General features: G+C 50.2%; 14 protein-coding genes, 1 long non-coding RNA gene, 4 other non-coding genes and 1 pseudogene across 50 annotated transcripts in view; 11 read left to right on the forward strand and 9 right to left on the reverse strand.

Moving 5' to 3' along the window:
• Window positions 1-4,525, reverse strand: part of Abo (ABO, alpha 1-3-N-acetylgalactosaminyltransferase and alpha 1-3-galactosyltransferase) — a 44,587-nt gene extending 40,062 nt beyond the window's left edge. The window contains exon 1 of one of the 3 annotated variants that reach the window (XM_063282943.1): window positions 4,445-4,525. In XM_063282943.1, the coding sequence (XP_063139013.1) occupies window positions 4,445-4,451 (7 nt within the window). In that variant the 5' untranslated portion in view covers window positions 4,452-4,525. The remainder of the gene's footprint in view (window positions 1-4,444) is intronic. The other 2 variants (XM_063282945.1, XM_063282946.1) reach the window with 2 other exon arrangements.
• Window positions 4,526-10,139: 5,614 nt separating this feature from the next.
• Window positions 10,140-10,796, forward strand: Ensa-ps1 (endosulfine alpha, pseudogene 1; annotated as a pseudogene).
• Window positions 10,797-19,291: 8,495 nt separating this feature from the next.
• Window positions 19,292-30,155, reverse strand: Surf6 (surfeit 6). Of its 2 annotated transcripts, none has more exons than XM_006233784.3 (5): window positions 29,841-30,155; window positions 26,991-27,191; window positions 26,618-26,706; window positions 21,687-21,887; window positions 19,292-20,695 (listed from the first exon to the last, which is right to left on the reverse strand). In XM_006233784.3, exons 1-5 carry the CDS (start codon window positions 29,848-29,850, stop codon window positions 20,216-20,218), a joined length of 981 nt encoding a protein of 326 aa, XP_006233846.1. In that variant the 5' UTR covers window positions 29,851-30,155; the 3' UTR covers window positions 19,292-20,215. The 2 variants fall into 2 exon arrangements, with proteins under 2 accessions (XP_006233846.1, NP_001015014.1); NM_001015014.1 differs by having other exon boundaries at window positions 19,295-20,695; window positions 29,942-30,074.
• Window positions 30,156-31,595: 1,440 nt separating this feature from the next.
• On the reverse strand, window positions 31,596-36,678 carry Med22 (mediator complex subunit 22). The gene is made up of 4 exons (NM_001077679.1): window positions 36,363-36,678; window positions 35,130-35,210; window positions 34,361-34,569; window positions 31,596-32,322 (listed from the first exon to the last, which is right to left on the reverse strand). Exons 1-4 carry the CDS (start codon window positions 36,483-36,485, stop codon window positions 32,133-32,135), a joined length of 603 nt encoding a protein of 200 aa, NP_001071147.1. The 5' UTR covers window positions 36,486-36,678; the 3' UTR covers window positions 31,596-32,132.
• Window positions 36,679-36,902: 224 nt separating this feature from the next.
• Window positions 36,903-39,545, forward strand: Rpl7a (ribosomal protein L7A). Its single transcript, NM_001114391.1, has 8 exons — window positions 36,903-36,910; window positions 37,078-37,198; window positions 37,552-37,701; window positions 38,187-38,327; window positions 38,522-38,601; window positions 38,828-38,958; window positions 39,172-39,241; window positions 39,397-39,545. Exons 1-8 carry the CDS (start codon window positions 36,908-36,910, stop codon window positions 39,499-39,501), a joined length of 801 nt encoding a protein of 266 aa, NP_001107863.1. The 5' UTR covers window positions 36,903-36,907; the 3' UTR covers window positions 39,502-39,545.
• On the forward strand, window positions 37,398-37,472 carry Snord24 (small nucleolar RNA, C/D box 24). Its single transcript, XR_005503043.1, has one exon. It is a non-coding gene; the product is annotated as a small nucleolar RNA SNORD24 (small nucleolar RNA).
• Window positions 38,370-38,451, forward strand: LOC120101983 (small nucleolar RNA SNORD36). The gene has a single exon (XR_005503028.1). It is a non-coding gene; the product is annotated as a small nucleolar RNA SNORD36 (small nucleolar RNA).
• Window positions 38,689-38,759, forward strand: LOC120101982 (small nucleolar RNA SNORD36). The gene has a single exon (XR_005503027.1). It is a non-coding gene; the product is annotated as a small nucleolar RNA SNORD36 (small nucleolar RNA).
• Window positions 39,029-39,099, forward strand: LOC120101984 (small nucleolar RNA SNORD36). Its single transcript, XR_005503029.1, has one exon. It is a non-coding gene; the product is annotated as a small nucleolar RNA SNORD36 (small nucleolar RNA).
• Window positions 39,546-39,634: 89 nt separating the features above from the next.
• Surf1 (SURF1, cytochrome c oxidase assembly factor) lies at window positions 39,635-42,526 on the reverse strand. 2 transcript variants are annotated; one of them, XM_017592099.3, is made up of 9 exons: window positions 42,387-42,526; window positions 42,138-42,189; window positions 41,771-41,924; window positions 41,609-41,691; window positions 40,688-40,876; window positions 40,313-40,385; window positions 40,061-40,223; window positions 39,832-39,913; window positions 39,635-39,754 (listed from the first exon to the last, which is right to left on the reverse strand). In XM_017592099.3, exons 1-9 carry the CDS (start codon window positions 42,412-42,414, stop codon window positions 39,685-39,687), a joined length of 894 nt encoding a protein of 297 aa, XP_017447588.1. In that variant the 5' UTR covers window positions 42,415-42,526; the 3' UTR covers window positions 39,635-39,684. The 2 variants fall into 2 exon arrangements, with proteins under 2 accessions (XP_017447588.1, NP_742065.1); NM_172068.2 differs by having other exon boundaries at window positions 39,640-39,754; window positions 41,771-41,904; window positions 42,387-42,477.
• Window positions 42,502-48,292, forward strand: Surf2 (surfeit 2). Of its 2 annotated transcripts, none has more exons than XM_006233723.3 (6): window positions 42,502-42,632; window positions 42,800-42,954; window positions 43,542-43,645; window positions 44,967-45,149; window positions 45,284-45,423; window positions 45,881-48,292. In XM_006233723.3, exons 1-6 carry the CDS (start codon window positions 42,540-42,542, stop codon window positions 45,962-45,964), a joined length of 759 nt encoding a protein of 252 aa, XP_006233785.1. In that variant the 5' UTR covers window positions 42,502-42,539; the 3' UTR covers window positions 45,965-48,292. The 2 variants fall into 2 exon arrangements, with proteins under 2 accessions (XP_006233785.1, NP_001029038.1); NM_001033866.1 differs by having other exon boundaries at window positions 42,522-42,632; window positions 45,878-46,340.
• On the reverse strand, window positions 46,202-59,408 carry Surf4 (surfeit 4). 2 transcript variants are annotated; one of them, XM_017592017.3, is made up of 6 exons: window positions 59,308-59,408; window positions 52,558-52,744; window positions 51,602-51,678; window positions 50,988-51,031; window positions 50,360-50,546; window positions 46,202-48,292 (listed from the first exon to the last, which is right to left on the reverse strand). In XM_017592017.3, exons 2-6 carry the CDS (start codon window positions 52,661-52,663, stop codon window positions 48,026-48,028), a joined length of 681 nt encoding a protein of 226 aa, XP_017447506.1. In that variant the 5' UTR covers window positions 52,664-52,744; window positions 59,308-59,408; the 3' UTR covers window positions 46,202-48,025. The 2 variants fall into 2 exon arrangements, with proteins under 2 accessions (XP_017447506.1, NP_001029040.1); NM_001033868.1 differs by lacking the exon at window positions 59,308-59,408 and adding an exon at window positions 58,896-59,062.
• A 17-nt stretch (window positions 59,409-59,425) lies between these two features.
• Stkld1 (serine/threonine kinase-like domain containing 1) lies at window positions 59,426-78,417 on the forward strand. 4 transcript variants are annotated; one of them, XM_039105208.2, is made up of 19 exons: window positions 59,426-59,730; window positions 60,910-60,996; window positions 63,214-63,258; window positions 65,515-65,589; window positions 66,519-66,623; window positions 68,710-68,780; window positions 69,466-69,581; window positions 71,105-71,223; window positions 71,408-71,571; window positions 72,269-72,399; window positions 72,903-72,986; window positions 74,066-74,182; window positions 74,804-74,944; window positions 75,319-75,411; window positions 76,162-76,290; window positions 76,362-76,490; window positions 77,435-77,575; window positions 77,753-77,832; window positions 78,158-78,417. In XM_039105208.2, the coding sequence occupies exons 1-19, from the start codon at window positions 59,716-59,718 to the stop codon at window positions 78,302-78,304; spliced, it is 1,989 nt and encodes a 662-aa protein (XP_038961136.1). In that variant the 5' UTR covers window positions 59,426-59,715; the 3' UTR covers window positions 78,305-78,417. The 4 variants fall into 4 exon arrangements, with proteins under 4 accessions (XP_038961136.1, XP_038961138.1, XP_038961137.1 ...); NM_001395744.1 differs by having other exon boundaries at window positions 59,670-59,730; window positions 75,319-75,447; window positions 78,158-78,409; XM_039105209.2 differs by lacking the exon at window positions 76,162-76,290 and having other exon boundaries at window positions 59,427-59,730; window positions 75,319-75,447.
• Window positions 78,418-78,495: 78 nt separating this feature from the next.
• Rexo4 (REX4 homolog, 3'-5' exonuclease) lies at window positions 78,496-92,143 on the reverse strand. Of its 2 annotated transcripts, NM_001033884.1 has the most exons (8): window positions 88,552-88,826; window positions 86,675-87,015; window positions 84,928-85,065; window positions 84,562-84,755; window positions 83,364-83,452; window positions 81,351-81,425; window positions 80,511-80,585; window positions 78,496-79,668 (listed from the first exon to the last, which is right to left on the reverse strand). In NM_001033884.1, the coding sequence occupies exons 1-8, from the start codon at window positions 88,747-88,749 to the stop codon at window positions 79,549-79,551; spliced, it is 1,230 nt and encodes a 409-aa protein (NP_001029056.1). In that variant the 5' UTR covers window positions 88,750-88,826; the 3' UTR covers window positions 78,496-79,548. The 2 variants fall into 2 exon arrangements, 1 of the variants encoding a protein (NP_001029056.1); XR_010064643.1 differs by lacking the exons at window positions 78,496-79,668; window positions 80,511-80,585; window positions 84,562-84,755 and having other exon boundaries at window positions 81,378-81,425; window positions 88,552-92,143.
• A 4,977-nt stretch (window positions 92,144-97,120) lies between these two features.
• Adamts13 (ADAM metallopeptidase with thrombospondin type 1 motif, 13) lies at window positions 97,121-136,306 on the forward strand. 9 transcript variants are annotated; one of them, XM_039106131.2, is made up of 30 exons: window positions 97,205-97,350; window positions 97,873-98,024; window positions 98,298-98,367; window positions 100,046-100,194; window positions 103,456-103,539; window positions 103,768-103,892; window positions 104,007-104,153; window positions 113,154-113,300; window positions 113,713-113,875; window positions 115,049-115,153; window positions 115,976-116,127; window positions 116,229-116,292; window positions 118,521-118,647; window positions 119,708-119,856; window positions 120,210-120,330; window positions 120,962-121,042; window positions 121,829-122,010; window positions 122,862-122,997; window positions 123,078-123,207; window positions 123,800-123,985; window positions 125,305-125,497; window positions 126,344-126,464; window positions 129,236-129,365; window positions 129,445-129,624; window positions 131,283-131,487; window positions 132,223-132,535; window positions 133,193-133,339; window positions 133,637-133,813; window positions 135,164-135,348; window positions 135,893-136,306. In XM_039106131.2, exons 1-30 carry the CDS (start codon window positions 97,230-97,232, stop codon window positions 136,082-136,084), a joined length of 4,434 nt encoding a protein of 1,477 aa, XP_038962059.1. In that variant the 5' UTR covers window positions 97,205-97,229; the 3' UTR covers window positions 136,085-136,306. The 9 variants fall into 9 exon arrangements, with proteins under 9 accessions (XP_038962066.1, XP_038962064.1, XP_038962068.1 ...); XM_006233879.4 differs by having other exon boundaries at window positions 97,207-97,350; window positions 97,858-98,024; XM_039106133.2 differs by having other exon boundaries at window positions 97,234-97,251.
• LOC102548484 (uncharacterized) lies at window positions 130,020-140,766 on the reverse strand. The gene is made up of 4 exons (XR_010064739.1): window positions 138,883-140,766; window positions 136,472-138,788; window positions 135,524-135,803; window positions 130,020-134,557 (listed from the first exon to the last, which is right to left on the reverse strand). It is a non-coding gene; the product is annotated as an uncharacterized LOC102548484 (long non-coding RNA).
• On the forward strand, window positions 133,725-150,004 carry Cacfd1 (calcium channel flower domain containing 1). 4 transcript variants are annotated; one of them, NM_001106561.1, is made up of 7 exons: window positions 133,725-133,813; window positions 135,164-135,348; window positions 135,893-136,739; window positions 139,678-139,750; window positions 140,760-140,885; window positions 143,612-143,719; window positions 144,131-144,531. In NM_001106561.1, exons 3-7 carry the CDS (start codon window positions 136,622-136,624, stop codon window positions 144,219-144,221), a joined length of 516 nt encoding a protein of 171 aa, NP_001100031.1. In that variant the 5' UTR covers window positions 133,725-133,813; window positions 135,164-135,348; window positions 135,893-136,621; the 3' UTR covers window positions 144,222-144,531. The 4 variants fall into 4 exon arrangements, with proteins under 4 accessions (NP_001100031.1, XP_006233818.1, XP_008759855.1 ...); XM_006233756.5 differs by lacking the exons at window positions 133,725-133,813; window positions 135,164-135,348 and adding an exon at window positions 149,036-150,004 and having other exon boundaries at window positions 136,605-136,739; window positions 144,131-144,222; XM_008761633.4 differs by lacking the exons at window positions 133,725-133,813; window positions 135,164-135,348; window positions 140,760-140,885 and having other exon boundaries at window positions 136,605-136,739; window positions 144,131-145,961.
• On the reverse strand, window positions 146,239-153,054 carry Slc2a6 (solute carrier family 2 member 6). 6 transcript variants are annotated; one of them, NM_001106562.1, is made up of 10 exons: window positions 152,880-153,054; window positions 152,201-152,363; window positions 150,980-151,186; window positions 150,336-150,439; window positions 149,492-149,700; window positions 149,076-149,228; window positions 148,420-148,528; window positions 147,904-148,083; window positions 147,524-147,669; window positions 146,239-146,918 (listed from the first exon to the last, which is right to left on the reverse strand). In NM_001106562.1, the coding sequence occupies exons 4-10, from the start codon at window positions 150,346-150,348 to the stop codon at window positions 146,763-146,765; spliced, it is 966 nt and encodes a 321-aa protein (NP_001100032.1). In that variant the 5' UTR covers window positions 150,349-150,439; window positions 150,980-151,186; window positions 152,201-152,363; window positions 152,880-153,054; the 3' UTR covers window positions 146,239-146,762. The 6 variants fall into 6 exon arrangements, with proteins under 6 accessions (NP_001100032.1, XP_063139543.1, XP_063139545.1 ...); XM_063283473.1 differs by having other exon boundaries at window positions 146,251-146,918; window positions 150,340-150,439; window positions 152,880-153,053; XM_063283475.1 differs by having other exon boundaries at window positions 146,251-146,918; window positions 149,076-149,144; window positions 150,340-150,439; window positions 152,880-153,049.
• Window positions 153,055-186,209: 33,155 nt separating this feature from the next.
• Window positions 186,210-195,141, reverse strand: Mymk (myomaker, myoblast fusion factor). The gene is made up of 5 exons (NM_001399315.1): window positions 194,863-195,141; window positions 190,603-190,717; window positions 189,591-189,739; window positions 187,284-187,400; window positions 186,210-186,916 (listed from the first exon to the last, which is right to left on the reverse strand). Exons 1-5 carry the CDS (start codon window positions 194,995-194,997, stop codon window positions 186,767-186,769), a joined length of 666 nt encoding a protein of 221 aa, NP_001386244.1. The 5' UTR covers window positions 194,998-195,141; the 3' UTR covers window positions 186,210-186,766.
• A 507-nt stretch (window positions 195,142-195,648) lies between these two features.
• Window positions 195,649-225,000, forward strand: part of Adamtsl2 (ADAMTS-like 2) — a 36,754-nt gene continuing 7,402 nt past the window's right edge. Inside the window, exons 1-12 of one of the 6 annotated variants that reach the window (XM_039106142.2) lie at window positions 195,649-195,802; window positions 204,367-204,457; window positions 205,064-205,206; window positions 205,868-205,943; window positions 206,726-206,828; window positions 207,501-207,646; window positions 207,778-207,901; window positions 210,497-210,577; window positions 212,793-212,968; window positions 216,707-217,064; window positions 218,636-219,005; window positions 222,184-222,281. In XM_039106142.2, the coding sequence (XP_038962070.1) occupies window positions 204,368-204,457; window positions 205,064-205,206; window positions 205,868-205,943; window positions 206,726-206,828; window positions 207,501-207,646; window positions 207,778-207,901; window positions 210,497-210,577; window positions 212,793-212,968; window positions 216,707-217,064; window positions 218,636-219,005; window positions 222,184-222,281 (1,765 nt within the window). In that variant the 5' untranslated portion in view covers window positions 195,649-195,802; window position 204,367. The other 5 variants (XM_039106144.2, XM_063283923.1, XM_039106143.2 and 2 more) reach the window with 5 other exon arrangements.

Genomic DNA, 225,000 nt, shown 5'->3' on the forward strand with positions numbered 1-225,000 from the left:
ATGTAGAGTTCTCTTTGCCTGGTTTGTTGGTTAGTTTTTGGGTTTGAGGGCCCAGTTAGTACTCTGTATAAAATAAATACCTCAAACAGCAAAGAGACCCCCACTTCCTTGTGAGAACTGGCATTACCTCCTTGTGATATTAGTGGTCAACAGGCTTTAGAATCACCTAGGAGGCGAGCCTCAGGCAAAACTATAGGCATTTCTTGATGAACTTAGCTTAACCCTGTTTGTAAGGGTTAATTCTGATTGGTATACTTCAGACAGGAAAAACAACTCCATTTTTGTTTGTTTTTTGAGACAGGCTCTCTTTATTTTGGCCTGGCTGTCCTGAGCTTGCTATGTAGACCAGGATGGCCTGAAACTCACAGAGATCCACCGGTCTCTGTGTCCCCAGTGCTGGGATTAAAGGCATGTGATACCACGCCCTGAATAGGAAGAACCACACTAAAGCAGAGCAATCGGATTGGGTCCTAGATTGCATAAAAAGGAGGAAGCTTTTATGGTCAGGAGCATCCATTTTCTGTGCTTCCGAATGCCATGTGACCACGTGACCTAAAGTTCCCACATCCAGGACTTCTCCATCTATAGACTGCACACATCAACCATGAGCCAAAATGAACCAGTTTTTTTTCTTTTAGTTGCTTTTACCAGGAATGTTATCATAGCAACAGCAAAATAAATTAAAACATCCCTCGATCCAGTACACAACATGCACCATGTCCATCACATGACAATAGAGTCTCAGGAACGAACACTATTTTAGCCACAGTCCTTTTGAGAAAAGGCACCAAAACTGAGTAGCAGTGGCACACACCTTTAATCTCAACGCTTAAGAGGCAGAGGCAAGTGGAGCTCTGAAGTGGAAATGTTTTGCTTCTTTGGAAAGTCAGTTATGTCAAAGGATGTTTTGCTGGGACACATAAGTGAAAGGTTGTCTTTCTAAAGTAGACATGTAAAAGAATGTTTTCCTGAAGCAGACACAAGTAAAAAAGACGTTTTGATATAGCAAACACATAAAAGGTCCCATGAAAGGACCCATGATGGAGTATAAACATGACCCCCACAAGACAGTGGGAGAGGAGCACTGAGCATAGGCTTGGTTTGCTCTGTCTCATTATTCTTCACTAACATCATGCATGTATTGGTTCACCTTACATAGTGTTGCTGATCTCAACTTCTGGTAATGCTGTAATTAAAAGAAACTCACCCAAGAACCGTGTGTGAGGTTCCTGGCCAGCAAGTTGCTTCCACAGACTCACCTTCAACCAGTTGGCTAGCCTGATGGCTTCTTCAGGATTGAACTACAGCTGCCGGTTCATGCCTGGTGTCTGCCTGCTGCAAGGACTCGACTGTAGCCCCTGGTCTGTGTGTGGTGTCTGCCTGCCTAGAGGACAGGTCTGCAGCTGCTGAGTCGTATTTGCTGTTTGCTGTAGGACTGAACTGCTGCCACAGATAATTAAGCTTGACCCCAAAGGGACCCCCAGGTCCACTCCCCCTTATCCTAGTAACCTTTCTCTTCTACTACCTCTGCTGGGTAGTAGGCTAGAGGAGAAGTTGAACCCATATTAAAAGTAAGTTGCAAAAAATGTATGCTTACAGAGCTCTGTGTGTTTAAGGTCAGTGTAATCTACAGAGAGAGTTCCACGATAGCATAACAGAGAAACTAGGTCATGAAAAGGCAAAAAAAAGGAAAAAAGATAAAAGAAAAGGGTTCGAGAGATAGGATCGTACAGATATAGCACATGAGCAAAGTCAAGTGGAGCTACAGCAAATGGTCGGAGGCACACAATTACCAGGGCAGAAAGGGGTGGGAGACTGTGCAACATGGTACAGATGTATACACTAGAGGGTATTTGTGCCGCCGAGGACCAGCCTCTCAGCTGAAGGCAGGGTCTGGAGAAGGGTGGATGCAAGAGGGGCAAAGGGAAGGAAGGATCAGATGGGAGACATCATTCACTTCATGAGAGACAGGGGTGACTTCTCCTACTTGACAACTCTTGTCTCAGAATTTATTTACAGATAAAAGCATTTCCTCAGAAATTTTATGCATTGATTACACAGCTTTTCAAAATACATTTTCTTCCAAAGTCTTCCTTGATTGCATAAGAATATTGAAAGAGGAATGAAGCGTTACAGAAATGCTAGACAGGCTGACTCTATTTGAATTTGATTTCGTTTCAGATTTACATAAGATTAATAGATCAGAAGTTATTTCCTATTACCTGTTATATCAAACTTGACTTTCTATAGAAATTCAACCTTTAACCTTACTTAATTCTTCCTTCCCTTCCTCTATATTTCTTTGATATTTGGCATAAAACCGCCGTTCTTTATCCTTGATTCTTAAAATATTGTTCATCCCCTTTTGTTAAGCAAGGGAGGTCTGGCAGTAAAGTTCTGGTCTGATCAGGAAGGCAGACAGTTCACTGAGCCAGGATGCCTTCCTCTGTGTCTCTCTCTTGAACCCTTGTTTCAGTATGACACCTATCTTTATTACAATTCTGTAAAGAACAGAAGAACACCAGGATTCCTAAAACTGCTTCCTTTTGCCTCAGGAACACACCAAGGCTTGTCATAAACCTGCATGATCAAAATCTCTTCCTAGTCATATAAGTTCCTTGTTTCTAAAGTTGAACATTGAAAACCTAGCAATTCAACTACAGCTTGTGAGTTTCTAAAATTTCCCTAAGTTTTACTTCTTTAATGACTCTTCTCATGTCCTCTTTTCCATGCCCACTAACCACACTCATCAGTGGTTTGAATATTTGTTTCAGAATAAGTTCTTAGGAAAGACTCGATTTCCTACATAACTGTTTTTCCCAGGGAACTTTCATTAATTCCATTCTTGTTTACACTAGCCTTTTGCTGTCCCAGTTCTAGCTTTGGGAGAGAGGCCTTTAACAGTGAAAAGCGTGAGTGTAGCAAGAGGTGTGCAGCGATTACCCATCAAGGGCGGGGAAGGGTCAGTCCAGATTGTGCAAGCACAGGAACTTAGTCCAACAGCGCCTTCAGGATGCTTGGCACAGTCAAATTCCTAACTGTTAAGGAACAGAGAGGTCTGTGGCCTCAACTCAAGTTTGGAAAAAGAATGAGTTTGTAGTTCATAAGCAAAGCAACTTCTTTTGTTAAAAGTGAGTGATAGAATCCAAACCCAGCAGCAAGCAAGATGGTCTCTGAGGTGGTTTGAATGAGAATGGCCCCATAGTCTCATATGGTGGAATACTTGGTTTCCCAGATGGAGGAACTATTTGGGGAAGATTACAAGGTGTGTCTTTTTGGAGGTGTGTCACTGGAGAAGGGCTGTGAGGTTTCAAATGCCCATGTCATTCTCAGTCGTCCTCTTTCTCTGCCACCTGCTTTTGGATCAAATGTGAGTTCTCAGTACTGCCCCAACACCATGCCTGTCCACCTGCCCACCTGCCCTCCTGCCTGCCTGCTGCTATGGTGAACATTTTAATGGTCATGGAGTTTCTGACATTCCTCTCTAAATTGCCTTGGACATACTGTTTTGCCGTGGCAATAGAAAAGTAACTAAGACAGCTTCTGTCTCTTATCCTGAGTGCAGGTGATGACTGTGTCTCGTCCCGCTGGTGAGAGAACGACTTGGTAATCTGACAAGTCTGGCTAAGAGGTGAGAGGGGCATGGGGCAGTTAAGTCAATGTGGCCCTCTGTTGAGTCAAATACCTTTGATAGAAAAAAACATTTCTCATACAAGGACAGGGAGTTTATGCCTTATCACAAATGAAGAAAAACCAGAAATAAGGCAGAAACACAAAAGATGTCATTGGAATCTCACTCCAGCCTCCTCTTGGTTCCCCATATTGCAATTTCCACTGAAATGACTCAAGGCACATAGCACATTGTGACAGACAGTCCGGTGCAGAGGAAAGAAAAGTTCACACACATTGGGCGAAATGGACAAAGGACAAAGGGACCATTGTGCTAGTCTACATTTTGGGCAGATTTACATTATCTAAAGTCTTTAGAACAAACAGCTTTCCGCATGGGACTCCATGCTACCCAGACAGCTGTCAATCCTGTTGGATTTCACTCTTGCAAGAGAGGTAATCTGTTCTTCACCACAACACTTCCTGCTATACAGGAATCTTATAATGTTTAGATTTCCAGAAATCAGGCTTTTAATAGTTATCTCTAATGGCTTTCCAGGAAGTCCTGGATGTTTTGTCTCTGCCCAAGACCAGTGATATGATTCAGGACTCATTCCTAAGAACAGTAATTACAGTCCTGCACTTCTGGGATAAACCTGCTTTCTCATACCACCCAGATCCCTAGTAAGCTGGATCTACCACGTCAATCATTCTTTTTTTAGATCCAACTGATAAGATATAACTGCCTACTTAAACATACAAAGCCCTGTACCATCCATCCCTTAGGAACATTGATAACAACCTGTAAATACACAGAACAGAATCTTAACGTCACCTGCCATATTGTCCTGCCACGGCTTCTCTGCCTCTCCTCCTCCTGTCTCTCCTCTCTCCTAATCTCCTCCTCTTCCTTCAAACTTCTCTCCCGCCCATCCTTCCTGTCTTGGCAGAGCTCATCAGTCAACTATTCTGCATAATTTGTCCTTTTCTGGACAGTATTAGTCTGCAGATGAAACGGGCAGTTTTGTCCAGTGGGTGCCTAGCCACAAAGTATTGCCTCATCTGGAGGTAGAGATGTTAAAATTCTTCGTTAAATCCACCAAAGGGGAACTGTTAGCAGATATGTCTCAACAAAAGATAAATAACTTTAAATCCCAAATTTTGTGGATTTCTGACATTTTTTGAAAACCATCTATCTATATAAGACTATCTGGATTGTTGTCTTTATATCTTAATAATATCTTGAAAGTTCTCTCACAAAGTCAGTAATATGTTTGCTATTTGGCCCTTAACTCACATGGGTAATCAACTCAGAAGTTTGTAATGACATCAATAGAGGGACTGGCTCTAAACCTTGTACTTTTAAACTTTTAACAAATAAATTCTACATCAAAGCAAAGATATGATTTTAGCTTAGTTACCAAATGAGATTATGACTGTACAATTCAATCTAACTAATTCCTCCCTGTTAAATTACAACCAATTTTAAATTCCTCATAAAAACAACTTTAGAATAACCACTTTCAGCCCCTCAAAGTCCAGGGAATTGGGACAATGACTCTTCCATAACTTCTCCAAGCTGTACATGGGCGTTGAGATATCCTTGGGGGTAGGGGTAGGAAGAATGAAGCAAATGCTGTAGCAGGATGTGTCCTGACTGGACCCAGCTGAAAGTCCTTGAGACCAGGAATCCAAGTAGGCACACTATGTAAAATACAACTCTCAAGACAAAAGTTTAGAATCCAGATATCTTTTTGCTTGATTCTCCTGAATCTAGTTTTTCAGGCGGTCTACCTCTATCAAATCTGATCAGTACGACTCTGTGAGCTTTCCAGAGCCTAATCACACTTTTTAAAAATACAAAGACAAAATCTTTCTCCCAAAATACTGTGTTCCTGGGGTTGGGGATTTAGCTCAGTGGTAGAGCGCTTGCCTAAGAAGCGCAAGGCCCTGGGTTCGGTCCCCAGCTCCGAAAAAAAGAACCAAAAAAAAATACTGTGTTCCTTAGTCTGTAACCAGAAAAGCTTGTATCTTGCACTCTCTCCCAGAGTAATAATATAACCATAAAACTCAAAGTCACACCCATTATGAAGATTAAACAAGTTTTTTAAAAAAGAAAGCAAGCTAAACAATGAGCCTGACAGGCTTTTGTACTCTATGATAGCAGGAAATGAACCCAAAATTCTCCCGTGGAGCCCATGTTAAGAGAATTCGAGCTTCCTGTTGTGGTAATTATCAAAAGTAACCACAAACCCTCGCTAGCCAGCATCAATGAGCCATATGGCCTTTAGCGGGGTAATTCATAAAACAAACCAAATACCTTCTATCAATTCCAATATCAATAAGCAACATATCAAACCAGGACTTTAGCCCAAAATATCTCAATCTGTTAAGCTCTCTATCTGGAGTCACAGATTTTTATTTAACCTCAATAACTTCTACAATATATGCCTGCATTCACTCTCCCTGGTGTTACCAACACTCAATCACAACTCTCTACTTGGAGGTAGTGACTAATTTTTCCCTATCTAAGTTCTGAACCGTGGATAAAAATCCCCACCTGATTCTTTACTCTCTTCTTTCGAAAAACAAACTCAATCACCTTTTAATAATACTTGTAATTAAGAAGTAGCTTGTCTAACTAGAATTTCAACCCCAAATTCCCGTAGAGCCTACGTTAAAAAGAATATGAGTATCCTGAAAGACTTTCTAAACAACTTTCTTTAAAAAGCAGCTTTTAATCTCTAACTCTCTGAGCTGCCGGTACTTCTCACACAGCAGGGGACCTACAGCCTGCCAGCCCAGGTGGCTTCCCCATTTCTTTGTTTGAATTTCCCGCGCTTAAGATATCACATGACTTAACATGGCGCCGGCCTCCTCTTACTTAGAAAATAAAAACTTTCTCTCAACTCTTAGGATTACTAGTGGATTCTTGCCCATCACCTTGGTTCGCCATCTGTTGTTGTAAAAATATAAAAATAAAAGAAGTATCATTGTTTTTTACCCCACTAGGTCCGCACTGCGGTGTCCCAAGATATCTGCTAGATATCTTGGCGGAAACACATCTCAGTCGCATACTTTCCTACACTCAAACCCTCACATAAAAGAACACACAACACAATAATCTTTGATTCAACTGATAAGATATAACTGCCCACTTAAACATACAAAGCCGGTACCATCCATCCCTTAGGAACATTGATAACAACCTGTAAACACACAGAACAGAATCTTAACGTCACAGATATACCCAATCCGATGGAAACATTTTCTCAATTAGGTTTCCCTCTTCCCAAATGACTTTCGTTTATGTCAAGTTGACAAAGGTAACCAACACAATTGTGCACGCTCACACCGTGTGAGTGCAGGCGCCTCAGAGGCCAGAAGAGTGCTTTGGATCGCCCTTGAGCTGGAGTTGTGAGTGACTGCGAGCCACTCACAGTTGGTGTGGAGATCTGAACTTGGGTTCTCTAAAAGAGCAGTACACACTCCTGTCCTAGGCGTGTCTTAATCCAACTGTTACTGTTACTGGGTGAACTTGGAAAGATGGGACCTAACAACGAAGGGGATTAAATTCTTACACAATAGCCAGCTTTATTCAGAGCATCAGACAATTTATATTCTGAGGGTATTCTGAAAGGACAAGGGAATATCTCATATTCCCATGAGATAGGCTGTATAAAGTTGTGAGGACAGCCATGCTTGGAAACATCAACCGAGTAGGAAGATAATATCCAGTAAACCCACTCCTGCTTGCTGCACATGGAAAGGGCACAAACGCATCTTCCAAGAACAATTTTGTGACTGGAAGGCTGAAGTCACAGGACTCTTCTCCTGTTTTCTAGGAGTCTTCTCACAAGAATCAGAATTCTGCTCACACAGCTTATAGACCGTGTTCCAACCTTTACCAAAGAATCTTGTGTTTCAGGGAAATGACCATGTAATCCAAAGACTTCAGCAAAGCAAATGCACTTCAAAAGAAGGGTGCTGAGCCTGCCCGTCTCAAGCCATAGTTAACCATGGATAGAGAAAGTTCCACTAGCTTAGTTTGCTTTTTTTGTTGTTGTTTTGTTTTGTTCTGTTGTTGTTTTGTTTTGTTTTGTTTTCATTTTGGTTTTTCGAAGCAGGGTTTCTTGGTTTATCCCAGGCTGTCCTAGAACTTGTTCTGTAGACCAAGCCAGCCTCAGACTCTGAGATTCACCTGCCTCTGCCTCTCTGCCTCCCCCACCCCTCTCCTCTGCCTCTCTGCCTCCCCCACCCCTCTCCTCTGCCTCTCTGCCTCCCCCACCCCTCTCCTCTGCACCCCTCTCTGCCTGTGCATTCCTACTGCTGAGATTAAAGATATGTCCCACCATTGCTTGGCATTTATTGGGTTCTTTCTGTTGCTAATACAAAACGGAGTCCTGCTCTTCACTGCGGGTGAGAGTTTGACCTCAAATTCTCACGTGATTTGCTAAAACACAAACAAAAACTTAAAAGTAGTACAATCAATAAGCAAAGTGTAATCCTTGAGAACGGGAAGCAATCTTGCACACATGCTTTGATCTTAGACCAATGTCAGGTTAGGAACCTGTCTGGAACTCACAACTTTTTGAGAGGGCAGGCCCCTCAGGGAAGAGTGAACCTGAGACAAAAGATACACATGGGGCAGGTTCTAGAAAGCCCTGCTTGACACTTTAAAGCCAAAGCTCTCTGACAGAAAAGCAGCACATTTCATTTCTATTTCCTACAATATCGAGTTGAAGATTGACTGTGTTTAACAATAGGCATATACAAGGAAAAATGACCTGTGAGGTGGTGTGGTGGTTTGTATATGGTAGGCCCAGGGAGTGGCACTATTAGAAGGTGTGGCCCTGTTGGAGTAGGTGTGGGTGTGGGCTATAAGACCCTTGTCCTAGCTGCCTGGAAGACAGTCTTCAGATAGCAGCCTTCAGATGAAGATGTAGAACTCTCAGCTCCGCCTGCACCATGCCTGCCTGGATGCTGCCCTGCTCCTGTCTTGATGATTATAGCCTGAACGTCTGAATCAGTAAGCCAGTCCCAATTAAATGCTGTCCTTATAAGAGTTGACTTGGTCATGGTGTCTGTTCACAGCAATAGAAATTCTAACTAAGACAGATAGACAGTGGCCATCACCTCAGAGCAGTGTTGCCCCATGCAACTGATTGGATAGTCCTGAACCAAGTATGTGATTTTTTTTAAGTGTGTTGGGCACACAAGGTACTGAGAACGAGATGAAATCCTGATGCGAGCCTTGTCTTCATAGCTGTCTCCCTCACCTGCACTGAAGGAGTAGACATTTTGTCTTTGTTAGTTATGGGTTTTGGTTTGGGGGGGGGTTGTTTTGGTTTGGTTTGGTTTTGGGAGTGGTGGTGTTTGTTTGTTAAGACAAGGTCTCTATATAGCCCTGGCTGTTCTAGAACTCACCATGTAGACCAGGCGTCCCCTGAATTCACAGAGACTTTTGCCTGCCTCTCTGTGCTAGAACCAGAAGTGTGCACCACCACAACTGGCATAAGTTGTCTTTAACCTTTCCCTTTGGAGTTTAGATTCCAGGAAGAGCAAACCCTCACTGGATAAACCCTCCCAAAGCCACCGAGGGGCACAATGACTCTGGAACAAAAGTAATCATCATATAGGAGCCATATTGGTTCACTCGGGGGAAGATGGCTACCAACAAAGTTGGTAGTTACAAAAATTCATCAGATTCTTCCATAACTGGAGCTGAGATAATGTTGGGTGGGACTACACTTCGGTCAATGTGTCATGGACTCAAACCAAACCTCATGACTGTTACCCTTAGTAAGGGCTTAGAGATCACTGATCCTTTTATCTGTGCTCTTCCCAATGTGGGGCCCCACTGACTAGATCTCCTCTCTGTTTTTCCTCAGGACTCATCTCTTTAATGGGTTAGGATGGAGAACTGAGCTTAGACTTTAGCCCTAAATCTCTATTAACAGTAAAGACACAAGACTAACTGACAATCAACCGGACCGACACGGCCAACCCAGAAGATTGCCACAACCACCCTTGCCTTTGCTTTGTCATGATGGCAGCTCCATCCAATTAGTATAGTGAGTCAGTGTGCACCTGACACAGTGACACATCTGAAAAATTCTATATGAAGACAGGGAAGATTCTTAAGAAAAAATTCCAGGAGCTGGAGAGATGGCTCCGTGATTAAGAGCGCGAACTGCTCTTCTAGTGTGAGAGCTAGTATTTTTCCACCAGCCTCAGACGGCCCCTCCCATGCAGGAGGGAGTACAGCAATCCTGTCTGGGGCAGTTCCTGAGGTCATGGGGAGCCCTGTGTTCACAGCAGCACTGTCTTAACATTATCTAAAGGGATGCATTTCAAGGACCCCTGCCCTGGTTTGTAGCAACCTAAGGCTCAGCAGTGCCCCCATAGACCCAATCTCTATCACCGTAACCCGTCCTTTGTGAAATGTATAAAACTGTACGGATTGTTCAGGGTCGCCTCTCCTCGAGAGGTAGGTGGACCCCAGCTTGCTGGAAATAAAAAATTTCCTCATGCCATTGCAGCGTTCTCTGGTCTCACGTCTCATTCACAGGAATCTTCTGGTAATTAAGACTCAGGCTGAGATAGCGACAGTACCCAGAGCAGCAGCTCAGGTTGTCCCCGTTTCCCCTCCCCCTTTCCCTTTTCCGGCTGACTTCCCGGGCCCTTCACTGCACAGTCCTGGTCCTGCCACGTCCCAGAAACAAGAAGAAGAAAACCCTGCGGAGGAAACCGGCGAGGAGAAGCAGGATACACAGGAGAAAGAAGGTATTCTTCCTGAGAAGGCTGAGGAGGCAAAGCTAAGGCCAAATATCCAAGCTTAGGACAAAAGCCTGGAAGCTCCGACTTCCTCATGAAGAGATGCCAGAAAGGGCAAACGTACTTTGACTCAGGAGAGTACAACGTGGCCAAAACCAAGATAAAGAACAAGCAGCTACCGAGTGCAGGAGCAGACAAGAACCTGGTGACCGGTGACCACATCCCCACCCTACAGGACCTGCCCCAGAGAAAGTCCTCGCTCGTCACCAGCAAGCTTGCGGGGTAACCTGGGCCCCTCTCTTCCCCTTCCTCACCCACTGGGCTTTTATATATTGTAGGCAGGGAATGGGCACCTAGTCAGAGCTCAGCTTGCCGACCAGGGAATACATTCTGCTGAGGGCGTAGGTTGACGAGGGGCTCTGAGTTATGTCTTTGGGTAAATTGAAACTTGTATACCCTCACGATAGCCCGGTAGACACCCAAGAGTAGGAAAGACTAGGAGTGCAGAGCACTCAGCTTTTCCTGTGGTGAGAAACGTAGAAGATGCAAATTCTCCTGCTGGAGGAGCAAGTCCTTGGACAAGCTGTCTTGGAGCCGCGTGACAGGTTCAGTGTCCCAAGGCTGAGTTGACGTGTTGGGAAAGGCGGAGTGAAGGAGACGCTCTCTGTGCTTCTAAGTGTGTTGTCCCATAGGCCTCTGTGCTTTGTGTTCCCATCATAGATGTTTAGGGAACCTTCAAAGGAGAGGGCATTTGCTTGCCTAAAACTACAGTTGCCCACCTAACCCCTCTGCTGTGTTCCTGCAACAGTTGCCCTGCTTCTCAAGGAATGTAAAGTTTAATGGACCTTAGCTACTCATGAAAAAAAAATGGTGTATTTTTTCTTCGGCATGTGTCCCGTCCAGCGAGTCCAGTTATTCAGGGTCCCGAAGAGGCTCTACCTGAGTGTCAAGAAGGGGAGGAAAGAAGGAGACCAAGCAAGGTTCTGTTGTCAAGGTCTCGTTTATTGAGAGGAATGTACAGCATTTAAAGCTCTGAGGCAGGAATTGAAGCTTAGGGTGGGGGAGTATTGGGAAGTGCCCAAGGATATCAGGTGAATCACTAAACTGCAAGATATCCTCCTTAAACAAAGAGGCTACAGTCTTCCGGGGACATGTTCTTTGAAAAGGTCGAACCCTGGGGCTGGGGATTTAGCTCAGTGGTAGAGCGCTTACCTAGGAAGCGCAAGGCCCTGGGTTCGGTCCCCAGCTCCGAAAAAAAGAACCAAAAAAAAAAAAAAAAGAAAAAAAAAAGAAAAGGTCGAACCCTTCTCAGGAATCTGCTCAGGGACATCCGGTGTTTGCTCAGGCTGAAACACCCTGTGATTGCTCCCGGAATTTTCCTGGAAGAGGCTTTTGTCCAACAATCTCATAATCTTACAGCAGCCACCTTAGGGGTGAGCATCTGTGGCCATACAGCCCAGAGTCACATAGCCACCTTGAGCTATGCAGTCACAAAGCAGCCAGGCCCAAATCCAATACGGCTCCCCACAAGCATGTTGCTTTTTGAAAGTATTATGGGATATGGAAAGAGTTTAGGAGTTGGAATACGTGGGCTGCAGTTCTTGTCCCGCTCAACAGCACTGATGTGTGAGCTTGACCAGGTCTGTAGCCTCTCTGGATTGATTCTGTTCCTCATCTGTAAACAGAAGGAAACACATACAGGCTAATTCTAACTCTAAAGTCCTCCATCTGCCATTGTCGTACTGGTGGTCATCATAAAACCAAAATTGCGGCAGGCCTGTGACTGAGCCTTAGCTCTGTAAAGCTAGAAGTGCTACATGGGACGAGAGAGAGAGTTCAGACTTAAGGGCCATAGCTTCAGACAACAATCTCATAGGTGTCAGCTTTTTTGAGAGAGAAAAAGAACAAATCCGAAAAGGCTGGCCCTGTACGTGTCTTGACTCTGCCCACTTTCCTGGGTCTGCCATTGACCCTAGCTGCTTCAAACCTGCTCTGGCAGCAGATGGATGGGCCTGAGGAGACAGCCTCACTCGCTGTGGCATCACACTTCAGATGTAATCAGACACTGGGTGTATGTTAGGCTTGGAGGAGGAAGGGGTGAAGGAAGCTGGTCCCCAGAGCTTAGTGCTGCTGCTAGCTGCAGCAGCTGGTCCTTAGCAGATGATTCGTGGTGGAGGCTGGAAGGAGGGTGCAGGGAGGGAGACAGCAGCCTGTCTTGCTGTGTCATCACGAGTTTGGCCTGGATCTTACTGAGTGCCACCTGCTCATCATCAGCAGAGAGGGCCAGAATGAGAACTGGTCAAAAGAGCAAGTTGGTGCAGTCTCTCTCCCCTTCACAGATCCCAGTGTGCCCTCTGGCGAGTCTGTGGATGTGTGTTAGGGAAGAGACATGTAAATACGCTCTTCTGGCTGCCCACTGCTCAGGTCTCTGGCCATCGTTCAGATAGGGCAGACATAGGTTGGTGAAGAAGGAGTGGAGAGCACAGGATCCCCGGTCTCCCTGGCCCCCAAACTCCTTGACTCTCATTTGTAATTGTGTATAATTTTTGTGTTTTTTGCTCCATTTTCTCATGCTGTCATGTAATCCTTATCAGAAGTCCATGTGGGAGGGGACAAAGCCGAACGTCACTGTATAGTTTCTTCAGTGTCCAGCCTGTTGTACATAGATATGTCATGTCATTATATATAAATATATAAATATAAATATATATATATATACATATAATTTTGTAAAAACAAAACAAAAAGACTCAAGTTGAGCCTTATACTAGGGATCCTGAGTTCAATTCCCAGGAACCACATGGTGGCTCACAACCATCTGTAATGGGACCCAATGCCCTCTTCTGGTGTGTCTGAGACAGTGACAGTGAACTCACACACATAAAATAAATAAATAAAATGCTTAAAAAAGAAAATAAAAAATTCCTCTTGCGTCTAATCTGGCAGAGACTTGATATGCTGGGGTCAGGGGACACTCAGGTGGACGCCCACTCTCTCAGAGAAGGGAGGGGAGATGGGAAGAAGTGTTTGAGATGTAAATTGATTAATTAACTAAACAGAATTCTCAATTCTCTGCCATTCCCTCATCTTAACTCACGACTAAACCTCTCTATTGAAGTCTGCCCATAGGACGAGCTATCCAAAATCCTAGCTGATGTGACTCAGGTGTTCTCTCTCCTCTCCCTGCTCTCCTTTCCCCTCCCCCTCTCCCCCCTCTTTATCTCTTCCCAACCCCCCAAGTGTACTTTTAATCTATAATAAACTCTCCCCAGCTCTTTACTGTGTGTGCCTCACCTCTGCAGTACTCTTATCATGGCACGACCCTTAGTGTAGTGTTCAGGTCTTTGTGCCTTCCCCGCCATTCACCACCACCACCAGCAGTGACAGCACTGGTGAGCCAACTAGAGGGTCACCAGGAACTGGTGAACTTTCTTACAATGGAAATGCCATTAGAGGATTTGGTACTTGACGAGTTCTCCACAGGCACCAGGTATGCACACAGTGTACTTCGATATAGACAAAACGCTCGTGGACAATAAAAATAAACCTTTGAGAAAAGCCATCAAGCAAAAATAACAATAAGAAGCAAAAATAACCCCTCGTCATAGAAACATCTCCTTGCAACAGACAGGAGACTGTAACAAAAAAAAAAAAAAAAAAAAGCCCCAGCTGATGGTAACTGCAGAGAACACAAGCCCGGCTACATCTACAACACAGTTCCTGACCTAAGGCTTGGGGGTCACAGCAGAAAAGGAAGAGGAAAAAGCTGTTAGAACAGGATGTTTGTGGTGGCGGTTCAGCTCCTAGTTCTAGCTCCACCCGGTAATTCACACCAACTTGGCTGTCTAAAGAAGATCTGGATAACAGCAATAGAAATGCTAGCAGAGAAGGGGGATTTCCTGGCAGGCCTTAAATGCAACTAAGGCATGCCGAGAGTGGGAGATAGTTTTCCTCAGAGAAGAGCTCCAAAATTGGGTTTTCAGTACCAAGTAGTCAATCATGCAATCACATATGTTTCAGTAACATTGTCCGGATTGAGCAGGTTGTACTTACACATTTAGAAATAAATACATCGATACATAAGAAACCAAGAAATAGGGGTTGGGGATTTAGCTCAGTGGTAGAGCGCTTGCCTAGCAAACGCAAGGCCCTGGGTTCGGTCCCCAGCTCCGAAAAAAAGAAAAAGGAAAAAAAAAAAGAAAAAAAAAAAGAAACCAAGAAATAGAAGCCATGTATTTAAGAAGGGAGGAAATGATGCAATTATACTTTAATTTCAAAAATATAAGTATATCAAAAATCTAGGAGAATTGTTTTAATGAGTTAATCATTAAGCCAGGTTGGTGCCACACCTTTAACTCTGGCACTTAGAAGACAGAGACAGATTGATTTGAGTTTGAAGTCAGGCTGGTGTACATTGTGAGTTCTCTGAGATTAAAGGCATGCACTACCTGTAAGGCTCAAAGTGAGTCCTAACTTCAGGGAGACCCCCCCCCCAAGAGAGACACGAGAATGGAGTTCAATGCAAACACAAGAGGTTTATTTTTCCGTCAGGGTTGATCCTCAATCAGCCCCTTGTGGCAAGTGACTAAAAGGTGACCCCGAATGGCTATAACAAGCAGTTTTCATGCTTTTTAGGGGTACAGGTTACATCAGCAAGGTTACAGTTTAAATTCATTGGCTAAGCATAGTGACCTTTGAGTCTATTGGCTAGCAAGCATATGACATACATTCGAACTCTTTCTGGGTCAGGTGGCTATCAGTCAGTAGTACATTCTGTGATTTTTCAAGAATGTCCCTGCTCCTCCTGGAGAACTGTGGGTGGAGAATGAAACTTGGCCTAGCCTTAACCCAATAAGGGAAGCTGGTACTTGGCCTATTCTTGACCTGAGGCAGTGGGTGTAAGGCTGGTGAAAGCCCCTAGGGTCCCTCACAAGAACCCCATAACCTATCTACTTTCTTTTTTTTTTTTTTTTTTTTTTTTTGGTTCTTTTTTTCGGAGCTGGGGACCGAACCCAGGGCCTTGCGCTTCCTAAGCAAGCGCTCTACCACTGAGCTAAATCCCCAACCCCACCTATCTACTTTCTACCAGGCCAAGACTTAGTTGCTTAATACTTCAGTAACAACTAGGGCCTTCATACCAAAACATACCTGTCAGATGCTCCATTCTACACACGCGCGCGCGCACACACACACACACACACACACACACACACACACGCACACACACACACATACACGCACACACACAAATACACACGTGCGCACACACACGCACATACACACACACACACACGTGCACACACACATATACACACACACGCACATGCACACACACACATACTCACACATACACACACATACACACACACGCACATGCGCACATGCACACATGCACACACACACACACACACACACACACACACACACACACACACACACACACACACAAAGCTTGTCTGGTTTTCCTGCCTGCATTTCCTCCTTTTGTGGAGTGGGTTATGAAGTCCTGCTCCTGCTATGCCCATGAGAACTCCTATTCTACCCTAGCCTAGTGGTATTTCTGTCTTTTACGCAATGCTGTAGTTTGAGTGTCCCTCCTCCACCCAGACTTGAGATCCAGTTGCCAGTGGTGTGTGTGTGTGTGTGTGTGTGTGTGTGTGTGTGTGTGTGTGTGTGTGCGCGCATGTGTGCTCCGGACAGTGTGTTAAGTAGGTCAAGCAGTAGTATTAAGCAGCCTTTAATGGTAGTACTGGGAAAAAAGCAGAGGCAGGCACATCTCTGTGAGTTCAAGGCCAGCCTGGTGTACAGAGTGAGTTCCAGGAAAGCTGGGTCTACATAAAAAGACACTGAGTCTAAAAAACAAGAGAAACAAAAATGACTCAGGCATTGTAGCACACACAGTCCAGTTCACAACCAAGTGACCAAGTGACAAAGCCCTGTTCAAACAAACACCCCCCCCCCACTCCTCAAAGAGGCCCAGGAGGACGTCCCCTTACCAGCAATGATAGCTGTGTTGTGTAACAGACACACACACGAGTGGGTTACTTATGAGCTACTTGCTTGTTGCCTGCTTACATGTCTGTGTAGCATGTGTGTGGGTGGTACCCTCGGAGCCCAGATGGGGGTGTCGGATCCCCCAGAACAAGTTAAAGACAGTTATGAGACACCATGTGGGTGCTCGTCACCACACCCCAGGTCCTCTGCAGTTAGGTGCTCTTGAGTGAAGAGCCATGTATAAAGGATTCTAGTAGAATCTCCGTGTCTAAGGGAAACATTCAAATGAAATAGCTTTCTCACTGGATCTAGAGTGAATATTAGCATGGATATGGTTTTCTGTAAGTCCTTACACCTTTGTGGGAAACTGACTGTTTCCTGTGATTTATGGTTGTTTTTCTGAGGGACCTTAACAACAGCCTTTGGGTTATTTTGGTCACAGGACAGTCCTGGCACACCCAGACCACCTCGCATTGTTGAGTACTGGGGACAGTGTATAAGGCCTAAGGTCAGGTCACAGGGATGTTTTTCTTCAGAAAACATAGATCAGGGGTGTTGATTTAAGAAACCTGTTTTACCCACACACACACGAAAAAAACAAAAACAAAAACAAAAAAAAACCTTTTGTGAGCAATCAACAAACAAGCTTTTGTTAAGTTGTTCAAGATTCATCCGGAGGCTGGACCCTGCCGCTGCCAGCAAAGCCTCGTCCTGCCGTATCTCTCTGATCAACCCGAGACTCAGAACACTGACACCATTTCTCCAGCCCTAGTTGTGAACTCTGAAGTTTCCATTGTTGTCTGCCAGACATGATAAAGGATACCTGTAACCCAGGAGACTGAGGCAGGGCAGCTGTTCGAGATACCTGGTGGTCACATCATGTCAATAGTTCAGGAAGCAGAGAACAGGATGGAAACAAGGGAGGCTGCAGCCCTCGGGGCCCATCTTCAGCATCCCTCCACTGGCACCCATAGCTATAGCTCCAGTGTGGCACAAGGGAACACACAGTGAAGTTAGTGGACAGATCGCTCTCGTTCTGTAGAAACAGGTGCCTCAAACCCGAACAGGGCTCAGTAGGCAGGGACGGGGGCAAGCTGGCCTGCTGTGTCCCGGGTTCAGGTGCTGACCCAGTCTGATCCCACTGGTGGGCTCAGCTTCTCAACCTGACTGATGACTGGCACAAAGGAGAAGAGGACGTCCAAGGAATAAGGTCCTTTTCAGAATAATCACCTTTGAGAAGAAAAGTTTCCCCAAAGCCACCTCCCACAGAGCGCCTGCACCACTTGGGGACAAGCTACTTAGATACAGCCTTTGATACATATGGATTCAAACCTTAACTCTGTTTTCTTGGAATATTTTAGAATGTGCGTATTTTCACCCCTTCATAACCTTAGAACTCCAGCCACCCGCCTAACTGTACCTGCCCAATACCCTAGCTAGGTCTTTTTTCTGTTAGTATTGAAATGTACTATTTTGAATAAATTTTGTGTAAATCAAAGGTATGAAATACCTAGAATACAGCAGCCTAATTATATATTTGTATAATTCGTTAATAAAAATTTCCCCACAATACCGCAAAATTCTTATATATATATATATATATATATATATATTTTTTTTTTTCCGGAGCTGGGGACCGAACCCAGGGCCTTGCGCTTGTTAGGCAAGTGCTCTGCTGCTGAGCTAAATCCCCAACCCCAAGATATATTTATTTACATTTCAAATGTTATTACCTTTCCCAGTTTCCTGTCCAAAAGTCCCCACCCCTCCCCCTCCAGGTGTTCCTCCCCCATCCATTCCCCTTACCCCCACACACACAACATTCTGCTGCACTGGGGGTCCAACCTTGGCAGGATCAAGAGCTTCCCCTTCCCCTGGTGCCCCAACAAGGCTATTCTCTGCTACATATGCAGTTGGAGCCCAGGGTCAGTCCATGTATAGTCTTTCGGTAGTGGTTTAGTCCCTGGAAGCTCTGGTTGGTTGGCATTGTTGTTCTTATGGGGTCTCAAGCCCCTTCAACTCTTTCAATCCTTTCTCTAAGTCCTCCAATGGGGTTCCTGTTCTCAGTTCAGTGGTTTGCTGTCTAGCTAGATCTTCACTTCAGTGTGTAAGAGATGTCCATTGCAGGCTCGAAGGACTGAGCTCAGGTTATCAGGCTCACACAGGTAGTGCTTTACCCATAAAGCCATCTCACCAGCTCTCTGGGGTTTGTGTATCTGTTGGGTGTATGTGTACCTGGATACTTTCACAGGAGCTGGTGCTCGACTTCCATCGTGCTGACGCAGGGGCTCTCCCCTGTCCGTTACTGTGTATTCCGGGTTAGCTGCCAGAGCTCCCAGGCCAATTCTCTCTCTATCTCCCACCTTTCAGTGAGTACCAGGATTGCACATGCATACCACATCTGGATTTTTTACCAGCAGAGGCATCTCTCCAAAATCAAGCCAGCTTGGGACTCTCTGTAACTCAGACTCACCGTCTTCTTGCCTCAGCCTCTCCAATGCTGGGATTACAGGAGTGTGCCAACACTTCTGTTTTCTGTTGTTACTGTTTTCTTTCTTTACACAGGTCTCTATGTAGCCCTGGCTGGCTTCAAACTCAAGAGATCACCTGCCTATGCCTCCCTGAGTAATGGGACCAAAGGTGAGTGCTACCACACACAACCATCACTTCTCAATTCTGTCCAGCCTGTAGCAATTACAAAGGCACTCCAGCCTACCAATCCACTCCTGCACCCCAGCTCTCACCTGCAGTCTGTCCACTGCTCACCTAGTTAACTCCCTATCTCCATTCATGACCTCATCCCGGCCAGCATCCCAAGAGCCATTCTGCCCTGCCTCCTTGCTCCAAACGCATGTTGACTTATCTTAGAGTTTCTATTGATGTGATAAAACAAAACACCATGACCAAAAGCAACTTGAGGAAAGGGTTTACTTCATGTTACATTTCCAGGTAACAGTACATCACCAAGGGAAGCCAGGGCAGGAACCTAGACGCAGGAACTGAAGCAAAAGCTACTTAATGGCTTGTCCCCGACAGCTGGCTTGGCCTACTTTCTTAAACAACCCAGGACCGTCAGTCCGGGGGTGGCACTAGCCACAATGAACCAGGCCCTACCATATCATTCACCAGGTTTTTTTGTTTTTTAAAAAAAAGCACCACAGGCCAATCTAGCGGGGTTCTCAGTTGAGGCACTCTCTTCTCAGACAACTCCAGTTTGTATTAAACTGACATAAAACTAGGCGACATGTAAGTCGCAGCCATTGACTGGCTCACAGGTGAGCAAGCACATCCTGGGACTCAGGAAGGACTCTAGATTTTTGAGCTGGATGCTGGCCTTCAACACAGCTCTCAAGCTCTGGCCCAGAGACATATCTGACTGGATCAGATTCTCCCAAAACTCTTGGGCCCTCTTCTCTGTTCCCAAGACTAGTGGATACAGAACAAGTAGTCAAAACCTTTTGTTCTCATGGCCCCTGGATATACCAGGTGGGCAGGAAGGAGTGAGTGGGGTACCTCACCCCAACCTCTATCCCAACTCTGGAGCATTCAGAACACAGACATACACAGACATACAGACACAGTGACACACCCCTCACAAGACACGGGCACAGATCCCCTTCATCCCTCTCAGGAACGGGAAACACGGTCTTCCTTAAGGATGCTGCTGAAACGTCCTGGCACGCAGTCAGATCTCACTTTGGTTGTGGGGTGCAAGAACTGTCAACCTCACAGGAGACCCAGTCTGTCACCACATACCACCTCAACCCTCAAGGATGGAGATGGATGGAAGCCAGGTAGGAAGGTGCCCAGCCAGGAACCTGGCAGGTGCAAGCTCTCAGGAGAGGCCTGCACGCTCCAGGTCCTGGGGCAGCACCCGGCCCTTCTTGCGGGCCTTCTGTAGCCGTCGCTCGGCCCGAGCTGCCTTCTTCTTGCGCAGGTTCTGGCGTCGCTTGTCCTGTCGCTGCTGCATCTTCTCCACCACATGCTCCGAACGCTTCTCCCACTTGCGCTGCCGCTGTGCCCGGCGCTTCTCTTTGCGCTTCAGGGCCTCCTGCAGCAGGCGCTCATCGTCCCTGATCTTCACACCCTCTGCCTTGTACAGCAAGTTGGTCCACTTCATCTTGGCCTCCAGCTCCTGGGCCTTGCCTGCATCCTGATCGCGAAGCTCCTCCACCCGGCCCTGCCGGGCATGCAGACGGTCCAGCAGCTGCCTATAGTTCCTGCCTGTCAGAGGGGTCAAGTTCCCCTTCACCTGCTGCCGCTTCTCCTTCTTGCGCTGGGCCTTGCTGGCTGGCTCCTCTCCAGCTACCTCCACCTGCAGGGAAGGACACATCAGTACCGCCATCCACACGGAGAGGCACATCAACAACCGCCATCCACACGGAGAGGCACATCAGTACCGCCAACCACACGGAGAGGCACATCAGTACCGCCATCCACACGGAGAGGCACATCAGTACCGCCATCCACACGGAGAGGCACATCAGTACCGCCATCCACACGGAGAGGCACATCAGTACCGCCATCCACACGGAGAGGCACATCAACACCGCCATCCACACGGAGAGGCACATCAACACTGCCATCCACACGGAGAGGCACATCAACACCGCCATCCACACGGAGAGGCACATCAGTACCGCCATCCACACGGAGAGGCACATCAACACCGCCATCCACACGGAGAGGCACATCAGTACCGCCATCCACACGGAGAGGCACATCAGTACCGCCATCCACACGGAGAGGCACATCAGTACCGCCATCCACACGGAGAGGCACATCAGTACCGCCATCCACATGGAGAGGCACATCAGTACCGCCATCCACACGGAGAGGCACATCAACACCGCCATCCACACGGAGAGGCACATCAGTACCGCCATCCACACGGAGAGGCACATCAACACCGCCATCCACACGGAGAGGCACATCAGTACCGCCATCCACATGGAGAGGCACATCAGTACCGCCATCCACACGGAGAGGCACATCAGTACCGCCATCCACATGGAGAGGCACATCAACACTGCCATCCACACGGAGAGGCACATCAACACCGCCATCCACACGGAGAGGCACATCAGTACCGCCATCCACACGGAGAGGCACATCAACACCGCCATCCACACGGAGAGGCACATCAACACCACCATCCACACGGAGAGGCACATCAACACCGCCAAATCTCACCAGTGTCACAGACCAATAGCTTTCGCCCCCTTAGCAGAAGTCACCAGCATGCACCTAGACCATCAGCACAGGGCAGAGATGGGCCAAAGACACTCAGTCCAGATAACTCTCACCTTATTAAAGATCAGCCCTGATTCCTGCAGATCCTTGCAGGCCATTTTGGGGGGCGCCTTGACTGGTTCCTCCTTTTTCTCAGCCTCTGCAACCTGCTGCTTTGCTCGGAGCTCCCTCCGCTTCCTTTTCTTCCGTTCCCTCTCCTGCTTTCTCCGCTGTCTTTTTTCTAGAGTGGCAGCAGACAGCTCCTTGGTGCCACCCTGTGGGTAAAAGATAAAAGGTGGAGGGTTCACTCCCTAGGGTTCTTAACCTCAAGAGTGCCTTACCTGACATGTATCTGAAATGAGAGGAAAGACTCATGCAGGCCACAAGTCCACGATGTCCGTGTTTCACCAACAGTGACCTGTTACCCAGATGCAAATAACACTAGTGTACTGAGGAACCCCTAGTTAAGAACCCTGGCTTCACAAGGACACTCTTCCATGGCTGGTGGGAGTACAAACTTGCACAAGCTCTCTGGAAATCAATTTGGGGATTTCTCAGAAAACTGAGAATAGTTCTACCTTAAGACCCAGCTATACTACTCCTGAGCATATACCCAAAAAATGCTCCACTATCTGACAAGGACACTTGGTCAACTATGCTCAGAGCAGCTTTATTTGAGTATTAGAAACTAGAAACAATCTACGCGTCCCTCAACTGAAGAATGGATAAAGAAAATGTTCATTTACACAATGGAATTATGACTCAGCTATTAAAAACAAGGACATCATGAATTTTGCAGGCAAACAGAACTAGAAAAGATCATCCTGAGTGAGGTAACCCGGACCCAGACCCAAAAGGACATGCATAGTATGTACTAACTTATAAGTGGTATTAGCCATAAAATACAGGATAACCATGTTACAATCCACAGATCCAAAGAAGCTAAAACTCAAGGGCCAAAGGGAGGATGCTTTAATCTTCCTCTGAAGGGGAAATAAAATAGACATTGGAGGTGGTTGGGGCCGGGGGTTCAGGGGTGGGGTTGGGGAAGAGCAGGGAAGAGAATGGAAAGCAGCAGCAGGCGTGCGGCTCTAGGACCTGCCGGAGACCTGGGGCCAGGGAGTCCACGGGAGTCACTCTGAGACTCTTAGCAATTGGAGACTTGGAGCCTGAAGTAGTCGTTCCTGAAGCCAATAGGACTCACAGTGGAGGGATAAGGACACCAACTGTGATGGTTTGAATATGCTTGGCCAAGGGAGTGGCACTATAAGAAGGCCTTGTTGAAGGAGTGTGTCATAGTCAGGGTGGGCAATGAGACCCTCCTCCTAACTACATAGCAGTCCTGTCTGCCTTCGGATGAAGATGCTTGAACTTTCGGCTCCTCTAGCCCCATGTCTGCCTGGACACTGCCGTGTTCTCCCCTTGATAATGGACTGAACCTCTAAACCAGTAAGCCAGTTCCCATTAAATGTTATCCTTTATAAGAGTTGTTTTGGTTACGGTCTCTCTTCACAGCGATGGAAACCCTAACTATGACAGAAGTTGATACCAGGGACTGGGGTGTTGCTGCGATAGGCCTGACCATGCTTTAGGTTGGAAGAATGTGGATTTGGGGACTTTGGATTTGGAAAGTCATGGAATGTTTTAAGTGGGGCTTAATGGGCCATCCTAGTAGGAATATGAAAGACGGTGGAGCTGACGGTGATTTGAACGGGATAGGCCTGCTGGCCCTAGAGGTTTCAATGGAGAAGTATGTGGCCTGTTTTTGTGATGTTTTGGTGAAGAACATGGCTACTTTTTGCCATTGTCCAAAGAGTCTGACTGAGGCTAAGATTTAGATTAATTGCTTAGACAAAGGAGGTCTCAAGACAGTCTGGTATAAACTCTGTTGTGTAATTACTGAAGTTCACTCTTATCAAGACCGTTTTAATGAAAAGGAGCCACCTAGAAAGGAAAAATATAGAATGTATTGAACTAAGGGGCACCAGGAAGGGAAATGGAGCTGAATCCTGTGTTCAAGGAGATAACAGATTAAGGGAGTGGTGACTTTAGGGACATGATCCCACCCAACTATGCTTAGATCCAAGCATGGTGGTATACACCTTTAATCCCAGGAGACAGGAGCAAGTAAATCTGTGAGTTCAAGGTCTATCTACAGAACAAGTTCCAGGATAGCCAAGCTTACACAGTGAAGGAGTTGGAAAACAGAAAGCTGGTAATAATGTAATAGAACAAAGGGGCCACGTTCCAGTTCCAGCAAGCAGAACTCAGCAGCTTTGGCCATGTGGCTCTAACTTTAATAGAAGGGACTACTGGGACAATTGATGCTGGTTAGCTAGAACTAAGAAATTAGTGGTGATTAAGAGACCAGCATCGGGATTGGGGATTTAGCTCAGTGGTAGAGCTCTTGCCTAGCAAGCTCAAGGCCCTGGGTTCAGTCCTCAGCTCTGAAAAAAAAGAGACCAGCATCACTGAGGTGAAATCTTCTGAGAACACAAAAACACTGTTCCAGAGATAACCAAGGTTGTAGCTGGTGCTACAGCTGGACTGGGTAATGTCACCCAGGTAAGAATCACCCAGGTGGTACTAGTTTTGAAGGCATGAAGCCATCACGGAGAGCAGTTGAGGCTTGGGACTATGAGAGGCCATGGAAGGTCATTGGTGAGGGTGCAGCCTCAGTTGCAGCAAAGTTGAGGGCTGGCACCATGAAAAAAGCCTATGAGAGGCTATTGGTGAAGCCTAGTTGCTGCAAAAGACCCCAGTATATTGGAGATGCCAGTCCTATGGGATGATCACCAAGAGCAACAGTGCCAGTGGAATGGATCAATCAGAGCCGAGAGTGCTACAGAGGGCAGAGCTGGAGAAGTGACACAAGCCCTTCAGAGGAGCCCAGAAGATCATGTGTGGATTCTGGACATTGGAACAAAGAAGCTGTGAAGCTAGAGTTGACTTGAAGACCCCAAGATGTTAGAGATGCCAGAGCCGTGGGCTATCTGCTGAGGAAAGCTGCTAACAGGGAGTGGGACCAGCCCAGGAGAAAGAAGTTTGTCGCAGTCAACAAAGATGCAAAAGGAGGTGGAGATCTGAAGAGGGCTTTGACACCAGACATGGAGATGCAGAGTTTGGAGTTTGCCCAGACGGTTTCCTGTCTTGCTTGGGGGATTACAGTTAAGTGATTGGATGAATCTCAGAAGAGACTCTGAACTCTGGACTTTTAACATTGTTGAGACTGCTATAGACTATGGGGACTTTGGAGGCTGGACTAAATATCATTTTTTATGCTGTCTAGGTGTGGCCCCCATAGACTCATGTGTTTGAACGAGCCTATGGGGGCCAGGGAGTGGAATGTGGTGGTTTGAATATGGATGGATCAAAGAGTGGCACTATTAGGAGGTGTGGCCTTATTGGAAAAAGTGTGTCACTGTGGAGGTGGGCAATGAGACCCTCCTCCTAACCACATGGGAGTCAGTTATCTGTCTTCCTTTGGATGATGCGTCAGTCTTCTCCTGTCTGCCTTTGGATAAAGATGTAGAACGTTCAGCTCCTCTAGTCCCGCGCCTGCCTGGACACTGCCATGCTCCCGCCTTGATGATAATGGACCAAACCTCCAAACCAAGAAGTCCCAGCCCCAATTAAATATCCTTTATAAGAGTTGCTTTGGCCATGGTGTCTCTTCACAGCAATGGAGACCCTAAGATACCAACCTACCCACAAAACCTTCAACAGAAAATGTGTCCTGCCTATAAGATACACAGGGACAAAGATGGGGCAGAGACTGAGAGAATGGACAACCAGTAACTGGTCCAAATTGAGACCCATCCCACAGGCAAGATCCAATCCCTGACACTATTAATGATACTCTGTTATGCTTGCAAACAGAAGTCTACCATAATTCTGAGAGGCGCCACACAGCAGCCTATGGGAACAGACGTGGAGACCCACAGCCAAACACTAGATGGAACTCAGGAAGTTCTATAGAAGAGATGGGGGAAGGATTGAGGGACCTGGAGGGGACAGGGACACACACAATAGAATCAAGTAACCTAGATCCATGGGGGCTCCCAGACACTGAACCACCATCAAAGAGCAAGCATGGGCTGGACCTAGGTTCCCGCATATGGAGCAGATGTGCAGCTTGATCTTCATGCAGGGTCCCCAACAGCTGGAGTGGGGTGGTCTCTGAGCCACAGTATTGTCTGCCTGTGGATCCCATTCCCCTAACTGTATGACTTGTCTGGCCTCAGTGGGAGAGAAGCACCTAGCCGTCAGTGACTTGATGGCTAGGATAGGGTAATACCCAATAGGGGTCTCCCACTTCTCAGAGGAGAAAGGAAGGGGGAACAGGAAGGAAATGAGGAAGCTGGAATTGGGATGTAAAGTGAATAATAATAAAAAAAGATTCCTGGCCCCAGTTCCCAGGCCCCTCCAGCATATCAGAACACTTCATCTTGCATATGGTCATCCACTCTCCTAGAGTTTAGAACTTCAGTTGGGTTTCTATGATAAGAGTGCCTGTCCTAACCACTGTATCTTCTACTGAGGAAACGCACAGGTCGAGTGCTCTCTGCATCCCTTCCTGTGCTACAGCCAGACAGCACACTGTGTATCTGACCAACCCAGGCCTATGCTGCAGGATAAGGGCCTTGAGCCTTGATCCCCACCTCTCAGGAACCTGGAGACAGAGACAGTGAGGGCAAGAAGCTAAAGGTCAAAAAGAGACTAAGAAAGGGGGACAGGAAAGCCAGCATCATGCGGCAAAGTCAAGGCTAGTCAGGTCACCTCACTTCTGGACACTGACCTTTGGAGGGACAATTCAGGCTGTGCTTCCCAAAGGAAGGAGGCCATGCTTCTGAAGGACACAGAGCTTCCAGGAGGCAGATGATAGTGGGGACTGAGGTACTCCCGAGAAAGGAACTACACCTGCTACCTCAACCAAGAGGTGGCCCACATCACATTAGCACCACAAGCCTACTGCTCCAGATGCTCCGGAAGGCTCCCCCCTCACCTGGCCCCGGGCCATCTGGATCTTCTCATGCAGCCGCTGTCTCAGGAAATCCAGTGCAAAGACAGAATCGGGCGCTGTGCCTCGGCTATCTGCAAGGAAGGAAGGTGGGCTGAAAGGAAGGTGCCCTCCCACTACGACCCTGAGGGCGGGTTGTAGATATACAGGCCACCAGTAAGTTCTACCCAAGCTCCTTTAAAACAGTCACTAAACAACTGCATTATGAGATTGGTCCCACTGCCACAGAAATACAAACAGTGCCTTGTTATCCGGTTATCATGCAGCACAGAACAAAACCGTGCTAGCACTGATAAGTGGGGACATTTGTACCTAGGCCCATCCCAGCCCGGACCGTGCACATCCTGGAACCACTCACCTTCAGGGGACCCCAGGGAGCCGGAGCTCCCTTGTTTGGATAGCCCTGGTTTCTTGGCACTAGAAGAGGTGGGAGACTTCTTGCCCAGGGGTTTAGTCTTGTGCTCCATAGTTTTCTCCTCCTGCTTCCGAGACTTATTTTGTGTTTTCTTCCTTTTCTTTTTTGGGGGTCCAGCAGCTTCTGAGCCTTTTGTTCTGACAGCTGAAACACAAAACAAGCTAAATCCCTCCTGACCAATCCCGTAAGGAAAAGTGACGACAAGAGCCAGGTGCTGTGCGGCAGTCCCTCAGGATCTGGAGGCTAAGCCACTAGAACTGCTGAGAGATGCCAGGCTGGGATACACAATGAGATCCCGTCTCAAAAGAGCAAGTAAATTATTTTTAAATCCAAAATATACTCCTCACTTAATCTAGCACTTATGCACATGAGAAACAGAACGTTAAGTCCAGCTTCAGGGTGGCCATCACCCTACTATCTACACATAACCACCCTCTTCCAGGAAGAATAAATGACGGTGCTGCCAAATACTTCTTCCTCACTGCCCAAAATTCAACACTAGGCTCACGAATAGCAATTTCTACCTAAATAAAACCTGCCAGCAGTGTGCTGGTGCACGCCTTTAATTCCAGCACTCATGGGACAGAGGCAGGTGGATCGGAGTTTGAAGCCAATGTGGTCTACAAGGCGAGTTCCAGGACAGCCAGGGCTACACAGAGAAACCCTGTCTTGAAAATAAATAAATAAAGCCTTCCATCTTAGAGGGACACTCCTTACACTCAGGAACTAAACACCAACGCTTCAGGAAGTCCCTGAAACTAACCAGATTCACTAAGTTCCCTCTTCCCCAAGCACATACAAGAAGGCTGAGCATCGTTTAGTCAAACAGACATACATGAAATACTCAACTTTGGAGCTGCCTGCAAGTTGTACAGTACACAGGTTTGGATTTAAAAATAATTAGTTTACTTGCTCTTTTGAGACGGGACCTCATTATGTATCCTAGCCTGGCATCAAACAGCAGGTTTCCAGCTTTTGACCCATCACCCATACTGGGGTATGCTTTGGTGATAAATCTGCCTTTGAGTCATTTCTGGCTCCTGTAAGTCACCCCACAGAGCTCAATTCATTTACCACTTTGGTTCTGTCAGTGAGATTTCTTGGAAAGAAGCGGTCTACAGACTGATTGACTCCTCTGAGCTGCAGAGGAGTGGAATGTTGCAGGTCTGGAGCCTTTATCTCAGGTTCACTTTAGTCCCATGAAAACCTTGCTCCTTGCCCACCTCCGTGTGACTAATAGATAATGGAATCTATTAACTTAGCAGACTAACCTAAAAACTAAGAATGTTATCAGCACCAGGCATAGTGAAACATGCCTTTAATCCCGACACTCCACTCCAAGTGGATCTCGGTAAATTCAAGGCCAGCCTGGTCTACAGGGCTTCCAGGATAGGCAAAGCTACACAGGGAAACCCCGTCTGGGGGATGGGAGGGAATGCCAGCATCATCTAGTCCTAAAAAGAGCTTTCCTCATCTTGCTATACCTACCTGATACACGCTAACGTATTTTAAACTTGCCTTGCCTTTCTTTGTTCTGTAAAATTTCAAGAAACTGCCTCAAGAAGTATTTTCCCTTGGAAAATGGAATTTGAGGGTAACCTAAATCCATGTTTCCAGGCCATGATCATTCCAAACGGGCTCCAAAACAAGCTCTTCACTGTTTCTGTGTGGCTGTGGCTTTCTGTGTCCTGGCTGAGCAGACGCTTGTTTTTGTCTTCCCAGATGATATCACGCACCAGGCCTCACACACTAGGCAAGAGCTCTAAGAGATCATAAGTCTGGCCCTCCTTTTCCTTTTTGTAAGTATGTGTGGAGTACGTGCACCATAAATGAGGGTGTCTGTGGGGTCTAAAAAGGGTGGATGCTGGGACAGTCTGGTCCTCTCCTAAGAGCTGGAGATACACAGAACTATGGAGCCATCGCTCGAGCTCTTTTTTACTTATTTCTTTCAACACAGAATCTTAAACCAGGAAGTGGTGGCACGCACTTATCCCAGCACCTGAGAGGCAGAAACAGGTGAATCTGAGTTCAAAGCCAGCCTGGTCTATAGAGCAAGTTCCCGGACAGCCAGGGCTACATAGAGAAACCCTGTCTCAAAAAGCAAACAAAAGGGGTCTTAGTATGCAGTCCTGGCCATCTGGAATTCACAGTGTTCTGCTTCTGTTTGCCAAGTGCTGGTGTTAAAGGCATGTGGACCACAATCCCCCTCCCACCGCCCCCCAAGACTAGTTTACTTTTGTGAGTGTTGTAAATATCTATGTCTACGCATTAAGATCATCCCTGGTGCCACTGGGGGGCCAGAAAAGAGTGTTAAGAGCCCCTAGAACTGGACTTAGGGACTGCTGTAAGCTGCCTTAGGAACCAAATGTGGGTCCTGTGCAAGAAAAACAAGTGCTCTTAACCAGAGTCAGACCTCCACCCGCTTCTTTTACTTTTTGAGAGTTTCTTGAAGTTGTTCATGCAGAGGTGAACACATCATGTAGCTCAGACAGGCCAGCAGGCCCCACCAACCAGGCCAAGCCACAATTAACCTTTTATGATTAAGACTTGCTTCCACTTTCAATGATGAGGAAATGTTAGTGTTTTAAACTAAACGGCCAAGAATGTAGCGTGCGTTCTTTGAACATCTAAAACACATTCACAGACAAGAACTGAAAAACACACGCCAGTGAAGAAACTTACACTTCCAGTAGCAAGCACGTTTTACTTCCCGTCCGAGTCTGGTAATTTCCTAATTCCCTCCCACTCCATCAGAGCTCAAGCCTTTGCTGTGCCCGCCAGTTACCCACTCACTCGAACTCATATCCCTTGTGGAGGGTCCGGCCCCGACCTAGGACAGCGGGCCCCAGACGACGGCGTCCATTCCCAAAGGCTGCTCGGGCCGGATGCCTTACCCCACTGGCTCCTCTGCCGCTCAGGGCCAGGCTGCGCGCAGATTTTCTTGGCCAAGTCCTGCAGATAGGCATCCTTAGCCAGGAGAGAAGCCATGTTAGCAACCAGGGCTGGAGCTACAATCAGAGGGTCCCGCGGCCGAGCCCCGCCGGAAGCACGGCGTACGCAGGTACCACGGGCGGAGCGGCGTGACCCCGCCGGAAGTACCTCGTGCGCAGGCGCCGCCTAGCAAACGCTATTAGTCCGAGAGAGCCGGAAGCCACGCCCCAGTATTTGTCGCAATATAAACTCCAGATTCGCAAATCCGCCAGCCAGCCCCGGAAGCAACAGTATCTGCAGCTGCTTCCCATTCGAAACTCCACTAGCCATGCCTGAGGGGCCGGCTAGTCCTTAACCTTGGAGGCGTTTCTCTGAAAAATGGAACCTGGAACCTGAGAGGACTGGGCTTCCGCAGAGCTTCCTCAGCGCCTGGCATACCCAGACTACTATAGCTCTTTCCCTACTATTGGACTGAAGGTCAGAACCCGGCCTGCAGGGGATGCCCAGCACTCCTCAGCCTGTCCCACCACATAGAGCAAAAATAGGTATAAAAAGACAACTGGAGGCATGAGTATGTCTTAGATCCTAGATTACATGCAGTAGCCGTGCATTTCAGTGGCGATGGTATTGGACCCTTAGGAATGAGAAACTCCTTGCAGATGGAATTGAACTTACTTATGAGGAAATGAAGGGAAAGTAGAGCCTGTGTGGTAGTTTTTGTTTTTTGTTTTTTTTTTGGGTGCATCCCAGCAACTCACGAGTTAATGCTCGTGAAAAAACGGTGATAAGTTACACCACTCTTGAGTTCCTAGAAAACTGAATCCCCTGCCAGCTCTGCCCCTGGCCACACAAGCAGGGCAAAGACAATGGTGCCCTTTAAATGAGAAGCTTCACTTTTAAATGTGGCTGACAGAATTGACAAACAATAAAACACAAGACTGTCTTTCATTAGGGGTTTGGGAATCCCTTCTGAACTGTTGCTTTTAGTGTTTTCCCCAACTCTTCCTCCCTGTGGCACGTGCAAGCTCTTCCAACAATTAACACTGCAGTGACACCATTCCAGCGAAAACCTCCCTCACTGGGGCAGTGACTTGCCTCTAGTTACACTTGACTGCTGTTCTGTCTGGCTATTGTAGGTGCTGAGCCACCTCCTGTCAGCCTGTGTTCCTCACAGAGCCAGGACTACTTCCAGGAAGCATGCTGAGGGTAGTGAGGAGTGACAGGCTGAAAGCACACACCTCCCCCAGAACCATAATTTCTGCATGTCAGCCATGAGCCTGGTATTGAGAGGCAATGAGGTTCTGGGTTCCCAGTTGTTTCTGTTGTTTCTGGGAATTCCACTTCCCAGCAAGACAGCTCACCCCTTCCAAGCCCATGGCCAGTCCCTTTAAGATGCAGGCCCGATAGCTCTAAGCGGGGATGGCAGAAATAGGTGGATCCTAGGTTCAGGTGCTACAGTCATACAGCTTGCGGTAACAGCAGATGTTTTTATTCATTTATTGTACAACATGGACTTACTAGATGCTAGGAGCCCAAAGCTATACAAGGAAGAGGAGCCGTTACTCAAGGAACCCAAGGGCAATCTTGGACTGACCAGGAAAGAAAGACAACAGCACAGAAAGCTGATCTTTTATTCAATGGTCTCATCACAAAAGTAGCAGAAGAAAATGGTGGAGAATCCAGGAAGATGCCCCGGCGCGCTAGCTGCCATTCACACAACCTTCTTGGACTGTCAGCTGTGGCAGACTTCTATGCTCCAGGCCCCAGGCAGTGGACAGGGCTCTGTATAGAACCTGAGCCTAAGGATGGGTGACTGGACTAAGGTCCACTGAATACCTCACAATTCTAAACAAGCTGAGGCTGTCTTCCTATCAGCAGTCACCCTCCCTATGCAAGGTCTTCAATGGGACAAACCTCCACCCGCAGTCAGGAAGGTAGCCACCTGCCTGTAAATAACTGAACAGCATTCCCCAACTATCACAGGGAACTGGCCCTGGCCTGGCCAGGTTCCTAAGGCTACAGTGGCTCCTGATCCAAAGTCCCCAAGGGAGCTAAGACTGAAAAAAGCTAGGCTGTGGTGGGTATCCACAGGACTTCCTTTCTGATAAACTAGGGCCCTCGGGAAGGCTACCCTGAGACAGCACCCCAAGAAGCTCAGGTGTGTTCTGTAGGGCCAGGGCCACCACCATGGGAGTGGACAGGGGCTGCAGACTGCAAGGGACCAGCACCAGTCTCCGGGGACGCCAGAAGAGGGGCTGAGAGGCCATCAGCAGAATCTGTGTCGAGGTCCAGCCTCCAGTAAGCTTCACATAGAGGCAGGTCATTAGCTTCGCAGAGACTTGAGCTTTGCCACCACAAGAAACCCCCAGGAGTGACAGGAGCAGGCAGAGGAAAGCCAGGGAGGGGAAAGCAAGACAGATGCAGAGTTAAGAAATGAACATCACCTGACTGCCTCCCCTTCTCCTCTGTGCTGGCCCCTCCGCTAAGCAATTCTCTTACATCCAAAGAAAGATGGTGTCAACAGGCCATGTGACTTAGGCAAGCTCTCCCCATGGGCCCCTTATTCTTCATGGGACACACAGAACTCTCCCTGTTCTTATCAGTCTCCTCCTCCTACCCACCCTTTACCAATAGGGTGGTAATAAGACTTTACAAAGAGCTCCTGGTGGCAGAGACCTGTTTCCATCCGTTTCCTGGCCTAAGTGGGTCACAGTCAGCAATATAGGCCTGGCATTTCTCTATATACCAGTATTCTAGCTCTATAGCTTCCAGTCCCAAGCTTCATGCATTCCATCTCCCTACATTATAGAGGGAAAGCCAGAGATAGGAGGAGGCACGCATTATGCCTCAGTGGTCATGGCAGTGGTTACCTGGAGCACATGTTTCCACAGCTGTCTAATATGCACAAGGCCCTGACGTTCTCCCATGCCTGCCCCCAGTCTGTCAGAACTACCCAAGACAAAAGGAGTAGCATCCCCAGGAGAGTGGAGGGAAGGCAAAGTCAGGAGCAAGCAGTTAGTATACAGGCAAGAAGAGCCGTGCATGCAGAGGGGAAGGTGGGCAGCTGGGGGTGCTGTGGGCATGAGGCCGGTAGGGCAGACAAAACCTACTGCCTCACCTACAGAAGAGCTCCACCATTTAAGGAAATTTGTAGGCAGAGGGGCAGCTGCTTTACCATGAGGAATATGAGAGAGGTGACTGCCCAAAGAGGACCCAAGTCGTCCCAGATACTTATGAAGTGATAAAGAGGGCCTGAGCACTGTCCCAGTACTGATCTCCCAAGTGTCCTTGAAGCAGCAGCTGTCTAAAATGTAGTGTCAGGAAGATGTGAAGGAACTCACCTTGGGTGGGGATAAGTCTCTGCCATTTGGGGGTAGAGTACTCCCACTTTTCTGCTAAGCTGATGAATATTGGGACCAAACCCCAGAATTCTGGAGAACTTCAGAACTACCAAAGCTGGACACTGAGTCTAAGATGGGAACAAGCCCTAGAGTACACACCACTCAGCCCTGGACATCAGTAGCTCCTACTGCAGCTTCCGTGCAGCAACAAACCGACAGCCAAGGGAAGACAGGCTTTCCTGGGGTGGGGCCCTGCTGAGCGGGACCTTAACTTCAAGCTAAGGGGGTGGGGCAAGGCCTCCATTCTCCAGCTTCAGTTTCCTACACATTTTACACTGGACTCTTGATTTCTCAAGGCCTCTCTGGATCAGAAAGTTTCAGGTTTTAAGATTCTAAATAGACCTGTAGAGAGCTGGGTGACAGACCCTACCTGCTGCTGTCCTCTGGGACGAGCATAGGTCTGACACCAAAGGCTCCAGCTCCATGAATAAGGCTGAGCTGACCAGAAATAGGACATGCAAGTACCCCGGGCCCAGTACTCAGTGCCACTCTGCTTGAGTTCCTTACTCCTCCTTCCCAGGGTTCCCCACCTCTACACTGGGGGTTCAATGACATTCACATGAAACTGAATCTCTGAGCAAGCAGTAGGCAGGGGTGTCCCAGAAAGTGGACATCATTATAGACCTGGAAGGCCACAAGGGGCCAATCCAGCCTTGACTGAAATGTCTAGACAGACTGAGATTTAAAGCAGTAAGGCAGAGACTGTGTTGCCCAGGAGGGCTTCCTTGCCCCCTGGAGGGGAATACCCTTTTCTGGCCACAGCAGCTGACACACAACCAAGTCCTGTGTTTTCATCCCTCTTCATTGAGGGGGAAGGCCTGGGCCCCGCCGGTGGCTGTCTGTGACTGTCCGTCCGTCAAACGATCTAGTCAGGGGCTCTGCTGCCAAGGAGAACTTGGAAAACACAAGGCCACCGCAGGCCCTAGCTGATCTGAGCAGGCAGCAGGCGCCACCTGCATGAGAGTCCAGCCCTATTTGTACCTGGACGAGTAGTACTCCTCCTCCAGCTCATACAGGTCAATGGAGACCTCATCCCGCAGGGTGATGAGCTTGCGGTCACACTCCTCCTGCAGGGCTCGAAGCTGCTGGTTACGCTGGTCAATGGCTTCATTCACAGATGGGAAGTCATTGAGGATCAGAAACTGCTTGAGATCAGATACCAGCTTCATCAGCGACTCACCAGCCCGGACCTGCACCATCATAATCAGGGTAAAACATGAAAGGAGGCAGAGACAGCGGCCCAGTGCTCTGTGTAAGTGGTGCTGGGCCGACAGTGGGTTCTGGAAGTCTGTCTTATGTTCTCCAAAGAAAAATACTGCCCTATTCAGAGCCGTCTATGAGGACAGAGGCACAGTCAGGAAGGCGAGATCAGCACCTTCCATGACCACGGGTGGGCTAAGTTTGTTCACTTCAAGTTTTCCTTCAGCAACCACGTACCTGTCCTGTCCATTCAAAGACAACAGAAAACTATGCCCTGAGTTTCCTCCTGACTTGCTCTTCCCCAGAAGTGACGCAACTGCAAGTTGGACAGTCACCGGCATCTGTGTCCCACCAGAACAGCTGCCTTCCTCCTACTACCAATACAGACCGGACAAGGCCACCTGTCTGTGTAGCCCTCCTCCCAGCGCCCATGAGGGGTAATGTCCTAAAGCATGCTCTGCCCACCCAATTGTCCCCTTCTTTTCCTCCGCTACCCTGGACTCCACCCACAACCCCCTCATGGGTGCCAACTTCCACCCCATGCACTCACAATGTTGGCAGCTCGAACGTGCATCTCGTAGTTGTCCTGTTCGCCCTGAGTAGCCCTCGACACCTGCGTCTCATCCTCAATCTGAGGGCAAATAAGAAAGCCAAGAATCAATACAGGTAGCAGCCACCTGGCTTAGCCTGGCTCATAGGAAGCCAACAGCTAACAGCCAATGCTGCACCACCACCACCACCACCACCACCACCACCACCACCACCACCACCACCACCACCACCTTTGTGCCATTACCACAGCCTGTCTATCGGGCCTTCCTGCAGATCCAGAGCCCTACTTCCTATCCAGACAGCTGGCAATGTCCACTCCAACCCCTTCTTGTTCTCTGGGTGAGAATAGATGACTGCATGTCAAAAGGACACAGCCCAGTCTTTGAGAAAGTTTACAAGAAGTAAGACGTTCAATAAAGGGCTAGAGAGACGGTTCGTGCAGTTCGATTCCCAGCAACCCCTGTCTTGCAGGTATCCATGCAAATAGAGTTCATGTACACAATAAATAAGTCTTCAAAGAAAGAAACGATGGTCAATAAAGGACTAAGAAGACAAACTTTTCAATCTGTTTTTAAGGCAGGATCTCACTGTAACCCAGGCAGGCCTGAACTATGTAGAGCTATGTAGTTGAGGATGAACGGACTCTCCTGCCTCCACTTCCTAAGTCCTGGCATTAAACCAGATGTGCAAACATCTGGTTTGTTCAGTGCTAGGGAACACAGGGTTTTGTGACTACTAAGCAAGCAAACATTTTACCATCTCAGCAACATCCTCAGTCAGAAAGTGGCTTTTCAGGTGACCCCTCCTTAGGCAGGCACCACGTTGAGCAGTTGACTAAGCAAGGCTTCCTCACAAAGCCTGAACTGCTGTTCTTAGCTTACAGGTGGGCCAGCTAGAGACTGACACAGACCTCAGTGTGAGCTTGAGGCTTCTAGAAAATTATTTAAGTAGAGCAGCGGGTTCTGAACCTGCGGGTTGCCTTCCACAGAGGCTGCCTAAGACTATCGGAAAACACTGATATTTATGTTGGGAGTCATAAAAGTAACAAAATTACAGTTAACCTCCTGTCCCCTTACTTTTAACGCCTCATAGCTCCCACCCGCACCGGTCAGGTGAGTCACATCCCATCTGCAATCCCCACCCCTGTACTAGAGTCTGGACCCTTGTACCCAGACCCCTAGGAAAACCAGTTCCTGCATTCTCCCATGGCTTCGGAAAAGCCACCACGCACCTTGGCCGTTTTGATGATCTCGGTGAAGTTGTCCATGATGGACTTGATGTCGTCTTTGAGCCGCTTGTTATATGACTGCAGTAGCGTCTCTTTGCTCTGGGGCAGGGCTCTCTGCTGGGCCATGGCGGGCCCGGGGTGAGAGACACAGTCCGGTCCGACGTGAACCGAGTACGCAGGGCTGGGGACTAAGGTTTCCGCTACAACAGGTCCGTCCACGAACACACGCCCGGCAGCAGGCCCTTCCCGCGAAGAAACAAAGGGCCCACTCCTTCACGAGGCTCTCGTTCCCCTCTCGCGCCTCCGTCGCGTCTCGGAGTCTGCGGCTACACGCCCGGCCCCGCTGACCAGGACAAACGCGCGGCGGCGGCGGCGGCGGCGGCTCGGCACGCCCACTCTCAGGCTCCGCCCCCTCCGGCAGAGTCTTTAGCCGGTCCTTGTCACTTTAAATCCGAAATCCCGCGCAGGCGCCTGCTCTCGCGATCTCCGCGGCCGCTTACTTATCACCCACAATTCCCTCTTCTTTCTCTCTCCTCCAGCCGAGCAAGATGGTGAGTGATTATGGGTCTGCGCTCTATCCGCCTCCATCCGCCACTCGCCGCCGCTTCGGGGCCCCTCGCGGGAAGGGAGCGGCATCGAGCGGCGCACAGGCGGTGACACCGCTGCCCGATGGGGTGGCAGAGGACACAGCCTCACCGGCTTTCTCTCTTCTGCCCAGCCCAAAGGAAAGAAGGCCAAGGGGAAGAAGGTGGCCCCGGCCCCCGCCGTGGTCAAGAAACAAGAGGCCAAAAAGGTGGTCAATCCTTTGTTTGAGAAAAGGCCTAAGAACTTCGGCATTGGTAAGAAGTGGCGCCGGTTTCAGGGGTCGTTGAGTCAAGCCTTTAGGGGAGCTGGTCGTGAAAACCCGGCTCCTAACCAGACACAGGCGGTGTGCCTTCGAGGGCCACCCTGGCCTTCAGACAGCCACTGCGGACGCTTCGGCTGTTGTGTCTGCTGGCAGCCGGCGACTCTTTGCCACAAGGGGAGATGGTGCTCGTGTGCAGATGATGTGAAAGAATATTTGCTATCAGAAAGATGGTGATGACATCTTGAACCACCAAGATCGCTGATGCACCGACACCTCCTGGGGGCCTCAGTGGCAGGCCGGCACGGTGGAGATGCCTCGGTTGCAGTGTCCCTCTTTCCTTCTCAGGGCAGGACATCCAGCCCAAAAGAGATCTCACGCGCTTCGTCAAATGGCCCCGCTACATCAGGCTGCAGCGGCAAAGAGCCATCCTCTATAAGCGGCTCAAAGTACCTCCTGCCATCAACCAGTTCACCCAGGCCCTGGACAGGCAAACAGGTGAGGTTCTGTGACACAGCCAGTTGGAAGTTTCCGGAGCTTGGAACTGGTCCTGAGTTTGCCCTTAATGCAGTATATGACCACATTAAAACAGCTATGTGTAAAGATAAGTGGCGGGTGGGGGGGGTGGAAGGGGGTCCCCATCCCTCCACCGGAAACAGGTGAGGTGGGGAAGCAAATGAGAGTGCTGACCCCCGCGTTCTCGTCGGTGTACATACCACAATAGGGTAGTTTTGTGAGGGCTTTGTTGTGGAATCGGTATCTAGATGTAGAGCTCAATATGTAGACCAGGTAGGCTTTGAGATCGCTGCCTCTGTCGTCCACGTGCTAGGATTAAAGCTGTGCCACAGCTGTACCAGGGATCGGGACCATTCATATAACAAGGGAGAATTGAGACTTTGCCAGGTAGCCAGCCCCACACTCAGGAAGCAGCTAACCTGTGCTAAAAGAGGTAAAGCTTGGGGTCTAATTAAATGTTTTCCCAGCGACTCAGCTGCTTAAGCTTGCCCACAAGTACAGGCCAGAGACAAAGCAGGAGAAGAAGCAGAGGCTGCTGGCCCGCGCTGAGAAGAAAGCTGCTGGCAAAGGGGACGTCCCAACTAAGAGACCACCTGTCCTCCGAGCAGGTCAGTGCAACCACACACCCAGGGAGGGTGGTAGGGCAGGCTGTGCAATGATGTGTGAATTTCTTCACCTGAAATCACCGTGAAGAGTAATTTAAGTAATCGAGCTTTTTAACCCTGAGTCACAGCTTGGTGGGGCTGTAGCTTTTGTGACTGTAGCAGCCCAAATACTCAGAAAAAGTGGTTGTGTGTTCTAGGGGTCAATACAGTCACCACTTTGGTGGAGAACAAGAAGGCTCAGCTGGTGGTGATTGCCCATGATGTAGACCCCATTGAGGTAGGTGTGGGGGACTTTAAGCATCTGTTGCAGAACCAGGGTCCTGTGTTGCTTCTGGAAGGGTGGGAGGTCAGATTTGTGTGGCTTTTGCAATGATGTGAATCTTTTGCTGAAGTGACCTTGAAGTGTAATTCCTGAGCTTTTTAACCCTGAGCAATTGCCACAAAGTAGTGTAGCTAGGGTATTGCTTCTGCCAAAACAGCCTACAGCTCATGCTTGCTTCTAGCTGGTGGTTTTCCTGCCTGCCCTGTGTCGAAAGATGGGGGTGCCCTACTGCATCATCAAGGGAAAGGCCAGGCTGGGGCGCCTGGTCCACAGGAAGACATGCACCACTGTTGCCTTCACACAGGTGAACTCGTGAGTATTTGGGCTTGTCTCTCCATTTCCCTTGTGCACCCATACCTTACCCTCCCAGCTCTGGGACCGTTTGCCAATGATGGTTAAGAATTTCTTCACCTGAATCAACTATGTGGTCATACTCTTCTTGTCTGAGGCAAAAAAAAAAAAAAAGTGGGGAGGGGGCATTCCTGCTTTCCAAACAGTAACAAGTTTTTCTCATTACCTTCCCAGGGAAGACAAGGGTGCTCTGGCTAAGCTGGTGGAAGCTATTAGGACCAATTATAATGACAGATATGACGAGGTGAGCAGCTCTATACTCTGTACGGGCTGTGGGTTTGATTGGTGCCTTAACTATGTAATTTGGGCACCCACTTGGAACCACTGTATATACAATACTGGTTGATCTGTGTATTAGAGGGTAAGGGATCAGACTAGTAACTATTGCTTCTGTTTCAGATCCGCCGCCACTGGGGAGGCAACGTCCTGGGTCCTAAGTCTGTGGCTCGCATTGCCAAGCTGGAAAAGGCAAAGGCTAAAGAACTCGCCACTAAGCTGGGTTAAATGTACACTTAAGTTTTCTGTACATAAATATAATTACAAAGTTATCTTCCTTCTTTGGTTCTTTGGGTTGCTGCAAGTGTGTGTGTGCTCAGATTGGCGCCGTTCCCTAGAAAATGTTGAGACCAAGCCAGGGTTTTTATAAATCAAAATATTTTATAGTGGTTAGGAACAGGTTCATTATTTTCACACACCTGGTGTCCGACGCACAAATTTTCGGAACCACAAGTATGATGTAGCTGCACAAAGTCCATACCTGTGGTTGAGAGAGATTAATTTAGTCAGCCTATTCAGTATGTTTGTGGAGGGGGTAACCAAGGCTGCAGGACTGACCAGGTAATGATGTACTGCATGTGCTCATTCCGAAGGGTTACTCTGGTTTGACCTCCAATGGGCCCTCCGGGTGTTGTGCTATCTGTAGAGACAATACAGTCAGTCCTGTCAAGCCCGCCCACCCAAATGAGGTCCTCTTCAGGGCCTGTCAGGCTATCCCCTGCTTCCCACCCCCCCAATCTATACCAGATGTCAGAATGAAAGGAGAGGTAGAAAGTTCACAACATACTGAAGTCTGCATCAATGAAGATGGGGTCCGTTCCTGTTCTCTTGGCCATAGCGTCCAGGTCCCGGTAATACCAGAGACTCCTCTCTGGGTTGTTCTCAGGAACAAAGGGCTTCCTGTTTTCTGTCAGCCTCACTATGCCTACTAGGTCTACTTCTCCCAGAACCTACAAAAGGCAGAATTGCTTTTTACAGAGTCCTGTGAAGACAAGGTGACCTATATACATCTCCACAGCTGAAGCGCCATAGGCCTTACCTGGCCTTGCTGCCTGGTCTCCGGATTCACTTTCTTCCTGGGAACAAACCCTCTATTGACCAGGATGGTGACTCTGGAGCAATGATAAAAGTGTCCCTTTGGGTGAGGAAGAGTTCCAATACAGATGGTCACTAATGTTCACTGAGTATCTATCTACTGGGCAAACAAATGGTTTTCTTATTCTATGGAGTCAGTCTTCACTGCTAAGCCTCAGAGTCTAAACCCTAGCAATGAACTGCCTGAGAAAGTTGCTTAGTGTTGGGAGACCTTAGAAATTATCAGGCAATGTTAGTTGGGTCTCGTGGGTTCCCTAAGGTCTTAGGGTTGATTAAGCATAGTAAGGGGAGCTGACAGGCTTAGCCATGGACTACTCACCCCAAGTCAGAGCAATGGAAAGGAGTAACAACATAGGCCCCACTTTCAGTTGAGGATAATCTGCCAGCATCACGTGCCTCTCGGACAGGGTCCACCATGGTCCGAGGCATTATGTACAACTCCTTGGAGTGGTCAAAGTGCCCCCTGACCTTCACTGGCCTGTACTCCAAATTTTTCAGTTCCATTGGGCTACAAGGAGAAAGGGGGAAGGGCTGTGGGCAAAGCCAGGCTTGTCAGAGTAGATCCCTAAGCAGAAAGAAAGGCTCGTTAAGGGCTGGAGAGATGGCTCAGTGGTTAAGAGCACCCGACTACTCTTCCAGAGGTCCTGAGTTCAATTCCCAGCAACCACATGGTGGCTCACAACCATCTGTAAAAAGATCCGATGCCCTCTTCTGGTGTATCTGATGACAGCTACTTATATATAATAAATGAATAAATCTTTAAAAAAAAAAAAAAAAGGCTCGTTAAGGATCAGACAGGTTTCGCCCTCCATAGAGATGGTCAGCAACCTTTGATGCCAAATGGAAATAGATAACCAGAGAAGGGAAGTGTGGCTACTTTACATACACTAACAAAAATGTGAGTTATACTCGACTTAAGAGCCAGCCTGAAGGGCAAAACTTTCAAATTTGATTTGAGGGGGGCAGTACAATCTTAGAGGACGTGTTTTAAAGACCATCACCTTCATACTATCATCCACCAGTGCTACAACGAACTCGCCGCTATGGATACCTTGTGACCTGAAAAGGGAAATATGGCACCGAAAATAAACCTCTATTTCCTGTGCCTTTGGCAACTTCATAAAGGCAGTCTAGCGGGAAACGGGGTTCCTGTCATAGGACAGAGATATACACCAAACAGAAGCAAGGGCCCCATTGCTGCTCCTTAAGTGGGATGGATAACGTGGGCAGCCACACTCACTCTGCAGGTAGAGGGATGGGCTCAGCCATGACTCGCGACTCTAATTCTGCAATCAGTTTCAGCTTCCATTTCCGGCGCTGGACCTAGAGAAACAACGTGAGCTAAGCAGGTATCAGTGGGGTCCAAGGCTCAGAGCCACCCAAATTCGACCCCAGTCTTCACCTGCCAAGTCCCCAGACCAAAAGCAGTAGCAGGGATGAAAAGCAGGAACCACTGGAGAAAAGAGTCGTCCTCTGCTTTAGCGGCGGCTGTTTCAGCAGTAGAACTGCAACACCTGTGTGGCCTACAGACCATCCCTGGAGGGAGTTTTACAACACTGGCATGGGGTCAGAAGTCCTAAAATAAACAGAACTGGGTGGCCAATTCCTCGAGAGGACCGGTTATACCCCAGAGAATGTATGGCAAAGGGGGCAATTAACAGTACCGGTGCCCAACCCTCTCCCGGTGCAATACACTCAGTATTGTATACACCACAACGGGCTGAAAAGACGGGTACTCCCAACCGCGCCCAGGTCTGAGCCCTTCTCACCTGAGCGAACAGAAAACCCAAAGACGCTCCTTCTGACCGCGCAGAACGGGGCCTGCGGGGACCAGACAGGCCGAGGTAAACCCAGAGACCCCGCCTGTCAAGCGCGAGCACCTGACATCGTCCAACCCAGCCCCGCTCAACTTCGAGCTATGTCTTCTTGGGCAGGGTCCTCCTCGGCTCCACTCCACTCCAGGCCCGGCCCTCCCGGTCCCTCTTCTTGGACAGGATCCTCTCTGAACCCCCGCTTACCGGCCCCGCGCAGGCCCACTGCGGCCATCGCGTTATCCGACTTCGCAGGACAGTCAAAGCCATTACAGCAGCCATCTTTGAACACTTCCGGGGCGGAGAAACCTGCTTCCTTCCGGGACCGCGCTCCGCCTCACGTGGTGGCTGTGGCGTCAGATGGCGTCTCCGATCATGGACGAACCACCTTCTGATGTGCTTGCATTTCTGCGTCAGCACCCCAGCTTGAGACTGCTGCCCAACACCCACAAGGTCGAAAGAGAACCGTGACGGGGAAAAGTAGGGCCAGGAAGGAACGGGACCTGGAAGGATTGGGACCTCGGAGGACCGTGGCCGGAAAGGAAGGGGGAAGGAGAGGGCAGTGCAGGGAAGGGGCGGAGCTGGCAAGATCCACCTTCTGACCAGCGGTTCATCCACAGGTACGCTGCTCGCTAACCGGTCATGAGCTTCCCTGCCGTCTGCCGGACCTCCAAGTCTACACTAGCGGCAAGAAGTACCAGCGGCTCTCAAGTGCCTTCTCTGCCTTCGATTACACAGCGTTCGAGCCACACATTGTGCCCAGCACAAAGAATCGGTACGTAGATGGCCGGCCAATGCCTAGGTGCAGGGCCTGTGCCCCCTGCTGCACACAGAGGCCTCCCACTGTGACACTTTGAAGACTAGGGCTTGTGGCCCTTGCATATAGTTCCCTGAAGCCAGGCTGGGCAGTGCCAGTTTCACTGTTTGGGAATCCTATTGGGTTGTGTGGTTGATATATCCTCACATAGAACTCCCTGAGCTGTTGGATCCTCAAGCATGCACCATGGAGCAGTGTGGAAACTGCAGGGTTTTTTTGGTTTTTTTCCCCTTGAGTGATAATCTGGGTCCTTAATCCCACATACTGAGTGGAACTGTTTGAGAAGTTGTTTTTGAAGGTAAGCCTGTGTTGCTTGGTTGGCCTGGAACTCACTATGTAGACCAGGCTGATCTCAAAGTCTGCCTCTGCCTCCTGATTCGTGAGATTAGGTAGCCATGCCCTTTTCAAAGTCCAGACACTGAGACTAAAAGCAGAGCAGCCCCAACAGACCTTTATCTGTTTTCGGCATGGAGCCATGATGGACCCCACAAGTCTGGGTCTTTGGTGTGCACTGCCCTTCCATACCCAACCTGTTTACCCTGTAGGCACCAACTGTTCTGCAAACTCACCCTGAGGCACATCAACAAGTCCCCAGAACATGTGCTGAGGCACACTCGGGGCCGGAGGTATCAGAGAGCACTTCAAAAATGTAAGTCACCCTCCAGAAGCTCAGGCCTTAGGATGCATGCCCCCTGCCCCCAAAAAGCTAGAAGGGTGCCTTGCACATGATTGATCCTTTGATACACTTGCTTAGTCTTGCACAGTGAGGCCAGTGGCTCCTGACCTCCCCACTGCAAGGCCTGATATTCCATAGCAGGGACAATCCCAGGGTGGCTCCCAGGCTGAGGCACAGTACTCTAGTTATAGGACAGGTCTATAGTCATCTGATCCTGCAGGAGAGCCTTGAGGACTATTATCAGGACCAGGATTGGTGCAAACAGTCCAGAGGACGAGGAGACTTGCAGACAGGCCTCCGGTATTTGTTGAGTATAGCCAGGGGTAGGAAGGCATCCCAAGGGATTGAGAGTAAAGACTCCTGTGGTTATTTTAACCTCCAGGTGGGTTAGGGAAGGAGGATGGTACCAGCCTTTGCATGGGGGGCGGGGGGGGGGTGTCGTCTCTAATCCATGCCTCTGCGGGAAGATGAAGGTAAGAAAGTGACTGAGATTTGGTAACTTGGAGGCTCCTGGGATGAAGTAATTAGGCAGGGAGAATGAAGGGTGGAGGTTTGCAGAGACTGGGGATGGGCTTCAGGGACTGCATTACCTGCCCCTCCCTAACAGGCAGATTTCAGTCAGAGGATGGGAAGGTGAGCAATGTGTAGACTGATTGCTGGTGCCGCACGGCCAGATCCTTCCTCCCACATGTAGGAGTTCCTAGGTTGGCACCTGGGCTGCGCTGACAGGTGGCAAGCTAAGGCTGACGTGCCTTTCTTAGCTTTGTCATCTGCTGAGTTGACAGGGAGGTGCTGGTACGTGGTGAATTCCCGCCAGAGAATTTTAAAGGTGTACCGAAGAGCTGAGACGGGGGCTGCAGTTCCTGGGGCTACCTAGCCTGCTGAGAGCACTGGGAGGAGACCACAGTGGTCCCAGGAGCAGATGTCGGAGATGAAGTAGGAGAAAGACTGGCGGTAGCAGAGCAGTTAGTTCTGTCGATGCCAGGTCCCAGTCAGACTGTCAGCCCAGGAGCATCGATGGTTAGAGCTGGTACCCCCCCTACCCACGGAGATGGTGCTGACCCAAGGAGTTCAAACTCCTACAGTACCTGAGGAGAGCAGTGGTGACCCTAGTAAGTGCCTTCCCTGAAGCCTCCCGCTCCAAGTTCAGGAGAGGTGAAGCCAGACAGTTTCCCCTGAGGTGCCCAGCCCTATCTGGTAGGATGATAAAGGAATAGAACCCTCACACAGTACAGCTCATAGCTTAGCTGTGTGCCAAGAGGGTGCCAGTGTAATGAGCTTGCTAGTCTCCTAGATGAAGAGTGTCAGAAACAAGGGGTGGAGTATGTGCCTGCCTGCCTTCTACACAAGAGGAAGAAGAGGGAGGACCAGATGGATGTCGATGACCTCCCAGGCCAGAGAACAGAATTCTGGGAACCAACTTCCAGTGACGAGGGAGGCGCCTTGAGTGATGACAGCATGACAGACCTATACCCACGTAAGCAGGCACAGCCTGATCCCTGCGCCCTGGTCTCCTGCTAGGTATCTTGGGATCCTGCTGTTAGCCACTCTTCCCAGGAAAGGGATGCTTTTACCTGTGGCACAGCTCAGCCAAGTGTTTGTTCCTTCCAGCTGAGCTGTTCACAGAGAGAGAACTGCTCAAGCCTGAAGACTTTCAGACAGACCAACAGGAGAAGCCCAAACAGTCAGAAAAGAGCACTGCACAGAGAGAAGCCAAAGTGGGCCACAAGAGGGGCCGTAAACTCAGGAAGGTGAGTGGTGGGCTGCAGAGTGCTGAGGGTAGGGGGCTACAGGGCCCCAGCTGAGTGAAGCTGGATTGCTAGTGCTCCCCGTGGTTTTAGCAAATTCTGCAAGAGCACTCTCAGGTAGCAAGCAGCCTATAAATATGGAAGCCAAGGCCACTTTAGGTTTGCCAGGAGTAAGTCCTGACTACTCTAAGCTGGGGTGCACCCAACCTGCAACACAGGATTCAGGGGCTTAGCTGCTGGGCACCACTCCCTCTCTCTGGGGCAGGAGTGAGGATTCTGTCAGAGAGAAGCAAGGTGGACAAAGTCTGTAGTCAGCTGTGCTGCCCTCTCCCGGGCCCCACACTGACCCAGCAATAGAAGTGTTGAGAAAGCAGACTGCTCTTCTGCCTTCGACACATAGTGCTTGCCTTCCCTATGAACCTACAGAGGCCCTGGTCAGCATTTTCTGCTTTCACAGAAGGAGCTCACCCCGTTGACCAAGAAGTTCAAAAGCCATCATCACAAGCCCAAGAACTTCAGTTCCTTTAAGCAGCTAGGGAGCTGAAGCCTGTAAAGAAAGCCTTTGGGTGTCCTTGGAACTGGCCACTGATGTCCTGACACTGGCTGCTGTCCAGAGTGGGCCTGGAGGTTCTGTTCAGAAGATGGCATCAGCGGGGTTGAAGATTCCTCTCCATGCATGGCTTTCTTCATAGTGTTCAGTGACCCTTGCTGTAGCTTACTGTAGCATCCTGAGCCTGGCCAGGTCCCCAGCCCTGGCTGGTCACCACATAGGACCACACTGTACACCAAATGCCATTATTTATTTTGATGTTTCCAAAGATCAAAACATTTCAAACACAACTAAGATATAAAATACAGCATAAAAATGAGGTTTATACCTATTCCCACATAAAGCTAAAGCATTTTCAGAAAACTTTTGCCAAACCATTATGTGTTGTTTTTTTTTTTTTCTCCCATCCCAGGCATAGCCCACAGAAAGCTGGTAAATGGGCTGGGGTACCCTTGGGGTGAGGGCTACTGCTGCAAGGCATGCACTTGCCTCCCACTCCACATTGGAATGTCAGGGGGCTGCACTGCAGGTGGGTGCACCCTGAGGCAGCTCTGCTTGTCAAGCAGCTGAGTGGTAAAGAAACAGCATGGCCTGGGCCACTGCTGGAGCTCACTTAGGGAAGTCAGCAGGCCAGACGGCTGCAGTAGGACACGGGCCAGGTGCTGAGAAGGTGGATTCAGACTGCAGAGCCAGCCAGGCAAGGGACAGACCTAAGGTGACTCAGAGAACAGTCCTGCCCACCCAGCTGATGCCAGAAAGCAGGACCTCCAAGACTGTACCCAAGGGGGAGGTAAGCTGCCAGCTTCCCTCCAGGGGTTCTAAGCCTGTCTGTCTGTTCCCTCCAGTATACCTGGAAGAGATCCAGGAGGAACCCAACTACACTCATGGCACTACCATGCAGATGAGCAAGACCACAGCATTAGACACCCCACCCCTCCCCCAAAAAGAGAAACACGTTGTAAGGCAATGTTAGAAAACTTTAAATACAGGACTGAGATCAAATTGGTAAGGCATCACAAATGTAAAAAGTATCTTGGCTGCATCCAGCAGAGCAAGTTGACAAAAGTCTGAGCAAGCAACAGCCTCAGGGAAATGGTGGCCTCAGGGCTGTCGATGGGGTAAGCTCAGCCTGGAACAGGAAGTTAAGCTAGGGGATTGGGGGGAGCAGAACCTGTGGAGTTCAGGCCTTGCTCTGAGACGGTCAAGTGTGAGGTAACTGGGTTGAGCCTGGGTGTCTTGAATATGGGGGCTCCTCACTTCTGGGCCCCATGGCATCACTGTACCCAGGCTGGTTCCATGGTGGTTGTGGGCCATCCTGTGAGCAGCTTGCTCTCCTGCCCTTTCTACCACCAGGCTTGAGGGATAGCAGCTTTCTAAGAACTTCCTGCCGCTTACCCCATCCCATCCCTGCTTGGAGCCATGAAAACTCCCAGGGTACCTTTCACCCAGTAAAAAGCATCCAGCCAGCTAACATCAAGGACTTGGGCCAGCAGTAGCACCCACCCTTCCAATACTGTACTGTTCTCTTGACTTGGGGTTTCTCTAATGTCTTCATTGATCCTATAAAATACAGGGGCAGAAGCAATGCTGGGGCCACTGGTAGAAATCTGAACTGGAGGTTTAACTGTTTGGTGTTTGGCTGGACCATCCTAAGTCATTTACTAGTTTGAGCTAAGGATGTAAACTTAAAACTAAGAAGGGACACTGCTTTGAATGATAAGGTACAGCTCAGCATGACTTGAAGTCCCTCACCCCCAAAAGGAACTGAGACAGGAGGCATGAGGCCACAGCCCACCACACTGTCTATTCCAAGCCTTAGCTAAGTAAGGAGTGACCATCCAGCTGGCCAGCCCTGGACAGTCAGACTCCAGACTATTTCCAAAGAAGATTTTACCTTCGATTTTCAGGTGTCTGCAAATAAAGTTCTCAAAACATCTGTGCCTTTACCAAGGGAGGGGAAGGGGAAAGGACACATAAATGCTGGCAGTTTGTTGACTCTACCCTGAACCAGTCCAGGGCCTTGTGCCTCAGCCAGGGAGGGGAGGGATCTGTCTGTTACCACTCTTTCTTCTTCTCATCCATGGAGACACCCCCTGGGCCAAGAGCCACCACTAGGAGCAGGCCTCCAATCACTGACATGGTCTGGAAGAAGTCATATTTCAGGAAGTCATGCATGGGCTTATAGACCGGGATTGTCCAGAAGGCGTTGAAGTACACGTTGATGGCAAACAGCCAGACGACGAGAGTCAAAGCTGCCAGCTTGGTTTTAAAACCAATGGCTACTAAGATCATCAGAGCTGTGCCCACAATGTTCTGGATGATCTGCACAGATTCAAAAAAGACATTCAGACTAAAGGTCAGGGAGAAAGCTGTGCATACTTGTATCTAAGCCAGGCTCACATGACTTCCACCAGGACCTAGTGAGAGCTGGAAACTGTAGGCAGAGGGAACACACAAACCCTAAAATGTTGCGGGGGGACAGTATCAATACAGAATATTAAACATCCAAAAGGAGTTCTATATTAAAGATGCTATGGCTTTACATGTACTCTCCCCAACTCCCATGTAGGAAAATCCTTTAAATCCTATCAGTGGTATTTGCCAGGTAAGACTTTGATGAGTGATTAGACCATAAAAGGAGGCTTGCTCCCCAGACTCACCATGGGATACCCCATGTTTTCTTGGGAATCTACAGATTCCTTACACCACAAGGCCCTCAGCAGATGTGACCTCTCGACCTTGGGTTTCCCTGCCTCCAGAAGCATAAGCTGAGTAAGATATCATACTGTATGTTTGCCCCTTCTGTGGTATTCAGTTATAGCAACAGAAAATGGACTAAAAAAACTTATGGTAAGAAGTGAGGCTGGGTTGGAGGATGGCTCAATGGTTAAGAGCACTGACTGTTCTTCCAGATGACCCAGGTTCAAATCTCAGCACCCACAGGGCAGCTTACAACTAACTGTAACTCCAAGATCTGACTGACACCCTTAAACATACGTGTAAGCAAAACAATGCACATAAAAATATTTTTAAAAAAGAGGTGAGTCTATTGCTAAAGAAGCACCTGACTGTGTATTGGAGTAACGGTCGGACTTGGAGCATCTAGAGAAGCAGTCAGTCATGAGTGGAGCAGTGAAGGTCATTCTGGGAAGAGCTGAGAAGGGAAGACAAAGGAAAGGCAGGGGCTTCACTGGTGGTATTTAATGGCCTTGGCCACCATCCTGTTGCAGTATAAACAGTAAACATGAAACAAGGATTTATAAAGCAGAGCAAAGGCCATCTTGTTAGAAAACTGCAATGAAGGCCAGGTTAACACATGCTTTTAATCTCGAACTCTTGAGTTCGAGACCAGCCTGGTCTATAGACAGTTCCAGTTCAGCCAAGGTTATACAGAAGAAACCCTGTCTTGAAAAAAATCCAAAAGTGGGGATGGGGGCGAGAGCTGCAATGACCTCAGCCTCACTGTGCCCATGCCCTAGGACCTTGCAGAATACAGAACATGTATCTGGCAGAGGAAACTCAGCAGCAGCAAAGTATTAAGGCTGACATGTAGCTACTTTGGATTCTGACTGCTAATAGTGAAACAAGGGTGCAAAGACTGAATTCATAACAAGGGAAATGTGGAAACATGTAAAAAGTTCTATGACCATATGGTAGAGAATGAAAGATAGGTTTTTAGGATCTATGTAACCCAGACTGACCTTGAACTTAAAATCTTGCTTCTGCCTCCTGGGCACAGGACTGTGCCACATCTGGCCAACCAACAATAAAAAAATAAATAAAAATAAGTAAACAAGTTTATGTTTGTGTAGGAGGGCAAAGGCCAGAGGAGAGTACTTTACTGGATATCTGGATATCCTCCATCACTCTCCAGATAATCCTTTTTGAAGTAGGCTCTATTTTGAACCTAGAGTTCATCTCAGGTAGGGTGGAAGCAGTAATCTGAATAATCCTCCTACTTCTGCTCCCCTCAGGCTATTTCTCAGGCATTTGTGGGATGCCTGACTAGTTACTCTCATGCTAAAATTTGAATTATGGTCCTCAAAATTGCAGAGAAATCACTCTTAGCCAGTGAGCCACCTCTCAGGCCCCAAGCACTGTGTAAAAGGTTTGGGGAAGACAAGTAGCAGCTGCATGCTACCCTGGTAGGTCCCTTACCATAACTGAGCTCAGTTCATCTACACCCACCTACCGTCATCATGCTGGGTACACCTTCCCAACAAGCCTTTCTGCCAGCCCTGCTTCTCCATGTGATAGACAAAACTGTACTGGCCCACGGTGTAAACTGAACTCTGAAGGAGAGCAGTCAGAGCTGGCCCGGCTCATTTACAAGCATGAGCTCATCTCCTCAGGCTATGCAGAGGTACCACATATGATTCAGGTACTCACAGAAAAAAAGCTGGCATCAAAGTGAAGGAGGGTCATGAACATCAGGACCAGCAGGACCCTTCCTCCAAGCTGCATGTACTGCTTGGGGGAGCTCTCACGCATGGTGGGGACACCAGCAAACATGCTCTTCCCTTCTGAGCGAGACTCTGCCAAGAGCAGCAGCAAACCTCCTCCTAAAGCCAGGTTCCTGAGGAACAGAAACATCAGCTACAGTTACCAGGTGTCTGTCCACCAGGCCAGAGCAAGATTGGAATCCAGCACAGACACACCACATCCTGCCCTTTCTCCAAAACAAACCACCATTCAATGGGACCAGGCCAAGCTGAGTACAAAGGACCAGCCTCAAGTTGAATCAACAGGAGGTTCCTTGAATGCACACAGAACCAAGCTCTGGTCTCTACTCATTTCCACTCAGACCCTCGGTCCACACACCCATGCCATACGGGGCTAGAAGACAGAACCCCTCACTATTAAGCTGGAATTCCAGCTGTGGGGGGAATACTCTGCTGTGCCCCCTGGAATCCTGCTTCTCAGAGGCACAGTGGGAGCTACAGAGGGTAGCACTAGTCAACAGGTGCTCAGGAGAGGGCCAAGGACTCTATATTCTTAACACCCAAAATGCACCTACCTCATCAGAAACTTCAAGTCCCACAAAATGCTGTAGGCAATTGTCTAAAGGAACAGAGGAAAAAACTGAATCAGCATTTCACACTAATACCTATAGATATATATCACAACAACATGAGGCAGACTGTCCAAAAGGATAAGAACATAAGATACACAAACTACTTGAGACACGGAAGGCAGATCAATAGGAGCACTTTGCCCACTAGGCCTGTCCGACTATCAGAGTTGTGCTATGATGTCCCGGAGCACAAAGCAACTGCAAGACTGTTCTGCTTCTTAACTATGCCGTTCTGGGTAACTAGACATTCTTATTTGTCAAATGCTGTGACTCCCAGCTCACATACAGCTTTGGCCTATGTCTCTGCCACCGGAAGTTCAGGAAAAAGGGAATGATGGCTCAGTACCATGGCTAGCACCTGCTTAGGCCATCTGCTCCTAAACCCCATCTAGGAAAAAAGTCTACCCAGTTCTCCATAGGTCTGGACAGCCAGACACACAGGAGGGCTGAAGGGGGAAGATGCTGGACCCAATACACAACTCCACCAAAGCAAAGCAAAGTGAGACCTACCCCAGACCCCATGTACCCAAAGTGAGAACCACTAGATGGCAGTGTACCTGAAGTGCGATGATTCCAAACAGCCCAAAGCAGGCATACTGCACGAAGTTCCTGCTCAGCACCAAAACACAGCCAGCTAGAAAGAGGACAGAATTAGGGGCTACCACATGTGCAAGACAACAAGACACCCATTCCAATGCTGCTGAGTTACTGCGCCCCAAGCAAAGCACCTTCCCAGAGCCTTAATGTGCCCTGATGCCTGCCCAGCTTCTGAAAAACACCAGTTCAGATCATACCTTGCTGTGGAGAGCTATAGCTCCTTGTGCCAGAGGTTACGAGTGCAGGACTGACTGCTCCACTACGGAGCACATCCAACAATGCTTAAAACTACGAGACCTTTCTCACCTCCTAACACGCAAGGACAAGAAAGCTGCCACCAGCTGTGTTGTCAGAAAACCAATGTGAGCCCACATGCCTTGGTTCTGCGCTGACTGAAACCTTTTGTCTTTTCTGACTTCCTTAACTGCCAGGCTCTAGCATCTCCTGCAAAGATGCTAGAGCAAAGACTGTCCAACGTCTTCTTTGTCTATTTATAGACAGTCTCACTATATAGACCCACCTGCCCTGGAACCTGTTTTAGTATATAGGCCAAGTTGGTCTTGAACTCAAAGAGACAGCCTCTCTTCCTCCCAAATGCTGTCATTAAAGGAGTGAGTCGCCATACCAGGTTTATGTCCAATTTCTATAGCAAGTTTAAATCAATGAGTGCAAGGGGACTGTGTATGGTCCATCCATCCATCCAAAAGCTCACAGAACCAAACCATGGCTGGCATTTTCAACACCCAGGGCTGTGATCTCAGCTGAGCAGCTCTTCACTGTTTGTCACATCAGCCTTCAGGAAGGGGTACCTGGACCTCAAGTTGGCACATAGCTTCCCAATGGCCAACCACCACAGTTTGGGAGCAAAATGAACAGGATGCCCCAGAAGTATACTAGAGGGTACAGAGCCACTTACTCAACTGTCCCAGCAGGTTGAGGAACACGAAGGATGAGGCCAGCAGGTAACCACAGCTCCAGGTGGTATCAATATAGTCGCGCTGCTCACTCCACTGGAACCACATGCGGATGCCATCTTCCAGGAAGGTGCTAATCAGGCAGAGGCGTGCCACATGAGGCAGGTACTGCTTGGTGACTCGAAGGAACTGTAGGGCCACAGAACACACTGGTGAGGTGGCTGCAACCTCATCGTGTGGGCAACAGGTCCGAGGAGACAAGTCAGCTCTGGAAGACAGAGGCCTTCAGCGGGTCCAGTGCCTTGCCAGGGCAGACTGCACAACTCCACACCTGCTGAAGATGCGCCCCTCTTAAGTCTACATGATGATCAAAACTTGGTCCCAGAGAAAAAGACAGTGTCACACACATCTGCCACAGGACCATAAGGCAGTGTCTAGTATGATCTACCAGCTCTGCTCCACTCCACAGCTATCAAAGGAGAAACCCCACAAGACACACAGCTCCATGACCAACGAGGCACACTGACAAGTAGGAGACACAAAAGCCATCTGAAAGGCTCTCAAGATAGCTCCAGCTTAGGGATTTTCACACCACGGCCCCCTTACATCCAGGGCTATACCGAGCACTGGTGGAGAGCATCAGCAGAGAACCCCTAACCCCTACCCTCGAGATGCCACAAGCAGCATCTCTGACTGCAGCACCAAAATAAAGACCGCTGTTTTTCTACCCTTTCTCACCCCAACACAATCTTTCTGCAAGGTTTAATACTCTCTGGGATGACTGTGGTACAGACAAGCAGCTGGGCTATGGGCTAGAAAGAAAGTGCTGGGATGTCCGCACAGCCTGTATGACCTAAAGCCAGGTAAAGACGCCAGCAATGACTGCAGTGAAACTCACGTGTCCCAATCACCATCAAAGGGCAGTTCTGAAAGGTACACTCATGGTTCCTTCTGTCCCTCTGCAGATGACATTTGATAGCTTGATTACACCAGCACACCGTACTGAAGCTGTGTGCAGACTCCATCCTTTTCTCACTCCACCCTTACTCAAGAGCTGAGGGCAAGGTGAAAGAAATCCAAAGACACCGTGGAAGCCAGGAGGAAGATCAAGGGTCTGCCCATGGACTGACGTGTCAAGAAGAGTCTAAAGTGCAGAGTCTGACCCCACCAGGGCAGCGGGGAGAACGTGGGCAGTAGGGGCCCTCCCAGGGCTGACTAAACCTCCAGATAAACTATGAGGATGTACAGAAGAGTATTCCAGAATTCTTAGCACTTCACAAAGCTCCTGTAAAACCCAAGCCACTGCCAAAGCGACCGTCTTGGCTGCAGAGCACGTGGGCTTCCCATGGAGGGTGTCCAGGCTTGGCTTGGTCGGCAGTGCAGACAGGCTTGATCTGGGGCAGGGGACAGGAAGTCACCGCACTGAAGTCCACATCCTTCAGACACACGGCCTGTGACCCTGGTGTGTATCTGCCCTTGCTTACTCAGCCCTACTGGAGAGACGGCAGAAGCCACACTGACATCACCACAGAGACGAGCCAGCAGCTCTGTAAGTCAGAGCACAGGCACTCAGGCCACAGGTTTCTTCACCCCGTCCGTCCTTGTCTAACCCTAGCCAGCAATGTGCTCAAGGCATGGCGAACTAGTTCTTTTAGGGGTGGGAGAGGTTGCTGCCCTCCAATCTCACAATGAACACAAAAGGAAGAGAGGTCCAAATATGCTTGAGTTTTAGGGCCCTGGTAGAAAATACACATACTACATTCTGTTAGGTGGGGAGACAAGTGATACCACTCACCATCCCAGTTTCTACTTCGTGGCCCAAATGTCCTAGAAATAGCCAGCAGTGATACAATCACCAATATTCTTTGAAAGTAAAGAACACCACTATGGATCTCAGAGCATTCCGAGAAAAGACCATATATTGTCAAGTACCTAAATGAAGTTGTGCAGACCACAGGAGGGTGTAGATTCTCAGGCAGCCACAGACTGGAGGTGTTCTGACTTGCTTCCAAATGAGAACTGTTCCCCCAACACAATTATACTGGGGCTGCACCCACTGGATGAACAAACCAGCCCAGCCTTGCTGCAGTCTGCTCCTCCTTCAAAGAACCTCACCACAGATGCTCAATTGCTACGAACACAATCCAGCACAATCCACTAGATGTAGTTAAAACATCCCGGCAAGTCTGCTACTCTTAATTGGAGTGTCTGGATCAAGAGAATTAAAGAGTAGAAGACAGTAATGGAGGGAGAGGCAAGTCACACCTCCTTCCACACCAGCGAGGCTGGGAGACCAAAGCAGTGTAGTGCTGAACTAAGCACATCTGCTGGGCTCTGCCTTCCAAAGACAGGATCTATCAAGTGGGTGCAGGGTACCAGTCCACAGCCCTCCTTTGATGGGATCTCAACACAGGGGAAAAGCCAAGCTTAGCAACCAAGGCAGATCCTTCACATGTACCTTGTTCACAGCTCCTGCCTCACATCACGTTATCGCAAGGGTTCCCACAGCCACATCCCCTGCCTGCAGACCACTGCCGATATCCTAACTCCTGCTGGCCATGAATACCAAGAAACTCCATAACCATGGTTCTTCATTGCAGAGCCTGGAAAAACCAGTGGTGGATGCTAATGAGGAAAGTGTGTGGGAAGAGAAGTCAGTCAAGTCAACCCATTGAAAAAACAGGCTTCTCTGGGCTGGAGAGATGACTCAGTGGTTAAGGGCACTGACTCCTTTTCCAAAGGTCCTGAGTTCAATTCCCAGCAACCACATAGTGGCTCACAAACATCTGTAATGAGACCTCATGACTTCTGGTGTGTCTGAAGACAGCTATAGTGTATTCATATAAATAAATCCTTCTTGTAATAGGCAGTGAAGCAGCCCAGTAGCCTAAGAAATGAGAAGGGCTAGAGAAATGGCTCAGCAGTGAAGAGCTCAGAGGACCCAAGTTTGGTTCCCAGAACCCATATGGTAGCTCACAACCATCTGTAACTCCAGTTTCTGGGATCTGATGCCTTCTTCTGGCATCCCTGGACATCAGGTATGCAAGTGGTTCACAGACATACACGAGGACAGAATGAGGAAGACTTAAATCTGTCTCACCCTGCAAGGACTGAGGGGATTTCTCTGTAGTGAGACAGAACCCATCAAACAGGCAAAGGATCACACAGGAGTGCTGCTGCCAACACACAGAGCAGAAATACCAACCTCCTCTTTATGTTCAGGACAAAAATGGACTCATGGCAGCTTAGTTTCCCTTAGTCTGGGAGAACTTTAAGAAAATGGCAGGTTAGAGTTCCTACCTGGGTGGATTCTGTTCAAAGACCCACAAGCTCGGGAAATGAGAGCAGCAACAGGCAGACAGGGTCAGCTCAACAGTGTGGTGACTGACCTGGACTCTAGGACCCTCAGCAAGTATGCACCAAACCCCACAGAGAGGTCTCTAGCGCATCATGGGTGCAGGACCACCTTCCTCTTCTAAAACTCAAGTACTGAATAGAGGCCGCAGTCTGTGAGGACTATACCCTATACCCCTCTTCTTCCAGGTACTAACCAATCTCATGTCTCTACCTCACTTCTCCAGAAGGGGGCACTGTTCAACCTCCAGTCAAGACCAGAAGCAGAGAAGTGAGTCAGCTCCCCAATACTTAAAGTAGAGGTACAAGATGACAAAGCACTGGAAAAGGGAAGGCTCAGGGCCCCAGGACAGCAGGCCCTACCCAGGCCACATCAAGCCCACTCTGGCACTGCTTCCACAAAGGCCTCACCAACTCCTTGGTCTACTTCTGCCACTCTTTTTTCTTGGTTTTTCGAAACAGGATGTCTCTGGCCTGGCTGTCCTGGAACTTACTCTGTAGACCAGGTTGGCCTTGAACTCAGAGATAAACCTGCCTCCCAAGTGCTAGGATTAAAAGCTTGCTCCACTGCTGCCTGTAGTTTTGCCAGGACATCACACCAAAATAAAGGCCCCTGCAGTCTTCCTATTACCCTGGTAACAGACATCAGGCAGAACCCATTAAGCACTGTTGCTCCTGGTGTGAATTCACTTGGAAGCTACTCTACTATCTGTTTAGTTTAAATCAAGTACCAGTCACAGAGCATAGGCATGTCGTAGTCCTGGCTCTTTCCCACTTGGTTTCTGACGCCTTCTGAAGGTCCTACCTCCTGCATATCAGCACTTACTTCAGGGCCTGGTTTCCTGGGAGCAAAAGGACATCATTCCTGGCTGCCAAAGGGCAAGGAGCTTGATGCCGGGCCAGAGATGTGGCTCACAGGAGCCTGCCAGCAGGACCCCAGCAGTACACATCCCACAGCACCAGCCTCCACATTAAAGGAGAGGTTGTAATTCTACCAACATGAGGGAATGCTGACCTCTGGGAAACAAGACCAGGACTATGTAGATCATGACAAACTGCTCTGTGGCCCTGGGAAGATACAGCCTTGATAGCCAGCCTCACAGGAAGGTAGGTGCCCAGTTTTAACGGCTCAGTTTTCTCATCACTGTCAGAAACAATTTCCAGGTCTCATATGAGAAGCCCAACTTTCTGGGCAAATCTGTTTTTGCAAACTCAGTTCTACTTTTGTTTTCTAAAGACCTGGATCTGCAACATCCCTCTGACAACACCTTAGAGGTAACACTGCACTCCCTAACCGTTAGACACTTTCATTTAGAATGCTGGACTGTTAGCACTGTCCTCACTGACAGATTTCTTTTCGAGGGTACGGATGAATATCCAACACAAAAGATCCCAGGACCGGTCTGTCACCCTGAAGCCACAGAAGGCTTCCTGAGGCCTGCTCACAAGCACAGAAGGTCCTGACACTGGTTCAGAAGAAGAGTCACATCTCAGAAGCTCATGTGGTGTCCTTTGCTACCTTCCAGGTGGACTCTGAGGCTAATCCCTGCAAGAGGGAACCTTCACTGGGAATTTTGGGTTTTAAGCAGCAGGCCATCTGCAGTCCTGGCATCTTTCCACTGGTGTGTAGCTGAAATCTGACTCCAGACCTGAGATGCCCTGGACACCAAGCAGTAGGAGACCGGGGGTTTTTTTCCTGGGTGGTGGACACTGGCCAGTCCAGGAGCCCAAATCAGTTACTTAGCGGAGGTAGATACTGTATTCCCCACAAAAGCCAGTCCAGTCCCCAGATTTGGCTTCTTGCACTTAAATCAAAACAAAGTACATGGAGGACTTCATAAAAAAAAATGAACTCTTCCTCTGGTTGAAATCTATCATTCGATAGTTGGCAGCTTCTTGGAGATATTTTATCTGGGTCGAATTGTGAAATCCACTTGCAAAATGGAGGGTTTTCCAGCTGAAGATCCTGAGGTGAACAGCTCACAAACTTCTCTTGGCTATGGAGCCATCTTCTTAGAGAGCTGCTACTCAGGGAGATAAAACTGGGTCACTGAGAATTATGTCAATGAAACCCATCACATAAGGAAGACCTTGGTCCTTGAGAACTTTTTTACAATTTTAAAGTTATGTATTTAATGCAAAATCATGACATTAGAAACTTTTCCAAAAGGGGTGAAAATGACTTTAAAAAGATCAGCTCACAGGAAAATGGTTCAACGGAACCCAATGAGAACACGGGAGGTGACACCCCTCAAAAGGAGAGGTAGAGAAGCTCATTCGAACCACAGTTCATTTGAAGATGCTCACACACACCCAAGCCTTCCAGTTCTCTAGGCCACGAAATGCCTACTCGTATCACCGACAGCCACGAACACACTAAAAGAACCAAAACAGGCTGGCGGGTGGGCCCGGCACCATTCAGCCTACAGGGCTAGTTCAGACTATATTACTACTTCGCAGACATAATGGGGCAATTTCAGAATTCAAAGGCTCACACTCCACAACTCCCACCCCATCGGTGTCGAACTTAATGTTTAAAAGTGGTGCCACCTGCGCCTCTCTCCGGTTCTAACCCTGCCCAGCTAGTCGCTCGGGCCCAGACTCATCCCAGGCCTTCCCTGCAGTTCACATGCCACCTGTACACTAGGGAAGGAGAGTCAAGGGACAGGCTCCTCTCCTTCGGCAGCGTGGACCCAGATCGGGCAACCGGAGCAGAGTCCACGCGAAGGAGGGAGGGACAGCACGGTCCTAGACAGAGGACGCCCCCACGCAGCGGGGCGCACAGAGTACCCCCTTCCCCAGAGGTCCCCAAGGAGCCGCCGCAGTTCAGAGGGCAGAGGGCACAGAGCAGCACCGCGGGCCCTGGGATCCTCCCTGGCCGCCCCCCGCCCAGCCTCCCTCGGATTTCTCCATGAAGCTGGGCAGGACGGCGAGGGCGGGCGTCCGTGGGGCCGTGATGGCCAGCGGGCTGTGGGGCAGGCCGCACCTGGTCGGCGAAATCCTCGGCCGTGCCCATCAGGTCGTTCTGTCCCATGGCGGCGGCGGAAGGCTCAGCTGGCAGGTCCTGGGCGCTCGCGCCTGCTGCGGCCTCCACAGGAAGTACCCGGCGGCCGGCCTCGCTGAGCCGCGGCTGCTCTAGCGGCTGCCACGTAGGCCAAGCCTTAAAGGGGCCGCGCCTCCCGCCGCGCCCCGCCCCGCCTGCCGCGCGCCCTCACGCTCCAGACCCCGCCCGCCACGCTCGAGGAGCCTGGCGCCGGCGCACCGCCCGTCACGAGCAGGCCCCGCCTCCGCCGCGCGCCCTTCCCGAGTAGACCCCGCCCCCACGCTCCAGGCCCCACCCCCTCTATCCCCCACGGACCGCCCCTAGCCCTTTAGCCTCTAGAACCCGAAGCACTGACCGCTTTACACCCACACCAAGCAGCAGGTCCCGCCCACCGTGCTGGTTGACTTCCTGCCACCTGTGTCTCCCGCCCGTTGTACTTGAGGCTCCGCCTACCGCGTCATCACAGAATCTGCCCCGCCCCCACCCCGCCCAACACACCGGGCCCCGCCCTTCGTCCCGTACGCGGCGACCTATTCTCTGGCTTCTTTAAGGGGCATAGAGCAAGTACGCCATGTGCGTGCCAAAGTGCTAAGCAGACACGCCCCGGGTTGAGGGTTATGGAAGTCAGGTGGAGGGACTGAGGAGGTGGGGTGGGCACACGGAGCAGTCACTACCGAGCATGCTCAATCGAGGGTTCGACTACCGGCCTGGCTCGAGGGCTTAGCCCCGCAGAGGGACAGTGAGGCTGTCTTGTCGAGATACCATGGAAAAGTATCAGGTGCTGAGATGCCCCCAACCAAGGCCCAGAGTCCGTAGGTAGCAGGACAAGTCCGAGGTTCACACAGCCAGGCCCATCTTCCATCACAGGTTGACCCCATAATCCCCGCAAGTTTCCTCCTCTGAGTCCTCCTTCGAGTCCTCCCAGGGCCTCAGTTTCCCTCTAAAATGATGACTAATCGCCCATTCTGACCTCTGGTGCACGTGCCCTTCCCTCCATGTATGGGGGACTTTAAAGGGAGAACATAGAACCAAAAACCTGAGTGGATTTTTTTAAATTGCTTTTTTCCTGACACATCAGATTTATTAAATGTCAGAGTCAGTTTATAAAAGCTTCGCTTTCGCGCATTCACTTCTCTTCTCTTTTCTAGCATTCTCTGAGAGAAGGTTTTAGATGCGTTAGCCAAGCAAATGCACTTGTGATGGCAGAAATGTTTAAAGAAAAAAAAAAAATCCACTGCTCACTGACCCGGGGTTGGGCTCCAAAGACTCCCTGTATCCTCTGCATTCTATCCTTCCTGAACTGCCTACATATCTTGTCGCTTTCCCCACACTGACAGCAGCCTCAGTCCTCAGGCTCAGTCACCCTCTACCCGACAGCACTGATCTTATAAGATCTAGCTTGCAGACTAGTTCTGAAGGTGTGGCTTCAAACATGAGCTCTGGCTCAGACCCCAGAGTGCCATAGCCACAGGCAAGGCAGGACCTTGCTCCCTAGGCCTCAGTATCTCTCAAGTAAATTGTAGGTAGCACCAGTGCAGGTCACAGAGGATGACTGGGAAGGAAGCGCATCCTTCAGTGCTGAGCCCTAGAGGAAAGCGATGACTGCACCAGTTATATGCGTTAAGGGCCTTATTTGGATGTTGATGTTGGAGAAGGGTACTGGATGGGGGTGTCACTGGGGTTAAGAGCCACTGAAGCCCACTGTTCCCCAGGGGAACTTTCCCCTTGCAGGCCTGGGGGAGGTCCTGAGGCTGTAAAATAAGGGCTCCAGAATGGGTTTCAAGGGAAATTGTATTGGCTCCACCCTAGAGGGCTTCTCAGTCCATCACCGAAGACCATTTCCTCTACAGCAAAATTGAGAGAAGATGCTGGCTTGGGGCCCAGTGTGGACTCATCACGTGTGGGAAATCCAGAATAATGTGCACTTTCTCAAACTCTCTCTCTTCTCTGAGGGTAGATTTTGCAAAAGCTGAGTCCTGGGGCCCTAGGGGTGAACCTGGTGGTGGAGGAACTGGAAACTGAAACCAAGTACTTGATAAAGCAGGTAAGGTGCAGAGCCCTGTGAGGACAGTTTGCAGCAGTGGTTCTCCCACTGCTCACAATCCCAGCTCACAGAGGTCTCTCAGACTCCCCACGATCCTGAGACAAAGCCCCGCTGAGGCATGCTGTAGCATGAGACTTCCTGGAATCCCCTTTTTATTCCCCTCACTCTGGTGAGGAGAGATGTTAAGTCTTACTCAACTAACCACAATGCTGGCCGGCATGCCTGCCATCACTCACTGAACCCAGCAACCCTGCCAACCCAGAACAAAAACCCGTTTCACGGCCAAAGATGGTGAGACTCAGGAGTCCCATCCTCACTCACCGAGGTCGCAGTTTCCCAGAGGATTGAAATTTGATAAGGGGTACAGTGCCGCTGGTCTTACCAAAGGGGAAAGGGGTCAGGGGCAGAGAGGGTCCTAGAGGCTGAGCACAAGGCACATGACTAGCAGAGCTGGGTGGGGTGCGGCTCCACAGGAGTACCCCAGGGAGGAGTACTGCCATACAAGCCCCTTAAACACCTTCCTCTGGGGTGCTGACTGCGACCTGGGGATGGGGTCTGGAGTGTTTTATCTACCTCCATTACTCGTTAGCTGTGGGGTCAGTTTCCTTATGTCACAGGCCAGTGGCCAAAGTGGCTGCCAGTCTTCTATACAAATAAAGGAGGGTTTGTTGTTTAAAGCTAGCTGCACCTTACCTGTTTTATGGTACACTCCTATACTCTCAGCATTTGGGAAGAAGGTAAATAAAGCTAAATTCAAGGCCAGCTTGCGCTGCACAGTAAAACCTTGTCTCGACAAGCAAGCACAAGCAAAATTAGCCATCTGGGTTTTCTTTTTTTTTTTTTTCGGAGCTGGGGACCGAACCCAGGGCCTTGCGCTTCCTAGGTAAGCGCTCTACCACTGAGCTAAATCCCCAGCCCCATCTGGGTTTTCTAAATAAAACTCAGGTGACGGGTTATAGGCAAGAGTCTGGTGACCTTCTGTTTGTAAGAATGGCACTGAGGTTGATAACACTGACAGTGTCCCTCATCGCCACAACTTCCTCCTCTCCTATCTGACAGCTGTGTCTCCTCCCAACTAGCGTTAGCTCGATTTGTTTCTCACCAGCTAAGCAACTGTGATAAATATCTTTACAGATCTTTATAGGGACTTCCTCCCCTTGAGCATATATAACTTCCTTAGGGGAAAAAAATCTGTGGAATAGGACTTCAGGAAATAATAAAAGAAATTTCTTCCTGTTTGTTTGTTTGTAGGACCTCTCTATGTAGCCCTGACTGTCCTAGAACTCAGTGTGTAGACCAGACAGGCTTCAAACTCAAAGATCCATCTGCCTGCCTCTTCCTCCATAGCACTGGGATTAAAAGCGTGCACTATTATACCACTGAACTACATCCCGTACCCAACACTGCTGCTTCAACTTACTCCCTTTTTTGGGTTTTTGGTTTGCTTTGGCTTTTTTGAGGCAGGGTTTCTCTGTGTAACCCTGGCTGTCCTGAAACTCACTCTGTAGACCAGGCTGGCCTCAAACTCAGAGATCTGCCTGCCTCTGCCTCCTGACTGCTGGGATTAAAGGTGTGTGCCACCACCACGCTGCCAATTTTATTCTTTATGATATTATAGAATAAGTGTTTTGTTTGGTTTTTTTTTTTTTGAGACAAGATTGCACTAGGATTTTTATAAGTCCAGGGAGGCCTCAAGCTCAGAGATCCTCTTACTTCTACCTGCTAAGCACTGGGATTATAAACACAAGCCCAGTGAAGGATTTTTCTATCTTTGGCTGACTCTCCTATAAATGGTGTGGTAGCAATGATGATACTGGTGTTGGAGGCGATAGCTGATGTGGTAGTGATGATAGTGGTAGAGGCGGTGGAGGTGGTGGAGGCGGTAGTGGTGGTGGTGGTGGTGGTGGTGGTGATGGTGGTAGTGGTGATGATGGTGATGTGGTGGTGGTGGTGGTGGTAGAGGTGGTGGTGGTGGTGGTGGTGGTGGTGGTGGTGGTGGTGGTGGTGGTGGTGGAGGTGATAGAGGTGGTGGTGGTGGTGGTGGTGATGATGGTAGTAGTGGTGATGATGGTGATGTGGTGGTGGTGGTAGTGGTAGTGGTGGTTAATGATAATGGTGGTGGGTAATGACAGAGATAGAGATCATGACAGCAGAGGTGGTAGGAGCCACTGTTCACTGCACATTTACTAATCGAGCTTGTCTTCCTGACACCTACAGGTAGAGTGTATTGATGAGCACCATGCCAACAAGGCCCTGGAGGAGGTAATGATCAGTGGTTCTCCTGGGACAGTCAGTGCTCAGCAAATACAGGAACTGGATTTCGTGCCCACCTGCTGAGTGACTGGGTGAAGTCACTTGCATGCAGTAAAGGAGTCCACATTTCCGGGACATCCATTTCTTAGTTACCACTTGGGACATCGTTCCCCTAATGGCTACTCTACTACTGACCATCTTTTAAGTCTTTATTTTTTTATTATTGTTCGAGGAGGACAAAATCCACCTTGCACAGCCATGTGTGGTGATCAGAGGACAACTTTGAGGGGTCAGTTCTCTCTTCCCATCTTTTTGTGTGTTCTGGAGGTCAAACCGAGACTGTCATGTTTTCTTTTCTTTTCCTATTTGTTTGATTATCAAAACAGGATGTCACTATGTAGCTCTTGCTAGAACTTACTCTTGCATTCCAAGCTGGCCTCAAACTCAGAGACCTGTCTGCTCTGCTTCCTCCTGAGTGCTAGGATTAACGGCATGCGCCACCACAGCTGGCTTGACCACCAAGTTTTGTTTTTTTTTTTTTTAAATATTTATTTATTTATTTTTCATGTATGTGAGTACACTGTAGCTGTCTTCAGACACACCAGAAGAGGGCATCAGATCCCATTACAGATGGTTGTGAGCCACCATGACCACCGAGTTTTTATTTAAAGCAAGCATTTTAACCCACCGAGCCATCTTGTCGACTCCCCATCTTTTTAAAAACAGGCCTTGTTTTCCTTACATTTGTTTAGCGTATACGCACATGTACACATGCATGACTCGTGCCACATGTAGGGAGGTCAGAAGACAGCTTTGGAGAGATGGCTTTCTCCTCGTGCCTTTACCCACCGACCCATCTCACATTTTCTGAAGTTGTTTTTTTTTTCATCAGACTTGGGGCTGTACCTCAGTGGTGAGCATGGGCCTCAAATTGCTCAGCGCTCTGGGTTCTATCTCCATCACTGGAAAAAAATGTTTTTCTTCTAGTTATAAAAGAAGAACAGTACAGAGCTTGGGAGACACAAAGAAAATGTTTAGAAAGAAAATTAAGTTAATCAGTTAGTTGAATGCGCCAATGCTCACTTGAAGTCCCAGCATTGACTGGATCTTGAGTTTGAGGCCAGCCTGGATGGCACTGTGAGATTCTGACTCAAGAGAGGAAGGGCTGAGATGTGGCTCTGTGGTAAAGCACCAGCCTCAAACACACAGGCCCTGGACTTGGTTCTCAGCATAGAATAGAAGAAAAGGAGAGAGGGAGAACAGGAGAGATGAGAGAGTCAGGGAAGGGTGAGAGGGTTGAAAATTGCCTTCACAGAGCCACAGGTAACTGCAGTTACCAGCTTGATAGATAGCAGCTAGGAGCCATTTCTTTGGGCCTCTCCAGAAATTTCATCTGAGTGAAAGGTGACTTCTCCTCCATAAATGGTCCCTTTAGGGTTGGCTTCCTTCTGGAGTGGCCTGCCCTTGCACATCACCAGTCAGCATGTCTTGTGTCACGCACAGTGTCACTGGAGCAGAAGTAGACCTTGTGTCACACACAGCGTCACTGGGGCAGAAGTCTGACGTGTGGGAAGAGCATGGGTGATTCCGCCCTCACACAGCCATGTGGTCCATTCCCATTCATGCCTGCCAGGCCAGGTGTTTCCCCACCCAGCTTCCAATCAAAGCAATGGTCCATCTGGCCACAGTGTTCAGGCAGCCATTGCTGCAGCCTGACTGGATTTATTTATCTTAAGTACTTCACTATGCCTTTGGACACAGCATCTTTTCCAGCCCAGCCTGACAGTCTCCGAGCACCCTCTGGGTCTGCACCAGTTCACTGGGGGTTGGAGGTCATGCTGGTTATCAAATCCAAGGCTCTATGCATGCTAGAAAAGGGCTCTAGGGGTTGGGGATTTAGCTCAGTGGTAGAGCACTTGCCTAGCAAGCGCAAGGCCCTGGGTTCGGTCCCCAGCTCCTAAAAATAGAAAAAGAAAAAAAAAAAAGAAAAAAAAGAAAAGGGCTCTATTCTTGAGCTTACCTTACAGCTTGTTACCATTTTCATATGTGCTTGTGGGGCTCAGAAAAGTTGAAGAACAAGTCTTGGTCACAAAGCCCGATCACCCCATTCTGGAGACCCACACCAGCCTCCTGGTCTCTCCCCAGCAGACTACGCAGCTTCCTTTCCCCCACGCCATGCCCTGCCCAGAGCCCTTATCTCATCTCTTGGTTGGAGTATGTAGCAGAGCAGTACTGACTGAGACACTCTGCTCCCTCTCTGTACAGCTGATGCCCCTGATGAAGCTCCAGCACTCCAACATCTCTGTGTACCATGAGATGTTCATCATGTGGGACAATGAGGTGGGTTGAAGCACCCACAGCCCAGCAGCTGACAGCACAGAATACTCTGAGAGGCAGGCATTTCCTGGGTCCTCTGCATGATCTCCGATGATCCCCCAACAACCTCATCATATGAGGCCCTGACAGCCCATTTCACAGAGTAGGATGTTGAGGCTAAGGGCAACCACTTCTGGGTCCGTCAGCTCTAACATAGCTGAAGCAAGAGGCCAGATGCTAGGCTCCAGACTGCACCTTTAGTGATGGAGTTTTTGACTTCTTTAGAAAGGGGCTGATCCTGAGGAGCTGCTTTCCTGGCCTCCCCTCTTGTCTCAAAGCTGTGGACCCCTCCCTCCCTTGGCAATAGGATAGGAACATTATTCTCATTTCATGGTGGGGTCTAAGGTGCCAGAGCCTCACAGTTAGTGGATCCTGAGTAGGGCTTCCCAGGCTTGTGTCCTGTTGGCAACTTGACTTCTTGCCTTTGCAATGAGTACAGCTTTCCTAAGTCACACCTCCAGAGGGGGACTGAGGGGGAAAAGGGACACTGAGCAGACTGAGGGGCTTCCACCATGTCCCATCTCCACATCAGTTTCCCTGCTGAGCTGACAACTCAGGGCTAGGGAGAGTCCTCACTGCAGGTACCCTACAGTTCCCCAAGCACCCTGATGCTTTCAGAGACTATCCTGCAGTTAAGGGGTAAAGACAACTCCATAAAGGGCTCTGCGTGTGCAGAGGCCAGGAACAACTGCAGTTTCCAAGAAGGCCAACTAACAACAAGGCCTGGTGTGGTAGGGCATAGGAACAGGGACAAGAGAGTAAGGGCATTAGGCATTGTTACCACTGCCACCACAAATTATAGCTACTGAAAGATGGCCTGGAGCAAGTGATCCTACGGAACCCCGAGGCCCCAATCTTTGAGTAGCTGATTAAGGGGCCTTGTCTTCTGACAGATCTCCTCTCTGTTCCTCTGCCTGGTGATGGATTATTACAACCAAGTAACCCTCCAGAACATCATGGAGAATAAGAGGAAGATAAAAGAGGTTGTTGACACTGAGGTAAGAGATACTCTGGAGCCAGGTGTGATAGTGCATGCCTTTGGTCCCAGCATTCAGGAGGCAGAGGCAAGCAGATCTCTGTTGAGTTCGAGGCTAGCCTGGTCTACAAAAGTGAGTCCAGGACAGCCAGGGCTGGTTACACTGAGAAACCCTGTCTGGAAAAACCAGAGAGGGGGAGGGGGGAGCCACCTAAACCTATAACCTATACCCCTGAAGACGCCTGCAGGAAAAGACAGAGAGAACTTTGGATCTGGCCTTAGGCTTGTCTTACCTGTGTGGAGTCATTACACTTTTTTGTGCACTTTATCTCAGTTGTATAGCTTGAGGCTCTACAAATGTGCGTGAACCAGCCCCAGCCCCACCCAGCCCCAGCCCCAGCCCCAGCCCCAGCCCCAGCCCCAGCCCCAGCCCCAGCCCCAGCCCCAGCCCCAGCCCCAGCCCCAGCCCCAGCCACCACCCTGCACTAAGGGTTGGGCATTCTTAGTACCCAGAAGATCCCAGGGCAAAAGCAACTGATGGGGTTCTGCCTCCAGAGACCGCAATGCACTGCCTGAAATGCATCCAGATGACTTCAGTGTATGTGGCTCAAATCTGAACACACGTTGTCCAGTCAGCCCCATGCCTCTGAGGTCTAGCCTTGCCTTGATGCTCTTCCTGTGGTCAGCTAGCTGCCTTTGCTCATGGCAAGGAAGTGCTCAGTGAGTCTGCCTCTCCTGCGCTGGTGAGCCTTTGATCACCCCCAGAGCAGGGCTGTAGAGTATGGCTGCCAGGAGCATTGGTGGACGGGCTATCTTTCTTACCTAATCATGTAGAACTAGGTGTTTTGCTGGGTCAGAGAGTAGAGGATGTGGCCTCAGTAGGCATTCTAACAGAAGCTGGTTTACTCTCCCCAGAAACAAAAAGGGCTTCCCTTCCATACGGCTCTTTGGCCTGTCTTTGTATCATTGAGCCTGTTTTTTCCCTGTCAGGTGTTCAAGGTGATATTCTATTATAACTTTAATTTGCACTTCCATATCACTAGTCCTGACAAGCACATTTGCATATGTGTTTTTGTTTGTTATGTTTATTTTATTTTATTTTATTTTGAGGTGACCATGAACTCACACACTAAGGATGACCTTGAACTGATACTCCTGTCTCCCTTCCTCAGTGCTGGGATTCTATGCCTCTATAACTACAATCAGCAACATTTGGGCCATTTGGAGTTCTGTGCCCTTTTACACTTTTAACTCCTCTTCCCATTCAAATTGTTTTCTTGTTGATTTGCAAACATTCTTTACATATGGTAGACATCAGTGTCCATATATCTTACCCAGACTGGGACTTGCCAGTTCATTTATTTGATACTACCCTGTAATAAGCAGTGCTTGCTGTAATAGAGGCTAGTTCTCCACGTGGCCAGGGCATTTTGGACCTGGCTTAAGCAGCCTTCCCTACTCCAAGGTCACAAGGTTCTCCTTAATTTTCTTCTAGAAGTTTATGAACTTTTACTTTTTTTTTTTTTTACCTTTGGCACAAGTACCCTCCCAAGATCTGAGTATGATTTCCTCTGAGAATTTCTGTACTCCTGTGGCCCAAGTGTCATCTCCCTGAGAGGCTCAGAGGGAGCAGCGTAGTTCACTTCATTGCTGTGCCTCAGAGGCAGGCTCTGGAGTGGGCTTGCACCTCTGTCATTGGTAGAAATCTTAGAAACAGAAATAGTCTCAGAAGCCATGAAATGAGATCTTCTATCAGGACAAGGGTCACAGCAGGAGGAGCAGCCAGTCTCTGGCACCTCAGGGTGTCTTTTAATCCTGATATGAGATTCAGGAGTCCTAGGTACACAGTTTGAAAATGGCAGCCCTGAGCACTAGGTGCACTTTGTGTCGTCCCATGTTGCTGTCTCACAGGCTCTTTGCACTCTGATGGTATAAAGTGCAAGCCATGACAGGCACTCCAGGGCTTCAGCATTAGTGGTAGGACACCTGGTATCTCCAGCTTGTCATTGTTCCCCTCACTGCTTTGGGTGTTCGTATACAGCTTTGCAGAGATGCCTTGGGGGATCCCTGGACCCCTTCCAATGTCACCTCCCCTGCTTCTTCCTCAGTGGATGCACACCATACTAAGCCAGGTGTTGGATGCCATCCAGTACCTACATGAGTTGAACATCGTTCACAGGTGATGGAGCCTCCTCTGGAGATCAGCCACAACTCCTAGGCCCAGAGGCCCAGGCCCGGATTTGGACAGGATGGGGCACCTTCTGTGGACTCCCCTTCTTGGCTGAGAGAACGGGGAGTTTCCTTATGAAGCCCCTGATTGCCTGACTCACCCCAAAGGCACTGGGCTGTGGGAGTGTGGGGGCCAAACAGGGTGGTTCTAAAGGGCGAGGAAGCAGAGATAAGATGCCAAGGAAGAGAGGTGAGGTTGCCTGTAGTGCACAGCCTCTGGACAGGCCAATAAGAGTTGCTGCAATCCAAGCCTAGTCTTTGACCCTTGCACTCAGCTTCAGGCCCAAGATGTTCAGTGGGAAGAATCTGGGTAGTGGCTATCCATATGAGCAAAGAGAATAGAGTGCCCATGTTAATGCCGGAAGTATGGAATGATAGATACCTAATGATGGATACCTCCTCTAATGAAGGACCTCAGTGTTTGTACTTACAACGGGCTTCTTCCCTAATGTACAGAAACTAGATGTCATGTCCTAGGAAGCAATTATTTAATACGTAAACTGAGCACAGCATTTTCTGGAGGAGTGAAAGGGCTGGAACTGGGCTGGTTGGAAAAGCAGGCTTAAGGCTCAGGCATGTGCTAGCCCAAACCCAGGCAGCTGCGTGGTATCAGGGGGCCCTGTTCTTGGTTTCAGGAACCTCAAGCCTTCCAACATCATCGTCATTAACAACAGCTACTGTAAACTGCAAGACTTGAGCTCCCAGGCACTGATGACCCATGAAGCCAAGTGGAATGTCCGAGCAGAAGAAGGTGGCAAGGGAGGAGTGGGAATAAGTGGCGAAGGAGGTGGTGGCTCTTGGCACCCAGAGAGCAGTAGTTACTCTTGGGGCTGGGCTTTTTAACTCCGAAGGTCTAGAGATCTCCAACCTATGGAATAACACACTAGGTTTGCCACTGTGGGAAGGTGCAGGGTCCAAAGGACTCCAACATGTAAAAGAGAGCCTTGGGGGACAAAGCAATGGTTGTGGTTCCCTAAAGATATTAATTCTTATGGGAAAGAAAGTACCCAAAAAGGACAGAAGCTACATAGAAGGGTACAGAAGTTCTCTGGGAGGTAGGCACTGACTTTGCATGTTAGAGACTTGAAATTGTCCAGGAGACAGAAAGATGTTAGGGTAAAAGGGGTGGGGTATATCAACCTGTAACACTGTCATAGACAGACAGACAGGCAGACAGACAGACAAACAGACAGACAGAGCAACCTGGGAAGAGAATTTAGAGTCCTGTGGTGGCAGTGGTAGTCCTTAAAACATAGAGGATAGCTGGGTGAGTAGATAAATGGGTAGACAGATGGGTGGGTTGATGAATAAGTGGGTACATGAACAGGGTGTATGGAGGTATCAATGGGGTGTGCCCTTGGAGTCTGACCCATTGCTGTTTGGCTGGGGACTGGAGGTTTAGAAATGGAGTGACTACCCAAGTCCAGGCACACTGATAGAACAGGGTCAGGACACTGTTTCTGAAGGCTTTAGGTTCAGGAATAAGGCAATTCAGCCAGAACTTTGCCCTAAGGTCCTAACATTTAAAGGGGGTGAGCTGTTCATGGAGAGCCACATTTTGGCTTTTCTGGAACATGTCTCTCTCGTCTCCTGCCTGTTGTCACGCAGAGAGGCACACACTCAGGCCAGCCTGGCAGACAGCTGCCCAGATGGACAAGCCTCCCTAGTGGAGTAAGGTCTGTCAGGACAGTGGCCTCGTTGCCTAAGCTTGCACTTTCTTTTTTTTTTTTTTTTGAGAGAGAGAGAGAGAGAGAGAGAGAGAGAGAGAGAGAGAGAGAGAGAGAAGCGAAGATGCTAAAACTGTCCTGGTTGCTAAATATTTTAACCAAGGACAAACAAACATTTTTGCTTATACGTTTGTTTTTGGCTTACTGATTCATGTGGCCATTCTGACTTCTAGATTTTTCTGGTAGTATACGCTTCCCTATGCTGGAGTATAGACATTTATGTACTTTAATCAATAATTAACATTGATAAAGAGTTTTAGGCAACTAATGCGTATAACCCTTGTTACTTTCAGTAGAGAAAAGCTTGCACTTTCCATCCCACCCAAAGAGGGTGACCGAAGGGGCTCCTATTCGGAGCCCTTGCAAAGGACCACTGACATGGGGACAGTGTAGCTGAGTCCAGTGGGGCAAGCACTGTAGTCTCCGCACTGGGAGGTGGACAACCAAAAGAGGAGTGATAGTGCCGGGGGCCAGGCTGGCTCTGTCCTGTTCTTCTCCCCAGGGAACGTAGCACTCAGTGGGTCTTCCACCTTGATTCTGCCCACAGACCCCTGCCAGAAGTCCTGGATGGCTCCTGAAACTCTCAAATTCTCCTTCTCCATCAAATCCGACATCTGGTCCCTGGGCTGCATCATTTTAGACATGGCCACGTGCTCCTTCCTGAATGTGAGCTCCCTATGGGGAGGCTGCCTACTTTCATCCTACCCTCTTTCTTTCTCTGGCCCATGGAGGCTCACTATGCTCACTTTCCTCAGGCCCCTGCCTCAGCTCTTGCTGGGCCTGACGAGAGAGCACTGATAGATACCTTCCTGGCTGAGAAAAGCCCAGGTGATGCCCTCTTTCCTTGAAGGACGCAGAAGCCATGCACCTGCGGAAGTCCATTCGCCACCATCCAGGCAGCCTGAAGCCCATCCTGAAAACCATGGAGGAGAAGGAAATCCCTGGTACAGATGTCTACTATTTGCTTCTGCCCTTTATGCTGCATATCAACCCCTCTGATCGACTATCAATCAAGTAAGCTCAAAGCGAGGTCTTCTTTTAACCCATTCCTATACCTTTCAGAGTTCCACCTTAACACACGCAGCTGTCCTGATTTGCCCACACAAACCACCTGGCAGCCGCTAATCTTAAATAGATGGTGGGATTTTTTTTGTTTTGTTTTAAGATTAGGTCTTACCGGGGGTTGGGGATTTAGCTCAGTGGTATAGCAAGCGCAAGGCCCCCAGCTCCAGGGGGGTGGGGTGGGGATTAGGTCTCACTATGGCCCAGGCTAACTGCAAATCCTCCTGCCTCAGCTTCCTGACTGCTGGAATTACAAGTGTGTTAATCTGGCTTGAATACACGTCTCTTCCAAAAGGATGCAGGTGGCCCTACTTTCCCACTGGGTGCAGGGACTTAACCTTAAGGACATATATATTACTTTCAGGAGACCAGGAAACGTTTCTCTTCTAATAATGTCAGCCAGAAAACCTGTTCATGTTGTTAAGGGAGGTGTGTGAAGGCAGAAGTGCTAGCCCCAAGACCATCCTTGGGGGCTCTGCTGTCCATGGAAGGAGTCCTGTGATTTCAGAGTAGAGTAGGCCCCTAGAAGTGGAACTACAAGGATAGTTACTAGATACACATGGAGTACAGAGAGCCCACCCACCAGGAAGCCTGTGTTCAGTGTCTGCCACTGTGGATCACCCGCTGGTATTCTGTGCCCCTTTGCCAGGGATGTGATTCACGTCACCGTCATGAGCAACTCCTACATGACCTCCTGTGTTGCTCTGAACATGCAGCGGCAGGTGGTGCCCATCTTCATCACTGACGTACTGCTAGAGGGCAACATGGCCAACATCTTAGGTGATGGGGACACGGTGGGCAGCGCTGGCAGCTGCTGTGGCCGGGGCACTAGTTTCAGATGCTTGGTGTCTCTCTCCCACAGCTTGGTCCTAGGCCTGCTGCTTATGCAGGATTAGTGAGTGGGAACAGTGTCCAGGTTACGCCCCTGTACATAATGTACACGGTTGCTGTCAGTAGCCTGGCTCTGCCAATGTTCTCTGTTCTCATTGGTCAGATCCCCTGTGTCGTTAAGACAGTTAAGACCTGTTCACTGCCTATGTTCTCAGGGTCCTGTGCTCTTTTGCTGCACCCCGTAGGGAGCTGGCTGTGTGCTTCCTATGTGCATGGCAGCAGGCACTGTGGGCTCAGGAACAGGCTCACAGAGACTTGGGTTTGATTTTCAGTTGAGTCCCCTTGGCCTGAGGCTAAGAATACTGACTTCACAGCCTGATTGTTGTAGGGCTACAGCCTGCTCCTTCATGGCTTGGTCCTCAGTAGGGTTTTCTATATCCTCGTTCCTTCAGATGTCATGCAGAATTTCTCCCATCGACCAGAGGTCCAACTCAGAGCCCTTAACAAGCTTCTGACAATGCCAGAGGATCAGCTAGGTAAAAGTTCTCATCTTCCCCAGAGACTCCCGGGAAAGGCTGGGAGGTGGGAACTATCAAGCTTTTACTACAGACTTTCCTGGCCAGTGCTACTAACTGGGACTCTTCTTGATTCCATGTTTATTAGTGAAGGAGGGTGGGAGAGAGGCTGGCTTCTCTGCATGATTGCCAACAGGTCAACAGGAAATCCATCTAGCATCAGGGAGGCCGAAGCAAAAAAGATTGAGAGCCAGCCAGCCTGATCTATAGGGAGACAAGGCTTTTTGTTTTGCTTAACTTTGTTAACACTTTCTGGGTGACATAGTGATACTAGAAATCGATCCCAGGGCCTTGTGCAATGCTGGTTAACTGAACTACCTCCCTAGCTCTTGTTTGCAGTTTGAGAAAGAGTCTAAATTGCCTATGCTAGTCTCAAACTCGCTGTGTAGTCCAAAAGGTCCTTGAACTTCTAATCCTTCTGCCTCTGGAGTACCCGCGAGTACCAGCACCTTCACCTGGTCGAAGAGACCCTTCTCTCTGTCCCTTCATCTCTACAGGGGGCCTGAGTTGCTTGTTCTCCACTTTTATAAACAACACCATGACTGAAATGGGTTACAATGCCGACAGTGGGCCTCACCAACCCCCCAGAGCTGCCTCTTGCTCAGCCTCATCAGAGTGGGTTTGTTGTAGCTGTTTCCTGGGTAGCAGTGTCCCTAAATCCAAGATCCTTATCACAAGCCATGTCTCAGCTCAGTCACAGCCACAGGCCCTGGGGTCAAGCAGGCTGGGTTTCCTTGTTTCATGAAGCTGCTCCAACTCTGTGCCTTAGCACTGGGCATAGTGTCATGTTCCTGGGCTCTGTCACTCTAGAGGCTGAGGCAGGAGAGCCGCTAGAGCCCAGGAACTCCAAATTAACCTGGACAACCCAGAATGCAGACCTTGGCAGCTGATCAACTGCTTATACTCTATGAATACATGGGCTGGTCACTCTCTCTTCTCTGCCCTTGTGTCCACCCACCTGGATTCTCCGGCGGGCTCCCAGCAGCCTCTGGGTGCCGCATCTGGGTCACACAGCCCAGCTCCTGCTGTGCACTCCGCAGGCCTGCCGTGGCCCACAGAGCTGGTAGAGGAGGTCATCACCATCATAAAGCAGCATGAGAAGGTCCTGGATATTCTGCTCAGCGCCTGCTCCCTGCTGCTGCGTGTTCTGGGCCAAGGTGGGCAGGCAGGGTGAAGGAGCTCTTCCCTCCCACCCATCCCTAGCCTCTCTCTGCTGTTCCTGTTTGAGCTTAAGTGACTCCATCTCAGAGTGATGGAGGGCATAGTTAGGAGTCTGTATACACTGGGTCTACATGGGGCCTGACCCAGCCTTCTGGGACCCTGGACAAGTTCCCCAGCTATGACATAGGAGCTAGACAGGTGAGTCTTCTGGGCTTTCTTGAGCAGGAGAGGTTTGGAGGATGATTGCCAGCAGGGGACAGGACTACACTGAAGTTCTTAGTAGAAGTCCTTGTCACTGAGTCCCCCCTAGTTCTTTGAAACAGGAAGAAAGCTTAACTAGCTCCATCTTTTAGCCTGGAGCATCTAGTTACTCCTTTACCTTTCTAGTCTTAATACTGAGGGTCTACTCACCACACAGATTGTGTCTTTCTCTTGGTGCTTGTGTGTCAAATCCAGGCCCCCTTGCATGCCAGGCAAGCACTATACCACTGGGCAAAAGCCCATAAATACTTTAATTCAAAGAGGTGATGCTGTCCCCAGCTAGGAAGGGAGGACTCTTGTCCATCTTAGAGCCCCAGCTGCGGGCTTGACCGATGCTCTTTCCCTGGCCCAATCAGCACTGGCGCATGACTCAGAAGCTGAGATCCCGAAGAGCAGCTTGATCACCTCCTTCCTGATGAATGCCTTGCAGAGCCACCCTAACTCTGAAGGCCTTGTTCTTGTGACCTACAATGTGCTCAGCATCATCTCTAGCCAAGGTGTGTGGCCTTTGCCCTTGTTTCTGCTCTAGGGCAGAGTAGAGGCTTTGGGAGGAGGGTGGAAGTGGGGCTCGTTCCCAAGATGGAGAGCCATACTGTTCTCTGTTTACAGTGGCAGCTATGGGCACCTCTCGGAAGCTGGGGACAGTGGCCAAGAACTGAATGGCTGGCTAGTGGGTCAAATCAAGGCTAGGCACCGGGCTACTCAGACTTCTTACCCACACTTAAGCCCACTTGGGTGAGAGGGGTATTAGGATTAGGCATTAAAATAGACCAGCCAGGCAGATTAGGTGTTGCATCAGCCCACGGGGAAAAGGTAGTGCTGGGGAAGGCTTCCTGGAAACTTCCCTTCCAAGTGCTATGGCTGCTCACAGGACAGATCTCAGAGGAGCTAGAAGAGAAGAGATTGTTTGAGCTTGCCCAAAAGCACCTGGAGCGCTTCCAAGAGGACAGGGACATCTGCCTCGGTATCCTGAGCCTGCTCTGGTCCCTCCTGGTAGATGGTGAGGCCCTCCTGCATAAGCCCCACTGCATGAGACCTACTAGAGAAGTTCTCAACCTGTGGATCTTAACCGCACAGGAATGAGTTTCACAGGGATCCCCTGAAACTATCAGGAAACACAGAGATTTACATTATAGTTTATAATAGTAGCAAAATTACAATTATGAAGTAGCAACAACAATACTTTTATGGTTGGGGGTCACTGAAACATGAACTGTATCAACGGTTCTAAGTCTGTCATGATGACCAACAGATTAAGAACTGGTGCTTGACAGCTTGTCCCTTACACACAGGAGGGCAATCCCAGGCCCCATGGGGATCCTTGGGGAGCCTAGTTCATGGGCACAGTGAGACACTACTGGGTAAGAAAGAACACTCTGTCCAGAGGTCACCAGAGCATTTGAGGCCCTATCCTGGTTTCCAGGCCTTCTCTTCTAGATACTAACTTGCCAAGGAAAGAGAGCTCCAAGCTATGGCAACCCAAGAATACCACAGAGATCCTGCTAATGCCACTAATGCTAAAGTCCCCATCTCTACTGAGGTCTATTGCAAACTCTGGCAGTGGAAAGCCCCATTTCCCATTTCTGAGGACACCTGTCCCCTTGATTCTCCTCTGTTGTTCTTGGTGAGAGGGGGCAGTGTAGAGGGGCACATATACAGCAGGTACTTCTGTTCATTCCTGGTTTGGCGTCCCCCATCTCTGTCCTGGATCTAGTTGACACTGTGAACAAAGAGCCCTTGGAGAACCTCTCAGTCTCAGTCACCTGGGTGCTGGCTTTTCATCAAGAGGACATGGAAGTAACAGAGGCTGGCTGCGCAGTGCTCTGGCTTCTGTCCTTGATGGGTGAGCAGCCTGAGGCCTTGGTTAACAGGGAGGGTGAGCCTGGACACACAGACAAGGCTTGTTCTTTGCAGGCTGCATAAAGGAGGGTCAGTTTGAGCAGGTGGTCGTGCTGCTGCTGAGAAGCATCCAGCTATGTCCTGGCAGAGTACTTCTGGTGAACAATGCACTCCGCGGCTTGGCCAGCCTCGCAAAGGTGTCTGGTAAGTCTGAGACAAGCCAGGCTGCCACCTGGAGGTGGAACAAAAGCCAGCTCCCTCCAGTGATGTCCACCTGGTGACCCCAAACTAGAAGAGGAAGCAGCCTCCAGGAAACACCCCTGGGACTTCTCCATGTTTGGTGTCTTAGGTCTACCTGCCCACTAGATTCACATCCCACAGCTGCACAGGTTCCCTACACATAGGTCTGTCTCCAAGTCCAGGCTTATGCCAGGTCTCCCACTAAGCAGCGTCAGTCTTTCTTTGTAGAGAACCCTGGGTCCAGGGTCATGCAATGCTCCCACCCTGGTCTGTCAGGGCTCCAAGGGCTATCTCCTTGGCTTCACTCCTGCTCATTTCTACCCGTGACAGTCTACTGGGCTACTCAAACTAGTGGGGCCTCCTGGAGGGCAGTTGGGAATCTTGTTTCCTAATTTGACCCTGACACCCTTACACAAAGTACCTTGTTTTTTTTTTTTTTTTTTTTTTTGGTTCTTTTTTTTCGGAGCTGGGGACCGAACACAAAGTACCTTGTGAGGGAGGTTTCGGCCCCTCTGAGGTCCAGTTAACTGCTTCAGGGTAGGAGGGCCACCTGCACAGGAGGCTCTTCTCCATAGTGCCACACCAAGGCCTCCATTTCCTTGCAAGGCAGAGGAACATAAGTGCTGTATTTCCCTTGGGCATGGGGCTCATTGCTAACAAGTGCAAAGCTTGTAGAGAAGCAAAGTCGTGCAACCACCTCTTACATTTTACAGAGCAGGAACAGCCCTGACTTAGGAGCTTCCTTCACAGAAGGCAAGGGTTCCTTGCAGAAGAGCTCTCCCAGCAACCTTATGACCAGTCATGCTACTTGCCGGACACTGAGTACAGGGAGCTGAGAAGTAGAGCGGCTGCAAAGGAGCTACACTAGACTCTATTATATACACAAATTTCCATGCCTCCCACTCCAGAACTGGTGGCCTTCCGAACAGTAGTACTGGAAGAGGGCAGCAGTGGCCTCCACCTCGTCCAAGACATCTACCAGCTCTACAAGGATGACCCTGAGGTGGTGGAGAACATCTGCATGCTGTTGGCCCAACTGGCCTCCTACAGTGAGGACCCTTACTTACCTTGTCCTCTCTGTGGCAGGAAGGGAAGGAGCCCCAGAGCCTGGTCTCAAACCCCTGTAACTTGCCACTCATTCACTGAGTCAAAGTGGCACCTGACCAACCTTAACCGGCTGGTGGGCAAGGATCCTGAACCTCCCCATCTTCTCCGCTCCCCTGCAGAGGAGATCCTGCCAGAGATGATGTCTGGAGGCATCAAAGACCTAGTCCAGGTGATCCGGGGGCGCTTTACCTCCAGTCTGGTAAGTAATGATGACACTTTTTACTTTTTTTTTTTTTTTTTTTGGTTCTTTTTTTCGGAGCTGGGGATCGAACCCAGGGCCTTGCGCTTCCTAGGTAAGCGCTCTACCACTGAGCTAAATCCCCAGCCCCATGATGACACTTTTTATCAAGCCAGAACACTTGCGTTGCACTGACTCAGAGCTCCACACGCCTTTCCCTGTGACTGGGCTGAATCCAACCCCAAATGAGAAGTGCAGCCAGACCACCTGAAAGATTCCATCAGTCCGGGTTATGTCATCAAAGTAATTGCTCCTGGATCCTGAAGCCACTGTTTCCGCCTTCTAGGAGCTGATTTCTTATGCTGATGAGATACTTCAGGCATTGGAAGCAGCTACACATCCTAGCCCCCAGGAGGATCAGCTTGAACCTCCTGCAATGCTGGAAGCCTCCAAGGTCTCCCCACTGCAGGCAGATCCTCTCCTCAGGCCCTGACATGCTGCCCTCCAGGTCCTGTGGTAAGGGAAAGTATCACTAGGTCCAGTATTGTATCTTGCACTCCATGGTGACTAATAAAGAAGCCCCAGGGTATTCCTGGCATACCTGGCCATTGTGTCCGTGGTCCTGCCTTGCAGGGTCTCACAAAATTCTAGATGATGGGAAAAAAAAACTGAACTTCCACACACTCCATTTTTATCCATCTATTTATTTTTGACAGTGCTGGGAAAGGAACCCAGGGTCTGATACATATTGAACAAGTGCTCTCTGAGTCACATCTCAGTCCACAGCTACGTTAAAAAGCAGACATCGGGGGTTGGGGATTTAGCTCAGTGGTAGAGCGCTTGCCTACAAGCGCAAGGCCCTGGGTTCGGTCCCCAGCTCCGAAAAAAAGAAAAGAAAAGAAAAGAAAAGAAAGGGAAAAAAAAAAAAGCAGACATCTGCCATTATATGCATGACTGCACCTGTTCTAAGAGTTGTCACATAAACCCATGAAGTTCACTGGTCATTCTGTACTTGTTGCTAGCCAGAAAAGCTGTTGGCAGGACAGTGGGAAGATGGCCTTTCTGCTTAAACTTTTCCAGGTGGTAGATAGGGTCTTAGACCTCTGGGTGTACCTGTGCCCCAAGGCTCACGCCAAGGACTACTTGGAGAACACCATACTGGACTTTGACATCTTAGGCCAAGCAAAGGACATAGGAGTGAGAAAGTACCTTCAGCAGAGTAGCTTTAAGAACATCCTCAATGGGCAGTTGCTGGGCTGCCAGACTGGTTTGCAGCAAACTGAACGCCCTTAGCCTGGATCCCTTAGATCCAGCAGAGCTTTTCCCCTTACCTGCAAGAGAAGACGCTTCTTGCTCCTTAAGGGAAGGTGCTGAGTGCTCTGGCGGAAACCAGCTCTGCTCTTTGTGAAGTGGTAGCACAGGCGGTCAGCAGACACAGGCTCTGCAGCACACTCACCCATTCCAATGATGCTCTCTCTCCTCCGAACCTACACCCCTGACTCCTGCCCTGTATCTGACCAGTCTACGTCAACACACAAGTGCAGGACCAGTCCCTAGTAGTCCAAGAGGAAGTTCTAGTAGCTCACATGCCACAGGCCTGCAGCCATGGCTCTGAGAACGCTCACCAGAGACAGAGTCCCTGCTAAGCAGAGACTTGATAGGCTTCATAACCCCATCCCACTGCCCCTGGATCGAGGAGTCACTGCAGGACAGGGTGGCGGCGACAGCAGGATGGTGCTAAGCATACTCGTTGCAGTGGTGTGGAGTGGCGGCTGGGGCACGCCGGTCTGCAGCAATGCTCTCCCATTTCCGTTTTACCATGATGTAAAGCCTCATTGCTGCTTGGGCATCTTGGACCTGGGGGACAGAAGCATTGTTGACCACCCAGCTAGCGAGAACACATGACTACAGGCCACAGAAGTAACCCTACAACTATTGAGTCTTCATGCTAGCCACGGCACTGAGGCTGCAAAGCCAAGAGAGACACGAACCTCCCTGTATGACTATGGTAGGGCAGTGAAGGAGAAAACCATACAAAAGAAATGGTTGTAGCAGAACCTGAAGCTAACTCTTGTGCTTCAGACTCAGCCACTGTTTATAGGGGCAGAAAGAGAAACTCCATAGCAGGAGGAACCTGGAGCTTCACAGCAGACACAGCTGAGACATGCACAAGGGCTCAGAGTCAGAGGCTACCACAGGGGAACCTGCTCTCCTGAAGCAGACTGCCTGGCCAGAAGACCCTCAAGTCACAAAGTCCTAAAGCACCTGTGCTAGGGTTTGGAAAGGTCCCCCCTGCCCCCCAGGTTATCAGTGTGGCAATGTAGGGTAGTGGGACCTTTCAGAGCTGGGGTCTAGTGGGAGGTCAGATGGCACTAGAAACACAAGGTAATCCCCGGGGCGCCAATCAGTTCTGCCAAGAGTGACCTGTTTCTCCTTCCTCCTTGGCATTTCTCCAATCAGCTAAGCCTCATTACCATGACATCCCCAACCTCAGGTCAGTAACGGGAAGTATAAAGTCTTCAACTGCTCCAAATCTTTACAGTATTTGACTCTTTGCATTGAGTTCAAGTTAAATGCAAATATTTAAGATACAACAACATTCTGTAAGCCTGCTCTGCCTGGGGTCCTTTCCTGTTTCTATGGTCAAGTGAGACATCCCTAGGTGTTAGCGTCAGATGTCATCGCCCATCGATACTTACTGAACAATGCTCTGCCTGTTGGACCCTGAGCCCCAGAATTTTCTCAGAAAGTTGTTTCAGAGACGGCCGTGCACTCTGTAGAGGAAAGAACACCACAATGTGCTGCTTCCATAGGCTTTGCCAAGGAGGACACAATGGCTCCTAAGCACACCCAAGTGACCTACAGTCTTCCTTTCACCAGGAGTAATTGTGGCACTTACCGCCGTGACCACCAACCTGCTATGGCTTACAACATTGCTCAGCAGCCAGTAGAGGAGCTGGGGGTCAGCAATATTCCAAGTGGTAGAGGAGTGCTTTAATTATTGTGGTTTTGGGGTTTTTTTTGTTTTTTTTTTTTTTTTAAAGATAGGGTTTCTTGTAGCCCTGGCTGTCTTGGGACTTGCTCTGTAGACCAGGCTGGCTTCAAACTCATCCGCCTGCCTTCGCTTCCTTAGTGCTAGAATTAAAGGTGTGTGCCACTACACCTGACTTAATTTTTTTTCTAGTTCTTATTTGTTATACAGAGGTATGTATAGCTGCACGTTGGCATATGCACATGATTGCAGGGCCTGAGAAAGCTAGAGATGCCAGGGTTCCTGGAACTGGAGTTGCAGGGATTGTGAGTAACCTGACACAAGTGCTGAGAATTGAACTCAGGTCCTCTGCAAGAGTAGCACTGAACCATGTCTGAGGACAACCTCTTCTGCCTTCACAGCTGTTCCAGGGATGAAAACCAGGTTGCCAGACTTCTGTGACAAGCGCTCTTATTAAAGATTAAAATGAGAAAAATAAACTGAATCCCTTTAGCCAGGCGGTCAGTGCCAGGAACTAGTCATGGCCCACGACTCATTCATTACATACCTTTACTAGACTCCTGAACGGTTTGAATTTTTGGGTGTCCCTGATTTTCTTTTTCGGATGTTCAAGGAACAGAACCTAGAAGAAAATGACAACTATCTCCATTTCAGTCTGCAACAATGCCCCCCTTTCCAGATACCACCTCACAGGGCACCACAGGGTATTAACGCTCAGAAAAAAGCAGTTTCCCAAATTAATTAACTGACCTAAGGTGATGCCCACTACGCAGAACCATGTTAACAAGAATAAAATCCTGGCCGGGTGTGTGGCGCACACTTTGAATCCTAGTGCTGTGGAGGCGGAGGCAGGTGACAAGCTAAGACCACACAGTGAGACCCTGTCTCAAAAACAAAAGTAAAATCTGGACACCAATGATGTTGAGAAAAAGTCAGCCGGCCACCGACTTCTCTGAGCTGATTGTTCCTGGGGAAATAAGTCATGAAAATCAACAGCTCGTCCTGCAGTGTAACAGCTTCTAGACTCATACAGTCCAAAGAAGTGACCACTAGAGGAGGCAGGTGTGGCCCTGGTGGCAGTCTTCTCTAAGGTGACTCATTATATCAGTGAGCAGGTGGCTTTGGTTAATTTTTAATTGTTGACCATTTGTTATTTCCTTTCTTGGTACAGGGATGAAACCCAGGGCCTGATACACATGAAGCACACATCCTGCCACTGAGCTAACACACAGCTCTAGCCCTGAATATTTGAATGGGAATTAAACTCCCATCTAGAGGTTCCTCAAACACATGAATCCAGTGACACTACAGTCACATCGAGGAAGGGCAATGTCCACTGTCTAATCGCAGACATCTAAAAGGGCAGAAGCTAGATGTCACATGACCTAGCACTGGGCAGTCATGTGAGCTCAATCACCTACTGGCTGGTTGTGTGGCCAGCCTGTAAAGGTTGGACCGGCTGGAATGGCACCCCGAGGAGACACATGCCTATCCAGTTCCTTTCCTATAAACACAGCGGAAGCAGCAGCAACATGCAACTCAGAAACTCGGGGTGCTGAGGAGCAGTGGGGGAGTCATCTGGATGCACACCCACTGCTCTCCTAAAACCTGCTCCCAACACCCTAAAACTCAGCTCTGCTACCCATCAAGTTTCTTCCTCAAAGGATTAAACACCATCTTTTTACATTATATAACTCTGGTGGCACCCAGCAAGGCTCTGATGCCTGGCATTAAAAGTCCTGGGGCCGAAGAGATGGATTAGCAGTTAAACAAGCACTGGCTGCTCTGGAGCCTTTCTAGAGGATCTGAGTTCAATTCCCAGAACCCATAAGGGAACTTACAACTGTCTATAACACCAGTTCCAGGAGATCTGGCACCGTCGCACAGGGCAGGCAAAACATCAATGCGATAAAAATAAGCAATCTCTAAGCCCAGCACTCAGGAGGCAGACAGGTGGGTGGATGAGTTCCAGGCCAGCCTGTTCCACATAGTGAGTTCCAGGAGAGCAGGGCTACAAAGAAACCTTGTCTCTAGAGTCGACCAAACCAGATGACAATGCAAGTGTCCCTTTTGCCAAGTAGACTATGCTGCCGTCTTCCTGAACCCTCGAATGGGCCAGGCAGCATTCTTGTGATCGTAAAGTGATCCCTTTAATAAGCCCAGGCTAGGGGGTTTCCAGCACACAGCAATGCACAGATACAAACCGGACGCATCGCAAGCACCCTAGGGCTTAGACAGTGTACGTAGATCTGTCTCTGCTCACGGGGCACATAGGTAGACATCAGGCCATCTGCCATGTCGGTCAGATAACATTCAAAGCCCCCTACTTGGAACTGTTAGTACTCTGGCACTAAAACCCCAATGTAGTCAGGACTCCAAAATCTACCTCATGTGGCCTCTTGAACACAGCCAGTCCTCAGATACCTGATACTATTCCTAGAGAAATCTCAAGTCAAGATAAAAAATCAGAATGAAAAAGCCCCTCGAGTGGTGCTTCTGGGGACAGGGATGTAAGGCTGTGTGGCTCACACAGAAGAGCTGGTGGACCCAAGCCCAGCACCTTTAAATCATTGCGGAGCGCGTGCCCCACCAGGATTCTGCCCTTCAACATTGCTGCCACTTCCTTCTTCACAACTTCAAACTCTTCTCCTGAAAACCAAACGAAGAAGTGGTTAACAACACACACCTCACCCAGACTCTAAGGGAGCCGGATTGGTGACAACAGGGTATCTTCATGACACACGAAGCGGTGGCTCCCTCGGAGTCCATTTCCCCAAGGCAGTGGAAAGGCTGGGAGGGACCCCCTGTGCCCGATGCTCTGCTCCCACTTCTGGGGACAGTGGGAAAAAAGATGAGAGCTCTACTCAAAGCCAGCCACGGCCAGTGAACTGGCACCAGTTAGCAAACTACTACTGCTAACCTAGAAGTCCAGGAGCATGTAGACTCTCAGGGACACGTGGCAACATGCTTCCCATTCTCATACTCAGGAAGACCGCATGGACCCTAGGGTCCTGTCTAGTCTTTCCCAGCAGACATCCTTTGGGGACTGTCCTGTCCCCACCTCTGCTCGAATGGGCTCCAAAACCACCTCACTGCCCAACTCTATTCAAAGCTAAATGGTTGGCCTCTCTTATGAGACACAAAGAAAGAGCTACTGGCCAACGCATAGTTTACGGAACAACAGGCAATGGGTGGTGAGGAGAGGGAAGAGGCGCAGGTTGCATCCCTAGTGGTCTCCAGGTCTCTCTAGGAGGCAGGCTCTGAGCATCCTGGATGTCCTCGCCTATTACAAATCAGACTCAGCCTCCCTCTGCTGTGTTGGTTCACTTCTTCCAAATACCTTCCTATCTAGCTCCTGCTTCAGAACCAGTCTTCTGACCTCTACCCTGTTGTCAATTCCATGACCACAAAGATCCTGCTGGAGACCTCTCTGCCAATACTGTATAATTTCCCGAAGAGACCTGGTGATCTGCCCTCCCAGCTCCTACCATGTACCCTACTCAATCTTCATGATCCCTAACACACTCACTCCATTTTACTCCCTCTGCCACACAACAGAAAACAACCCTGGAGCAGTGTCCTGAGTAGGGCAAAGCACAGGACACGAACAGCACAATAGCCAGGAAAGGTACCTTTGCTATCTGCAGTCTGCTATTCTGGGAAGAGGTAAGCAGGGTCCAGAACAAGGGAAGTAGAAGATAAATGAGTCCAGCTACATCCCCACTGCTACACGCAAATCTCACGGACATCAGTCATACCCTGCTTCAGGTTCTCAGGCCGGATCCCACTGACGGCTGTCCTGTAGTCAGTCACTGGCTCAGTTGGCTTGACGTACTTGTCATAAACACACTTCCCATACTGGTTCACGATGGACACACGGGCTGCGATGCTCTCCTCCCCTTTGGGACCCACGCCCACCATCTCACAATCCAGGGCCAAGGCTTTTGTCAAGCTAGAGAACCAAAGGCCCCAGTGTAATAAATACCTTGGGCTGGGATTCTGGGTCAGTGAGCCCAGTCCATTCAGCACCACTCTGCACCCTAGGACCCCGCTGGGCAGTCGTGGCAAGCTCAGCTTGCTGCTCCTCCCGAGATCCCAGCAGCTATGGCCCAAGCTCAGCTTACCCGCCAAAGGCCTGTTCCTTCACCAGGGAGATGGTACTTGTCCTCTGCCCCAGTCTCTTCCGTACCAGCATGGCTGCCTCTGGGCCTACAGCAGCCTCAATATCATCTGGATCCACATCATCAAACCAGATGTCTTCCCTATGAGACAAAGATGACAGCACCTGGCTGTGAAAAGACCCAGGGCACTGGATGCCTCTCGAAAGGACTTCTGCCCACCGGATAGGGTGTGTGGAGCAGGAGGGCTGGTGGTGAGGGGCAGCACCGTAAAGGCTTGGCAGGATTGCTCCTCCTTCACACTCAGTCCAGCTGAACCTGCTGTCCCACGTCCTTTTACCACTGTTCTTTTTCTGTCCTTTATCATCTGTATGAGTGTTTTGCCTGCAAGTGTACTTTTCACTTACGTGTCTGCGGCCTGACAGCCAGAAGGGGGCATGCATCATGCATCAGACCTCCTGGACCAGAGTTACAGAAGGTAGGAACTGGAGATTTAACTCAGCTCTCTAGGAGAGCAGCCAGCGCTCTGAACCACTGATCCATCTTTCCAACCCTCACCACTGCTCTTTTAATTTGCAAATATATCTGTTATCCAAGACTCAGGAACAACAGATAAAACACAAAGAACGTGAAACAGAAGCATGGGACCTACTTCAGTAGAATGACTAGACATTTTCCAATTAAACCAGAGGTTTGTGATTGATCAAGAAACACAGGTAGGAGTACATGGCAGAAAGGGACCTGTGCCTTGCACTGTGCTCACACTTTAGAAGAGCAAGACAGAGTCGATACTGGGTGCTTCATGGCTATCTGGTGAATGGCAGCCTGACTTTCCAGCCTGACTTCAGTATCAAAAAGACTCAGCTCATGGGCCTCTCCATTCCATTTGCATTCTTCACTAGGACACCCTGACACCTCCCCACCCCCACACAAATGCTAAAGTGAATGTCTGTGTCTTCCCTGCTTATAGCAGCTCAGGAGGGAGGGGCCTTGTAGTCTCTCCAATCCAGCCTGCCTATAAACTCAGAAGAGGCAGTCAAAGTCACTCCCTTTACCCTTCAGCAACTCTATCTTGTAGCCCATCTTGGCGCACTTAGCTTGACCTGACACAACTCTCATAAACACACTTCCCATACAGGTTCCAAGGAGATGTTCTCCATACCCTTGGGGCCCACACCCTCCACTACATAATCCAGGGTTTTCTTTAGGTTCAAGGGAAGGCAGGAAAAGCCTAGACTATAGGAAGCCTGCCTGCCTGCCTGCCTGCCTTATAAAGTGTATCCCATCCAGGTGATGTCACCAGGGGGCTCATTAAGTTGCCAAAAGACACTAAGCATACATGGTGCAATCCATGTCCCCTATTTACACAGATGATCATGCTGAGGAAGAAAGGATATAAGAAACCTACCCAAAGCCATCGACTGGCAAAAAATGCAGGACTGGGTTTCACAGGAGTCCTTCTGGTTCCAGCACACATTATGACAAAATATTTGTGGCTCTTACCTTGTGCCAAGCTCTACACTGGAGCCAAAGGCATAGCATTAAATGTATAATAGGGTCTGCCTTCAGCACCCACACTCTAGGAGAAACAAGTGAGGAATAAACAGAACTAACATCATCGGGTTGGGTGACAGACTACCAGGGCCAAATAGTGGTGGCGAAGAGGCCACATGGGCATTCGGGACCATCTGTTTCTGTGGGCCCAGTAGCAAAGGATGTTCCAGGTACGTACCACGGCAGAACTGATACTTACTCAGTGGGCGTGGGCTGGCTCAGGATGACAGCTGCCTCCTTAGCTTTCCCCTTATGCTTGATGTCCCCTTGGTGAGAAGAGAGGTCACTGCGTGTCCTCTTCTCGGCTCCTTTCTTCTGCTCTGTTCCAGAGGCATTTGTGGGAGGTACTGGTGTCTTCCTGACCTTCTTAGGTGCAGATGTAACAGAATCCCTAGTGGGCTTGTCGTCTTCTGTCCTCTTGTCTCCCTTTGATTTATCTGAGGTTTTTTTTCTGTTCTTCTGGATTATTTGGTGATGTATTTTGTCATCCAGTTGAGAGATACGAGGTTTTTCTGGGGCCTCTGACTTTCGTTTCAGCAGCTAATGGAACCAAAATTAAATATAAGCCACATTTATTACTTTAAAAGCCACATTTAAATTTTGAACTGACGTACCACAGACTGAAGAAAGCTGTGTGCATGTGTATCTACCGTCCACACGGACAAACCAAACCACAGACTGAAGAAAACCATGTGTGCGTGTGTATCTACCGTCCACACTTTTCCCATCACCATCACTAAGGGTGGTTCTCACTTCTTTATTTGGAGTTGCATTTAGAGTGCCTTCCATGGTCAACATTGTGGGCCACAATGGTCACTTCCCTAATACTATCTCTGGAGGCTGGCTAGAGCTCCGAGCCTGAGGAAGACCCGGAGAAGGGTGCTCAATGGCAAGAAAGAAGTCCTGTGAAACCAGTCATGGTTGATCCAGGTACAGAAGAGGTCCAGGATAACAATTTCTTCCTTGCATTCAAATCTCCAGTAAAGACCACAGCAAGACAGCAACCAGCTGAGAGCTGTTGTGGCAAGTATCTACTTCCTCCCCTAAGTAAAGACCTGAAGGATTTAGATTCTTGTAGAAGCCAGAGCCAGCTCCATGTTCCTATAGTAAATATGTACTCCATGCACATTTAATATTACTTTACTTTCTTGGGAGAAAGAACAAGAACCATGTCCAGAGCCCAGACTGTCCACAGGGTTTGGCTGGTTCTGGGTGTCCAGATAGGAAAATCCACACTAAGGAACAAGGTGGAGTGTTGTTGTGGAGCTCAGGAAATTCCTTACTGTCTTTCTTATTAACTGACGCTCTATGACATACATGCTAAAAGACTACCTAGAAGTCAACAGACTGAATGCATGCTCAATATCCCAGTTCTGCTGTTTACATGCTGTGTGACCTTCCTTTAACCCAGACCCCTTAAGCTCTGTGTCACAATTTCCTCATCTAAGAAACAAGGACAGTAAAAACTGCTAACTAGGGCTGGAAAGACAGCTCGGCTGTTAAGAGCACCGACTGCTCTTCCATAGGTACTGAGTTCAAGCCCCAGCACCACATGGTGGCTCACAACCATCTGTAAATGAGATCTAATGCCCTCTTCTGGTGTGTCTGAAGACAGCTACGGTGTACTTATATAGACTAAATAAATAAATAAATCTTAAAAAAAAAAAAGCAGCTAACTAGTATGTAAGAATTTACGAGTGAGGGGTTGGGGATTTAGCTCTGTGGTAGAGCGCTTGCCTAGAAAGCGCAAGGCCCTGGGTTCGGTTCCCAGCTCCGAAAAGAAGAAAAAAGAAAAAAGAAAAAAAAAAAAAGAATTTACGAGTGAGAGTGGGTATAGTGGCTCGGGATTGGGGAGACTACCTAATGTAGGAGGACAACCACTAGCGTGGGTATACACCGAGCTACACTAGTTCCAGAGCAGTCTGGGTCAGAGTTCTGGAACATAGTTTAAGACGTTGACAGTGTGGCAACCTAGATATGTGATTTACGATTGAGAAAAAGAATTTGAGTGAAGCAGAGAACAACATCCCTTCCTCCTTCGGGGTCTAAACGAAGGTGGCCTGTCGCCAGTCTCACCTCTTGCAGCGCCTTCCAATTTTGAGAAAAGTTCTCTGGGGCCTTCGGCGGTCGGCTTGCCACAGTTGCGGGACGGCTTCCCGGAGTCCCACTTCCTCCCAGCGCTTTGCTCTTCTTGAACTTCTTCTTGGCTTTCTTCCTAACGAGCTTCCGGATAGGCCCAGGTTGGGGCACCGGCGCGGTGGCCTTCGTCTTCATCTTCTCGCTCTCCGCAGCCCGAGCCAGCAAGGAAGAGACTCTGGTGACCGCGGAAGCATACCCAGGGGGCAAGCGTGCTTCCAAAGAGCGTGAAGTAGACCGGATTGCTCGTCTCTTAGCGACCTGCTAGAAACCGAGTCTGCATCTTTGGTTCCGCATGTATGCGGACGCGGCGACCAAACCTCTAAGCTAGCATTGCCGGCTGGCCGCCCTGGCTAGCAGCGCTGCGGTTGACTACCTACACTTTGATAGAAGGGAGTCCAGACCTTCACAAAGATCTGGTATCCCGGGAGGGCGCGATTGAGAAGACGCTGGGTCTCCGGTAAAAGCTGGGGGACTACTCTCTGTGTGGCACACACGGGAGGACGGAGGAGGCCGAGACAGTGCTTGTGTCTGTTGCCCTAGGGCAGCCACACACAGCTTCACACTGGGAAGGGCTTCTTCCCCAAGCCTGCCAAACTGGTTTGCAGGCTGCAAAGGCACTCCAGCAGTAATCGGATGATAATGTTAAAGCAAAATTTAATTGTGATAATGTATATATATTTTTCTTAACTGCAGTGTCAAGAAATGACTAGCAATTTATACTTGGCCCCGATAGCAGTCATATATTTTACCTTGCAGCAAAGCCAACAGACCATTTAGAAAGGTTAGGGAACCACTTGGTGGTGGTTGTTAGGAAAAATATCAGGAAACCCCCCCCCCCAAGACCAAGTTCTAAGCACAAAGTGAGAAGGCTAGGCTGATTTCACCACAGATTTCAAATTGGCAGGTAAAGAGATTAGGCTTAAGAACTAGGCAAGTCAGGCAAGTCAATTACTAATAGAAAAAACTGCAGGCTCCAGCCTTCATGCCCAGATAATGGTCCTGGAATGCCTAAAGATAGAGTAAGATAAAGCTCATCTACCCCAACTTCCAATGTCTTTAAAAGGAGTCTTTAAAAGTGAGCTCACTTGGTGGTCTATCTTGGCAATGGGAGACCCCAGCATGCTGGACTTCTGCAGAATAAAACACTCTTTGCGTGTACATACGGGTGTCATTCTTCGGGGAATCATGGGGAGATTTATTTGCCCCAGAGGGAAAGAGGGCAGGAAATAAAAGACATAGACAAGAGCTAGAAGACAAAGGAGAGGGAGGAGGGTATTTGTCCTGTGGAACAAAGGACTACTACCTCTAGATAGTGAGAAGACAGGAGTGGCACATAAGAAAATAGAAGTTTATGAAGTTTCAAAGGATGAGGTGTTTAATTTTAATTGGACTTGTTAATTACATGGTGGGGAGGGGTTGCTTGGTGGACTTCAATGCTTTGACAGCTGGACCTCGGACCTTGGTGGTCAGCCTCAGGAGGAAGAGACCAAATAAGGGAATACACCTTGGTGGGTAGCTATGGGAATGTAAGCTGATGGCTTTTAGCAAGGCAGAGGGAATGGGGAGAAGGGCAAGGCCTGCCAGAGCCATCAATGCTCACCCTCTCAAGCTGGCCAGAGTCCCTTCCGTGGTGGTTATAGTAGTGGTGGGGTATGTGTCAAACACCTTGGCACCCCTCTCCTCTTAAAGACCCAGGGAATCCAGATGAGTTCAATGACTAGGAGAGAATCGGAGTTTTGTAAATTGCAAATTTAGCACTCGATTAATTTTCTGTAGTAGTTTGAGGTCTAGAATCAAAGCAGGTGTATTGAGGGTTGTTTTATTTTCTCAAGGTGTTATATGCCTAGAACACGGGCTCTTTTAAATATTTCATGATTACTCAATTTTCATTATAGAATGTCCTCTGGCATGACCTCTTGGTAGTAACCAAACCTTTCAATTTATTGAACATTTACTGTGTGACAACTACTTTTACATACTTTGATTTATTTAATTTCAATAACAAACAAAGTGGCTTTTTAAAGACAGGTTCTTACTATGTAGCTCAGCCGGCCTGTAACTTGTTATGTAGACCAGGATGGCCTCAAACTCAAGAGATGTCTTTACCTCCCAAGTGCTGGGATTAAAGGTGTGTACTACTGTACCCTGCAGAAGTAGCTGTTTTCATACTTTTACTGATGGCATAATAGAAGGTCAGAAAAAAATCTAAATAATGTGTTCAAGATCACATAGTTACTATGGTGGAGCTGGGGTTTATTTATTTTCATTTTTCTGTTGGTGCTATCAAACCGAAGGCTTTAGAGGGCTGGAGAGATGGCTCAGCAGTTAAGAACACCGACTGCTCTTCCAGAGGTCCTGAGTTCAAAATCCCAGCAACCACATGGTGGCTCACAACCATCTGTAATGGGATCTGATGCTCTCTTCTAGTGTGTCTGAAGACAGCTACAGTGTACTTATATAATAAATAAATTAATTTTATAAAAACCTAAGACTATGCAAATGCTCTCCACATCTATACCCCAGTCTAGGAGCTGGGATCTTAACTCCTTTGTTGACTTCTGTGGCCTATAATGTCAATATTTTTAAAAAATTTTTCATGCAATACAATTTGATGATGTTTTTCCCTCTACCATCTCCCCCAGATCCTCCCTACCTCAGTCCCACCCGACTTCATGTTCTTTCTCCCTCTCTTTCCCCATCTCCCCCAAAACTTCCAAAATCCAAATAAACACAAATAATAAAACAAAAACCCCACATGGAGTCTGTTTTTGTTTGGGCCTCTCCGGAAGTGTGGTTAATATATTCAGTGACACAGGGTGGGTATTTGTGTCTGTTTCCCCTTTCTGAGCGCTGGGGGTTTGTCTGGCTTGAACCTGTGCAGGCCCTATGCTTGCTGCCACAGTTGCTGTGAGTTTAAATTTGTATCAGTCCTGCCTTAGCTGAAAGACTGCTTCCTTGGAGTCACCCTTCAGCTCTGACTCTTACAATCCCTCTACCTCCTCTTCCAAGTAATCCCTGAGCCTTGAGGAGAGGGTTTTGATGGCCCATTTAGGGCTGAGTGCCCCACAGTCTCTCACTCTCTACACACTGACCAGTTGTTGGTCTCTACGTTAGTTCACTGTAAAGGAGTGTCTCCGATGAATATTAGGGATGCACTGATGTACGGGGATATCGGTGCCATTAGGAGTCATTTTATTGCTATGTCCCTTTAGCAGAATAATAGTAGTCGGTTCCCCCTAGACCTATGACATATGTAGTCTCAGGTTCTAGACGCGTTAGCAGTGTCCTGTATGGCTCCACTTTTGGAGTAGGCCTTAAATCCAATCCCAGGGCGGTTGGTTACTCTCACAACCGTGGATTGCAGACCTAGTTTAGTTTTTTCATCTTTATTTAACGTTGGCAGATTCTTTATTTTAAGAAATTCATGGGGTTGGGGATTTAGCTCAGTGGTAGAGCGCTTGCCTAGAAAGCACAAGTCCCTGGGTTCGGTCCTCAGCTCCGAAAAAAAGAAAGAAAGAAAGAAAAAAAAAGAAATTCATCAATTTCTTTTAGGTTTTCCAGTTTGGTGGAATATGTTTTTATCACTCTGTTTCCTTGGTGTCTGTTGTCTTGTCTCTCTTTTCATCTCTAACTTTATCAGTTTGGATCCTTTCTCTGTATTTTGATTAATTTGGTTGAAAGTTTGTTAATTTTCTCAAAGAACCAACTCTTCACGATTCTTTGTATTGTTTCTGTTTTGTTGATTTCAACCTGAGTTTGATGATTTCTCCCCATCTGCTATTTCGTTTTTCATTCTTTCTTTTGTTGTTGTTGTTGTTTTTGTTTGGTTGGTTTTTTGACAGGATTTCTCTGTGCAGCCCTAACTGTCCTGGAACGCACTCTGTAGACCAGGCTGGCCCTGAACTCAGAGATGCGACTGCCTCTGCCTTCCAAGTGCTGGGATTAAAGGTGTGCACCACCATGTCCCAAGAATTACTTCTTCTTGGTTTGTTTGTTTGTTTTGTTTTGTTTTGTTTGGGTGGGGGTTGGTTCTCTTTTCTTTCTTTTGTTTGTTTTGTTTTTCTTTTCTTTTTTTTTTTACAGTTTTCAGATATTCAGATGTGTCACTGAGTTACTAATATGAGATATATCCAGTTTTTTCTTTTTTAATGTAGGCACTTAGTGGTATGAACTTACCGATTATGGTTGTCTTCACTGGGCCCCATAGGTTCGAATATGTTGTGTTTTAATTTTCATTCAATCCTAAGGGGTTTTAAATTTTCTTCTTGATTTCTGCCTTGACCAATTGTCATTCAGTAGGGAGCTGCTCAGTTTCCATAAATTTGAATACTCTAGGTCGTTTCTTTTGTTGTTGACATCCAGCCTTAATTTCTATGATCAGATAGATTGCAAGGTGTTGTTTAAAATCTTTTATGCATACTGTACTGTAGTGGTGAATTACAGACACATATACACGCAGAGAGACATACATACTCACACACACTTGCGAGTGCCAGCTAATTTTGATATGCCTTGACTAGCTCAACAGTTGGGCATTTCTAATCCTCCCTGTGGCTAGCATACATCAACACTTTGACACTTTCCCGAATTCTTATTTGGCTGGTTGCTTTCTTTCCTACAGCTTTTACATCTTTTTACATCTTTTTCTTTTTTTCCTCCCGGAGCTGAGGACCGAACCCAGGGCCTTGTGCTTGCTAGGCAAGCGCTCTACCACCGAGCTAAATCCCCACCCCCGCAGCTTTTACATCTTGTTCCTCTGCTTCCCTGTCTGGTGATTCCCCCTCCTCTTCAAACTCCATCCTTGCTCGAGGAATCTAAAATCTCTTTCATCTTGTCCAGTCATTGGCCATTGGCAACTTTATTTCTCCATCAGAGTCAACTGGGGGCAGGCTTCCTTTAGTGTCTGAATGTGCCTGTGTGAACAATTCCTGTGTGATTTTGGGAGCCAAATTAAGACAAAGCCTTAGAACCAATCGCTAATACTGTGGTGGGTCTATTTGGTTAGTTTGCTGTCGATTCTCTGCCCAGAGCAGCCATAGTAGTTCTCTGATTGGCTCATAGCTGCTTCCCTAGTGTCCAGTACAATGTCTTTCTTACCCATTGCAGGAGCTCAGATAAATGCATGTTATATGTGGGTGAATCTAGAGGAGGGGCAGAGGCAAAATATAAGTGGGAAAGAGGAGTGTTGAAGGAGCAACACGTCAGAGAGACAGAGCGAAACGTGGCTCAGCCGTATACAGGGCACCCTGCACTGTATGCTCTGCACAGTTCCCATAGTGATAACACATACACGCATAATTCGAACTAAAATTAAAAACCCAGGAGTTGAGGAGTCATTCCGCTGTCAAAAGTTCTCTCTACACAGGACTGGTATTTGGTTTCAATGCCCATTTCTGGCCTCTGAGGACGCCTGTATTCACATGGTGGTGCACATTGAGACAAGCAGGCACACATACACAAGCAAATAAAAATAAACAAAAACATTTTTCTTCACAAAAATGCAGAACAGATGGGTGCACATCTTACCTGTGCAGGGACTAAGAGACAGGACTACCTGTGCAGGTTTATCTGGGAGACAAAGATAGTCATCACTAAGGGGTGCTAGTTAGTTTTCTATCACTGGGACAAAATATTTGAGGTAATTAAATTTATGAGGAGGAAAGGTTAATTTTAGCCTTTGGGTTTCAGTTATGGTTGCTTAAGACCTGTAATGAGGCCGAGTGCCTTCTTCAGAGGAAGGATGGGAAGAAGAAAAGCTGTTTACCTCACGACAGTCAGAAATCAACCAGCTGCAGAGGACAGAACTGTGCCCCCCCCCCAATACCTTTAAAGGTCACAGTCCCAGTGACTTAACTTCTTCCCACTAAGTGCCACTTCTGAACGGTTCCCCAGCTCCTACAAGCTGCTGAGTCTTCAAAAATCCACGGGCCTTCAAGGGACATTTGACATCTACATGGCCAGGATTCTCTAGAGAAACAGAATAGATAGAATGAATACACATCACATAGGGGTTTTAGTAGACCGGCTTTCATGATGCAGGCTAGTCAGGGCTCTGGAGGAAGAGAACTGATAGAATGAATCTATCTATCTATCTATCTATCTATCCACCCACCCACCTATCTATCCATTTATCATCTATCCATCTATCTATCTATCTATCTATCTATCTATCTATCTACCTACCTACCTACCTATTTAAAGGGAATTTATCAGATTGGTTTACAGGCTGTGGCTCAGCTAGTTCTGTTGGGTTGGGGTAGTAGCCAAGAAAACTTGCTTCAGAGACAGAAGCTTTAAAAACAAAAGCTTTATTTTCTGAGCGCTGAGGGAAATGGCCGGTTCGGGTCTGAACTGTGTCCTCAAGGGAAGCTGCCTTGCATTTTTAAAGGGTAAAGCTACAAAATGGGGTGGAGGAGCGCTTTGGAGACCTGTGGGGTCTTCTGATTTTATTTTGACATCGAGGGTGAAGCAAGGGAGGATCTGTTGAAGACACAGCCTCTTCTAGGACACTTGGCTTCAAGGCCCTTAACTCATCCCTCTGGACCTTGGTCTAGAGCTCCAGGTGATGAGGGGACAAAAGGACAGGTCAGCTGCATGCAGTTAATGAGGGCTTTGCAGCGTTGAATATTTTTATAACTCTGGCACTTTGGCTAACAGCAAGTTTTACACTCTTTTGCCAGTTTAACAGACAATTAAGAGAACATTTGGAGGGGAAGGGCAGGACCACGTCCCCAACCCTGGGAGTATGAACCTAGCTCAACCCTGCTAACAAAATGCGGTAGCAAAAATGGGAGAGTTGCCTTCGAGACAGGCTGGGTTGCCGTGGCTCTCTCCTCACAGTTCAACCGGAAGTCCGAGAGTCTAGGAGCTGCTCAGGCATGAGGCACCTCAGCTTGTCTGGGTCTTCAGTACATGCCATCAGAATCTAGAGAAGAGCTTTCTTCCTTCCTTTCTTTCCTTTCTTTCTTTCTTTCTTTCTTTCTTTCTTTCTTTCTTTCTTTCTTTCTTCCTTTCAAGATTTATTTATTATATGTAAGTACACTGTAGCCATCTTCAGAGACACCAGAAGAGGGCATCAGATCCCATTACAGATGGCTGTGAGCCACCATGTGGTTGCTGGGATTTGAACTCAGGACCTCTGGAAGAGCAGTCAGTGCTCTTAACCACTGAGCCATCTCTCCAGCCCCACCCCCCCTCTTCCTTCCTTCCTTCCGTCCCTTCTTGTCCTTTATATGGGCTGCCATAGCTCAGATTTAAGGTCTTCCTACCTCCAATGATCCAATTAACTAAAACCCTTGCAGGAGTGCCCAGCAACTTTGGGTTTTTAGTTAATTCCAGATGTAGTCAAGTTGACAACCAGGAGAGCCACTGCAGCTAGGTAGTCCAACAACGGTTGTCTGTATACTTAGGAGGCTGAGAACCTGGTATTTGGGTTTGGACCCAGGGACAAAGGACTGAGGTGCATATTTTACATACCAAACAAACCTGGCCTCCAGGTTCTCCCAGGATCCCTCAGTCCCTACCTGGCATATCCTGCCCCAACATCGAACTTTCTAGTACAGGGGCTGGGCTGCCCTTCCCCCAGAGGCTCCTTCCTATATAATCCAAACATTTTGCTCTCTCTTCTTCTCCTTCTCTTCTCTCTCTCCATGCATGCGCTTTCTCTTTCTTCCTTCCTCTGCTCCTCACTTCCCCATGGCAACTCCCCTGTCCTCAGTCTTTGGGGCCAGTGAACTTGCCGGAGAGCAGCTTCCAAAGAAACCTGTCTTTAATAGACTCTAATCTGGCACGAATTGGCTTATTTCACCTGCGGCAGCGGAAAAATAGCCGTTCACCTGGTAACCGCTCAGTCCACGAGGCTGGACGCGCCAGCAGTTCTAGTTGGCACGGAAGGCCTGGAGGATTTCTGAAGAGTCGCTTGTCTCCATTCTGTGTCAGAAGACCAAAGAAACTGGGCTCTGATGTCTCTGAAGGATGGCGGTGACAATAGCAGCAGCAGCAGCAGGATACACGTATTTATAAGCAAGGTGTGAAAGCAGGCAGGGCTGCTGCCAGGAAGTGCCCTTAGATCCATCTGGAGGTATGCCATCTCGGAGTCTATTCCAGATCCGATCCACTTGACAACTAAGATTAGCTCCCCAAAGATCCTAACAGTAATAGGGTACTGGCAGGGTGAAGGGTGTGTGTCCTGGCTGGTTTTGTGTGTCAACTTGACACAAGCTGGAGTTACCACAGAGAAAGGAGCCTCAGTTGTGGAAAAACCTTCACGAGACCCAGCTGTAAGGCATTTTCTCAACTAGTGGTCAAGGTGGGAGGAGGACCCAGTCCACTGTGGGTGGTGCCATCCCTGGGCTGGGTGGTCTTGGGTTCTATAAGAAAGCAATGTGAACAAGCCAGAGGAAGCAAACCAGTGAGTAACATCCCTCCGTGGCCTCTGCATCAGCTCCTGCTTCCTGACCTGCTTGAGTTCCAGTCCTGACTTCCTTTAGTGATGAACAGCAATTGGAGGCGTAAGCTGAATGAACACTTTCCTCCCCGACTTGCTTCTTGGTCATGGTGTTTGTGCAGGAATAGAAACCTTGACTAAGACGGTGTGCAAGAGTGTTTTGGAGCGAATGGATGAGAAATTCCCAGGAGGTACAGTGGGAAGCCAGGCAACTTGGGACGGTACTTGCAGAGATAGAGAACCACTTACCTCTCTCTCCAGCTGCAGGCCAGGCGTTTCGTCTCAAAACGGTAGGAATCGGGGCAGAGGAATGGGCTGAGGACACAGGGTGTCTGCAAGTGCAGTGCAGTGAGAGGCACAGGCTCTGTCAGGATAAAGAGACAGGAGACCTAGATGAAGCCTGGACATGGAGGTGGCAGAGGAGAGGCAGGCCGAGGGGCCAGAACTGTCACGTCCTTAGTGCTTCCTTTTATTGATTAGTCAGAGACTCCAAAAGAGCAATCCGGGGCCAGCCATACACAAGCCCACATCCCCAGGTTCCCCTCAGGGCTTGCTCTTGTCCAGACTGAACTGCTAGACCAGACCCTCTCAGGAGGCTAAATGTGCACAATTGAAACTCTCCTGGTGCAGGACATGGGTACTGCTCTTCCACCGGGAATCATTCCAGGCAAGGTCCTAGTTGAAGCTTCTTGCTGCCCACCCCATAACCCTGCCTTGGGAGGAAGCTCCCAAGAGTAAACACTGCCTGATGTCCCGCCCAGCCGAGAGTGAAGCCTGTCACATTGCACACTAACCAGAATCCCAGTCACCAGGGCTCCCGTCCGGCCATCGGCTGCCTGTTCTAAGGATGAGCCAGCTTTGCTTATGGTTGCCGTGCCAGCCTTTTCTTGCTGCCAGTATCAGAGGAATCCTCACGGGCGCCATCTTCATTCTGGGCTGCTGGGGGCTCTCTGATTTCCAGAAGGTGGGATCACATGAGATCTGGTGTCGTGGGTTGCAATCATTTGGGAGAGGGGGCTGTCAAAGCTCTTGGGTGGAGTGGGTGTGTGGTCTTTCTGCTTCCAGATAAGGAAATCCATTAACAAGACAGACTCCATTTTGTCGCAGCCCTGTGTGGACTGACCTCCTTTGCTCCCTGCCTAGGCACTGCCCCCCATTCTCTGTCCCTATATTCTCTGTTGTCCTCTCTTCTTGCCCTTGTCTCCTTCCTCCTTCTTTTCTGTCAATTGTTTTACAGAGTTTTCTTCAAGATCTGGAGCCCAAGGACTTATCTTCCTCCTTCAGCCGCCATACTGCTCCACTCACAGGTAGCTGTCGTGATGTGCTTGGAGGCAGGGGAGTTTCTTGAGCCCTGGGTGGGGGATGGAGGGAGTTCCCACTGAATCAGAGCCATGAGGGCTCTGGTGGGCATGGAAGGAGGAAGTCAGAGAAGCTTTCTGTCTCTCTCTCTCTCCGTTAATTAGTGTCAGTGCTTCCTGCCAACTTGATAATAGTTGGTGTTCTGGCTGCACTGGAGTCCTGACCCCAGGCTTCTGTTTAGTATCACAAGTGAGGGGGTGTTCATCGGTTGGTCTCCTTAGCCTGTGGATGGCCTCCAGGGGGCTGGCTGATTTTCAGGAACTTGCCACTTCTGGCCATAGCTGTAAATATTTATTCCTTCTTTGGGAACAAGGTGAGTGACAGGCCAAGCAACTCTGGCTCCTGTCCTCCTCATGGTGAAGGCTTTCCCATGACCTACAGCCTTGCCTCTCAGGGTGCCATCGTTTTTCTCAGAGTAACAGTTGGTGGTTTTGATTAAAACCCTGTTTGGGGATCGTCTGTGCAGCCAGATCGCTTGGTAAAGTGCTTCTGTGTGTGGGAACACGAGAGCCCAAGTCCTAGTCCCAGTGTTCATACAGAAAATGCTGGGCAGGTTAGCACACATTTCTAATTCCAGTACTGAAGAGAGGCAGAACCCAGCGTGCATCGTCCCAGGACCACAGAAAAACTGGTCACAAATGGTATAGCTCATAATCCTTTCTATCCTAACCACTAGCCAGGAAAACACATGGGCCATCCAACCCAGCCTAGTTCATGAGCCCCTGGTCTCAGTAAGAGATTTTGTCATAAAAAAACAAGATGGGTGGCTCCTGAGAAACAACATCTGAATTTCATTTCTGGTCTCCACACACACAGATGATTAGGGAATGTCCTCCCACTTACAACCAGTTTTTCTGAGGCCTGAGCAGTGTCTGGATCATTGGGTCCTCTCACCTCTGAGTCCTGAAGGTCTCAGGACACTGATTCCTGGGCTCCTAGGCCTTCGCACTCCACAAGACAGTGAGCATTGAGCTAAATTCCTGAGGTCCAGAGACCAGAGCATCTGTCCTCCTTCCTTTGGCTTGTTTATGAAACAACCACTCCAAGGCTTAGATGACTTTCCCAAGAAATGATCCAGCCCTAGGCAAGGTCCAAAGACTGTAGGCAGCTTGCAGTCCACCCACTCTGGATCCTGAGGATCTTATGGAGGACCCAGTCTGGGCCTGTATTTCGTTTTTTTTTTGAAGATTTATTTACTATGTATACAGCGTTGCACCTGCATGTACACGTGCAGGCCAGAAGAGGGCACCAGATCCCATTACAGATGGTTGTGAGCCACCATGTGGTTGCTGGGAATTGAACTCATGACCTCTGGATGAGCAGACAGTGCTCTTAACCTCTGAGCCGTCTCTCCAGCCCCTCCTCCTTCATTCTTACCAAAGAATCCTGGACTCTCCTCCTGAGCAGGAGATTCCCAGATGGGAGGAGCAGGGGAGAGGGAGGTGGATCCTGTCTCAAGCAAAGCCTCAGTTTACTCCTGTCCACGTCTTCACCAACTCCTCAGGCTGAGAACTGGGCCCTGGGAGTGGACATGAAATCTGCCTTTGGACTGGTCAGCTCCTCTCGGCTATCTCTAAATGCCTGCTTTCTAAAACTTTCATCCTCAGCCTCTTCCTTTCCCCCTAGGCCATCCTTCCTCTCACCTCCAGAGACTGAGACAGAGGAGGACTTCGGAGGACATTCTGCACCTAGAACTCCTGGTAGCTGTGGGCCCCGATGTTTACCAGGCTCACCAGGAGGACACAGAGCGCTACGTGCTCACCAACCTCAATATCGTGAGTGGTGCTGGGCTGGCAATGACCGGTGCAGGAAGGTGGGTTCAGGGCCTCTGGTGGGTCTGTGGGCTCTTCCTTTGAGCCTCTGCACACAGGGTCCCTGCTCACATAAAAAAAAAAGTCAGTCCATTTGAACACAGTGCATTGAATGCTCTCATAGAAGCTGAGGTTCAGCTGGAGCTCACAGCCCTGAAGAGAAAGGGAGGTCACTACTGTCCTTTTTCCCCCTTCCACTGCACCAGAAGTGGACAGGGTCAGAGAATCTCTCTCAGCACTGGAGTCCTCCCCATAGTCTCTCAGTTCTGCCCTAGTGTTCATTTGGCCAACAGCGGGTTCAGTCTGTACGCACTGTTCTCCCTTCAGATCTCTTGCCTCTGTCTTAGGGAGGCACAGAGCAGATGAGCACGCAAGGTGTGAACAGGTGTTGTTCTAGTTGTTATTCACACCTCCAGGTGTGAGGCTTCATGTCTTACAGACTCCACCTCCCTGTGGTTTAACGGGTGGGAGAGCAGAGGTGCCTCACAGCTTTAAACTGTATGTCAGAATAGCAACATGTCGGCCAGTGTCCTGTCAGAGACTACCATCCGTATGGTACACACAGAACACATGTGATGTTGTTGTAAAATATAAAAATAAAAAAGAGTAGTTGTCTTTTATCCTGCTAGGTCCGCACCTCGGTGTCCCAAGATATCTGCTGGATATCTTGGCGGAAACACATCCCAGCCGCACACTTTCCTACACTCAAACCCTCACATAAAAGAACACACAACACAATAATCTTTGACCCAATTGGTAAGATATAATAGCCCACTTAAACATACAAAGCCCGGTACCATCCATCCCTTAGGAACATTGATAACAACCTGTAAATACACAGAGCAGAATCTTAACATCACCTGCCATCTTGTCCTATCACAGCTTCTCCCCTCTCTCCTCCTGTCTCTTTCTCTCTCCCCTCTTCCTACAAACTTCTCTCCCGCCCATCCTTCCTTCTCCTCCAATGACAGGCCTCCTTCTGTCTTGTACCTGCCCCTCACGTGTACTTTACAAATTCAATGGTGAGGTGGTTCTGGTGAAGTCACCTGAGTTCTGAGTGCGTGACTAGGCAGCTGTCCTTGGGGCAGTGGAATTAGCATCAAAATACAGATAACTCGAGGGCAAACCACAAATATTCATACAGTGTCACTAGAACCAACGTGAACAGGCAGAGGCAGGCGAATTTCTGTGAGTTTGAGGCCAGCTTGGTCTACAGAGTGAGTTCCAAGACAACCAGGGCTACATAGAGAAACCCTGTCTCGAAAAACCAAAAAATAAAAATAGAACCAATATGAGGAAAGTGATTGCTGGAGCAATGTCTTCGAAGTGTCTTCAGAATAATGATGGCTTAAGCTGGGTGTAGTGGCATGCATCCATAAGCCCAGCATACAGAAGACTGGGCACACATCCATAAGCCCAGCATACAGAAGACTGAGCACACATCCATAAGCCCAGCATACAGAAGACTGGGGCACACATCTATAAGCCCAACATACAGAAGACTGGGCACACATCCATAAGCCCAGCATACAGAAGACTGAGCACACATCCATAAGCCCAGCATAGAAGACTGGGGCACATATCCATAAGCCCAGCATACAGAAGACTGGGGCACACATCCATAAGCCCAGCATACAGAAGACTGGGGCATACATCTATAAGCCCAGCATACAGAAGACTGGGGCACACATCCATAAGCCCAGCATACAGAAGACTGGGACACACATCCATAAGCCAAACATACAGAAGTCTGAGGCTGGAAAACCATTAATTTGAGGCCAGTTTGGTCATATTAGGCTGTCTCCAAAAAAAGAAAGGGAAGGAAATAAAACAGAAAAGGGATGGCTTAGCAATTGCCACCAAACATGACAACCTGAATTCAGTCCCAGAACCCACATGGTGGAAGGAGGCAGCCAATCCTGCAAGTTGTCCTATGACCTCCATATGTGTGCCCATACACCAAATAAATACATGGAATCCAATTTGTAAAAATCTGATAAACTGATTCTAGGTACCAGGTCCAGTCAGTGGCTAACAGGTCCAGTCTCTTCGTCTTTTCTCAGGTCTGCTGCAGAGAAAGGAGAGGGGTGGTGGTCATGAAGAGACCGTGGCTGGGACTCTGGGGCAACATCTGGTCCAGCTCTGTAGCTCTCTCTAGAATAGCTCCAGGTTCAGCCTGGTCACCCTTTTCAGGGGCAGGGGGGAAGGAAAAGTCTTCTTTGCATCCACCTCACCAGTCTCAGGGCCAACACCCCTGCTGCCACACTGTCTACCCCAGGCCTTCCCTCCCATTTACATGGTCCACAGCCAGACAAACCTGTAGGCTTTCTGTATATAGGCCCCTGAGGTAATGTTTTCTTAGTGAAAACAGTTCCCTCTGCCAACTGGAAACCATTGTCTTTAACTTTTGGGGTTCTTCCCTTTAATCAATCTTTCTTTCTTTCTTTCTTTCTTTCTTTCTTTCTTTCTTTCTTTTTTTTTCGGAGCTTGGGACCGAACCCAGGGCCTTGTGCTTGCTAGGCAAGCACTCTACCACTGAGCTAAATCCCCAACCCCTTCTTCCCTTTAATTTTAAGTTGTCAAAACTCAGGCTTCCTAAAGTCATTAATATGCATGAGGACAGTGGTTCTCAACCTGTGGGTCATGACTCCTAACACCATTGAAAAATATAGATATTTGCGTTACAATTCACAACAGTAGCAAAATTACAGTTACTAAGTAGCAACAAAAGTACTTTTTTGGTATGGGGGAGGGTCAACACTACATGAGCTGTATTAGAGGGTTGTAGCATTAGGAAAGTTGAGAACCACGGACTTAGGAGGACTAGGCAGCTGGTACCTGAACCAGGATACCTGCTAGCCAGGCAAAGCTTGATTTCCAGAGGCAGGGCATAGATTCAAACTTAGGCCAGCAATCAACTCTGTGTTAGATGGTCTTCCTAAGGCACGAACTAGAAAAAGGCTCAGAGTCTCGTCTGATGGTCTGCAGCCTGCTGCACAGACAAGATTTCAGTTTCCTGCTAGCCCCTAGCACCCATGGGCACTCTCTTCACCACCATTCCCACCACTATGGCTTCTGGACTCACTGTGAACATCTTGTGCTGCCTCTCTCCCTCCTTTCCTCCTTTCCTCCCTCCCTCCTTCCCTCCCTCCCTCCCTCCCTCCGTCTCTTCCTCACTCCCTCCCTCCGTCTCTCCCTCACTCCCTCCCCCGTTGCCCTCTTCAGGGGTCAGAACTGTTGAGAAACCCGTCCCTAGGGGCTCAGCTCCAAGTGCACCTGGTGAAGCTGATCATTCTCTCGGACTCAGAGGTGGGTACAAACCCTAACTCTACTCCCCACACCCTTTCTGGAAGAACTGGTAAGAGGCTGGTAACTGTGGGACTTAGCTGGACTTCTCAGAGTCTCAGTTTCTCCATCTGTGAAGTGGGGTAGCAGTAGAATCGTTGCAGTATGGACCAGCTGAGAGGTACGCTGGCAGCAGTCAGCACCATCCTTGGTCCCACTTCCATAGAAATGGGCTCTTTGGTTGTTCTCTAGAATACTCCGAATATCACGACCAACATCACCTCATCCTTGATGAGTGTCTGCGAGTGGAGCCAGACGATCAATCCCCATGATGACAGGGACCCAAGTCATGCTGACCTGATCATCTATATAACCAGGTATCTGAGGTCTCACCGGAGTGCCACTAGCTTAGGAGGGCTGCACTTCCCAGCTGTCTGCACCAGCAGCGTAGCTGGTGGAGCCATTCATGTGAGTCTTTTTCTCTTATCGAGGTTTGACCTGGAGCTGCCGGATGGTAACCAGCAGGTTCGGGGAGTCACCCAACAGGGTGGTGCCTGCTCTCCTTCCTGGAGTTGCCTTATCACTGAGGACACTGGCTTCGATCTGGGGGTCACCATTGCCCACGAGATTGGACACAGGTATATGACCTTACCAGTTATCTCCAGACTGGTCAGAGAGCTGGTTTGAGCCTAGCTCTCTAGGGTCTAGGATTGTGGCCTAGGCAGGCAGCAAATCTTTGCAGAGACACTCAGGAGCCTATACCCCTTAGCCTAAGTGTCTTGGTAGGGGAAGCTGAGATAGGAGAAATCTGATGCTTCTTGATCACTGAGTGATTAACATGAACTCTTTTTTGCTAGATAAACAGCAATGAGAAAACAATAATTTAAGTTTTAAAAATGTATTTGTATGTGTGAGAGAGAGACAGAGAGACACAGAGAGGCACACAGAGAGAGACAGAGAGAGACAAAGGCAGAGACAGAGAGAGACACAGACAGAGAGATTCACACACAGAGAGACAGACACACACACAGAGACAGACAGACACAGACAGACAGAGAGACAGAGACAGAGAGAGACACAGACAGAAACAGAGAAAGACAGAGACAGAGAGATACACAGAGAGAGACAGACACAGACACAGAGAAAGAGACAGACAGAGAGAAAGACATACAGAAACAGACACACAGAGACAGACAGAGAGAGAGACAGAGACAGAGGGAGAGACAGACACAGAGAGACAGACAGAGACACAAAGAGAGACAGACAGAGACAGACAGAAACAGACACAGAGAGAAACACAGAGAGAGAGAGACAAAGAGAGAGACAGAGAGAGAGACAGAGGGGGACACAGAGAGAGACAGAAAGAGACAGAGAGAGACAGAGAGAGACAGACAGACAGAGAGACAGACAGAGAGACAGACAGACACACACACACACACACACAGAGAGAGAGAGAGAGAGAGAGAGAGAGAGAGACGTGTAGAGGTCAGACCAACTTTGCAGAGTTGGTTCTCATCTTTCCATAGGTTCTGGAAATTGAACTCAGATCAAGAGGCTTGTGTAGCAAATGCCTTTACCCATTGAGCCATCGAGAAAATAAGTCTTGTCAGAAATTCCAGTAAAGAGAAAAACCTGACTGAAGATTATCCTATGTCCATGCAGTGTCTTAGTTACTGTTCTATTGCTGTGAAGAGACGCCATAACGAAGGCAACTCTTACAAGAGAAAGCATTTAACTGGGGCCTTGCTTACAGTGTCGGAGGCTTAGTCGATGGCTGTTCCAGCAGGGAGCATGGTGGCACACAGGCACACAGGCGAGCATGGTGCTGGAGCAATAGCTGAGAACTTGATATCCTGACCCACAGGAAGGCCGGCAGAGAGAGGGAGATGCTGGGTCTAGCATAGGCTTTTGAAACCTCAAAGCCCACCTCTAGCCACACACCTACTTCAAAAAAAGCCACATTTCCTAATCTTTCCAAACACTTCATCAGTCAGGGACCTAACATGCAAATAAATGGGGGAGAGTGCTTCCTTATTTAAACTACCACACACCACTTACAGAAATGTCTTTCCAGATTTACTTTTAATTTTGGTCATTAATATGCACACATCAGGTGTGTGTAATACATTGTTTATTATTTTGATTCTATTGTGGGTTTTTCCCCATTTTTATTAATTTGGGTATTTCTTATTTACATTTCAAACGTTATTCCCTTTCCTGGTTTCCTGTCCCTCAGCCCCCTAACCCCTTCCCTTCCATTCCATACAGGTGTTCCCCTCCCAACCCAGCCCCCCATTACTGCCCCCCCAACAATCCTCTACATTGAGGGTTCAACCTTGTCAGGACCAAGGGTTTCCCCTTCCACTGGTGCTCTTACTAGGCTATTCACTGCTACCTATGCAGTTGGAGCCCAGGGTCAGGCCATGTATAGACTTTGGGTAGTGGTTTAGTCCCCGGAAGCTCTGGTTGGTTGGCATTGTTGTTCTTATGGGGTTGCAAGCCCCTTCAGCTCTTTGAATCCTTTCTCTAATTCCTCCAACGGGGGTACCATTCTCAGTTCAGTGGTTTGCTGCTAGCATTCGCCTCTGTATTTGACAAGTTCTGGCTGTATCTCTCAGAAGAGATCTATATCCAGTTCCTGTCAGGCTGCACTTCTTAGCTTCATCCATCTTATCTAGTTTGGTGGCTGTATATGTATGGGCCACATGTGGGGCTGGCTCTGAATGACTGTTCCTTCAGTTTCTACTCTAAACTTTGCCCCCCTATCCCGTCCTATGGATATTTTTGTTCCCCTTTTAAAGAAGGAGTATAGCATCCGAATTTTGGTCATCCTTCTTGAGTTTCATGGTGGTCCATACATTGCATCTTGGGTAATTTGAGCATTTGGACTAATATCCACTTATCAATGAGTGCATACCATGTATGTTTTTCTTTGATTGGGTTACCTCATTCAGGACGATATTTTCTAGTTCCATTTGCTTATGAATTTCATGAAGGCGTTGTTTTTGATAGCTGAGTAATATTCCATTGTGTAGATATACCACATTTTCTGTATCCATTCCTCTGTTAAAGGGCATCTGGGTTCTTTCCAGCTATTATAAATGGCTATTATAAATAAGGCTGCTATGAACATAGTGGAGCATGTGTCTTTGTTGTATGTTGGGGCATCTTTTGAGTATATGCCCAAGAGAGGAATAGCTGGGTCCTTAGGTAGTGGAATGTCCAATTTTCTGAGGAACCTCCAGACTGATTTCCAGAATGGTTGTACCAGTCTGCAATCCCACCAACAATGGAGGAGTGTCCCTCTTTCTCCACATCCTCACCAGCATCTGCTGTCACCTGAGTTTTTGATCTTAGTCATTCTCACTGGTGTGAGGTGAAATCTCAGGGTTGTTTTGATTTGCATTTCCCTGATGACTAAGGATGTTGAACATTTCTTTAGGTGTTTCTCAGCCATTCGGCATTCCTCAGCTGTGAATTCCTTGTTTAGCTCTGTACCCCATTTTTAATAGGGTTATTTGGCTCTCTGGAGTCTAACTTCTTGAGTTCTTTGTATATTTTGGATATAAGCCCTCTATCAGTTGTAGGATTGGTAAAGATCTTTTCCCAATCTGTTGGTTGCCATTTTGTCCTAATGACAGTGTCCTTTGCCTTACAGAAGCTTTTCAGTTTTCTGAGATCCCATTTGTTGATCTTAGAGTATAAGCCATTGGTGTTTTGTTCAGGAAATTTTCCTCAGTGCCCATGTGTTCGAGATTCTTCCGCATCTTTTCTCCTATGAGTTTGAGTGTATCTGGTTTGATGTGGAGGTCCTTGATCCACTAGGACTTAAGCTTTGTACAGGGTGATAAGAATGGATCGATCTGCATTCTTCTACATGCTGACCTCCAGTTGAACCAGCACCATTTGCTGAAAATGCTATCTTTTTTCCATTGGATGTTTTTGGCTCCTTTGTCAAAAATCAAGTGACCATAGGTGTGTGGGTTCATTTCTGGGACTTCAATTCTATTCCACTGGTGTATCTGTCTGTCTCTGTACCAATACCATACAGTTTTTATCACTATTGCTCTGTAATACTGCTTGAGTTCAGGGATGGTGATTCCCCCAGAAGTCCTTTTATTGTTGAGGACAGTTTTAGCTATCCTGGTTTTTTTGTTATTCCAAATGAATTTGCAAATTGTTCTTTCTAACTCTATGAAGAATTGAATTGGAATTTTGATGGGGTTTGCATTGAATCTGTAGAACGCTTTTGGTAAAATGGCCAATTTTACTATATTAATCCTGTCATTCCATGAGCCTGGGATCTTTCCATCTTCTGAGATCTTCCTCAATTTCTTTCTTAGAGACTTGAAGTTCTTATCATACAGATCTTTCACTTGCTTGGTTAGAGTCACACTGAGGTATTTTATATTATTTGGGACTATTGTGAAGGGTGTTGTTTCCCTAATTTCTTTCTCGGCTTGTTTCTCTTTTGTGTAGAGGAAGGCTACTTATTGATTTGAGTTAATTTTATACCCAGCCACTTTGCTGAAGTTGTTTATCAGGCTTAGTAGTTCTCTAGTGGAACTTTTGGGGTCACTTATGTATACTATCATATCATCTGCAAATAGTGATATATTGACTTCTTCCTTTCCAATTTGTATCCCTTTGATCTCCTTTCACTGTCTGATTGCTCTGGCTAGGACTTTGAGAACTATATTGAATAAATAGGAAGAGAGTGGGCAGCCTTGTCTAGTCCCTGATTTTAATGGGATCGCTTCAAGTTTCTCTCCACTTAGTTTACTGTTAACTACTGGTTTGCTGTATATGGCTTTTACTTTGTTTACTTATGAACCTTGAATTCCTGTTCTTTCCAGGACTTTTATCATGAAGGGGTGTTGAATTGTGTCAAATGCTTTCTCAGCATCTAATGAAATGATCATGTGGTTTTTATCTTTGAGTTTGTTTATATAGTAGATTACATTGATAGTTTTCTGTTTATTAAACCATCCCTGCATCCCTGGGATGAAGCCTGCTTGATCATAATGGATGATCATTTTGACGTGTTCTTGGATTCAGTTTGCAAGAATTTTTTGAGTATTTTTGCGTCAATATTCATAAGGGAATTTGGTCTGAAGTTCTCTTTCTTTGTTGGGTCTTTGTGTCATTTGGATATAAGAGTAATTGTGGCTTCATAGAAGGAATTCAGTAGTGCTCCATCTGTTTAAATTTTGTGGAATAGTTTGGATAGTATTGGTATGAGGTCTTCTATGAAGGTCTGGTAGAATTCTGCATTAAACCCGTCTGGTCCTGGGTTCTTTTTGGCTGGGAGACTTTTAATAACTGCTTCTATTTCTTTAGGAGCTATGGGGTTGTTTAGATGGTTTATCTGTTCCTGATTTAACTTTGGTACCTGGTATTTGTCTAGAAAATTGTCCATTTCCTCCAGATTTTCAAGTTTTGTTGAATATAGGCTTTTGTAGTAGGATCTCATGATTTTTTTTTAATTTCCTCAGATTCTGTTGTTATACCTCCCTTTTCATTCCGATTTTGTTAATTTGGACACACTCTCTGTGCCCTCTGGTTAGTCTGGCTAAGGGTATATCTATCTTGTTGATTTTCTCAAAGAAACAGATTTTGGTTCTGTTGATTCTTTGTATAGTCCTTTTTGTTTCTACTTGGTTGATTTCAGCTCTGAGTTTGATTATTTCCTGCCTTCTACTCCTCCTGGGTGTATTTGCTTCTTTTTGTTCTAGAGCTTTTAGGTGTGCTGTCAAGCTGCTGACATATTCTCTCTCCTGTTTCTTTCTGCAGGCACTCAGAGCTATGAGTTTTCCTCTGAGCACAGCTTTCATTGTGTCCCATAAGTTTGGGTATGTTGTACCTTCATTTTCATTAAAGTCTAAGAAGTCTTTAATTTCTTTCTTATTTCTTCCTTGACCAAGTTATCATTGAGTAGAGCATTGTTCACCTTCCATGTATATGTGGGCGTTCTTTCCTTGTTGTTATTGAAGACCAGCTTTAGCCCGTAGTGGTCTGATAGGACACATGGGATTCTTTCTACCTTTCTGTATCTGTTGGGGTCTGTTTTTTGGCTGATTATATGGTCAGTTTTGGAGAAGGTTCCATGAGGTGCAGAGATGAAGGTATATCCTTTTGTTTTAGGATGGAATGTTCTATAAATATCTGTTAAGTCCATTTGATTCATAACTTCTGGTAGTTTCTCTATGTCTCTGTTTACTTTCTAATTCCATGATCTGTCCATTGATGAGAGTGGGGTTTGAAAATCTCCTACTATTATTGTGTGAGGTGCAATGTGCGATTTGAACTTTAGTAAGGTTTCTTTTATGAGTGTAGGTGCCCTTGTATTTGGAGCATAGATATTTAAGATTAAGAGTTCATTTTGGTATGTTTTTCCTTTGATAAATATAAAGTGTTCTTCATTATCTTTTTTGATGACTTTTGGTTGAAAGTTGATTTTATTCGATATTAGAATGGCTACTCCAGCTTGCTTCTTCAGACCATTTGATTGGAAAGTTGTTTTCCAGCCCTTTACTCTGATGTAGTGTCTGTCTTTGTCTCTGAGTTGTGTTTCCTGTAGGCAGCAAAATGCTGGGTCCTCTTTACATATCCAGTCTGTTAATCTGTTTCTTTTTATTGGGGAATTGAGTCCATTGATGTTGAGAGATATTAAGGAATAGTGATTGTTGCTTCCTGTTATTTTCATATTTAGAGGTGGGATTATGTTTGTGTGCTTCTTTTGGTTTTGTTGCAAGGAAATTACTTTCTTGCTTTTTCTAGGGTGTAGTTTCCCTCCTTATGTTGGGCTTTTCCATTTATTATTCTTTGTAGGGCTGGATTTGTAGAAAGATACTGTGTAAATTTGGTTTTGTCATGGAATATCTTGGTTTCTCCCTCCCTATTAATTGGTAGTTTTGCTGGATATGGTAGCCTGGGCTGGCATTTGTGTTCTCTTAGGGTCTGTATGACATCTGTCCAGGATCTTCTGGCTTTCATAGTCTCGGGTGAGAAGTCTGGTGTAATTCTGATAGGTCTGCCTTTATATGTTTGTTACTTGACCTTTTTCCCCTACTGCTTTTCTTTTTTCTTTTTTTTTTTTTTTCGGAGCTGGGGACCGAACCCAGGGCCTTGCGGCTGCTAGGCAAGCACTCTACCACTGAGCTAAATCCCCAAACCCTCCCCTACTGCTTTTAATATTCTTTCTTTGTTTTGTGCATTTGGTGTTTTGACTATTATGTGACGGGAGAAGTTTCTTTTCTGGTCCAATCTATTTGGAGTTCTGTAGCCTTCTTGTATGTTTATGGGCATCTCTTTCTTTTGGCTAGGGAAGTTTTCTTCTATGATTTTGTTGAAGATATTTACTGGTCCTTTGAGCTGGGAATCTTCACTCTTTTCTATACCTATTATCCTTAGGTTTGATCTTCTCATTGTGTCCTGGATTTTCTGTATGTTTTGGGCTAGGAGCTTTTTCTGTTTCACATTATCTTTGATTGTTGTGTCTATGTTTTCTATGGTATCTTCTGCTCCTGAGATTCTCTCTTCTATCTCTTGTATTCTGTTGGTGATGCTCACATCTATGACTCCTGCTCTCTTCCCTAGGTTTTCTATCTCCAGGGTTGTCTCCTTTTGTGCTTTCTTTATCTTTTCTATTTCCATTTTTAACTCCTGGATGGTTTTGTTCATTTCTTTCTCCTGTTTGGTTTTGTTTTCCTGTAGCTCTTTAAGGGATTTTTGTGTTTCCTCTTTAAGGGCTTCTACTTGTTTACGTGTGTTGTCCTGTATTTCCTTAAGGGAGTTATTTATGACCTTCTTAAAGTCCTCCATCATCATGATAAAATGTGATTTTAAATCTAATTCTTGCTTTTCCGGTGTGTTTGGATATCCAGTGTTTGCTTTGGTGGGAGAACTGGGCTCTGATGATGAGAAGTAGTCTTGGTTTCTGTTGCTCGGGTTTCTGTGCTGGCCTCTCACCATCAGGTTGTCTCTGGTGTTAACTTGTCTTGCTTTCTGATGGTGGCTTGACCCTCCTGTTGGCCTGTGTGTCAGCCCTCCTGTAGACCTGTTTTCCTGTTTTCTCTCAGCCAGTTATGGGAACAGAGTGTTCTGCTCTCAAGGGTGTAGTTGCTCCTGGTGGCTGGCTTTCAGCTCTCTGTGAGGGCAGCAACCGGAAGGGTCATGCCCCTACTGCTCTTAGGTCCCTATGTGCAGGGGGCACAGATGGCACTAGGCATTTTCCTCTTGAGTCAGGAATGTGGGCAGAGAGTAGTCTCTTCTGGTTTCATAGGAGTGTCCACACTTCTGAGGGTTTAGCTTCCCCCCCAACCCCCATGGGATTTTGGGTGCAGGGAGCTGTTTGACTGGTTCAGTTCAGATCTGGGTGCAGATCTGGACTGTGGGGCTCCTGCAGCTTGACTCCTATATTCCTGTGTCCAGAGGCACTATGAAGTTTCCTCTTGGGCCAGGGATGTGGGCAAAGGTGGTTAGAAGTGGCAGTCTCTCCTGCAATCTCAGGATTGCCTGCACTTCTGGGTGTTCAGCTCTCTCTCCCATGGGATTTGAGAGCAGGGAGCTGTGGGCCGGAATCAGAGAAACCCTTTATTGTGATTTTTAAGACAGCATCTCACAGGTCACTTAGCCATCTGTCAAATGCTGGGTAGGATTATAGGTGTGTGTCACCAGCACACATAACTCTTGTCTTTTAATATATAATATATCCCACATACTTCTCAGCTCACAGATCTCTTGTGTTTTGCATTTGTTTGTTTTAGACATACAACAACTTAATCCCCCAGGTCAGATCGTTATAGTGTTTCTGAGTCCTTGCTTCTGCACGTAGTGTGTATTCTTGTTGGCAAATCTTTTTTCCTGTGTATTATCATTTTTTCTAGAGTGATGTATTTCTTTTCCTTTTGATTTTTAGTTGTTTTAGTTATTGTTTTTAGGAAAATAATATCAAATTGTTATAAAATATCAAATGATAATAGCAAAAGTTTCGCAGAGCATAAAAGTTCCCCCCTGGTAGCCTTCCAACTCTGCACTGGTATAGGCTCCCAGAGGTGGAAGCTCTCCAGACTTTCCCAAGGATCTGGCCCCAGCAGCTCTTGCACTGCCTCACCTCCCACCCCCTCAACCTCTTAGGCTCTTCAGGCTGTTCTCATGAAGTGTGGGGATGATATTCAGGCCTTGCCTCAAAGAAAGAAAAAAAACTATTCCCTGGGAACAAAAAGGAAGACGGCAATATCTTCTCAGTCTTTTCAACCACAAGGCAGCCGCAGTGTGGATAGATTTTCCCAAACCCAATCATATCCAGGTCATCAGCCACCAGAACGGTAACCTGTTGACCCCCCGGGCCTGTACCTGGCTCCCAGTTCCCACTTCTACCCCCTCAGACTTGTACCAATGGAATTAGGTCAGTTGGTCTACCATCAAAGATTTTGCTATTTATTAGAAAATGAAGAAAGAGCCACCCTGCCCAATCAACTCTCCTTTTTTCCTCACATAGGTGGGAAACTGAGGCAGGGCCTCCAGGACCCCTGCTGGACTGGCTTAGCTAGTAGCAGCATCCAGGTCCGGGGGGACACAAAGGAGGCCCTGGCCCAGCCCCAGCTGGCTACTCTCAGACTTTCTTCTGCCCACAGCTTTGGGCTGGACCATGATGGTGCTCCAGGCAGTGGCAGCACCTGCGAGGCCCGTGGCCATGTGATGGCATCTGACGGCGCAGTGCCTGCTGGAGGGGCCCTGGAGTGGTCCACCTGCAGCCAAAGGCAGCTGCAGCACCTGCTCAGGTACAGCCTCCACCTAGACAGGGTGGACTGTCGCTCTCACCTTGCCCAGCTGACTTCATCTCATTCACTCTTGGCTATTACTTCCTGTCCCCAACCCCACTCTGTTCCCCCACCATTCCTCTACCCCCTCCAATCCCTCCTCTGCCATTCTTCCCCATGCTTCTATCCCATCTCACGTCTGGGCCCACCCCTCAGTTGCCCCTTGTTCTCTACCTCCCCTGCTCCCTCCTTCCACCCTTCCATGACAGACAGACCTCTCCTTCTCCTCCATCCCCCTTCCGGCCCTCAACCTGCTCCCTTCTACACTCTGCTGGGCCTCTACCCAGCTAACAGCCCCAGCCCCACATCTGCTACTTTATGCTGACCCCACTGGTGTCCACTCAGGCCTTGAGCTCTGCCTGATCTGTCATAGCACAGGGCAAATGCACTGCCTCTGGGACCCGCCCGGGCTGCAGTCAGGACTCACATGGCACCAGCTGGTGGCACAGCCTGGCCTCTTCTACAGTGCAGATGACCAGTGCCGTGTGGCTTTCGGCGCCGGGGCTGTCGCCTGCACCTTCTCCAGGGAGGGTCTGGTGAGTCCGTCTGTCCATAACACCCAGTCTCACTCCACCCAGCTCACTTCTTCTTAGCACACTGATCTCCACCCGCGCCAGGCGTCAGGTACTGGTGAGGACCAGTCCCGGGCTCACTTGTTCCATGTTCACAGTTCGTCAGTTATGTGCCTGATCTTGTCTAAGGCCTGAGTTTACTTTATTGTTAGGTAAGAGCTGTGCGTGCGTGTGTGAGTGCCACAGTACACTTTCGGAGATGAGAAGACAACTCCATTGATTGGTGTCTTTCCTTTCCTCTTGGGTTCTGGGGGTTGCATCATCATCATTTTTACCCACTCCACCTACCCTCCTCTTGGACGTATTGGACTTTTGTAAGAACTAAAGTTCTCATACTTTTTGTTTGGCTTTGTCTTAAAGATGATGTCGTTGTTCCTAGTTCAAAGGCATTTAACCTGGGGGCATAGGCTCGGCATAAACAGCTTCTAAATTCAGAGGCCTCCGGGCTCCACACGGAGTAGCAATGTGGCTCACAATACTTGTAGATGCAGAGGCCAGAGTTTCCCAGAGCAGGCTTCCCCCTTTCCTCTTTGCCCAGACAAGTCCCTTTCTTCTTCCAGAGAAGCATTAAGAACTATGTTTAGGGGCCAGGCAGAAGCATTAAGAACTATGTTTAGGGCCGGGCATGTAGTTTAGTTGGTGGTAAAGTGTTTGCTTCACTGGCATAGTCAAAGCCCCAAATCTGGGCATGGTGGCACATATATGTAATCCCAGAATTCTAGAGGTGGAGGCAAGGGAAGGAGGCAGGGAGGAGGCAGAAGTCAAGGCCATTCTTGGCTGTGTAGGGAGTTCAAGGTCAGCCTGGGCTATATTTAAAAAGTTACATTTAGTAGTTTTGTAAGATAAATCTCTGAATTATCATGTTTATTGACCTATGTTGGAATGTGTGTCTTTTATTTAACAGTTTATCTTTCTCTCCTGATTTTAATCATTAAGACATTTTCATGATCCCTAGAAGCATGCCAGCCCTGGCAAGTTCCCGTCCTTGCTCCTAATGGACAAGTCAATCAGCTGTGTGGTTTGTTTTTTTTTTTTTTTTTTCTTTCCCAGGCCACTCATCTGAGCAGGGCATTGACTCATCAGGAAGGGACACTAAGCAGGCAGCCTCTTAGTGGGCCTCGTTTCCATCTCTCTTAGGATGTATGCCAGGCTCTGTCCTGTCACACAGACCCCCTGGACCAAAGCAGCTGCAGCCGCCTCCTTGTTCCTCTCCTGGACGGGACAGAATGTGGTGTAGAGAAGGTTGGAGCAGTGGGAGGGATGAAGCTGGTCAGGGGTGGGGAGTCTGTGTGTAGGGGAGAGCGGACGGGGTGGGTGAGTATGGGACTGGGGAAAGAGCACCCTAATTCTCTGCCTGCACTCTCCATGTTTTTCCTCAGTGGGGTCTTACAGAACTCCCACTCCAGGGCCCAGTTCCACTTCTCATCCACTCCCTCCTCCAGCCCTCTATCATACACAGAGAAGAGTGTGTTGAGTGACGGCAAGTTCCAAGCATCCCCACTCAGATCACTCTTGCTCTCACTGCCTGCACCACTCCCTAGCGTTAATTTTCCCTTTTCACTGAGTACTTGGCAGCCTGATGTCTCCCCTTTAGCATTTCTCCCAAACAGAATAAGGTATGTGATTGTGCCCCATGTCCCTCTGTGCCCTGTGCCCCTCTGTAGAGGGTACCTGTGTTTGAGGTCTCTGTATGCTTTGGGAGATCTCTATGTCTATTGAAAGACCCTGTATGTGGTCCTTATGTACTGGTGGTCTCTGTGTTAGGAATTCTAATGAGGGCTATGGTCCCTTGTGTATGGCTACAGCAAGTCCAGTGCTGTAAATGAGTTGGCTTTAGTTGGCTTGACCTTCTGTGACAAAACACCACAGGCAGAGTAATTTGTCAACAACAGAAATTAATTTCTCATGATTCTAAAGCTGGAAATCCAAGAAAGTCTCTATGTATGACAGGAAACTACGACCTGGAGAGTTCCTCGGTGTGTTAGGTCCCTGGGTTTGCTGGCTGCATCCTATGTGTGGTGGGTCCCTGTGGGAAAGGGGACAGAGCTATGTTCTACTTTGCAGTGGTGCTCTAAGGCTCGCTGTCGCTCCCTAGCTGAGCTGGCTCCTGTGGCTGTGGTACATGGACACTGGTCTAGCTGGGGCCCCCACAGTCCTTGCTCTCGATCCTGTGGAGGAGGTGTGATCACCAGGAGACGGTGGTGCAACAACCCCAGGTACCTACAAAAGGTTTCCCTTCGAGGAGGGTGGTTGCATCCCACACTGTGGAAGCAGCCGTGGTCACTTCTCATGTCCTTTGTTCTGTGGGCATTTCCAGGCCTGCATTTGGGGGACGTGCATGTGTGGGCGAGGACCTCCAGGCTAAGATGTGCAACACGCAGGTAGGCTGCTCTTCTAGCTCAGAGGGTGGATGAGAGTTAGCCAGCAAAACAGCTGACCCACGGGCTCATGCCTCCCTTTTGAGGGACACGGTGGTTAGCAAAGACACCATGTGAATGCTTTCCTCTTAGAGTATCTCACCTTTGAGATGACATCTCTGTGATGAGAACTGGGGTCCCGGGAGTGCACAGTGAGAAGCGTTTCGTTTAGACACTGATGTGAAATGCCTCTGGTTTAGTCAACCATTTCAAAGTGCACAGTACAGGGGCACTGAATACACAAGGGGTGCTGTGCAAACATTGCCTTTCTCTGGTTCCAAACACTTCCTTCCCCTAGAGGAACACCCTACACCAATAAGCGGCCTCCCCTTCCCACTCAGCAGCTCCGATCTGCTTTCTGTCCCTTGCGTCTGCTTGTTCTGAGCCTCTCATTTAAACACCATCTTACCAGAGCCAGCTTTGCTAGAGCATGACATTCTCGAGTGTCGTCTGCGTTTCACCATGAGTCAGTCCATCGCTCCATTTGACGCTAAACAACAGTCCATGGCACGGATGGCGCTTCTGGGTTTTTTTTTTTTTTTTTCATCTTTTCCGTTGTTTTCGTCATTTGTTCATTTTGGCTACAGCAAGTCCAGTGCTGTAAATGAGTTGACTTTAGTTGGCTTGACCTTCTGTGACAAAACACCACAGGCAGAGTAACTTGTCAACAACAGAAATTCATTCTTCACAATTCTAGAATCTGGAAGTCCAAGAAAGGCGCTGGCCAACTTGGCGTCCACTTCCCGATGATCCCTGTTGCCCCATCCTACAGAAGTCCAGAATGCATGGTTCTCACATGGTGGGGGGACAAAAGGGACAGAAGTTCTGCTTCAGAGGCCTCCAGCCCTTTTATAAAAGTCCAGTCCTAATTATGTAGGTGGACTCCCTGAGACCTATCACCTCTCCAGGCCACAGCTCTTGGTACTAAGCTCATCGTGGATTTTGGAAAACCACGATAAGACCTAAAAGTAAAAGTTGAATAGAAACTCTATGCTTAACTTTTTTTTACTCCTTTTAAAAAGCCACATTTTGGGGGCTGGGGATTTAGCTCAGTGGTAGAGCGCTTGCCTAGGAAGCGCAAGGCCCTGGGTTCGGTCCCCAGCCCCGAAAAAAAGAATAAAGAAGAAAAAAGAAAAAAAAAGCCACATTTAACTTTTTCAAATGTGTTCATGTATGTATGTCTCTCTGTGTGTATACTCACTTGTGTGTGTGTGGGGGGGGGTTCCTTTGAAGGCCATAAAAGGGTGTGGGATCACCTGGAGTTACAGGTAAGTCCCTTGACATGGGTGCTGGCTCACGACTGAACCTGAGTTCTCCACAAGAGCAGTAAGGGCTTCTAGCTGCTGAGCCATCATCTCTAAGCCCCTCCCTGTTTTTTCGAGATGGGTTCCCACCCACTCGAGCTGGGACTCGCTGTAGATCAGGCTGGCCTTGAACACACAGAGAGCCACTTGCCAGCGCATCCCAAGTCCTGGCATTAAAGGGCTGTACCACCGCATCTCCCTTTACACAGCCTATTTCTCTTTACGCTGGGGCCATTTTACCATTTCGTATTCTTGTCATCAGTGTATGGGGATTCCAGTGTCTCTGTGTTCTCTCCTACACGTGTGAGTTTGTCCTAGTTGGCATGAGGTAGAATGATTTTTTCTGTTCTATTCCAACTTATTCTGTGTTTCAGATGACTGCCGGCCACCAGAGAATTCAACATGTGGGATTCCCACTTTGCCTTACTCTTTGCCCTTTTCTGCTAAATGCCCAAGGCCTCTCAGACCTTGAGAGAAGGGAGCTGTGGTTGCCATCTCTCGCCCTGAGCTCAACCCCAAGCTTCTCCTTCCCAGTGCAGTCAGGCAGTGCAGTGCCTCTGCAGATCCTCATCTCCTGCCCTGGACGTACCTAGGAAACAAATACACAGTTCTCCCTCATTTCCTCAGGTTCAGGTCTTGGAACCAGAGACCCCAAGTGCCACCCTGTATCCTGTTTTTCTCGTCCTGCTGCTGTTGTGTCCTTAGCAGATTATCCCAATTTCCCCATGCACAGAGAAAGGCAGAACTGGTCACCTACAGACTACTGAGCAGAGATAAGCCACAGCCTGGGGCTGAGTTACTCGTCTCTTGACTGCATACAGGGTGCATGCTGTCTCCCATTGGCCAGGACCCCACCTGTATAACCTGTTTTCTGCCTCCCCTGGCCAGGCTTGTGAGAAGACTCAGCTGGAGTTCATGTCAGAGCAGTGTGCCCAGACAGACAGACATCCACTGCAACTTTCCCAAGGCAGTGCCTCCTTCTACCACTGGGATGCTGCTGTGCAGTATAGTCAAGGTGAGCTGTATGGTCTGGGAGAGCAAGGCCCTGGAGGCTCTCCCAAGCAGAGCTCTTCAGGTTACCCAGCGCTGTTGTCTTGCTGCTGAGATGAAAGATAAAATACCCCAACAAGTCAACTTCAGGAAGGAAGGATTTACTCTGAATCAGGGTTCCAGGGTACAATCCACTGTGGCAGGGAAGTTATAGCAGCAGGAGACAGAGGGAGCTAGTCATATTGCACCTGAAGTCAGGAAACAGAAACACAGACAGACAGATACACACACACACACACACACACACACACACAGATGCAGAGACACACAGTGAGACAGTCAGACAGACAGACAATGATATAGGCAGACAGTCAGACATGCACACACATACAGAGACAGAGACACACAGTCAGTCAGTCAGACACAGGCAGACAGACAGACACATACAGAGGGGGTGGCTGCATTCATCTTGCTTTCTCTGTCTTATTCAGTAGTCTTGGACCAGTTCATGAAATGATACTGCCCACTTTTAGGATGGGTTTTCCCTCAGTTATTCTAATCAAAATATTCTCTCAAAGGTAGGACCAGAAACTAACATAATCTAGATAATTTCTTACAGCATATTTAGAGGCTGGTCTTCTAGGTGGTGACTGTAGATCCTGTCAAGTTGAAAATCAGCATTAACCAGCATCGCTCAAATGTTGGCTGCCAGACTTGACTCATGCTCCCACAGGCCACATATTGCTGTCTGTTTTGTTCTGGACTCCTTAGATAATAAGTAGCAAGGTTCTATTTTAGAAGCATCTTCCTCTTGGCTTGCTAGATGGATTTATGGAGCTCCTTCAGGGGAAATGCCCATACAATTCATGAATAATAACCCGGTAGCCATGTTTATGAGACCAGAATATAATATGGCCTTGGAGGAAGAACGTGGCCTGCAGAGTTCGCTGAAGCTGGTAGGACAGCCCACTTGGACCCTATTCGTCAGGGTTACTATAGCAGGTCCCAGAGGAACTTCCTATCTAGGTCACTGGCCTCCTTGTTCATCTTCAAACAGCAGACTTCCTTGCCACTCTGCCTTCCAGGGGATACTCTGTGCAGACACATGTGCTGGGCTGTTGGAGAAAGTTTCATTGTCAGCCGTGGGGACAGTTTCCTCGATGGGACCCGTTGTGTGCCAAATGGTCCTCGGGAGGATGGGACCGTGAGCCTCTGTTTGTTGGGTAGCTGCAGGGTAGGTGTGTGGACAACCCAGGTGTCCCTCTGTCTTTACGAACTCAAGGTTTTTCTGGTCTCGCAGAGGGCTTCTGAGCGGGAGGAAAGGGGAAATGATCTGTGGGGCTAGCTCAGTGCAGCTGCGCTGGGTTCGTTGTTGGCAACAGGATGGAACTTGGAGTCAGCCTATATTACAACCCAAACAGGAAAGTTATCTTGGGAGCACCCTAGGAGTTATACAGATATCAGGAGCTTCAGTGAAGCTACAGATAGTTTTTGTGAATCTGAGAGTCTCACAGCCAGCAGGGCTGTGGTACCAGGGTAACCAGCACCCCAATAACACAGGTTTTTCCAACATCCCTCTTTGCACAGACCTTTGGCTGTGATGGCAAGATGGACTCCCAGCAGGTTTGGGATGCGTGCCAGGTGTGTGGAGGAGACAACAGCACCTGCACTTCCCAAAATGGCTCTTTCACAGCTGGGAGAGCCAGAGGTAGGCCCGCCAGGGGTGCTCAGCAGTCTGCAGGGACCCAGCACCCAAAGCATTAGCCTGGGTTACTCAGGGCATAGCACCCACATGCTGGCTCAGCGCTGGGTACCTCCCAGTGTATTTCAGTTCATTCTTCTCTGACGTCTCAAACTTCAGCAACGCTGCCCCTGCAACCAGGCTTACAGCACCCCATTAAGTCCCTCACCGTAGCTGTGCTGAGGGGGGAGAGAGAGAAGTGGCAGACTCTGAGTGGTTGTCAGGTCACCCCTTCGTTCCCACTCAGGAGTCCCAGCACGAGGAGTCAGTGGACAACAGGGATGCAGCCTTGACTTTGCTCTGTATATATAAAGTAAAAAATCATTTGCCAGTACTGACTTTCGAGCTCAGCAAAGGACTTGGGCCCTGCCTTTCCCGGCTGTGCCTGCAGCTAAGAACTTTGGGTCTGGTCTATGTTCCTGGCCTGGGCACTGTCCTTGCAGGTAGCCCCGTAGTCTGGTCTTGGCCTCTCCCACGATGGGGATCCATTACCACCAATACCTGGCCAGCGACACTGTTCATGTTTGTCCAGCTAGGCTTGTCCTCTTCGGGAGGGGCATAGGGGACCACGCAACCCTCTTGCTCTGCTTGTCCCTAGAGTATGTCACGTTCCTGATAGTCACTCCCAACATGACCAGCGCACACGTCATCAACCACAGGCCTCTCTTCACACACTTGGGTGAGATGACGGAGGATCCTTCCCTGCACCTCCATGTCTTAGTCTTTGAGATGCCTTCACTCTGGTGGGAGGAACCCCAACTCCCCAGACCTCATGAGAGCTGCTACACTCACACCTAAGCTTATCCCAGGGAAAGGGAAGGATGCAGGGTAAAATTATCTGGAAACGAATATGGAAGCTGAGCATGGGGTGGGGGTGGGGTGAGCTTGACAGGCCCAGGCCCCAGGAACCGGTACTTTCCAGCCCCAGGGCATGACAATCCCAGAGGAAGACCATCTCAGGAATCTGGCCTTTTAAAAGACAGAATTTTCACTGGACTCCTTTTGAAAATCCTCACCCGTTAGACTTTTGTCTCAGAAGCTAACCTCTGACCTTAGACCCCATAGAAGAGATTTTGGTCCTGGAGCCTTGCATGAACACATTCAGTGGAAGGCAGAAGTCACAGCCCTCATCGGGTTCTGGAAAGAGGCTCAGAGCCACCACTGTGGGAAAGTCTCCTGGGTGGGTTGTATGTGGCAGATCTGTGCATCCAAAAAGAGGGGTTTGGTTCATGAAGATGCCATCTAACTGAGACACCAGAAGGTCTTTGGGTTCCTTAGGGGTAGGTTTGGAGTCTTGGAGGGAGTTAAGGTCACTTTAGACCCTGTTGGCAGAGAGCCTCCTGCCCCTTGCCTTGCTGTCGTCCCTAAGTCTGACCTGTGAAGAGTGGTCCTGTCCCACTAAATAGGCTTGGCCTGTGAAGAGGGATGGTAACTACTCCATAGTCTGATGGCCCTGTTCTCAAAGCGGTGAGGATCCAGGACCACTACATTGTGTCAGGGAAGAGCAGCATGTCGCCTAACGTCACGTACCCTTCCCTTCTGGAGGACTACCGCGTGGAGTACAGAGTAACTCTCACTGAGGACCAGCTGCCCCGCTTAGAGGAGATTCACATCCGGGGACCTGTCCGGGATGACATTGAGATCCAGGTCATCAATCAGCCAGGCTGGGGGGATGGTCAGCAGGTCTCTCCTGGGGACTCTGGATCTCTGCTTATTTGTGTGCAATTCATTCACTCACTTAGTAGTCCTTGCGGACATCTTGGGGACCTATTACAAGTGGGGCTCTGTGTAAGGTGAAATGCAACAAGAGCCACTCACAGGATTAGTGTATTGTGAGTCAGCCTGAATATGTGCCTGTGTCCAGGGCATGCAGAAGGCCTGGGAGATCTGAACGTCTAAGAGATAGTAGAATTAATACGGGAATCAGGGGACACCTCCAACCAGAAAAGCATGGGGGAGTTGAAGGACTGGCCATGGGCATCCTCTGAAATGAAATGGGGAAGAGGTCACGCAAAGAGCCCCTGTACCAGCTGGCATGAGAGGCCCTTCTGGGGATGGAGGGCAGCTCTTGCTTTTTTGAGAGCAGAGGCACATGAGGCCCTGAAAGATTTCCTGTAGGAATGTCCTCAGAGATGTGGCTCATCTGTGTGTATCCCTATGTGTGCTCTGCTAACCAAAGCTGAAATGGCCAGCGCCTTCACCTTAAATCCTAGCCTGGAGCCTTTCGCTGGACCATTCCCTTCCCTGACGCTAATCCCGACATCCTTGGCTGAAGTCTGTCCCCAGCCTCATCAACACTCCCATAATACCCCACTCCAAACCCACCACGCCCTTGGTACATACCGGCTCTGCCCCACAATTCTCAAAGCTCCCTGACACTCGAGTCCTGTCTGCCCCCTGGAGTCTGGGAACGTGAATGCTCTTGGGACAGATGGTTGTGACAGAGACCCCAGGGTGTGCCCTGTTCGGGACCTGAGCTCTCACCTGTCCGGATATAGGTGTACAGACGATATGGAGGAGAATATGGGGGTCTTACACACCCAGACATCACCTTTACCTACTTCCAACGGAAGCAGCAGGCAGCCTGGGTATGGGCCGCTAAGCGTGGGCCCTGCTCAGTGAGCTGTGGGGCAGGTAAGGCAGGGTGAGGCGTGCCTACCACTCTGCTGGACCCCATGTGGAGGTGGTCGAGTCTTTGCTCTCTGCCCTTTCAGGGCTGCGCTGGGTGACCTACAGCTGCCAGGATCAAGCTCAAAACAAGTGGGTGAGGAACGCCCAGTGCCAAGGGAGCCCGCAGCCACCTGCATGGCAGGAGCCTTGTGTCTCTGCCCCGTGCCCTCCACAGTAAGTACTAAACTGGGTGGTCGCCTGGTTTGCGGAGACTCTCGTGGCCTGGGCAGGCTGAAAAGCATCTTTGTGTGTTATTTTCCAGTTTTAGCTTCAACTCTGTGGGCTGGGCTCTGTCGGTGTCCTCACTCTGTGAGTGAGGCTTGAGACACACACAGTCACAGAGACAGTCTGGGTGTGGTCACATCTGGGTGTCCTGAGGCCTCTCTGAGCTCGGGTTCTCATTGCAAGATGATGGCGACCACCCCACCATGGAGAATGATGGGAGGGCCAGCAGCTGGCTTTCACTGGCTTTTGCCAACTGGGAACAGAATACTGTGAGGACAAGGTTGTCTTGCTGAGTGTGGGACTAGGGAGGTCCCAGCCAGCACTATAAAATACCTGGCCACGGGTTTAGAAGGATGTCAAGGGAGGTTCCAGACTGAGGCTGGTCTTGGAACAGCAGCTTGGGAACCCAGGACCTGGACCAGACCAGAGGAAATGTGTCTTTGGGGTCAGTGAGACAGAGTTGCTCCCCTTCCACCACATCTCCACGAGCCAACTAAAGCCCAGGGTCCCAGGCCTAACCTCCTGTCCCTTTCTTCCTTAGCTGGGTAGCTGACGACTTTGGCCCATGCAGCGTGTCTTGTGGCGGAGGCCTTCGGGAGCGGTCACTGCGCTGTGTAGAGGCCCACAATGGCTTCTTAAAGACGTTGCCGCCAGCCCCATGCAGAGCAGTAGCCCAGCAGCCAGCAGGAGAGGTAGAAAACTGCAACTCCCAGCCCTGCCCCACTGGGTGAGTAGACCAAGGTGGGTTGCAGCAGGGCTCCTTGGCAGGGCTTGTCCCTGCCCCGAGACCCACCCTTTGGGGGCCTTCTCTTGCCGAAGGCTCTCATCAGCTCCATCCTGGTGATAGACAGTGGTGCCTGGACATCAGCCTTCTCGCTATTCGAGGCTCTGGGCTGCTCATCTCCATCACTGAATTTCTAACACCTGGGTGATGTGCGGATGAGGGCCGTGAGGATGGCGTGACGCTGTGAACATAAAGCTCCCATCGTGTGACTGTGACTTAAATATCCTCCATGTCCAAACGGATCTTCACTTCTTGGTCTGCCCGTCACCAATGGGCTGGATCAGCATGGGCCCCTGCCTTTTCTGGCTTCAGGCTTGTTATCTGTGCCACGGGAGAGCCCTAGATCATTGGTGGCCCACCGATGGCCCTGGCCCCTTCCTCTTCTCTCACGAATGGTCAACATTGCCGTCTTATTGTTAAATGTGGAGGTATGATCCCTGCTCAGAACCCTTGACATCGCCGTGCTCTAGGCAGCCATCATGTGTTGATGGCATTCAGTGAACCACGTGCCGCCCCTCAACTGGTACTGTGAATGCACGTGACACCGACACCGTCACCTCGCAACAGGCGTGAAGTGTGTTGTTGACAGGTTTGGGGAGGAGGTCTTCTACCTCTGCTTCTGCAAAGCAGCTGAGTAAGGCTCTGCCTCCCATCCCCTGGCCACAGGTGGAGTGTGTGCTTGGCATGCACGAAGTTGTTTTTTAATCTTTTCTTAACTTGAAATTACATTTGCTTGTTCATTTAGCGTGTATGTGTGTATGCACGCGAGCAAGCCATGGTGCAAGAGTGAAGGTCAGGGGCTGGAGAGATGGCTCAGTGGTTAGGAGTACTGACTGCTCTTCCAGAGGTCCTGAGTTCAAATCCCAGCAGCCACATGGTGTCTCACAACCATCTGTGATGGGTCTGATGCCCTCCTCTGGTGTGTCTGAAGACAGTGACAGTTACTCACATACATACAAAATAAAAGAGTGGAGGTCAGAAGACAATTTACCACAGTCAGTTTTCTCCTTCCCACCCCCGGGATCAGACTGTCAGGGTTGGAAGCAGAAGCCTTTGCTCACTGAGCCGTCTCACTGAGTTCTTGTTGAGGACAACTGAGTTGTGATAAACCAGTGTCTCAGAGAATGCTCCTGAGTTTTATTTCTTAATGGGATCTGTATATTGTGATCCTAGATATCCACCCATCCCCCCTCAGGAGTTGGGCTGTACCTCCCCTGAGGCGGCAGAGGCAGGCCCTGATGCCAGCCCCGTGTTTTCTTCAGATGGGAGGTGTCAGACCCTAGCCCTTGCGTGTCATCTGCGTGTGAACCCGGTCTGGAGTCAGGGAGTGGGACATGTGTGCCCAGGGTGGGTGACTCAGAGAAGCCAGCGATGGCAGGCCCCTGCCGCCCGGATGACATGTCACCTGTGCCGGAGCCCTGCGTTAGGACCACATGTTCTCCAGGCTCGGGTCCGGTGAGTAGTTGGGGATGGAGGGTGGCCATGAGTCCCGAGTCATTTATTAGCCATGAGAATGAAAAACACACAGGTTGTCATCCTCCTGCAGGCCAGAGTGAGGACTCCATCCTCCTCAGGATGCTGCCTAAGAACACCCTGTCAGAGAAGCACTTAAAGTGCTTCTGAAAGGGGTGAGCCAGGCTGAGAGAAAACAGAGCCTATCAGAGCCGCTGAGTTATTGAAGTGCTGAGAACCAAATCTAAGGCCTTCAGTACGCTAGGCGAACACTCTCCCGCTGAGCTGTAGCCCTGGCCTTTTCCTTTTTATATTTTAAATTCTGAGACAGTGTCTCACTAAATTGCTTGGGACCTGTCTGTAGCCCATAGCCCTTGAACTTTCAGTGCTCCTGCCTAGGCCTCCCAAGTTGTAGGGGCCACAGGCTTGTGACACCAGGCACAGCAAGGAAAGAGTTCTCCAGCTACCGTGAAGTAATTCTTCCAACTTTCGCCTGGCATCCAGGGGCTTCAGGTTGATGTTGCTGACAGGCTGAAGGACCCTGAAGTCTTCTGGCCTAGGGACTTCAGGGCCAAGCATGCATGCCAATCCATTCCTGCTCCTTAGCTCCCAGCCCCGTCCCGCAGGCACCACTTGGGATGACAAGGCAGCTTCATAGGCCAAAGTGAGGTGCATGGTGAGGGCTTCACCAAGGGGCAGCACACTGACCTCCCTAGAGAACAGCAGGGAGGAAACCCTGGTGTGTTTGGAATATTCCTCTTTCCTCATGAAAGGGAGAGGAGGAGGGAGGCTGGCAGCTGCAAGGCAGAAGCCAGAATGTCAGACTCACTTACTCATTGCTCTCTTTAGGTGGACACCATGTCTCTGGGAGAGGAGGCTTCATCCCCAGTGGGCAGTGGCAAGCCAAGCTCTCAGGCTGAACATGTGTGGACTCCTCTGGTGGGGCTGTGCTCCATTTCTTGTGGGAAAGGTGAGAACCGGAGGCCATTGTGTGTGAAACTCTCTTACTTCTCTTATCCACCCACACTCTGCCTAGATCTGTGCTGAAGAAGGGTTGGCTGCCAGAAAGCCAAACTATGTGAGCATGGCACCCAGATAAGCCATCTAAACGTGTTTCATGCCTGACTGGAAAGTAAAGATAAATCCTAGAAAGCCTGGCACCTAAGACTGTGTCCCTTACAGTCCCACAGAGCTATGACCAAACCAACTACCAAAGTTGAAAACAGTCATTTTAAAGATATATTGTATTCTTGATCTTCCCTGTCTTATCATACACACACACACACACACACACACCCCTCTAAACCATTTAAAAATATGCATTTTATGTGTGCATATGTTGCTGTATGTATGTATGTGCATCATGTGTGTATAGCCTTAGAGATCAAAAGAGGCATCAGATCCCCCAGAAATAGTTACAGGTGGCTGTGAGCTGCCATGCCAGGGACCGAACCTATGACCTCTGCAAGAGCAGTCAGAACCCCTAACCACTGACCCACCTCACCAGCCCCAACTCTTAAGCATTTTTAGTGTTTCACTCAGTGGCAATAGTCAGACTCCCTTGGTTGTGCAGCCACGGGCACCATCTATCTCCAGAAGATTCCATCCTTCCAATCTAGACCCTGTCTTCATTAAACACCAGTGTTCATCACCTTCCAACCCCTGGCCACCTACATGTTAGTTTCTCCTCTAAGACTGTGACTCCTACCTATGACCGCAGCTATGTGCAATGTGTCATTCTGTCACTGGCTTCTGTCAGTTAGGTTCATCCATGTTGTAACGGTGTTGGGATCCCTTCTTGACCCCAAGGAGTGTTCGGCTATAGGTCTGGCCTGTGCTAGTGTGGGTCACCATGAGTGGACAGCTGCCAGCACTCTCCTTTAGCAGTGTTGCTCTGAACATGGGCCTGTGTGCCCAGCCTGTCTTTTGGACACAAGATGAGGCATTGCAGAGTCATGTTGCCAAGCAACGGTCCAGCTTTTGCAGGACTCTCTGCACTGTCTTTTGGAACAGAATTTTACATCCCTACCAGTGGGGTGCCAGGTCCTAGTTTCTCCACTGCCTTGTCAATATTTGCTGTTTTCTGAGTTTTCAATAGAGAAGGGCATGAGAAGACACACAACATCTTTAAGCAGCTGTGACTACTTACTACACCTGCTTAGAACTGACCAGAAAGAGATACCTAAGGGCTGGATGGAGGAAACCAACACTAACAATACCCCTTTTTTTTAAAAGACATAATTATTATCTATAAGTACACTGTAGCTGTCTTCAAACACCAGAAGAGGGCATCAGATCCCATTACAGATGGTTGTGAGCCACCATGTGGTTGCTGGGACTTGAACTCAGGACCTCAGGAAGAGCAGTCAGTGCTCTTAACCGCTGAGCCATCTCTCCAGCCCAATAATACCTTTTTGATGGATGCAGCAGGATCTCCTGTACTTCAGGCTGGTCTCTGCAGCCAGGAATGGCCTGGAATTCCTAATCTTCCCCTGCATTTCATGAGTGTTAAGATTGTAGACTTGTGACACCACACATAGCACTTAGTTATTTATTACATGTTTCGTTATGTGTGTGTATGTATATGTGTACATATGTATGTAAGGATTCTGCACATGAGTGCATATGCAGCAGAAGGCAGAAGAGGACACGAGACCTCTGGGCCTGTACTCCAGGCTGGTCTGAGCTGCCTGGCGTGAGCACTGAGAACTGAGCATGGGTCCACTGAAAGAGCAGCATGAGCTCTTAGACACAGAATTATCCCCTGTCCACATGCACAGTTACTGTGCAGTACTAGGCATCGAACCCAGGGCTTTCTGCCTGGTGGGCAAGCATTCTACCAACTGAGCTACCCTTGGTCTTCAAGAGACATTCCATAAGCAAAGATATATATTCTTACATACACACACATACACACATATGTACACTCATGCACGCCCATGCTCATACACACACTCACACATGAATATGCACACACAATGCTTATCCACACACACATATGCTCAACACACCCATGTTCATTTACACAAACACACACACATACACACATGCACATGCTCATACACACATACATGAATATGCACACGCAATGCTTATCCACATACATACACATGCTTATATACACACACACGTTCATTCACACATGCACACACACATTCATACACATATGCACACACGTACACACACACACACATGCACACATTTACACTGTATTTTGATCCTCTGCTATCCTCTGTTATCTTTTTTTCTCCACAGCAGTGCATGTGCAGCAGAGGGCAGAAAAAGATACGAGACCTCTGGGCCTGTACTCCAGGCTGGTCTGAGCTGCCTGTTGTAAGCACTGAACATGGGTCCACTGAAAGAGCAGCATGAGCTCTTAGATACAGAATTAGCCCTGTCCACACGCACAGTTACTTTTATATTTTTCTTTGTTTGTGGCTACTGAATTTAAGAATGGCTTACAAGAGCCTGTGTAGAGGTCAATGCAATGTTACAGCATTTCCCGCCATGCTTCTCAATAAAACAGTGGCTTCCAACAGCAGGCACCTTTTATTAATTGCTGTAAATGACTGTGCTATGTAGATACCATTATATGGAAAACTGGATCAGAGAGGTAAAGTCACTTGTCCAAGTGCACACAGCTGGTAAGCCGCAGATGGACCTTGGCTTTAGAGCTGACAAGGAACAAATGCTGTAGTCCTTGCCAAGCTGGTGAAGCGCATCCCTGCTTCTTCCTGCCAGGTCTGAAGGAGCTGTATTTCCTGTGCATGGATTCTGTCCTCAAGATGCCTGTCCAGGAAGAGCTATGTGGCTTGGCCAGTAAGCCCCCAAGCCGGTGGGAGGTCTGCAGGGCTCGCCCATGTCCTGCTCGGTGAGTTGGGAGGCTTAGTACAGGGGAGGAATCTGACCCCAGGGTTGCTCCCCTTGAAACCTTGGCTTTCTCCCTGCAGGTGGGAGACTCGAGTCTTGGCACCGTGTCCGGTGACCTGTGGCGGGGGGCGAGTGCCGCTGGCCATTCATTGTGTGCAGCTGGACCACGGGCGCCCTGTGTCTGTACCTCACTCCAAGTGCTGGCCAGCACCTAGGCCAGGCTCCTTCGAGGACTGCAGCCCTGAGCCTTGTCCTGCTAGGTGCGTACCTTGCCTGGGAGATGGGCAGTCACGGATCTGAGTTAGATCTGCCATTGGCCCCAGATGATGGGAAGTGCACTTGTGGGTTCTGAGACGGTGACATCGTACACACATTTAAAAAATCTATTTAGGGGCTGGGGATTTAGCTCAGTGGTAGAGCGCTTACCTAGGAAGCGCAAGGCCCTGGGTTCGGTCCCCAGCTCCGAAAAAAAAGAACCAAAAAAAAAAAATCTATTTAATGTTTATGAGACAGGGTCTCACTATGTGGTCCTGGCTGGCTTGGAACTCCACTTCTCTCTGCCTCAAAGATGTGCATCACCACGTCTGTCTGTCTGTCTGCCTCCCTCTCTCTCTCTCTCTCTCTCTCTCTCTCTCTCTCTCTCTCTCTCTCTCTCTCTCTCCCTACCTATCTAACCCTGGGGCTCCCAGCTTCTCTTTACCTTTTATTTCAAACAGGATCTCACAAGATGCTCACTAGCTTCCCTCTGTAGCCTAGGTGAACTTAGTGTGGGTACCAAGTCTGCCAGGCGGTTAAAAAGGTTTATTTATTTATTTCTTGTATGAGTGCTCTCTCTGCACGTACACCCGCATGCCACAAGAGGGCATCGGATCCCATTACAGATGGTTGTGAGCCACCATGTGGCTGCTGGGATTTGAACTCAGGACCTCTGGAAAAGCAGTCAGTGCTCTTAACCACTGAGCCATCTCTCCAGCCCCACCTGTCAGTCTTTTTTTGTTTGTTTGTTTTAAATCAAGTTGTTTGACTTTTCCTTCTGTATATGTAATGATTTTAAATTTTGTAGTTTAGACTCTACCTGAGACCCACAGCATGTGTGTCTTGCCTTCTTTGTTTTTGCTAAAGTTCCCTATCTGTGCTTTTTATTTTTGCATGTTATGATTATAAATGGTTTAGGGTTTTTTCTTTTTTCTTTCTTTTTCTTTCTTTTTCTTTTTTTCTTTTCTTTTTTCTTTTTTTTTTTTTTGAGACAGTGCCTTGTAGCCCAGGCTAGCTCCAAACTCTCTATGTAACTAAAGATAGCCTTGAATTCTTGAACCTCAGGCCTTCACCTCTCAAGTTGTGGGATAGTAGGCATGTGCCCCCACACCCATCTAAATCGTTGTTTGTTTGTTTGTTCCATGGGAAGTGCGTGCACATGTGGGTTCTGGTTACCACTGAGGTGTTGTGTGGTCGCTCTGTAACCTGCACTGATCTGTCCACAGTCTCTCTTCTTTGCAGGGAACTAGTCCCTCAGCCAGGCAGGATTCTGCCTCAAAGGGCACACAGTCAACTTCAGGTTAATGGTCACAATTAGGGCTATTTGATATGGCTCCTAGTGGGCAGAAGTTAACCACGCCCATCTGTCAGTGCACAGGACGCAGCTATGCAGGATCAGATGCCAGTGGTATAAGGTACAGGCCATACACACCTGAAGTGGTCTTGGTCTGGCTCATCCCGCTGCCTTGGTTCCCAAGGGTTCCAGAGTAGCAGTGGGCCAATCGACGACACAGACATGAAGAGCAATAGTGAAGCTCAATGCTGTTAGTGGAGACCCATGACCAGAGACCAGGCAGACCATTGTTGAAGAAGCTGAGGGTCCTTCAATAGTCCTACACACAGAAGCCCAAATAACTGTCCTTGGGGTCTTTTCTTCCTGCAGATGGAAAGTCCTGCCCCTTGGCCCGTGCTCAGCCAGCTGTGGCCTTGGCACTGCCACACAAATGGTGGCCTGCGTGCAGCTTGACCAAGGCCATGACAATGAGGTGGATGAAACTTTCTGTAAGGCTCTGGTGCGGCCCCCCGCCAGTGTTCCCTGCCTCATTGCTGACTGTGCATACCGGTGGCACATCAGCACCTGGACAGAGGTAAGGCTAGACCTGGCCCTGGGACTTCTAGTTGAGGCTAAGGAAGGCAGCAGCAAGGGATCTTTGTGTATGGGGGTTCTAGGGTCCTTATTCACTATGGCCCCTGGAAGGAGGGGAGAGTCTGCTGTCCTGTACCCTTAGAGCCAGGGACACAGTGAGGCATGGAGACTCAGACAGCTGGGCTTCAAGAGGCATGGGGTCAACAGATACTGGAAACCCCGATACCGAAGAGGTCAGTGTCATCTTGTGACAAGCACCCAAGAAATCACTAGAGAGGCCAAGGTGGGTAGGGCTTGGTTCCCCTGGGAGGAGCTCACTCAAAGGTGTAGGCAGCACAGAAACAGGACAGGTAGGACACACTGCTCCCCTACCTCACCTCACCTCGGCCACAAGGACTCTGGACATAAGATGGAGATAGAGACAGCAGGAGGGCAGGGCACTCCATGCAGTGTCGAGTGAGCCATAGGCAGAGAAGGTCACCCTGGTCCCTTCTTTAAGGCTCTGAGGGGCAGAGAGGCTGAGACAGTGATGGCTGGACTCCGAGTCCAGAATCCCGGGTCTCATATACACGTGAGCCCCGACACAGGCGCCTCTTTAGCTCCAGTCTCCTCACCTGTAAAGCAGACACCTGCTGCTTCCCAGTGTGCGGCGCCTGTCACACCGCAGCGTCCTGTGGTCCCCCTGTCTTGCTCCTCTTTGCCAAGCTCACCATGCTCCTCCACTCTTTCCTGACAGTGCTCCGTCTCCTGTGGGGATGGCATCCAGCGCCGGCATGGCACCTGCCTCGGACCCCAGGCTCAAGTGCCTGTGCCAGCCAACTTCTGCCAGCACCTGCCCAAGCCAGTGACTGTGAGAGGCTGCTGGGCTGGACCCTGTGCAGGGCAGAAGATCTCCAGCTCGCTGCCTCACAAGGAAGCTACTCTTCCCAGCCAGACCCTGGCTGCGGTTACTGCTGCCTCTCTGCAATGGTCCCAGCCCCAAGCCCAGGCCCACAGCCTTTTCCCAGACTCCCAGTCTCTGGGGCTCCAGGAAACCCTGGAAGAGCCTGGTTAGGTTTCTTCCTGTTTCCTGTTGGGGATCTCACAGCATAAGCCCTCAGGCACTAGACCGTGCTCTGTTGGCCTCAGGGTCTCCTTCCCAGTGGCAAAGGGAAGCCACACTCTTTATGTATGTGTGTGTATGTTCATGTTTGTGTGTGCGTGTGTAGGCCAGAGGACAACCTTGGGTGTCATTTCTCAGACGTTGACTATCTTGTTTTAGACAGGGTCTTTCACTGGCTTGGAGCAAGTAGGTTAGGCTGGCTGGTTGAGCCCAGGGATCCACCTGTCTCTGCCTCCTCAGTGCTGGGACGACAAATGTGAACATCCAGACCTGCCCTTTAAACTGTAGGTTCTGGGGACTGAACTCAGGTCCCCCATGCTTACAACAAAGCACTTTACTGACTGAGCCATCTCTCCAGCTCAGAAATCATACGTTTACTCCTGTCCCCGTCAAATAACCTGAAGGTTGTAGGGTCAGGAGCTCAGGTCCATGCTGTCTGAAGCCCACACACCACACCACCTTCCTTTCCCTGAAGCACAAAGAAGTGGCCTAGTGCTTGGATGGTGACTACTGTTGTGACACATAGCCCCCTTCTCAGCCCCTGCCAGCTCCAGGTTCCAGCCCTGCTCTGTTCTGGTCACCTCACTCCTTTCCTCTCCGGTAGGAGCCTGTGGAAGGCAATACCTGGAGCCCACAGGAACCATTGACATGCGAGGTCAAGGACAGCTAGACTGTGTGGTAGCCATCGGGAGACCTCTAGGTGAAGTGGTGACCCTCCAAATCCTCGAGAGCTCCCTCAAGTGCAGAGCAGGTACATCCAGAGGAGCGGGCTTGGGCTCTGGCAGCACAACCCCAGTGTGTCCCGTTCCTGTCAGGATGCCCCTGCTATGCTCCTACTCTCCATTTTTAAAAGCTGTTTAATGGCTGGAGTGTGGGGGATCTCCATTTATAAGATTGAAAACTGGGGGGCATGAGAGCTCTGGTGACATGGCCCGTACTTTGTCACGTTAGCCAGTGACGGGGAGAGTGGTCATCAGAGCTCAGCCCTGAGCAGCTGCCGCCAGCGTGGAGTGGGGGCTCTGGTTCTTCAATGCCCCGCCCTTTCTAGGGGAGCTGCTGCTGCTCTGGGGTAAGTTCACATGGCGGAAGATGTGCTGGAAGATGTCTGGCAGGACTTTCAGCACAAAAGCCAACACGGTGGTGGTGAGGCAGCATCGTGTGCTGCCGGGAGGTGGAGTGCTGCTACTGTACCGGAGCCAACCTGCCCCAGGGACCTTCTACAAAGGTATGCCAGGCGCCTGGGCCTTCCTTCCTTCCTTCTCACTGGGTGGGTATGTCTGTATTGCTGTGGACAGGGCATTTTCAACAGGGCCACGGGCAGGGCAGGAGAGAGCTGGCCACAACGGGAACTGGGAGCGGGCAACATCTTCCACGTGGTCAGGATAGAGTTCCTCTGTGGCCATGAACCAGATGGGAGGATGTAGATATGGTCCCTGTCCTTGCCCCATCCCTCAGGCCACTCACTGCCTCATTCCCTTGACCCTGGTCCTCAGTTCTTCCAAGGTTCCCTCAGGCCTGTGAGCCCCTTCTCCTCAGCTGCTTCCTGTGACTTGTATGTGTATGCTAGCACCCATAAGGAAGATGTCTGGACTATATATACTCCTCCAGGGGGCGTCTCATGGATTCCCGCTTTACCCAGAACCCAGACAGTATCCCCTAAGAGCCCCCCTGATCACCTCAGTGTTTTGATGTAAAAGTGCAAGATGATCGAAGATATCTTACCTTGCCAATTCCAGACACTTTTGCGTGGCCCAGACCTCACGTGAAGGCGACAGAACAGGGGTGTTGCCTCTGCAAAGGTTTCATGTTACCACCCTTCCTCTTCGGCCACTGCCAGCCATAAGCTGTGCTGGTGGCAAGGTCCCACTGGAGCCCACTGGCTTCCTCCTCATTGCTTCTCAGTTCTCACATGCTGACAGTCTGCCGCAAGAGAGCCTTAGGTGCAGTGGGGTTCCCAGTGATGAGAGCACTGGACAGAGTAATCCAACTTAACTTCTCTACCAATTAGCATTTTAAGTACTGTGTAGCCCAGTTTATTGAATCCCCTTTTAAAAGCCCCTGCCCAAAAGCATCCTCTGTTCCCTTCTCCCCACCGAGGGCACCAAAGCCTTTCAGTTCCTTTAAGAGTTATCTTACTTATTACGATGTACGTGTGTGGGCACGCACACGGCATGATGTGGGTGTGGAGGACAGAGGGCAACCCCACGGAGTCAATTTTCTCCTTTTATCTTTACATGGGTTCTTGGGATTGAACTCAGGTCATCAGGCGTGTGTGGCAAGAACCAAAAGCTTCTACACACCCGTCAGCCACCCGTTCCTTGTGCCTGTGTTTGTGGGGGCAGGGGAGGGATGTTAGAGGTTCTTTCCTGCCATGTGGGTCCTAGGAATCAGACTTAAGTCGTCGGGTTTGTACAAAACACTTCTGCTGAGCCAGCCCTGCCTGCAGCTAATCTATTAGAAGTGGTCAGAGTAAAGGCCCAGCAGCAGGGAGGGGAGAGTCGGTCAGGGACAGCCCTGATGTGAGTAGTCTCCCTGAGGTGGCCCACACCCAGTCCACCCTTGTTTTTGCCTGCAGAATGTGACAGGCAGCTCTTTGGACCTCGGGGTGAAATCACGAGTCCCTCACTGAGCCCAGACGGGAGGAAGGCAGGAACCTGCAGGGTCTTTGTCAGTGTGGCCCCACAGGCCCGAATTGCCATCCGTGCCCTGGCCAGTGACATGGGCACTGCTTCTGAGGGGACCAGTGCCAACTATGTCTCGGTGAGGCTACCAGAATGGGGACAAAAATGGGGTAATTTTTTTATATGATTCTGAAGAGCTGTCTCTAGGAAGGAGGATGGGAGTGCTGGGTTTAGGGAACGTGTTTAGCTTATTTTTTTCATCCAAAACTTCAAGATTATTTGAAGGAATGGGAAGGAGGGTTTCCTCCACTCACCAACAAGTGCTCCTGGCACTACTGCAAGAAGGAAGAGAGAAGGCCTTGTCTGGCAGTAGACGCATCATGTTCATGCCTGGTGTTTTTGTATTGTTTGTTTCATTTTGTTTTCAGAAGAGCATAGGTAGGGTTGAGATTTTGTATGCTCCATCAGACCACCTCAGACTTAGTCTTGAGCAGAATCCCCGCTCTTTCACCTGGCTGTGTGTTCTGGGTTAGGAGCCCAAAATCTCTGAGCTTCAGTTTCCTGGGTAGAACAGAGTGTCCCATGTGCGGGTTCCTGTGAGGAAACAAACATGTTTCTGAGTAGCCAGGAATTTATAAATAATGATCACTCACGGCCTGTCCTGGCTACCTGCTTCTCCACAGATCAGGGATATCCACGGTCTGAAGACTACAACATTTTGGGGGCAGCAGGTGCTCTACTGGGAGTCCGAAGGCAGTGAGGCTGAACTGGAGTTTAGCCATGGCTTCCTGGAGGCGCATGCCAGTTTCCAGGGCCAGTATTGGACCATCCCACCGAGGACACCGGAACAGGTCAACAGCGTGGCTCTGTCCTAGATTTCTCTCCAACGGCCAGCTGGAAAGAGAGGCAGCCCTACTCCGGAAAGGGTGACCATCCCCGGACTATGCAACTCTAGCCTCTTGAGAGGTTCAAATGCCTGCCAGCCGAAGGGAACCGCTTTTAGTGACCTTTTCCAGGTGCAGAAGGGCGGGGACTGGGAGTTGGAGATCAGAAAAGCAATCCCAGTCCTCAGGGCTAATAAAGGATACAGGAAACCAGACTGGAGTTTTCCTCCCATAACTTGCTGCCCACAGCAAGCCTGGCTTGAAAGCTTATTTTACTGAAAGGCGTGGTTCCCTGGAGGTCTGAACAGACCCTTTGCCACTTCTAGATGACCTCTTCCAATCTTGGGAAGAGAAAAGACCAGTCCAGACCCAGCGTACCTGTAAACACGCCCCTTCTCCGCCATTTCTCCCCGCCCCCGGCTATGGCCTGCGGGTCCGCCCCTATGCTAATCACCGCCTCTCCCACAAGGCCGCGCGCGGGTGGACACGTCCCTTTGTGCGCGCCCGGTGCTGCGCGCAGCGTTCAGCATGAGCGGCTCGGTCGCCGCCGGAGCGGCCGCCGGCCCAGTCCCGCCGGCGCAAGAGGAGGGCATGACATGGTGGTACCGGTGGCTGTGCCGCCTGGCGGGAGTGCTAGGGGCAGTGTGTGAGTATCGCGTCCGGGGAGCGGGCGTCCCCGGGGTTGCCATGGCTCCCGACCTCAGGCCTGCAGTCCGCCGCCTCGAAGGCTACAGCCAAGCTGTTCTGGCCTTGGCCAGAGGTGATGTGACTCACGGAGAATGCGCGTCTGCCCCTTCCCGGTCCCACCTCGGCCTGGTGATGCTCACCTGGGCTGCGGTGGGACTGACAAATTCCCAGCCTTTGAACAAAACTTGTTCATAAATGGGGGGCTGGGAAGTTTGCTTGAGGGTCAGATGGTGCCAGGAGGAGGGTGGCCCCTCAGGGTGGCTGGGCAGTGGGCAGAGAGGCAGCTTCTCCTCGGGTTCTTACTGTCTACACTCTCCTAATGCTTCTCGCCAGCCCGGTATCCTCCACACCAGCAAGCTTTCTCTGCTCAAGCTCCAAAAGAATAAACGAGGAAGGCAGGTCCGCCTCTTAAGTACAGCTGTGTTGCTGGCCTTCCAAACAAAACCTTTGAACCTAATGTGTTTGCTAAATCCTATGTATCCCTTTCATTGTAAATTCCTAGAAGTCCGGGTGAGTGCTGGTCTCAGGAAAGGAAGGTCCAGGACGCCACTGCCTATCTGGTACCGGAGCAGGGACTGTGTGGGTAGGGGCAGACCCATCTATTGTCCTGGAGTATCTTGGAGCCCCTTCTGTCCAGATGATCTTGCTGGTCAGATGGATAGGGTAGGGTTAGGTATGGGCTGCCCTGACAGGGCAGCTCCAGAGGGAGTCTGCCAAGGTTGATCAAACCCTCTCCAGTGCAGTTAGCTATTTCAGTGTGGTGTTAAGGGGTGCAGAAACAAGGAAGATCCTGACCGTGACCTGTAGGCGGCTACCCTCCCTCCATCTCGATGATTCACTGACCCTGGTGACTTCTAGATTAGATTGACTTTGGAAATCCCACCCAGTCCTGTGCTTCCTAACATGGGTGTCTGTGCTACTCCAGAAGGCCTCCCAACCCTCCCACTGGGACAAGCCATTGGTGAAACCTTAGGGGAGACCTGTGGCAATAACTTCAGTTTTCTCCTGAACCTGCAGATGGGGATGGGCGTGCATCAAGGTTTTGAACACTGGCATATCACAGGAAGGAAGGAAAATGTGTATTTTCTTTAAAAACTCAATAGGGGTTTGACAGGAGCTGTGGCCTATCCTCTCTTGGAATGAAAGCTATTCTAAGGGGTTTGCTTACTTATTGGAGGGATTTATTCTGGTCACAAAGGCCTCTGTACACAGCAGCTCTGAGGAGGAAAGAGTTGTATAGTGACATCTCCCTTTCGTGGAAGACACGAGCATTAGTTCCCCAAGTGGATAGATGGATTGAGTCCTTGGTTGTCAAAGGACTCCTGTTCGTCCCGGTTGTGACCTGGTCTTCCCAAAGCTGGCTCTGCTGAACAGCACAGTGGAGCAGCGCTGCAGGTGGGATGCTGATGACAGGGCTGCAGGCCCCTCGGGTGAGACCCAGCCTAGATCCACACAGGCAGAAGGTGGACAGCCCCTCACTTCTGTGGCCCTGGGAGCTTTGCTGCTGTCACGCTGTCACACGTGGATGAGTGCTGCTTTGAGTTCTTTACTAGAGAAGACTTTGTGACAGAAGTTGTGCCACTCAGAAGAGTAGGTCCTTGGGTCCATTCTCCTGCATCAGCTTCCATTTGCATAGTGTAACATGGGAATATGGAAAATGGTGGAATTCCAGGCCCAGTGGAGGGATCAGGTGACTTAGGCCTGCTGCAAGTTTAATAAGTTGGTGCTAATTGCAGCCTCAGAGGGCCAGCACTCTGCCCTCCCTTAGCTTGCCTCCTGCCAGGCTGGGCAGCTCCCAGGAGTGTCCTCAGAGGCTCGCAGAGTTCCTGGTGAGGGACTTCCTGGTGAAGCCTGGGTGGCTGCGGCAGACTGTAACCCCGAGGTACAGTCAGAGGGGAGGAGCCTCACTGGAGTCCCACCCTGGAGAGCAGTCACATTCTGGAGAGGAGCACACATCCCGTCCCCTCGCGGTGTCTTGCTGTTCTTGTGGTATTGGGACATAGCCTCCCTATGTGTAGGAGAGAAAAATGAGCTTAGAAAACTCACATACTCAGGGTCACATGGCTGATGTTTTCGATGTGGGATTGTCATTTGGATCTTACCTGGTGTACCGTGAGAGGCATCCCTGTCCTGACCCAAGTTCAGGGTGTGGCCAGACAGTGTGACATGCTCGCAATCCCAGTCCCCAGGAGGCCGAGGGAGCAAGACAGTGTTTGAGGTCAGCTTGAGCTATAGAGCAGGAGGACTCTGTCTCAAAGGAAAACAAAACAAAACACCCTTACTAAGAAGGCATAAAAAACAGAATAACCCCAAATAAATCTGAGTGTCGTTTTCCAAGTCAGAACACTACCTAGTAGATGCCGGTAGGCAGCCTTGCTAAGGCTCTCAGTGAAGTCGGGACAGGCCTGACTTTGTTTTTTTTAAGATTTATTTATTTTATATATGTGAACACACTGTCTTCAGACACACCAGAAGAGGGCATCGGAACCCGTCATAGTGGTTGTGACCCACATAAGTGGCTCCTGGAAATTGAACTCAGGCCTCTGGAAGAACAGTCAGTGCTCCTAACCTCTGACCCATCTCTCCGGCCTTCCCCCAGCCCCCAGGCCTGACTCCTTGAGAGGGTTTGATAATGACCTGGAACTAAGGGCTGGCCCATTGGAGCTTAGGTTTGAGAAGGGTGTGGCCTTTATATCCCCAGGTACGAGAATAGCTAGACTTGAGCTTCGGATGTAGATTTAGTACTCTCCACTGTTTGGGTGATGGTGGTTGCTGAGGGAAGCCCTAAGGCTGAGCATCTAAAGGGAGCCCCGTGTGTTCTCAGTGTCTGCCCCGACATCCTTCTGCGAGCTCTGCCGTGCTCTGCTAACTCCTGCCCATTGTCTTTTGTTTTGAAGCCTGTGCCATCTCTGGACTCTTCAACTGCGTCACGATCCACCCTCTGAACATCGCAGCTGGGGTGTGGATGATGTGAGTAGCTGCGGATGTCCTGCTTCGGTGGGGTTCGAGGCATGTGGTGCAGGTCTCATCCCGCTTCCCGCTCCAAGGTTTCCTGAGAGCTGCTTGAGCCTTTATTGGGGACAAGGACACCAAACACAGTCGCAGCGTCTACTCAGCCAGACACTGTAGACTCCTGGTCTACTACAATGGGCCCTTCTCTGTGAGAGTTCAGGGCCATGGTGTGTAAGGTCAGAATTGAGGGTTTATGACAGAGAGGAGGGTAGGCAGCTGTGAGGCCATTAGCAGGGCTAGAGGTAGGAGGCAGGTACAGGTGGAACTGGTGGCTATAGCATCCCCAGGGAGCCCCTTTTCACCCTCCTCCTGGGCAGCTAGGTCGCAGGGAAAGGGGTGACAGAGTGAGGGCTGTTCAGATGCATGGGGGGCACTGCACAGTAGCATTTGCTAGTGCTCACCTGTGGGAGCAAAGGCCGTTAGCACCAGCAGCTTACGTGCTTCCAGCAACTGGGCGGGGCTAAAGGCTCCCAGCATGAGCATCCCACTACCCTGCCTCTCTGTCTCCCCGACCCACATGCTCCCAGCTCAGGCCATGGGTAGTCCTCAGTGGCTCAGTGGCCCAGCCAGCCCTTGCATTTCTGCTGGGGGCAGCCTGCCCTTGATGTCAGTGTTAGTGACTATGGAGACAGTACTAACAACGGGAGGTGTGGCTAAGTTCTGTGGGCTAACGTGCTGCTGGCTCAAGATTATGGAGGCAATCTTAGTTCTTCATTTCACTTTTGGATCAATAACGAGATCAGGCTCTTCCACCGGGATGCTTGGGTGGTTAGGATGCTGGGGCAGCCGTGGGGCAGGGCGGGTTGGGTTGTGGAACTGCTTGGCGGAAACTGGTACCCTGTAGTATCTGGGTGTTTATGGAGTTCAGGGCCTCTGAGATGGCAGTGTTCCTTGAGCCACTGGCATGAGAGCTATTGCAGCTCCTGGTTGTAAACTATCATTGTCCTTTCTACCTTCGCCCCTGCAGCATGAACGCCTTTATCCTGTTGCTGTGTGAGGCCCCCTTCTGCTGCCAGTTTGTGGAGTTTGCAAACACAGTAGCTGAGAAGGTTGACCGGCTGCGCTCCTGGCAGAAGGCCGTCTTCTACTGCGGGTGAGGGGCTGTTGGGCGGGGCCTATGGCCTGGTTCCCAAACTCCTGCTGATTAAAACAGGTGTTGGTGAGGTAGATGGGGCAGGAGCAGCTAGAGACGCCCTTTCTTCTGCAGAAGCTTTTATTTGATAGCCGTGGACACAGCCACTGGCCCATCCAATAACAGGTACTAACGAATGGGACCCAGTATCTGCCTTTGGGAGCTCAGATGGCAGCTGTGGCCACACAAGTGTTCTAAGATCTCTCGTGGGAGAGCAGGGGAGCAGCTGGGGTCGGTGTATAGGCAGTGCGAAGCCTTGGGAGGAGTGTGGCCAACCAGAGGTCCAGATGTGAGCCTGCAGAGCAGTGAGCACTGTTTCCCTCTAAGTACACACCTCTCCTTCTGGTTCTGACAAGTGCAGCGTGCCAGACGGCAGCTCTTCCAAGATAAATTCAGTACCTCTAAAGAAGGGCTTTTCCATGAGAACCCAGCTAGGCAGCAACATTCATAATTACCGTGTTGTCTTTAAGATCAGGTTAGCCTCTGGATTGGTGGAGGCTCAGGGGCTTCTGCAGTGAAGAACTCAGAATGAGTGTGTGCTTGCTGGCAGTTTTCTGATGTGTCTAGATCTCAGGGGATCATAGGGTCACAAAATTCTAATCAGTGTAGCATGGTGTGTGTGTGTACCCACACGTGCGTGCACACATGCATGTGTACATGCATGCATACATACATGTATGTGTACATGTGTGTGGAAAATACTAATGTGGACATCAGGTATTTTCCTCAGTCACTTTCTACTTGATTTTAAAGACAGGGTCTCTCACTGAACCAGAGCACACATATTTGACTTCTGAGCCAGTGAGCTCTAGGAATCCACCTGATTCCACCTCACCAGCCCCAACGTACCTGGGTCTGAATGGGGATCCAAACAGGCCCTGGTGCACGTGCAGCAGGCACTTTGCCAGCTAAGCCATCCCCCACCCCTTCCTTGTCTTTTCTTTTCCCTCTGTATTAGAGATGGTCTTGTTCTGGAGACCTAGCTGGCCTTGAACGCACAGAGATCCATCTGTCTCTGCCTCCTGAGTGCTGGGATTAAAGGCGTGCGCCACCACGCCTGGCTGTCTTTGGGTTTTTAAGATGTGTTGTCATGATGCTGACAATAATGTATGTTTACCAAAAGTCATTTGTAAAGTAAAAAATGGCTGCTCCAGACCTCGCTGCCTATCCATCTATCGGCATGTGTCCTGCAGTCTGTGCAGACACTTTTGAAGCTCATCTTTGACATGCTTATAACTGTTATACCTACGTTTGTACCTGCGCTTTTGACTTACCGCGGTATCAACATTTTCAGCACGGTCACAGAAATGATGACATTCCTTTTCCTGTTAAGTGCATTGTTCAGCTGGACATTCTGGCTTTGTCTTAATTTGTCAGCTGGTGTCACTCAAGTCTGGGGAACATCCGTTGGCCAAGCCACTCCTTAGGAGATGTTTCCAGGTGTGGAATCACCAGACTAAAGATTACGATCGTTCAAAAGACCTTAACATCCGTGACTCAGCTGCTTTCCTGAGAGGCCATCTGGGCATCCCTCCCCTCCCCACGCAGTGCCCAGTGCCACCTTCATATGTCTGAGAAGTACGATTCCCTCCTATGTAGCTTCTGGCCCACTCCCTGGAGAGCTTTAATGTACGAGGAGAGCTTTAATGTACGACTTTGCAGTTTTCAGTATTAAAGACCTCGCATTCCTTTGTTTCGTTTTCCACTCCGATTTTCCAGCCGGTCACTTGCCTTTAATGTTAACGGTTTTCCTCCTGTGGTCTTTTGCCCCGTGATTTCTATTATTTTGTTATAGGGGATCCTCAACTTGGTTTCCCTTTTGATAAACAAATATCATGTGGAAAACAGGGTAGCACACTTCCCCTACCAAACACGGCTGTTGCTAAACTTCACCATGCTTGAAGCTTTGATGTGGGCTATGGTGACCTGGTATGACATCTTATAAGGTGACCCATAAAGCTTGGGTGGCAGAATTCTAGTCAGTGTCTGCTGAGGACCACAATCACAACCATCCAAGTCAAGGACCCCCTGCGCTTGGAAGCATTCTGCTACACAGGCATCTACACTTGAAATCCAAGGAGTGCAGTTGGCTCTGAGTGTCATCCTCCTGCCCAGTGAGCCTCCTCTCCAGAAATGACTGGACTGAGGGCTGAACTGCAAGCTCCATCATCTTCCTGGGTCAGCATTTCCACAATTCACCTCATGTTGGAAAAATACCATCCCTCAGGATTGAGCTGCAGAGGTCCTTAGCGCTGAATGGAGCCACCACTAGGTGGCGCCAGGCTGCTACTGAAGCCCCTCAGTTGCGTTGGGACCAGTGTTCCTTGGGGTATGGGGGTGGGGGGTTGTGGAGGCACAGCTGGCCCAGGGTTGCTGTACTGATGAGTGTGTTCGTTCAGTGCTCGGGATATGGGTGTAGGGTAACTGGCCATCAGCCCTCACCCTGATGGCAGGATCTCAGGCTTGACCCAGTGGAATGGAGCTTTGACAAGCTAACTTGGTCACAGGGCTGTACAGCTGGACCATACCCCAGACCCTCTGGGCCCAGCCTCTCTGTTTTAATGGTCATTTACCCAGCTCTTTGCTATTTAACCCTGTGTGGGTTACAGATCTTGCCGCAAGACCTGATACGGTTTTGGACTGTCCCCAGAAAAGGTGGGATTTTAGGGATGTCTGTTTTCTCCTAGGATGGCCATCGTCCCCATCGTCATGAGCCTGACCCTGACTACACTGCTGGGCAACGCCATCGCCTTCGCCACGGGGGTGCTGTACGGACTGTCTGCCCTGGGCAAAAAGTGCGTCTACAGCCCAGTCCCGGGGTGGGGCCTCCTCTGCTGCCCCTGCTCTCCCACCTGAAGAGGGAAAGGTCTGAGTGGGACCCTTTGTCTAGTTGTTATGCAGTGGCCACAAGTGAGTTCTCTGTGCTCAGGAACAGAGGCAAGAAATGAGGGACAGCCTCAGTGGTCCCTCTTGACTGGCTTGCACATAGGTATGCAGCAGACATTGCAGCCGACTGCCACCTCTTCCCTTCGGCTCCGTCAGTGCCAGGCAACACGCGCCCCTCAGAGTAGCAAACCTCTGCCTCCCCTTTGACAGTGGCCCCTGGGGAGCACAGTCCTGGGGGAATCTGGTTATGTCTGGGATGCAGCCTGGGGGTTGGAGGTGGGAGGGCGAGGCCTACAGAACACCTGCTTCTCTCTCTGCAGGGGAGATGCCATTTCTTATGCTCGGATCCAGCAGCAGAGGCAGCAGGCGGATGAGGAGAAGCTGGCTGAGACATTCGAGGGGGAACTGTGAGGTGAGGCAGGGCGCCTGTCCTCATTGCCTACTGCCACTGGGCTCTGTGAACTTGTAGAAGGCTGAGTGTCAGCTCTGCTGAACATCCTGGGACAGGAGTACCTGCAAGTCTCCATGCCTCCAGTCTGCCTGTGCCTACCCTGTTCTGCGGACCTCCTGAGCCTGGAGCTCCTGCCCCACTAGTACTGAAGGCCTGGGCTGCGGGATATGGATGGGGTGAACTCACTCCTGTCAGCCTGTGGCACAGATGCTGTGCTGGTGACCCTTCCCAGGCCTAAGAGCAGTGTCCCCTGAACACATCAGTCCTCACGAGAGGCTTCACCCAGGCTTCAGCCACTTCAGGTTTCATCCTTTTTAGGTCTAAGGGTGCAGGTAGTTAGGGCTTTAATTCTGCTCCATGAACCCATCCTTGGAGCAGAGGAAGAGTACAGCAGTGTCTTGCGGCCAGCTCCTGCCACCAGGAGCAGGAGAGATGGCTGGTCATTTGAGAATCCACAGCACTCCCAGGATGCAGCTTCCTGGCCAGAAGAGCATCCTTGGCAGTGGCCAGAGGGCTGGTGGAAGTTCCCTAGTGCTCAGTGCTAGGAAGTGTATGTGCGTGTCTGTCTACGGAGTGATGTGTGGGCATGTGTACTGCTGCTAGCCTGCACTGAGAACCTCCTCGTCGGGGATGGCAGATTCCTTAGTGGGCTTAACCTCAGGTATTCTTCCCAACCTGCCCCTGGCAGCCTGTAGCCTTTGAAGAGCTGGGCAGAGACCAGATCAACCTCTCACACAGAGCTGGCCCCTTCTCAGGTACCAGACCACAGAGATAAGTCTGCATGGCTGGGGCAAGGAGAGCTGCTCTGCTGGAACACGGCTCCAGGGACATGCTCTGGCTTGTCCCCTAACCTTCCTCTTCACTGCTACCTTCCCACTGTCCTGTGACATTGGATTAGTGGCTGATTAGGTGGGTCCTTGGCCACACTTGGTCGCCTGGCTGAAGAGGATGTGTAAGGTGCTGAGCCTGCCTTCCTCCTGCACTAGGCCTTGTCCATGGTACCCCATCCTGGAGTTGTCAAGTTTCTAGGGGATCTCTAGCTCATCAGTGCCTGAGGCCAGGAGGAGTGGACATTCTATTTGGGATAGCAGCAGTTCTCCAGAGAACCTGGCCAAGCTGGACCCTAGACTGGCAGAAATGTCCTAGTGTAGCTGGCTTAGGAGGACCTGTGCCTTCACGGTTCATCAGAGGCGATTTTCCTTGAGCCAGGGATGGGTTTCAAGTACTCTGTGTATGTGTCGGGGCCTGTGCTCACAGTAAGACCTGTCTACCTCCCAGGAGGAGAAAAGGCCCCACCTGCTCCTCTGGTTACTTGAATGGGCATGAGATGGGGCTAGTTCTGCCCAGGCCTCCCGCCTCTGGCAGTAGAAATCAAAGGCTACATGTAGAGTAAAATTGTACCTCACTGGGGAAATGCATTTTGTGCTGGACAGGCATTGGGTGAGGTATAAAGGTAGAAGCCCCCAAACATAGAGCAGTGTGGGCGGTCAGTCACTTATGTCCTGAGGTTCTTGGCAGGTCCATGGCACAGTGACTCTAGAGCCCACTGCTTTGCCTCTGAGCATGGGCACTGTCCAGCCCAGACTAGGCCCCATTCTTGTCTGTGTCTGGGTGTCTCCCTGTGGCTCCTTTTGCCACCCCCGGTTTGTTTGCCGACTGGATTACATTTTGGAGTAAAGCAAATCTGTAGTTGGTGTGCACAGTCTGCCTGCCACCTTCCATCCCCAGTGCCTGCAACTGCAGGGAGATCCTGTCCGTGCTAGCTGGGCCTCGCCTCTCCTGAGCCTGCTCACAGCGCCTCAGAGTAGCCTAGGCATAGAGGGCGTAGCCTAGGCACAGAGGGCAAACTGGCACTTAAGCCCGCAGTGGCTGCTGCCTTCTCTGCACTGTGGTAATGTCCTGGCAGTCCAGGCTGAGTTGGGGTGACCTGGCTGCTGGGGTAGGGAGCCTCTCCCTGGAACACATCCCACTCCCTTTCCTCCCAGAGGCTGTAGGCCCAGCTCCTTTATTTTGAAAAACAGTGAACAGTCTGTAGACTAGAGGTATCCAAGGTTGGACTGGGTCCAGTGCTCCCCAAGGTACCCAGACCCTTGAGGGTACAGGACCCTGTCCTCCCCCTGGCCAGTTGATCAGAAGGAAGTGACAATGTCCTTGTACAATGCCACATTGCCACCTCCATCCCTGTTTTCTGTCCTCAACATGGCCCTACATGGGAAGTGTTCCTTGTAGGAATGAGGAACTAGACCGGAGGTCCCAACAGCATTGTTCTTGGGTACAGCCTTTGCTCAGTCTGGGGCAGGGCTGCCTGCCCCCCTGCGGATCTCAGCTGAGGTATTACAGCACTGCGGGCTGCCTGCTGGGGCCCACCAGCCCACAGTTGGTGAACTGCCTGTCCGAGGTGGAAGTGTGCAGTGGCTGACGGCAGGGGTGCTGCTGCTCCCGGCTGCAGGTGTGCACAGGCCTGGCCCACATGGCCTGGCCCCTTACAGGCAAGCCCCTGACTAGGGCCTGAAGGACATCCTGCGAGTGTGGAAGAAGGCCTCGATCTGCTCCAGCGAGCGGCCCCTGGTCTCAGGCACACAGCAGCCTGTGAAGAGCAGGCTGAGCAGGCAGATGGCCGAGAAGAAGAAGAAAGGCACCTGGAGGCCGAAGGCATTCTGCAGTAGGGAGTCGGGGAAGGAGTTACTGAGCAGACATGGCCTCCACCAGAGTTTTATGGGCAGCCCATGAGGCCTTCATGTGACCACTGTCCTGCTCAGAAACCTCCCAGCCTCCCTCCTCTTCCTAAGCTGCCCCTCAGCCATCCTGCCTGGAGTTTCAGGCTGCCTGGTGGGCAGCATGTTGCATCAGCCTCCTCTTAACCTTGACCATTGAATGGGCAGGGCAGGTTCTGGCTTGTGCTGACCCATCTGGACTTCCCCGGGGAGAGTCTGGAGCTAGCTAGCATCCAGGTGTTTCCAGGGCTTGCTGGATTGTGGGGCTGGGAGCAAGGTATATTTAGGAGGGACCTCACACCATGCTCCTGTCAGGAAGCAGGGCTACACTGGAGAGGCCTAGCGTCCAGTAAGTCAACAGACCATGCAGCTGAGCAGGGTACCATGGGCAGAGCTGTATTCTGGAGCAGGGAGGTAACCTGACTCCAAACAGCCCCAGCCCTTGGCCAGCCTTAGCCCCTAAGAGGCCCATGCTCCTCTCCAGGGGCTGCTGAGGGGAGACTGCTAACAGAGAAACCTAGCTGGGAGTCCTGGGGCCAAGTACTCACCACTGCCAGCAGGAAGTACTTAGTGAGGACGAAGGCTGTGAGCCAGCTGACCAGCACGCAGAGCCCTGAGGCCACACCACGGGCACGCAGGGGCAGAACCTCAGACATGAGGAGCCAGGTGATGGGCCCCCAGCCCATGGCATAGCCTGGTCAGAAGAGAGGGGCAGTTGGGCTCAGGTTTCCCCCTTGCCTGCATCTCACGATCCTGCTGGGGCAGGGCTGCCTGTCCCCCTGCGGATCTCAGCTGAGGTATCGCATGATGTGACCGAGTTGCTAGAGGACCCTATTCTCCAACTCCCCAACTCCTTGGGCAACCCAGGACGGTAATAGAACCTTTGTGGTCCCCATCCCAGGTCTCCCCATCACTGTGGTGCTCCTACCCATAATGAAGAGCATGGTGGCCAGCAGGGGTATCAGGGTGAGATAGTTGAAGGCCGCGGCTGGGGGCTGCTCCGTGCCCCCAAGCGTCACGATCTCCACAGTGCTGTTGGGGGTCAGAGTCCTTGGCACAAGCTGGACATACAGCCCCAGCGTCAGGTTGGCGACAAACATAATGGATGCTGTGGACACATGGGTACCTCAGGACCAAATTCCCCCAAGCTTGAGGTCCTTCCTCTCCAAGCTCCACAGCACCTCTTGCTAGGTGGCAAGGCAGGCTTACAAAAGGGTCAGCCCTCCACCCTCAGCACAGAAGGGCAAGCTCAGGGCCTCATGCCACACCCTTGAGTTGGGTGGCTGGGCTCCTTTGCTCTTGGAGCACGAGCGGACCTGTGTGTAGCAGCTGCCGTTTGCTAGGTCCCGGACCGTATCTAGGGAGACTTGGCTACGGCCCAGAGATTGCCGTGGACACAGTGACTATAGGAGTAAGAGGCAGACATTACAGTGGAGACACTCACCTGACACATAGAGCAGGACTTTCCGGCCGGCCAGGTCCATGGTGACAGCGGCAATCAGCACAGACAGGAGCCTCACAGCACCAACTATAGCTGCATCCTGCTGGGAGGGCTGTGGGGCAGGGGACTGGGCTGAGAGACCTGGCCTGGTGTCCTACACCCTACCCTGACCCTAATGCACTAAGGACACTCAACCCTAAGTCCAGGGTCACTGCTCCCCCCTTTGGCTATGAGCTATCCTAGCTATCGATCCCTAGGTACTTTTTCTGTGCCCCAACCTTTATTTGGTTTCCCAGCAGGGGCTTATCTACTATGTCTACTACTGGCTGTAGTGGGCACAGACCCTGGTCGGACAGTAATGGTAGATCTGAGTCATTCTCATCTTCACACCTCACTGCTGGAAGAACCGAGCTCCTAGGGACCACACAGGCCCACTTGGGATCTGAGTCTGGGGCCAAGATCCCAAGACCTCCATATTCTAGCAAAGTGCCTTCTTTTGTTACTCTGTATATTTTAAAGCAGTAAGCTTCAATTAAGAAGAATGCAATTGAGGCAGGTCGTGAATGAGAGGCATCTAGGTCTCAGCCACCTAACTTCCTGCCTGCACTCTTCTCAACAGTCTAGGGACTCTGGGCAGTGCTGGCCGCCTGGGTTCTCACCAGCACCACGGACGTGCTGTCGAAGATGGTCTGTAGGTACACGAGGATGGGAGTGATGCCTGTCAGCTGCTGCAGAAAACGCATCAGCACTGTAATGAGAATAGGCCGGTACACACGGGGCTCCCAGGCCTCCGCCCACGACACTCGGCTACTCTGGAACACAAAGCGTCTGTTGAGGGCTATGCCAGGCTCTCCAGCCCTGGCCACCCTGTCTTGGCACCTGCGGGTCGAGGAGAGACCTCCTTCCCTCATCCAAGAGAGGCCCAACCACCAGAGGCTGCATGGGCTCTGCATGCTAGCAGGAACCTCTCCTTTGAGGAAAGGCAGCCAAAGCACAGAGAGGCCTGGTGGATGTCCAAGGCTACCCAGAGCTTCCTGGGTTGGGGCCCGACCAGGCGGTACCACACATGCTTCACCTGTCTCCGCACGTTGTCCTGGATCTGCTCAAACTCCCAGTGGACCTCAGAGTCCGCTCGCAGCCAGATCAGCGCCTGCAGTGCTTCCTCATCCCGGCTCTTAGACAGTAGGAAGCGAGGCGAGTTGGGCATGAAGCTAAGCAGCAGGATCATGACCAGAACAGGCCCCTCCCCGGCCACGGCAAGCCATCGCCAAGGCAGCAGAAGACCTGGTGAGAGAGGCTTCGGTGAGCAGATGGGCCCTCTGTTGCTCTCCCAGCCTAGCTTCCCGACTGCCCAAGTCCCTGTAGGAGGGGCAATGTGGGACTTTAAGAATTGCCTGGGGCTGGAGAGATGGCTCAGCGATTAAGAGCACCCGACTACTCTTCCAGAGGTCCTGAGTTCAATTCCCAGCAACCACATGGTGGCTCACAACCATCTGTAAAGAGATCCGATACCCTCTTCTGGTGTGTCTGAAGACAGCTACAGTGTACTTATATGTAATAAATGAATAAATCTTTAAAAAAAAAAAAAGAATTGCCTGGACCCTGGTACTAAAGTGAGATCCTTACACGGTCTCAGTATAGTGGGAGAATAGTGGGAAGGCTGGACCTGGGTGTCTCACCCCCACCACCCAGGCAGGCAAACTCCTGTATGGGCTCCCCCCATGAACTAACAGGACACCCCTGTGCTGTGGGGAGGTGGTCCGTCCGAAGCTGCTGCAGAAGGATAGGCCTCAATGCTCAGAGACACGGTGCCTACTGGGGCTAGGAAACCAGGCGTCCTGTTTATCACTGCTGGGTTTCTTCAGGGAGAGTCCCATTCCCCCATCTCAGAACCTGAATGCTCAAGCACAGGATGGTACTTGCCAAGGGCATAGAGAGACAGGGATCCAAACACGGCCATGAGCTGCGGCGTGGCCCCCAGGGCCCCGCGAACACCCGGGGGTGCAATCTCAGACACGTACACCTGTAAGGTACAGGCCCCAACATGGGAGTTTAGTGAGAGGGACTTGGGAGCCTGGAGAAGCTGGTAGGGGTCTTGTTCTGACCAAAGCTCTGACCTTCCCTAGCAAAAGAAGTATGTAAAAGCACCCACTTTGGTGCTTTGGATGAGGGCAGGGACTCAAAAAAAGCCCAGGGTCTTCAGAGTTGGGGCTGAGCAGGTGTCTGTATTTACCCTACTGACTTCTTTTCCCTTTGGACTTGCCAGAGGATAGGTGTGTGTATGGAGGGCTGCATGAGGTAAGCAGTTGTGGTGGGGCTGGGCAGGAACTTCCCCTCACATCCCTTGTGCAATGCAAATTTTCTTCAGTTGAGCAATGCATCGAACTGAGGTTAAAACGCAAGAGTAGGAAGTTTTTGAGTGACAGTGATGTCAGCTGCTTTGATGGAGGGAGCTGAGATTCTCTGGGCAATCTTGGGGACCCCACACACTCTCATGGAACAAAGGCTCAGAGGCAGGGGTAGCCCAGAACAGCGCCAAGGCAGTGGGGACATCTGGTCTTACCGGGATGCAGGCAGCAGTGAGTCCCCCGGCAAAGCCTGTCAGCATCCTCCCCAGCAGAAGCATCCAGAGGCCACGGGCACCAGCCATGAGTGCATAGCCAATGGCCGAGGGGACAGCGGAAAACATGATGCTGAGCTTCCGGCCCAAGAGGTCATTGAGTAGCATAGCACTGAGGCCCCCAGCGGCGGCACCCAGGGTGAACACGGACTGCAGGGGTACAAGAAGACACAATGGCTTTAAGCGCTCTCACCCCTACCAGAGTCTAGAGAAAGTTCCTCCAGAGCTAGCCCAGAAGCCAGGCATTCATTGCTAGAGTCCCCCGTGGGCAGAGGTGTATGGCAGCCTGTGGACAACTGGATGTAAAGGTGCCATGGCTACTGTTCTCCTCTAGAGGGGCAATGGGGCCGCCTGTCAACAGTGGCTTTGTCTAGGAGTGTCCGATATTCTTTTGGGCCCAAGCAGGCTTCAAGAACATGATCATCCCCCTTCAGCCTCCCAAGTCTGGAGGTTAAAGTCGATCTCTGTGGCTCACACACTACCAAAGAGAGCCCTGTGACCCGAAGGCCTGGGACTTTTAAGATTTGGGAGTCCCTGGAGTTGCTGAGGAACAAAGAATTTGCCTGGAGTTTGCCACTCACAAGCAGAGGGACCAGGGCAAACAGCATGGCCTCTTAAGTCTCAGCTCCTTAGCTGTGTTATGAGGGGAACACAGTTGATCTCAGGGATGAAACTAATTCACCAAGTGCCTGGCATGCGCTCAGCGTAGGCTGTGTGTGCCCTGCACGTGCCCACCCCATTTTAAATGCTCAGGAGACCCTAAATCTTTCCAGCCTTGTTGTCAAGCCGCAGTTCTAACTCAGGGTCTACTGACGTTCTAATATCAAAGTCTTGGGCCCCTGGGTTCTTCTCTGTTCAGCCACACTCTGTTCTTGTCCATAGGGCACCTCGCGTCCCCGCTAGCACCTGCTGTGCCTGTCTCCAGGTACCCAGGAGGATGTCGGCTCTGCTGCAGCAGCCTGGCTGTCGTATGGGGTTGGGAAATGTCCCCTCAGCCCCTCCCCACATCTCTGCAGGATGTCACTTCCTCATGGGCCTTGGCATCACCACTAGCAGACAGGAGTGTGTGTTAGGGAGGGGTACCAGTACTCTAAGGGAGGTTCCAAGGCTGAGTAAGTCCATTCTCCCTCCACTCCCCCATCTGATTTAGAGAACAGGCCTCACCCCAAACCAGGATGCCTGGATTTTGTCCAGGCGTAGTGCTGGGTCAGAAGAGCGCTTCAGCGCAGGGATGACTGGAGATGTGTAGACCAGGGCATACCCAAAGCTGAAATTGCCCAGCACGGCAGCGAAGGTGGCCAGGAACACCCTTCTGTTTTGCAAGGCCCTGGTGGGAAATGGTGTGTAACCAAAGGACCAAGGTCAAGTCCTTTAAATGGATCCTGGTTTCCCAGATTGCTGCCTTCCCTGAGCCCATGGCCATTCAGCTCAGCAGACAGCCGGGAGAGGCCTGGGTCCAGGGCTGGTCAAATTGTAACTGAGCAGCTCTGTGAAATTCCCAGGCTGTCAACTGGGACTAGGGCCCCTTTTTCTTCAGAAAAAAATAAAACTGTGAGTTTTGCCTCCTGTTATGATGCTCAAAGCTTGTTCTGTGATCTTAGGCAAGACCCTTGTCCTCTCCCTATCTGTGACAGGTGGGGACCCCACCCAGTATTCCTTTGGAGGCTCTCTTCTCTTTGGTGGTCCAATTCTTTAAATAGATGGGACTTGGGAGCATGCGGTAAGAGTCAGATGACTCTTGGTGGCCACTCACCAGAAGTCAGTAGCGGGCCCGAGATAATGTGCCGTCTGCCTGGAGATAAGGCCATCCCACCCTCCTACCCCCACACCCTGAGACTCTCACCCGGCCCGTGCCTTCTCTTCAGGCGACGCGGGCGCCTCGGGGAAGGTGTCATAGTCCAGTCCCTCGGCTCTTAGCAGGGGCTCCTGCATGGCCAGCACAGATGGTCAGATACAGCTGGACTCCACCGCAGCGCTAAAGCATCCGCCCGAGCTCCTCGAGCGGCAGGCGAAGCTCCGCCCTACAGACCTGATTGGCTGCAGGTTGGTCCTGCGGAGCAGTGCTGTCCAATGAGACAGTCGCATGCCTCGGATGTAGGGTGGGGCGAGTCCATCGTTTGCGCCCTGAAGCCCTGGATTCTGCAGGGGAAATCCGCTCCTAGGGCAGGACCTGCGGCGGGCCCGCCCGACACCTGTCTCAGTGGCCTGTGCCAAGGCCGCTTAGCCCCATTTCGCCAGGCTAAGAGCGTGTCTGGGTCCGGCTTTACGGAGGAGAAACCCAGAGAGCCCGAAGCTTGCCAAGGTTACACAGCAGATTATTATTTTTTTAATTGTCTTGCTCGGCCCAATTCTGTGCCCTCTCCTGTCACATAAATGTCACTTCTACATCTGCCACCCCACTTCTTGCATAGTTGACCCTAGTGAATCATTACTTTGGGTGTGTGCAGTAAGAAGAGAGTCAATTAGGAGTGGAGACAATTAGGGGCAACTCCAGCAGGTGCCCTGGGCTGTCTCACCCCATAGCTGTGGACGGAACCCAAGGCTTCTCTTTGCTAGCAAGCAATCTATCTCTGAGCTACATTGCCTGGTTGTCCAAATAGCTTGCACTGTTCAAAATCATTCCAGTAATGGTATGAAAATGACAAAGTAAAGAAAAACCAAAACGGAAACTTCTCTGGAAGCCCATTCTAGAAGGTTGAAAAAAAAAAAAAAGCCACAGCCAAGATGCCTATCTGTGTCTTTGGACTTTTTCAGTCATAGGAGTGGACTCACTTCCTGTTCACATTTATAAACTGACCCTTTGTCATCAGGCTATTAAAACAGTAAAGGGCGTTGTAGAAGTCTCAGTTCCCCTTTACTACAGAGTGGGAACACTTCTATAGAGGACAGTAGAGACCAGAAAACTGCCCAAATCCCCCAGTCCACCCTACCTGGACTTCTTTCCTTCCTGTGTCTGCCTTGCCTGTCGTTACTTAGTGGGGAGGTGAACTTTCTATGGTGTTCGACTTCACATCCAAGCTGAAGAATATGTGTGTATGTGTGTGTGTGTGTGTGTGTGTATGTACATATGTGTGTATGTATATGTATGTGTGTATGAGTATGTATGTGTGTGTATGTATATGTGTGTGTATGTATGTATGTGTGTCTATGTGTGTGTATGTATATGTGGGTATGTGTGTATGTATATGTGGGTATGTATGTGTGTGTTGTGTATGTATGCGTATGCATATGTATGTGTATATGCGTGTGTGTGTTTATATGTATGTATATGTGTGTATGTATGTGTGTATTTGTGTGTATGTGTGTATGTATATGTGTGTATGTATGTGTGTATATGTGTATATGTGTGTATGTATATGTGCATATGTAGGTGTATGTGTGTATGTGTATGTATGTATGTGTGTATATGTGTATATGTGTGTATGTATATGTGCATATGTGCATATGTATGTGTATATGTGTGTATGTGTATGTATGTGTGTATATGTATGTGTGTATGTATATGTACATATGTGTGTATATGTATGTGTATATATATGTGTGTATGTATGTGTGTATATGTGTGTGTATATTTGTGTGTATGTGTGTATGTGTGCATGTATATGTGGGTATGCATGTATGCATATATGTGTATGTATGTGTATATGTGTGTATACATGTATGTATGTATGTGTGCCTGTGTGTATACATGTATGTATATATGTATGTATATGTAGTATGTATATGTATGTATATGTGGTATGTATGCATGTTGTGTATGTATGCATATGTATGTATGTGTATATGTGTATGTGTATATGTGTGTATACATGTATGTATGTATGTGTGCCTGTGTGTATACATGTATGTATATATGTATGTATATGTGGTATGTATATGTATGTATATGTGGTATGTATGCATGTTGTGTATGTATGCATATGTATGTATGTGTATATATGTATGTATGTGTATATGTGTATGTGTGTATACATGTATGTATATATGTGTGTATGTATGCATGTGTGTGTGTGTGTGTGCGTGTGTGTGTGTGTGTGTGATTTTGGGAGCTGGAGAGGTGGCTTGGCGGTTGAGAGCACTGGCTACTCTTGCAGAAGACTCAAATTTGACTCCCAGCACCACATATTGGTACACAACCCTCCCCTTTTCCTTCATTTTGAGTACCATTGAGGCCCTCTTCTAGCTTCAACTCTTTTGTGGTACAGCCAAAACACCCATGTACATGAAAAATTTAAGATATGTAAATTTTTAATTTTACATTTGTCTGCGAATCTGTGCTCCTGAGGCTTGAAGTGTTGGACTTCTAGGAGCTGGGGTTACAGGCAGGTCAGTCACTAATAGTGATGGTAGCGGAGCTCGGGTCTTATGAAAGAGCATATAGGACCTGTTCTTGGAACTGCTGAACCCCTTGTCAGTGCCCCCCCCCCTTTGTCATTTGAGACAGGGTCTTATGTATTCCAGGCTGGCACCAAACTTCCTAGGTAGCCAACCACTTTCATTTTATCCTCCTGCCTCCACCTCCAATTGGGACTGCAGGCCTGGTCTCCTTCTAGGGATTGAACTCAGGCAGGCACTACATAAACTGAGCTGTATCCCAGCCCTATCTTGCTCTGAAATAGGTTTCACCAGGTTGTCCGGGCTGACCTTTCAATACTCCTGCCTCAGAGCACCAAGTACTTGGGGTTGCTAAGTAGGTAGTCAGACATTGGCAAGCTTGGTGGCCTTCAAGGACATCTCTCACATAATCAGTTCTGGATCCCACTTCCTGTCTCCCGGCAATGCAGCCTTTAAGGAAATGTCATAGTTGTTCCTTAAAAATTAAAAAACATGGGGGTGGGCAGGTCTCTCTATTTAGCTGTGGGGTGACCTGGAACTTACTATATTCCCTGGTGGCCTGCCAGTGATATTTAAGGACTTTCTTAAGAAAAAAAGTTTTACTATAGCAGTTTATTTATTTGTTATTTATATGTGTGTATGCACACACACACGTGTGTGTGTGTGTGTGTGTGTGTCTGTCTGTCTGTCTGTCTGTCTGTCTGTCTGTGTGTGTGCCATAGAGCAAGAACAATTGGAGGTAATCAGTTCTCTCCTTCTGTCCTCAGACTGTCTGGTTTAGTAGCAAGCATCTTTACCCACTGAGCCATCTCACCAGCCCAAGACAAAGCAGGTCACTACACTGTCCTGCCAAGTTCCCTGTGTCTCACCATTTTCTTTCCCGTGATCCCATGTGGTCCGTGGCTGTGGGATGTGATGGAGGAGGGGAAAGCGTTTAACTGGCTCTCCTCTTCCTGACTCACTAGGAGGCTTTCTTCCCTGCATCCACCGTTCCCATAGCCAAGAATGAGCTTGGCTCAAACTTAGGGGAGGAGGGGAGCAAACAGAGCAGCTGGAGCTTGCCCCAACTGGGCACTGTAGGTTGGTCGCTGAGGTCCATGACAAAAAATGGAGGTGCTGTGCTGTCTGACCATGTGTGCTGTGTATGATTCAGGACCTTTTAGAGGAAACAAAATTATCTCTGTTGCTTGAGTGTGCGTGTGCCTGTGCGCGTGCGAGCGCGTGCACGTGTGTGTGCATGTGTGTGCATGCGCCTGTGTGTGTGTGTGCGTGCGTGTGTGTGTGTGTGTGTGTTGGCATGCGAGTATGTGTGTGTTGGCATATGTGCATGTGTGTGCGTGTGTTGGCATGCGAGTATGTGTGTGTTGGCATATGTGCATGTGTGTGCGTGTGCGTGTGTGATTGTGCATATGTGAGGGCTGTGGACAACTTGCAACAGTAGCTTCTCTCTTTCTACCGCATAGGCCCCAGGGATTAAACTCAGCCCCTCAGGTTTCCCAGCGAGTGTCTCTACCCACTGAGCCATCTCCCTCATCCAGTGCTTTTCTAATTGAGTAGATTTCACAGGTAAGATAGCTAAGACTTTAGGCCATGGTTAAGTGTTCTAGTCATTTCAAAGGACTTGACTGCCTTACCAGCATCGAGAGGGGCATCTCTCACCAAGTCCTTCATGTGTGCCCAAATGAGTCACAAATGGGCACCCTTCCCTGTCTTGCCTTTTCTCTCTCCTATGTCCCTTGGTAGTTTGTAAGAGCAAGGGCTGGGAGCCAAGACAAAGCCACAGCCAGAACTAGTGATACTAGTGACTCTTTTGTTCCACTAGCTGAGACCAGACCTTCTCCATCATGGCAAGGTGTAGGCTTCTTTCCCTTGAGGCCATAGACGTCCCTGTTACTTTCTGCTTCCAACTTCCCTTCACTTAAAAGCCTCTGCTGGTTCTGGGATCTCCCGAACTCCCCCGGTCAGAGGACTCACCTCCAGTTACTTCCTCTTATTCCCAGCATCCTCTTGGCTCCTTCTATACTTATTTTAACCTGACTCAGTGCCTTTCAAAAAGGGATGTGGCTGCGTTCTTACGTTTTCTAGCTGTTCCTGCTCCCACGGGACAAAGGTCAACAAGTTTCCTTTTTTCCTTTGATATGTTTTCCAGGGTAGCTAGCCACACACACACACACACACACACGCACACGCAAAGCTAGGATACCCATACTCATAAATAAATAAGTCCTGTTTTTGTAGAGAGAATCTCTTATATACTACAGAAGTATCACCTGTCAATAAAAAGCTGCTTAGCCAATGAGCTGAGCTGAGGCAGGAAATAGGAGGTGGGAGTTCAGGGAGAGAGAGAGAGAGAGACTCTGGGATAGAGTCAGATGCAGAAAGATTTGCCCAGAACTCTCAGGAGACAGATGCAGATTGAGAAGAGGTAGCCAGGCATGTGGCACTCATAGAACAGAATAAATGGGTTAATTAAGTCACAAGCTACTCGGGAAATGAACCCAAGCCTATGACCTCGGCATTTATTTGTCTATAATTAAGTCTTAGAGGCATTGGTTCGGGAACTAGGGTGCGGGTGGGAAAGCCCGTGGTTACAAGTTTTTTGTCCTCTATGTCTAGAGAAGGAACAGAGAAAACAGAGGAAGCTAAAGTTCCTGGAGAAAGACGGGGCGGGAAAATGAGTTAGCAGATCGATACTAGACCTGTGAGGAGACACACAGGTCACTGGAAGGGACAGTACCCCAAATTAGGGTGCCCTCCTAAAGCACTTTCAACTCTTCCAAGTCAAAGGCTCCTTAGACAGAGCGCAAACATTGCTCCTGTCCTGGCCTCCAGTCGGCCTCTGTTGGAGGTGTTTTTGTTTTTTGCATCTTCTGCAGCTCAGGCTGGGCTCAAAGTTACTTGTCAAAGTCAATCATAGCCGATAATCAATCGTTCCTTCCTAGAGTCATTAGAGAAGAAGGAGCCTCAACTGAGAAAATGCCTTTAAAATGTCCAGCTGTACACAAGCCCTAGTTGTCTTAACTAGTTATTGACGAGGAAGGACCCAGAGCATTGTGGGTAGCGCTACCCCTGAACAGGTGGTCCTGGGTTCTATAAGAAAGTAGCTGAGTAAGCCGGGAGGACAAGCCAGTGAGCAACACTTCTCCGTAGTCTCTGAGACAGCTTCTGCCTCTAGATTCCTGACCTGTTGGAGTCCCTGTCCTGACTTCCTTCAATGATGAACAGCGATTCGGAAGTGTGAGCCAAATAAACCCTTTCATTTCCAAGTTGCTCCTGGTCATGTTTTGTTTGTTTTTTTTCCACAGTAATTGACACCCTGACTAGGGTGCTCCCTTCCGAAGTGCTGGGGTTGAAGGGCAGGCACCATGTTTGTTTTGGGTAAATTTGTTCATTTATTTAAAGATTTATTTATTATGTAAACAGTTTTCTGCCTGCAGGCCAGAAGAGGGCACCAGATCTCATAGATGGTCGGGAGCCACCGTGTGGTTACTGGGAATTGAATTTAGGAACTATGGAAGAGCAGCCAGTGCCTTAACCTCTGGGACATCTGACCAGCCACCAACTGATTTATTTAAATCTACTGTGTGTGTGTGTGTGTGTGTGTGTGTGTGTGTGTGTGTGTGTGTGTGTGTGTGTGTGTGTGTGTGTGTGTGTGTAGTGTGTGTGTGGTGTGTGTGTGTGTCTGAGTGTTGTGTGTGTGTGTGTGTGTGTGTGTGTGTGGTGTGTGGTGTGTGTCTTTTCTTCCATACATATCTGTGCACCATATGTATGCCTGGTGCCTGAGGAGGCCAAAAAAATGGCCTCAAATTGCCCAAGACTGGAGTTACGGATGGTTGGTTGTAAGTTGCTGTTTGGGTGATGGGAATTGAACCAGGATTCTCTAGAAGAGCAGCCGGCACTCTTAACCACTGAACAGCCTTTTCAGTCTTGGGTAAGCTTTAAAGATCTCTCCTTGATAGCACCCCCTCTAGTCAGTTCTTCTGTCATACTCAGGGCACTGGCCTCGGACTTTTGGAGACGGCTACCAGCCTGGCACTCCAGAGACAGGTGTCCACCTTCCTGTACACAGGCCTTTCTAATACATCCTGGTTATTGGTTACTAACATGGTAGGCGGGATAATCACAGCCACTCCAGCTGTGAGTAGATTTAACGGGCTCGAATGCATCTCTCTGGCCTGGATTCTGAGTAGGACTTTACTTTAGATCAGTAAACTCCTTTGTGACAGGCTTCTAACTCTGCAGTACCCCAAAGGCGGCCTCTAAAATCATCCCTGGATTCCATTTCCCGAGATCTCATCAATGCTGTTACCACCCTTCTTTATTTCCTAGGACACTCGGCCCATAGGGAAAGCTCTGTGGGCCTTGGATACCATGTTGATTGCTCTTAAAGACTCTAGTTCTCTGGAAAGTTGGAAACAGGTTCTATTGTCTAGAATATTCTACTGATCCTGTTAGTCTCATACTTGGGAGCTCTCTAATTAACTGGCACTTTAATTTATCTCTTTCTGTTCAGAGTTGATCTACCCTTAAGAGGTCATAGGAGAACCTAAATCCACCCGTCTGGACCCCTGATCTTCTCCCAACGTCTGAAGTCCAGCAAGACTGAGGACATAAACACTTCTACCTTGTTTCAACCTGAAGTAGCCAGATCAGCTCAGCTATGGCCACCTAAGCGATTTTAGTGTCTACCTCTTGAGAGGGACTCCTAGGCAGCTACTGAAAGACATTGGCAGGCATGGCCATTGAGGCTGGTCCCCTCAGTCAGCTTGGGCTCCGCCTCCTATTCCCCTGGCAACGCTCTGATTTTTTTAAGGATGGAGAAGTATCTTGATTGCGCTCCTTAAGACTGGCAGTGCTGTATGAAGGAAGCAGGGCTCTGTGGCCCACTGTGGGAAAACCATTTCCTTCTGGAAGCAGGGCTGCCTGTAGATTTGTTTATTTATTTGCTATTACATTTATTTAGCGTTTGTGTGGGAAGCAGAGAGTACAACTTGTGGGAATCAGTTCTCTCCACTACATGGGTCCCCTCGGGATTGAAGTCGGGTCATCAGGCTTGGCAACAGGTGTCTAAACCCTCTGAGCCGTCTCACTGTCCTTATGTCCTTTCCTCCCTTCCCTGTCCTTTAAATCTACTTGATTATGTGATTTGTTTATTTATTATTTTATTGACCAAAAGAATGAGATCGAGTCCAAAAGAAAAAAGAATGGGTTATGATTTTGACTCTGACCCTGGGTAGAGGAATAACTTTCTTAATGCCTAAAATATAAGAGTGGGTAAGGTGTGGTGTTCTCAGTTTTAATCTCAGCACTTGGGAGGCAGGGGCAGGCAGACCTTTTGACTTTAAGGCTAGCCTGGTCTACATAGAGAGTTCTAGGCTAGCCAGGGCTACATAGTAAGCTCCTGTCTCAAATAAAACTGAACTAACCTCCAAACCCCAAACTGTATTAAGGTGTAATTTATAGACAACAAAAAAGAGTACATGTTCAGTGTGTGCGTCTACTCACGAGTTTTGACAACCTGGAGAGGCCGCCAGCCAAGACATAAATTACTACTTCCCAGAAGGCTGTCTTGGGTGGTTGCACCTTCTTTCCCGCTGCCCCTCCCCGAGGTTGTGTGCTGTGATTCAGATGAGGCAAACGTCATCGCTCTGCAGGTGTCCAGTGTCTGTTGGCTCAGGCTTCATGTGGGTGGGGTGGGGGAAAGGGGAAAGCACACACTTCTGTGCTGTGGTTTTGCGGTCTGTCCCTTTTGCTCGTGGGGTAGTGGTGCCTTTCAGTGAACAGGTGTTTCTGGATTGACTCCCCAGGCCCCACACTGCCCCTGTGAGTAATGAACCCTGAGTTGCTAATGTAGCGTTGACTGTCCTGGAACTCATTCTGTAGACCAGGTTGGCCTCTGCTGGGAGTTGTGCCCCCTCTGCTGCTGTCATTGCTGCTCCTGCCACCACCATCTGGCTAACACTTCTTCTTCTTCTTCTTTTTTTTTTGAAGATCTATCTATCTATCTATCTATCTATCTATCTATCTATCTATCTATCTATCTGAGTACACTGTAGCTGTCAGACACACCAGAAGAGGGCATCGGATCTCATTACTGATGGTTGTGAGCCACCATGTGGTTGCTGGGAATTGAACTCAGGGCCTCTGGAAGAGCAATCAGTGCTCTTAACCATTGAACCATCTCTCCAGCCCAACACTTAATTTTTTTTTTTCTTTTCTTTTCTTTTTTCGGAGCTGGGGACCAAACCCAAGGCCTTGCGCTTGCTAGGCAAGCGCTCTACCACTGAGCTAAATCCCCAACCCCAACACTTCATTTTTTTAAGTGAACAATTGGATGTACATCTAACTCAAAGGGTTTTGACCTCTGCAAGGATCTTTAAGGTTGTCCTGGCCCTCTTGCTGGGGGCTTGCTGCATTCTCTTGCTTGTGTCTGACTCAGTTAGTTCTGTGGGGACCTAGCCTTTGGTTAGGTGTGAAGGTTTTCCCTCTATTTACCCTGTGCCTGTACAGCACTGGGCATGACTGCATCTGGAAGCCACTTGTTGAACTGAACTCTATTTCCTTCTCTTCCTGAACCTGCCACTCCCCAGTGTGGGACTCTGTGTTACCGGCAGTGGATGGAGGCTGGCTTGGGAGGGGCCCCAGCCCTTCCCTAAGACACTAGCTGCCCTGCTCTGTGGACACACCCACAAGGGTAGAGGCACAGCGTTTGGCAGAGTACCTGTCTCCTATAGCCCAGTTCTATCTAGCTCCTCCCCAGGTACGCCCCTCCCCAGAGGTGGGCACTACTGAACAAAGGCCTCAACTGGATCTATTCAGAGGAGGTAGAGGGGAAAGCTCTCCCAGGATGTGAGACCCCTGTGGCTGGAAGGTAACTGCTCGAGGGGGTTGCAGTCCTAAAAGGTAGATGCCACACAGAGCCCACATAGGTGGAGAGGGGCCTGGGGATCCAGCTCAGGATAGATCTCAGAGTGGAAACATCCCTTTCTCCCGCCTCCTGCAGTGACCATCCCAGGTCACTAGATCTCAACAGTCTTTCCATGTGAGGCTCTACCCTGCCCCAAAGCAGGGGGTCTTAGGACGTCTTGCCTAGAAGCTACCTGCTGTAATCCAAGTCTCAGGTGGCCACAATTGGCTTTGCAGACTCTTGGAGAGCCTCTCAGGAGCCTCTCGTTTCTCATCTCTAAGGTAGCTGTGACCTGGAATCCACGTCACCTGTAGGTGAAAGGCAGCCGGTAGGATGGGGTGTATCTCCTTCCCAGGCTTCACCAAAGGCCTTCCAGACCAGCCTAACAACCTCTAAGTGCCTGGGGAACTGGCAGAGTGGCATTCCAGGACTGTGACACTGGGGCTAAGGTCTCCAGCATCTCAAGGGGAGGTAAGGAGATGGGAAGTGAAGCTACTGGTGGTGGGGAAGAGGCCCACCTGATCCTTGCCCTCCCAGGGGCCACTAACAGCCTCTTTTACAATGGAGAAAGCAGTGTCTATGGCCATGGTGGGGTACTGGTGGCTACTCTGGTCTGTTACTCTAATCAGAGAGTTGTACAGAGAGCAAGCGGTGAGTGGGCAGATGCAAATGAGGCCCCGCCCCTCACCCTTCCTCCTTCCCACAGATGGGCCGCCCTGGACCCCCAGAGGAGAAGGTCTCTGATACCCAGTTGTCTGGAGTTCCCGACGCCCCTGGAGATGCTCCTGGTGATGACATACGTGGTACAGAGGATTCAGACTTGGTGCCCTCTGTCACCCTGGCTGCAGCCCTCATCTTACTGTTCCTCGTGATGTCATTCTGGCTAGCGTAGCCACCCTGCCAAGCCTCCTGTCACTCTGCCAAGCTTCCTACTAAGTGGGTTCCCGAGCAGAGGGCAGCAGGTCAGCTGGGCTTGTAGCTCCACTCTGGTCAATGGCACTCAATGTTGTGTAAGACTGTCGGACGGAGGAGGACCCCGTGGGTGGCTCCAGCCTGGACCCTTACGTTTAGGCAGCTGGCGTTCATTCATCTGGCCTGCTTCCATTGATAACTAACTTTAGCTGTGTTCGCCATCTTTGGAAAGCCATGCAGGGGGCTTCAGATAAAACTGAATGACCCCAGGCCTTTGTGTCAACGAGTGGGAGTAACTGTGTAGTCAATCTTTCTATTCTGGGCCTCAGTTTCCCCAGTTTTCAAGGTGGGCTGGTAGTGCCTGTTTCTTGGAATTTTGAGAAAGATGCCCAGTAAGTGGCCTTCTGTGGTCACTCTGATCTGTACCCCCGCAGCACACCAGGCTCTGAGCACTCACCCAAAAGATTCATGGGAAAGGGGGAAAGGAGACGCCTCCAAAGGATGCACTGGTCTCAGCTGCCACCTGGTGGTCAAAGATAGAATTGCACCTGCATACAGGTTCCCTCTGGAGCGTTCCAAGGCTGGGCTTTTAAAATTATTTTTAAGATGTGAAGTTTTGAGATTTTTGGATGAACATGGATCCCGTTGCCCAGTGAAAACTGTTTTGGCATTTGCTGCTGATGTCTGTTCCTCATCTCCCCGTCTTTCATTAAAACCCATTAGAGGGGCTGGGGATTTAGCTCAGTGGTAGAGCGCTTACCTAGGAAGCGCAAGGCCCTGGGTTCGGTCCCCAGCTCCGAAAAAAAAAGAACCAAAAAAAAAAAAAAAAAAAAAACCCATTAGAGAGGAGGCAATTCTCCTGTCTTTAATTTTGTGTGGAGAGGATTGCGGGTGGTGACCTTCTTAGGACACTATGCCTTCCTGCCTGCAGCAGCCTGAGTTCCAAGAGACTTTCCTCTCAGGCATGAGTGATTTTCAGGTAGGGATCTGTCGGTTGGGTCTGGAAGGACAAGGTCACGGTATAAACCTATCTGAAGAACCCTGCAGTTCTCTCCATCCTACATGGTCTCTGCTCTGCCAAGCCTGGGGGAAGGGGCTTACTGAAGCGTTCAGAGAATGGACTGGGTAATCCAGGGCTGCTATGTCCTGGCTGGCGGCCAGAGACCATCAGGAGGCTCTGGGGTGTCTCCAGGAGGGCTGCCTCAGACAGTGGGATGTTTATGTTCTCCTTCCAGGAACTCAGGGTCTTGGGGGGATTCCTAGAAGCAGGAGGGGAGTAGTGAGGATGGCGTCTGAGCTCTGGTTTCTGAACTGTTCTTTGCTCATGCCAGGGTTCTAGGAGAGGGTATTGCTCTTCCTGGGGATATATATGATTCCTCTGCTTCAGCTTGATAGGGGTTTTAGTCCATCACCTAGGTCCCGTCTTCCCAGGCAAGTGAGAAGTGAGCAGGCGCTTTAGGTGGCCTCAGAGGGTTATAGAGGAGTGTAGGTGTAGTCCTTGAAGCAGTGGCACTTCAGGCGGTAGGTGAAGGGCAAAGGCCGGAGGTTGGATGATGCCTTTCCACTAGCAGGATAGGAGGTAGCATGCTGGGGGTGGGGTGTCCAGGCAAAGAGGGGCACGGGACTCTCAATGGGCTGCCATGGGGTATGCCTAGACCTCCACAGTAAGGCTGTGAGTGTGAGAAGTAACAGGGCCTCAGGTGTGGCTCCTGCAGCCCGGGGCCTTCTTCTCTCCCTGTCCCTGCTGGAGGAGAGAAGTTGAAGCCAGACACCTGGTTTCCTCCTCTTCCTTCAGCTTCTACTCTTGTCCCCTTGGGTGTAGCTGGTTAGATAACAACTCTGAACTCTGGAACTTAGCACAAGTTGTCACTTTCTGTCAGGTGCGATCCCAAGCCCCTCATCCCTTCAAACCCGTGGAGCTGATCAGATGCAAAGATAGAACATCAGTGTCCTTTCTCTCGATGGCTGAGGTCACCGCTGCAAATGTCAGGCATTTATGGCAGCAGCATCCTGGAAATCGTGAAGACTGCAGGCTTCGGGGAGCTCAGGAGAGCTGGGCTGTGGACAGATACTCTTCCAGGCTCGCCTGCCTGAAATCCAGGTTCTACCCACATTTCAAGTGCCAACAAGCTACCCATGCAGGCCAGGGCAAGCGCATGCATTGTTAAATAGGACTCATGAAAAAGTCCTGTGGTTTCCGTGCTTCCAGTGGCCAGCTCGCTCCATCTGGCCCGGTTCCTGGATTCTCACATGCCCAGCCCATCGTCACAAGTACCTGGGGAGAACGCAGGCCAGGAAGCAATTGCATCTGCAAGGAAAATATTGTTTTATATAATTCAGTGGCCCATTCTGTAAACATTGTGGTTCTGCCTCAGGTTTTTTCCCCTGCCTGTCTCCTACCCTTGCCTCTTCCAGGGAGCACCAGGCAGCCAGATGCCTGAGGTTAGGAAAATATGTCCTTTGGGTGAGTTGACTGTTGCACATGGTGACAGGACGGACTTGGGGACTTTACCAGGTGTGTCAGAGAATCCAGAAGTGGGGCTGGTTGGAGTTTTCCTTCAGAGGCTTGTAGAGAGACAGTGTCTGGACACACGTGTGAACATAAATGTTTGTCTACATACGTCTGTATTTATGCGTGCATGTGGGTATGTGTGCATGTGTATGCATTTACCCATGTGGTGTTTGTATGGTGGCAGCAGCAGGGGTGGGATGAGGGATGAGGATTAGGGAGGAGGGGCATCACCAAGAGCTGGAGTAAAACTGATATACTGCCCACCACAGTCAAACACAAGTGAATATTCACAGGAAGAGCTCAGCGGTTCACGGCAGGGGAGAGACTCCTTGGGACAGAAATGGCTTTCTGTTGTTGATGAGAGTAGCTGGAGGCAGGTGGACACTGCTGTGGCCTTTTCCACTTATGCAGTGGACACAGGCTCTTGGGCAGGGTTGCCTCTAGGTCCTTGATGGAAAATTTCTGGGCCTTCTATCTGATAAACTGGGGCTGTTGACTTTCTTCTCCCTCGGGATAGAGGGTTTAAACACTGTACAGTGCACGTGGTATGCTCCAGAGCGGGGCAACCTTCCCTGTGTCACCTGTACATCCTGAGGGAAGGGAGAGGCATGGTATTGCTGTCCTCAGAGGCCGGCAGAGACGGCTCTTAGGACAGTCAGATGGTGTTACTGCCTGGCTGCCTTTCTTAGATGGGCCAGCTGTCATCTGAGAGGGGAAAGACAGGGGAGAGGAAGGGGAGGGGAGCCCAGGGTAAGACACTGAGACCATCCTCGAGGCAGTGGTGAGCAGTACCAGGTCACCCACTGATGTGCTACCAAGCACCATCAACAGCCCTGGGACCCCAGGCTGGCCCTCATCTCTTTTCTAGCCTCCTGATGTCCTGTAAGGTCAACTCACAGTGCTGGAGGAGCACTGAGCTGTAGGGAGAAAGGGGTGGGGTGACAGCTGAGGAAGGAAAAGGGGTCAGTGCACAGACAGGTGTCCAGGGCTGGGTGACTGCATCATCCTTGAAAGGCAGAGACCTCCGTGGGAGCCCTGTCCCAGGAGATCCTCCTGTTTTCCTGTATGTCCCTTCCATTCCTGACATTTATGGGACTCCAGCCTGCTCATAGGTGTTAGGGACATCTGACCTAGGGGCAGTAAGAGGGAATGGTGAAAGCTGCTTTGTCCAGAAATGAATGGGACAGTGGAGGGGGTGCCTAAGAGCAGCTCCTGTTTGTCCCTGGAGTCCCTGCCTGGTAACCCAGCCTTGAGCCCTCAGTGTGGCCTCCCCTATAACCTCTGTCTCCTCATCTGTACGACGGCACCAGCTAAGCCTGCAGCGTCCTAAAGGATGCAAACCTGATAACTTGACCTCTCCTGCCCGCCTGGCACCTACCTCCCTGTAGCCTCAGCTAACACCGTCTCTGGCCAGGGCACTGCCAACTCCCTGTGGCCACTGAGTAGCAGAACAGCTGCTTTTCTTGCTCAAGAAGGACATTGCATTTTTTGGATAGCTGGACACTTCTGGCCGGAAATGGGCTGAGCGACAGTCCCACCGCTCCGCTCTGCCCCCTTCCTTGAGTCTTCACCAGTCTCCTGCTGTCCCGGCCAGCCAGTGTTAGGGTCAGGCCAAGACCCCGCCTGCTCCTTGTTCAGACTGAGCCCAGCGGGAGCCCCTGAGGCCACAGGTGGCCTGGGACACTTCCTTTGAGTTATTTTTGGCTGGAGCTGGCCTGCGGACCCCTAGCCAAAAGCAATTACTAAATTTTCATCTCGTTCTGCTGACAGTTTAGATTATGCCAAAAAATGTTCCTCTGGGAGGCCCGAGGGCACCTCAGGGGAGCAGAGGTGGACACACTAGCTCCTCAGGGAGGGAGCGTGTATGGTTGAAGAGGCAGAGATGGCAAAGGCAGTTGAAGCCTATCTGACTGTGATGAGACCTTTCTGCCCCCCTGTCCTTTGTCCTGTACCAGCAGGGGACATTTGCCTCCTACCTACAGCAAAGGACCCTGGGGTGCCCAGGATTTGGCCACAGTCCCGGAAACCATTTAGCAAGGGAGGCCAGGGTTTGCTTTGGGAGCTAAGGCCTATGGGTAAGGATTCACCTGGCTGAGAGCAAGCTAGGTAGGTGCTGGAAAGTTCCGGAACCGAGCTAGGATGTGCCGAGGCCTTCTTTCTGCACTCAAGATCCAGGCAGGATCTGCTCCGACAGCTTTTCTCTTACCAGCAAACTGAGATGAGAATCAGATACATCCTTCCTTCTTAACCGCCCTCACGGCTGGACTCCACTGCCGATCTGGGGTGGGGGGTAGCTGGAGTGATTCTCATGGTCTGAAAGGATAGCATATCCTAGCTGGCCAGCAGTGGGAGGGAGGCAGCCCTACAGGACCCCCATTGTTCCACGGGGACCCACCAGTGAACATCCTTAACCCCCAGAAACCAGGCTCTGGGAGGCTGGGAACTGTTTTGTGACACTGGGGTCGTAGTATCCCTGGAGTTAGCACTGGAACAGAGTTCTGAGCACCACCAGGCTGGTCCGGGTTCTACATGGTCTAGGTTACAGCACACACACTGCTGAGTGTTTTCTGCTTTTGGTTTCATGGGTGCACCTCACACTGGCACCCCTTTCCACCGGATCTTTCTGTCTCCTCTCTGTAGTCATAGACCTCACTGTAATCAGTGTTGAAAGAGGGCTGGCGATCTGGGGATCCTGCCTCCACGGTGAGATACAGCCTAGCTCCTCATCTACCAGGCCAACAGCCTGCACACACACACGGACTGGCATTTTCCCTTCAGCCATTGTCCTAGGGTGCTGTGTGAGTGGTGCCCATGTGGATGGCTGGCCACACTAAGGAAGCCTGCCGTGGAGATCCTCACATGGAGACGCTACTTGGCTTTCTCTATTTTTTTTTGTTGTTGTTTTGGGTTTTTGTTGTTGTTTTTTAATCTGTTTGTTTGTTTTTTTTTCCCTGAGTCCTCTGTGCACTAGGGGTCTGCACTCCTATACCCGCGCAGTGCAGGGCGTTATATAGGAGTTGTGGCCAGCAGGGGGCACCTCTGTGCTGGGCCTGGAGCTCCCAGACTGAGCCTCATTGGGCACTGCTGAGCTTTCTGCTCCTCTCTTGTTCCCTCTTCTCTTAGGTAGTACTGCAGGTCCCCTTTGTGTTGCTCTCCCAGCCTAGCCTCTCGTCCCTCCCCATCTACACTAAATCCTCCAGGCCCTCGGGACTGGGCCGCAGAATGGCTAAGTGGGATGGTCTGAGCTTAAGAATCCATCCCAGCTGCACTTGGATGGTGGGGCTCATGCGAAGGACACCACTCTCCCTAGACCTAAGTGTAGCAAGCCTCACACGCTTTCCAGGCTAACTGATAATCTAGAACATGTAGGTTCTCAGACGAAGACTAGCCCCTATACCAAATGGGAAGTGCAGAAGGCACTGTCTTGAACGTCTAGGGTCCTTAACTCCAGCATCCAGTGCTCCGTCTAGTCTGCACGAAGTGCCACGTGCTTCTGTTTGCTCACTGGTGCTCAGGACTGGCATCTGCAGGAGTTCTCCTCCTCCACCTCACCCCTAAAGCTGGCTGGGCTGCTGCAGACTTGCTGACCTGGAACCAGCTCCTGGCCTCTGGGAAGCCCAGCTGCAGCTGACTTGGCCTTCCCCCCAGCAGGAGCTGAAACCCTTGACTCCTCCAGCCTCTGGCTGGCGAGCAGCAGCCAGGCCTCTGGGAAGGATTCCTGGGTGCGGTGGTGGCGGCTGGCTGCAGTACAGGGCATGCACCCCTGCAAGGCAGGCCCGATCCTGGGAACTCCTGTCTGTCTGTCTGTCTCCGGCTCATTGGGTGGTCTAGGAGGGGACAGATGTGAAACAAGCATGTGTGGCTGGTCGCGTAGGTACTCATGGGAAGTCACGCTACAGGGGCACCGTGTGTTTAGGGACCATGCTGGAACAGGACACTGGCGTGCACCAGGAGGGCTGTGGTGGTCAGGGCATGGATGTTAGAACCTGCCATCAGGGTACTAGTCACTTTTTGTTGACCTTGGACACAGCACCCAACTTCCCTGCCCTTTAGAAACCTCTGCTGTGGAATTGGGTGGCCCGACCCACCAGGAAGGGGCAGCTCAGAAGTTAGATGGGTTATTTCCTGCAGTGGTTTGGGAACAGCAGTGGCCGAAGAGACAGGCATGAGAGTCAGCAGGCTGCTGCAATGGTCTTTTGTTTATCTGTGTGCCTGCATTCCTCTACCACCACACGTGGGTGACCGAAAAGTTCCCGAACTCACCCAGAACCACCACTGACCTCTGTTGCTCCTGAATTGAAATCAAAATTCAAAGTCATGGTACAATCTGGACGGTGGGTTGTCGAGATGGCTCGGCAGATACAGAGCTTGCTGCACAAACCTGAAGATCTGGGTTTGGATCCCACCACCCACAAAAATGCCGGGTCCAGGAATAACCTCGTTTCTGCAGGACAGAGGGAGGCAGACCCTGGGGGGCTTGCTGGTGAGCCAGTGTGGCCGAAGCAGCAGCTCTAGGTCCAGAGAGGGGTCGTGGCTAAGAATTGCATAAGGTGGTGAGCCATAAAGGCATGCTTACCTACAGGCAAAATGTACAGACCCAGAATAAATAAAAATACAAACAGCAAAGGCCTGGATGTTCTTGGCCCATCATATTCTGAGGACTCCTAGATCTGGGCTGAGGAGCTGGAAGGGGAAACCGAGTCTGTGATACTGAGTGCCGGCGTTTAGGATTCTGCCAGGAGGAGATGAGTGACTACGGAGGGACGAGCTTGAGCCTTTAAGATTTCAGTGGGCAGAAGTGTGTGTGCACACGTATGCGTACGCACACAGAACACGCACACACACAGTTGGGAGTATATGATGCCTGAGTGGGTGGTTGACCTTAAGGCCTGAATGACAGAGTGGGTGAAGCTGCCTGTCCTGTTTAATTTTTGAGACATTGAAACAAACCTAGGCACACCTGGTAGGAAGGAACCTCCATCCGATGGGCCTGTGGGCGTGTCCGTGGGCGTTTTCTTGATTGTTAACAGATACAGGAGGGCCCGGCTGTGTGGCCAGTGGGCCTGAGCTGTCTATGAAAGGTTGCTGAGTCGCTGGGAGCAAGACAATAATTGGTAGCATTGTGTGGTCTCTGCTTCAGGTCCTGCCTTGGTTTTCAAACACTTTTCTCCCCAGGTTGCTTTCAGTCATGGTGTTCCTCACAGCAACAGGAAACAATGAGGATTCTGCCTTGAGGGCTCATCCAGGCTGGGGGGGGGGGGAGGGCAGCAGAGAGCTGCAGGGAAGTCTGAGCAGGGATCAGGAGCAGGGAGTGTCCTGGTGGTGTGGGTGGGAGGGCAGCTCCCTCAAGCCCTGGTCCATAGCAGAAGGCTGGGCATTGTACAGCATGTGCAGGATTCAGGGACAGTTTGACCACTTTCTTAAATTCCCACAGTGAGACTTCCAGATACTTCCCAGCCCTTCCCAGCTCTCCCCCAGCCCCTTTGGGGTGATGCCAGCACCCTGACCCTGCTTCCCAGTCAGATCCAGTTTGGGAAGACCTCAGAGAAAAGCACGCACGTTCCTCTGGTTGGGATGGAACTGTCCTCCCTCCACAGGCTGGGGGACTGCTTTGTGAAGCTGGGATAGGGCCAGGCAAGCCTGAGGACACGCCGTCCCCTGGCCTGGCTTGCTGGAGTGGGGCCCACGAAGGGAATGGAGTCTGACCCTGTGTTCCAGCAGGGCTGGAGCAGTGTACTTGGATGCAGCTGTGCCCAGCTGTTCCCTAAATGACAGTGGGAAAAGTCTGTGTCTTCCTAAGCATCTCTGCTGACTAAGGGGTTCCCCATCATAGGTGCCGGCCCCTCAGGGGGCCATGACCCTTCAGTAACAGGACAGAGGCGGAGACCTTTTGGCTTAGAGTTTAGGGAATGGCGCTGGGGGCTCAGAAGTTGTGTTCACAGTTCTGTTTGATGGTACCTTTCTCTCAGGCTTATGAAGTCAGTCAAAGGCTCACCACCCCTTGTCTCCACCATCTATGGTTACAGCAGAGAAAAGGCACTGTGACCTTCATCGTCCTTTATCATAGAGAAGGGCCTTCTGGCCAGAGCTTTCCCCCGGTCTTGCTTGCAGCGTCCGTCTTCAAAGGCAAGAGGGAAAGTCTTTGGCTGGGCAGCTGCCTCCACAAGCAAAGCATCCACAGCCTTCCATGTGGCTGTCTCCTGGGCATCTGGACTCTGTCTCTGGGGACTTAGCAGAGGGGACCCACCTTCAGACTCAGGCTGGATAGCCAGTGGGTCCTCATGAACACTGCTGTATTCCAACAGCAGCTTCTTCCCCAAGGAGCCATCCATTCAACTCTGTGTCCACTCCCATGGACAGACCAGCACAGAGAGAACTGTTGCTACCACCTCCAGCTAGACCTCTAGGACCTGGAGCAGGGCTGGCTGGGGATGGATGGCTGAACCAACTGGCTCAATTCTTACTCATTCGATGAAGGGAGACGTTTATACTAAGAGCTCAGAGTCAGGCTGCCTGGCTTCTGACGTCTGAACACCATCATTTGGTTTGTGATAGGTCAGAGAAAGTTCCATGCCTGTGTTCCTCATGTATAAAATAAGAGAGAAAGTCTTCCAGTCCTGAGAGTAGTGGGGAATACAAATCAGGTTGGTGTTTACATGGTGGCTTGACGGAAGAAGAAAACTTGAAGCTGAGCGGGTAGGGAGGTGAGAGTGGATGGGAGGAGTTAGGTGTATCGTGTGTGTGTGTGTGTGTGTGTGTGTGTGTGTGTGTGTGTGTATGTGAGTGTGTGTGTGCGTGGTGTGTATTGGTGTGTGATGTATGTGTGTGTGTGAGAGAGAGTGTATGTGTGAGTGTGTATGAGAGTGTGTGTGAGTGTGTGTATGTGTGCGTGGTGTGTGTTGGTGTGTGGTGTTTGTGTGTGTGTATGTGTGTGTGTGAGAGTGTATATGTGAGTGTGTGTATGTGTGGGTGTGAGTGTATGTGTGTGTGTGAGAGTGTATATGTGAGTGTGTGTATGTGTGGGTGTGAGTGTATGTGTGTGTGAGAGAGAGTGTATATGTGTGTGTGAGAGAGTATATATGTGAGTGTGTATATGTGTGAGTGTGTGTGTGAGAGTGTATGTGTATGTGTGAGTGTGTGTGTGTGAGAGAGAGAGTGTGTGTGTGTGTGTGTGAAAGAGAGAGAGAGAGAGAGAGAGAGAGAGAGAGAGAGTATGGAATTCTCAAAGAACCAATAACCATGATTACAAATAGAAACAGAGTTCCTCTTAATACAGAAAGTTAAGTGTTTACAGTGTGTACACCTCGGCACCTACCTCTCTGTCCACAGCACCCAACTACAAGCTCTTCCACTAAAACAGGGAAACATTCAGATTAAATAAAAGATACCTAGCATCCTTGGTACTGCCTTGGGCTTGGCAGAAAGGATAAAATGGGAAAAAAAGGGTTGTGAAGAAGGAAGCTTCAGTAGTCAAGCCCCGAAAGAGAGCAGTAGGTGAGTTTGGGGGTCAGCAGACTGGCAGCCATGAGACTAGCTTCTGGCTAAGCTAGTTGTCACTGGTATGTTGGGATGGGATCAGAGCTGGCCTGGTGTTTACTCCTGGCGATAATTTTTCCATGTGGAAGCTAGAGAATTCAAACTCACTCATTCCCATAGATAAATTGGAGCATCATGGTTTTATTGGTTTGTCTTTGCTATATTTTGGGCTAAGTAGAAAGGGCAAAATGCAGAGCTTGGCCAGTCGGGGGAGTCTAGGGGAGCCAACCCCACTGTTGGTGCTGGACCCTACTGTCTTAGGTAGATGAGAGAATCGTCTGCCCTCGAGTACTGCATGGATCCTGTGCTAGAAGAGGAAGGAACTTCTCTAAGGGCTAACAGATGTAAACAGGTTGTCAGGGGTGTGTGTGTGTGTGTGTGTGTGTGTGTGTGTGTGTGTGTGTGGTGTATGTGTGTGTAGTGTGAGTGTGTGTAGGTGTGGTATGGTATGTGTGCATGTGTGTATGTTGTGTGTGTGATATATGCACGTAGTATATATGTAATATGTAGGTATGGTATGTATGTGTGTATACATATGGTATATGTGTGAGTGTCATATGTGTATGTAATGTGTGTGGTATGTGTGTAGTATATGTGTGCAGGGTATGTGTGTGTGTGGTACATGTGTGTACATGAATGCTTGTATGTGTGTGTGTCTGTATGTGTGATATGTGTGTGTCTATATGTGTGTGCCTGTATGTGTAACCTAAGTCCACATCTCCTCAATTATTCTAAAACACCTATAAGAGAGGATGCTAGTTCGAAGGACCCCAGCTTTGAAGAACCCCAATCATTGGACAGAGGTAAACACATGTATTCCCAAAGGAACCTGCTCTCGCCTCGAGCCTAAACTAACAAAAAACAAAAATGAAACAAAACAAAAGACACTACAATTTCTACAAAGCATCACAGCAAATAATTTCATTGTCAAACTCAACCAATTCAGGGGGAAACAAGGCATCAGGAATGACACATGAGGGGTAAGATTCGGTTAGCCAAAACTCAGATGTTATAAATACCAGAGCTAAGAAGTGAGACGAGTACACTTTCCCAAGAAGTAGAACCACCAAGATGGCTCAGTGGGTAGAGACCTGCACTACCAAGCCCGCCAACTGGAGGTCAGTCCTTGGGGCCCCGGCTGGTAAAAGGTGAGGACTGGCTCCCAGAAGTTGCCCTCTGCCTCCACATGTACACTGTGGGGTACTCACATACACTAAACAGATAAATTAATTAAAATGTAATAAAAAATCATGTCACTTGAAGTGAAAAACTCTAAAGACAGTTGTAGCAGCAGTTTGGACACAAAGAGGGAATCAATGTGTTGTTAAGATAAAGATAAAAAATTAGGGATGTGGGGGTGTGTCTCAGCATGCTTGTCTAGTGTATGTGACATCCTGGGTTTGATCCCCCACACTGCAGGAAACCGTGGCGTTCGTTCACACCTGCCACCCCAGAGGCAGCTGTTAGCAGGGGTCTGGGGTTTGCTGTTTATTTGTAGCTAGACCTAAGCTGACTCGACCTAGTCAGCTTCGAGAATGAATCATCAGATGTTACTTCTGACAGAACCTGGGGCTTCTCACAAGCAGGGCAAAAACTCCATCACTGAGCCGCCCCACCAGCTTGGAGAGGTCACTTGGCGGTAGTAATAACAGTGGGGACCACAGCATGGGGAAGCACTGAGTTAGTCAGCCCAGAAGTCAGTATCCAGGGAAAGGGTAGGAGCTAGAAAGGCAAGGGAAAGAACAAAGTCTCCTACAATCATCCACAGGGACGGTATGTTTTACAGGAGCATAGGAAGCCAAGGGAGATGGCCCCAGACCAAAAGGTCAGGGTGTGTGGTGGGATGAAAGGCAAGAGCAGAGCTCCAGGTGGCAAACCGCCCCAGACTCTAGGGACAGATCTCGGGTCTTAAACAAAGGCCGCAGAGATCCAGGTGAATTGTGGCAGGGTTGGGGAGTCGATGCAGCCTGTGGAGTCAGTGCCACGCAAGTGCGAGGACTCGAGTTCAAACCCCGGCACCTCTATAGAAGCTGGGTGCTGTGGAGAGACAGGGAGTGATTGAAGAAGACACACAGACATATGCCTGTGTGCCACCTACTCGTACAAACAAGCACACTCAGCCAGCCATGCCCGTGAAGTCTGCATCTCCTCACTGTCCCCTGTGACTAAGGGTGCAGGAGCTGAGACGTAGCTCAGTGGCAGGGGAGTGGCTCTGGGTTCCATCGGAGGTGTCATAAGAACAGAATGAGATCTCTTTGCTATGTGTGTACACATCGGGCCGTTTGTTAGCCTACGGCAAAATGTCTCTTCAAACCTTTTGCCCCATTTAAAATTGAGTTTTATTGTATCGTTTGCCACTGGTTTTGAGAATTCACTTAGGTGTTCTGCATAAAATTCCCATGTCAAATGCATGTTTTTCTCCAATGCTAGTCTTTTTCTTTTTAAGGAAAGGATAGTACAATGGCTGGCTCAGTGGGCAAAGGTGTCTACCGCCAATCCTGACGACAGGATCTCAGTCCCTGGGACCGACTCCTGAGGGTTGTCCTCTGCCCTCCACATACCTCTGTGGTACATGCCCATCCTCACACGCTGTGCTGGCTGGTTTATGTGAACCCCACACAAGCTGCAGTCATTTGGAAAGGAGCAATGTTAGCTGATAAACCAGACTGTCCTGGGGACAAGTCGGTGGGACACTTTCTTGATTAATGACGGATGGGGGAGGGCTCAGACCATGGTGGATGGTGTCACTTCTGGGTAGGTGGTCCTGAGGTATACAAGAAAACAGCAAAGACCTCTGAGATCTCTCAGACACTGAGCCACCAACCAAGCAGCATACAGGAGCTGGTCCGAGGCCACAGCAGAGGACTGCCTGGTCTGCACTGCCTGAAGAAGACAGGCCTAACCCTCGAGAGACCTGAGGCCCTGGGGAGTGGGGAGGCCTGGTAGGGGAGGGGGGACACCCTCTTGGAGACAAAGGCGAGGAGAATTGAGATGAGGGACTGTGGTAGGGTGGACCAGGAGTGGGATAATGATTGGACTGTAAGAAAAATAACAGTAGTTAAAAAAAAATAAATAAAAAACTTAAAAAAAAAAGAAAAGAGAGAACACAGGTGGAGCAAGTCACGAGGAGCAAGCTGGTCAACAGTGTCTACCCCTGGCTCATGTTTTCATTCCTATCTCGAGATTCCTGCCTAGGGTTCCTGCCCTGACCTCCCTTCATGGTGGACTACCAACTGAAATAAATTCTTTTCTCCCCAGGCTGCTTGAGGCCATGGTGTTTTATCGCAGCAGTAGAAACTCTGACATGCCCCACACATACACACACAAAATAAATTAAAAAAAATGTTTTAGAAGGACAAACATTTTAAATCATGGACAGAACCTTCCTTTAATTCTTTTTTGGGGGGGATTCAGGTCATACTTGGTAACCTCCCTAGGGCTCTTGGTCACAAAGCTCTTCTCTGTGTTTTCATATAGAAGTCTCTAGTATTTGAAATTAATTTTAGAGTTTGGTGTGAAGTAAAAGTTGAGGATTCTTTGTTTCTTTAAACGTGATCTTTTAGCGTGTGTGCACAGATGCCTGTGTGTGTGCACAGATGGCTGTGTGTGTGTGTGTGTTTGTGCACATATGCACATGCATACACATACATGCACGTATGTCTGAGAATGTGGAGCCAGTGTTCCACATTGTCTTTCTCTATGACCTTCTACCTTATTTTTGTTGTTGGTGGTGGTAGTGCTGGTGGTGTATGTGGTATGTAAGTGTGAGTGTGTTCATGTATGCATCTCTGTCAGAGACAACTCTGTGGACTCAGTTCTCTCCCTTCTCCCTTCATACGGTTTCTGGGGATTAAATTCAGGCTTCCACAGCAAGCACCTCTACCCACTGAGCCACTCACAGTCCTTGTTTGTTTGTTGAGACAGGGTTTCACTATGCAGCCCTGACTGTCCTGGAGCTCATTGTGTAGACCAGCTTGGCCTCGAACTCATGGAGATCTTATTGGTACTCCCTTCCAAGTTCCACCACACCCGGCATGGAAAGCCTTTGTTGTCAAGGGTCTCTTTTCCAGAGCAGGAATCATAAGCCCTCTCCCGGTCACCGGCAGGAAGCAAGCATTTTCATGGAGAAGATATAAATTCATGCAACATGGGAAATATGCATGGTGAGAATCTCACACAGAGTGTGGAGAACAGGGGCGAGAGAGATGGCTTAGCAGTCAAGATGGTGTGGGAGCCATGGTTCAGTAGTTAAGAGCATGAACTGCCCTTGAAGGGACCTGAATTTAGTTCCCAGCACCCATATTCGTCAGCTTATAACTGTTGTAATTATGAGAATTGACACCCTTCTCTGGCTCTATAAGCATTTATGTTCATTGGTACATGTACACACACACACACACACACACATGCATACTCACATGCACACACACATGCCCACACACATGCACATACACATGCCCACACACATGCACATACACATGCACATACACATGCACACACACACTCATGCACACACACACACAAACACACACTCACACTCACACACAAATAAAAGAACTCTTCAGTGTGAAGACCATTCAGTTCTTTTGGGGTCACATTGGCAGTTAAGAGAGAAAGCCACATGTGGGTCACAAGCAAGGTAACTGTTTTGAAGAACCGGCTTCTAGTCTCAGACCTCGGTTCTGCTTAGAAGTGAGTAACAACTAACATTGGTAAAACGTCTTGGGAATTCCCTTTTCTGACTGCAAGGAAGACATCGCAGTGACATTTAAACGAGGGCCACCCAGTCCTTTAGGGAGCTAGCTGACAATAGAGACACCATCCACACAGCTCACACATCCAAGTCGAAGGCCTGGTGAGCCCATGCTGCCCACTGTGGCATGTGGCTGTGGCCACTTCTGCTTCCTTGCTCACGCTCTCAGTTGTGACTTTGCAGGGTGCTGCCTGCCATACACCAGGCCAGAGGGGACATTGGAGTTCCTGTCCAAGGGAGGAACTACTGCCCAGGTAATGGCATAGACCTAACAGCCAACTTCTCCCACTGCTCCCCATCCATTAAGCAATCACAATAGCTTAGATTGTCACAGCAATGTCTTCTTCCACTTGTAGGGCCAGGGGCAAGATATGCCCTCCCACTAGGGCCAGTTGTGACTCTGTCAGGTTGTGGTCTCAGGTACATCAAAGTGAGATATCTGAGATGCTCAATGAGGCTACCGATGTCCTCTCAGGAATGCAGTCCACTGTGGAGTGACCATGATGATAGGGAAGGGGTGGTCCTGAGGTGCAGTATGTCTGTAGGAGTGAGGAACCAGACCTCCAGGGCCTCTGAGTTATCCTGAAGTGTGGTGTCTCCTGTCCCTACTGTCCTGTGATTTCTGGGGGCTTGGAGACAGAGTGACGCTCTATAGCCTGCTCTTTCTCTCCTCATCTCAAAGGCTCCAGCAGATAGATCTGTGGTCATTGCTTCTCGGGAGTATGCAGCTGGAGGCAGTGCCTATCAGCTGTTATTCTGTGGCTGACTGCTGCTGAGGGTGTGTGTGTGTGTGTGTGTGTGTGTGTGTGTGTGTGTGTGTGTGTGTGTCTGTCTGTCTGTCTGTCTGTCTGTCTGTCTGCTGGAACATCTTCCAGATGTAGTCACAGCCACCTTATTGCCTGGCTCCAGCTGTGACCCAGTGCCATCAATCTCCAGTTGGCTAAGCTGTTAGGAAAACAAAACCCAATGAAAGTGAGGGAGGGGGTTGGGGATTTGGCTCAGTGGTAGAGCGCTTGCCTAGCAAGCGCAAGGCCCTGGGTTCGGTCCCCAGCTCCGAAAAAAAAAACCAAAAAAACAAACAAAAAAAAAAAAAAAAAGAAAGTGAGGGAGGCTCAGCTTCCGGAAGGGAAGGGAAAAGAAAGGGAGGCCCAGCCAGGCCAACCAAGTGCCACGCTCGTTTCTCTTCCCCTTGCAACGTCCTGCCTTTGCCAGGCTGCCTACTTGACTGTGAACATGCAGCCGGCACTCAACTGTCCGGCAGCAGCTCCTACCAAGGGGCCCTCCTGTGGATAGAGCAGAGCCCCTATCCTTTCTATGTCCCACAATGCATGCTGCTTGCAGAGGTGGAGTTCACAACAAAACACAGCTGCAATTTGGTGCCTACAGGATGGTGTTCCATGTGTCCCTGGCACAGTCTTAGGATGAATTCTCTGGATGTGCTGAGGGAGCCCTCTACCTCCACTGCCTCCTTGTGTGGCCCAAAGTTCTACCGCTGGAGGAGCTGGGGACTGTGGAGTGGGCACTTCAGAGCTGGTTCCATTCTGCTGCCAGAGAACGCACAGGCCTAGGTGGGCCAAAGGCGAGGCCTTTGTAGTGAGTGGCTCATTGGCTCATCCCATGGGCGAAGCCCACCCTCACAAGGCCGAGGGAATCCATCATCCATCACCCAGTCATCTGTGCCTGGCATGTGACTCCAGGGCATGGGGCCATACTGCAAAGATGATGTCCTCATAGCAGCTACGCTTGCAGGCATCCCCAGGTGTCAAGTGTCCCTGGCCTGGTGGGGCATGATACCCGGTTGAGTGTTATAAGCAGCTCTGTGTTGATCTCTCTTCCTCTTCCTCCTGTTCCATAAAGGGCTCAGGGAAGCAAGGCACTATGGAGACCGTGGCCAGGGTGCTTTGTAAAGCGAGCTGCCCCACAAACTTTTGGAACAACTGGCCCCAGTACTCCCAGTAGAGGACAGCCCGGGAAGGCTGGGGCCCAGGCTGAGAGACACTGTGTGTATACATCTCCTAGTGTGTCACCAGCAACAAAGGCCCGGGGTGCTCTACACCATGTTCAGATCATCCAGGGAGCCTTCTCTACTTCCTCCTCTCTGCCTGAGCAGGCTTCTGGGGGGTGGCATCTAACTCTGCCTCTTTCTGGCCACTTTTGCCCATGTCTTCACTCAGGCCAGACTCTCCCTCCCCCTGAGACTTTGGACCCTGGGACCGAGTCTTTTCACTATCCCCAGAACAGCCATGAGCAAAGCTCGCCCCCTGCATTTCTCGACTTAGTACCAGCCCTCATTTTCCAGGCAGCCTTCCTCAGTCATTCAGTCTACAATTCTTAATTTAGAGCATGTTGACTCCTTGGGAAATGGGACGTTTAGTACCTCCGCTGGGGTGATATCTCCCAGTAGGAAGAATACTCAATTTAATTCTTAGAACAAACAGACACCCATGTTTTGTCTTTGACAATTGTATTAGTTATTCTGCTATTGTGATTTAAAAAAAAAAAAAAGAACCCACCATGGCCAAAGGCAAACTAAGAAAGAGAGTTTCTTTTGGCTTATGGTCCCAGAGAGATGAGAATCCAACATGATGAGGTTGGCGGCGAGTGGCAGGCATGGTGCAGGAGACAGGATCGCATCCTTCACAGCAACACAAAGCAGAGAGAGGGAACTGAAAACAGGGTTACTAAATGCTCTAAATCCTGCCTGCAGCAAAGCCACACCCCCTAACCCTCCTAAACAGTGGACCACATGGAGACCAAGTATTCAAATGCCTGAGCCTAAGGGACCACCGATCATGAAAATAGGTAATGGCCCCATTGGCAAGCATTCTTAAAGGGCTAAGGAGGTAGCCTGGTAGGCAGCGTGCTTGCTGGCCCTGAACTCAGATCCCCAGGACTCACTCTAAAGCTGAATGTGGTAGTGCCAGTCTGCAACTTAGCATCCCTACAGCAAGCCTCTATGAGATAGAAACCGAGAAACCCCGGAAGCTCACAGACCAGACAGCCTGGTGTACGGAGCATCCAACAGCAAAGAGGCCCTGTCTCAAGCAAGGTAGACGTTGGGGATTGACACCTGAGGGTGTTCTCTGACTTCTAATCATGTACTTCCTCAGCAAGGCCACACAAGCACACACATGCACACCTGTAGCAGACGTGCAGCTCAGTCTTCATTGGATCCCCCAACAACTGGAGCTGGGGCTGTCCCTCAAGCTGTGCCCTGCCTGTGGAACACATTCTTCTAGCTGGACTGCTTTGTCTGGCTTCAGTGGGAGAGGGTGTGCCTGCAGGGATTTGATGGGCTAGGGACTGGGTATACCCAGAGGGGTGCTGCCACCCTCTCAAAGGAGAAGGGGAGGGGAAATGAACCGTGTGAAGGGGGTACTGAGAAGTGGCAGGGGGTAAAGGCCCTTGCTCTGTGAGCCTAAATGGCCTAAATTCAATCCCCAAATCCCTGGAACCAATTCCTAAAAGTTGTCCTCTGATTTCTATACTTGTGCTGTGGCATGTGTGTGTCCACATCCCCCCTCTCACATACATGCGCACGCACAGACACAGACACACACACTTACACACACATGCACACATACACACTCACACACACACTCACACAACAGTCTAACACACACTCACACACTCGCACTCACACATACACATTCACACACACATTCACACACATTCATACACTCTCACTCACACACTAACACACATATACTCTCATACACACTCATACACACACTCAAACACTCACACATTCTCACCCACACATTCACTCACACACACACTCACACAACAGTCTAACACACACTCACACACTCGCACTCACACACACATTCACTCACACACACATTTACACACACTCATACACTCTCATTCACACACTCACATTCACTCACACACACATTTACACACACTCATACACTCTCACTCACACACTCACATTCACTCACACACACATTTACACACACTCATACACTCTCACTCACACACTCACACACACATATACTCTCATACACACTCACACACACACTCAAACACTCACACATTCTCACCCACACATTCACTCACACACACACTCACACACACACTCACACAACAGTCTAACACACACTCACACACTTGCACTCACATACACATTCACTCACACACACATTCACACACACTCATACACTCTCACTCATACACTCACACACATATACTCTCATACACACTCAAAGACACACACACTCAAACATTCACACATTCTCACCCACACATTCACTCACACACACACTCACACTCACACACTCACACACACACTCAGAGACACACATATACTCACACATACTCAAACACACACACTCACACACACACTCACACACACTCACACATACACACACACTCACACATACTCAAACACTCACACATACACACACACACACACACACACTCACACACAAGTAACATAATGAAACAATCCTGATATGGACGAACAATTGCACCTCAGCCTATGGAACCATTCCTCAGCCCCTGTCTGCTCACTTGATCTTGAGAAGATTTAAATGTGTTGAATTCTGTTAAAATGGGAAACCTGAGGCGACTGATGCTCAGAGAACCCACGACATCTGCCTGAGGTTGTAGAACGGACTCGATCCCAACCTGTGTGGATCGCTCTACATCTTATGCCCATCTGCCCAGCCCTCTTCTTTCTGATTCTTTTTAATTTCCTAACACTTTTCCAAATCAGCCTGTTTCTGACTTAACTGTCTCCAAGGGACAACAGGTTGGGGCTACTGTTCCTATTTTTCAAGGTAAATAGTTTGCAGAGGTAGGGTAGAGGGGCTGAGGTCCGCCAAGATGGTGGGGTATGTGGTCCTGAGTCCCCATGCATGTGCCTAACTAACCAGCTCACCAGCCAGCAGGATGGACGCATGGAGCCTCTAGCCTATTCCTGCTGCCGAGGGCCATTCTAGCTCCTCAGTTCCCCCCTCTCCTCTTTCCTTCTGGGCCTCCTCAGCCAAGACCCTGTGGTTGGCCTGCCCACAGAGACCCAGTGCCCAGCATGTTGCCCCTAACTACAATCCCAGTTCCTCCAGCAGGACCGTCTGTGAAGTGGGTGGGGAGCTGTAAAGCCCTTTTAAAGGAGCAATAAAAGTTTTGGGTTTCAGATCTCTTCCTGAAGAAGAGAATCACAGACACAGGAAATGTCAGTAGCCGACTGACAGAGGCAGGCGGCAGGCAGCACGCAGACTGCCTCAGACAAAAACACCTCTGCGTGCAGGTCCTGGCGGGCGCCCAGGCTCTCTCTCCCCTGCTGGGGGAAGCCAGGCTGCTGTACAATGGATGTTGTGTCTATCTCGCTGTAAATGTTTATACTATCCCTCTCCATTTGCTGTGCTGTCCAAGGTAGGGCACACTCTTCTGCGGAGTGGGGCCCCAAGAGGGTGTACCAGGAGGGTATGTGTGCACACTTAACGGAGGGACCGAGGCCAAGGTGTGTTTTCCCTGGACACTGAGATGAGTGTGGTCGTGCCCAGGCCCAGGACAGCTATGACGGTTCCGTACTCACATATCTTCCCAGATTTAGAAGTGACAGACAGACTGGGAGGAGGGCCCCACCATATCCTGTCAGGGAAGCCCCAACCAGATCTGGGAGTCCCAGACTCCCTGCTTCTGCCCCTTGTCTTGAGTGTGTGCCTGTGTGCCTGTGTGCGTGCCTGTGTGCCTGTGTGCGTGCGTGTGTGCGTGGGTGCGTGTGTGTGTGTGTGTGTGTGTGTGTGTGTGTGTTCTAAGTACCTGGAGTTCAGACGTACCCTGGCACCTACGGTCCTGTTCATGGGTATTTTAACTTGAAGTTGCTACTCAGAGCTCTGACTCAGCTTACCGGTAATCACTGTGCATACGGTCAGCTGTGCCAGGAGGGCTCCCTCTATTCTTACAGTAGGTTCCCTCAGGCAGTGTGGCTTTTCAACTCCTAGGCTCACCCAGAGTAGCTGTTCTAAGCACTCTAGAGATAGGGATGTCCGGGTGTATGTTTTTGGATCTCTCTATCATGCAAGACAGGAGAGGAAGTTCTGTTCAGAGTCCTAAGTGGATGAGTGACCTTGGAAGCCCTCTTTGGCTCCATGTGCCATGACTCCCAAATTCCAAGGACATGGAGACCCTGGGATGGACAGCACCAGGGTTCAGAGTCATTGGCTTCTTGCTAAATTTAAAGTCTCGGTGGCCACTGGAGAGCATGGTGGCTCATCTCTTCCAGCCTTCCCTTCCTGACCGTGGCTGGCATCCTAAGAAGTTGGTGTAGACCTTGGAGGAAGCCATTGCTAGGTCTTCATCGTCTGTCTTGTGTCACTAGCATTCCTGGTCCTCAGTGTCCTCATCTGCAAACTGGACTCAGGACTGTGCCCAGGGCCCCTGAACAGCAGCCGAGGGGAGGCTAAGGCTACATCTGGAGCCCTAGAGCCAGGCACATGCTGCGGTGGCTAGACTAAGAGCCGGAGTGTACCTCCTAATCTTCTGTGACTTACGGACTTGGCCGGGTGCCCAGAAGGCTCTCATAAACCAGCAGCACCACCAGGGAGAGCCTGTGAGTGTGGCCCTTAGGCCGGCCACCCGTGGCCCCTCCCCACTCAAGGGCATCTTGCTGCCTCCAGTTTGCCAAGAGCGGCTGCAGAGCTGGAGGCAGGGTTGCTTGCTGGGATCGGGGGTGGGACAGAGAAGGGATGGACTGGGGACACTCTGCAGACATCTGCTTCCGGAGGGGCCCCGGACCTGGCTTGTCTCCTCTCACTTGGGATGCCCAGCTCTGACTTGGCAGTCTGTCCTCTGGAAGGCTGAGCTCCAGGATGCCCTGTGTCTTCCTGGTTGGTGCTTGGGCCCATGAGATATGTGTTTAAAGTATGTGTGTGTGTGTTGCCTGTGGGTATGTGGGGCCTGTGTGACGGGTGCCTGTGCTTGACTGGAGGCCAGACGAGGGCCGAGCAGTAAGGAGGAAGAGGCCTCCATATCTCAGAGCCTTGACTCCACTCTGTCCCTTTGCTCCCCCTTCTGGGGTTCTGTCTGTGGTCTGTTTGTTTTACTTTATTTTAGCTGTTTTAGACTCACTCATTTTTTAAGTTTTGCGTGTGGGCGTTTGTTTCCAAGTGCGCACGTGTTCCACATGTGTGCCTGGCTTGGAGGCCAGAAGAGAGATCTGATCAGATCCTCTAGAACCGGAGTTACAGATGGTTGTGAGCCACCACACGGGTGCTAGGAACTGAATCTGGATCCTCTGTAAGGGCAGCAGTAGCCATAACCACTGAGCAGTCTCTCCAGCCCTCTGCTCCTTTCCTGAGGAGTCCCAGAGCCCAGACTATGTGACCTTGTCTTTCTTACCTGATAAGGGAGGCCTAGTCCCCAGGAGCCAGGTTTGAACACTCTGAGGTGCTCTGTGATAACATGGGATGCTCTATCATTAAAAAAGGCTCTGGGGCCAGGGATGGGATGAGGCTCATGGGTAAGCTCTGTCTACCACCAGGGCCTGGAGTGATGGAGGCCTGGAAAGGGTGGGTAGAGATGCCCGAGATACAGAGAGTTGTGGGTGGTCACTATGGAGGTAGGCATCCAGGAGGCTTGGCTGGGGGGGTCAGCTGGGAAGAGAGGAACACTCAAGGCAAGCGGCAGAGCTGGCTTCCTGAAGAGGGACAGGAGGTGACTCGTGAAAGATTGCCAGCTGCCTACTGGGTGGGGACTGCATGTGGGTAGCTGCTCTGGAGGTTACACCATCTGGAAACATCAATAAGTCCCAGACAGGTGTAGGTAACTTCCTGCTGACAGCTGGGCCTTGGGTCACTGGGAAAGGGGATGCTGGGGGTGTTGGGGAGATTTAGACTTGTGAGGTGATGTCTGAGAGCTGCTCTGTGGCTGCCGTGTCCTGCCATGCCCTGACCCCCAGGCTGTCATAGACAGGACTGCCCACAGCCTAGCACCGTCCCAGTAATGCCTGGCTCAGGGGTGTTGACTGCACCCACTTTTCCTTCAGGGCCTCAGAGGAAGCTTCAGGACAGTGTAGAGTAAGCCAGCAGTATACCCTGTTTGCAGCCCAGGTACCTGGGCCAGCAGCAGACTCAGCTCTGTGTCTACCAGCCCCTGGCCTTAGGCCAGCTGCTTACTCTGAGCACAGGCACTCCTCCAAGACTAGAGCTGTCACACTCGGCACGCAGACTCGTTCCAGGAACTAGGATGTATGTCGGGTGAAGCTAACGACTAGTGACTGATCAAGAGTTTACTGTGAGTGGCTCGACCGAAAAACTGCTGAAGGGATGGGACTCAGGCAGGGGCACCAAGCCTGGGTCCAGACTGGAACTGGGCTCACTGGGTCCAGCTCCCGAAACTGGGAGCTTTCAGGGCCTGGGCAGGGGTAGAAAGGGCAATCCCAGTTTCCTAGGAAAGGCAGACAATCCTGGCAGGCAGGGCCTGGGAAATAGATAACCCGTATGCTGCTGTTGTGTACACTGCTGGGTTGTGACTTGGGGCCAATACTGACTGGCCTAGGGCTCTGCAAGGCACACCTATGGTTATGCAGCCTTGGGGGATAAAGTTCTCTCTCTTTTTTTTCCTGAATAGAGTGAAGCAACTGGTGAACACAGAATTCGTGGGTCCCTAAGCAGCACTTCGCCGACTGCAGCAGCCCTGCTGGTCTCTCGGGGTGCAGAGGAGGCCATTCCTCATGGACATTCCACTGGGAAAGTGTAGGAAGTATCCCGGGAGAGACAGCAGGGCTGCCAGACAGGAAGGCAGGGGCCTGGAGCAGGGGGGCTACTGTCAGACACAAGTGCAGCAGAGAGTGGAGAAGGTCAGCTTGGCGGGGTCCCCTGCGTTCCCAGCCTTCTTGTTGACCTTGGGCAGCAGCAGGACGAAGGACATGGCCAGGGCGCAGTGGTAGAAGCTGTGAACGTAGGTGTAATCCCATTCCTGTGGAGGAGAACGAGTCAGTCAGGGCCTCTACCCCTTCCCTAAACTCAGCCATCTGGTGCCTCTGCCAGTCGTCCCACCCCGAGAATACAGCAGAACGGCTTGCTGCTCTCCTCTGTTCCCTGTCCCCTGGTGCTGGGAACAAGCTCCTGGTTACTTCTGCACACGCATGCATCTTGGGTGAAGGCTTCCTAAAGTCTGCAGGGCCTGACTTGTCCACACAGGCTATGATGCTGGAACACTGGGGATGGTGAGTACCATCTTCAACAGCACAGAATCTACAACTTGGGGCCTCCACGTGAAGACAGCCTGCTCTCCTCCCTGCTAAACCCAGAAGGCTTGTTCCCCTCCCCCACAGGCCAGGTACCTCAAAGAAGAAGCGAAGCATCAGGGCCAGGGCCCCAAAGCAGAGGCCGGGACCTATCTGCTGGGTGTAGATGCTCTTGTCAGGGTACAGACCCTTCTTCTCTTTCATCTTCTTCAGCTGCAGGCACAAGGTGGGAACATCAAGGTTCTTGGGGAGCAGTACAGGAAAGGATCCCTCCATGGGTTGTCTGGGCACGATCCCACTGCTGTCTTCTACCACCCCCATCCCTCTGTATGACTGAGTGATAGGCCTTGGAATCTCTGGGCCAATTTTCCCTGGCCCCACCACTGCCCTTGTGAGGTGGTCGTTGACACTTCAGTGGCAAATATGAGCAGCTTTACCAGCTGAGGGGTCTCCTTCCACTAACCGTGGCTTTGCAGGCCCCGAGGCCTTACGTGAGGGTCCGGTGTGTGCTCGAGCTTGGTAAGGTGAGGTGTTACATGGGAAAGATGGGTTGCCCTGTGGGTTCCTCACTGGAACGCACACCCTTGGGGCCCAAAGGTATTTTAGACTCAGAATTGTCCAGGTGAAAGCGGGGAAGGTCGTTATTAATACAGCTCAGGTGCGCACAGTGGGCACAGGACAGCGGCCCTGACTGCACACCTCACTAAATGCATTGCAAACACAAAGGCCTTCAGTGACCTCATCGTGCAAACCAGGGCAACCTTTGCCACTCTGAGGGAAGGTAAGGTGCTGTCTTCAAGTGTTCTAAAACTTGCCATCACTTAACAGGAGTAGAGGTCCCAGGGAACTGTGTCGGTGCCATGGGTACAGCCAATTCGCCCGACTGTGGGCAGTGTGGCCGTCAATCTCACAGTTCTAACATTGGGGCCCCAGAGAGGGGAAGGAAAGTGAAGATCACTCATGGGGAACCCCTATTTTCCATTTCACTCAGCATCTTCTCCCCAACTAAGAAGTAAGTCGAAGCCACCGGCACATCTAAGGTCTAGGAGATGGGCTCTGTGCCCCAGGTGTGGGTGGCTGCGGCCTCTCACTCCCATTCTCACCAGAGACCTGGGAAGGTCGGCGTTTAGTGGGGGACACCGGCCCATGTATGCTATCCTGGCTAATTAAAACCCAGTCAGCAGGACGAGGAGGCAGCTCTCCAATGAAGCCTTTGTGTTTATGCATTCCAGCTTGTTAACGAACCGTTCGGAACCCCAACACCTCGGCCCCCAGGGTCAGACAGGGCCAGCTCCAGGCCCTCGAACTGGAGTGGGGTGGAAGCTTCTCCCCCTGCAAAGTCAAATGCAGCTGCCATTGCCTCCTGGGGCTCCAGGTTAGGCTGCGGGGCTCAGTGCACTTCAGGCCCATCCTTAGCCTAAGTCAGAATAAGCCTGTGCTCCTCAGAGACCACAGGAGTAGGACATGGCCTGGAAGCTTCCCGCCTGACTTTACCTGTCCCAACTTGGCTGAAGATGGACCGGAGGTCCCCCGTCCCCCAGCACCGCGTGTCCTGATCTGCCCTGCTATAGCTGTACTTCCGGGAAACTCTGCGATCCCAAGTGGTGTTTCCTGTGTAAGGTAGCAGAGGGTCTCGGGCTAGAGGCTGCTGTCTGCTTGGTCTGAAGCCTGCTGGCTTGGAAGGTCTGTGTTTTGGGCCTAACTGCTCCGGGTAGAGCTCAGGAAGCATCCCTAGGTCTATCCTGCTATTGGGAGCCTTGTTCGTGTTGGCCAGCCTACTTAGGTGGATTTTAGGCCTTGGAGGCATGAGGGCCTTGAGACCTTAGAGAGGTTAGGAGTCTATACAGCAGAGTAGATGTTTCCCCAGGCCCTCCTCCAGGGAAAGTCTTATTGAAAACCTGGCTTCACCCCACCTCAAACCTTCCTTCTTTGTGAGACTCATTTCCAAGGCTTGTTTACTGTCCAGATTAACCTAGCTGCTCTCCAAACTGGTATATCATACCTGCACGCAGTGTCGTCCCTCAGAATGATAATGGTGGTGATACTTATATTGATAAAAACATTGACAGTGACAGTCATGATGATGAAAGGTCTCCTCACTTCCGGGTACATTAGAAACCGCGTCTATGCCCGTGCTTAGAAGCATTCTGTGTGGGTATTTGGATGCAGAGCAGAGGTCAAGAGAAAAGGAGTTTTGCCTTTACTCAAGGCCAGTAATTATCAGTGAGCCAGCAGGGTGTGGGGCTCAAGCACAAGTCACCATTTTTAGGGAGTCTAGGGGTTTTGGCCCAATTCTTGTTAGTTCACCTGCACATAAGGATGTGGGGATATAAGAGAAACAAAGATCAGGGGACAAATACAGGTTCCCTGAGCTCTGTCAGCTGAGATACCAGAAGTACTCACCCACTTTACTGCAATGATGAGGGTGGCGGTGCCTATGGGACCAGAGTACACCCCGTAGCCCCAGTGGTCATGGTAAGTCCGCACGGCAATGGTAAGGACACCAAACATCGTGAAGGTTGATCTCTGGGGTTCATCAAAGTCGGCCAGTGCTGGGGAGAGGCACAGCAGAGGTGAGCAGCTCCCTTCCACATGGCTGTGCCTCCACTCTTGGGAACCTATTGGGATGCCCTCTCAGTCCGTAGGACACCAAGGTCCAGCCTGGTCTCCACAAGGTCTGAATTTTGGTTATATGGAGGAAATGGAGGATGCTGCTTTCCTGGAGCAGGGTGGCTGAAATTTACCAGTAGATTGAGTGACTGGCATTTCCTGGGAATCCTGGGACAAAAGTCTTAAGACTAGTGAGTGGTACATAGGGCTGAGTCTCGGGAGGAGCCGTCTGTGACGGCATCCCTGAGAGACAAGAGTAAGTTTGTTCAGTTTCTCCCTTTTCTTTTTCCTTTCCCTTTCCTTCTCCCCGCCCCCAATCTTCCTCCCTTCCTTCTTTCCTTTGTTCTTAATTTCTTCTTTCCTCCAAGTCTTCCTTTTTTCTCTTTCAAAAATCCGCAGTGTTGGAGATGGAACTGAGGGCAAGTGACCCACCAGGTCCAAGGTGAGGATTTTGAATGGTCTACCTTCTTAAACAGCACACAGAGCTGAGATGATCCCTGAGGGCAAACGCTCCCGTGAGTCTGGAGGACGTTCTATGAGGCTAAGTCCCTGAACCCGGGGCAGTGATGGTCTTGGTAGGGCTGAAGGCAGGGATGCCTTTGACCCCTCCCTGTGTGCTTCTGCTTTTTAAATGTCACAGGAGCTAATTACTGGAGTCACGTAAGGACTGGGAGAACGAGAGTGCAGGCATCTGAGATATGTGTCTTTAGTAGATTAAGCTCTGCAAAGCAGTGAGGAGGGAGAGGACCTCAAAGCTGGGCTGGGTGCTGGCTGGTGTTTGGGACTGGCAAAGATGTCCACTTACCCATCAGGGAGACCCACATGCTCAGGGCTGTCCCATAGATGCTGAAGTACTCCAGAATATCACGGCGCATGAAGCATAGCACGGACAAGCCAGGCCCGTCGCAGGCATGGGAGAACTGCGGGGGAATCACACGAGGTCAGCAGGCAGTGGGCAGCCCAGGAGTGCGTGAGAACCGGTCCTAAGCCTCAGGCCCCTCACTCTCTGTGAGCCCTTAATGGCTTCACGCCTCAGGCTCCTCCTATCCGAGCACACGAGCACACGAGCACACGAGCACACGGCTGGACTCTCCCCTCATGGAGATTAAACAGGTGAGTCCATCTGGCCTGGGAGCGCAGAAGGCTTTGTAAATATCACTTTCAGACTCACTACTGGCCCAAGGCTGGTGGGAAGCATGCTCAGAAGGGGATCCTGAAAGACAATTACACCCTTTGCCCCTGGCTGGCTGAAAGTGCACACTTTCCAGCATCGATTCTTCCCATAGGAGCCCTTTATCAGGACCCCTGTCTCTCCAAAAAGGAGGAAGACCTTAGACTACCCCAAGCAATCTCTGGTCCTGACTCTCCGGTTCCTCTCTCCCCCATACTCTAACAGGTGTGTCTCCAACTTGTAGTTGAATAGATTGGCTTTTAAGCAAAAGGTTCTATATGAAGTATTTCCAAGCAGACAACTTATTTCTTACAGGAAAGAGCTCGCTCTCCCTTGGCTTCTCATTTCATCATTTTAAGTAATATTTAATTACATGACATAATTATTTTGACAAGTGGGACCAGCACAAACAAGCCCAGCAGCCAGCACAATCGGCTCTTGGTAAGCCCAGCTCAGCAGGAGGGAGCAGGCAAGCTGGAAAACAGCCTGTCTGGAGGCAGCAGGGGCACCGCCACAGGGAGCTGGGGACCCTGGATGATGGATGTGTCAGTCAAGCACACAGGGTTGACTTAGAAGCTCAGAGACCTCCTGCCGATCACAGTTTCAAGTGGCTCTCTGTCAATCAACAGAGAGCATCCAGCGGAAGGGAGGAGGTGGTCCAGCCTCTGTGCTGGGTCAGCCCCACTGACCCAGGGGCTGCCCAAGCTTTGGGTTCTGCCTCTTTAAAAGGGATATTGGTAAAGAGGAGGCTAACCAACTAGAATGAGCTCAGGGGAAGACAAGCTTCAGGTTGGGCCAGACCTGGGCAAGGTATTCATGTGGAGGAGGAAAGGGACTCAGCTCTGGGAGGGGATTCTGCTCTTCAGGGTCCTTGCAGAACTACATCACCCGACTCTACCTGAGCCCATCATTTGTGACGCCTGTGCTTCCTTCTGCTGTATAGACCCCCCATGAATGAGTAAAACTTATTCACTGTGAGATTCTGGGTAACATCCACGCCTTCCCACATGAGGAGCAGAAGAGCCTCCTTAGGCTGGATCCCAACATAGAATACCTGCCTACTTCTGAGGGACAGAGGAGCAGGTTTTACAGCAAGGGATCTAACTGTCCTCAGGCCCTGAGGTTTTGTGTGCGTGCTTGCATGCGTGTGTTAACCTGTGTGACTGTGAACTTCCCTGGGGCACCTCCTGCCCAAGGAGGCCGGGGCAAGGCAGTGATGAGGACCCTCCCTCTCCAGAGGCAGGTAGATCTGGTCCAGCTGGGACCAGAATAGGACACAGCAGGGTGTGGCAGAAGCCCCAACCCTGTTGTCAGCTCTGCAGATCTGGCAGAGGGACCCAGGCTAGAGATGAGTTTCTCAGTCCCTTCTTGTCCAATGGCACAAGAGCACCTCTTCTGTGAGGCTTGAGAGGGGACTTTAATGATAACCGAGGTACCCCACATTGCAAGAATGAAATGCTGTTTGCCTTCATTAATCAAACTTCCCTGCAACCTGACCCCAAGTGAGCATGTGCTGTATGGTCATTTAGAACAATGTGCTCATCTCTGAGAGAAACATTTCTATCCATCTTATCAGCTTTGTGTTTCTGACGTAGGACCCCAGTCTTTGTTCATACCCCTGACTTAGGAGAGTATATGTTTGTGTGCGATGCGGTGACAGGATCTAAGACCACGTGTGTTAGAATCAGCGAGAGAATGTGTTAAAAGCAACATGTGGGTATACGCTGATAAGAGCTGATTGCGGATTTGTGTGTTACCGAGTCAAAGGGCCAGAGAAACAGCTGTCTCCCATAAAAGATTAAGACTCGGATCCCTCACTCTTTTGACCCTGTTTGTTGTGCCGTTCAGCATTTAGAGAGGACGCTGTTGTCCAAGATCCTTAGATTAGAGCCTGCTTTTAGATTAGATGACTGTCAGGTTAGAATAGGAGAGGGCAGCACTCCTTGGAATGAACCAGATCCGCTCCCGTGTAACTGACACCAAGAGTCATTCTTACATTCAACAGCAGCAGCACACCACACAACTGGTAGCTGTCATGGAGGGTCCCAGAGGAGCCATGTGGAAGGCAGAACTCTGTGAGGAACAGATTGTGGCTTGGACACCAGAGGACATTTGTCATAAGAGACAGCTGGCCCTGCCACTCTGGGTGGGGTGGAGTAGGGTGGGTCTCCAAGGCCAGAGCTGTAGGCCAGCCTAGACCCAGGCAGACAGGGGTGACCTAACTGGGGACTGCGATTTGCTGGGCTATCTCTAACATGGGCCTTAGGGACAAGACCCTGGCTTCTGTCCTTGCCCTTGGGGTGTCATCTTGGCTCTGACCTTGGCCAGGTCTCATGAGGAACAAATGACAGTGTGGGACAAAGTACTGTGGGCAGACCAGGAACTCTGAATACTCATGGTGACGTTGGTGGCTCCAGCTTCTCTGAGTCTCAGTTTCCTCTTCTATCAAACCCAAATCACTACACTAGGCTCATGGGTGAAGCTGAGTCCAACCCCACCCTGGTTGGTGCCTTGTGATTTGTCATTGGCCTAATGTCCTCCCCCCTCCTAACGTGAACTCAAGAGCCATAGTTTCCAGTTCCTTGAGAAAACTCACTGTTACCCATGGGGCCCCCGAAGTCCGGAGGTAGACAGGTGCTAACCCCTCCCCCACTGTTCTCAGCCCACATACACTGGTGGCTTCTCCCACCACTGGAAAGCCATGGCAGCTGACTTAGGATATGGAGCAGTATGTGAGCACACTTGTGTGAGCTCGTGGCCTCGGGCAGTGAGAGCCAGCTGGATACCCTCACCTACTCCATGCTCTTGCCTTGCTGAGAGCTGCTGTAGGAAGGGCAGGCCTAGGGACAGGGTGCTAGTCTCTAAAAGTTTGGCTCTGCTCTAAGGAAGAGACTAGCAGGTTTCTCGCCAACCCTGAGCATATATCCTACCAGTGTGTGGATCTCACACCATGCAAACTAGAGAGGGATAGAGTGATGAGAGAGAAACAAAGGCTACAGAGCAACGAAAGAGATGGTGTTGACCCCTGGTTAGAGGATAGCGGTGAGGGCCAGCATGAGAGGTTCTCAGAAGGACTTGACAGCAGAGTGAGAGGCGGCCTTTCCACAGAGAGAGGGTATAGATGGGCAGTGGAATGGACAGGGAGAGATGGTTAGTTAGCAGATAATAGACAGAAGACAGAGAAATAGATGACAGACACTTGGATGATGGACAGATACATAGAACGAGACATGATAAATGGTTAGATGATAGATAAATATATAATTAGATAGAAAGAAGCAAGTTGAATGGGCAGATAGATAAAGCCAGGGAGACGCAGAAGCTCTGGTCAAGAAAAGAAACCAGGCAAGAGTGGACCAGGGAGAAGAGGAGGGTGAACTCCCTGGGGGAGTGTAACTGTAGACATCAAAAAGCTGGACACAGGCAGGAAGAGAAAGAAGGGCTCAGGGGGTGGCTGGCCCCTCTTGGTGGGGATAGTTCCAAATCCTGGAGTCACATCCACCCAGGCCCTCTACCTCCCCTGAACATAGCAGGTCCATTCCTAGGCCTCCTCACTCAACCCACCTCCTCCTCAGCTCAGCAACTCATGAAACAAAGTCGGTAGAAAGGAGGGTGTGGAGAGCACGAAACTTGTCCTTACTTCACATAGGGTTATCACGGGCCTGGTTTCAGTCACGTGTGTCAGCCAACCCCCTCAAATTCCGGGCAGTCATGGAGAAACTGAGGCCCAGAGAGGAAGACAGACTCCAGGAACCTTCTCTTTCTAGTCACCAGCCCCACTGCTCCCCAAGACCCAGACTCTTTCTCTTCCAAATCCCGTTTTCCCAGCACCTGGCCTAGGACAGTGGTGATGACCCTCTCCGTTGGTGTCTTCCTCCTAAGCCCCCCACTTACCGCCACAAAGAACATGGTGAAGAGATAGATCATGGCCTCCATGTAAAAACGCCGCTTGGTAGCAATGCTCACTGTGGGGAGGAAGGCCAGGCTGCTGAGGGTAGGCAGGAGCAGTTTGGCTACAACTGTCCCCATGGGCCAGGAAGAAGGCACTGGCAGGGGAGAAGGTAGTGAAGGCCTCCTTGGTCTCCAGGGCAGGGAAAAATAGAGCCCACTTCTCTTCTTCAGCAACCCTTGCCGCAGCTGTGGCAGCGCCCACGAGGAGGGCTTAAGTGCTCTGAGGCAGCATGTGCCCAGTGACACATGGAGAAGGTCCAACAGCTGATGCACCATGTGGTATGTACTTGCCTCTAATATTCTCTCTCTCTCTCTCTCTCTCTCTCTCTCTCTCTCCCCCTTCCTCTTCCCCTCCCCCTCCCCTCTCTCTCTTCCCCCTCCCCTCTTTCCCCTCTCTTCCAGAGGAATTCCCCCAAGGCAGCCATATTTCCTTTTTTTGGAGGTAATTAATACTCTTGGGGACAAGTTCCTGTGAACCCACTGCCACCTCTATTTGGGTCACACATCAAAGGTGTGCAGGAGGTGAGAAAACAAAGTTTAGCCAGTTCTGGTCACTCCAAGGACTTGCAGACAAGCTTCCCCTTTTATTAGCCCACAGTCCTTTTTACACAACCACTAACCAACAACGGTCTCTGCCTGGTTACATTGTGTCTTACCTTAAGTTAGCAGCCAGAACCCCTCTCCATTCCAAAGCTGTCGTCTGGCCTTTAAGCTCTCATTCCCTCTTTTTACAGCTTCTTGGGCTGACTTCAGGAAACCACCTTCTTCTGTTGCAAAATGTCTTAGGGGAACTGTCTGGCAGGGACCCCTCAGCCCCTGGCCAAGGAACAATGGCTGTGTGGTCCTAGCTTCCCAGGACGACTCCTTCTCGGGTCTATGTGTGGTAAGTGTCTCTTGCTGTCACTGTGCACAGGGTTGAAACCCATGATCTCATGGCTTCTGGCAGGTGCATTTACCTGTGCAACCCTCAGCGTTCACTCCCGGTGCCCTGGGATGGGACATTTCTTTATTGCCCTCTTGATAAGTGGCTCCCTGCTTCCCAACAGAGGCAACCCCCATTATTGATTTCTGCCAGGGCCTGAACTTGACTAGCGGGTCACATGCTGTGCACTCTTCAGGCTCTGGCTCTTTTTCTTTCACCTGAACAAAGACCCTGAGAGCTGTCCTTACTGCTCTGCTCCAGTTCCTTCGGTGGCTGGGTGGACTAGAAGGCTATCCCCTACTTCCATCCCCCTAGTACCTAGACCTGGGGGTGTAGCAGGCTCAAGGACCAATACAGCCTTACTGGGAAGCTCTGTGAGGCCTGGCTGCTCCACCCCCATTCAACTACCAGCTCCCACATCCCTTTCTGGAAGAACCTTGTCTGAAGTCTGAGGCCCGTGTCTCCTGCTCACAGTGAAATATTCAACTTGAGACACCTGGTCATGTCATTCTCCTGCCTAAGACTTTCCCAGGATTCTCTCAGGCCCTGGAGGAAGCTTAACTATTGGAGAAGCTCCCCATGCTGTCCATATCCGTACCTAGATGTGACCCCAGACCTTGCACATGCTACTCTCAGAAGCAGCTGTTCCGCTAACTTTGGCTTCAGGACAACACTTCCTGTTCCTTGCGGTTCCAGCTAAGGCCTGGTTTGCTCCCAGCCTGGACAGCGTGTCTGAGGTGAAGGCTGTGGTGATAGGTAGTGAGTCAAGGGGTTTCTTCATTCTTCCTCTGGCCTGTCCCCCGACCTGACCCACCCTACATCCTTCCTACCCTGTCACTCACCACCATGATAGAGATGCTGGAGTTGGTCCCGAGCCGTGGATTTGTCTGTCTGGCTCCCTGCCACAGTTCCTTCAGGCCCAACCTTGTATTTTGTGGGTCTTCAACAAATACCAGAGGAATGAATGGCTGTTAAAAGAATGAATGAAAATCCAGGGAGGCGGGGCCGACTTCAGTCTGGCTTTCTAGGGGCCAGTTCCCTTTCCAAATGGGAAAACCAGTCCCTGCTATACGAATGCTGGTGATGGGGGCTGGGGAGGTTCGCGGTGGCCCCTGGGCAACTCAGGTGGGGTCTCTCATGACTCTCACCTCTCCTCTCGGGTCACAGTCCTAAGTCAACCTCGGCTCCCCACGAGTGTTCGAAAGGGTTGTAGGAATAGTACTAGATGTCAGGTACTTGGGGAGGTGTCAAGGAGCACATGTCCCAGAGCCATAAACACCAGAAGCAGGAAAACATTCCATAGCTCTGTGTGTGCATGTGTGGGTATGTGCATAAGTGTGTGTGTGTGTGTGTGTGTGTGTGTGTGTGTGTGTGTGAGTGTATTGCAACTATGGACTCCAAGCCAGGCTGTAAGCTTCAGGAAGAAAGGGAGAAAATAAAAGGAGGTGGGGGAGAAGGAAGTGGAGCAGAGCTATCCATATGTTATAGCCATTAAAGAGGAAGTGGCTGAGGAGGGAATATTCCAAAGTAAGGAGACAGGTGGCTGGGCCTAGGGCAGCAGAAGAGCCCCCATAGAAAGGTTGGACTGCAAGCTGCCCTCCAAGGGGGTGGATGTGTGTGGCTCCCGTCCCAGCCTGGCTGCCTGGCCACAGACCAGCTGACTCTGGAGAAGGCATCCAGTCTCAAACAGGACTGAAATAACCCTTGGGTCTCTCCGGAGCAGGGGAAGTGATTTACCCAGAGGCTGTGGTTGGGGTAAGTGGAGTAGAAAGGGCAGGGGGCTGTTCTAGGAGGAGGTGTTCTCCTAGAGACACAGGGAAGGTACTAAGGGTCTACCTGGGCAGGTTCAAGGGCAACAGATAGAGGAGCCCCTGCCTGCCAGTTCCCTACCTGCTCTGTGTGTTAGCCCAACGGACCCTAACAGCTGTGACCCCAAACCATGAGTGCCTAAAGGACACGAACATGGTCCAGAGTGTGGCTGTTTCTCCATGATACTGGATGTGCCCATGAGTCTTGAAAATCACACATACACACAGGGTCTGTCCAGGGCTAGCCATGTGCCAAGAGGTCTTCAGGCTGTGCCTCATGGGTCTTCTGACAGCCAGCAAGTGAAAACCTCTGCCCTTTGTATTTAACAAGGACTGAAGCCCAGAGAAGAGCAAGAACTCACTCAGGGTTACCCAGCCATATCAGACTGCCTGGTCCTGACACTTCCTCTCCTTTGTCCTTTAAGACCAGAGGGTCTGAAACTGTTGCCTTCATGTCTTGGTTCATGAATGGACCCAGCGAGCTCTTGGAATGACCTGGCTTCAGTGACCAAGGGTACCAGGTGACATCCCTTCTCTGCCCAGCAGGTGGCATGGTCCCAGTGGGACCATGTAAGGGTCAGCCTCTAGGCCATAAAGCTTGGAGTAAGAACTGACAAATTGGTTCCCCCTTCCCTAGCCCCTCTGCTGAGGGAGTGGCTGGGTTTTTATAGAGGTGCTGACATGCATGGAATGTAGAGCTCTCAGCTTCAGGACAGCTGTCTGTCTGCCTAGCCCGGGAGTGCCGTGCCAGCTGCTGTATCGGCCTCCTCCAATTTTTGAACACCGGGCGCGCAGTAGTGGGTCACCCCAGAGCCCAGAGGCCTCATTCCCGTCTGGGGTCTACCGAAGTTACCTTGGAGGGAAGGAATGGGTTTCAAGTTCTATCTTTGAGGCCTGGGCCTAGGTAGTCATTTAGGGCTCTGTCTGTGTGCAGCCCGGAGATAGTGAATGGCAGCACGAGCTTGGCTATCTCAGGACACCCAGCTCCTTAACACTTGCTAGAAGGCCATGCAAAGGCCTACCACTCTTAGCATGGAGATCGGAGCTGCTTTATGGCTCCATGAACTTCTGCTGGCAAAGGATGAAGGTCTCAGTGTAGGTCAGCCCTCTACTAAGAACTGTGGCCTCTGTTTCATGCATTGGTTGGTTCTTACCCTGGGAAGAACTGCTGTCTTCTCACCCGGGTGCTGGAGCAGGGCTGGGGTTTGAACTCCAGATTCCTTGCTGTTATCTAACCCCCAGACTGCCTGGCAAATTTGTTGCATGTGGCTAGAGGAGACAGCCACAGCCACAGCCACAGCCACAGTTCTTCTGTGGACCCAGGAACTTGCATATGACTGTTTAAATCTTCCCCACACATAGCCTAACTCTTAAGTTTTAATAAAGCACTCAAGCTTCTAGACTTAATTTGGCTTGAAAAAAAAAAAAAAACTATTCCAAAAGCACTTTCAAACATCTACAGTTTGACCTCAAAAACCCTAACTAACCAAAAAGGCCTCATCAAAGTTTACTTTTCATCCTTTCTTATTACACATCTCTTATCTCTCAGGATTAGAGGATACAGGCTAGTGGTAGAAGAGTGGGTGGGGATGCCCATGGGTCCTTTGGGCAGGGGACTTTCTCCTGGATTTGCAGGTCCGATGGGATGCCCCTGGCTTTTGCTACTGTGTCCAGAACAACCACAGGCAAGCTGTGATTTCCCAGGAGTCTACAGCACCAACATTCCCTGACTAGGGATAGCTTGGGTATCCAACCTCTCAGCTTTCTGTTTATGGAGTGGCAGCCACACCTCACCTCCAGCCATATTAGACCTTCTAACCCTGTCCTTGACTTGATTTGAGGGGTAAAGGACCTCAGACCACAATAGTGTGTGGAGTTATCCTGAGCCACAGGCTTGGGCTTCTCAACCTGAGTTTCATGATTAGGCTTCACAAAAAAAGCCAGCATTCCTGGACGAGATCAGTGGGGAAACTCAGAATTCTGCTTTGTGGTCTAGCCTAGTACATGCTATGCTACCTCTCACCTTCTGGTCACCCAGGAGTGTACAACCCTTCCTGGGCAGCCTGCAGTGGGTGGAAGAGCAGTGACTCAATAATGTCTATCTTTCTGAACCCCAGAAGGAGTCCAGCCTCAAGTCCAAGGGGCCATTTCAGCCAAATAAAGTGATAGGTCCTTGTGGGGAGAACCCCCCTCAGATAAAGAAGCTTCAGCAGAGCATGTTGGGGGTCTGAGCATGTGCAGAAGAGTTAGACAGGAACCAGACCAGAGCCACCAGATCCTTCAGTGACTCTAGACTGCCTCGGGACCCAGGAGCTTGGTGAATGGAGTGAGGAACGGTCACAGTGGTTTCCTGGGCTGCATGGACAGGTGATTTATGAGACTCAGCATAAAACGTCCCCATTCAGAAACCTCCTTATCAGTTCATTTCTCCTGGCACATCATGACATTTTATTACTTGTTTAATGCTACACATCTTTGGCTGAGGGCACTTGATGGTTGAGTATTCACTCTCACCGGTGTGAGGGAACTCACTGAAGATAGAGAATAGGGGAGGAACCTGTGTGGGGGAGAGGAGTTGAATCTTTTCTATCTCTCTGAAGTCCTCAGCCCATTGTGGACCAGGTAGTTATGTCATGGCTGCCAGGGAGTCTTGGATTCGGAAGTTCCTAAGGATCAGGTGTAGGGAAGTGAAGGCATAGCTAGTGCAGGACGCCAGAGCCTAGGGGGCCACATACTGATGGGCATCACAAAAAGAGTGGCACTGTCTCCACAGGTCTGACTTCCAAGTGCTCAGGCTATGGCTTGTGCATTGCCAGGCCAAAGGAAGATGCTGAGTGGGTGTGTCAGTTGGCTGTGGGGTCCCTCCCAAGGGAAACTGTTAGTCACCCTGGCACTGGGGCATGTAGGAACCAGAAGTGCCAGGAAAGCTTGGGTCTGCTCCAGGGTGTACAGGGTTTGATAGTCAGTCAGGGTGGAGGAGAAGTGGCAGAGGCTTCCAGAATAAGGGAGATCTGATTTGGGTCTGTGAGTGAGATCCTGCACACACGTGTGTGCGTGTGTGTGTGCGTGTGCATGTGCATGTGTGTGAGTGTGTGTACGTGTGTGAGCCTCTGTGTGTGTGCCTGTGCATGTGTATGTGTGCATGCATGTGTGTGTATGTGCATATGTGTGTGCGTGTATGTGTGCATGCGTGTGTATATGTGTGTGTGCATGTTCGTGTGTGTGAGTGTGTGTGTGCATGTGTGTGTATATGTGTGCATGTGTATCTGTGTGCATGTGCATGTACGTGTGTGTAAGCCTGTGTGTGTGCCTGTGTATGTGTGCGCATGCATGCATGCGTGTGTATGTGCATATGTGTGTGCATGTATGTGTGTATATGTGTGTGCGTGTGCATGTGCGTGTGTGTGTCATGAGTGTATGTGTATGTGTGTGTGCATGTGTGTGTATGTGTGTGCATGTGCATGTGTGTGAGTGTATGTGCATGTGTGTGTGTGTACGTGTGTGTGTGTGCATGTGTGCGTGTGTGCGCTATATGTCAGGTTATAGAATGTTTGTGCTTCATCTTACTGGCCCCAGGGGGCGGTGTGAGCCTGGATAAGCGTCAGGGGAGGTCAGGGGGACAAAGAGCAGAAACTGAATACCTTAAGGTTGCTACTGAACATGGGCAGAGTGAGACCTGACCCTCTGCCCCCTATCAGGGTACTAGGCTGAAAGACCCAGTCAGCTTGTCACCTAACTCAAGCCTCACAGCACGGCTGGGTGTTTGTTGTTTTTGCTGGTTGTTTTGTTTCTGGATGCTGTCTGGTGGACAGACACAATACTTCCCCAGGGTACAACTCTTAGAAGCCCGAAGAGGCAGCTGAAGAAACTCATCACAGAGGGAGGAAGGGAGGGAGGGAGGGAGGGAGGGAGGGAGGGAGGGAGGGAGGGAGGGAGGGAGGGGACTTCCAGTCCCCACTATCGGGACATCTGCATTGTGGAGACAGGGGCATGGATGAAATGGCTCAGTCAGCTTATGGGATGTTGTTTCAGTATCTCTTAGCATTTGAAGGTGCCTGTTTTCCAGGATGGGGTGCTTTGGAGAGCAGGATATGTCAGAGCAGACAACTAGTCATCCAAAGTCTGCTAGGATTCATAGGACCGAGGCAACGCGTCCTCCAGTTGTAGCTCAGCAGGACAGAGCTCTGGAGACCAGTTTGCAAGTGGCTGTCCAGCTGCTGTGGGGTCCAGCCGAGAGGGTACCAAACATCTGCAGAACACCCCGTGCCTCCCCTCAACCTAATCTTCCTAGGCAGCAGGCTGTAGCTACCTCTTCCTCTCCCTGGAGCCATTGGTTGGTTGATCTTCAGATGCACCTCAATCCCTCAGTTGTTCAGTTCTGTTTTCTGAGGACGGAGGGTGGCCTGGACACAGGCAATGTCTGGACCTCTGTGTCCTCCCTGTGAACAGGAGCTAGAAGCCTGGGCATCACATGGTTTCCAGCCCTCTCTGGAAGCTGAAGTCAGATGGGTGGGGCAGGGGGCTCGGTTCCACCACTGCCAACCTCCCTCCACATGACCTCAGCCTAATTGATCCATTAGGGTCAGTCACTTTGGACCAAGGCAAGCCAGTCTCAGGCTCGCTCACTGATCCTGGACTGTGGCAGCAGCAGCCAGCAGGCAGCTGGACAGTCTGGCCATACTCCAGAGGAGCAGAGCGGGTTAAAGTGTGCGCCCGGCCAGCCGCCAGCAGGCTGGGCGGGGGAGCAGCGGTGGGAAGTGTGAGTTCCTCCCCGTCTGCCTGACAGCTATAAAGGCAGCTGCGGCCACAGAGCAGCCACTGGGCTGAGCGCCCCTCCTGGGAACCCCTCCCTTGAATGCTCTTTGAAGTGGGAGAGGGAGGCAGCTGGGGGAAGCAAGACCAGAGACAGGCAGAGCCCGCACATCTCTGTACTCACCTTCCTGCACCGTGCACCTGGCAGCTAGCTCTCACCCCTTTCTCTGGGAGGACAACCTGCTGAGCCTGGGGAGGTAGGTCATCGCATATATGTCCCCGTTCATATTGTGGTCTTTGGGAGGTGTGAGATGTAGCTCATCCCAGGCCAGCCAGCTGTTCAGAATGGGGCTGAGGGATGCCCTAGCCCCTGGTGAGGGTATTCAACCACAGAGAAAGGGGGAGCAGCCTGTACCACACAGTGACAGGGTGGTCCCGAGGCTACAGCCTTGGTACTAGCAATTGCTGTCTGGGCTGCAAACCCATGCTGTGAGCCTGTTGAAGGTTTTGGACCCTAGGGAGAGATGGATCCTGTTTGAGCTGGACTTGGCTGGAATCCAGCAGTGTCTGGGAGCCTTAATGAAAACCAAGTGTGAGGCTGACTGGGCACCTGTCTTTGGCAGCAGCAGGGATTGGGAGCCACGGAGGCCAATGGGACTGTGTGGGATGGGGACTCTGTGCTGGAGTAAAAATAGGGATTCAGAAGGAGACCCCTTCAAGGGAGGATCAGACGGATGGGGTGGGGGACACGGTGGGCAGCTGGTGGGATAGAGGGGTCTCAAGGATGAAGCCCCCATTCCAGGATCTACGGTATCATTCCGAGTCTGTCTGGGTGTAAGGGTGTTGCTGGCCAAGCTCCTGGACACCTGCAGGTGCTTGGGGAACAAGGGAGGGAGACAGGAGGAGAAGGAGGGGAAAAGGGGGAGAGAGAAAAGGACAGTAGGGCAGTTGGTATCAGGGCTCCAAGGGTCCCAACCCTCTCCTGACTTTCTTCTCCTGGAATTGCTGGGTACGGCTGAGACCCTAAGTTTGCCCTGTGGTGTGTGTTGGGGGGGGCAGTAGGCTACCTTGTTGTGGCTTTGGGCAAGTTGCCTCTTTTCTCTGGGCTTGGTGTTTTCTGAAGCCCACTGTCTAACTTACCAGCAGATGACACCCACCTGAGACAAACGGCACCAGCTTCTCTTCTAAGACAGGGTTTCCACTGAGGTGCACAGCAGCAGTTCTGAGAGTTGGGGCAGCAAGGCTGGACCCTCTCTTGATTTGATTCACTGTAACCCTTGGTGGGTGTTTGGGTTTGAGGGGTTGGCTTGATGGGAGGAAGTCAGGAGCAGAGGTTCTGAGCCATTTACACACGGGCGGGCGGGGCATAAGCTGTACCTCCTGCTGCTCCTCCTGCATATTCCTGTCTGTCCTCAAGAGAGAAGGGCCCAGATCCCCGAGCTATGTCACACCTGTGATACCTGGCTGCGAGAGTATTCCTCTGAGAAGGGAAGGCTGCCGTTACCTGTGGACCGGGGACAGGTTGAAGGCAGGGAGGAAAAGCAGGGTATCCTGTTCACAGCCAATGTTAAGTAGATAAGACTCCCAAGGTGATCCGGACCGGAGAGTGGGCTAAGCCCAATTCCTATCTCTCTCTTTATAATGACTTCTCTACCAGGCTGGGCTCCCAAGCTCCTCAGCTGTCTCCACAGCCATTCTCCAGGGGCACAGCTTGGCAGAAGCCCTCAGATGAAGGGTGGCTCAGACTTGGCACTCATACTATCCCTCTGTGCCTAAGCAGGGCAGACATCTGTAATCACTTACCAAGCTGCTTGCCGAGCCCAGATGGATGGCTCAGTCCCTCTCAGATGGCAGTCACTACCATAGGATCCCAGATAACCTTCCCACCCGGAGCACTGGGAGAACCCTGAGAGCTTTTCCCCAAAGCAGAGCCTGAGCTGGCTGTCACGGGGTCTCACTTCGTAGGATGGACAGCGGATGGCAACGCTCACGCTGGGCTTGGTCTTTGCTGGCCATGGCAGTTGTGGCCGGGGGTGCGGCATCTACCGAGGCTTCGGTGAGTAGTGTGCCATTGTCCAGTCATCACTGTCCCCCGCCCCCGCCAACCCGGGCTTCTCAGCTAGGTGTTGAACTCATACTCAGGTGGGCTGATGCTGGAGGGCTGTGTAGCCTTTGCAAGGGCTTGTGTAACCCAGGGATCTTGGTGTTCACTTTGGCTTCAGCATTGTCACTTGTTCAGAGTGCCGGTCAGACCAGCCCCTGACCTGGGACTCTGGCCATCCCTGAGTCCCTGACCAGCTGGCTAGAGAGTGACATGTGTCTGGTATCTCTGGGCCTAGTGTAAGGCATGGACAGGAGGTATGTATGGGTGAGCCTACAAGTGCAGATGAAGTGTGGACTGTGAGGGAGAAAGTAAGACAGGTTAGATATGCTTTAGGTACTCGCTAAATCCCAAGATTCCCAACCCTTAGATGGGGAGCACATGTGCTCACCAATGGTGTTCTCCTCAGCCAGCTGAGAGACCCAGCCACCAGCCCATTAGGAAGCTGCCTCAACCTCTTTCCCCTCAGCCACCAGAGATACCCTGCACCTTCAGGAAGCAGGTTTCTTCTGTGCTGTGGTCGAGCCTTCTGCTCACTATTGGTGGGGACTTTTCACCCAGGACAATAGCCCCACATCCAACAGCCTAGAGGGAGGTGCTGATGCCACTGCCTACTGGTGGGGAGAGTGGACCAAGTGGACTGCGTGTTCCCGCAGCTGTGGGGGCGGGGTGACATCCCAGGAGCGCCACTGCCTGCAACAGAGGTGAGTTCACCAGAAACCTGCAAGGGTGGGTGGGGAGGGCTAGCCTGGCCAGCGGCCTGGTGGCTCTTCTTCTGGGCTCACATTTGGTGTGTGCAGGCTTCTCTATCCATGGGCATAGAGCTTCTGACAAATCCTTAACATGGTATTCTGGGGTGCTGGAGAGGAGTGTCAGAAAGCAAGGTCTGTTTTTAGGGCTTTGCCAACAGGGAGCAAGACCCCTTGTCTTCTGAAGCATGAGCTACAGAAACAGGGAGGTGCTCAGGGCAAAGGGCTGGGAGCCTTTGCTCTCAGAGGGACCTGGGTTTGAGTCTTCGTTTTGCTACTTCTAAGCTGTGTGACCTTGGACAGGGCACTTAACCTCTCTGAGCACCAGTTTCCTCATCTGCGGCTTCATATGCGGAGCATGATGAAGCCAGCTCCTGTTTCTGGGCACACATGACACGACATGTGTTTGCATGTTCAGCACAAGCCTCAGCAAGCATGGGTGTCACACATGGGTTCTGCACAGTACAATTCTGTTGCGGGTGCTGGGAAGACAGAGAGGAAGCAGATGTCATCCTATGGAGACACAGAGGCTCCTGGAAGCTAGAACATGGCAGACAGGTGTCAGGGTCCGTAGCTGCCGACCCAGCCCTAGCTCAGTACCACATTTTCCCGCCAGGAGGAAGTCTGTTCCAGGTGCAGGGAACAGGACCTGTGTGGGCACATCCAAACGGTACCAGCTCTGCAGAGTGCAGGTGAGGCTAGCTACACGCCGTCCTGAGGCCCCAGTCTTTCCCTTGGACCATGACATCCTGTTGCTGGCACTGTCCTTTCAGCGAGAGTCCAGAGTAGGCTGGCTGGCGTCCAGGTTCCCCTAAGTCCTTCAGGCACTAAATGCTGCATCTTCTCTCCCCTGTGGTAGGAGGACTCAGACTCCTACCTGTTCCCTGAACTCTTGTGTAGTTTCAGAAACAAGCCTCCTACCACAGTCCCACATTGGAACATCAGGCAGCCACAACAGCTGCCCGCTCTTCCCACCTGTGAGGCAGTCTTGCTGGACAGCCACCCTAGGCCTCTCTTGCCCCAACTCTCAGAATGTGCCTGTGTGCACCACCCTTTCATTGGTCTTTGCTGGACACCAAGGTGGCAGAGGCTTGTGGAGAGGCATTAGTTATGCATGGGTTTGGAGGAACACTCTCTATGGGACCAAAGTCAGTCTGAAACTTAGCTGCCTATCCGAGAGCCACAGGGGTGTGGTGGTAGGGGTGCCGGCCCTTCCAGTCTTAATTGGTTTGCCTGACTGAGCTGCTAGAAGTCCATCTTTGTGAGTACACACGCCAGGTGTGAGAGCTGAAGGGAAGCTCATGGCCACAGCTAGTCAGGGTATAGGATTCAGTAGACATTCATGAGTTCCTGAAGAAGGCAGCCTCTAATCCACTTTGCGCTCCAGTTTGGAATGAACTGTGGCCCCCAAGGGTCATCTGGTCATAGCCACTTCCTGCTCGGCCTCTCCTGGAGCCCGCCTGCCTTCTTTCAGGAGTGTCCACCGGATGGGAGGAGCTTCCGTGAAGAACAGTGTGTCTCCTTCAACTCCCGTGTGTATGACGGCCGGGCGTACCAGTGGAAGCCCCTTTACCCGGGTACCTGAGCCTCAGGAATAAGCTCTATGGGTGGGCACGTGGGTAACTCGGGCTTAGAGCCAGGACCTGTTAAAACCTACGGTGGTCATCTCCAGAGCTCAGAGCAGATCCCACTTCTCTAGAAAACGGTCTGAGGTCTGTCCCCTCCCTCCCCCATGACCCATGACATCACCACTGACAGATTACAGAGCTGAGCTTCCTGCAGGGCTGCCCTCTGAGGTCAGGACTCTCCCACTGTCCCCAGGGCTTGGACAGGAATCAGCCCAGACAATCCTAAACGGGGACTGACCGAGGTCCCGAGGGACCAGGAACAGGCTCGCTGTTGCTCCCAGCCCACCTTTCTACCTCCCTCCCTCTCCCCACAGAAAGAAGAAACAAACTTTTCAGGCACAGGGTAAATGTTCTCTCCCCACTCAGTGGAAGTGCTGATGTGTCTGGTCCCTTGTGTGGACCACAAGGGTGATGCCCTCTCACAAGGAGGCAGAATTTAGAACTCAGAGCGTGGACCAGGCCAGATGACCTGTGTCTCACTTCATTTCTGCTACCAATACCGTGTCAGGTCCTCTCTTTTCAGGCTTCACTTTCCCCATCTGTGTAATGGGAAGGCGCTATCTCAGTGGGAGGGGTGACTCTGGCACCCCATTCCCTGATACCCTCTGTCTCGCCCCCCAGATGACTACATGCACATCTCCAGTAAGCCGTGTGACCTACACTGCACCACTGTGGACGGCCAACGGCAGCTCATGGTGCCGGCCCGAGACGGCACCTCCTGCAAGCTCACCGACCTGAGAGGGGTTTGCGTGTCTGGAAAATGTGAGGTTGTTAAGCATTGTACCAAAAGTATGGCCGTTCTCACTGTGCTGGCCGCCCTGCCTGTCTGTCATGAGCAGTGGCGTCCCTGTGCCTGCCACAGCGCCCTCTCAGCAGCCTCTCTCATTGCTTCTTGCAGCCCATTGGCTGTGATGGAGTGCTCTTCTCCACCCACACACTGGACAAGTGTGGTGTCTGCCAGGGGGACGGGAGCAGCTGCACCCACGTGACGGGCAACTACCGAAAGGGTGACAATCATCTTGGTAAGGGCAGGGGTGGCAGCTTGGGTGGGTGGGTGTGTCCCTCCTCCACATGCCAGGTAGGTTTCCAGGATCAGGTTTGCAGGACTCGTGCATGGCATGGGTTCCTTCATTCTCCACCCAGGCCTAGGCATAGGTGAAAGACACCCTTCTCCTGGCACACCAGAGGACACTTAACATGGGGCTAACATTGGACCTCTGGGGTAGCCTTCAGGGAGGGCTGACTACCCAGAAGGGGAAAGCTGGGGCATGAGTCTTGGCATATGTGAGACCTGACTCTGGACATGCTGGACCCAGCCTGAGAGTCCCCTCTCCCGTGTTGTGTTTGACATTGTGTTTGCGTCTGGCTCTGGCGAGAGCCTCATGTTTGGAAGCTGTGCACGAGACAGATCTCCATGTATTGCTTGTGATAGTCAGTGCTCACCCAAGTGCACTGCTGTCTCCCAAGAAGTGTGTGTGGAGTCAAACTAAGTTATTACTGAGGGCAACTTGAAATCCACTTAGCGGCTGGGGAAACGGAAGCCCAGTGTGGGAAATGTCTGTTCAAGCTCTTTCAGGAAGGCAAGGGAATCCTACTGAGACCACCTCAGGGCCTAGGAGGCCAACAAGTCTTGGTTGTCTTGACACGAAGGGTGATCGCAGAATTAGTGTGGGCTCCAAGAGTCCCACAGGAGCCACCGAGAGTGAAACATGGACATATGGCCTAGGGAGAAAGATTAACAGAGGGAGTGGTAGGCACAGCAGCCGTGTGTGTGTGTGTGTGTGTGTGTGTGTGTGTGTGTGTGTGTGTGTGTTTGCGCGCGCGTGCGCACGTGTGAATTGGTAAGCTAAGTGTCTCTCTAGTCTGATGGCCTTCAAGATCTGCTAAATGTGGGATGTGGCAAGGCCGAACTGTTTCCTCCTTTCCCCCAAACACCTGCCCACACACCTTTGTTGGGCTCGGGGCAGAGATGGAGTTAGGAATCAGAGGTCAGGAAGCACCTCTCCTTGAGAGCTTATGTCAGATGTCACAGTCTATACGAGGCCCACTAGACAGGGCTCCTAATGGAGCTCCCCCTGAGGAGGCTGAGGCTGATGTGAAACTGATCCCCCTAATTCTGCTGAGTGTTTCCCAACTAGGCACAGAGCCAGGTCTGGCCAGCATTAACTCACTCACATCTGGGGACATTGCTACAAGGCAATTGTTGCTTCTGTTGCCCAAACCTGCAGAGAGAGCAAAAGGTTAAGGTGACCTGATATTCTAAAGCCCTAGGTCTTAACCTGGGCAGCTGGACCCTGGGTTTTAGCTGCAGAGCCACACTCTGCCCTGGCAGGTCCTAGCTTCCTAATGGAGTTCAAGGCCAGACCCATATCCTGAAGCTCACTGGAGTCAAATGTCAACTACTCAGGAGCCTTGTAAACCACTTGCTGATTTAAAAATTAGAGCCAGGTATAGTGGTGCATTCCTGTAATCCCAGCACTTGGGAGGCAGAGGCAGGAGGATCACTGCAAGTTCAAGTCTACCATGCTCTACACAGCAATTTCTAGGTCAGCCGGTGTCACGTGGAGAGACCCCGTCTCAGCCAAGTCATTATTTAGGCCTCAACCAGTATTTTGTCTCCTGGTAGGCCAGGCCTTCATGAACCTGTTTCCTGTTCTCACCAGATAGCCCTCAGTCTGCTATAATGGGGTAGTGTGCACCACATAAATGGCTCAGTGCTACAAATCAGAGCCCCTCGCCCCTGGTTTCCAAGGAGCCCAATGTGAGACACTGTCAGGGCAGAGGCTTTAAGGACCCGTAAGGTGAGGGGGAGGTCACAGCCAGGGCAGGGCCATTTGGCCCTGGGTAGCTTGAGTGTGGACTGCGTAGCCTTCTATGGGAGATTCAGGAAAGGAACACCAACCCCACCAAAGCCTCTCCTTCTGGGACCCCTCTCTTCTGCCTGGAGACGGCTCTGTTCTTATTAACTGTTTTCTGCCTTGTCTCCTTCCACTGGCAGCTCGTGGCACTTTGCTCCACTCCTGCTCCCTGCCTGGATAACGGGGTCTGAGCTGGCTGGCAGTGCCCCTCTTACAGCCCAGGCATGTGGACAGTAGCCCTTGTAGGGTGGTCGGCTTCTGTTTGAGCCTCTCTGTGTGGATGCATGAAACCTCGACTATCAACAAGATGTTATGATAAGATGGGATTTGACAATAACCATGTGTCTACATAGTGCTGGTGTTGGTGTTGTCTCTGGACTCGATGAGAGAATTGAGGCCCACAGCCTCTTAGTGATAAGGCGGGGCATGACCTAAGTCCGTGAACTTCAGCATGTTTAATGTCCCTATTCACTGTGTCCCTTTGGGGGTGCAGGCTGGGGCAGGCCAATAACCTTGTGGGAAAAAGGGTGCACTTGGGCAAGAGCCCTGGAAGAGGGTGTGTCTTCCAAATGACTTGAGCGGTTGATCAGGGCTAGGTGAGACCACATACATATGGTAGAAACGATCCCTAGGCAGGTGCCCTATCCAGAGCTCAAAGATGGTACTGACGCCCAGAAGTGGCTTCGTAGGGGAGAGATAGCAGCTCCCTCCCCGTACCGCCACTCTTGGCTTTGCTTATGTATGTCCCTATGCCCACAGGTTACTCCTTGGTGACCCACATTCCAGCTGGTGCCCGAGATATTCAGATTGTGGAGAGGAAGAAGTCGGCAGATGTGCTGGGTACGTAGGTGAAACCGAGAGGCATGTGTGTGGATGGAGAAGGGCACCTGACCCTCTGTCTCTCTTTTGGGGAATGGGACAATCCAGGTGGCAAGGCACAGCTGTGGAAGACAGTGATGCAGCCAGCTGTTGAGAAGGGGGTTCCTGATGTCATCCTCTGTATGGAATTGTCCTTAGAGGGGCTGCACAAGAGCCAGGGTGTGATATCAGGCAGTGAGTTCCCGATCACTACAGAACCTGGTCCAGACGAAAGCCAGGGAGCCAGAGGTAGGGCCTCTTTGAGGAGTGAGCCACAACACTGAGAGGTGGGCAGCCCTTCTAAGGTCATGAGCCGCTGAGGAAGGGTTTGGTCACAGGTCTGTCTGTAGTGTCATGCTGACCATGCCCAGACTCCCAAGGGAGGTTGACACTCTAGACTGGAAGTGGCTACATTGGACATGTTGTAGATACTGCACAGTGGCGAGGCCCCATCTTGATGACAGTCTGGATGGGTAGTGTGTGAAGCTGTCGAGTTGCCATGACCTGTGACTGAAGCTCCACCTGGGCAGGTACCAGTACCCAGGAGCCATTCTGCCATTGGTTCCATCTTCCGGAGCAGTTCTCCAAAATGAACTCAGTGTCAGTCTTAACACAGAGTCCCAATTGCCCACTTGTCTCCCCTCCCCATACCTCACGACAGAGCACTGCTCTAGGGATATAGGAAAGGGGTGTGTGCATGCTGAAGACGGAGCCCAGCATCAGGCTCTCCTCCCCCTGCCAGGCTCCCAGTGCATTTGAAGGCCCAACCCCAGTAAGTTTGCACATGGCTGGCACCAGGCCCACACTGCTGGGGACATCTGTGGGCTGAGCATGGAGAGCCAGGCCTCCAGCCAGGCCAGTGGCTCTGCTGTCTGCTAGCTCACTAGGGCTGCAGGGAGGCCAGGAGACGTTGTGTTTTCTGAGCTGGCTGCAAAGTTCTCATTCTTGAAGCAGACATTGGAAATACCAAGGGCTGGGAAAGCCGCGGGAAGGAAGGTCCTCGCTGTCAGGAAACAGGTTTTGGATGTGGGCCTTGAGCTGAACCCTGGGCACAGATCTGGAAGCGGAGTCGGGGCAGCCAGGCCCCAGCCGGACTTGGACCTGACGCTATGTTCTGACGTTATTGCGTTAAAGGCATTTTTCAGACACGTCCTGCTTGTTGCGTCTGTCTGATAATAAATTAATTGCCCCGGCTCCTCTGCTGGGATTGCATCAGGGCCTGTGGAAACGGCGCTTGTGTCTCTGGCGGGCCAGTTCCTGGAACCAGCTTTAAGGACACCCTCTAGAAGACAGAATGTCCCCCAGCACCGAGACTGCCTCCTCCCTTTCTTCCCAAGCCCTCAGGCTCAGAGAACCTTTACTTAGCCCCCATAGCTTCAGGAAAGGCCAGCTTCCAGGCCAGTGTTTGACCTCAGGGCTTCTGGGAAATGGGCTGTTGGGGTGGGCTGGGCTTATTCCTTTCTCACCTAGCGTTCAGTTGCCTCCAGCCATGTCCTGAAAGTGTCTAGTCCCCTGCATTATGGGAATGGTGATGGTGTGTGTGCACTCAGGAGGTGTTAAGCCCAGCAGGGTAAAAGGCAGACCACTGGATACCATTGTTTTTAATAAGAAGGCAGGGCTTGTCATCTTGGGGGTGGTCCCAGGAAAAGACTTCTGGAGGGCACTTTACACTTGCCAGGTCCTGCTAAAGTGTCACTCTATGTGGGCCCTGGATGAGGCACTGAGGTCCCTTCCTCAGTTGGAACCTGGAGTCAGGTTGTACATTCTAGCCTAGTGTCTGGCTGGTACCTGTTGTTTGTGGCGCCAGACTCTCCTGGTCCAGACTGGCCACTTGGCCATGGCTCTAGCTCATTACCTTGCAATCCCTTTGGCTCATCTGAGACAGACAGAAGGGCAGGGCCAGCCTGCCCCGTTGGCTCTTCCAACCACCCAGACTGGCCTGTGGTTGTTTTAAACTGATAGGAAAGTGTGTTTGTGTCTCTTAGGCCTTCACTGGTCAGGGCCACATGCTGGCCGCAGGCACAGTGTCTGTCTGATTCCCTGTGACATTGAATTTCCTGTCTTCGGGTCATTTTGGAGAGAGAGGGCAAGGCTGGCCACCATTCTTGAAGCCTGTATGCTGACTCCTCCTTGTGTCTCTCTCCTCTCTGCTCAGTCCGTCTAGCCCATGTGACTTGGTGATTTTTTACTCTTGCAGCTCTTGCAGACGAAGCTGGTTTCTACTTCTTCAACGGCAACTACAAAGTGGACAGCCCAAAGAACTTCAACATTGCTGGTACAGTGGTCAAGTACCGTCGGCCCATGGATGTCTATGAGACGGGCATCGAGTATATAGTGGCACAGGGGCCCACCAACCAGGGCTTGAATGTCATGGTGCGTGTGCCACAGGCTTTCGGGGATGGCAGGGGTCATGGGTAGTGGCTTCCCAGAATCCAGCTACTGCTGGGGCCTTGGGGTCCCTGAACATGCAGCCATATTGCTTCAGTCTGCAGTGGGGGTAAGGTGTTGTTCATTCATTCACTTAATCACTATTCACTTTCTTATTCGTTGACTCACTCAGATCTTAGTTCATTTACTTTGTCTCCCCTTGATTCATCAATTCATCCACCCATTCATTTGCTTACTCTCTCTCTCTCTCTCTCTCTCTCTCTCTCTCTCTCTCTCATTCATTCGTTCAGTTCCTTGCTAGCCCATTCTGTGATCCTGTGATCGTTGGGAACCTCATGGAAAGCTAAGGACGGGTGGTTGGCCTTATGCTCAGTTGAGTCTTTCTGTCCCTCAAGGCCATACTGCCTCCATTGATACTACAGTGTTTGGGTTGCTTTTAGTCCCTTCCTCCCTGGATTCTCAGGGCTCTGAACAGCAGGCAGGGCAGAGTTTGGACCTGTTGTGTGGTTACCGTAGTTCCTCACTGCAGATCCATGGAGATACAGGTGAGCAGTTCTGACATTCTCTAAGACCTGCCACCTGTCGTCGGGACAGCTGGAGTCCACCACAGTGTGCTCTATGGCCTCACATTGTAGGTACAGAACCTGGGGAGGTTTATACAGTCTGTAAGTCGCAGGTCTGCCTGGGCAGGGACCACTTGTCTGCTTCCCTCTTGTGCTGGAGACATCTCTGGGGCATGCAGAAACTCCATGACACATTCCATACCATACCCCCACAAGCCTCTCTGTTTTTCCTGCAGCCCAGTGACAGGCTGTGCAGTCCAACTGGGTCTATGTAGAGCCTTCTCTACTGTGTCCCATTAAGCATAGGCAACATTTTAAGTTGCTTGCTGTGCGGACTAGACTGATGCTCTTAGATGTGGAGTGAGCTACCTCAAGAATTCCTGCTCATGGTAGAGGCTGCAAGATGCAGAACCAGGACAGCGTCCTGCCCTATAGAATGGTCCTGTTATTTTGAATTACAGGGTGACTGAATCACAGCTGTGTACAGAGGCCATGATTCACCCAGGTAGATGGAAACTGCTCAACCCAAGGCCACGTTAACGTGCTCTAGAAAAGTCACCACACCTGTACAAACCTCAGTAAGGGTCACTGCTTGGTTGGGCTTACTGCATCCAGGTGTACTGTGATGACAGGTCACTGGGGTCATTTTATCACTGTCAGGGCAACAGGAGCTGTGTGATTGAATGTGGGGTATGTTTTCTGCTCTTTTGTCCTTGAGGTCATGATGCTTCCATTTGTGATACCCCAGGAGGCAATGGTATCTCAGATTTGCTCTCTTGGGTATATCAGGGTGTTTGCTTATTAGCACTGTCAATAGAGGGCTGTGACCATCACTTATGTATTTGGGAATGAGGGACCCAGTGGACACATTTCTGGCCAGACTTAGGTCATTCCTCTGGTCGCTACTCATCCAAATGCTTGTGATGAGAACAGCAATGGCAGTTAGGGTCCACAGTCACCAATGACAACTCACACCTGGCTCCAGAATGCCCGGCCTCCTCTCCAGGTAAGAGGTGAGTAAGTAGACAGCTGTTGGTCCTTTAGAAGGGAACTGTGGGTTCCTCTGTCCTTCAGTGAACTCTGTGTCTAGAAACTGGTTCAAGAAATGGAGAAGGGGTCATAACCTTGCCTGGACAGCTGTCTCTGCCTCCTTCTCCTCCAGCTTGGTCTATCTCAATCAAGAAGGACTGTTTTTAGGGTTGGGGATTTAGCTCAGTGGTAGAGCGCTTGCCTAGCAAGCACAAGGCCCTGGGTTCGGTCCCCAGCTACAAAAAAAAAAAAAAAAAAAAAAAAAAAAAGAAGGACCATTTTTAGTCCAAGTGTCCACTCCCAAAGTGTGTGTGGGTGTTTTCTTTTCTGTTAACTGTCCATTGAGAGAGAGAGAGAGAGAGAGAGAGAGAGAGAGAGAGAGAGAGAGAGAGAGAGAGATGAATGCATTGGGAGGCCACAAGGAGACTTCAGGGACTGTCCTCACTAGCCTTACTCTCCCGAGACAGGGTCCCTCACTGAGCCTGAAACTCATTACTTCAGTTAGGGTGGTTGGCTAGCGAGTTCCAGGGATCTGCTTAGCTCTGTATTCTGGAAGTCGTGTTGTAGAAGTACCCAGGTTTTACATGGGTGTTGGGGTTTTAAGCTCATGGTCTCATGCTTACAGAGCAAGGGCACTCACCACTACCGAGCCGCCTACCCAGCCCCTGTGGCACTGTTTTCTGCCGTTCACCTTTATTAATTGAGGGCCTGCTCCCATCCACAGCTGCTGGGGAGTCCAGAACTTGCCATAACCCCTTGCCACCAGCCCCGTCATGGGAAGGTGTCCCACATCGTGATATTGGTGATATCACAACGATATCGGTGTTGCCCAGCCACCCACCACTGAACAGAATGGGGCTTCCTGGTAGAAATCTGCTCTTAAATCACCCCTCTTGCATCTGCACTGTGTGGATCTCACTCACTCTCCCCTCCCCGCTAGCAGGCCAGCATGTTGTTCAGAGTGTAAGGGTCCTCCTGCTGGGCCATGATTCTCCTGAAGGCCCAGGAAGAACTGTCTCCTCTCTAGGACTTCCCTGGTGGCTGGAGGACATAACCTTACCATTGGTCTGGTGGTCAGGAGAGGAGACCAGGAAAGATCCACAAAAAGGCCAAGTTTAGAAAGAGAAGCTTTCTATGCCCGTTTCTCCTCAGGCTGCTTTAGCTGTTGAGATTTCACTATTTCCAGTTACCTTGACCCTAATCTCTCTATGCAGTGTGTCCCACTGCCGCAGCCTAACTCTGTCTGGTGGAACAGACACAGCAGGGTGAGAAGCTGACCCAGGCTCATTCTTGCTCTCTCCTGCCTTTTCTGCCCTGACGCTTTAAGCATCAGAGTTCCTTGACCACACATGCAGCCATCTGCTTAGCCTGAAATGGTGGTGGCTTTCTTTGTCACCTTGCTCCCATGTTGTGCCTTCCATAGTCCCTGATCCTGTCCCTAGACACCCTTGAGATGTCATCTGAGTGGAACTCATTGGTACTCTTTCTCTACCTGGTGTCCTGCTATGGCTTGTCTTGGCTTTGCTTAGTTTCCTGTGGTTCATCCATTGCCACCCTTCCGGGGCCTTGGTGTGCTCAGTGCTCTGGCCAGGCAGCTCAATGGCCCCATGAGAAGTTACTCCTGCTGTCAAATCCCCTACTGTCAGCTTCCAGATCTTAGGGGAGTGATTTTGAATAAAGGCACTGAAGTCTGTCTAGAGGAGAGGTCACTTGTGGTCTCTGTAGAGGCCTTGACTATCTCCCAGTAGCTCCATGACCAGATGACCCTTCAGTGCTGTCCTGGACAGGGGCATGGTTCAAATTTTAGTAGCTCATTAGTGGCCCTAGAAGTCTTGGGTAGATACAACGATATCAGTGCTATTAGGATTTCTGGCCCACAATGGCAATGACATACAGTGTGACCCCCATTCCTGCCCTCAAAGTGATCTGCCCCTCTGCCCCTTTTGGTGTGCCTCATCATGGTCTGTGGGCACAGCTGTCCTAGGACAGTTGCATGAGGCCACATTCTTGGGTCAGATGTGACTCCCTGGGAAAGACTCAAACGTAAGCAGGGCTGCTTGGTCTCAAGGGTCTTTTGGTGTTAAGTAGGAGCGAGGAAGGGAGCCAGGTCTTACTTCTTCTCCTTTCCCAGGTGTGGAACCAGAACGGCAAAAGCCCCTCTATCACCTTTGAGTACACGCTGCTGCAGTCGCCACACATGCACCACCTGCCGCCGGTCTATTACAGCTTCTCGGAGGCAGCCTCTGAGAGCACCGAGAGCACCGAGCGCCAGGAGCTGGACAGTGCCAGGCTGCTGGGCTTCCTGCAGCACAATGGCTCACTCTACGGCCAGCCCTCCTCAGAGAGGCTGGGCCTGAACAGCCAGCTGTTTCCGCCTACAGCCCCTGAGGTGGAGCTGGGCCCAAGCAGAGGCCAGGAGACCAACGAGGTGTGCAAGCAAGCCAGCGGTGGGGTCTGTGAGGGACCTCCCAGGGGCAAGGGCTTCCAAGGTGAGAAAGAGGAAGAGTGGGTATGGGAAAGGCTTGGGCTCCCCAGGTGCACAGGCCTCAAGTGACAAGGGTTGGTCTTCTTTGAAGTCTGCAGAAGAGGCTAAGGAGAATCCCCAGTTGCTCACACATCTCTCTGGGCAGGCAGAGTGTGAAGTCGGAGCTATAAAGTCACAGTTCAATATCTGCAGATTGACTGTAGGGTCCTCTTGGACACCAAAATTCTCAGCTCCCCAAATCCATGTATACAGTGGTGTACTTGCATAGAACCTTCATTGATCATCACAGCTGACCCCAGTATTAGATGCAGTGTGTGTGCTGTGGGCAGCAATGACCTTAAGTCATGGCAAGGTGACACAGGATGGGACCTGTACATCGATGGATTTGTTTCTTGTCTTGTTGCTTTGACAAAATGCCAACTAAGCAACCCCAGGAGGGAGGTTTCATTTTGGCTCCCAGTCCCAGGAGATACTTTCCGTCACGGCGGCAGGAGCTTGAGGCAGTTGGTCACATTGCATTCGCAGTCAGGAAGCAGAGAGAAAGGAAGCTGGTGCTCTGTCTCCTTTTATACGGGATGGTGCTGCCCACAGGTCTGGTGGGTCTTCCCACCTCATCAACCCAATCTAGATAATTCCTCACAGACAAGTGCAGAAAGCTCGTCTCCTTAGCGTCTCCAGATCCTGTCAAGTTGACAATCGCTATTAACTGTCAAAATCGGTTTAATATAGATGTAGTTCTTCCTCCTCCTTCTCTTTCTTCTCTTCCTTCTCCTCCTCTTCCCCCTCCTTCTCCCCCTCCTGTGAGACTAGAACTTTCTGTGTAAACCAGGCTCGTCTCAAATCCACAGAGATCCATCTGTCCCTGCCTCTGCCTCCCCAATGCCGGGATTAAAGCCATATGCCACCAAACCCAACCAGTATGAAATTCTTTTTCAAAATATTTGGATCCTTCACCCTCTGACTCTTAGGATGTAGACCCCGCATTTGCAGAGGGTGAGCCATACATGGTCGTCCGAATCTGATGGAAGAGAAGGGCTTAGAGAGGAGGTGTTCTGCCAGCTCTTCTCTCCTGTGGTACTGGAAGCCAAGGGCAGCTGGTCCACCCCGTGGTGCACTTGGATAGCACTGGGCCTAATGGATGTCGCTGGGGGCCCTGGGTGTGGCTCACCCATCCTTTTCTCCTGTGTGCTAGACTTCTTGAGGTTTATGTGTCTGTGTCCTCTCTTCCTAGCTAGGCACGAGTCATTTAAGGCTCACCCTAAATCCAGGTTGTATTGTTTCATGAGCCTATAAAGATGCCCTTTCCAAACTAGATCTGATGCAGAGCTTCCGGCTGAGCCTGGGCTTTGGGGACACTGCCCAACCATTTGGCAGTAGCCATTGGGTTTCCTATCATTCGATGATATTGGCCAACTGTGTCTGATGGAGAAGAACCTGGGGGCTTCTGCTCTTTCCCTGTCCCATGGATTCATCCCATACATGCAACTCACCTGTCACACACAAGAATGTGTAGGAGGATAGCACTCCGACCAACACAATAGCTGCATGGCTGTTGAAACACCTGTCTCTCTGCAGACCACAATGCCACTGGGAGAGCTCTCTTGGGGGACAAGGATGACCGGGAGATCAGTGCCCATTTCACCTCCCATGAGCTTCTCTCAGCCAACACCATCTCCGATCAGCTCTTGGGCACAGGCTCTGACTCGGAAGAGTTCTCACTCAACGAGACCATGAACAGCATCTTTGCCCAGGGTGCCCCCAGAAGCTCTCCAGCTGAGAGCCTCTATGTGGATTATGAAGAGAATGAGGGGCCTGCTGCCTACTTGATCAATGGGTCTTACCTGGAACTGAACAGTGACAGGATCAATACCTCCTCCGAGGCCCCATTCCCCAACACCAGCGCCAGCCTCCCCAGCTTGGCTGGGAACAGGACTCACAAGGCAAGGTAAGAGGCACGTCTCCTTGCCCTGTCTTACTGTCCTGTGGAGTAAGAATTATTGTAGGGAGATCTGGCTAGAAGGTCTAGAGACCTGGAGGTAAGTGGGAGGGCATGGATAAGTGGGAGAGCATGGGTAACTGGGAGAGCATGGGTAACTGGGAGAGCATGGGTAAGTGGGAGAGCATGGGTAAGTGGGAGAGCATGGGTAAGTGGGAGGGCATGGGTAACTGGGAGAGCATGGGTAAGTGGGAGAGCATGGGTAACTGGGAGAGCATGGGTAACTGGGAGAGCATGGGTAAGTGGGAGGGCATGGGTAAGTGGGAGAGCATGGGTAAGTGGGAGAGCATGGGTAAGTGGGAGAGCATGGGTAACTGGGAGAGCATGGGTAAGTGGGAGAGCATGGGTAAGTGGGAGAGCATGGGTAAGTGGGAGAGCATGGGTAACTGGGAGAGCATGGGTAAGTGGGAGAGCATGGGTAAGTGGGAGAGCATGGGTAAGTGGGAGAGCATGGGTAACTGGGAGAGCATTGGTAGTGAATCTGATATGAGGTAATGGGCCTGGACTGTAGCATATCTTTCTAAAAGGTTGATGGTCTAAATGTCCTCATGGTCAGCACCATGCTGGAAGTATGCTGCTAACAGACTCCTGATGTGGGACAGGCTCAGCATTTTTTACGCACAGAGCAGGGAGGACTCACAACTACCCTTAGTGTTAGGTTCCTGGGAAGGAGCTGAGAGGGGACTAGCATATGCATGGTCCAGAATCCCTGGGCCACATTTCAAAGTGTCTTTCTGTTCTTAGCCCTGTGGGAGATACTGGGTTCCCAGAGTCAAGTCATTAAAACAGGTTGTCAGCACTCAGAAAAGTGCAGCTCAGCGAGATGCCCAACCGGCCGCCATCAAAGGATGCTGCTGGTGGGGACCAACGATGGTCTGGAGAGATAACGGCTGAGGGAGGCTACGGGGGAAACTACGAAGCCGAAATAGCCACATCTTGGCGTATTGTCCAAACACAGGAAGTCGAGTCTGCCCCGGGAGCGGGTGAAATCAAAGGGACAGCCCAGAAAGGAAGGGCTATTTTCATCTTCTAGAGAGGCTTCAAACAATCCCGGGAGGGGCTGTCACCAGACACTTTGGGAACAGGCGTCTGGGATGCAAAGGCACACATCCCTCTCTGAAGCCTGGAGGGCGGTAGGAAGAGAATTTCTGGTTCATTTATAAACAAACACAATCATTTCAGAGCTTCTGCTCTCTGGGGATTTCAGGAGCCTGTGTCCCGCCAGGCACTGGGCAAGAACCCAAAAGCAGTGGCCACCGGTCTCTCTGAAACCATCACAGCCGAGGGAAGGGCCCTCCATATTGGGGTGGTGATGGTTTCCAGGGCCCTTTCGTTGCACCTTCTACAAGAAAACCTGACAGGGGCCGCACTGTGATCTAAGCAGCACCCGGCACCCCGCACGTGCTGGAGAGTGGGTGTAGACAGCCCCTCCAGAAATACCTTGAGGGCTTAAAATCCAAAGGGTTATTTTGAACCTGGCGGCTAGCTCTTGAGTCAGGAATGAGTCATGCAGGCTGTGGCTGAGAAGTGTGTAATTATATAAAGATGGGGGCTTCCACACCAATTGCATCTTGTCTCTTTCTGTTCTTGGGAGGAATTTAAGGCTGCTCAAGGCAGTGTCAGGGGCACAGGCAGCTCCAATGTTGCCTGGGTCAAGCCTTAAGGACTGATTCTTCTCCCCATTTCTCTCCCCCTAAGGAGAGCCCTCAGTTGGTGCTGTAAGCTGGGAACTCAGGGCTAGGATCCTTTGCGTTGAAATGCCCTCCCTCTCCTTGTTAAAGCTTTGTTTATAAGAAAAGAGGAGGGCAGAGCTCTCCCTGCACAGAGCCTGCCTCAAGGACCAGTTTGAGCCCCAGGAGAGGTGGCCTAGGACCCAACCTCCCTCCTTTCTGCCCTCACAGTCCCCTGAGAAGTCGTGGAATCACATCAGTAAACTCATGACTGAGGCTCCTGTTGGTAGATCATTTCCTGGGTTCTCAGAGCATGACGTGCTATCAGGGCAGCAGGGTAGTGTTCATCCCCAGAGCACTCTCCTGGGAAACCAGAGCCAATCTGAGCCAAACACAGGCGCAATTCTCACCCACTTGACTAACAGTCCTGACAGATGTCTCTACCACAGATTCACCCAGAATGGCTTTTAGAATGTAATGGCCTATAACACCCACAGTCCTCCAGTGACTGTGGTCCCTAGGAAAGAGACTGGTCCTTTTGCAGCCTATGAAAGGTAGCTAGACCCTTTTAGTTCTGAGGAAACTAATGTTGGGCTATGCAGTCCAAGGGAGCTGTGGTGAGGGTGATGGGGCAGCTTCCTCAACTGCTCTTCTTGGCTCCAGGTTTTACGAGACTCAGGGACTGTGTTCTTATTTGAGTGCCTAGGTCTTGAAGCAGGCACCCTAGGTGGGGGTAACAGTGCAGCAGCAACTTCCTCCCTCTGCAGAATCCCAAATAGTCTGCACAGAGGGTGTTGAGGCTGGTTCAAAGAAGCTAACAGTCCTAACAATACTTGGCTGTGGCCACCAGAGCTCTGGCCAAGAATCAGAGCTGTTAGCTGGCCGGCCCCTAGCGTGCCTCTTCCCGTCAGCTGGCTTGTGCAGCCATCACTGACCTGAGCTGCAGTGTGGGACTAGGCCACTCTCCCTCCTGCAGCTGGGGCTTTGTGAGTTTGAAAATTGGAAGCTGAGCGGCTGATGTCCCCATTCATCAGAACTCCAACTGAGGGAGGTGGCTGGGGAAAATTCTGGAAGATCTCAGCCCCCAAGGGCTTTCTGAGATTCCTTCTGGGGTGGGAAGAAGGAATCTGCTGGCCTGTGTGAGAAGATGGGGTGAGAAGCCTGCGATGGTTGAAGGAGCAGTTACAACGCTGGTGAGTCCTTCACTGCTTAATGTACCTCTGAAAGAACAGGGGGCCTCCATGCAGACTCTCTAGTTCCTGAAATGGAAGATGCCCATGACTGCTCAGTGCCAACATATTTGTCTCCTTTTCTGTTCCAGGGTGGAGCCCTGGTTCTCATGGAGGGTACTCACTGCAGCCCAGGAAAATGTGTCTTTAAGGAGTGTGTCTTGAAGGGGGAAGTGAAACCTTTAAGCACCCAGCTTTCTTACCACACTCTGTTTGGCCGTGTTTCAGGACCAGACCCAAGGCACGCAAGCAAGGTGTGAGTCCAGCCGACATGTATCGGTGGAAGCTTTCATCCCAGGAGCCCTGCAGTGCCACATGCACCACAGGTACTGAGGCCGGGACCACTGGGTCACCTCCTCCGAGCCTGCCTGCCTTTACGGTGACTGGGGCTTAACTGGAGACTCTTGCATTTCATTCATGTCCAGTCCCAAGTCACCCGCAAGGAGCTTGCCTGGCTTCTTGATCTGGGAGGTGGGATGGAATGGCAGAAAGGTCACAAAGGCATCCCTGTTCCCATGACATGCTGGGTGACAGTCAGGTCCAGGCCCCACTGGTTAGCCCTAATTATCCTCTAACATCTCAGGAGAGAGGCTTTTCAGAGGAAACATGGAGATCTTCAGTTCTGAGGTTCTGCTCATACTAGCACTGACCAAAACCACACAATACTGCCCTCTTCATAACAAACTGGAAGCAAACAAATACCTTTGGGTTGGAGAACATTAGAGCCACGCTGCCTACTTCCCAGTCTCTTGGGAAATGGCTACCAATTTCTGCCCATGACTGGAATGCACCATGAAAAAGGTTCTTGTGGGATAAATGGGAAGGCCCCACCTGCCTGGTTCTAATTCAGCCAGTGAACACCATTGCTGTCCCCATGCTGTGGGATTCTGAGGTAAGACTGAAGCTGTTCCTAGCCCAGGGGCAGCCAGTCCACTGGCTCCAGCAGACAGATGAGCCCTGAAACTTGCTTTTCATAGGGTTGGGTTGTTAGGACCAAACTTTATAGCAGATGGGTGGCCTGTGCGTCTTGAAACCTGTTGAAGCTGGGTGTGGACATGCCAGGGATCCTTCTATCCATCCTGGCTGCGGGACCTACCATGTGCTGTGACCACGGAAACTTTCTGGAGGCTGGGGAGGTGACATCACTTGAGATGTCTCTGGGTTGAGTCAGCCTTGGTGGCAAGGTGTTTGGTGAACGAGCCCTGGTAGGTGACGTCTCCTGGGAGAATGTGACACCATCGTCTTTCAGCACTTAGACAGTGACCAGGACTAGGAGTGGGGATGTTCTATGTGACCCACAGTGCAGAGCAGGACACAGGAAGGAAGAAAATAGAACAGGTCTGATGCTGGGGAATGGATGAGCTTGGCTTTAGACACAGATGTCAGAAGTAGAGAGGCTCCTGTGACCTTAAGGGGCACTGACCCATCTGAGTGGCACTGGCAGATAGGACAGAGGAGGGTCACACTGCAGACAGTTCACTACTTCAGCCCCTTCTGCCCTAACCTCACTAGTTGTCTAGAAGGCCCTGCTGTTCCCGGCCAGGGCTTACATTTGATGTGCAAAACTGCAGCCATGCTGAAGAGGCAAGGCCAGGGTGTGGGTTTTGCCAGGTGTGGCTGCAAACAATGTCTGCAGATGTTCTGCAGAGAGTCATGAGTACACCTGCTTCTCTTCCCCTCCCCTCACGCTGCGATCTGCTTTTGGGGGTGTGCAGGGCTGTAGGGCCTTTCTTCTCTGCACCCTGAACCCTAAGCCATGGTGAGGATCTTAGGTTTGTTCTTTTGGAACAGCATTGTGCTCACGTGGTCTTGGACTCTGCTTGGGACTCAGGGCATGGCTTCTAGGCTGTCCTTCAGTCCCCCAGAGCACAGAATAGCTTCCCAGGAGCTAAGGGACCTGGGAGGCTTGTTACTGAGAATGGTCTTGTTTATTTCACATCTCAGGGCTCAAAGCACACTTCAGCTCAAGGCAAGGACTCTGTGGTCAAGGAATTTTGAGAAGCTTTCCACTCAAGACAGGTGTAAGGAAAAGGTGCCCAGAAATGTGACATTTTGTTCTTGTAGCCTTTCTGGAAGTTTCCCATTCTGGAAATGAGCAATCTGGGGCTGCGACAAATCTGGTGGCTCTACTAGGTGGGACTTGGATTTTCTTCTGTGTGTTTCCATTCCACGGTGACAAACCAAAGCACAACCAGGTACTTGGGGTAGCTGCACAAGTCCCCAACCCTGTCTGTATATCCCTGGGTCCCAGAGCTAGTGTCTGAGGCCCGAAATGTTAAGCAAACCTGGCCAGGAAGCTCCTGGCCTCCTCCAGCAGGCTGATGGCTGCCCAACCCATGCTGGCAGGGGAAGAACCAGTAATTGCAGACTGGTTTGGCCCTCATGGAAAAAAAAAAAAAAACAAAACACATGTATGGGTTCTCAAACTCCATGGTTCTGTCCAGGGAGTTTGGAGCAGCAGAGGGTGCTGAGGCCCAGACACCCCTGGACAGGGAGAACCACCGGAAATCCCAGGAGTTTCTTTCACCAACAACACTTTCCTCAGCAGAGCAAAATCCTGGCTCACCTTGCTCCAGAGCAGGGGAAGCTCACCCTTTAGAGAGCCTATGTGCGGGGTTGGGGACTTAGCTCAGTGGTAGAGCGCTTGCCTAGGAAGCGCAAGGCCCTGGGTTCAGTCCCCAGCTCCGGAAAAAAAAAAAAAAAAAAAAAAAGAGAGCCTATGTGCAGGCTTTCTCTGACGTGTAGGAAGTAGGAGGAAGGAGAGGAGGTGTGGCCAGGTCTTGTGTATGTGTGAGACCCTTCATATCCCCTTGGTATTTTAGAATTCAGGAATCCCAGAAAAAGCCACACAAATAGTTAAAGGCATTTGGAGGTGCTGGATGGGAGACCCTCAGTAAGAGCTGAGGCCCCTAATCCGATGTCTGGGGCAAGGCTGTCTTGCTGCCATGGTTCGGTTTTTCAACCTGCTCGCCTGCTCATCTGTCATACATGGGCTTTGTCAGACAAATGCATTTTACGGTACCTGGCTGTAACCGACTCTGCCTC

Source organism: Rattus norvegicus, chromosome 3 (assembly GCF_036323735.1).
Source record: "Rattus norvegicus strain BN/NHsdMcwi chromosome 3, GRCr8, whole genome shotgun sequence".
Taxonomy (NCBI): Eukaryota; Metazoa; Chordata; class Mammalia; order Rodentia; family Muridae; genus Rattus; species Rattus norvegicus.

What these genes read in the sequence shown, in the direction of transcription:
- Surf6 (NM_001015014.1), bottom strand. Translation starts at nt 30,035, where the DNA reads ATGGCTTCTCTCCTGGCTAAGGATGCCTATCTGCAGGACTTGGCCAAG. An exon ending in CTCCCTGGGGTCCCCTGAAG is followed by an intron (nt 26,707 to 26,990) that starts GTGAGTGGTTCC and finishes CCTTCCTTGCAG; the next exon opens with ATAGCCGAGGCACAGCGCCC. An exon ending in CAGGGCTGATCTTTAATAAG is followed by an intron (nt 20,696 to 21,686) that starts GTGAGAGTTATC and finishes CCTTCCCTGCAG; the next exon opens with GTGGAGGTAGCTGGAGAGGA.
- Med22 (NM_001077679.1), bottom strand. Translation starts at nt 36,485, where the DNA reads ATGGCCCAGCAGAGAGCCCTGCCCCAGAGCAAAGAGACGCTACTGCAG. An exon ending in AGATCATCAAAACGGCCAAG is followed by an intron (nt 35,211 to 36,362) that starts GTGCGTGGTGGC and finishes ATTTGCCCTCAG; the next exon opens with ATTGAGGATGAGACGCAGGT. An exon ending in ACGTTCGAGCTGCCAACATT is followed by an intron (nt 34,570 to 35,129) that starts GTGAGTGCATGG and finishes ATGATGGTGCAG; the next exon opens with GTCCGGGCTGGTGAGTCGCT.
- Rpl7a (NM_001114391.1), top strand. An exon ending in ACCACCTGTCCTCCGAGCAG is followed by an intron (nt 38,328 to 38,521) that starts GTCAGTGCAACC and finishes TGTGTGTTCTAG; the next exon opens with GGGTCAATACAGTCACCACT. An exon ending in ATAATGACAGATATGACGAG is followed by an intron (nt 39,242 to 39,396) that starts GTGAGCAGCTCT and finishes CTTCTGTTTCAG; the next exon opens with ATCCGCCGCCACTGGGGAGG.
- Surf1 (NM_172068.2), bottom strand. Translation starts at nt 42,461, where the DNA reads ATGGCTGCTGTAATGGCTTTGACTGTCCTGCGAAGTCGGATAACGCGA. An exon ending in TTGGTCTGGGGACTTGGCAG is followed by an intron (nt 41,692 to 41,770) that starts GTGAAGACTGGG and finishes TTGTTTCTCTAG; the next exon opens with GTCCAGCGCCGGAAATGGAA. An exon ending in TTCCATTGCTCTGACTTGGG is followed by an intron (nt 40,386 to 40,687) that starts GTGAGTAGTCCA and finishes TCATTGCTCCAG; the next exon opens with AGTCACCATCCTGGTCAATA.
- Surf2 (NM_001033866.1), top strand. Translation starts at nt 42,540, where the DNA reads ATGGCGTCTCCGATCATGGACGAACCACCTTCTGATGTGCTTGCATTT. An exon ending in TGCTGCCCAACACCCACAAG is followed by an intron (nt 42,633 to 42,799) that starts GTCGAAAGAGAA and finishes GTTCATCCACAG; the next exon opens with GTACGCTGCTCGCTAACCGG. An exon ending in CATGACAGACCTATACCCAC is followed by an intron (nt 45,150 to 45,283) that starts GTAAGCAGGCAC and finishes TGTTCCTTCCAG; the next exon opens with CTGAGCTGTTCACAGAGAGA.
- Surf4 (NM_001033868.1), bottom strand. Translation starts at nt 58,943, where the DNA reads ATGGGACAGAACGACCTGATGGGCACGGCCGAGGATTTCGCCGACCAG. An exon ending in CCGAGGATTTCGCCGACCAG is followed by an intron (nt 52,745 to 58,895) that starts GTGCGGCCTGCC and finishes GTGGCCCTACAG; the next exon opens with TTCCTTCGAGTCACCAAGCA. An exon ending in CAACCTGCTGGGACAGTTGA is followed by an intron (nt 51,679 to 52,557) that starts GTAAGTGGCTCT and finishes TCCTCTTTCTAG; the next exon opens with CTGGCTGTGTTTTGGTGCTG.
- Stkld1 (NM_001395744.1), top strand. An exon ending in TCTGATCGACTATCAATCAA is followed by an intron (nt 71,572 to 72,268) that starts GTAAGCTCAAAG and finishes CCCCTTTGCCAG; the next exon opens with GGATGTGATTCACGTCACCG. An exon ending in CAGCCTCGCAAAGGTGTCTG is followed by an intron (nt 76,491 to 77,434) that starts GTAAGTCTGAGA and finishes CTCCCACTCCAG; the next exon opens with AACTGGTGGCCTTCCGAACA.
- Rexo4 (NM_001033884.1), bottom strand. Translation starts at nt 88,749, where the DNA reads ATGAAGACGAAGGCCACCGCGCCGGTGCCCCAACCTGGGCCTATCCGG. An exon ending in ATTGGAAGGCGCTGCAAGAG is followed by an intron (nt 87,016 to 88,551) that starts GTGAGACTGGCG and finishes TGGTTCCATTAG; the next exon opens with CTGCTGAAACGAAAGTCAGA. An exon ending in GCCTGAGAACCTGAAGCAGG is followed by an intron (nt 83,453 to 84,561) that starts GTATGACTGATG and finishes TTTGGTTTTCAG; the next exon opens with GAGAAGAGTTTGAAGTTGTG.
- Adamts13 (XM_006233879.4), top strand. Translation starts at nt 97,230, where the DNA reads ATGGATGAGAAATTCCCAGGAGGTACAGTGGGAAGCCAGGCAACTTGG. An exon ending in TCTGCCCCGTGCCCTCCACA is followed by an intron (nt 123,208 to 123,799) that starts GTAAGTACTAAA and finishes TTTCTTCCTTAG; the next exon opens with CTGGGTAGCTGACGACTTTG. An exon ending in GCTCGCCCATGTCCTGCTCG is followed by an intron (nt 129,366 to 129,444) that starts GTGAGTTGGGAG and finishes TTCTCCCTGCAG; the next exon opens with GTGGGAGACTCGAGTCTTGG.
- Cacfd1 (NM_001106561.1), top strand. Translation starts at nt 136,622, where the DNA reads ATGAGCGGCTCGGTCGCCGCCGGAGCGGCCGCCGGCCCAGTCCCGCCG. An exon ending in GGGAGTGCTAGGGGCAGTGT is followed by an intron (nt 136,740 to 139,677) that starts GTGAGTATCGCG and finishes TTTGTTTTGAAG; the next exon opens with CCTGTGCCATCTCTGGACTC. An exon ending in GCAGCTGGGGTGTGGATGAT is followed by an intron (nt 139,751 to 140,759) that starts GTGAGTAGCTGC and finishes TCGCCCCTGCAG; the next exon opens with CATGAACGCCTTTATCCTGT.
- Slc2a6 (XM_063283472.1), bottom strand. Translation starts at nt 152,968, where the DNA reads ATGCAGGAGCCCCTGCTAAGAGCCGAGGGACTGGACTATGACACCTTC. An exon ending in TCCTGTGCTTGAGCATTCAG is followed by an intron (nt 149,701 to 150,309) that starts GTTCTGAGATGG and finishes CTCTCTCACCAG; the next exon opens with GTCTTCTGCTGCCTTGGCGA. An exon ending in AGTCCTGCTCTATGTGTCAG is followed by an intron (nt 148,084 to 148,419) that starts GTGAGTGTCTCC and finishes ATGTGTCCACAG; the next exon opens with CATCCATTATGTTTGTCGCC.
- Mymk (NM_001399315.1), bottom strand. Translation starts at nt 194,997, where the DNA reads ATGGGGACAGTTGTAGCCAAACTGCTCCTGCCTACCCTCAGCAGCCTG. An exon ending in TCACCATGTTCTTTGTGGCG is followed by an intron (nt 190,718 to 194,862) that starts GTAAGTGGGGGG and finishes ATTCCCCCGCAG; the next exon opens with TTCTCCCATGCCTGCGACGG. An exon ending in TGCTTCGCTTCTTCTTTGAG is followed by an intron (nt 186,917 to 187,283) that starts GTACCTGGCCTG and finishes TCTCCTCCACAG; the next exon opens with GAATGGGATTACACCTACGT.